We start from the raw sequence: 247,570 nt of genomic DNA, 5'->3' as shown, positions 1-247,570 counted from the left end.
GTAAGCAGCACTTTGACCCTCACTTAGCTTTTCCAGTGTACCACACTCAGTATGTTGCATGGCACTCACTGCTTCCTCAGGGAGCTGCGCCACCCCAGACAATCTTTCTACTGATTTAGTTAAAATGAATTAAGAATACTGAGGGAAAGTCATCCTACCTTACTGCTTTAAACAATAGAGCTTCTTTATATGGTTGAGGAGAACTTTTTTTAAAAAGCCCCAAAGCAAACCTAAAACCCTGTTTGAAGTTAGTGTGATGGTGAACAAATGTAATGCTAGGAAAAATGCAGCTATAACCATGTGTGTTAGTCTTGAAGGAACTGAACCGATGGCAACTCACTGTGCTTTTGTCAAACCCCTTTCTGCCAGGTTTAATTAATGATGGTTAATGTCTCTATTCTTGCGAACTTGAAGGGAGTTTCTCATGCTGTTCATAGGATCTGGAGCTTTTAGGTGTTACTCTGCAAGCCCCTGGGTGAAGTGAGCATTTATAGTAGTTCAAATTGGTCAGTGAATTGGCAGTACAATCTTCTGGCCTTTGGAGAAGGCTACCGAGCAAAATAAACCTTTGGTAATGGCCTGCAATTATATAGTCTAGATTAAATCTTGATAAAAAACAATGCTTCTCTTAAAAGTGAGGTCATGAACGAAGGAAAGCTGCTCCCTTGCTCAAACCACGATGGAACAACTGCCAAGCTGCCCTGCTCTTCTCTGGGGTGTCTCTTGCAGCTCCCCTTTGAGTGCCTGTTTGCTGGAGAGATGTGGCTGGATCCCTGTGCATCCTGCCTGGACCTACCTCCTCTCTTGGCAGCCCCTTCTCTCCTTGGCAACAATTTTGTTGGCAAGCTACAGTTAATCTTGAAGAATATTTAACAAGCTCCCTTTGTGCAAATAAAGTAGATAGCTACATTATTTGAAAGTTATGTTCTTCACATATCACTGTATCAGACTTGTTAAAACACAAACATGCAGCCACTAAGCAGCAGAAGTACCAGTTTGTAAAAGCAATTATTTCTCTTGTTCTGCCCTGCAAGAGCTGCTTCTGTAAAGTTTATTTCCTTTATTTTGTTGATGGAGATTAAACTTAATGGAACTTAAATATTCTTAGTTCTCTTCTAGTTTTGCAGCGACAGTGTTCTCAAAAAAACTCCAGAGTGGCTCTTATGTTCTGCTTCAGGAACTGTACAAGCTGTTTGTGTGCCGTGCCCCATTGGAAAATAGTATTTTCAATCCACTCTCAGTTAATTTTCTTCTCTTTGATGATCTGTGATTGCACTGCCTCAGTTTAGATTTTGGATGAGGTAAAAAATGTATTTTATAAAGAAACCTAGAATATATTTTAAACTTTTTTTTTATTATTATAAATGCATGTGCACAATGAGATACTGAAATACCAGTGAGTAGCCCATAACTAGTTCTGAGCATTTTTATGAGCCAAGACATTTTGCTGTAATCCCTTTCTGGTTCTCTTCAAGAGTTCAACATGTGTGTGCTGAGGAAAGGCACCAGGGATCACTTATTGTTCAGAAAGCACAGCATTAACTCTCTAAGTACTGCAGTAGTGAATGCTCATTGTACTTCTTAATGAAGAAATTTTAATACCTGCTCATTGAAATAACTGTGCTGGTTTAGTGGTGAGATAGCTATGCTTTTCACAGGTCCTTGTTTTAATAGCCTAAGATAAGCTGCCTTGCCAAAGCTTGGGAATTGGAGTGCAAGTAATGTTGCTTACCACATGGAACTGTGGTAAATAATTAAATGGTAAAATGTGGTAAATAATTAAAAAATAATTTTAATTTATTACAATGAAACTTCCAGGAGGAGACATGTTAGAATCTGTTATGGAGGCAAGAATATGACTACTGTTGGCTTACCTATCAAACTTTGAATAAAACTTTAATGGAATATAAAACAAGAAGTGGGAAATAAGAGAATAATTTTGATAGTTTTATTAATGGGGGAAGGGCATACTTTTAATAAGGATTATTTTTTATAGTGGTACTAATTGAACAAGAAGCCTACAAATTAAGCCTTGCATCATCCCTGTTTTTTGATGGAATGCTCATTGGAAATGTCACATTTGGCCTTTTCTCAGATAAACTGAGCAGGAAACCAGTGTATATCTCAGGTAAGATTGCTAAAAGGTTTTTCTTAAGTATTCTGCATGGAAAACATCTTTCTTGCCTGCCCCTAGGCCACCCTACTCAAACGCTGCTCATGGGTCCCTTGCTCTGTCAGTGACATGTATGAGCATTTCACTCAGAGTGGAACAGCACTGAAACGGGTTAGTGTCAGTGTGCTGAGCAGTCCAGAGGTCATGGAACAGCACTGAAACTGGTTAGTGTCAGTGTGCTGAGCAGTCCAGAGGTCATGGAACAGCACTGAAACTGGTTAGTGTCAGTGTGCTGAGCAGTCCAGAGGTCATGGAACAGCACCGAAACGGGTTAGTGTCAGTGTGCTGAGCAGTCCAGAGGTCATGGAACAGCACTGAAACGGGTTAGTGTCAGTGTGCTGAGCAGTACAGAGGTCATGGAACAGCACTGAAACGGGTTAGTGTCAGTGTGCTGAGCAGTACAGAGGTCATGGAACAGCACTGAAACGGGTTAGTGTCAGTGTGCTGAGCAGTCCAGAGGTCATGGAACAGCACCGAAACTGGTTAGTGTCAGTGTGCTGAGCAGTACAGAGGTCATGGAGTACTAGTGGGAGGTGAAAAAACCTGGTTTTGCCATGACTGTCTCTATTGGAGCATAGTATTCCATGCATTACCTAACTATATTGCTCCAAATAAAAAATATTTTGCTTTTTTTCAAGGGGGTAGGGGAGAGCACTTTACCTAAGCATCTTCAGGAGTGGGTTACTCATGTCCTGGTGCTTTGTTTTCCATCTGTGTTTGCAAACAAAGGGTCTTGTTAAATGAAAACACTGTCTCAAGGAAATGCCAGGAGTCTTCTTCCTCCTCTTTTCTTTGTAAGTGGTTCACATGCATTATAATGATAAGAAAAAAGATGCAGTAATTAAGTTACTTTTTCTTGTCATCATTTGAGTGAGTGGCAAAAATGAGGATGACATTTTTCTTTACGGGTTTGTGAACCAAGCAAGATTAAAATTATATTGTGTGCAGGAAGAAGGGGTGTTAAATGAAGCAGAAGGGCAGGGTTACCCAAAAGACAAGCTTGTGTTTCTGAATGCTGTTACAGCTGTGGTGGCCAGCTGTGTGCCAGCTGTCCAAGAAAACTTGATTACCAATCTGCTTGGGGAAGGGAAGGAAGGCTCACCAGATGCTGTGAGCTGGAGCATCTGCCAGTAGCACTGCTTCTTGCCAAGGCAGGGCTTCAGCACTCCAGAACTTCTGGAAGTCATCCTCGGGAATTTTAGAGTTTCTTTCCATGAGATGCATGCAAAGGGAAATAAGTGGGAGCATTTGAAATTACCTTTTTAGCATGTTCTGCTATGTATCTGCTTGCTTTTGAGGTTCCTTGTGCCTGTTCCTAGTGCTGGGTGCTCCTGTTTTGAATTCCTATACTGGCACTATCATAATAATGATTATAAACTCCTTCAGTATGTAAAGAATTAAGTGCTAGCTTTGTCTGGCCTGTGTTCTTAGAGAATGTTCTTTTAAAATAAGTTACACACCTCGTATGTTCCTGATGACTAGTTGAAGCTGCAGAAGAAATAAAAGAATTAGTGTTACAGGTTGCCTGCACATTAATATAAAGGAATGTCAGGCATATAGCACAGATTGAACAAAGCTCTTCTGATTTAATTTTTTTACATAGATCTGCTCTTGAAAGAAGTTCTGTTAAAGACTACACTAAAAAGCCCACTTCTCTTCCTGTAGTCAAAGAATACAAAGCCTGAGGGCACCATAAAGAAGTTCTGCATTATATCTTTTCCTCTATGGTGTTCTGTTTCTGATGAAGTAGAATTACTTCCCCAAATACTAAAAATACTGGGATCCTTCGAAGTAATGAAAGTTGAGTTTGGTTGTAGGATGCATATCTCAGCTAAGAGTGCCAGAGAAAATAAATGTTCAGTTCAAAATATTCCATTCCTTATTTTATGGCTCATATAAAAGCTGCAGCGGGGGGAAATAGTTGACCAATATTCACCTCTGAGGAATGGAAGTGCAATATGTTAAATGAACGAAGCCGCACAAGCCGTGCTTGTGAGCACAGTGTTCCAGGCTGCAGGAGGAGCGTGGCTGCTACACGCTTGCTTGCCCAACTCATATTAGCAGTCAGAAGGAGCAAGTTCAATGAGAGCTGCTTGTGCTGCTACCTATTCCTCTTCCAGCTCTCTGTGAAAACAATTGCACTCACCCCTAGGATTTGAGATGCAGAGAACACGATGGTAGATGCAGCGGAGAAGGGAAGCACAGAGCAAAGCAGGGAGTTTGTGTGATTTACATGCAGCAAGGGGAAGGTGCAGCCCAACACTGGCTTTTACTTGTACAGCCAGTTTGATGGGGCAGCTGCTCTACGTTTGCAGCCCAACCACGAGAGTTAAAAATGAGCCACTTCATATATGTCAGAAGGAAAGTGAATATTCCAAATAGGCTGTGTGCAATTTAAATGGTGCTAGAGAAATGTCTGCCTTAGGAACATCTTCTGTCCTGACTTTCTTCTTTTTGAGATATAGCTGCTTGGACTGTGGGTTATGTTGAAGCTGTGTGAAAGTGACTGCACTGGAAATCAGGTTTTACAGGGTAGAGGGAAGGTCAGCAAATGTATTCTTTCCTGGCACACCACTCTGTCTGAACTGCAGGTGGAATTGCTGCGCTCTAATGATGGACTCTGCCACTTTGAGAATGTGAAGATGCTCTATATATTGTTGAGCAGGAACGTGTGGATCACTAGTGTGATTTGTTTAGTTTACAGACCGCAAAGGGGCTGTGAAGGCCAGAAATGGCTTTTTGCTCTGGAGCTTTTTCTTTGGGAGTAGTTGCTGGATGTTAGTTGCTGCGAGAGTTAGAGTGCAAGAGGGAACAAAGTGCCTATCTCCAGGGAGTTTGATGGAGTTCAGTGGGTGTCTGCTACTTGTGAGCATAGAAAAGGTTCTAAAAGGAAGAGGCTATGCTGGAATTGCCTTTTCTTTTGCAGCCTATAAGGTGCAAAGCCAACAATGAAACAATTCCTCTTTCTTTCCCGCAGATCCTCCTGTCTCCAAGAGCCCGGATCCGCAGCGGAGCTCTTCCATGAGCTGCTCCCGCAGGAATGGGGCCCGGCCAGAAAAGCGCTTGGCTTTTCCTGGGCACTGTCCGCGCTCATCACAAGCACCACACCACGGCGCTGTCAACTCGCGAAAGAAGGACCCGCGCCGAGCCCAGCTCGAAACCACCCCCAGGGCAGAGCCAAGTCGGAAACGTCCCTGCTCTCAGATCGACCGTGTCAGGACAAAAAGATTTCCCCAGTCCTCCCCTTCCAAGTGCACACCCTTCTTCGCACCACACTCAAAGAGCAACACGAACTCCTTTGCTGTAACAAAGCTTTTTGCTCTCACAGAGTCTGGCCACAACCTTGAAAACATCTGGCAAAAACAGAGCTCACTGAGAAAGCTGCCAGCCGAGAAAAGCTCTTGCTGCCTACAACTTCAAGTGCACCCATGGATTTACCAGATCACACCCTGCTGTATCAGCACTTTCCTTCTCAGCTCTAGGTACCATCCCAGAGTCAGGATCCAAACAGAACAGCACCAGGGACTGCTCACACACTGAAGGTCCCAGGACAAAAAGCTCAGCAGGAGCACCTGGGTCTGCTGGCACACTTCTCATCCAGCAGGGGTCAGGGCTTGGCCAGAGCCCAGGCCTCAGCTGGGAGGGTTTCCCCTAAAATATCCTACAAGCAAACCTATTCACGTCAGTCGTGCAAATTTCTTAGAATGATAACATTTCTTGCACATAACTACACAAGGTTATGTCAAAGTTTCTAAAGCAGCTGGTTTGGTGTGAAACAGCTGGCAGAAGTGTCTCAGACATCTATTTTTAGCTAAATAATACTGATGGTGTCAGTCACATAAGGCCCAGGTTTCATCTTGTACGTCAACTCTGGCTGAGGCCTGAGCATCAGCCCATCTGAATCACTTGGTTTGTTCAGCCTGGAAAACTGGAGACTGAAGGGGAGACCTCACTGAGGTAGGTCCTCAATATCCTCTTGATGGGCATTGGAGGGGCAGGTACTGCTCTCTTCACTCTCAGGACCAGTAACAAGGCCCCAGGGACTGGCTGGAGCTGTGTCAGGGAGGATTAGGTTAGGTATCAGGAAAAGGTTCTTACCCCAGAGGGTGATCAGGCACTGAACAGGCTCCTCAGGGCAGTGCTCATAGCACCAAGCCTGTTAGCATTCAAGAAGTGTTTGGACAACACATTCAGGCACAGGGGGGATTCCTGTGCAGGGCCAGGAGCTGGACTTCATGATCCTGATGGGTCCTTCAACTCAGGCTATTCTGTGATTCTATGTGCACTGAATGATTATCTCAAGGTGGTTTGCACTGGAACTCAGTGCTTGTCTACAATTGCTTCCAGTTTATTTCTGCAGTCAACCCCAGGGCACTGACACACTGATCAAACACAAAGGGTTTAAGGAAAATGCCCCTTTTTAGGTGACAGTGTCCAAGGCCAGCTTGGATGGGGCTGTGAGCAAGCTGATTTAGTGAGTGGCATCCCTTCCTATGGGAGGAATGTGGGAACCATGTCATCTTGAAGGACCCTTCCAACCCAAGCCTTTCTAGAATTCCATGATTATTTTGTGGGTCACTCAGAACAGATGAGATCCACCAAATACTGAAAAAGTTGGCCTGCATTCTAAAAATAGATTCCTCAAAATACCTATGAGACTTTGAGTAAGATGGAGAAACCTCAGGAAAGAAACCAACCACCTCTTCAAAATACCTGTATTTATTACACCAAAACTCAAACTCCAAGCAGCTCACCTATTTCTTTTCATTCTAGGTCATCCCAAATGTGACAATAGTGAGACAAAAATGTTTGTATTTATCCAAACAAAACCACAAAATCAAAGACCAATAAAGGTACGTCCATACAAAACTCACATGGTCTTTAAATGCAACAGAAGTGACATACACAGATTAACAGGTACAAAAAGACAGATGCATAAAAGAAAAGCTAGCATTTTATGTTTCTTGTGCCTGTTGAAATATAGACTATCTCACTAGCAATAACATGGAGGGAATAAAACACAGCAGTGTTAACTCAGATTTCAGCTCTTATTTATAGAATTTAGATGGTAACATTGCAGAATATTCTTTCTTTAAGAAGGAAAGAATATTTTTTATTTTTTTCATTAAAAAATACCTTATAAAAGCTGTATATTATCACCCATTACTGGAGAGCACTGCTGATGTCAGTGGGTATCAGTATTCACAGCTTGATTAATCAATTGCTATTCTACAGCTCAGGCTACACCTGCAGTGATTATTTCAGTCAGTTCTGAGAGACAGTAACTCCTCTCTTACCTGATCACCTTTCCAAAGGGCCTTTCATGGGTTTTCCAAATTTCAGTGCTAATGCTGACTGCAGCATTAACACAGCAGGACAGAAATAAGACAATCACAGGGGATTTTTTTATTCTTCCGATTTTTTTAATTTTGCCTTTTTTCCTCTTCCTGAAGAAGCTTTGGCTGTTCCAGCTTGCTTTGCAGTTTCAGCAGGTTTCTTTTTTAACCTTTGCTTTTTGGAACGCACCAGGTCTTCACGTCCCAGTTCAATCATTTTTGCTTCCCATGATTTCATTTCATTCTCATACCGAACCTTATCATCTTCAGCAAGCTGCAAGTATGGCTGAAAGAAATTAAGGTATCAAGAAGTTACAGAAGGGCTTTTTCTGGAAAACTGCCATAACACAAAGGTGACTTAGAACAACACCTGTGCAGTGAACAGCCCAGGCATTTGCTTCTGACCCCAGCTAATTGAAAAAAAAAAAACAACCAAAAACCTCAAAATGTAGAAAAATACAAAGCTTTATCACTAAATTGCAGTTATGTCAGCAGCTGGCCATTCCTGAAGAGGAAAATTACTCAGTTCTGCTGATTCACTTTTGATTTGCTCATCTACAGGTTCACAGTTCAATACACTCAGAAAGCTGGCAGAAAATTATCCCCCAGACAACCAAAGTTAATAAATTACCCTGTGCACATCACTTGTGGATTTCTGTTACTTTACTTCTACTGTAAGAAGTCTTTCCATGAGCAACAAATTCTTATGCTGGTGTTTAAAGATATTATGGATGATTATAAAAAAATAAAATTGTTACATATTATTCCACCTTCTTTTCTAGATGTTGCTTAGCATCCACTTTAAGGCACACCAAACTTCCATCCTATCCCACTGACTCACATTTCAACAACACTATGAATTAAATGGTCACTACTGGAATAAAGGTAATGACAATCTTTTTCAAGATGCATAAAGATTTTGGAGTATTTTCCTCAGTATTATAATTTCAGCAACTGAGTTCAAGATTTTGTATGAATATATAAATTTTGACTCAAATTTTTAATTCTGATTAGATCAGATCCTCATTCAAATCCTCTGACATACCTGTTTTTGGGAAGCAGACATTTTTTTCCATGTATCGAATAGTTTCTTCAGCTTTGCCTAGGGGATACAGAACGTGCAATACATGAGTTATTTTAGGAGTAGACTGACTTCAGAGGGGTACAGATAAATACTCTATGAGTGAAAGTCAAGCATAAACCAATGCAAAAAAGCACCAAGTCACAAAAGCTTACTTCCCCTTATTTACTCTTTTAATCCAAGTAAATAATAAACTATATTGTTCTAAACAAGCTTCTGGGCATCATCTGAGCCACATTTACAGTGCAGGCCTCAGCTGACTGGAGAAACCTGCCTTGGACATGGAAAACTGAGGAACAAACTATGTCCACCATCCCGACTTACTGACTAAATGTGCAGGGTAAGGAACACATGAGGCACGCAGGGTGGGTCTGCAGCCCCTCTATAATAATATATAAGTGCTGTAATCCACCAGTGTATCTTAAACCACCCCAAAGCACAGTTTAGTGCAGAACTTGTGAGTTGGCTGAGCAACTCTTGTATTCCCGTACCACCAGCTGAGCTAGAGGAGGTTTGGTAAACTGCTACTGCCAGAACAGGAGCACACCACACAACTCTGAAAAACTGTATTTCTACATCAAAACAAAGGGAAGGAGAATTCTCTCCTTACAAAAAAAAAAAAACAGATAAAGCCTGTAACACTGAAGTGCAAAAAACAGCACAAATGTTTTTAAGTTTATATACACACACAGCACTTTTTTATACAGGCCATGCTAGTAGTATAGCCAGAGCGCCACAGCTTAAAAAATAACCTAAGCAATGCAGCATCCAGATAGTGAACTACTGAACAGTAGCTCTGAAAATGACAAAATCTAAACTACATTTTTCTGAATACAATGGATATATTTTAGAAAAAGAATATTTTCTGGCTTACCACAGGTGAATTTCCCTCAGTTTCTTGAAAATTTTCTGACAGGAAGATGTTAAAGCCACTACGAGCTCTTTTAGGTTTTCCAAGCAGATTCAATTCCTTTAAAAACAACAAGAGAAGTTATTCCATCTCCAAGCACGTACTTGTTCCAAAACTAAACTCAGTACTTATCTTCATATTTTATGCAAAAATCAAACAAATTCTTTCTTTGGTGTTTTATTCTGTAAACTGGACTGTATGTCAAGATGCTCTTAGTGCTTTTCAAGACTAATGTTAAACTAAAAAAGCTAACAACTTGAGTTTTCACAAGTTGTTGAAAAAACTTTTAAAACTGATTCTTACTTCAGCTAAGTCTTCCAGAAACCAGAGAGTGCTACTAAATTCAACTCTGCAAGGAAGTCATGTTGACAGATTTTCTATTATACTTCAGTAGGACTTCAGTTTCTGGTGTGAAATACTGCCTGTGTGCAGAGAAGAGGGCAGACACTTATCTGTGGGAGGTGGGAAGGTGGAAGAGAACTGTGTTTCTTTATCAGAATATTTTGCCTACAGGGATGATGGCTAGAGAATGAAAGTACAGCAAGTTATGGATGCAATTACACTTCCTGTTTTCTCCAGTCCTGACATTCCTACTGGAGCTGACGTGCTGTAAGTTAACATCTGCTTAGGTATTAGATATGCCAACTGAACTCCTTGTGGTGCCATCCTCTAAAAAGGAGCAGCAGAATCATTAAGATTACAAACTCCCTCTAAACAGGGGTCTTTTAAACCAAATTTGTTTTGCTTTTGCCTCTTAAGGCAATGTCAGTTTAATTCACAGGAAAAAAAAAGCAATACGTAACCCCTTTGATCTTTCCAGACAAACCGTAATATTGTACTGTCACAGATGGTTCTGTCTCTAAGGATTTATACATAAACCAGCCAAAAAGGAATAGGGAAGCTGGTCCTTATGAATATACTAGTAAAGGACACAAACAGATATCACAGCAGCAGCTACACAGTGGCAGAGCCCAAAGAAGGAAGGAAAAAAGGCTACTTCAAACAGCTGCTACCTTGTAGGGCCTAATGAGGTAACAGATACAAGGTCTTTGTGAAAAGCCATTTCTGGATGTCTTCCCATCTGAATAAAGTGTTGCTGGTCCAAATGTCTCTCAGTGCCTGTCCTTTTTGTGGTAGCTCTAGAAATAGGGAGGAAAAAAAGCAGAGAGAAGCTACCTCTAAGCACAAAGATCCATACTAGTTCTGTGTTCTTCAAGCACAGGAAAGCCACCGAACTAGCTGCTAACACCAGTAATTATTGTAGTCCATGGCATTTTTGGAGGTTTGTGTATGTGGTGTGTTTTTTTTAAATTCTGAGTTGCTTTTGTATTTCTAAAACATGCTTCAACTCTGCTTTGTATACTGGACAAACAAGACTTCAGGTTCCCTGAGAGAAAAGAAACCTGAACTTCAAAATACTTACTCTTTTTGCCCTGATTGATCTTCTCCTTGCCAGTTGTTTTCTCCTTTCCTCTTTCAAAGCTGCAGCCTGGGCTGGGGTCAGTTGGGCTTTGTAAGCGGCCATCTGCTCTCCGTATCTTTTCCAGTCTGTCTTTCTTGCTTCCTCATAAACCTACAGCAAAAACCACCACCAGCCTTAACTTTAGCTAGATGCTTTCAGTCAGAAGCACCTGACCATTACACAAGTTAACACTTCTAACCTATGAGCAGAAAAATTACAAACTGAAAAACTTACACCAGAATATCAGATTTTCATCTGTTTGATTCCCTGTCCCACATTTCAGAGAAGGGAAAGGTACAGAGTGAGAAGTCCAGAAGGGATGTGAGAGCACCTCAAGTCTACTGAATATTTCCTTTAGAAATTGGAATTTAGTTCCAACTGCCTCCAATTGCTAGCTGCAGTCAAGGAAGAACAATCATTACTTTGCTATAAATGGCATTTAAATCCATCAGCAAGTCCTAGAGTTGCTTTACGTTATCCCTTGAAACTGCCACTCAGAGAAACTTCACTACTTATGACTTAATTTGATGACTTTAAGAATTTACATGAAGCAAAAGAAGTTGGTCCTTCCATCAAAATTAAATGAAATTTCACCTACCATATACATGAGAGAAGAACAACTTTACAACACTTGTATTGCACATGTAATGCAATATTGCCATTCAAAAAGGAGAAATAACTGGTTTGCAGCCCCACAGCCACATGGAGCGAGAGCTGTATGTGTCATTTCTCTGGCAACAGATTAAAACTATTAAAGCCAAGGTCACCTGCAAGTACAAGTAGCAAAGTATCTTCCTCTATTGGGTTTGCAAGGCCAGATTCTGGTGGTGAGGGGGGTACAGGGATGGCTCCTATGAGAAGCCTGATGGAGCCAAGGCCAGCCAGCTCCAAGTGGCACCTGCTATTGGCCATCAGCGACAGTGGTGGCACCTCAGGGGTAACAGAGTTAAGGCGGCGAAAAAGAAAACTGCACAATTTCAGCCAGAGAAAGGAGGCTGTCCATGTCAGAAGAACACTTCCACCGATCCTAAGGTCAGGGAAGGAGAGGAAGGAGATGTTCCAGGCACCAGAGCTGAGCTGCCCCTTCAGCCTGGGGCGCAGCCCATGGTGAGGCAGCTGTGTCCCTGCAGCCCAGGGGGGAGCAGAGATCACCTGCAGCCCATGGAGGAGACCACAGTGGAGCAGGGGATGCCCAAAGGGGGCTGTGACCCCGTGTGAAGCCTGCTCCTGAAGGACACGTGCTGGAGCAGTTCCTGAAGAACTGCAGCCCATGGGAAAGACTCACATTGTGAGCAGTTCATGGAGCTTGTCCCCTGAGGAAGGGAGCCCAAGTTCTGCCACTGACCAGGAAGGAGCAGCTGAGGTCAGCCCAACACATGGTGGACTGACCTCAGCCCCCATTCCCTGTGCTCCTGCAATGCTGTCAGGAGGAAGTAGAGAAATTGGGAGTGACGTTGAGCATGGCAAGAGGGGAAAGTGGGGAGAAAGGTGTCTTAGGATATGAGTTTTTATTTCTCATTATCCTACTCTAATTTCCCCAAGTGAAGTTTGTTCTGCCCTGACAGCAGCTGCTGAGGGACCTCTCCTGCTTTATTCAGACCCACAAACGTTTTGTTGTATGTTCTCTCCCCTGCCCAGCCGAGAGTGGCTTTGGCGGGCACCTGGCATTCAGCCAGGGTCACCCCACCACACTTTGAGTTTTTCAAAGCTCCCAATTCTCCCAACTGTTTTGAACCTTTGCACACACGTGCTTTTTCAAGCCCTTTAAAAACAAACCAACCAACCAAAAAAACCCACCAGACTAAATAAAAAACCCACAAGACACCAGACCAAATAAAACCCCACCACCTGTAGAATTGAAAGCACTCAGAGAAAGGATACAACTTTACCTGCTTCTGTGATGCTGGTAACTCCTTCCACGCACCTGCTAATTTTTTAACCAGTTCCGTGTTGCTCACTTCTGTAAGAAACATCAACACTGTACCTTTAGTAAGCTTCTTCAATTTTTACCAAGGAAAGCCATCACAGGTATCATCATCTTCCTATACAAATGCATTTTTGTCCTTTCATAAAACTAACTCACTGTGGCAGTTAAAGGGCACTGAAATATTTGCGGGATGGGGAAGAGTCACTGCTCCCCTGGAACACAACATGCAGTAAATAAACTGAAGCACCATTTCCAGGCAGCTGTTTTTACTCCACAACAATTTCTTTTTTTTTTTTTTGCCTTTTCAGCTGGATCCTTTTCTGTACAATGCAAAATGGTCTGAATTTGGAGGGAGGAGCATGGAAGAAACCAAAAGTAAAATTTCCAGTTCTACGTGAGAATACGGAAGTCTTGAACTGGTGAGCTAAACGCCAAATAGTTTTCCCTACTTAAATCTTCCTCAGGATTTGCCCAATATGACCGTAGTTCTTTAAACATTTTAGCCTTCAACAGTATTTCAAACCCAGCTTATCTTTCTATTCTGCAGCTGTCTGGCAAGAGTCACCGCATTGCCTATAAGTGAAGTTTTTGATAGTAAATCAAAGGTATTCACAGAAAACCATTTTCCTCTAAATACACTTCTCTTCCCATATGCAACCCAGTACCTGCAATTTTTCAATTACTAAGCCTCAAAATCACACACAGCTCATAATATCAGCAAAAATGATATATACTTGAAATACATAGAGTCCAAAAATACTTGGGACTCATAAGTCGCTGTTAGGATGTAATAGCTAGGCGAGGTGTTTCATCAAGCATTTCTAAGGTCATACGCACCCATTTCTTCCGCTGACTTGAGAAGCACGGCAGACCAAGCAGGCACGTGCGGGCAATGAGCACGGCCGTGCTGGAGCCCCCTGGGGCGGGCCCGGATAAACAGACGGGCTGGGTCTGGCATCACGACTCGGATCGCTCCCGAAGCTCGCGTTTACGAAGGGCTTGCTGCTCCGGCTTCCCGCCCACCCCGCTCCGGGGGCCGCAGGCCACGGCCCCGCTCTCCCAGCAGCGCCAACCGCGGCCCGCCTCCCCTCCAACCGCGTACCTGGGTTTTTTTCCCGAAAGGCCGAACGGTTGTCCATCACAAAACGAAAATAGGCGGTGAGGGGCCGCTTCGGGCGCTGAATCGAGCTGGTCCCGCGGGACAGGCAGCGCTCCGCCGCGCCACCGGCCCTGTATACAACGGCACCGCCGAGGAGGGTCCCCGTGCCCCGCTCGCGCAGCCCCGCTCCCGTCCCGCACCGGAGGAGCCGCCGCCCGCCCGCGACCGCGACCAGGCCCAGGCCCAGGCCCAGGCCCAGGCCCGCGGCCCGGCCCAGCAAGGCCGCTGCCGCCGCCATGCCGGCCCGCCGCGCGGCACCCTGGGACGGCGGCGTGAGGGGCGGGGCAGGGCGGCCCCACGACCAGACACTCCCACGAGGGGGAGACCGCCACAAGGGTGAGACCGCCACAAGGAGATACTGCCACGAGGGGGAGACCGCCACAAGGTGACACTCCCACGAGGGTGAGACCGCCACGACGAGACACTCCCACGAGGGTGAGACCGCCACAAGGAGACACTCCCACGAGGGGGAGACCGCCACAAGGGTGAGACCGCCACAAGGAGACACTGCCACGAGGGTGAGACCGCCACAAGGGTGACACTCCCACGAGGGTGAGACCGCCACAAGGGTGACACTCCCACGAGGGTGAGACCGCCACAAGGAGACACTCCCACGAGGGGGAGACCGCCACAAGGGTGAGACCGCCACAAGGAGACACTGCCACAAGGGTGAGACCGCCACAAAGAGACACTCCCACAAGGGTGAGACCGCCACAAGGAGACACTGCCACGAGGGGGAGACCGCCACAAGGAGACACTGCCACGAGGGGGAGACCGCCACCAGGAGACACTCCCACGAGGAGACACTCCCACGAGGGGGAGACCGCCACAAGGAGACACTCCCACAAGGGTGAGACCGCCACAAGGAGACACTCCCACGAGGGGGAGACCGCCACAAGGGTGAGACCGCCACAAGGGTGGAGACACTCCCACGAGGGGGAGACCGCCACAAGGAGACACTCCCACGAGGGGGAGACCGCCACAAGGGTGACACTCCCACGAGGAGACACCGCCACAAGGGTGACACTGTCACAAGGGTGACACTCCACAAGGAGACACTCCACAAGGGTGACACTCCCACAAGGGTGACACTCCCACAAGGGTGACACTCCACAAGGGTGACACTCCACAAGGGTGACACTCCACAAGGGTGACACCGTCACAAGGAGACACTCCACAAGGAGACACTCCACAAGGGTGACACTCCACAAGGAGACACTCCACAAGGGTGACACTCCCACAAGGGTGACACTCCACAAGGAGACACCGCCACAAGGAGACACTCCCACGAGGAGACACCGCCACAAGGGTGACACTCCCACAAGGAGACACTCCACAAGGGTGACACTCCCACAAGGGTGACACTCCACAAGGAGACACTCCACAAGGGTGACACTCCCACAAGGGTGACACTCCACAAGGGTGACGCCGCCCCAAAGGTCACAACGAGGTCCCACAAGGGTGAGCCCGCGGCCCCGAAGGTCCAGCAGCGCGGGCGGGTTTGCTGTGCGTGCCCAGCAGCACAGAAACGGTACGAGACCAGAAACCAACCGGGCAGTAACTGATCCTGTGGATGAGGTGTGGCCAAAACCAAACCACTGCTTCGCTGTTTGTTCACAACGGCGAGCTGTAGGACGCAGCTCTGTCCCAAACAGCAAACGCCACTCCTCCGACCAGTTCTCGGGGAAAAAGGAAGATTTACTTTATATTTTTTTTTTCCCCTATCGTAGTACACAGCACAGAATAAAGTAAACTTTTCAGCCCTGGAAATAGAATTTGTATAAAAAGCATTGACCGAGGAGCTCTGAAGGTGCAGCAGTGGAAGTGTTTCTCTCCACAAATTTAACCCACACACTTCACAGCATGACTGAAGTATTAGATAAATAATGTATTTCTCATTCATTCCAATAATTTCAAAAGCAGAAAGGCTGAACTGCTAGGAGTATCATAAGAATCAAAGACTTAGCTTCACACCTCTAAACCAGCATGATCATAGACAAGTTCCTTTTTTAATATGTTTAATATGTCCTACACACAGGTGTTGGTTGGTTTTCAATCCTCCTGCTGGTTTCATGCTGTGGTGGAAAGTCATTCATCCATGGCACAAAGCAGAAACATTACCAGGTAAAGTATAAATGTTTTCAAACCATCCTTAACACAAACTCATAAGCCAAAGGAAACCAAGTCAAACTCTTGACTTCACACAGCTCTATACAGATATTCCAAAAATTGAAGTAACTTCTAGTACAAAGAGATTGCTATTTTACCCAGAAAAAATAAAAACCATGAACACATTCTGTTGGTCACTTTTCTACAATCATTTGAGCAAATGATGTCTTTGCTTTCCTAGCTAGTTTAAATATAATGAAGCACTCAGTAACAAAAAAAAAAAAATCCATTTATTCAGCTTGCAAAATGTGAACAGGGGTATTTTAAGATTATTGGAACCACTCTCAATCAAGCTGTTTCAAATGTCACCATTACGTCACAGATAAAACTGGCACAGAAATGACAATTTCCCATATGGGACCAACTTAAGGTGAGTAAATCAGGAAACATGAAGTTAATATCCCACTGGTAGGAATAAAAGCTCCTACTGTGCACGCTTACCACCCATACCTCACATTCCAGTTTGATGCATATTCAAATAAAAAACAACAATAAAAAAAAAAAAACCCACAAAACAAAAACCCCAAATCAAATATATCTGTCATGTTAAAATGTATTTTATGGTGACAAATTTCCCAACAGAAAATAATTTTTCTTTCATGTGTAAGATACAGATAAAAACATTTAGTCATCTTTTTTTTTATTTTCAAATAACCAAGAAGAATGAATGGTAGGAAATCAAGAGTATTTCTGCTTTTGATCAATGTTTTAAGAACATATTGCCCCTCTCCAGCACTTTTGGTTTTCCACATGCATAGTCTGAAGCAACTGAAGAGAAAGCTAATGGACAAATTACTTTCAAGTGTGAGAAGGAAAATTACTTTCAAGTGTGAGTTTACTGTAACATTCTGATATTGCAAATACACCACTTTAACAGACCCTTGTGATTCTCTCCTCCATAGAGGGATATTGGTGTACCATGGCATTAACCTATTTGAAATCCTCTATCCAACAATGGGCATAATACGCTAAATCCACTAGGCTAGAACTAGCATAAAAATCAACTTAGAGCCCAGTTCTAAGTAGTACAGGATGCATGGCTTTATTGGGCATTCTGTCTACAAGAAACATACACACTACTGGCAGTTCTCTGTTAGAATGCTGGAACAAGTCCTTCAAGGATACGCATGAGTTAAGATAAAAAAATAGCCAAGGAAAGTAGAAAATGTATTTTATTTATATGGAAAAGGCTACATCTGGATTTGTAAAAGGTCTGTGATAGTATTATGTTGCCCACACATCACAAATCAGTTGTGAATAGCAACAAAACAGTTACATATCTTTCTACATACCAGTGCAATTAGTTCACATTGCAATAAAATTAAGTCAAGTATGCAACAGAATCAAAACCAAGTGTTTCTCCATAATCAGCATACAAAGATTTACAGTGCAAAGATCATTTTAGGTTTTAAGAAGTCTGCAGTCAGTCTTCAGAATATTCTAATGGGTGAGATACTCCAATTATTTTCACTATTAGCAGTTGTATCTTGTCAATACTGTGCACAAGCAAGTCTAAACTGAAATGACTTACATTGTAAATAAAATAGTCTATACAGTAAAAAATACAAATTATATAAGAGAACTAACAAAAAGAAACTTGAACATACTTATGAAACAGACAACATACTTCAATGACACACATACAGTATTCATCACATAAAAACAGCTACTTTTTCCAGCAAAAATAATTTCACTGATTTACAACAGAATTATAGATCTTGTAGTCTGAAGATGCAGGTGTCCAACTCTTAAAAACTATAATAAATGTCTTCTGCAAAGCATACAAAGAGGATAAATATTCTTATCAAAGTCATAAGGTTATTTTTGGACGTTTGTTCTCTCTTGCTCCAGAAACACACTTACATGGGTGAAAAAAAATTCAAGGGGTGTCACATTGCAACCATAAACTGTGCTCCATTTCCTTCTAATTTTGAAAAAAACTAGAATTTACAGTACTCTGTGGTATATGAAAATGTCTTCAAAAGCTTACATTGCATATTTCTGAGTCCATTCTCTTGCATGTCTGTTGTATCTGTACGTGCAGAAAGAAGGCATTACAGTGAAGAGCTGTTAGTGATACACTGACAATGGCCACGCATTTACTTAATACAGCTGTTATTGAGCTTTTCACCTCTGAGCAGAGGCAAAGAGCATTAAAACCGCCTAAAAGCTAACAAGTATATACCCACTACACATTCAGTTTCTAAAGTTATGTATCAGAGCTATTCAGACTCAAATCAAACTTCACAGGTTTGCATTAAATTGTGTAGCATTGTGCATCCTTCCTTTGTATTTCATGACTGGTTCCCTTATCTGTACCTTAACAGGAATTTGTTGTCAATTCCTTCTAAAGGCATAAGCTATTAAGAGTCTAACAAAGTTTACATATTTTAGTTCCACAAAATTCAGTATAATTAACTGGGATTTTATTCTCCGTTCTGCACTGCCAGCTGCATTTCAGAACTTGGAAAGAAAATTTTCTGAAAAGCATTTTTTACTAGGTTTTAAGTCTTGGGTCTTTTCCTTCTGGTATGAAGCTGATTATCTTATAATTCCATAATCCCAAGGGTAAATGTCCTTAGAGAGTTGATAGCTTCCACTCTGGTCCTTACATTTGCTACATTCTACTCGTCATTCTGGATTCACTTTCTTTAGTCAACCAGAGAAAAATGCTGACAAGTTTTTAACTCTTTAAGATCAGTACAGCAACTTTTACTAATTGGTTTTCTTCTTGAGAATATGCTACGATACAAGTCTCTGAATTTTAACTTATAATAAAATACTCATAGATAAATTCTCAGGGGTAACCAGCCATATCTTTCATTTCCTAAATCCAAGGTAAAACAAAACAAAAAAAAATTGATAGGTGATCATCACAAGATAAAGCTACAGTCAAGACTAAATATTTTCTTACTTTCCCTAGCAATGATTAAATTTTGAGATTTGGAGATAGAAAACCATCCCTCATTCACTTCCTTCACAAACAGGAGGTGCAACAGCTGAAATCACTAATAAGTAGGTGGGTAGAAAAAAGCTGATGCACAACATCCTCAACTTGAACACTATCTATTTTGCAGAATGAACTACAGCATTCAGGCACTTCAGAAGTGACATGATTTGACGATACCAGACACTGAACTGCGAGAAAAAGGCCATTTTAGTAGGAAACACTAGACCACAGATGTCCACGTAACTTCTACATCACTCCTTTGCTGTCTACTGCTCAAGGTAAAGGCAATACTCAAATCTTCCTGAATCTGTGACATGTGCTGAGCCACAGGCCACTGCATACACTGCAAGAAGTCTTCAATGGCTCAGCACTGAAAAATAGGTACCAAATAACTCAGTTTAACAGAAAGTCAAAAATTCTTCTGTACGGGTTTTACAACCAGAGGATTGCAGTGTGGTAAACATCTGCAACAACTGCAGTAGCAACAAATAACTCATATTTGGGATAATAATTTTTCATGCAATCAATCTGTTACACAAAAGCATGAAGGTTTTATGTAATTAGGTACAAAAAAATGAGCTACCAACAGCTGTCAATGCCTACAGTTTTCTACTCGCCATCGCTATTCTCAATATTTAAAGAGCTAATCCTGTGGAAATCTAGGAAAAGAGTATTGCTAAATTTAATATCAAAGGTGCACAGCAGATAGCCATCTGCAAGTACCACACACACAATTATGTATGTTATACTCACTTTTCCTTGTCTGACTTGTAGATCTGTGCAATATCTGGTACTAAAGGATCATCTGGATTAGGATCACAAAGTAAGGAGCATATGGACAATAAAACTAAATAAAAGAGACACTAGATTAAACAAGTTATTTGCTTTATTTCTACAATCCTTTAATGTATTCCAGCATACTGAAGGAGGGTGGTAGGAGGGTATTAGAAAAAGAATGCATATTAGTATTAAGTTGTCATTTAACAGTTCTGTCCAGAAATGTTTATACAGCAGCATTTTTCTAGGGCCTACGTAAACACCTGATACAAGCCCAGGGAATTTGTAACCATGAACCTGTACCTTTTGTAATGATCTCTCTCCCACATCCTAGCCTAGGAACATTAGCCCAACTACAGACTACACAGTTACATATAGATATTGCTCAAACTAAGCTTTCCATCTGCAACTAAGGTAACGGATATTATTAATATTACATTGCCATGCAGTACTCTATTTGTGCATATCCTTTTCCACTTCTGTGCTGACAGTTATTCTCTCAATCATAAGAACATTTTATCTAAGTGTGACTTCCATTTTGGGAAATACTTGATCAGCATTAAATACAGGTATTCACTTATAATTTCATATTAATTTCCTGGTATTGAACCAAGGAGGTTTGATTTTTTTGCCTAACATTTTCAGGCCATAATTTTCAGGCCATTTCTGTTTTTATAGTCAGAACTAATATGCATACAAGAATACACAATTACATAATTCTATATGTGTTGTGAAAGGGAACTTCATGCTGCCATAAGAACCAACTGTAGAATACCTTTTCCCCCCCCTGCTTTAGCTTGTTACCCAAGATCCCACACCTATTTTCAGGACTAGAAAGTACAGCCACTTCAATACTGACTAATTTTAAGTGCCAGTAATATGAGAAAATCAGGTTAGAATAGATGGTCACATAGATGGTCAGAGGTGCTGTAATATGCTGTAAACTTTTCATTCAGTCAAAGACTAGAAAGGAGAAATTTCCATGAGTCACTGAGCTAATTTCCAGTTTATGAAATACATAATATGCAAGCAGGTTAAAAGCACAGGAGACCGGCAGACTGCTCCACTTTATAACCAAAGAAGTCCTCAACAAGTAAAGTGACAGAAAAATGCCGAAGATCTAAAAATTTTACGGGTTTTCAGTTGTAGATGCCAAGTGTTAAACCTAAGTGCCAATTTTAATTTGCTTAATAACTAGAAACCAAGACCATTTTTGGATAGCTATAAAACAACTAATTTATGTGAGAAAAAATGATACCAATTACACAAAAGACTAATTGAAGTCTTTAGCAATGACATCAGGAAAGAGAATATTAGACTTAGATTTTATTTGGCTTGTGAGATTACTGCACAGGCCTGTAAGCAAGAGAAGTTGTTTTTCCAAGGAGGTGCAGCAGCTGGACTTGCATAGAGCAATTTCCATTGGACAAAGACCCACAGTTTTTCTTTGCTTGTACACCCAATGCAATGACACTTTGGCACATAGCTTAGAGAGCTCCCAAGTACATGAGATGTGATACACTTGACCTTTTGAGTCACATGAGAAATTTCTGTAATATGACTAAGTGTGCCTTAGAAATTTGAAGATGGGTGAGGAGAAGCAACAGCACTCACATTTTAAGCAGCTTTTTAAGTGACACAAAATGCCTGAAAACTTAACTACAGGATGAGAATATTTTAATAAAACTTTTACTGATGACTGTGAAAGGAGCTACATTTTAAAATATCCATCTTACAAAGGAATGCAAACCAGAAAAAATTACCTCCTTTTTAAAGAAAGTGTAATTAAGGCCTTAGTCCACATAAGGATGCTCAGGCAGCCCGAAGAGTCATCAACAGGCAATCGTGTAAGCTCACACAACGTCAGTATCAGGGCTTCACATTTACTTCCAAGTTGTGATTTGCAAGCCCTGCTCATGAGTTTCTCCTCCATTCAGCATGCACAGTCAGCTATCACATTTCAGGCTAACTGTACATTATTATCTTCCCCAACTTGGTTTAGAATATTTCTTTGCTGTGCAAGCATTTTTTTGCAATGTGACATTCCCAATAAACTGCACAAGATCTTGGATCATAACAAGAATTCCAATGGAATTTGCCTCTTCTGAAACATGCAGGATAACTGAATTCCCACTGCTTGCCTTTAAGACAGTGCAATAATACACAAAAAAGTGCCATGGCAGTGTGTGCAGCTTCATACATGCATTATCAAATCAGTGAGTTTACCTTTAGAAACAGTCAGAGCTGGTGACCATTGTGACCTCAAGATATCAAGACAAATACTCCCATTACTGTTTATGTTTGGGTGATATATTTTTGTAGTAAAAGCAATCTGTAATTAAAAAAAAATAAATAACAGCATCAGATTAGGGTTATTACACTTGGAATCCTTAACATCATCCCTTCCTTTCCAGTCATATCAGATCTGCCAACACAATTTTTTTACAGTCTTATCTGCATCCATGAAGAACGTGTATACTATTGCTCACCTTTCCCGTTTAACTTCCAAAATTAAGCCTCAAAGAATAATTTTTGACCAAAAAACTTTCTTTCCTTAAAAGAAAGGACTTACCTTTGGTGGTTTGAAAGGATAGTCTGTTGGAAAGTGTACTGTGAGAAAAAATACTCCCCCTTGATATGCACTATCAGGCTGAGAAAAAAACAAAACAAAACACATTAATGTATTTCAGCTGTTTTGGAGCTTTCCTTCTCCTAGAGAAATTCTATTTTTTCTCCAGTACTTAACCCACTATGGGCCATAAACTGGGACGGTACAGAGGAACTGAACCCTCCCACAGCCTGTAACTGTGGCTATTACTGCAGCAGCAACAACACAGTTATTGAGCACTGTCCTTCTGGGGAGAAAAAGAGAGGGAGGTCAATAGCTTCAATGCACTGAAGGGAATACAAAAACCAGAGCAGGTCCTCCAAATCCTGTCTCCATGCAAGCCCACAGCTGCTCTGATCTTCATTCCTAAGCTACAAACATACTTAGCCTAAGAAGTGGTTTCTCTTTGCAGATGCAAAGAGTGGGATTTTCCAGCATAATTCAGTTCATTATGATAATATCAGGGGGCTTTAAAACACACAACATCTCTGTGACCTGTACAAATCTGTGAACATGCATTTTGTTAGACAACACGTGCACGGGTTTACGTCCAGACTGCACACAGTTAATAGACAGAAATAATTTTGTTGTAGTCATCTGTTGAAGAACTTTCATTTTTTATTAACTAAAAAGGTGAGCTGTAAAGTCTTGATGCTAAGTTATAGAGAGCAGTTCTGCCATTTCTGGTTAAGAGAAAGAAGAAAACTGCTCTCATCACATGGTAAATTTACAACAACCATGTAGGAACTCAATCACAGCAAACCTGAAGATCAAGTTTTTGGGTTTTCTTATGAAAGGAAAAGCAGACTGTTTTTAAGTAAAACCTTTACCTTGGAAATGAACTGTTTTAGAGATGACTATATGACTGTAAGAGGCAACGTTTCCCAAATGGTCTGCTAAGCCATGCTGCCTTACATGCTCAAAGTGCAGAGAGGGCTGCAGAGTAAGGCAGGTTATATACTGTCATGCTAAGTCAGCATTAGCTGACCTCAGAAGATTGCCACTGTACTTCCAATTAGGTTTCAAAGGACCTCTTCTTGCAAATACTAAATGGATTTTTCAAAGGTAAAGTAAGCTGAAGATGAGACAAAGTTCAGTGTCAAAAAGAAAGCAAAGAGAAGTCACTCTGTGTTTTATGAGGAAGGTATATAAAACAAATTGATGATACCCACAGAGAGAAGAGGTTACCCTACTTCCACACACAGGAAATGAATTCTAAAGGTAGGCTTTAGTCCTATGCTACCCTTGGGCCATCAGGAAACCTACAGAATGTGCAACCCTAATTTCTTTTGTTATCAAGATCAAGAATTAATATCTGAAGTGTTCTGTTCCTGTATCTCTGCAGATACAGCTGAGAAAGGCTGGCAAGAGATGCGCATTCTTATCCTTAACTAGAGACATCTGAGGAAGTTAAGGCAAATAAAAGAATATTTTCCACTACAGAATATGAAAGCTGAACTGAAAGCTGAAGAAGACAATGGAATTTAAGCCAAAATCTATGTGGTAGTATTTTCTTCACTCGTGTCATCAGAGTCATTCTGGACAGAGACACTACTGGTGGCAACCAGCACATAAGCTTTTGTTAACTCTTCGTCACCACTTTGCCATTTACCCTTTGGCAGTGCAAGAGGGCAAGAGTCAGAGGGCCTTGGTATGTGGAAGAACATACCAACATGCTTGTTGTTCAAGCCAAAGGGCAAAGGCATTAGTGTACTACAGAAAACAGCTGCTGCTGGGCCATGGACAAGCTGGACAACAAACTCCAGCACACCACCAGCAAATTAGTGACTGATCTTTCACTGCTTCAGAACTGTGCTGAAAATGGAGAATTACTTCAAAGCAGACACATTTCCTCTTTTCTCCATGAATTAATGCTGCATCTTAATGGGTTAAGTATTATCTCAAAATTTCACCTGGCACAGTGACTCAGCTCACTCTCTGAACTAGAGACTCTGCTTTCCAAATTATTAAATCCAAAAGGAAAACACCAGGAATACAAACTCCTTACCAGGATATTAATAAGCACACCTTCCCTCAGATCATGTTGTTCTTTATTATTTTTCTTGCTAAAATTCTTCTCAGTTTTCCTTCAAAAGGTTCTGGTTTTAAGCTTTTTTGGTAATTTCTTATGTCATTACCTTCACAAGAGTCATAGTTTTCTCAACTCAAGGAAAGCACCTTTGTCACACAAAAACCAACAAAAGCACCCAACTGCTGATCTGCAGTATGCAAAAGCCATATGCTGTTGCCAGAGTCACATCACAGCTATCAAATAAAATAAGCTCCATCTAAAAGCCCTCTGCAACTCCACTCTTGTTCAGTTACCAACTTTAATATTAGATTTCATCCACTCTTCCTCCTTTCCGATGGATGAATCTTCCAGAATTGATCATCTATGAAAAGCAAGCTCTTTGCTTTGTAGCCCAGATCACCAACTCAAACACCACAGCTGACCAATTAAGCACCTCTAACTTCATGAAGAGGAGGGATTTTTGAGGAGTTACAGAAAGCAACTGGTACCAGACTAATAGGAACAACAATGCCACCCTGAAGTTTTAAGCTATACACAGCACAGCTGAATGTGGCTGCTGTGTTTACAGAAACCCAAATGAATCCTTCCATAACCAAAAGGGAAGCAAGGTCTTACATTTTAAGGGGCACGATTCCTATACTTACAGGTCCCATAATAGTTGCTTGCCAATGAAACACTGAAAGGCAAAAAGATACAACAATTAGAGATTTTCTGAGCCTTTCCAGAACTGAAATGTACTGAATCTATTAGGAAGAGCTTACAGTCATCTCCAACAGGTCCAGCAGAACAGTGGGCTGGTGGATCTCGCTGCAGATCACTTAGTTCCTGCAAGGAACACAAAAATATTTGAAAGACATGAAAATCCATACCACATGGCAGCATCCCTTCAAAAGTGGGAACACAAAGCAATTTTATTAAACCCGTGGGCATTTTTTGTGGTATTTTGATAAACCAGTCAACACTTGAAATGTCCATTGAAACTGAAACTGCTTTTTTGCCAGATGGCCTGCAGCTAACACTGTGCTAGAAATTAATATCCAAAAGAACTTAAGAGTTGCAACTAAGTTCAGAGTAAGTTCAATACACTTGAAGGAGTCAAAACAAAAAAGGTATCTTGATTAGTCTGTAAACTCACAGTTTAATGTAGTTAGGTGCTAATCTGATCATTCCCTCAGCTTTTGATTTTACAAAAGTTTCTGTATTGCCTAATCTATGGACATCAGATGAGCTAAACTGCCTCATTAAATGTTTGCAGCCTGCCCAGAGATGATGTATGAACATAATATAAAGGGTCCTAACTAAATTGGAAACTAAAGGAAAAATATTAGCTCTACACCTTATTCACCCTATTTATTGTACTTTGATTCAGTTACCTGGATACCTTTTTTTTTTTAATGACTACTAAAAAACTCCCAAGGTGAAAGTTAAGCACTCAGAGGAGCTTTTGGTGGTCAACTGATTTATTTCTCTTGCAGGAGTCCACACAGTCCCAAATAATTTAAAATTATTATGTGATTTCACAAAACCAGCACCCTTTTTCATCTGATTTATCATCACTATTTCAAACAGAAAACAAGACAGGCAGTAATATTAGTTCATTTTCCTCATTTAATTCAATATACTCCTTTTGATATCTGAACTTTTACTGTACTAAGGAAAACTTTTTCCAGTTCTAGGCTGATAGAAACTCTCCTGCAGGAACTTTAATGACTCCATACAAGTACTTCCTTTGAAATAAGTTAAAAGGTGCGTGTCTGTCAGTAACTCAATTCCTTACTCAAAACATGCACATATAAGTTGACAATAGACATTAGCAGGTCTGTGAGTTTACCTTAAGAAGTAACACCGGAAACATTTCTACTCAAAATACATTAGTCAAGGCAACTACTTACATAATCGAGGTTTAAACTGGAGCTAAGTTTAACTCAAGTGTGGAATTGGCATACTTAGTGTGATCAGGCCTTACATATAATTTGAAGGGTTAAAAATCTACACTTCTCAACTGCTGTGATATATTTTTCCATTTATGACATCCAGTAAATATTTCAACTCAATTTACCATAGACCCAACACCTAAATTCAGCTAGACTTACAGGTCCACTCGTGGCCCTGAAATCAAAGCAAAGCACTACACCATATCTTACTACTGCTCTGAAGTCACTTCTCACAATCTTGTGATTTAAAACAAGACAGACACTTTTTCCTACACTGAAATAGCACAGCTTCTCCATTGGCATTACTTGTCTGCGCTTTAACTTCATTCTGCACTCTAACTTTTATTGGTGACTCCGTATGCTGATCCAGAAAGAACACTCTGGGATAGACTTTAACTAATAAAGGCACTTTAGAAATGCAGTTCCTATTTTAATCAGAGGATTCAGATTTCATTAAGGAGTGATTCAGAGAACCAGCTATTTATGCAAAGCCAAGCCACTGCCAGTACACACAGGGAGTCAACAAATCTCAAGTTTCCAGCAGTCACCAGGGACAAACATGACCAGCAGCAGAGCTTTTACAGGTGCTGTCTTCTAATTTACAATTCAAGATCTAACCTAAGAAAAGAAGATAAAGTCTTGTACATGCACTAAAACACCCCAACCAAAACCAAAGAGCTGCACTACAGCACCAAAACAGAGAACTCAGACTAAAAATCACGCATTTTGCAACAGTCATTATTGACTACTAAATTCAAGGCATTAACTGGAAAAATACGTAGCTTAAACTTTTCAGAAAGTCTCTGAAGTATATGCAAACATTCCATTCGCATAGAGGAGCTACCAGGCAACCACTTAAGAGTCGGTCTGTAACAGTGCTTTTGGTGCTAGATGTATTCATCAAGATCTTTACATACCCCAAAACCACACAATTTGTTTTCTTTCATATATACACATGTACTTAAGAATTAATAGAACTGGGGAATGCTCCTCAGGTATACACTTCAATTTGTTCAGGCTAAAAAGGCACTGACATCTCTTTATGATAAAAACCAGCAAATATTTTTCATCATACATTGATGAGACCCACAACTATAAACCCCTTATTAATATTTCCTAACAACACAGAAGAAAAGGTTCTCTTCAATCAGCTTTAACAAATGAGAGCAATGTTCACAAATACATTCTGAGAACTTCTGCAGCTATGAAACATAAAGCCAGATAAAACTTCAAAATCAGTAGAGCAAATTCAAGCTGCATTTTGCATCCATATGTGAAGCTAATGTGGTTTAAAAATACAAATGGTAACACGATCCAACACTATGAACAGTTTGAATCTTTTATACACAGAAATTCAGATCAAGCTGTGATAAAAAGGAAGAAATATTCAGCTTTATATTGTTGATTAAGCTTTTTTAAGCTTTAGGTTCAAAGCAAAATTATCTGGAGAGCTGTAAGATCTAGGCTTCAAGCTTTCCTGTGCCTTTTGAAGTGGGGCAAGGAGATACCCAGATGTCCCTGAATCAGACTGACCTGCCAGTGCCCAGAATTGTACACTGCAGAACAGAAATGAGTATCCTTTAAATACATGTAGAAAAACTTCTTCATGACTTTACATATTCACAAAAGAATGAGAATACAAGAATTCTTTATACAAAGCACAGATGCTCTTTAGAAGAAGGCCAAAACTTTGCTTTGTTAAGGGACAAGGCTGAAGATTCACAAAGTTTAACCTGCTGAAATTTCATCAAGTGCAAGATAACTGCATGTGAGGCACTGCACAGTCAACACTAGAGATTGCCCTGTAATTTTAAGTTAATTTTAAGTTAAGCAGCTTTGTCCAAGCTTTATGGATTACTACCATGTAGCTGCATGAGGCAGGTCTGGTCACTTCAAGGGTCTGCAGGAATACTTTTAGTCACTGGTGTAGAAAGTGCTGGTGCAAGATGTACATATGCTGACAAACAGATCTATAGCTCAAAGCAGTGCAGATTCATTTCCAAAAGAGAAAGTCACCACTACAAATTACAGTGTACACTGGTACAACATCTTTTATGAGAATACAAAAACCCAAGAATCTGTTTGCAAGAGATGCATCAGAAGAAGCAGAAGTTATTTCAAACACTGGTGAACGTGGCAGCGTAAAAGCACCTCTCAAGAACTCCAACACATGCCACACTGTCCCAGCACAGCCAGGATAAACGTGCATGGAGAAAAATACCTAAGCTGGGGACAGTGGTAGGAATAAATCCTCTAATCCTCTCATACAAAACATTTCAGGGTAGAATAGAATACTAATGGTTAACATACTAATGGAGATGGGCAAAGCCCCCCAATGATCACCTTCCCTTGCAACACACACGCTCCTGAACAGCCCTGTAGACAGCATGAAGCAAAAATTGAAGTTTAACAGCTGTAAAAACAGGCTGTGATAAGCTATAAACATTGGAGACATTTCTGAACGTGCAGACTAATACCCATGGTCAGAATAATACAGGATGTATTTCATAAAAGTATGAAGTTGAAGACTGCAAGGCCAATTTAACACTTAGATGCTTGATTAGCATCCAGGCTCCTCCCGAAAAAAGCTATTGGAACAACATTGTAAAGGACACTTTGCTGATAAGGAAATAAATTTTCTCAGAAGTCCTAAACATGTCTTTTTTCAGTAAAAAAAAATTCAGAAAAAAAGACTGCAGATTATCTGAAGACCAAAATAAACTGCAGACGGCATCACTAAAAGCTATTTTCATTCTCCAAACAACACAAAACCACAACCTTTCTCCACACTATTATTTAAAATATAGATTTATATTTGTCAATTGTGTTCTTAATTTCTTGCACAAAATGCACTGTAGACCACAGACTTATTTCCCACCATACACTGCTGCAAATTAGATACGTGAACAAAGAATTTGGAACAGGAACCCCAGAAAAATGGTTCTGCATAAGACAGATGGGCAGAACTGAGACCTACACACTATTCTGCAGAACCTGACAGACTGAATTATTTTCCACCTTTCACAAAAGTCATGGTATCTCACTTTCCAGAGGTGGCAAGAATAAAGGCTTCTTTGCACAATATTTCTTCTCAGTTAAAAAACCTACACTATTTGTTTTGCTTTCATCATTTGCAACATCTGGAATTTACACTACCCACAAAAATGTGTTCTTTCAGTGCCCCAAGGAACATCACAGACGGTGTAACTGAACTTTTCTGACAGTACAGAAATTCAGTGCCTCTCATACAATGGCAAAGCAAAGCACACACAAGGCAAATGAACACAGGATCGTCAGCTTATGATGAGTAAGAATCCCCTGACCCCCAACTCTCTGAGGAACTCTGAGATGAGCTTGTCATGGAGACACTGCTGACAGCTGTGCCTGCAGAGCAGGGCTTCATGTCCTCACTGTTCTTCCACCTACAGCACTAAGATCAACTCAGCTCCATGTGCAGCGATCAGCTTCTTCACTGCTTACTCAGCTGCCCATTTTTTAAGAAAGCTCCCAAGCACAATCTACCTTTCTGTAACTAGGGTACAGTCTTGGAAGTCCACATGCTATCCTCCTTTGAGGAGCCCCTCAGAGACAACCAGCCAAAGGCAGGATGCAATGACACGGGTCCCAATGGCAATATTACTTTGAAATCAGACAGTATGACAAAAAATATGCTTACTAACAGGTTGACATATTATAGCTTTGCTTGCTTTGTATGTGTTATCACACTGAACACACAAATTATCAAAATTACTGTAAACAAACACTCAAGCTTGACACCAAAATCCCTTAGCTTCGTTTAAGCACAATTCTGAACCACCCTAAACCCACCAAAGCTTAACTTCAGACAGTATGTCTAGACTGATGAGCTCCAAGCAATAGCACTGTGTTTGCTGACAGTGTTTTGTTCTCCAAAGAATTCCTCTAGGCACTCTGAAACCACAGCCCTTCCTCTACTCCAGATCTTATTCCCGCCTATCCTTTGGATACAACATAACTATCAACTACGGCAGCCAGTCTGAAACACCAGGGAAGTAGAGGAGACAAACAAACCAACATACAAATACATTTCATCTACCATTAAACTTCCATTTCCATTATTTTTGGGGAAAATTTTATGTATTACAATGACATCATAACAGTTTGTCTTTTCAAACTTCTCCACTTCACTTAAACTTTCCATTTGAAACAAATTTATTTCCTTGCCATTCCTTTTCCTCTTCTACTTCTCAAGAAACAGACTGCTTGCCAAATCCCTCTAGTAGAATTTTTTTATTCTCCTGGAAAGGCAGAAAAGAGTGATGAGGGTAGATAATGGGAAAAAAAGAAAACCAGCAGTAGTCATTTCTGCAGCAAACTAGAAGCAAGGGGTAACCAGTTCCAAATTTAATCTCAACTCTTCTTGGAGTTACCTTACCCAGTATCTGTTCACGTTTCAGGCAGAAGTTATTGTATAACCAGGAAATCTCATAGCACCTCACAGTTACCAGGTTAAAAAGCATTGCTTCATTTTCAAAGAGTAGAAACAGAATTTAATAAGGCTAACAGAATGAAAGATACTTAGATAAAAAGCCTAACCATAATTTCACAGCTATCAAAAGTTCTTAAATGCCACATTAAAGAAAATTGTGGCTTTCCAATATGTATGAACGTCTCTAAAGCAGAAAGAAAGTTATGCAGGGAACATGATGAAAGGATGAAGACTAATTCTATTCTAGCAGGACTTCATTTGCAAAGCCCCAAATCACCACTCCATCTCAAAAATACTAGATTACCAGACTTTCCCCTTTGTCTGTTTATCTTAGCAGAAAGAAGCTGACTAAGAATTGGGAAGATATGGTAATCAGAACAATCCTTTTCTTGAAACCTGAGGATAAAGAGATGTTCAAGAAGAGGTGGGAAATGAAAGTGACAAGAAGAGGCAAACCATTTGTATAATATGTAGAAGCATGACAAAGTTATTGCTGAAGAAAACCATTGTAATCCTTTGTTAATATTTGATATAATGGTCGAATGCAACATTCGTGGCAAACATGTGATATGAAGGAACAAAATTGTCCTGTAATTGCACTTTGTGTAAAGACATAAGCTTTGCAGCAATGAGACAGGACTACCAGAAATCCATCCAAATAAGTTGATGCCTACTGTAGGGTATCCCAAATCTGCCTACCGTGGGGTTCACTGGTCACTATAGAACCCTATTTCTGCAATACCAATGGCTTCCGACAGCAAAAGGGAATCCTGCACAAGAAATAATCGCACCGTCACATAACCAGGATAGCGGCAATGCCGCCTTAACATGGCACATCAACAGCAACCAAACACCACGGGTTCTGTTCCACGGCCAAAGCACTAAGCTTAACTCCCCTCCCGTGCTGGCTGCCGTACCCCGTCTGTCATGTACAGCGACCAGCTCAGCCTTGCCAAACAAAAGGAAACCGGGAATTCACTACTTGAACCAGGCCGTTTACAAGTATCAGCCCAAAACACCACAACTGGGATACGCTCAAAGGTCACACCAAGAACTACGCTGACAACCCTTCCTAGCGCCGGCAGCAGCCCGTGCTCAAGGGCAGCGACGGACGCCCCCGCGCCTCTGCTGAAGGCTCCCCACCAGCACCCGGCTCTCCCCGCTCCGCTCCGAGCGCCGCGCCTGGCCCACACACGGCGCCTTGAGCACCCACTCGGGCTGCGGGGCCTTCAGCGAGGCAGTCCCGAAACCGCGAGGCGGCCAGACAAGAGCCCCCTCCCCCCGTCTCACACCCGCTCTTCTTCCCCGGCTGCCGGCGAGGGAAGGACGAGTCCTGGCAAAGAAAGCGCGCGGCAGCGGCGGCCGCGACACCTCTCGCCGAGCCCGGTCCGGCCGCCGCCTCACCCCCCGGCAACAGGGCGAGGGGGGCAGCTCCTGCAACTACCCGAGGGCAGGGGCACCTCTCCGCCCCCTCCCACGGCTCGGCCCCACTCACTTTTTGTATCCGCTTCAGCGCCATGGGAACGCGCGGCGGGAGCGCGAAGCAGGCGGCGGGAGCGCGGGGCGGGAGCGCGGCCGGGGCGGGGCGGGCGGCGGGAGCGCGCGCCGTGCGAGCGGGAGGGGCGGGGGCGCAATCGCCGTGCCCTTTGTGCCCTGCTGCGCATGCGCGGGGCTGGCCGGGAAGTGCCGTCCGCGGGCCCGTCCCGCCCCTCAGGCCGTGCGGGGCGGAGTGAAAACCGCGAGGGTCCGCGGCTAAGGAACGCGGGGCTGAAAGGCACGGCCGGCACGCGAGAGCTGAGGAAAAGGAAAGTAACCGTGTGAAGCTTCAGAACTGCATACAAGGAAAAGGTGTGTCACATTCATGATGGTGTGCGAGGGAAGCAGTAGACGTGTGGGGTGAAAAGTCTGATGAACAGGTCACAGAATTATTAAAGGTGAAAGAGACCTCTTAAAATCGAGTCAGTGCGGAAAAATCACGCAGAGTCCACTGGGGCACACACCCGCAGGGTTTTCTCTCTCGAGGTTTGGAGGACTCGGCCCCTTTTGCCCCGAACTCCCGGCTGCACGTTGCCCTCCTCCTTTCCCCACCGGCTGAGGTGCTAGGAAGGTACAGCCTTCCCGAGCTGCCTAGCACGTATTCCCCCCGCGTAAATGTAATTTCCCCCCAAAGTTCAGAAACTCGGGCTTGCGCCGACCCGCTTGTTTCAGAGTCAGACTGTCTGGGTTCTATAACAAACCTGTGCCTTGAAGTTGCTATAGACAATAAGACGCATTTCAAAGCCATTAACACCCATACCCTCACCCATGGAAGCATTTTGTAAAGACACAAGCACACATCTTTGCTATAAGGTCCAACCATAAACGAGGTCCCAGAGTAGCGAGTCCTTAATCAGGTATAGAACTTCGATAATGCTTTTTTGAGGTACAGTAATTCTCACATCAATGCCCAAGCTTGTGAGGTTCGAGGCGGCTGTCACTTGGAGAATATAAGTTTTCAGCTTCATCTTTCCCCCGCCACACACGAGAGGGCTCGTGGAGCGATCTGCCCTAAGCGTTTTGCGGAGCTGTTGGGCACTGACAGCACCACAAGCACAAGAGAACGGCGGCGCCGCGCCCCGCCGAGCCAGCGTCTGCGCAGGACGCACAGCGGTGCCCGGCGCCCATTTTCCAGCTGCAGAGGCCTCCCTGAGAGCCCTGCGCCGGGCGCCAGGCCAGTGACAGCGCTCGTCCCCGCCTCGTGTCCGCAGCGCCACCCCGCACCTGCCGTGACCTCCAGCGCTCCCCGGGCCCCGTCTCGCCGGGAGGCCTCCAGGGGCCGGCCCCGCGGCCATCTTGGGCAGCGGCGCGTGCGCGGTGCGGAGCGGGAGCAGCAGCGGCGGCAGCAGCGATGGGGCCGGGACAGAACAGCGCCGTGAGGGGTATGGCTGCCCGGGAGCTGGAGGTGGGAGCGGAGCTGAGCGGAGCGGAGGGGAGGGGCGGGCCGGGGCTGGGGGCCCGGGACCGCGGGCGGGCAGCACGGGGGGCGCCCCTCGGGGGCGGCTCCGCCTCGCGCCTCGCGCCCCGCGCGACCCCCGGGACAAGATGGCGGGCTGGCCGCCACCGTTGCCGCGGGATGCGGTGGGGCTGGGAGCGGCCGGTGCGATCCGCTCAGCAGTGAAACCCCTCCTGCGCTCAGCGAGGGGGGAACCCGGTGTGGTGCTCTGAGGGCTCCCCCTTCCCCCGTCTCACCCCTCTGCGGTGTGAGGGCCCGGAGCCGCCGAGCTCCGCGCCGGGCCCCTGCGGGTGCTTCGGACTCGCAGCGGGCTCCCGGATTTTATCTGCAGGGGGGACAGCCCGTTTCAGACACCACTGTTTTATTTTTGTGTTCCACCTGTTTGAGTGAAAATTTCGGGAAAACCTGTACATTTCAGAGGTTTTGTCTGCCTCTCGATGCCCGCTGCTGTACAGTAGAGGTAACGGTGACATTTGCGCTGTGTAATGATTGACTTGAACCGTGCCTGGGGTAGCGTTGTGTGTTTTAAATGCTGTTGCGCAACTGGACAGGATGAAAGAGTTGGGCCGGCTGGAGGATAGAATAGAAAGCTGAATTATCTAATTTTCTCTAAAAAATGAGCCTCACGTGCGTGACTGGTTTCCACTTGCAAAGCTGTTCATGGTTTATGTCCTTAATTTAGCGGGCAGATGGTTTGGGGTTTTTTTTGGGTTTTTTTAAAAATTTTTTTTGAGGGGTGGGGGAGGGTGGAGGCTGCTGGTACAGAGAATGCTGGCAAAGACATTAGTCTAAAATGGGCTATAGTGGTGGAAAGCTATGCTTATTAAAATAATCAAATCACTGAGGATCACTTGGTAATAGCTTGCATCCAGGTTGTGTTCCCAATGGCAGTTTGCTGTCATTTATAATATTGCAAGAATTAGAACAGTTCCTAGACACTGGGAATTAGGCAGAAAATCTTTGTGGAGATGGGAGAAGAATATGCTCCTGAACAAACTGAAAATATTCTCATTATCTTACAAAAGAATAGGAGCAGCTGATGGCAGTAGTCTGGAGGGTGCTCTGTTTAGCAGGGGACAGCATTAGGTTTTTGTGATTTCTGAAGAGGTTAAACTTCAGCAGTGCCTTGTGACTAGCAGGCTACATTTCTTCCTTCAGCTGGCATGTGTCTCAGGCTGATGACTTTTGAAAATAATTTATTCTCTGCTGAAAACTAGACACCAGAAACATAGCATATTTTTGTGAGATTTGATTTGTGGTAGCAGTGGGGGGAGTTAATGGCTTCTGTGCATGTGTGCCCTTTGGAAGGCAGTGAGTAGCACAGCTAATGCTTTTGATCTGAGAGGTGTGGTTGTTTGCAGGTGTGACCCCACACCAACCACAGATGTGATCGTGGTGACATGTCTTTTAGTGCTTATTGGTGAAATCCAGCAATCTTTTTCCCTCAGGTGGCCTCTTTGCCGTATGTCTTCAGTTGAATTAAACGTGCCAGTTGTAATCTCATTTTTTGTGGATGCTGTGGAGTGGTAGAAATGATTTTGTCAGCTTGATTGCTTGACTTTTACTGTTAGTTTTTTTGTGTATCCAGTTATCCTGGATGACTCTCCAGCAAGTGAGTATCATGTGTTTCTCCATTATTGGCTTTTGTTGTGGGCAGTGACACTACTGGCCTGTCGTGAACAACTCTTGCACAATAACAATCTCTTCATTGGCAACAAAATTGGCAAGAAAAATGCTTGAAAGTTACAAGCACTTCTGGAGACATAAAATACAGTTTTTCATGTCAGGTGTTATTACTCTGTGACTTTAGAATAACATAAATATTTTCTGAGCAGCAGAGGTAACTTGACTGTTGCCTCTTAGGGCAGTCGTGGACTAACTTTGTCAGAGTGTGGCTCTCCCCCATATTGTTGATAGTTGCTAGAATGTCAGTTGATCTGGGTTCTTAACAAGCATCTTGGTGGAGGCAAGACCACTTCACTTTCTTAGTCCACTTCTCAGTGCAGTTGGTAAATGTGTTTTCCTGTGGATAAAGTGTCTCAGAGCTCTCTGGCAGATCCAAAAACTCCCTCTGTAGTGTAGATCTGAAAACATCCAGAGCAATGTCCTAGATGTTTAGAGAAAGAAGAGAGGAGAAACTTCGATCTAAATCTCTTTCATTAGGATATGTCCAAAGAATACGGAAGAGAGTAAATCCCCGTCAGTGTCTTATTGCCATTCTCGTCTCTGATTTTTTTTGTTTACTTCTGAGCACTGCCTGCTCTTCTGGGGCCTCATTCTTTGAATTTGTTTCCTTTTTTCCATCTCTCTTGCTGTCTCTTCTCTCCTTTGTGTGTTAATTTTTCTGGAGTTCTAGCCAAAAATTTTTTCCATTGTTTAGTGCTTAAAACACAAAACCTATTTTTTCTGCCATGTTACACAGGCCTGTTTTGTCTTGTCTTGTAACACTGTGGTTTGGTATTATACCAGAATTTGGAGTTCCGTAATAATAACTCAAAAGTTGCTCCTACTGCTTTTTATTTTAAGAAGAAATAAAAACCCCTTGACACTCCACATCAGTGTCACTCTGTTAACAGATGCCTCATGCATGACCTTAGGATTTTGGCAGCAAACTGTTGAATTGGCACCAGAGGTCTTTTGAAACAGTTCAGAGTATTTAAAAATAAGAGTGTTTTTCTTCCACATGCATTTTATGGTTAACTTAGTTAGATTAAATGGGTGTTCCAGCTTTTACAGATCTGTGTGTGAAACAAGACAAAACTTACTGCCTCTGCAACCCTGTAGGATGATTTACCAGAGAGTCTATTGAATAAATTTAAGTATTCCTTCTAAATTTTCATTATATTTATTAAGGCAATTCTGGAATTTAAAGAATGAGACTGCTTTAAATGTTTGGATTTAATGCATTGTTGGTTGATATAATTTTCCATCCTGAAAGGGGAAAAGTGAAGTGGCTCCAGGGAAGCCACTACCTGAAAAAAAGTAAAACAGTAGAAAAGACATTCCTCTATTATAAGAAAAAATACCTGAAGCTGTTGATACGTATACAACTTTCCTGTGTGTGTGAAGGATGACTCTGGCCCTCAGGAGAAGAGGTGGAGGATCACTGCAAGATGAGATGACAATTTAGTTTGTGATCTCTGCTTGCTGAGCTGGAACTGATGTGCACAGTTATGGGGGATGGCCCAAGGGATCTGGGTTGGCTGCAGATGTGCAGAACAGCTCTTCTGAATGTGCTGCTGAATTTTAGTACAGACTTCTCTTGCTTGTAGTGAGTCACACAAATATTATCATTTTTTTCCTCTTTTTGCTTGCTAAGTTGTCTTGGACTTTTGGATAGGTACAAGTAAAATCAGCTTCCTTAAGGTGCAGTACCTTAAAGGGTGCTTCAGTTACAGACCACCTGTGGTCTAATTTCATTCGGGCCACTCTTTCCCATAGATTTCATAAGGGAATGGATATGGTCCCCCTGTGCCCTTATCACTTGTTGAAAATGTAGGTGAAGGTCTGGACCACAGGCAGTGCATCGGTAGCAGCTTGGGCAATCCCTGCAATTGCTGCTTCCCCCAGAGCAATGAGCAGCCCCTCGGATTTGCTTTTGCTGTTGTAGCTGCACTTGACGTTTCATCAGGGGTCACTTCAAAGTTGTCAGACCCAGCAGGTCCCTGAGCTTACTGAGCTGCTCCTCCCTGCCACAGCCCTGCTCCAGCGGCACAGGGCGGGGGTGCTGCAGTGGCTTTTCTTGGGAGAGCTGCTGTCTTGGATTTAAACTGTGGCTGTTCTTTTCATTAGTTTGGGCTGCTGTGCTAAATTAAAGCAGATTTTCACAGAATCCTTTTTAAATTTTATTTTTCTCACTTTTTAATCAAAATGAACGTGTTACTCTGAGGAATAGAGGATGAGAACTCACTGTATGGATATAAAATACAGCATTCACAACCTAGTCTCTGGGGCCTTTATTGTTTTAAGAAGTTGGGGAGCAGGGAAACATGCCTGCCCTAAATTCTTCCATGTTAAAGATGATTTTCTGTATCTTAATATCACCTTACTGTTACAGGAAGGGTTTGTCATTCATCAGCAGGGGAGGTCTCAGTGTATGTTTGTCCCTTCTGTGTCATTTACTAAGAAAATGAACTCTGAAGGATTTCTGCTTCTTTTTCTCCTTTAGTAAGACTCTAAAAGAGTGCCTCTCTTCCCAGATCTTACAGGGCTGCAGACACTGTCCAGACAGCTGTCTAATTCCACACATTGCTGCAGCCAGACACCTGTGGTGCCTATGAGCTAGCACAGTTTTAGCTGAGGAAAGGCTTGATAGAGATTTTAGGAAAGTCTGTGGGACAGGGACAGAAAACCTTGGTACTTTTAGTCCAAGCTCACAGTGGAAATACGTCAAGTCAGTCGGTCATGGAAAGTAGCAAGAACTAATAGAGGTTTTTGTTTCTTCCTAGACTTGGACATAGTGATGTCTCTTACCCCACAGATGCCATCTGGCTTGGCATCTTACAAATCCAATTAAAACATAGAAGGACAGGATAAAAATTCCCAACTGGAGATGTTTCTAATTTTATTAAGTTCTGTAAATGTGCTTAAACTTAAATTTCTGTTTATTTGTCTGTAAAGAGAACTTGGCAGTACACACGTATGTAGAAGTGGTGCAGAAAAAGCAAAGAAAGAGCAGCCACTTGTTACTCTGAGAGGAAACAACCAGACCTGGTGCTGCAACCTGAACCTTTCAGCCAAAGTTCAGCATATTTTCATGAAGCAGACAGAAAACAGTAGAGCCACAAAAAAGTAGGAAAACCACTTGCAGGAATGGAATTGTACTAACAAAGACTGCAGAAATTTTATCAGTAAAGGGAGGAAATGAGAGGATGAGGAGTGGTGGTAAGAGGATTTTTTTTAAATGAAAGCTGTCTTGCAGAGATTCAGGACTTTATCTAGTTAAAATAAACATGTGCTATGGTTCTTAAATATAATCTTTTTGGATCCTTGTTCTTTCTTCTATACCACAGTAGGGATTTAATCTAAGATGGCTTTTGTTAATGGTGGTAGTACATTTAATAATTTCCCCATTACCAAACAACTGGTTTTAGTTTTTTTTTTAGTTACAAGATGCATTTTATTAAAAGCTACTCAGTGCCCATGCCTTTGGGGGGTTGAAACCTGGTTTTGGGTTGTTGGCACTGACTGTTCCTCTTTAGTGACTTTCTTGCAACTGAAACAAACACAGTTTTTTGCTGCTACAGGATGTACTTACACCTGGTTTAATATGCTGAACTTTGAAACATTATACAACTGGTGCTGATATCAGGGTTTGCTAAGTAGAAGAGTGAAAAACAAAACAAAACCATGAAAATTCTGCAAGGTTAATTCTCACCCTTGTGTAGGAAGGACTTGGGTGAAGTAGAACTCTGATCAGTAGAACAGAGCATTTTGACTAGGTGACTGTCAAAGGAAAATACTCTTTTAAAGCAGAGAGTTACTACTACAGAATAAAAAGATCTATTGGAAAGTAAAGAGGTGTTGCTGCAAGTATGAAAACATTTACTGCTGAGTAGTTTTAATAGAATGTTGTGGTCAAAACCTGACAGTCTCTTGTTTTTTCTTCTTTTATTCTAGTTGAATGGATTGCTGCAGTCTCCGTAGCTGCTGGAGCAGCTGCTGTTGGATATCTAGCTTACAAAAAATTTCTCTCTAAAGACAAATGCTGCAAAGCAATGGTGAATCCCCATATCCAGAAGGATAACCCCAAGGTAGTCCATGCCTTTGATATGGAAGATCTGGGAGACAAGGCTGTATACTGTCGTTGTTGGAGGTCTAAGAAGGTAAGAGAAGAATGAATGGGCCCAGTGTTGTTCATGTTTATTGTTCATAAATTATTAAATCTTTCAGCAAAACTGGTTTTAAACTGCTTTATTTGGAGCAAACTAGCCTCTTTTCACCTAAACAATTCTGCACAGAGATATAGCAGTATTCTAATCTGTAGAATTATGCATATTTGTTCTGATGCTCAGAGTAAAGCCTGCAGATCAGTGCTAATAGTGAACAAAATATTTCTGTAGCTCTGAAGAAGATCTCTTGAAGGGAGAGTAACTGTCTGGAGCATGATCATGCATGACAGTTGCCATTTTGTCTGCTACCTGTGCTAATACTGAGGCTTATCCAGAACTATTGGCCTGTTGGCAGTAAAAGCTCAGGAAACACAGTCTGTGAGGATCTTAAGCACCTCGTTTTGGAGAAAGTTGGAAGCTTAGTCAGAAAGTACTTCCTAGTAGTACGTGGTGTATGCCAGTGCAATCACAGTGGCATACTTTAAGCTTCTATTTTTGAGCAACTTTGAGCTTCTATCTTTGAGCAATTAAAAGTCTGGCCTAAATATTGGTCCAACTTGCTTGCATTTGAAGTTGAGTTAGTTCAGTTGCCTTAAGCTAGTGATAACCTAGCCTGTCAATAACAGTACCTCAGATTTAAATCTGATCTTAGAGATGTGTGACACCTGATGTAGCTGAGATGTATATACTTTATAAAGGTAGTTCTGGGATCTGTAATGAGAGAAAGCAGATTGCATGGTTAATCCTTTCCCTTTATCACTGGTGCACATTTAAAAGCTTTTTTCGGAGGTGCCAGTGTGTGGAGACTGAAATAATACAGACCTTCAAAGCCAGAGAACTGCCTTGAAATTTAGCTCTCTCTCCTCCAGGGATGTGAATACTCAACTTCTCAAGTCTCAGACATTGGTCTCATCGGGCCAAACTCATCAATTTCCAGATGCTATAACTTTGGGTTCTTGCTGTTTTCAGATCTGACTTTGTTACCTTGCAGCTAACTCAGGAGCTTACACATTTGTACCTGAATTGGGTTTTATAGTGTGACATTGCTAAGGATTAAACAACATTATGATTTGATGCTGAAATAGTCTTGTGGAGGTGGCCTTGTCTTCTTTATTCTGTCCGGAGTCTGAAATGAAAAAACCCTACTTGAACCCTGGTGTTTGTGCTTTCTGCTTCCTATTGAATTTTCTAAACAGAAATGGAAGATAGTGTCTGATTCTACTGGCTGTGGGTTGAGGAGTACTGCTGCAGACTATCAGCACAAATAGTAATAGGGAATCCAAACATGTTCAGTGTCAAGGGAAATCAGCTGAGCTGTCCAGATCACTGTACAATTCCCCTGGGGTTTCAGCTTTGACCACTATTGCTGCTAGCCTGCTTTATTTTTAATCAGGGATGAACATATTATGTCAGGCCCAATATCCTTCTATGCAGTATCTGGTCTTCGAGGTGACAAAGTGGGCGCTCTGGGAAAGTGGTGTTTGGTTTGGTGTTTCTCCATGAGAAGCTCAAGTCCAGTGTACCAGCCCCTAGGAGCCGGTGTTCTGAGACCAGCTGATCAGTAGGATGAGTGCAGAGCAGTCACTGCTGGTAGCTGTTCAAGATGTGTGCATGCTATCTGAACCTAGGAATCCCACCATTTTTATTGCTTGAAAACTTGAAGTGATGATGTTGCTGTAGCTAGACTTTGGGTTGCCTCCTTGGAGCTTGTGAGATGTTAATCTCTGATGGAAGCTGCGTCATTGTATCTGAATGTATCTGGTGAAGACCAGTGGACTGTGGTGTTGCATGTGAAAACAACTGGCCCAGGAACATCTGTTGAAAGCTGGTCAATGTCCCAGTAACATACATTCCTGTTTGCTGAGATTTTGTCCAAGTATCTGTCATTACTTATTAATTGAGTCACAAATGACTGATGGGATGAGAAGGTTTCTCTGTGAATCATTTTACCTGAGCATTCTCTGAATTCAAGGTTTCTTTATTCAGAAATATCACACATCATTTTTAGCTTAGGTTTTGACATTTCATTACTGTGAAAAGCCAGAAGAAAACCCCTACCCTTCCCTCCCAATAATATCCTACAGACAAGGTGGTGCTATTTTTAAAGCTCTGTATATTCTTTCATTGTATTAGTTTTTTGCAGTACTTTGAAATGTTTTATTCTAATAAAGCATGGGTGGTAGGGTATTAATATTTTTCAAAGGCTGTGACTGAAGCAGAAACATTGAGATCAGTGGAACGTTGAGTAGTGACTGTGACGGTACTGCAGGAGAATAGTACTGTTGCAAGGCAAAAGCTGAGCAATGTCCAACTTTGAGTCCCATTACTTCTAAGCAAATGAAATTGTAACTGAATGCAAAATACCAGTGTGTGATTTCTGTGATTCTCTCCAGAGTTTCCTGTGCAGAGGTGGCGTAGCCCTGAAAATGCATCCTTGAGAAGTGACGGGATCCAGCCTCACTCTTACTGCCTCACAGAATGTCTTTCAGCTCTTCATGTGATAAGAGCTTCCCAGGAGCAGTAGTTATCTGGGACCTGGGCAGTTAGAGCTGGCTAAAGGAGTCCCTGAAATTCTTGCTCTGACCAGCCTGTTCTAGGGTGGGGTTTGTTTCGGGTTTTTTAATGGAACAACTATTTCTTCAAATTACTTTCAACTGATGTGGCTCTTAAGAACAACACTGAGGAAGCGTGGGGCAAGGTTTGAGAGTAAGGTACTCCAGGTAGGTTACAGCTGAAAGTCTGCTCAGGCTGTAGTTTTCTCCTGCTCACTTGAGGCAGGAACACCAAAGAATGGAATTTGGTGGCTGCTTTTTTAGAGCAAGCCTCTTGTCTGCTCTACACTAATAAGGATAAAGCTAGCATTCAGCCAAATCTCAGGGATATCTAAAATGTTAGCATAAAAGTTGTGGTCTGTGGTTTCAGTGGATTTAATGAGAAGATGCCTAATAAACTTTCAGCCTAGGTTCTCAGTTCTGACTCTGGATGTACTTTAAATGTGTTTATTCTTTCTTTTTTCAGTTCCCACTGTGTGATGGCTCTCACACAAAGCACAACGAGGAAACTGGCGACAACGTTGGGCCTCTGATCATCAAGAGGAAGGAGGCGTAGAGTGGACACTAGAAGCTACAGGATCAATGTCTGACAAATCTTCTGTTCTCTTGTAATTGGGGGGAAAAAATCCCACAAATTCTTTGTCATATCACTGACGACATCCCAATGTAGTATATACATCAGGCTTCAGCATGTATATTTTCTCTGGTGCTTGTTGTCCTTCAATCACTACAATGCATATTTTACTAAGCAGTCATGGTTTAAATTTTTTGTCCTGTAAAGTGTGCGTACCCTCTCACTGAGTGTGAAACTAAAATGAGGCACACAATGTACTTAATCAGGAAATAGGTATTAAATTATTTTCAAATACATGTGTATCAAAAGGTAGATAATAAAATCCTGGAGAAGTTCTAAAGTCACAGAGCTGGATAGGTATCCATGTAAAAGGCAGTGGCAGGGAAGAAATCACAGTGCCATCTTAATCTCTGATTGTGCTGCATTTTCTGCAGGTGTCACAGTTGTCCTGTTACACTACAGTGCTGTATGACTTCTGTAAAAGAACAAATTCAAATTGCTAGCTATGAACAGACAACAGAAGAGGCTGAAAGTAAGATGGGGCTAGAGGGCATCTTTACCTTTGATTTTACAGCAGCATTGAAACTTGACCCTACTTCCATTTGGTATCAAGAAAACACTCTCCAAACTGCAGACCTGTATTTAGAGTAGGATTAGGGAAATGGTCTCTAGAAATTTCTTAACAGATGAGTGGAATGACACAAAGTGCTCCAAGAGTGATGAGCGGTGGGGTGGCAGGGTTGTTACTGCTGTTGGAGAAAGCCTTAGTTTCACTTGCATTCTTTCAGTGAAGCCAACTTCCCCAGGCCACAGGATGCTTCTGTGGGGTGGCTGTGCTGATTAATTCCAGAAGCTAAAAAAAAACCTAAAACCCCCACCCGTCATCACCATCTGCTTCACCATTGCACTGGCTGGTTCTGGAAAGCTTTTCCCACTGTGAAGGGAAGAGGCATACCTTTCTCAATATGTGGCCTTAGGCTCTATGTGTCTTAACTCCTGCCTCCCTGGGCTGCTAATGTGGTTCAGCTCATTTTACCAAAAAACCCTGGCATGGATGAAGTAAGGTTTGAAAACAGATAGAAACAAGAAGGGAGGGAAGGAGGAGACAGAGAGAGCTCTTACTCTCCTTACCCATGGCACTTGTCTTCTTGTTTGGTATGGTTGCATTAATGGCTGTCATGTTGGTTTCCTTAAATGGCTTTGATTTATTAACATGCATGTAAGTACAAAGCAAAACCCAAAGAGTGGGGCAGCAGGGGACAATTTTGTACTAAACCCAGTCCATTAGTGTAACTGTGGCCTGCAGACGATTGAGCTCTGAATGTCCTCGGACAGAAACTACCTCAGGGCTACATGAAAGGCCTTGTTAGGAAGCTGACATTTTAGCCTGGACCCTTAAGGATTCTTCAGATGATCAGGGCAGGAGAGGTTCTGTTTGTATTATTTTTTTAAGGGTGGTTGGTACAACTGGTTAAAACAACTATGCAAACAACTGGTTTGCATAGTCTCTATGTGAGGCTTTTAGAGGCTGAGGTCTTGGCCAAGTGGTCTGGATTTGGGCAGAAGGCCCAGAATGTAAAGAAGGAGGCACAGGTAGAGAAAGGTAGAGTGTCAGGGTAAGGGCACTACTGTCCAAGAGACCTCTTGACTTGAAAGAAGTTGCAGTCAAATACGTCACTTTGTCTTTTCTGTCTGTCTTGAGTGTAAAGACACTTGATATTTTTTACTTTGCTGAGTACTACTGCATGTGGAAAGTTATTTTAACCTTAAATTATCAAATACATTTTATCCAAAGCAAAGTAACTTCTGTATTGTTAGAATATGACACTGGATATTTCTGTATTTTTGTCAAATACACATTTGAGCTCATCTTAATCTCAAGGTTGTAAAGTCTGTGTTCTCATGGCTATGCTCTTTCTTTCAGTAGAGCTGTACAGTGCTCCTGTAGTCATGAACCTGTGTCTGGAGTGAATTTTCCTTCTGAGACTCCTTTTCCTGTCAACATCAAAGCCTTGCTGCTCCTGAAGGAATAGAAATTCAGTGTTAATAGTCTGAGAAATGAAGTCCCGAGGTTTCAGATAAGTGTCCCAAGTCATAAAACTATTTTGTGGAGTTTGCCAATAAAATATTTCCGGGAGTTTGTGCGTCAGGGAAGTGGGCCCCATGGGAAGTTTTTATTCCTGAGAAGCAGAGTCTCTGTTGATTTACATCCTGGTGACTTTTGTTTTGGAGAAGTGCTGTATTTCTGAATGTTGCTTTGAGTTTTCAGATCTTAATTAGAGGCACGTACAATTCCTGTACTGTACCTTATTTATTTATGCAAACTGTTCAAATGTGATGATGAGAAGAGAGTCTTGGATTTGAGGAAACAAACTTAACCAAGCAGTCTCAATGAGCACCACAGAGAACACCTAATTTTTTCTCTTAATAGGTCACTATGTTCTAATGGATGGAGTGCTTGACTGTTCCAGTGTTTTCCTAAGTCTCTTTCTTTAGTGCTTTCCTCAAATAATCTCTAGAGTATGAAGTGCATTGGTTACATTTCTACCAGTTTTAACCATAAATTTAACCACATGATTCAAATGTGCAAGTTTGACCTCAGAATGAAATTCCTAATAGAAATCCTTCAAAAATTAAAGCAGAGGAAAAATCCCTCCCGCAGAGTAAAACTATTTTTGCTCCTCATTATTTTCAGCATGCAAGTGTTTGTTGGGAAGGTCAGGAAATTAAAGTACTGATTCTTGAGTAATTGAGTGTGACTCATTGGAATAGTGTGAATGTCAGGTATTTGAGTGCTTCTGTAGTCAGGATCCCTGAAGGGGAGAGGCTGTTAGCTACAGGTATTTCCTGCAGGTTTCATTGGAGCACTCTTAGTCTGCAGGCTGAGGAGGTGGTGGAGGCCAGCAGCCAGCACTGCAGCTACACTGCTCCACTGGATGGAAACAGAGGCCATGTATTGTGGTTTGACACTGGCCAAACGCCAGGCATCCATGAAAGCCATTCACTCACCCTCTCTTGCTCTCAGCTGGGCAGAGGAAAGGGAAAAAAATTAATGAAGGGCTCATGAGTTGAGATGAGGACTAGAAGAAAACACTCTAAAGGCAAAACAGGTTGAAATTTAAAGGCATAAAGTAAAATTATTATTAACAGAGTCAGAATAGGATAATGAGAAGTAAAAAAAGCCTTTAAAACACGTTTTTTTCCCCCAGCCCCTCCCTCCTTCCCATCGACAGTACAGGGAGACAGGGCGTGGGGGTTTTGGTCAGTTTGCCACTGGAGATCATCTTCTGTTTGCTCAGGGAGAGGACTATTCCCTCTGCTATGCTGTGGGGTCTCTCCCACAGGAGACAGTTCTCTGTGAATTTCTCTATCGTGGCTCTAATCTCATGAGCAGCAGTCTTGCCAAAACTGCTGCAACATGAGTCCATCCCACGGGCAAACAATCTTCCCAAAACTGCTATGATGTGGGTCACTTGTCCATGGGGTGCAGTCCTCTAAGGATAGGCTGCTCTAGTTTGGAAGCAAGGGCCCTCTTTCTCTGTCATTGGAAGCAGGGGCCCTCTCTCTCCATTCAGGTCTCCCACTTGATCACAGCTTTCTCTGGCATCCACTTGTTCCAGCATGAGCACTTCTCCCACAGGCTATGAGTGGATTTCTGCATCCCCCGTGGACTTCGTGGGCTGCAGGAGGACAGTTTGTTTCACCATAGTCCTCACCACGGCCTACAGCGGAGTCTCACCTCTGGTGCTTGGAGCATCTCCTCCCCTTTTCCACTGACCTTGGTGCCTCCACGTTGTTCTCCTTCACATGTCCTCACTTCCTCCTCTGACTAGAAGGAAAAACTTTTGCCTGTACCATTGCCAACAAGTTCCCCTACTTCCAAGGTTGCTGCAGGACCCCGCAGCACTGAGAAGTTGATCTCGTCCAGGTTCCGTGCCGGGGAATCGCTCGCCGTGTTTCCGCTGTCGGTCGCTGAGCGGGCAGTGGCGGCCGCTGCGGCGCCGGGGCCGCTCAACGCCTCTCGTCAGGCGGGGCTGGGAAGGAGAAGCTGCCGCCATCCCTGCCCTTCTGCCCGCGGCGTGGCTGGCTAGGGGTGGCCAGGCAGGCAAGGCTTGCCACAGGCTGTGCTGAGATGGCAGTGGTGCAGCACATCACTGCACACTGCACTGGGATGTCCGTGGTGGTGGCACCTTGCCACCCCTGGAAAAAAAAACTGTCTGCATGCTGTTTTGATTTTCTTCTTAAATAGGTCATCACAGAGGCATTACCAACCTCTCTAAATGGCACCATTTCCATCTTCAGAGCCATCAGAGATTGGCTCTGTTGGACATGGTGAATGCCTGCTTCTAGCAGCTTCTCAGAGAAACCACTTCTGTGGCCACCTCCCCCACCAGAAAACCAGTCCATGCCAAATCAACACACTCTGCAATGGCGCCTCCATGAGCACTAGGGGCTTTCTCCACAGCCATGGATTTAAGGGGTTTCAGCAGCAGTGCTGGCTGGCTGGCGGAGCCCAGGCAGCTGGAAGTGCTGCATAAATATGTTAGCCACTAAGCAGCATTTCATGCCTTTCATGCACTTTGAGTCCAGAAGTTGTACTCCCAATTGTCTGACAGTGAGCCTGCTAAAATTACCCATATTTTTGCTGTTTGGGCCTTGTTCTGGTGCTGTTGGGGTCTGTAAAACTTACCTTTTGCAGTTGTCCAGCAGACATGGATTTTCCTTTCAGTGTAATGCAACTGAAGACATGGAAACATGAGTCACTGTTGTATCACAGTTACTCATATCCAAGAAACGGAAGAACATTTTATAATAGCAGGAAGGATGAAAATGTAGGCATGAAACTAAACATTGGTTTTGCATAGGAACCTTGTCAGCTGGCTTCTCCTTAACCACCCTGGACGTGGAAGTCTCATGCTAAATCTGGCTTTTGTTCCAACTCCTGAAGCTTCAAGGTTGACAAAACCCACGCTGAGCTGTGACTGGATTAGGTGGACAAGAACAACCTCCTCCTTGCCTGTGGGCAGAGAGAGGATACCCAAGACCACTGCCAGGGACCTGAGTTTACTGGTGTTCACCATCGCTGTTTCAGCCCAGACAGAACGTTTCACGCAGACATTCAGTCCAGCAGTGTCAGATACCTGTTCCCCCAGTTGCTCTCTGTATCCAGGCTTGTTCTGCCTTGGTTTTCCTGCATTGATGAGTGGCTTCTTTGTTTTGCACTGTCATAATAATTTTCCTAGAGGCATGATTAATTTAGAATAGGTACCTGGGCCTGCTGCTTGAAGTTCTCTGATGCTTGTTTTCTATAGCTGCCAGGGTGTGTAGTGCATTTCTTGGCAGGATGATTTCCAAGCTGCCTAATGCAGAGAGCAGCTGAATAAAAACTAGATAACATAAAAATAAAAAACAAACTTGTGAAGAGAAGAAGAGGAAAAGGAAGAAAAATGATGTGGTGGATGGGAGGAGAGCATAAAGCTAGAGAAGATTTACCATCATGTAACAGTACTATATGGTAGCAAAAAGGGAAAAATAAAACAACACAATGGTATGTTGCATTAATTATATATCCTAATAGAGCCAGCCATAAAAAGTATAAAGTGGTGGTTCTTGTTAGCCAAACCCATGCTTCTCAGAGCTGAAGGGGTTATGTGTTTGAGCAGACATCTCTTACTGGGGTTTTTCTTCCTCAACTGTTTGTGAAATCCCGCAGTACTGGACAGAAAGCAGCACCCACCAGTGCAGTGGGTTCCTTTAGCAGTCTCCTGTCCCTCCACAGCCCACTTTGAAAGCTGTTTAATTAGATGTGCAGTTGTAATAAATAGAAGGAGTATTTGCTGGTATGCCCCCAGAAGTCAGTAAAATCACAATAGGTTTACAGAACTAGCTAAGCAGGATACAGTCCTCCTTTCCCAGATGCAGTTTGTAGTAGTAAGAAAGGATTTACCTGGCTTCTCAAGCAACTTCTGTTTCCTTCAATATATAGAGACTGCACAGGCCTCATATAAGCACAGATAGATCATCTCTTGTTGTGTTTTTCCCAGCTGAAGACTCAACCATCCCTCTTTCCTATTTGCCATTGCACTTCCCTTAATGCACTCTGCTCTGCATCCTTTTTTGTCCTGCAGACTGCGATTTTCTTTTGCTGTTTTTGTATGTGTGGCAGACTTACACGTTCTCCTTTCCAGGAGCAGCCTGTGCAAAAAAGCTTTCTGAGCATCCCAGAGATTACATCTGTAATGTGTAAAGCATTCAAGAATCAGTGTACTCCAAGCAGCTGCTCAGTAATGGCAGTGTTTGTTCTGTTCAGTCAAGTTAGCTGGCAACAGGCAGCAAAATGAATGATAAAGCCACACTGCATAACTTTTCTCAAATACTTTTCTACATCTGGAAAATATCACCATACATGGGTAAGACATGTTCAAGATGCAGTGTCTGTTCACTGCCAGGGCTCTTGCTCAAGATTTGGGTACCAAAACAATGGCCAGCACAGACTTCCACTGCAGTAATTATCAAATTTGATGCTCTTTTCAAACAGTGTGTTCTTTCAATCTCATTCTTGGCTTTAACAACTGTTCAGGTTAAATTACTTTTTAAGGGATGTGACTGTTGTTTTGCAAATAAATTTTGGCAGTAGAATACCATTTACTAGAACAGATTTTTTTAATGCCTGTGGGTTTAATTTATAAATAAGTGTTTAATTTTACTGCAGGTGGAGGCAGTGTCACCTCAAGGGAAACACAAACAGGCATTTTAAAGAAATCTCTTGACATGTTAATCACCTTAAATCAAGTTCTGGGCTTATCCCAAAGCATTAGGATGTGACTGTTAAAATCCAAATGCCATCATGAATTTTTAAACCCTGAGCAACCCCCGATTTCGACTGTACTTGGAAAAAATCCCTGTATAGAAGCACAAAAGGAGGATCTGTATCTGCATATAAGCCATGGGATCAGGAGATGGTACCAAAGACTTTGATCTGAAGTTTCTGTTTCAGATAGAAGCTCAGCTTCTTTCTCAAGGATGTCAAAGCACGCACATCTGTCATTGCTGTTTTCTAGGACTGGAGGCAGCTAAAGCATGCTTCAGCTATTCAGGCTCTCCACAAATCATGGTTTAATCTTTCACACCGATAGGTAGTGGTATGTTCCTGTTCTCTGTGAGAGACCAAGCATGGAAGTTGGACTCAGTACATATAATGCTGAGGCTACACAGAGCAACAAAATGACACCTTTTGTCTTTCCCTCAAAAGAGCTGCTTCCCAAAAGTTTTGTTGGCTTTTTTTGGCAGATGCATTGGGCTGATGATCTCAGGAAACTGTTAAGAGCAACTTCAGCGACTTCAGGCCTCTTTCCTGGGCCATGATGGCCAGTTCCATCATCAGCATCAAAGAGCTTTTGTTGTAGATGTCAGCAAACCCAGTGGGAAGAATGATGATGTCTAACTCCAGTTCAGAAGGCTGAATGATTTCCTTATTGTAATTATGCTATAATACATTAATATACTATATAAAAGAGGATACTAAAAACTACATGCTACTTTCTCTAACTATCATATCTAACCAACAACTCATGACCCTGTTCGCCAGAGTTCAGACACAGGTGGATCCGATTGACCATCAGGCCCAAACAATCCACTGAGATCCAACCTAGCGATCACTCTGGGTAAACAATTCTCCAAACACCTTCCACAAGAGAAAAACAAGGAGCAGAAATAGAAATTGTTTCTCTTTCATTTCTCTCTGTCTACCTTTATGAAAAATCCTGAGAGAAAGAGAAATGTGCTTGCCACAAGCTTTGGTTTGGATTGTTTTCCTCTACATGTGTTACCCTATGTTTATCTATTCTGAAACTCCTATGCCACCAGTGTGCCTTTTGTTCAATTTTGTGAGATCCTGCGGGACGTTGTCATTGGCTTGGCATTTGACTGCCCTAAGGAGGTCTGGAATACTTGTAGACCTGGAGATTTTGTGCACTCTCCTGTCTGCAGGTTGTGAATGAAGATGTTGAATAAAACCAGTCTCAGCAAACACCCACTGCTGCCTCCTCTCCACCATCAAAGCCCTTTCATTTGCCTCCCAGCCCTTAATCTACTCTCAGTTCAAAAATGAACTTTTCCTTCAAATACTTGGCTTGGTTTCTTAATTGATAACCAAGGAGTAAATAAAACCCAAGGATTCTGAAGAACTGTTGAAATGAGCTTCTCACTTTTATAGTCCTTGTATCTTTCTAGTACAGAACAGATCTCCCAAAATTTACAGCTGCAGTTCTGGTTGTAGAAGTGATCCAGAAGATACACAACTGCCATCAGTTAACCTTGCAGTAATTTTTTTTTTAATGTACCACATTATCACAGAGAGTGTAGGTTGGCTTTTGACAGCATCCCTTTGTTTTCATTCTAGAAAACCCAAATGGACCAGTTGCCAGGGAGGAGAGTAGTGTCACAGAGTTTGCATCCATTTGCCAGGTAAAATATCAATCATTGTGGGGCATGATGCCTAAGTGACAAGGCCATAGCTGGGAAAGAAAGCAGAATGGCACCCTTGAATTTTACACTTGCAGCAGATCAGGGTATGTTTAGATTTTCCTTCACTTAACAAGAACAAAACAGGACAGAATTCCTGTAAATTTAACAAAGGATTAAACACCTGAGTGATTTTAAGTGGTCACAATACAGCAACACTTCTGCTTTGAAATGGCAAGAAAAAGGAGCTGCAATGCAGCTACAACTTCCATGCTGCTCTGATGGTGTCTGCCTTGTGTTGTGTGAGTGGGACAGGCCTCCCTGCCTGCAGGAGCCCCACTGCAGATGCTTCTGCCTGTCCAGCAAATAACTGGTTTGGGTGATGGACACTCGCTCTCAGGCACACATGTATGGTCCTGGCCGGCTCTGTTGCAATCTGTTGGGCTGGCAAGAGCTATGCACATGCGGCAGCCTGACGCGGGAAGTGGCTCTGTGGGCAGCATGATCCACGTCTCTCACACAGACCTTGCAGAATGCACTGCTCTGGCAAAAGAGCAGTATTCTAGGTGAGGTATGGAAGAGGTGGCTGTGAACTACGTGAAGGTACAGTGAAAAATCCAGCAGAGTTTGCTGTCAGCATACTTCTAGAGTACTGATATTTTGGCAAAGACCCAGCCCCACTCCTCTGTTTACCTAACGTCCTCCTGCACTTCCACTTAAATAGGAGCTTATTTCCTGTACTAAACTTCAGTGCATCTTGTGGTTGGTTATTAACTAGCTTTTGTGTTTGAAAAGGGCCTTTATTTCAGCAGAAAGTGATTATTTTCTAATCCTCGCTCTGTTTGGGGCAGCTGTGCAATCTGCCCATGACACATCCTCTCACAGCACAAACACAGTCCTGGTATTTTCTAGGCGTTGTCATCAGACTGAATGAGGTAAGATTGATCTTCAGCAACAGTAAGAAAGAGTAATCCAGAATTAACTATAATTTTGCCAAATGCGTTTTGTCGGGGGAACTGGAGGAGATTCTCAAACAAATGCCCCTCCTTTAGGAGCTGTTCACAGCCTCTTCTGCTTTCTCTTGGAGTGCAGTCGCACAGCCTGGAAATGAGAAGTTTCCTCGGGAATCTTGCTGGTAGGTTCAGTTCAGTGCAATCTCTTACAGGATCACACTGTGGAGAAAGGATTTATTGCCATTTCTGCTATTCTCTCTGTTTCACTTGTTCATTTTAGGAGAAGTTCCCAGAAAGATTAGTGAACTCCATGTGCTGAAGTGTGAGGGTGGAATGAGTGAGTGGAGGATAGTCTTACGTCACTTGATTTCTGTATGCATAAATCTGACTAAAGCAAATGTCAGGGAAAAGGAAATAGTCAGTGTTTGCTTATTTCAATTACTCATGCTTTTGTATTTCTTTTAATGCCCTCCAGGCACACTTCTGTTAGCTGCAAGAATATCTAGCAGCTCTGCCGAGGACTAGGTGCTTGAATAATCTTTAAATTCTTTAAATTTAAAGGTTTTTTTGCCTTTAAATCCCGTTCTTTCTTCCACTGAGATTTTGAGTTCGGGCAGATTGCAGTAGATGGGCACTTAGACAACTTTGAAATGCCATCTCTGTTTTTCTGTCTGTGTTTAGACCCAGATTGGCTGAAGTGCCTCGCTTCGCAGAGGGAAATATCTTTCTGCAAGGTTCAGGTTGACATCCAAACCTTGCAGCAGCTACTGCTGTCAAGACTGGGAGCCTTCTATCTGCCAAACACACACACTTGTGCATTTTTTCACTGTACACCTCACTAATTCTTGTGCAAGAGTTGGCCAGTCTGTGGTATTTCTGTCCTGTGCCAGCACCCCCCTGGGAAAATTCATCATTGGGTACCTGAATACAGGAGCTTACTTTTGCACCCGTCTGGCTCCTAATCTTTAGAGCTGTATGGTAATGACTGATGAAAAGGGGATATTCAGGAGGGAGAAATGTTTTCTGTCCAGCCTTGTTACTTCAGGAAGGATCTTGCTGAGTTGTAACCCCTGTCTGCACCACCTTATCCAGTTAAGTGTGTAAAACAAACTGTTCCATGAACAACGAACTAAGAAACTCAGTTTCAACAGATTTATGTTTTGCTCTTTTCTCTCACTCTTCAAGTTTTAATTTTCCCCGTGACCTTCCTGCTCCTCTGATACTCTGATTTCCCCAGTAAATCCCTTAAATTGACATCACTTTTCCCAGCCACCTGCCACATCTCCACTTCTCCCAGCTATGGGATGGCAAAGAGGTGGTAAATAGCGAAGCTCATCATATCGAGGTTTCTCTGATGTCAATGCCAATTCTTTAATATGCATCAGGCCATGTTATAAAACCTGGGAAAACAACCTATATCTGCTAAAATTTTCCTGTCTCTGGCCTTTTTTTCCTGTTTCTGTGTTCTACTAATGCTAAACAGAACTCGATACTGGCAGATATCACAGCAGAAGTGCAGATTTAATACTCACAGCGATCTGTTCATTTTAGAAGAGATAAAAACAGCAAAAAGAAAAGGCAGTGATTACAGGCTACTAAATAGCGCTGATATAAGCCCTAGGGAAGTGTTAATGAAGTCTCCTAGCCAAGCTTTGGGGCTGCTTTAAGGGCTCCTTGTCAGCTGTCAAGGTTCATACTGTTTGCACACCTCGGCTGGATCTCCCTTGCAGTCACTCCGATCTACTAGAGAAGAAACTGAACAAACCTCGGCGTGACGGTAGATTTATTTAAAAGCGAAGAGGATTCGGGGGTATTTCAGGTTACCGAGAACCAGCGGACGGGAACGCCCCCTGCCCGCCACCGCACGGTTCTGCCGGCGCTCGGGGGGGAGCAAGGGCTGGGGGAGCCCGCGGCTTGGGGTCGCTGGCCGCTCTGCGGCTCGGGGCCGGTTCGGCGCTGGCGCCGAGCGCTGCTCCCTTCTCCAGCGTCCGCTGAACCGGCGCTGCCCGTCCAGGCCTTCTCCCGGGGCCGCGCCCCGCGGCGGCGGCGCCACCAGGGCCACCGTCATCGTCACCACAGCGGCGGTCCCGCGGCGAGTCGGGCCGCGCCGGGCGGCGGAGGCGGAGCCACGCCTGGGGCGGGGCGGGGCGGTGGCGGTCGCTGCCCCGGCGCGGGGTGGGCGGACGGCGCGGTGCGGGGTGATGGAGTCGCGGGCCCTCGCCGCCCGCGCCCTGGTTCGCAGGGCCCGCTGAGGCCCGGCCGCAGCCGCCGCCGCCAGAGCGCGGCCACCCCCCGCCCGCCGCCGGCAGCCCCCCTCCGCCGGGACATGGCCACGGAGCCCCCGCGGCCAGCGGGGCGCCCCGAGGGCGGGCGCGGGTGCTGCGCGGGCGGCGGGCGCGGCGAGACGGAGGAGGCCGAGGCCGCGGCCCAGCCGGTGCTCGGCGCCTCTCCGGGCCCCGCGGCGGCGGGGGGCGGCCGGCGGCGGGCGCTGAACGGATGCGTGCCGCTGTCGCACCAGGTGGCCGGGCACATGTACGGCAAGGATAAAGGCGGTGAGCGGAGACGGGCGCGGGGAGGGGGCGGCGGGCCTGGCCGGGTCACCTGCGAGGGAGTCCTTCCCACCCCCACCCTACCCTCCGTTCATCTGAATTCTCCCGGACCGGCTGTGACGGGCGGGTTTGGCTTCGAGTTCCCTCGCGCCCCGGCGGCGAAGGGGCAGCTCCTTTGCTGGGGGAGGGCAAGGTCGGTGCAGGCGGGAGCGGCGCCGGGGGGCGAGCGCAGGACTCGGCGCCGCCGTTGCCGAGCTCCCGCCGCCGGGCTCCGGCCGCACCTGTCCGCCGGAGGTGCCGCAGCAGCGCGGGAGGCCGGTGCTGGGGCCTGGGGCAGTGCCCAGGGACCGGAGCCTCCCCGGGAAGGCCGGTGCTGGGGCCTGGGGCAGTGCCCAGGGACCGGAGCCTCCCCGGGAAGGCCGGTGCTGGGGCCTGGGGCAGTGCCCAGGGACCGGAGCCTCCCCGGGAAGGCCGGTGCTGGGGCCTGGGGCAGTGCCCAGGGACCGGAGCCTCCCCGGGAAGGCCGGAGGGGGGCCCGCTCGAGCTCCCCGCTACGCGCAGGCCGTGGATGGAGCGGTGTAACCGCTGCTAAATTTCATTCTTCTGCTGCTTTTCCTAAATGGCATTAGTCTGTCAGGACGTGATAGTTATCAGGCACCCTTAAACCGAAGGACTTCTGCCGTTCAGCTTCATTTTATTAGGCACCTTTTAAAAAGAGGCAGTTCAGGTAACAGCATGCTGGTTCTCTCAGATGTCAGAAACGTGGTTTATCTAACGGGACCACCTGAACCTGTGGCCACAAATTCCACCAAATTATTACTAAGCTGTTTCACCAAATTATTACTATTTGCTTGTTTATGTGATGATAAACCTGAACCAATGGCTAGGAAATGATCTAATAATACAAAGACATGAGGAGATAGTATTCCTCCACCAGCTCTCAGTTTCTATTTTAGCTCCATGTTGAGGAGTAAGGTGTTGGCCCTTCTGATGAAGGGGCCTTTTAGCATAAGCAGTGGTCAGTGCCAAAGCAAGTGGCCAAGTCAATGCTGCCAAATGGCATTTCTCGCCTTCCCAGGACATTGCATTTGGGGAAACTCCTGCCTCTCAGCCAGATGGAAGGTATGCATCCATTCAGCTTGCGGTGTGCACTCTGAGAGTAGCTACAATGAGTACCTGCTGGCGTATTGCCTTTGAACCCTGGCAGTAGGAACTGCCCCTGCTGAATAGGCCAAGGGCTGAATTACAGAACCCTGTCAGCTATCAGTGAATGAAATTACAGCGCTAATGGCACTGTGAGTTTGTCTTATCTACAGCCTGCATCCATGGTGTGCCTTGCTGCAGATAATCTCGACAAAAAAGTCATTCTTCTCTTTGCCCCTGCCAAGGGCTGAACTTCAGAACCTTTTCGATCATCAGTGACTGGAATTACAGCACTAAGGGCACTGTGAGTTTGTCTTATCTGCAGACTGTTTCCATGGCATGTCTTGCTGCTGATAATTTCTGCAGAAAAGTAATTCTTGTTCCTTGCCCCAGTTGCAGACAGTGAAATAAAATGTAGCTGGAGGTGCAGTAGGTCCTTGAAGGTGTATGTGTCCCGTGTTCATACATCATAGCATGAGGTGGGATCAGGCAAAAAAAGGCTCACTTCAGAGAGAGCTTCACCTTTGGCACATCAGTCTCACTGCAGTTAGGTCAAACAGCACAGGTGATCATCTGTGTTTTGGGTGCCACTCCAGTGGGTTAGGTAAAGCTAGCTCCACTACATCTCATGGGCAAGACCAAGACTTTTCTGCAGAGGTACCACCATGGTTGATGATCTCATCTTGGAAACTGTTTTATGTTGAAGTGAAGACCAAAGCTGCTCTGGCACTCACAGCTCACATTTTTGTAACTCGATTTTCCCTTCTATTCCCACATACAAACAGACAGAGGACTTGAAGGTATCCAAAGTATTTTTAACTTCTACTTTTTTTAGTAAAAGTACACTGTAAAATTTCTCCTGAATAACCTTCCTTTTTCCCTTTGTTCCCTGTGACTGTTACTGCCTCGCAAAGAAAGGCCTCTCACAGCCTCTCTGCATGCATGTGTAGACATTAGGCTGCTGTGCCTTGTGACTGCCCTTTTGTTGAGTGCTGTGTGCAGTAGTGCTTTCCCAGATAGATTGTGTGTAGTAAGTAAGTAATGACTTTGGGTTGTGGTTTAATTCCCTAGGCGGGTAGAGAGAGACAGCACCTGCTGGGATATGTCACCGTACAGAGCCTCCTGCACCTGCCCATGGCTCGGTGCCTGTACCTGCAAAATGCTGGGGGTCTCCACGCCAGTACTGGGATTCTGTAGCTAAAGGGGCTGGTCTCCTTCAGAGTGACTTGCTTGCTCATTTCAGAATGGTAGCAACCTTTGCATCCGCAGCCAGGGAGAAACGTTTGTGAGATATTTCAGGATTTTATTTCCAACATAGTTCTGTTGATTCCTCAGAAATGTTAATTTGCTTTTTCATATGTTAAAACAGTCCTATTCCCTGTCTGTGCTGAAAAATCCCGGGAAGCCTACAACAAACCCATGACCAACATTCATATGTTAGTATGATCTGCTGGTGGTGGTGATCTCTGCTTCTTGTAGATCAGAGGAAAGGTTATGGAGTTTACATCTTTGTGGTGAATGTTGAAACACGGTTCTGGTTTTCAGGCCTGCCCCAGTCACAGTGACAGAGTAGTGCAATAAGTGCTGTAGTCTGTCAAGAATGCAGAGAATGAGGGAACTTTAGATGTCAGTTTATATTCAGCTCATCAAGTAATGTATCAACCCCATAGTGTATGGATTCTGCTTCCTGGAATCATTGCCTGGTCTTTCTGCCTTGTAGATTGTCTGCTTATCAAAGGCAAAATGCAGATTTTTGAGCAGCGTGTGTTACAAAAGCTATTTTAATGTTTAACCTGTTTTATTTTAATGTGACTGTTAACAATTCACATATAGAACACGTGCCATTGAAGTACTTTGTGCACTTTGCAGAGTGGTTTCCAGCACATGCAAAAGGGTACAGGGAGGGGGAACACAAACTGCTGTGTCTTGAAGATGTTGTGGTGGCCTGCACATGTGTGGCAATATTTTTCTAGTTTTGAAAAGTGTATAAAAGCCAACTTTATGCAAGAAACATGACTTGAGAGCTGTTTTACGCAAATTTTAAAAGCAAATCTTTGACATAGCAAACTATTGAAACAACTGTTCTAAGTCTGGTGGTCGCTTTAAAGTAAATATCTTGGTCTCTAAAAATTTAGTTTAGTTTCCAAGGCTGCACAACAGAGCCCATTCACAGATAATGGTTTTTAGGAGGTGAAAAACACAATTGCTGTTACAACTGCAAACTCTCTTTGGGATGCAAAGCTCCTGGCTCATTTTTCTGTTTTCTCACATGATAGTTGAAAATAGAACCTATTTTGGATACAGTTAACATTTTTGCTACCCTTCTAAGGAAAACAAATTACTGTCTGAAAAGCTAGAAATGAATCCTAGGAGAAAAATTCTTTTCCAAAAGTGGGTTTTTGGTTTTCTGTTGCACCTAATGGTGCAACACAGTACACATTTCAGAGGAATGAAGTTAATTTTGTTCCATTCTTGCCTACATCCATGTCTTGAGTATCCTCAGATACTCAGTTGCATTTCTTCTGCAGGTATTCAGAAATACTGGTGACTGGAGAGTCATAAGGCTGTTTCATGAGGGTATTTTGGAGGGTTTTTTTGTGCAGGCTTGATGAAGGTGGTGCCTGGCTGAGATGAAATTCTGTACTGTAATTATGGGTGATACAAATAGTAGCATCTGATAGCTTGGAGTGCTTAGGGATGCTACTTCTTGTAATAAAGACATACTCTATCTGTGCCACTAGTATAGATGTACATCCACAGGACATTTATTTCTGTTCTAGTAGTGAGAAATGCTTTAAATGTGGTACTCCTTTAAGGTCTTGGCATTGTTGGAAAACAATTTATGAATTATTTAAAAAGGGAGTGTCTGTGTAATCTCTTTTAGTTAATGATGGGGTTTTTGGGGGTGGAAGTTTTAATGTCAAATCCCAGTACTGTGTTGGCCTTGGGCAGAGATACACTGAGGAAATTATTCAATGGGTAGAAATAAGAGGAATGCAAGCAAACCTCTGCTAAGGGTTATATGTAGGAGCTGATAATTTTTTCTCTACTGTGTGTGCAGCAGAAACAGTACAGCTTTTCAATAGGCTGTCCTTGATGGTGAAGTCACTATTTCTGGGGAAAAAAAAGGCAAAAAGAAAGCTGTACCTTTTAAAACTAAGCCCTGAAGGAAATGCTTCTCTTCTAGGCATACTGCAGCATCCAGATGGAACTGTCCTGAAGCAGTTGCAGCCACCACCTCGTGGTCCCAGGGAGCAAGAGTTCTACAACAAGGTGAGGGTCCCACAGTGTGGAGGAGGCTCCAGCTGAAATGGGGGATGTGCTTCCTGTAGAAGTACCTCCTTTTCATTGCAGTTGGGAAAGTGCTACCTAAATACCCTGCCATGGTACCTGTGTGCTCTCTAGAACTTTCTGCTCCTTGCATGTCGATACTCCTGCCAGACCTACTTCACTCACAGGATTTAAGCTTGCCTATTTCTTCATAGTACAGCAGACTTTCAAAGCATCTAAGATCTTACTGAAAAGCCTTATCTCTTGTCTATGTTTAAAGGGTTGTATGTTTGATCCCAGCTTTGTCACATAGCTAAGTTTCTCAAAAGTGCTTACATCTAAATTTAGCATGTTTTATGCTTCTTCCTAGCCTGTTTTACTGCTAGAAGTAGCTCTGTTCACTGTATTAAAACTTCTTTAAAAAGTCAATAAATATCAAACCTCTCAAGTTGTTTTAGCATCAATTGTTGTATTTTTCCTGTTGCTTATCTTCAGTTTGCTTTATCAGTAACTATAACAAGTGCACACCGGGAAAGCTGTTGCTTTCCTGTGAACAGTTTCTAGAGCCTGCTCTGTCCTACCTGCCTGTGATAGTCTGTCATGTGGTTTTTGGGTGTCAGATTGGTATGCCATGCCTTTGCATGCTTATTATTATTATAATATTATTGCATGCTTATTAGGTACAAAGAGCTATCAATATCTTCATGCTTGGTGTAAGAGGAGTCTTGAGGCCCTCTACTTGTTGTGGTGTTTGGCTTGAATTTTGGTTGGTAGGTTTCTTTTTCCCTAAAAGGGTATTTATTTAAGTTAGCAAAAGACCTTGCAGATTTCATGAAAATGTCTCACATAAACAAAGCAAGGTGCTTTAAGTGAACAGTGTGTTTGCATACTAGCATTATTTGATAATTCTCTTGATGGGACAGAACAGTAGCGCTTGAATTACTAAGAGCCAGTTAAATGTAAATATTTTTCTGAGTTTCTGTGTGACTCTCATTGAGATGGGGTTAAGAAATATGCCATCCAGCCTGACTGGTAACTTGAGTAGAAGGAGGAAGCTTGAACAGACTCCTTTGGGCACCAGGCTACTTACCGTGCTGTGAAATCCTCAGGTAACAACAGTAACATGCTGTCCCTGCCTAAAGCCAGCAGGTGAGAGGGGTAAGTTCAGGCATTGCTTGCACATGAACTCTACACATCAGAGACTTTATAATTTTGCCTGTTTAAGCTTAGACTCGTGTGACAAGCTGTGAGCAAGACCCGGGGCAAAGTCTTTGAGAAAAGGGGTATCTCTGTCAGTGTGCTTGTTTCTGTGCTGTGAAGAAGGCAGGTCTCAATGCTAGTAACTTGCAAAGTAAGCTTCTATTCTGTCTCCTAAGGCCTTGCAGCTTGCTTCCAACACTGAATTTTTTTGGTTATAAGCCATCTTGGAAAGGGGTTTGGCAATTATTGAAAAATAACAGAGAAAGGGAAAGATTTAGACATGATTAGTTGGGTGTGGACTAGAAAGCCTTTTAGTGGGAGAAGAGAAGGAGAGCACATACATGTGTGTTGTGGTGGTGAAAGTACAGGAGAAAGGTCTTGAGGATTTGTTGCTCTTCTATGATTAATTGCTATCATGTTTACTCTCAGGAAAGAACTGTGTGATGTGGGCTATAGACATCTAAGCACTACATATTATCACTATAGGATGATAATTGCTCTGGGTTGGGAGGTTTAGGATTGGGTACAGTTTCACGTGCAGCTTTAGCTGATCCAATAGCTCATTGTTGCCAAAAGGGAAATAAATGCCTTTCTTCCCCTTCCTGCCATTTACCTTGCACCATGATGGTGCTGTTTGGACATTTGTGAATTAATTTGACCTAATTAAAAGATAGCAAAACTTCCTTGTCTTGGTAGTCTTCTGGCAGTTTAGGTGACTAAGCTGACAAGCAATGGGAACAACAGCAAGGCCGCCCTTCTTTGGTGACTGAGTTCAGCCCGTCTTGTGGGCTGTAATCAAAGAGACATTATCACCTTGGAGAAGGCTGACTAGCCTCCAGAGTTCAAGGGAAGGATAATTTTACTGCTCCTTGAGACAAGGAGTTGTTTGAAAGTTTACCATGTACAGGAGATGGTGAGAAACAGTGCAGAAATGAAACAAGTGAAATAAGCCTGATGAGTCCCAAGCTCTCACTTTGTCAGGGCAAAACAACAGGTTGGTTGGTAAGATCAAAGCAGGTGGTTGTCCAAGAGTATATGTGGATTAATTGTGACTTTTTTTTTCCCTTAAAATTTCTGCTCCTGTTTTTTCACATGTGCTTACAACTGTTTTGTCTGTAGATAGGTGAGTTATTGCTCCCTTTGCATCCCACCTTATGCTAGCACACATGAAAATCAGTGTCCCAGTACCTGGGTCAGAAACGGGGGGTTTCTTTTCTTCTGGAACAGCACACCTCCTCATGTGAAGTAACTGAGCAGCTCTGTAGTTTATGGTAGCAAGAAGAGGAGCATGTCTCGGTTTCAGCTGCATGAGTCAGCTGGAGAGCAGCTATGGCAGAGCTGAAGCAGAAGTGTCTTCCAAGAAGCAGGAAGTGGTATTTCAGTGTGCAGTCCTAGTACTTGTCAGCTGAAAGCTGCAGGGAATGTGTCGTGATAGATGATAATGCGGCATTAAGGGACAAGTTCGACTCGAACTCTGATATATTTAATGTGATACCAGGTAAATATTACCTTCTGTTTGAGCCAAGAAAGTCTTCTCAAGCTGCTGGATTTGTTTGCAGCTTGATGTGTGAACAGAGGTAGAAGTCTGTCAGTGAATCAGATGTTTTTTCCCTTGTTATTGATGTTTTTGTTTTTTTTTTTTTTTCTGTTGAGCATGATGCTAAGTACTTACCAGTAGAGCCCAAGCAAAATAGGCTTCCATTTTGGAATGGAAACATGAGCAAGACATGTACTGCAAAATACTAGTAAGTGATCCAAAACTTGCTCAGAAGTAGGTGGCAGCTGAAGTTTGGAAGAATTTCACAGGTCTCTGTCAAATCTGGAAAATTGCTGAAGTAATTGCTACTTGGGCTGCTGTCAAGTTACCTTTCTGTTTTCTTCATACTGTGTTTTCCCTTTATCAGTCAAAAAAAATAGAGTGTTTTTTGTAAGAGATTATTTCACCAATTAAACTTGTATCTACTAGAGCACCATGTCTCATTCTCTATTGCTAGGGAAGGGGCTTGCCACGTGTTATGAGGGAGGGGCAAAACAGCATGATAAGATTATCATGAGTACCTTATATGATAAAGCACAGTAAAACAATGAGCTGTTTGTTAATAGCTTAACTGGCTTGTTAATAGCTTACCATGCACTGCTTAACTTCTCGTTGGAGTGTGACTTTTTAGCTGTAATGTCCACTTGCTGTTGAGTTCTTTAAATCTGAGTAATTATCTAATCAAAATAATAACATTTAAATTTTGTTTCTGCAAACTCCCTTTCTGTACCTGAGGGCATGAACCCCTTAAAAACATTGCCTGCACAATCATGGAGTGTTTTACTTGGTATTCTGGTACCCTTATCTGTGTGAGAAAAATAGGAGGTTTTTTAACCTTGAAAAGCTACAAAATACTTTGTTTTCAATAGGTATGAGCAACAAGGGAATGAAACTAATTGAGGCATAAGGGTGATGTTTATTTAAGGGCTATCTACACTGCTGATCAGTTGTTTCTGTGTAATGGCAATGCTCTGTAGGTGGAGGTACTCCAGAGGACTACTTTTAAAGGAGTTTTGGAAGGGAGCAATATACAGTGATGTGGGAACAGGGAAATAGTGTTGTTTGAAAATGTAGTCTTTTCAATTAGAGAGATTAAATTGGTAAAAGGCAGTGTGAGTTTATGGTAGGCTGCCTACGCAAGCATGCTAGGAAATCCATGGAAGTGGCCTCCTCTTCAGTGTGTTTTGGGATTTGGCTTCAGCTTGATTTATGCCAGGGCTCATTTATCCATGCTGAAATGCTCTGATTTAGTTCAGCAGTGCTGATAGAAGGAGGAAACCTGTCAGCACTCCTATGGTGATCTGTTGCACCGGGTGAGTTGAAAAATGTGAGAATAGTGTCCTTTGAAAGAGTTAGTGCAGGCACTGTGTGAGGTAACCCGCTGCTCAGTGTGGAGCTCCTGTCTCAGCCATGCCAGGCTGTGCTCCAGGGCACTCTGTGCTAGTATAGCTCTGCCTTTGCATTTCAGAGCTCTCCAGCACAGGGCTTTCCTTAGTTTGTCATGTCAGGGAAGTAGCATTGCAAAAACTGTTGTCCTGTGGGAGAGGGAGGATGCTGGAATGTCAAGCCTTAAATAGGGCAGCTGCTTTTGTGGGTACTAAAAGAGAGAAGTTGGGCTGCAAGGAGGGGATGCTGCCCGGCTCAGGGGAGACCCCATCTGCAGAGCTGCCTCCAGCTCTGGGGTCCCCAGCACAGGAAAGACATGGACCTCTTTGAGTGAGTCCAGAGGTGGCCTCCAAGGTGATGGGAGGGCTGGAACACCTCTGCTATGAGAAAAGGCTGGGAGAATTGGGGTTGTTCAGCCTGGAGAAGAAAAGGCTCTGGAGAGAGCTTAGAGCCTCTTCCAGTTCCTGAAAGGGCTCCAGGAGAGCCTGGAGAGGGACTTTGGACAAGGGCCTTGAGGGACAGGACAAGGGGGAATGGCTTCCCACTGCCAGAGGGCAGGGTTAGATGGGATATTGGGAGGAAAATCTTCCCTGTGAGGGTGGGGTGGCCCTGGCATAGGTTGTCCAGAGCAGCTGTGGCTGCCCCATTCCTGGAAGTGTCCAAGGCCAGGTTGGACAGGGCTTGGAGCAGCCTGGGACAGTGGAAGGTGTCCCTGCCCATGCCAGAGGGATGGAACAAGATGGTGTTTAAGGTCCCTTCCAACCCAAACCATTCTGGAGTTCTATGAAAAATGAGGAAGAGAGCATTTACAGTTGTTATCTTTGTGACTGTGGTTTCCTACAAGCTGTGTGTTAAACATGAAGAGATGGAGTGCTTCCTAATGTTCAGTAGAACGAGAGAAGGTTGCTGAACTGTTTGGAAATGGCTACTCTTTCACTTCTGATCTTGGCTTTCACTCAGTACTGTTGTAAACCTGTGTGTAACTTTTCTGAGCATGGCCTACTGAAGTTTAAAGTTTCCTAGTGGAGCAGCTAATGAACTGGGATTTTATGCTTAACAGATCAACAAATGTTCCTGTAAACTTTTATTTGAATTGCCCTTCAGTTTGCCTGTGGTGACTGTATGACACTTGGGGGATGTGTAGTACACTTTCCCTCCTCCTGCCTTCTGAAAACTGTCCTGGAAAAGCTCCTGCAGCATAGACAGCTTCCAGTGGGTACCTTTTTCTTTTTCCCTGTTGGCTGTACATCAGAACTGTCATAGCTGGTTCTAGTGGTGTTGCCATGGCATGGCTCCAAATAACTTAGCTGCAGTGGTATAAGCTTTCCAAGGCTACTGTAATGCAAGTCGTACCCAGATTCTCAGGTAGTTCTGTCCCAGGTGCAAGGGTGATTTTGGGAAGTTGGATTGACAGGGTTCTCCCAATCCCAGCTCAGCTCTGGTAACTTCCTACCTCTGGCCAATGCTTGTGAACCAAGGGAGGTGATTAACTGCACACAGCATTGTGAAAACATAATTCAGCTAATTACCTGGCTCTTATGGTTAACAAATCCTGCATTTGTGCCCAGTTACTGATGGCTCTGTTAACTGCTGCAGCAGTTCAGGGTTTGAGTCCTGCTGACATCGAATCTGAATGCAAGGAAGTTGTTACCAGTGGAGATAGCAGAAAATGTTTTTCACTCTTGTTATGCATCCTAAAAACAAAGCCAGGATATAAGAGACACAAATAGTTCCAACATGTAAAAGAGATTTACAATGGTTAGGTGAGAGTTAGGCACTTGAAAGCTAGGAAGGAATGGTTTTGTGGTTGCCTACACAATTGTTCTGAAGTTTCCTTTGGATGTATTGAAATGCAGCTTCCATAGGGCAATGACCTGTGTTTGTTTTGCTTTCCCCCAAGAACTCACTCGCTCATTTTACAGCCTGATACAAGGCAGGATGGATATTGTTTGTGCAACTTTTGCTGTCTTTTTTAACAGTTAATCTTTGAGTTTGTAACAAGAGGATAATGTGTTAATGAAACCCAGTTAGATTAATATTTCTGAAGCCACAGTTCCTTGTGCTTCTGGGGTTACAGAGAAGAAATGTTCAGGAATTGTGCCCATTTGGACCATTAGCAGTAATCTTTTCCTTACTGTTTTATTTATTTTGTTCTCAATAACCTGTTGCAGCTCCTGGCTATGTCTTTTCATACCTGCTTGATGCTTGCTTCTTATCTTACTAATTTTAATTAGTATTCCAGCAGCTTCAGGCAGTGCAGAAGAGTTGTGGTGATTCTCCCCACCTCCATGGCATAAAATGAAGCCAACAGTCTGAAAGATGGGTTTTGGCCTGAATTTGCACAGAATTGCAAGAACTGACTCATAAGGCTCAGCTCCCTTTAAGCCTATATAGCATAAATCATGATAAGGCAGCCTGTGTTCCATAAAGTGTTCTCTGCTACTGACAGGAAAGGAAAGGGGTTGGGGAGGCAAAGTACATCTTGTTTCAGGATAAGTTATCCTATTTTGTAAGCTCAGTGAAGTGCTTTTGCACTCTTGATTTAGATGATAATCCTTGGCTGAAAAAGGAGTGGATGATGGCCATTGTGCTGCTGTTGTGTACTAAAATATCCTTATCCTGTGATCACGTCTCTGGCTAAGGTTTTGATTTTCAGTCTTGTATGGACAAAAATACAGGATGCCTGGTTTTCTTAACATCTTCTTTTGGAGAAGCAATGCCTTACCCATGCCTTTTATTACTACTGCATTTGGAGCTGTAGCTCAAAAGGATCTTTGGCTGTGTCTCATGCTGGTACATCTGGGTCTGCCACATGGAGATACTGGTGCTGAAGTGTACAGATTACCTGTTGGCAAACATGGTGAGCGTGTTCTGATGCAGTTCATTCCTGCCCTCAGCACCACTCCTCTGCTGAGGAATTGTCTAGCAGGGATCCCCTTTTGCTGGGGAAATGAGCAAACCAGCATGTGAAGTTGCCTCTTAATCGTGAGCCTGGGCACTGGTAATAAAAGGAAGGACACATAGTAATTCTTAACTAATGAGAAGAAAATGGCTTTTTGACAAAGTTGTGAAATACTGACAGCTGCTATTCAGATCTTTTTTCACTTGAGGAGTTGTCTAACAGAGATGAAGTGTAGCTGTAAGAATCGGCTGAGTTCCTACTACTGCTCTATAAATACTTTTTTTGTACTTTACTATTAAATGACTGGACAGTAGGACTTGGAAAATATGGCAGATTTTTGTGGTTCTTACACTCTGCAGCAAAAACAAGTTTGGAAGAAACACACGACACAGTAGAAAGTTAACCTAGAAGGATCTGGTGAGTGTCTGTTTCCCATGCTCTTTGAGGATTGTGTATCACAGAATAAACTACAATCCACTTTAATAAATCTAAGAAACCTTTAAAAAGGGAGACAGTAAAATGCCATTATTGCAATTTGATGCAATTGTGTAACTACTGGGTGGAGCTGGGAACAGACTGAGTAGTCTGTAGTCTATGCAAATAAGGAGGAAAAAAAATCCAGTTCTCTTAGCAACCTGATTTTGAGGAAGATTCCTTACCAAGAGTAGATCTGGTTGGAAATAAAGTGAAAATGCATAGCTGCAAAGTGCACAGTGTGTTAAATAGAATTAAGACCCAGCAAAATACTCCTGCTCTGCTGGAGGGTCATGCAAGTGCTTTTTCAGCCTGGATCAAATACTATTTAGACTTCAATTATGAATGTTTCAGAATATGAATCAATTTAGTAATGCATGTCAGTGTTATACAGAAAATACTTTCTCATTATAAGTTCATTTAAAAGTAAGATATGGTTGGTGAACTGACAGAATGAGATTGAGGAAAGTGTAGGTTGCCTACATGAAAGAAAAGCAAAAATTCAGTCTCCAAAAAGAATTCTGGTTTCCAGATTAAAAAAAAATCCCAGACAGGCTTGTAATGTTGTTGCTGACGATGTACTTGAGGGAAGGGATGCCATCCTGGGGAACACTGACAGACTTGAGAAGTGGGCAGTGGAACCTCATGGAGCTCAACAAAGACAAGTGCAGGGTCCTGCCCCTGGGTCAGGGCAATCCCAGGCACACTGACAGCTTGGAAGGAGAAGGGATTGAGAGCAGCCCTGGGAGAAGGACTTGGGGATGATGGTTGTTGAAAAATTTAGCATGAGCTGGCAGGGAGTGCTCCCATCCCAGAAATCCAATGCAATCCTAGGCTGCATCCAAGGGAACGTGGCCAGCAGGTGGAGGGAGGGGATTCTCCCCCTCTGCTCCTCTCTCTCCTCACCTGGAGCGCTGCACACAGTTCAGGTGTTCCCAACATAAGAAGGACATGGAATGTTAGAACAGGTCCAGAGAGGGATATGAAGTTGCTGAGGGGACTGGAGCACCTTCCCTGTGAAGACAGGTTGAGAGAGTTGGGGCTGTTCAGCGTGTAGAAGACAAGGTTGTGTGGAGACCTCACAGCACCTTCCAGTATCTCAAGGGGCCTCAAGGTAACTGGAGGAACTCTGCATCGGGAACAGGTTATCCAGGGAGGTTGTGGCTTTCCCAAACCCGGCAGTGTTCAAGGACAGGTTGGACAAGACCTTGAACACCCTGATCTGGTAGCAGGTGTCCCTGCCTATGGCCCTACATGATCTTTGGGTTCCTTCCAACCCATAACATCCTGTGATTCTGTGATTCTATAAATGGCAGTTAAAATGGAGTGCCTTGGCCTGGCACGTGGACAGTGAGCCAGCTGAAGGCGCTCAGGAGGCTGTGGGACCAGTGGTACACTGTCACTGCTGCTGGGGAGGGCGTGGAAATGTGTGTGGGACTGTGGTAGCGCTGTCTCTGAGTGACTGAACCTGCATCAGTCTGCCCCAGCATGGTAGTTGCTGCACTACATTCCTTTTGTGGGCTCCTGCAGCATGGATATCTTCCAGTACCTTTTTTTTTTTTCCCCTCCTGTTTGCTGTACATCAGAATTGTCATAAGTAGTTCAGAGGTGTTGCCATGTCATGACTCCAAATAACATAGCTGCGTCTTGCAGTCCGAGGAAAAACAAGCCAACATATGTCTGTCAGGACTTGGTTCCCATTTCTGTCTCTTTGAAATGTAATATTAAATTTTGCTTATTTGAGTGTAAGTGCTTCAGGATTCCTCCCAACTCTTGTTCTCTCCCACTCCTCTGTGTAAATATTCAGCTGGGACCAGATTGCTTTCTGGGGAAAAAAGAGTAAGTCTGAATTTTCTCAGGAAGTGGGACCGCCATACTAGCCTCTTTTCCCTTATGTTGTATTGTTCTACTATTCCACGTTCAGTAATTTCAGTGATAATTTTAAGCTTGAATAGTTGGAGCTGCTTTAAAAAAAATATTCTTGGGACAGAGAGTTTGTACTAAAACACTCTGGCTGCTGACTTTGCCTAACTCATTTTTGGGTCTGTGAGCTTGGATGTGGTGGTGGTTTCTGACCAGGTCTGTGCCTTCCCTCAAATCCCCAGCAGTATTCATGCTGCAGCACATAGTGCATTGCAGTAACAGAGCTACCTTTTGGCACAGTAGTTGTGAAGATAGATGAGAAAACTGGTTGTACTGTACTTCTGCAAGGGAGCAGTACTTGACTTTGTGCCTTGAAATTCACTGGGTCTCCCTGCCTGCTGGTAGCTTGAGTTTTGCAATGGGTGACTTCAGGACAGCATCTCTCCAGCTTTGTGTTGGGTATGTTGTCAAAGAAGAAGGGAAAAATAAGAATGGGAGAAATATTTAGTATGTTAAAATTGAAAGTTCCTTACCAGATGACCAATAGTAGTATGTTGTAACCATTTTTTTAGTCTTGTCTTCTCTTTATTTTGGCCTCTAGTAGAGAGTACCTAATGTGAATACTGTTCCAGATTATTGTACATACATGTTGATATAACTGAACTGAATTCTGGTTAAAATATGGAGTAGGGACCTTGATATGCAATTTGCTGTGTGTTTTTTGATCATTCACTTAAGAGTCTCATAACCTATTTAAGATGCTGCTTAACAGGTATTTGTGATGGTAACAACCTCTAAACTTAATTTTTTTGGAAGCCAACCCCTTACCATAATGTGGGGTTTTTTTTCTGACTCCTGAAACACTTTTGACTTTGTCAGAAGAGTGTGCCATCTTTATTTGAAAACTCATTTATGTGATCAGATTGTGGGAATAGATGCTCATTTGTTTTAAACACTCTTTCTGTGTGTATTTTCAGTGAAAATGATTGCAATCTCATTAATCTGGCTGCATATTAGATAGTAAATGAAGCAATTTGCCATAATAGCATTTAGTGTAACAGCATTCACAAATATTTAACTTGTGGAGTTATTGTGGTATGAGATTTTGAATATAAGCAGAGCTGGCTCAATGCCAGTCATTTTTGTGGAAACAGGTTCTGTGGACACAGCTCAAACTGTGATGGTACCATTAAAAAAAAAAACAAAACAACCCAGGGCTGTCTGAGTTGTAGAACCAAGCAGATATGAGTTGCTAAAATCACAGCTGCTGTTTCACCCTCAATATTTTGGCCCTTTCTCTTGTCTGGTGTAACTGGCTGATGTAAGGGTCCAGAGGGAAATGCAGTGTGTGCTCAGGTAATTAAAGTCTGTGATATAATACATACCCAATGGAAGAGGGAATTAAGGTTGCCCTAGCGTCTGTAAATCTTGCATTTGCTAATTTAAGTGCATGACTTAGCTGCATTAACTGCTCAAAAAAAGTCTCAAATCCCACAGTAGACAGTGAATTGACTGCCTGATGTTGGCAGCTGGCTGTGTAATCTGAGACTCTGCAGGCTGTAGTGCTGCTGCCCTTAGGGACAGTTTATGATAGCTGGCAACAAAGAAAGGTAATGCTGCAGACTGATATGCCTACTCTGACACTTACAGTTTCCTACTCAAATAGCTTTAAAATACATGTTCTTCTAAGCTAACTCTTGAATGTACTTGAGAAGGTTCTCTATAGATTACTTTTCCGTGAAAGTGGTATTTTTTCATCAGGACATTTGAAGACAGGTCTGTACTGCCAGAGCTAGTTTCTTGTTGAAACTTAAACACTTGTTTTACCCTCCCTCTATCATTTAGGTCATTAGCTACTCTTTAGAAAAAAAACTCTGAATGTTGAGTTTTAAATAAGGAAAAGAACATTCCCATTGTCCTAAGCAGCCCCTCTTTGCATTACAAGCAGATGAAGCTGTTCCCAGAAACCCCGGCGTGTACTTTGGATTAAAAACTTAGGGATGGTAAATAAGCCTCAGAATTAAAAAGTCCTGCATGGCTGGAAATTATGACTTCATGGTGTCTATTAGACTATCTGAACTGCCACAAAATATATCTGGAGCATATTCCTCCTCTGAGTTAGTGGCTGTAATTTGTAATGGTCATGTTGTGAGCCCTCCAAATGTCAGCATCCTATTTATTTGCTTTTCTGGAGACATTTTATGTCTCCAGTCTGTGCTATTGTAAGAATGTAGCCTGTGATATGTAGAAGGGATAACTCCCCAGGCTGAGCTGACATAGAGTTGTTTTCCATTTCTTCATTTATTGGATAAAGTTGTTAAGTACGCTAACGCAGGAATTGCTTGTTTTTGTCAGTGTTTGCTGGAGAGATGGACCTCTGCTGTTACATTAAAAAAAAAAAGCACTGTTTCTTGAGGTAAAATTGGAATATTGCTGATGTGAGTAAAAATCTAATGGTTTATTTATTAAGGTTTTCCTGAGGTAAGTGATAACCTGCATTTTTCAGGAATCTTCCAGTAGTATTGGTAGCAATACCTTTTGGGACATGAGGTGCATGGTATATTTCCTGTGTAATTTTAGGGATAGTTTTATCATGTTTACATTTATATTTGGTATTCTGTGGCTTGCTACCAGGTTGTATGAAATGAGAAAAAATGCCCATGACATGTGTACTGCTTATGAGGCCCTATTCTAATGAGCAGAAGTGGTTCTGTCCTGCATAGGAAAGAGCAGAATTCCTGAAATGTCTGGTTTTGTTGCTTTGCCCACACCAAGTGACTTCCTCTGGTCTTTATTAATTGAGTGCTTATTCTTGTTTGACATGTGAATATATTACAGGCTAAGATTGAGGTCTATATTAAGGTCAAATAAGTGCCTTGTATATGTTATGTCAGACTTATGAGGGGAGTTTCTTACTGGTTCTGGGAGCAAGATAACTTCTTGAGAGACAGACATAATGCAGTTAGTTCTGTTATGTCAAAGTAGTGATACTGAAAAATGCATTATTGGGAGCTCTGTCTCCATTTAAAATGTTTTATATCGGATAATTGAGGAGTAGTCTACTTGGAAGATACTATTTCTGGAGCTCTTCTCCCCATTTGGACTCCAATTTGCGCTATTACACCCCATTATAAATTATCTGAGTATCTTTGTTGTATCCTGCTATTTGAAATATGCAGGAGCGTACTCATAATTACTTGCTAAGTTGCAAAGTTCAATTGCCTAATTTCGACTTACTTTAGAAAGTAAGTCAAGGGTCCTGTCTCTCTTAAAAAAACCAAAATGGTCTCCTGACATTCCACTTTCTCAGAATCTTTTGCTAATAAATTGAGTTATTATGTTTGCCTATTTTCTCAGTTGCATTTAGTGTTTCTTGTTGTCTGTTGCACTTTTGGTTTCCATTGCTCTCCTCTTGGTCCTGACCTATTTATATGCACTTGCTCCCACATAAAGGTACAATAATTTCTGCCTCTCAGATCTCCTCAAACTCATCTGGGAAAAGAGCATTAGTGCTGGGGGCAGTGGAGTGCCCTGTCTTGGATGTAAGGTGCTATGATCATAAACTACCACAGTAAACAAAAACTGGGTTTGTACCACTTGTATACAGCATGAAGTAATGGCACCAGTCAGTGTTTGGAGTGCTGGCCCAGAAACTGCTGTCTGTACAGCTGTCTGAATAGCTGTCAAAGAGAGCAGTGATCAAGTCTGTGCCTGACCAAGTCTGTGCCTCAGCATCTGCCTGCTGCTAATCTTCCCCTCTCTTCCACCCTTAGCTTCTTCTTTTCTTCCTTAAACGAGTAAGATCAAGCTACATTGCAGTCTTGTAGAGAAAGCACTGTCCTCTGCTGGCAACCCCGAGGCTCAGTGAGGAAATGTTGCATAAACACACTGATCACAGGGGCAAGCAAGTTTTTTTTATCTTAGAGCACAAGGTACCAGCTACCAGCTTGTGCTAACATGGAGGGAAACTGGACTTAGACATAGTTATGTGTCATCCTCAGTGGTCATGCCAGCTTGTCAAACCATGATATGTGGACAGAGATCAGTGCCCTGTGATGTGACACTGTGACTTAAAAGGTACACACCCAGCAACTTCTCTATACTTTAGATAGCAACAGTAGTGGCAGAGGGTGTGGTGTTGGGCGTACCCTAGAGTTTTGCAATACACTGTGCACATATTTGTTTAGTTTGAGCTTTCAGGATTCAGCCCTTTGCCTTAGGATCCTTTAAATGGAGCCTGTTCCATGAGTTGATTAAAGGAATGGGTCAAATTCAATACCTTAGCATACAGTCAGCATGGGTGTGTCATGCTCTTGATTACTGCCCGCTAACAGTGAGGGTGTCAAAACTGTGCCTGGTGCAAGTCCAGGAGAGCCCTGCTTTAGCTGTGGAGAAGTCCCTCTGTTAGAAGCACATTGGTGATTTGAGTTCACCTAGTTTCAGACTTTTGCAGTGAAGCCTGAATTCAGGAGAACTCACATTAACTAATTTTAACACTGCCTCTGCATGAGGTGCTGTGTCGAGTTACTGGCACTGGTGAGGCTAGCCAAGGCTTGCCTTGATGCTCTAAAATAGCATGTGGACTTCAGGTCCATTTTTTTTTTCCTAGCTGTATTAACATAACACTACAGGTATGTATTTTGCATTACCTCCCCTTTGTAGCTGCTATTGCCAGGTATCCCCCACTGTGGTTAAATGTGGCCTGACACAATGAGCAAAGTCTTCAGAGCTGTTAACAACTAACATTTTTTTTGCCTTGCTGCCAACGTTGGAATGGGCTCTGGCTGCACTGCAGTGACAGCAGAAACCTGAGCATGCCAGGTCACTGTGCAGCATCCCTGGGTATTGCTGTGTGGCCAGGGTAGGGCTGGGGGGAAGGACACCACTCTGATGGCAACACAACTGGGAGATCTCTATGGGGAGTGGGATGAGATGGCTCCTAAATGCAGTAACAATTATTTTAACCTGTGCTGGTGTGGATATAGATCTTTCAGTCTACAAAGTGGGTGGAAGTGTGGTATAGGTAATCCCCTATGTCTGCAACTACATCACTGGGTGGGATGGGGAGAAACTGGGCAAGGCAATGGTTTTGAACCCTCTTAGCAATGCTGCAAACTGGTAACAGTCATGCAATTCCATAACAGATAGTATCCAAAGCTTCATTTTAACTGCAAAGAGTTGTTCCTTCAGGAATATAAGCCAGCTGCTGTTTCCAAACTGTTACTGTTTTTTCTACAGAAATTGAAAAAAAAAAAGTTGAAAGCTTTAAAGCTAATGAAAAGAAATGTATTTGAATTGTACATAGTCTGTGTGATGTAGCTACAGCATGAATTGTCTTAAAGAAGATGAGAAAATGCTGTCTAGTCAGCATTTCTGACTAGACTTTACCTGATATAAATTAAAAAGATTTGGATGTATAATATGATGTAGTAATCCTATACAGTCTTGAATGCAAATGTGAGAACACCTTTTTCAATAGCTAGGCTTTGAAGTTAACAATTACAGTTTAGATTTTTATTCACGTTAAGCCATAAATTGTGCTTAGGGTTGATTCATTGTTGCCACTTTAAAATTTGAAAGAAAGAATGCCACTCATTTTTGTTGGACTGTGAAAATTATCATCTTCATCTTGTATGTTTTTTAAATGTAAGGTAAATATCTTAGACTTATGAAAACAAATACTGTAAGAAAGTATAATTACAGGACAATTGGAAGTTGTCAGGGTTTGGCCCAGCCAGCTACCCAGTACCATGCAAGGGGGACTTGTTCACTCCCCCACCAGCAAAAATGAATGTTTAAAATTATGATCTCTCCAAGCCTCCCTATTTTATTTCAGGTTTATGACTCCGAATGTTGCGACAGCATTCTTCTGGAGCTGCGGGAATATCTGCCAAAATACTTCGGTGTCTGGTCACCACCTACTGCACCAAATGGTACTGTTCTAATTTTATCTCTTAATCCAAACCTCCTGGAAAAGATTTTCTGGAGACTAATTTTTGGCAGTTGTGAGCTCTGTAGGGTTTTTTTGGACTTGTTTTGGAGACCACTGATGTTCCTTCTGACAGCTGGTTCCAGTTTGCAGTCTTGTGGCTGGATTAGGTCTTTGGAGTCTTCCAGGGCAGATGGGGTGTGGCTGTTGTACAGCAGAGGTTTCCTGAGTAGCTGGGCCTTATGGACATTGCCCCAGAGTTCCTGCTCTGGGTGAGGTCGTGGTGGAGGAGTGGGCTGGTTCCATGGTTATGCCCAGCCAGGTGATCGAAGGAAGAAGTACTCTGTGGGTGTGGAAGAAAGGAAAGATGGATACTCTGGGGCTGAGGAAGCATTCAAACTGGAATCTGCTGCTGTTTCTCCAGAGGCTGGATCGATCCCATCACTGTGCCTTACACCCAAAGCACTTACTTCAGCAGGTGCCATGGTGGAGAGTTCTGCTTGCCATCCTCTGTTACTGGTTTGAATGAAACAAAAATCTAGTGTCTTAAAATTTGTGTTTGCATAACATTAGGAGGTAGGAAGAAAAGAATGTTGTAGTAGAACAATTGAAAGATTATCTTTTCAAGAGAAAATAGATATTGTCGTATTAAAAACTAGATTTTCTTCTGGGGACTTTTCTAATTCACACTTGGGAAATGGAGCTTCTGGAACACACAAACAAAGGGATGCCATGGAATCTATTTGAATATGTGGGCACCAAACTAGATGCCATGCTCCTTTAAAATAACTCTGTCGTCTTCTGCTTATGCTATCACTTTGTAGACTTGTTTTCCAAAGTAGTAGTAAGACAGTATCCACAGACATGGTGTAGTATCTACAGGAAAAAATGAAAGGAAGATTGTGGTAGTACCAGCAGTTTCTTAGCTCAGCTTTACCTTCATGCTTTCCTGTGAGGCACTAACTCAAATAACTCTACAAGAACTATCTTTTTCCTTCCCTCGCAATTTAATGTGTTACGGAGTTCGCTTAATATTCCCTCTCAATTGCCAATAATTTTTTTTTCTATTTGCAGTATGATCTTAAGATGTGAAAATACGTGGCCTAACCAAGAGATAGCAATTCAACACATTGCTCATTTGCTTTGGGGATTCAAAAGCACTCTGCACCATGGGGCTGGATTTTGGAAGGTCACCACCAGTCATTCAGACATAGGCAGTAGGAGTAACTGTTTAAAGGAGGAGAAACTTGATTTTGTTTGTTTTGCTTCTTGAAAAGGCTGTGCACTTTCATGAGTCCTCTTCATAGAAAGCTGTGGCGACAGTTCAACCAAAACACTGCACTGCCAACTCTGTTATCTGTAGTATTAATGATAATTTGTGTAGTCTTGATAGAAATCAAAGCTGCTGCAGATGATGGAGCTTAGTAGAGTGCATGTGTATCTTGTTCCTAAATATAGATTGAAGATATATTTGTAGGTTTACTGCAGTCTTAACATTGGAAGCCTGACCTTTCCCTTGGCAATCACTGCTCTGCAGGCTCTGGGATCACTGCTCCATACAACCCAGTAGTAGTGAACCCAGTAATTTCCTATTGTTACTAAATTGGTCATAGGTGACTTCTGAAAAAACAAAACTTAGTCTGCTCTCAACTTGATTTGTGACCATCTCTGAGTTTCCATGTGACAGGTAAGCAGGAACTGCAGTTTCTAAGGTGAAGAACATTATTTATTTCCTTAGAGAAATATTTAGGGAGAAGCATCAGCATTCTATACTGAAAAAAATATCTAAGTGGATGAAATTGCTAGCTAAAAGGAGTGAAATGTATGAAGTGTAAATGAGAATGTAGGAAATGTGACAGAAAAGATGGACTCCCAGTATCAATACAATTTGTAAAATACCTCCCGTTCTGCTGAAATCACATACCCAGTGCTACTGCAAAGGAAATGGAGGTAGAGGTGGGGTGCTGTTTTCCAAAGCTCATCTAAAATCGGTTGGATTTGAAATTTAGCTTCACTGGCATTGTGGGTATTTGGAGTTTATTCACAGAGCAGTGGAATAGTTGTTATAAAGATGTAGGAGCCATCTGCTGCTGAGTTTTCTGAGTGTGGCTGCCTAGTTGTTGCCCCAGGGTTTATTTTTTTAAGTAACTTCACTGCTGCTCATTTTATACTGTTACCTAGTTTTGTTGCCTAACCTGTGAACAGCATAGATACATATAACCCAGCTTCAAACTTAACTTTCTTCCTTTGTTGATGTGGGCAATTTGGGCTCTTCCCTACTTATTCATACTATGTTTTGTCTCCTGAGTTAGGAAAAGGAATCAGATGCCTCAAGAGATTTTGTCTCTTCTGCCTCCAGTGAGGGCTGAATGCACTGGCATGTCTGTGCTGAAGTCTGCAGCAGTTCATGCCATGGATACTTGCTGAATTTTAGTGGTCTTTTGGTTTATCTCCTTTGGGACTGTAAAAAATATGTAAATAATATGTCAAGCCACACCTTCCTGCCATTGGTAAATAGAAAAGGGCAGGGCAAGTCTCTGGTGAATGATTTATTTAAATCCTTGAAATGTATGGTCAAGACTATCTAGCAATGCAAGTTTTAATATAAAAATCTTTATGAATTTCTCTGTCCATGGGGGTTTTTAATTTAATCTAGTTTGAGATAGCAAACACATCATTTCCTGAAGCACACTGGGTTAGCAGGGCACTACATAATAATTTAGAAAGTCTGAATTGCTTGAAAAATCTGCATGTTTTTGTTTAACCAAGCAAGGAGAAGGGAGGAGAGTGCTCTAATTACCTGGGCTGAGGTGCAGACTCACTGATGCCCTTGAGAAGGAAACTTATGGTCAGAGTTTCAGAGGCGTGCAGTAACTGATTTGAAACTGGAGAGAAGTTGATACATATCTGAGGCTTAACTTTGTTTTGCCTTAGTCTCAGTGCTTGGAGGTATCATAGGGGTAACTGCTGGAAATGAAAGTCATGTATGTACCAGTATTGTGGGTTTGGGAGCTGTTTCATTAGACTGTTGAATACAGCGCAAATAAGCACCAAACAGTGCCAAGAAAGATGGAGTACAAGCAACTGATCCACTTGTTTGAAACAATCATGAGCAGAAGTAACTTGTTTTATCTGGGTGGCATTGCTCTACCAACAAGGCCAGACAGCTTTGTGAGAGCAGAGGGGTGTGTTAACAGATATAACAGGCCTAATTCTGAGCCAGCAGTTAGCTAACAAGAAAGATTTAATTCCAGAAAGTGTGAGAGAGATGAAAAATTTCTGGATAATTTACAGGCTTTGCCAAATAATTAGTGTTTCCCAGGGTTGGTGTTATCAACAAAGGTAATTTAATGCTTAATTAAAAAGTAGTTATTGTTATGTTTTTAGGAGGTTGGTAAGATAGTTAAGAAATCTAGTTTAAGAAATCTGGAAAGGATGGGGAACAATGAAGTGACAGATATTTAGGACTTTGAAGTATTTGGGAGGTGCTGAATGTTGGTGCTATATGGTTAAAAAGCAGGAATTAGACCAGTGCAGTAGAGGACAGCTGATACCCATGGGTACCTATGGAAGTAGATGTTTTATACTCCTTTCTATATGGTTTTATTTTAGGACTGATGAAAACATTGCATCTAAACAATTTGTATTACTTTTTTATTTTTAACAGTTTGATTCTGGAGTGCTTGCAACATGCTCCAATGCATTTTGGAATTGGTGGTGAAGGACTGCAGCCCTTTTCTGAGATTTTTTGCATTTACTGTCTTTCCCCACCTCCCATGTAAACCTGTGGCTCTGCTTTTGAGAGCTGTGTACTGAAAATCGTGACCTTTATTTAAGGTATTTTCTGCATTGTTTTAGAGCGATGACACAAGTCTGTTGATTACAGTGATTTCTGTAATATGCAAAAAGAGTCAGAAGGATGACACTTAGATTTTTACAATTTTTGGTTTAATTAGAGATAGCTAACAGATTTTATGGACTTCCCAGGTATTGGTAGTGGTTTCTCAAAGTCCTGCAAAAGCTGTGCTAATATCTGACTGAATTAGACCTCTGTATTAACAACCTTGAAGAGTAGAAGTAGCACCTGCAGTTCAGGTGATACAGAATGTGCTGCCTGGCAGGGAGAGTATTTGTCCTGCTTCTCCTTTGGGAGTATTCAGTGAGCAAATATCAAGTATGTTGGGTGCCTAGGGCTCCTCAAAGTTAACTACGAGTTACTTCAGCTTGGATGTATTCCTGCAGTTGTAGTTAGTGGCTGAGCTAGCCTGTAACAAAACTCCTTTTGCTGTAGTTAGATTGATCCTGTAGCCCAAAGGACATTGAAAGCTGGGGAAGTGATTTAGTGGAAGAATGGTTTTGTTTTGGTTTTTTTTAAAGTTAGTGTATTGGTTTGACATGTTTGCCTGAAAATGACTACATTAACAAGATGCCTAATTCCATTCATACAGAAAGCAGGCATCTGAGGATTAAATCAAACCTGTTTAAATTAATACATACATACTTTGTGATAAATTAATACATACATACTTTGTGATAATACATACATACTTGTGATCAAATTAGGACATTTGATCATGATGGTGTAAAAACTGAAGCTCTAGTAGGACTTAAAGTAGTAAAAGTCCCTTTTATCTTCTTTTCCTTAAGAAAGTGACTCTACTTACTAAGTGTAAATGAAATGTTGCTTGTTCCTTTTATCTTGACTGGGACTGGATTGTTACCTGTTTGTACAGCTTTCAAAAAGGCACTTTGTGCCTCTTTTTAAACTTGAACTAGTTTAGCTTTCTCTCACAATCCCATTTTAGATCATACTGCAGGAATGTGGTATAATACAATTTTTTTGTGTGTGTTCGGAATGCATTAAATCCAAAGAAATACATTTATGGAGTAAGCTGTACTGGAAAGGAAACCAGACTTGACGTTTGTGCCTGGTGACAGGTGGATTTACAGAGCACGTATGAAGAATGAGACCAGTGTTGAGGCCGTGTTGGTTATGCTGTGTCCTGGCAAGGGCTGCAGGTGGGTGCAGCTGTCTCCCAGGGAGAGTTGTCTGAGAGCTGGGTGGGTACTGACTCCATTTCCTTGTTGTGTTCTTACAGTCAGTGAATGCTGGTAATGATCATTTTCATCAGGTTTTAGACAATCCTTTAAATCTTCAGCTACTTCAAGTACTTCTGGGGTTTCTTAGTCCAGCCACCCTCCCAAAGGGCTGTTAGAAATGGATGAAAGGCAGCCTAGGATTCCAAGAGCCTTTTCTCCAAAAGGTGTGCCATGAGAAACAAGTGTAGATGGGAGTGGGATAAAAAGAAGCAAAATGAGCTGCACTTCAGCCTCTGAAGGCTAGGACTGAAATGTTCTCTTCATTTTTAAAATGCCACAAGAGACCAACTGAATTGCAAAATTAGCCACACTGCTGCAAAACCTGCATTTGTATGTGGTTAGTAATGATCTTTGTGATATGTTAATGACTTAATAAAAGATACTCAGGGATTTTTTTCTGGGCAATAATTTGAATGTGAATGCTAGGTTAACACTTGTTAATTGTATACAATTTTCTAAACAAGAAAGCATTTAGATTTTCATTGCAATAGAATTTGTGGGTGTCAGTGACCATGATTTAGCCTGCATTCAGAGACAAATTTGACTCTTAAGGAATTCATGTGATACTAAGCCTTAAACTGTTCAGGTTCCTCCACAGGTGCTCAGCAGAAGCTATGTAATTATTTTGCTTTGACCCACTGTTAACAAAAGTTTTATTTCTTTTTTGACAGATACATATCTCAAACTGGAAGATGTGACCCGTAAGTTTAATAAGCCCTGCATAATGGATGTAAAAATCGGTCAGAAAAGTTATGATCCGTATGCTTCAGCGGAGAAGATACAGCAGCAGGTCAGCAAGTACCCGCTGATGGAAGAGATTGGCTTTTTGGTTCTTGGAATGAGGGTAAGAACTTGTTTTGTCTTCACTTTCAGTTTATGCTCAGGCCTCTTGTCCCACAGCAGGTACAGCAACTGGTCTTCCTAGCAAACAGCAATCCCCTTGAGTTTTACATAACTGCAGTGTTACCTGAATGTCTTGGTAGTGCTGGTATCAGCTGTCATGTGAAATCAGTTCCAAAGCGCTGCTCTGGTTCAAAACAACTCTTTAATGTGGCTGTGTCCATTAGGGCAAGCTATTTGCAACCTGGGCACTGTATGTGTATACAAGAGAGGGACTAGGTATTTAAAACTGAATAAAGTTACAATTAATTCACCTCCACAACAGGTATTTAAAATTATGAAGTGGATTTTTGTGTGTTTGTTTTCTTTCAGGCTTATATCAGAGATTTATATACTAAACCAGTCCTTCTAATAATTCAGTAATGAGCTGTGTCCTCCGCATTTTTCATCTTTATACTCTGTTTTTAAATAAAAATAATTTAACATTTTTTTAAATTTAGGGACGAGTAAGTAAGCTCTCAGAGGCGATGCATATAGCTATGAACAGCTGCTGATGTTCTGCAGAGGTGATGCAAACAGCCATGAACAGCTGCTGATTTTTTACATTGTAAAAAGCTTTCCATCAGAAGGAAACTTCTTTTGATATTTACACACTCAAGGAGGCTGTCAGGGAAAGGTTAGTTGGACATGCAGGCATCCCTGTTAACTGTTGGTACTCTTAGAAATACTAAGAGTCAATAGGTGTGTATTGGCTACTTTGAAACTTCACTGAAAAGAAAAGCTGTACAGAACATTTGTGGCTCAGTAAGAGAAATGTGTTGATGTCGCTGAGCTCCTGATGGAATTTAAAAGTACTTTTCTCTGCAATGATAGGTACAGGAATAGTTTTCTTTTTGATGTGGGATTTTTGTTTTTCTTCTCATACACAAAGCCAGGGCTCCTCAAGCTCTGCAGCGTCAATGGCTGGAGACTTTGATAAGCTTCCCCTTTGCTGTTGAATAGCAACAGCAGCCAGATTGCACCATTGTTGAAGATAATTCTAATATCTCTGTAATGTTTTGTGCAGAACTGCCCAGCCTCCCAGCCTTTAACTCTGCCTTGAGATAAGCTGCTATATAAATTATAGTGGTCATGAGTAGTAATTACATAAAGCCTCTGAGCAGGAATGTGGGAGTTAAGTCAAAAACCAGCCAAACAGTTTGGATGGAAAAGGAAGGTTAGAGATTATAGCTTTGGATTTGCTTGATGTCATTGTGTAACCTTTCTTATCTCATTTGTAAAACAATGTGCTTCATGTCCTATGTTTCATGACAGTGCAGAAGGAATGATTGATTGCTTCTGTGGTATGCTTGTGACTATTGTTTCTAACATTGTCACTTATTTGTGTCTTTGTCCTGTTGCAGAATTTTTTTCAATCCCCTAATTCAGACTGGATGTATAATGATGATTCTCCCAAGTAGTGCAGTTTTCCATCCAGCGTTTAGCTAGATGAGATTTGGATTTTTGCCTTTGGCACCCAAGTACATTTTGGAAGCTGTTTTCCAAAGAGAATTGAAAAGTTTCCTCCTGCCTTCACACAGCACTTGCCAAAGTCTGAATTCACAATGTTCTTTGCCTCTTGGTTATGGGGAGTTCTCTGTGCTTGCTTTATTTTTGCAACATTCTGGCCATACTATAAAACACTCCTACACGGATATGTGCTGCCCAGAACAGCTCACGTGCTGGATGAAGGTTGTTCCTGTTTACTGGACAAAACATGATGTAACAAAGAAGTACAGGGGTTTGGTTTTAATCTCTCCATTCAGTGTTTTTTTTACCAGGGAGGTGGGCTTGTGTGGTAAATTTTTACAAGGTCAAGAAGGAAAGGGCCAGGAAAAACAGAGTGTGTAGCGATGCTTTTTCTAAAGCACCCATCATATAAGTTGTCATGAAGAGATACAAGCAATAAAAGTGTTATAGGTGGGGGTTTTACCTCAAAATGTATTGAAAGTGTATTTTTACCTAAAAGGCTATTGACACAGCTTTTTCTTATGCATTGGTAAACAAGCAGACATCTGTTTATATATAAAATATGTATGGTATGTCCTTAAAAATAGGAGTCTCCTGTCTAGCCCAGCATTAATATATGTACATAGTTCTGCCATTTGAGCTATATTTAGCTTAATGTACTGAATAGACAAAATAAATGCGTGGAAATGCATTTAGGAAGCACAGTTATTTTAGTAACATTGTTTAAAAACACAATTCTGTACTTGGTGGAGGAGTTCCTTTCTTTAACAGATGCCCCTGGATCTCTGGAAGTGTCCAAGGCCAGAATGGACGGGACATTTTGAAACCAGATTCTTCTGGGATTCTGGCAGAGTGGACATGATTTGTTATGAAAGTAGTTAGAGTTTGCATAGAAGTTGGAAGTCTCAGGTGCTGTTGCAATAGCAAAACCACAAACTGTAGTATGGTTTCGGCAGCAGACATGCAAACAGGTAAGAAATCTCTTTGCAGCACAGGCAGTGTTGAACACAGAGCATTCTGCATGCTGTTGAGTGCAAGCACAACGTGTGGGCTGTGCTCTCATGTCAGATTCACAGTCCTTTTGGAATCCACAGTTCCCGGATTCTGCGGATTTTCTTTTGTTTCCAGGACATCGACTGCAATCTCACTTACTCCAAAATATTTCTGAAATGCTATTTTAAAGCACAGACTGGTGATTATGTAATTTTACCATTATAATCCATCACTGACTTCTGTCATTTGTGCCTATGAACATGCAGGCAGTAATGTGTAATAATCAAAGCTGGTTTTACAAGTGAATTTTCTAATCTATAGCACATGATTCTGCAGGATATTTTCAAATTGACTGTAATTGACTCTATGAGGCTTTTATGAACTCTTTCTAGTATGGTGGTAATTTTCACAAGCTCTGATCTGCTAGTAACAAAATTTAGGAGACAAGTCATAAAAGTATTAAATTTTGCATCTACTGTTCAGATTCTTCTAGACTGAAAAATTACCAGAACTGGAGTTTTTACATCTATAAGTCTAATTCAAGCTTTGATGTTTAAGAGAACAGGAAGACAAAGCAAAACAAAAAATCCATGAAACAATAAATAAAACCCTAAGCCAAAGAAACCAACCGAAAGGCCTGAAAAAAAATCTTCCAAGCTGAAGCAGGTGGTCTTTTATTACATAAAATAAATTTATTCTAATGAGATGCTTCGTGGAAGTTCTGGGAGTCTAAAATTACTGTATTAAGCTATTTTAAAGATGGTTTATGATTTAATTGCAGTGTTGTGGTTTCTTTTATTTAGGAAATTAATAGTCTGCTTTTTCACTGAATAAATTTAATTCTACAACTTATTTATGTAAGGACTTGACTAAAACTGTATATTGATTGTCAGAGCATTTGGGGGTGCAATTAGTCATATGAAGCACTCAGTCAAAGTAGTCCAGAGGAACAAAGAAGCAAAATGGGCAGAGTAATATCTAAGCATGGAAATGAGGGAGCAGGGCTGCATCCTTCTTGTGCTGAATTTTCAAGGCAGCAGGAAGCAGGGATGTGTGTACTTTCATGACCTGTGGTCTAGCTACAATAAATTAAGTTTAAAAAAAGTAAAAATTAGGGACTGAGATGTTTAGATAAATGGATTTGGATAATGGGGCACGCTCTCAACACCAGTGGTAATGTGAGAGCATTACTATAAAGCAGAGGTATCAAATAAGAGAATGTTTTCTAACAAAGATTCTCCCTTTGTTATTTTTTTCTTCAAGTCCTTGCTTTGCTTTCTTTTTGAAAAGAAAAAATAAGGCTTGTTGAAACACTTTAAGTCTTGCACTGTGTCAGGATGAAGGGCCTGCAGAGAAACCTAGGTTACTTGAGCATGAAGGAAACATGCATTTATACTGGGACAGTGGTGGGGTACAGGCAGAAGGTGCCCAGGCATGGGTGTGGGTCTTGGCCTGGCACCAGGAGGGTTCCTGCAGAGCTGGGGGATGGATGCTGCTGTTGGATGTGCCTAGATGAGTTGGGGTGCCACCTGCTTAACCCCACTTTCAGCTTGTGGCTCCAGCTTTGGTAGCAGCTGGGTACTGACAACAGCTCTGATCTTGCATAGTAAAAATACAGAAAAATGACTCATGAAGCAGGAGGTTTCTTGAAGGCAGCGTTTTGCAGCTCATAGAAAGAGTTTTCTTTGTCTTGCTCTCTGCGGGAGACCTGCCAGTGGATACAGAGCAAACACATGACAAGCTGTGGCAGGTGGACAAGAAATGAGATTTTCCTGTCCAATAATTTATTGGCTGCCATTAAGGTTACAGATCTGACCTGACTTCTTGTTGTTCTGACAGAAATGGGCTAGTTCAGACAGCTGCAACAACAGGGAGGCAGAAAAAGCTTGGTTCAGAGGCAAAATGTCATTTTGGGAAGGGTTAATAGCAGATGATTGGTGGTGGCCATGTGAACAAAAGCACGGTAGAGCAAGAGGTCTGTCAAATAGGAGGTTGATTTTAGTCTCCTGCTCCTCCAGCACAGCCACCCCTGTGTTTGGCTGGGTGAGCGTGGAGCAAGGGCTGGTAAGAGATTGCTTCTGTTTGAGCTTGGCTTTCAGCTCCCTTGCTTTGAGAATGGGGAGTAATGTATCTGTATTTGAGTGAGGTTTTCCAGGAATGTTCAACTAGTCTTTTTCTGCAGTTGTGCAGTCTCAAGGTGGTGGTCAGAGATGGTTTTTGTGATTATGCAGATCTGCTGTCCTTCAATGCCACTGGCTGCAGCCAAGCCTCCTGGTGACCCAGGGCCTTCTGAGTCCACCAGGCAGTTAAACACATGCTGTTAAACACACTCATCCTGTGGCTCTGGGACTTGGTGCTTTGTCACTGACTCTTTCGTATAGTTAAAATGTGCTGTTAATGCAGCTTGCACATCTGCCTCAGTGTTTGTAAGTAATATAGAAAGACATTTGGGGAATGGTTTTGTTCAAATTATGAGAAGAGGTGGGGTGGCTTCTTGGGAAACCCAGCTCAGAAGCACGGGGTCTGATGTGCTGCTCCAGCATTTCTTTGGAAAACAAAATGAGCTTGCAGATCTTAATCAGCATGTTTGAGCTAGTGCCCGTGTCAGAAAAACTGCAGCTCCTACAGGAAGAGATAAGGAAGGTTCTGGTAAACAAGATGATTTGGTTAGGTACTGCTGCAGTGCTGATGTTTGCAGAAAGCTGCCCCTTGTCCATCTACATGAGAACACTTAATATCATTAAAAGGAAGGCACAACTAGTGAAAACTTCAATGTCGTCATTAGACTCTTGATTCTCTTTCTAAGCAATATTATGCTTTAACTGCCTTTGACTTGTTGCTCTTTAAAAAGTTTTGAAACTTTTGGTATGTTTTTGAAGGGTATTTTAGTACCTGAAATGGTTACATAAGTAATCTTTGGGTTTCTGTGTCATATGCTGGTACTTATTTCATGTGCTTTGGAAAAAAAAACAGCAAAAACTAAACACAGAAAAATTATTGTTCTTGTGGACCCAAAATCACAGTTGTCAGATGCAGTTTTAGAATGACTCATCTCTGCTATGGCTTTCTTCATTTCATAGTCATGGAGGCCTCAGTGCCTCCAACTATCATAACAGTGTGAAGTGTCTCTGCTACTGAGTGAGTTCAAACATTTAGACTTACAGCTATTTTTATTTTTAGAATAATGAGAACTGTTTACAGCCCCTTCAGTTCATGGTTAGAGACTTAAAATCAGTCTTTTTGTCAAAGTAAAAGCTATTTGAGACTATTCTTCCGAGCTGCTTTGCAAAACAGGAGGTGGGGAACTGTGTAATCATACTGGATTTATTGTTATTTGGATGGGGGAGAGAGATTTTTAGGGTGGTGGGATGTTATGAAAACAGGGAATTCTATCTTCTCTATTTAAAGCTCCTGTAATAATTCTTTTTATTGTTGTTGCACTGTTGTGGACTTTATTGGTTGGCTTCAGCAGGAATAAGGCCCCAGAGGAGGGGTGAGGAGCAGGCTCCTCAGCAGTGTGCCCTGACTCTTCAGTGGGATCCTCTCTGATTACAGCGCTGAAGGGAGGGCAGGGCTGTGGATGGGGTGGATGCCACAGGGATGGGTGGTCTGAACAAGTGCCAAGCACCAAGTTCCTGCCAGAGACAACTGCCTGCTTGGTAACACCATTATTTCTGCAAATAAAAATTGTCTACACTCTCATAAACAAATTATACTTAGGCCTTGCTGCCTCGTGCATTTCTGCTGTGGAAATATTTTAGTGTGAGAGAAAATATGTCTATATGTGAAGCAGTTTTGAATTAAGTTCTTAAGCTTGTACAATTCCTGATATGGACAAAACTGTACCCATGTGAGTTGCCTCCCTTTCAGATGAGAGCTGAAGTAACTGCTGTTGTTGCTGGAACCAGCTTTTGCCTGGCTGCTGCCATTTATTTAGTGCAGCCTGTTTGTGCTGACAGTTGCAGATGTGTCTTATGGAGCTGGGCCTTGGTGGTCACATACAGTAATTCTTAATGTTTTGCTTTTGTGCTAAATAGTTTTATAATTTTAAGAACTCAATTGCATTAAAATTTTTGCTTTGTTCTCTTACTGATTTAACATCCACATCAGGTAGTTTCAGGTCTCAGTTGTGATTTGCAAGGCCTTATAAAAGAGTTCCCTGTAATGGGTACATTGCTTTTTGCCACCACCAGGATGTCTAGCACAGGAGAGCTGTAGCTTGGAGCCCAAGGGCTGAATGGAGAGTTTTGGGGAGTGCTTTTTTTTGCTGGGCACTGCAAGAAACTTAAAAACTGAGAGGACTAATGTTTTGTGGCTTGTCTGTGAGGTGTCTGTCTCTTGCTCTGCAGAAATACTGGTGCTTCATAATACATAGAGAGCCCCCTTCTTGCCTCTTTCAGGTGTACCACGTGTCTTCAGACAGCTACGAGACACAAAACCAGCACTACGGAAGGAGCTTGACCAAGGAAACGGTCAAGGACGGTAAGAAAGGGAATTGGGGTGCGCTTGGATCTTTTCGTTTAAATACTGATTTATAGAATGTGTGGAAAAAGTGTTCTGGGTGTTCCCATTTTAAAAGTCCTTTTTTGTCCTCAAAGACCCTCAGATGGGTCTTTGGCTGTTCACTGTAGTATTTGAGCTGCCTCTCAACCTGAAATTAAGTGTGCAGTTGGCTGTAACAGCAGTGCAGAATATAGGAATTTCCTCCTCACGTCTCTTTTACTGCTAATGAGGGAGAGAATTCTAGAATTCAACTTCTTTGCAGCTTTGAAACTATAATGAAATAGAAATCTTGTAAAAGTATTACATGTTTTTATTATAAATACTTTTTCTTTTGTCACTAGTTGTCTTCTGTGAATACCTAAGTGTATTTTTTATTAGAAAGCCACTACAAAAACATCTTTCAATTCAAAGGACTTTATCAGTTGAAGTCAATCCACATGTTGCTCTACATTAACAATTAATAAAAATGCTGCCATCGTGGGGCTGTTTGGTGATAATGATTGCAGACTTGTTATTAGTTGACTCCTGCTCATCTCTCCCCCAGCAAGGGACAGAAGGTACACACACAAACACCCTCATAATAACAAGCTGCTTGAGCCTGTTTATGCATGGAGAATTTAATGGGTTCTTGCCCAAAGCTGTCCAGACACTTGTTCAACTGACCTGGGAGCAGGAGCCATGTTCTTTTACTGTGTGCTTGATACATTTACTTCTACTTACAACCCAAGCCCAAGGTGTAGTATTACACAGCAGGTGACGTGACTGAAGGTCTCAGAGTTCTTAGGTTCACTTTGGGTTTAGTTAGTAATTACCTGAAGAGAAACTACCTGAATGGTGTCTGTTCCTTCAGATAAGAACTATTCTCATCCCAAAAGACAAAAAAATTGTTTTCTGTTCAGAAAAGAAAATAATCCCAATATGTGTGTATCTCTTGCAGGCATCTCAAAGTTTTTCCACAGTGGGTACTGCTTGAGAAAAGATGTGGTAGCTGCCAGCATTCAGAAGGTTGAGAAGATTTTGGAGTGGTTTGAAGGGCAGACACAACTCAACTTCTACGCAAGCTCACTGCTGTTTGTCTATGAAGGTTCATGTGAAGCGACAACCATGCGGTTGAGTGATGTCACCTTGGCAGAGAAGAGAAGAGTACCCAGAGGCCTGTTATCAGGTGGGGATGTATTGGAGTATAATAATAATATTCATGTAATAAATTCTACAGAGAATGGAAAAATCGAAGCCTCTGTTGGTAAAGGCTTGTCTAAATTTTATGCACTTCACAAAAAGGCGTGCTCGAAGAGGCACCACAGTCAGCTCTCCCTAAAAGTCGAAAACTCAGAGCAAGACAATGTGTGGAAAGCCAGCACATGCATTACACAGGAGAACCTGAATGGAAATGTTCTACCCCAACTGGAAAAAGTTTTCTATCACATGCCAGCAGAGACCAAGGAAAGTGCAAATGTCGAAGTCCGAATGATCGATTTTGCTCACGTGTTTCCCAGCAACACAAAGGATGAGGGCTATATTTATGGTCTGAAGAATCTCATCACAGTACTGCAAAATATTTTGGATAACTAAATTCTTTGCTATGTTTTTTATTGGGGCCAATGATAAAGAGCAACAACATGAAGAATTTCTGCACTTGTAATGCTGTATAACTGGGTTTGTATTGTTCTATATTTTATTTGTCTTTGTACTTTTGGTAGAAGGGTTTAACTTTTTATAATTTCACTCAGGAAAAATATTGATAGTTAATTAGGAAGTGTGAATGGATGAAGATACTTGAGATAAAGCAGGATAGTTAAATTAATAGAATGCAATGTATGTGGTTGGCTTAAGTCCAAGGACTACCAGAAGCAAGGGTTATGTTAGTTCCTCTAATGACTTTAGCATAGATGACATTTTTGCCCATTTAGCCTTGACACTGAGCCACATCTCCATTAAGAGGTGTTTAGAAAATAGACTGAAAGTTGTAAGGTGCAGGATTGATGTCCTCAGTACTGCCCTTGTGTTTACTGTATTTAAATAACTGGAGTAACTGTGCTTGGAGAGAAATCCCATTCTGAGTCAGCAGTCTCACCTGAAGCCAGTGCATCCCAAAGTGCTTTTCCATGTCATGGGACAATATTGTTGTTCTTTCAGCCCTTCCCCCTTCATGGATGTTGTAGCTGATGTTCACCACAGATGAGCTACCATGTAATTTGTGTTGAGGTGCTAAGAAAATGCTGGAGTAAAATACCATAACAGGCTTAAACTGCACAACTTCTAGAGAAATCGTTTGTTCCTAAGAACGAGTGAAAGAAGGCAAATGCAAGATGTTCCAGGAACTGATTTGGTTTGGGAGATTATGTCAGTCTGTTAATGGAGTGTCTGATGCTGTGATTAAGGAAAATGTCTCACTCTGTTGTTCTCGTGGCCCTTTTCCAACAAAATTGCTTTAAAAAGCAAACCAGAAGAATGGGGAAACACGTGTTTTGGGTGAGCGTGCAGAGCTCTGCTGGCTGTAAGCCACTTGCATTTTTGCAGTGAGTGTTTGATGCTTCAACTGCTGGGGAGCACTGACTGGAACCTCAAGCGATAGAAGGCAGAGGAGCCTCCTGCGAGATTGTTCAGCCTTGGAGCCACCAGCTGTGCCACCGCTTGTGCCAGTGGAGCTGTGGCTCTCCGTCCTGGGCTGCAGACACTGCAAGTTTCTTAAATGACACAAAGGCAAGCTGGGTAATTTGAAAGCTGTCCCATTTCCTTCCTTTTCACAAGAAAAAGTCAACATTTGTATGGAATACTTGAGATCAGGATGATGTATCCAAAGCAGTTTTGGTGTGTCTCTTCTGTAAGGTGTGTAGGTGGCTGTGCTGCCATGCATATTACAGTGAGCTGTATGAAAAGTGGGAATGGAGGAGTCCTGCCATCCCTAGAGCAAGATTTTAATGCTTAAAGCCTTTCCAGGACGAAAATGTTTTAGAATGGATTTGGTCATTGGAAACATACATCTTTTTCATGTGGACTTAGTGACCCTGTGGCCTTGTTGCTCTCTCTGTATGATGTTCTGCACTATGCACTCAGCTGTGTACACATCTTGACAAGTTCTTCATTGGACATCTGTTTTCTACATGACAAAGAGATGCATACTTTTTCAAGCAAATATGCTGTTTTAAATAAAGCTGAATTTTAGCTCTATTTGAGAACTTGGGTTAATTGGGAGAAACAGGGTATTACTATGTGTAGAATTACATGGTTTAAATTCTAGAACTCATATTGGCCAATACATTCAATAATGAAACCAACTTTTTAGTAACATGATGTTTTAGAAGTATGGAAAAAGGGGCTTGCAGGAAGGATGAGACCAGTGTGTTAAAAACTTTATGTGAAAAACAGTGAAGTCTGAGGGGGAAAGTACCAGGAAGAGAGGAACTTTTTTCCTACCTGGTATTTCTCTTGCACCTTATAGTTAATATATTCCCAACTCTCTGTGAATTAATTTAAGCCATATTCTAGAAAGAGTTTGTGGTTTTGTTTGCTTTGTCACTGGTTTCTGTTATGATTTTGTTGTTCTATCCCTTAAATTGTCAACACTAGAGGAGTCCAGACTGGTAGTGGCCTTGTATGATAAAGGTACAAGGTTTTATAGGAAAATATGGGCAAAACCATTTTAACATCATCATTTTTGTCCTCTCTAATTCATCTCTTCTGGGTTTTAATCCATTTTGTACCGGAGAAATGAGGCATTTTTCTCAAGTCAGTTATTGGAAAATGATTAGTATGCACTTAGTACCATGCACTCTCCTGTCTCTGCTTTAAGACACATGTCCTCAGTGTTTGAATGCTCTTTAAGTATTGATTGTTTTGTTGGCTATGGCAGTATTTGTAACATGCCTGGAATATTGTCAACCTGTCAGAATATTTTGAATAAAAAAATTTTATCATGGTTTTTGTACCAGCAGTTATTATGAATGTATTTCTGATAATTTAAAATGTAGCTTGAGAAGTAACAGTATTTTTCATTGGAAATTGTGTAAATAAAGCTTATGTGGAGATGTTTGGGCACAGTACCAGCTGTGAGTTTGAGCCTGCAGAGGCCTTATATTCATGCTTCTGTTCTTGCAGATTTTAGGCTCGGTGTGTCTAGTGTCTTGTGTCTGAGCCAATTGTTTTCAGCTGCAGCTGGAAATGTATTACAGAAATCATTAAACAGAATATGTAATTAATCAGAAGATGAAGAGGGAGACAATGGGTCACTGAACTGATGCACTCTCAATGATTGATCTCCCTTCCTCTCAGCAATGCCCCTTTTGTTCTCTGGACAAAGTATACAGGACAGGCAACCATTACATGGAAATCTTTGCAGGAATGGTTACAAGGCTTGTAGGTGTTTATGTCCCATAAAACAGTGGGTGCTGCCCCAGACTAGGGTGGTGTAGCTGGGTGCTAGGCTTGCTGAGAAAATGGATGATTTTAAGCAATAAGAGTTGGGTTTAGCAGAGCCAGCTCTCAAAGAGGAAGAACTCACGCAGCATTGTCACTCATGAACTCTGAGAATAGAGGCTTCTGCCTAGGTGGTGTGAGGACTGTGCTTAGGATTACCTGAGGAGAACTTGAGTTGTATAAAGTTTTATGAAAAGCATTTACAAATGTATTTTTGAATATGGGGGAAATTTGTTGCATTAATTGCATTGGAAGTTACTATGCCACTATGAAATACTTATAATAATTTAATCAATTTGTTCTATGAACTGAACTGGAGACTTTACTGGTAGTTGTGATTCTGATGACATTTGCACTGTTTTGTTTTTTTCTACTGTAATGTATAACCAGGGTGTTCTTTTCCATAATCTCACAGTTTCATGGAGAATTTTTAAAAGTACTGAGTAGATTAGGAAATCACTATTTTCCATTAATTTGATTAACAGAGTGCACATGTTCTTAAAATATTTCAGTGCATGTTATATTGTAAGTAATGTTAACATGCTACAGATCTAGAACCCCAGCAAAACTTCCTCACCTGCAGTGAGCTCTTGATGTGACGTGGATTGTGCAGAGTTTAAAATGGGCCTTCTCAGCTGTTAGAGCAGAAGTGGTGAAGGAACGGTGTCACCTGCGCTGACCATGTCAGGTGTGCAGGAGTGTTCACATTATGAGCTTAAAATCATTGGAGTGACTTGCTCCCTTCATGATGTGAAGCACAATCAAATGTAGGAAGATGCTGGAAGAGTGGAGACTCACATCCACACTTGCTGTTTAGTTGTTCATCCTCCCAATTTCTTTAGGGTTTTTTTCCCTACGTACAGTTTCCCCCCCGAGTGCCCTTGCCACAGGTGGCATCATGATGGAAATTTGTATTTCCTAAAAAGCTCGTGCCCCATAACTCCTCTTGAAGTGCCACTTCTGAAAAACACTGTGAGATGCCTCAAATACTGTGGGAATCCACTCTCCCCTGAAAGAGCAGGAGCGGTGCTGGTGGACAGCTCGATCTGCTGGAGAGTGGATTGTAGGCTTTGGACGAGTTCCTTACTCGGGAGTTGCAGAGGACGTTCTGGGGGCAAGGTGAGGGACAGCCGAACTGTGTGGAGTTTCCCTTCCCTCACTGCAGTTCAGGTGAGGTTTGGGTTTAAGGAGGTGGTACAGCAGAGAGCAGTGAGGGTTCCTAAGGAGCCCTGAGCAGGACACTGGGTCTGTGCTGTGGCACAGAGAATGGCTACGGGTAAGATCCAAAGGCTGCAGATCTCCAGGTGGCCCACAGAGAGAATGTGTTGTGCTTATTCATTAAATGGTTAAAACAGGATGTTATCTGGCAAGTGCATTCATCACCATAGCCATGGGCCAAATTGTGGCTGTTTTTCAAGTTCACAGCAATCTGTAAATGGAAGCTGCAGTAGAAAATTGTCATCCAGAGGGCAAATATGTTTGAAAGGGGAAAATAAGGAAACTAAGACTTGTACCACAGAAAACATGTTTCAGTAAATATTTTTTACTCTGGTCTTGTTTAGTGGAGATAGGCCTTGTGGATTTGGGGTTTAATTTGTTACGTGGCATTTAGTAGCAAAGTCAGAACAAAGGCACTTCAAAACATCTTAGTTTGAATTGTGGACATTGGTTCAAGTAGTTATTTTATTTTATAGGTCACTTTTTTAAAAAGAAAGTAACTTCCAAACACGTGTTGCACCTGACTAAATGAAACTACAGTGCACAAATGCACTTTAATCCTCTGGGAACTGTACTGGAACATAGATGAAACCACGTGAAACTGCACCTGATGCTGTGTTGTTAATTGTTTTTGAGATTTAAAGGTCTACATTAATTATGTTGATGAATGAATGTGTCTAGTCTAGTCTCAGTTTCTTTGATCCAAGTGTCTAAAGCTGCCCCTCAATCTCCTCTGATCTGTATGTGTTTGTAATTTCATTTGCTATTTTCTGACATTCTTGGACCACAGGGACTATTGTTAGTATTACCCATGTTTATTTTATAGAACATTGTACTGTGCTACCTACCAACTTTTGTAACTTAATGCTTAGTGATATTTAGGGTCATTCTAATAGCTGTATATTTGGCAAATTATTAAAAAATTCTGCAAGTGACTTGCAAGTATAATTGGTTTCTTTTAAATAGAAGGAGATTGTTGAGAAAAAGTTTACTTGACTATTACCTGCACTGATGATGAATCCTTTCTTTCCATCTTTACTTCTCCTTTTTTTCTGTGCATTCTGTAATGGGTTTCCCTTGGATTTACCAGGTTTGCTTTACCACCATATTTTTGTCACAGCATCCATTGCCATTGTTTGTTGGGAATACCTGCTGGGTATACAAGAATCATCTCTATAAAATAAAAAGAGAAATTCCACAATCCTTTAAGCTCATCCTGGAAAACCCTTAACAGCACCACAAGAGGCTGTATATGTTGTTGATTACAAGTCCTTTTACATCCAACATCAGCCCCCAAATTCCAAAAGCATGAAGGAACAGCCTTAGTGCTTAATGTTTAAGTTGGTTTGGTTTGGAGGGGGGATTATGTTGGGAATTTTTTATTTATTTTTTTTTAATGTTGTCTTGCTTGTCTACAAAAAGCTTTCTAAATGTGTTCAGTAGTCTTAAGTGCTATCCCACAGCTCTGTGCAGCCTTCCTTCCCATGGTCCAGAATTGGAAGAAATGAGGGGGTGAGGCTGTAACTGGCAAAATCCACAGTGTTGCAAGGATTTAGGTTTTTTTGTGTTTTGAATTTAAACATGAATCATGGTTGTGCGCTGAAGAGTCTTGTAAAGAAATCCCCATTTCCTTGTTGGTTTAAAGTGACGAGGGAAGCACACTCCTTGGTTGCCTGCTCACATCACTTGTCAGGGGTATTGGCTGGCTGGGGTTACTGTCTCTGTTCTCTCCTTCCCTTCACACACGTGTGTGTTTGAACAGCTGCACAGTGAAATATCTCAGGGAGCTGATGCAGCTGAGAACCAACTGCCTTCGGCTAAGGAAATGCCATGTGGGGAGATGTGGAGAGGAGCTGGGGAACTGCACAGAGCCCCCACACAGGGACATCCCATCGAAGATGCGTAGGCACAGAGTTTGTGGTAATTGGGAGTGGGGCTGGGGCCGAGCCTCATCCCTAATTGGCCCCAGCTGTGCAGGACAGGTGAATGACACTGAAGGTCATGAGCCATGGAGTGCCCAGGTGCACTGACCAATCCCAAAGGGAACAGAGGGCTCACAGGTGCCGTGCATCAACGTGAGGGTACAAAAGGCTGGGCTGAAGAGCAGGCAGGGCAGATGCTTGCTGCCTTCTGCAGTGATGGGGTGTTCCTCTGTGTGAGCAGATTCCTGGAGCCTTCTGGTGAGGTAAGGTGTTATTGTGTGCGGGGGAATGCTTAAAGCCTTCTGAAGTTGTATGGTGGTACTCTGTGTTGTGGCTGTCTCAACTGTGACATGTGCTGTGACAAGGGTGGATATGGAGTTGAGGGTGTCAGGACATGGCCCTGTGTGACAGCTAAACCTTCTCTTCCCTTTGTGCAGAGACCTACTCTGAGTCTCTGCTAGCATAGCTCTTAGGTTTGTGTTCCACTGCCTCTGTGCACAACATGACTGATGCCTGGCAGATGCCAAATGTTACAGTCCCACCCATCTGACACAAATTACTAATTTTCTGCTTGCCTGGCAGATACCAAATATTACAGTCCCACCTATCTGACACAAATTACTAATTTTCTGCTCTCGTGGCTTTCTCAGTTTGGCTTTTTTTTAGGGAGAGAAGTGCTTCCTCTGTGTGGAGTAAAGACTGGGGCTGTGGGAAGGGAATGGGTGTTAAAGAATCCTTTCAGTGCAGGTAGGTCGAGGGGAGCTACAGGTTGAGCTCTGGGGGTGCCTGGGTCAGGGGCTGTGACCTGCTGGTCCTCTGTGTAATGAGGGGCCTGGGGACCTGTGGCCCTGCCAGGGGACTGGACCCTCGGAGACACAGCAGGAGCAGAGGACCCCAGACTGTGTGCTCAGACTGTGAGGGGATAAAAACCAAGGGGTTCCTCTTTTGGGTTGCTTCCTTGAAGGAACTAGCTGGAGTTATTTAGGTATTTGAGTCATTGCACCAAGATTAAATTATTTTGAGACTTTGAATGTCTGAGACTGCCATGGAAAACCTGGGTCAGAACTCATAAGGGAGCCCAGTGTGAGTGTGGGGTGCAGCTGTGAAGGGGCACCACCCAGGTGGTGCAAGAGTGACAGTCAGATTGGTCCTGGATGCTCAGACTGGGACGTTTCCTTAACAATAGAGTGCCTAGAGAGCCATTTAAAAGTCTCACCTTTAATATCATATGTTTCTCTTATCTCCTGTTGCTGGTCTGCTGTTTTTGCTTTTACTTTTCATCCTTCTTGCCATCCACAAATGTAGACTTCCTCTAAATGTAACTGTAGTTTGTGGTTTAGGCCAGCACAAAATCTGAGGGTAAATAGAATCTAGAATAAGAACTGTAAAATACCTGTCATATGCACATTTTCCTCTGGCCATCTCTACACTTTCTTTGACCTTGAACAGAGCAAATAAATCCACCTGTGTGTTGTGCAGTGTATCTGAAGGGCAGCCAATTGCCTGTTGCCCTGGGTGGCAGTAAAGGACTGGTGCCTGCACACTCTTTTGGTTGATAAAGCATAAAGAGGAACTGAGTTCAGCCCATTTTTCCACAGCTATATAAACTGGAATGTGGCTAGCAATAAAAACTTGATTTTGTAGCAGTCTCAGTGGATATAAATTGGGCCAGCAGATGGGAAGCTGTCAAACAGGTACCAAGCCCAAGTACTAATTTTGCAAAATTACTTCTCAAAAGAAAGAAACAAACCAGGAATAGCTACAAAGGAAATGCTCCAATGCAGCTCTTCCTCTGCACTTCCCCTCAGTCAGGACTCCTACAGAATTCAGCCCACAGACTGGAACTGCACATTGGCATTTAGTCAGCTGGAACTCACAGCTTTTTCTTACCCTGCCTGGAAGCTTTTGGGGTCCATTTTAAACATCGGTACACCAACATTTGGAACAAGGAGGCTACAAGTCTCTCCCCTGGAATGGTGATGTCTTGCTGTAGGCTGATAACCAGCCAGGCTTTGTCACAGTTCAGCTTCCACATTCGCTTGCTTGGGGCATGACCAGAAGCACCAGTGTATTAACACTATTTAAACTCAGCCCGAAGAAGTAAAACAATGACTTGTTTGATTTTCAGACTGGTGTGCCTCTAGGAAAATAGCAAAGATACACGAGTCCTGAGTGCACTTCTTTTTTGAGTCTTTTTTTCACTTTAAAGGCTTCCATCTCGCCTGGTACCTGTGCAAAAGCAGCTGTGCTGTGTTAGAGCAGTCAGCAGGTTAGCCAGGGAAGCCAAAGACGTGAACCAGGAGGTACTTATAATGAAAACTTTATTGCCACCAAGAAAGGAGTGTTCCACTTTTAGTCCTTAATTATGTTAGCTTTGCTTAAGTGAAAATATCTACATAGAAGCCAAGGCAGAATGGACAATCAATTAAAGGGCAGGGAGAGAAAACCAGGCTGAAGAGGAGGAATTAATTTGCAGGAAACTGGGCATTCTCCCTTAAAGAAAAGTGCATTGAGATAAAAAGTTTAACAAAAAGAAGAGTTTCCACATAGCAATATAGCACACCAGCATAACGGTGTAGTAGTAACAGAAATTCTGGTCCTGTTTTGGCTCAATGCCTCTCAGCTTGTCTGGTTCCAGCATTCCCAGTGAACCTCTTGAGATTCTTTTCTTGCTTCAGGTTTTTTTTATCTCTTTCCCTGTCTTCCTTTCAGCAGGAGCTAAATTCACCACCAAGAGACACTGTTGAATTCTACCACTGGCACATTCTTTCCAAACATGTTAACAGCTATTCCGGTTTGTGCAACTCTAAACATGGGAAATATATCATGCAGCTTTCTTACACACAGAAGAACTGGGGGTTTTGGGCAGACACTGTCTTCTGTATTTTTCCTGCCTGCCAGAACAGTGGGGAGGTCTTGGAGCCTCCCAGGTTCTCATGCACTTTCTAGCACTGCTGCTAGTGGTGATTTATCTTTTTTTTTGTTTTTATTTTTTTTTTCCTTCTACTCAGATGCATGAGCTGGGCTCTGCATCTTTCAGGAGCCTTTTGAAAATGCTGTGTATTTGTGTTTCAGCTATGGGATGTCTTCAGGTGAGATATCTTAAAATCAGTGTTCCAATTACCTGGGGAGGAAAGGACAACACTTGTCAGTCCTTTGTACAGCATTTAGGTTAAAGTGGAGATTTGCCTAAATAAGGCTAAAATTTTGGCTTGTCAATAGTCAGAGTATTTGGTGGAGCTCCCATGGTGCCAGACATACTCTGTTGTGTACAAACAGGTGAGGACAAAGGGAGTTTGCTGAGTGGGCTGCTGAAACTCTCCCTGAATAGACAACAATATTATAGATAGCAACTGCTGAAAATGTCCCTGAATTTCTTTCTCCTGATGGGAGATCTACAACTGTTTTCTTTGGCAGCAGCAGCTGAGATACTGCCAACAATAAGGAGAGCTGCTCTGCCTCAATAAATGCTGGAGACAGTGCATTAAACCTGACCAAGACAGGTCTGCTACTGCTTATCTGTTAGCTTTATAAATGTCTATTAGAGAAACCAATCTATACATCTTTATCAGATGTGCTGAAGTAATAGAGCTCTTCTATCAGGAGATTTGAGGTAAATACTCTTTGGACTAATTGTTAATTACTACTAATATGCAGGAGCACTTTTCCAGGGGTGCATGTTTAGTGCAATGTGTGACTGACAGATATTAGTAAGGTGCTTTGGTCCCAGCAGTGAAAGTCTGGGGCAGTGAGAGTCTTACTGTCACAGTGGCTGGGAAAATTTCTTCTTCCTGGTGAAAATTTGAGGGAGTTACTCACAGCTCCACCAGCACTTACAGCAGTGTTTCCAAGCTGGCTCCAGCAGCAGAAACTCTGGAGGGAGCTGTAAGCTCAGTGTTTCAGCACAGCTGCTGCTTTTTATTATTTTTTTTTTCCCCTCTCAGCCAAAATGAAACTTTAAAGAGGTGGCATGTTGGGCATTTGAAGGTAGATAGATTTTTGAGTGATCAAAAATGAAACAGTTTTACTTAGCCCTGCACCTTTAAGCTTCAAATGTAGTTACTGAGGTCTCAACTCAGTCTTCACCTGTGCCTTTGCTGGTCAAGCTTTAGTGGTTTTCATCAGTGTATGAGACCACCTCTGTTTTCTGTGCAGGGTATCAGTTTCCTCTGGAACAGAGAAAAAAGGGGATTGTTAAAACTACAAAATATAGACAGTGGGTGTGTGTTTTTTTTTTTTTAATGGATTTTCATCATGGCTTTTGAGCACTACTGGTGTTTTAGAGATGATGATTAGGGGGAGGGGATGGTTAAATTTAAAACCTGAGATGTTAAAAATCAAAACTGACCAAAGTTAGCACTTAGCTACCTGTGCAAAGCTTTGCAATGCTTACTAACTATGTATAGGGAGGATTTTTGTAGTTGTTGATGATGGGAAAATTACTGCTGAGGAATGACCAATCTCAAAGATGGACTAAAAATCACTGAAAAAAAGACTTGTCAGGTTGCAGAGCTCTCCTTTCGCATGAGGGTTGTTCCCAGCCCTGGGGGCCGCTGGCTCTGTGTGCTGGTGATAGGAAATGGGCAAGAGGTGTGCTTGTGTCTTTACAAACCATTCCGAGGGTGAGGGTATGGGTGTTAATGGCTTTGAAATGCGTCTTATTGTCTATAGCAACTTCAAGGCACAGGTTTGTTACAGAACCCAGACAGTCTGACTCTGAAACAAACGGGTCGGCACAAGCCCGAGTTTCTGAACTTTGGGGGGAAATTACATTTACGCGGGGGGAATACGTGCTAGGCAGCTCGGGAAGGCTGTACCTTCCTAGCACCTCAGCCGGTGGGGAAAGGAGGAGGGCAACGTGCAGCCGGGAGTTCGGGGCAAAAGGGGCTGAGTCCTCCAAACCTCGAGCTCTCCTCTGTCTCCTTCATGGACACGGGCTTTTCACAGTGCGATTTTCCGTACACCTGCAACTGTGTTCGCATAAAGGGAGAGAGCGCCCCGCGGCACACGCCCGCAGGGTTTCCTCTCTCGAGGTTTCTGTCATTTCCCCCAGCGTTCAGAAACTCGGGGGTTTGTCAGTTTCAGGAGTCACTGTCCGGGTTCTGTAACAAGCCTTGGCCCGAAGCTGGCACGGACATGGAGACGCGTTTCCCAGCTGCTGGCAGCGCCCTCACGCTCGGGGCAGCTGGTGAAGCCGTCGGCGCACGGCTCGGCTCCCGGCGGAGCCCGGCCGCCCCCGGTGTGCGTGCGGGAGGCGGCTGGCGCCGGGCTCACCGACAGCCCCGCAGCCGCTCCGCTCCGCGGGGCGCTCACTGCCGGCCGGCAGGTGAATTTGAAGCTTGCCTATGTTCAGGTGTCTGCCTGCACCACGGCCGTGGAGCCTGGCTCACGGAGAGTTTGTTTTAGCCCTTGGAGCCCCGCTCATGGGGCGTTTGTTTTCCCGCAGGCCGGGCTGTGGAATGGCAGGAGGGGCTGTCTCTGGGGACACCTACGGGGTTTTGGGGGCAGAACTTCCTTGTGTTGCTTGTTTTGCTGCTTCGAAAGTGCAAAAAAGGTTCAGCCTGGAGCTTATCACATCGGTGTCCTGCTGGATACTGCCTTCATGTGAGCTGGGATCTACTCTGAAGTCCCGGAGTGAAATCCTGTCCCAGCGCTGCCAGCGGGATGATGACGCGGTTCAGTGGGATGAGATGAGGGCTCAAATCCTGTAAGGTACAGTTTGTGGTAACTGGGAGTGGGGCTGCGGCCGAGCCTCATCCCCAGTGGGCTACAGCTGTGAAAAGCAGGTGAACAGTATTGAAAGTGTGAAAAACAAGGTTCACTTTCCTGGTAAAATTTAAAAAGCTTAATAAAAAGACAGGGGGAGAGAGAAATAAAGCAAAGGGTTAAAAACGGCCGGGTGCATCTTTGCACTCAGCCCCTTAAATACCTTTTCCCTTATGCCTGTTGCATATTCATAGACCCTTATGCATAATAAACTAGTTTACATGTTCCAAGAACTGTTCAGCATATCTCCTTGGATCCGCTTTTCAGAGCGTGCGGATTCCTCGGTCGTGGTTTTAGTCCATTCTTGCCACCTCCAGTTTTTGAGCCTTGGTCCACACTGTCTTCAGACAATGAGTGCTGATAGCTGGCAGATCTGTAGCAGGTGTCCTCTTCATAGTCACTGGATGTTCTCCCATCCAAGCAGGCATTTTAGCACAAGCTGATATCATCAGCTATTTCACTAGCATGTCTAAGCTTAATTAACAAGAGAAATAAAAGCTATATCTTTATAACAAAGTTACTTTACCACTACACGTATAATATCCATTTTAATATTTGCAGAAAGCCAATATTATAATATGTATCCATCGCAAAAGCAATGAGCCATGGCGTGCCCCTGGGCACTGATCAGTCCCAAAGGGAACAGAGGGCACACAGGTGCAATGCAGGAACAATGAGGGGAATAAAAAGGCTGGGCTAAAGAACAAGAAGGGCAGATACTTGCAGCGTTCTGAAGTGGTATGTGGCTTATGCTGTGACAAAATCCTGGCTGTGATCCAGCAGGGTTTGCCTGCACTTTGTCACCTCCTTCCTGGCTATTCCTGTAGGAACCTGCAGAGGAAGGTCAAGCACGGGCCAGATTAGGGTTCAGGACTATGAGCAAGCTGCTGCCTGCTTTTATGCTGGAACAATGTCAGGTGAGACAACATCTTGTGAAAGCAAGGATTTCTATATACTGGTGGTACCGCAGCTCCTTTGTAGTGCGTGACTGTGAAATGATGCTTCTGGTCTCTACTAAAATGGGAAAAGTCCTGACTAGTAAGATTTTATTGTAGTGTTGTCTCAAATATAGCTCTGAGTTCTCTTTTTGGATCAGAAAGAAAGAGGTGCTTCTGCAGTGCGTGTTCACTGCTGACAAGCTGTGGTGTAGCGCTAGATGTCAGTAAGGCTTTGCCAGTGTCTGTGTCAGCCCTTGCAGGTTTTATTTGCTGCTGGCTTTTGGCACATGATGCTCTTTCCTTATTCCATATTTTCAAGAATAAATACATACAAATACACTGTCCTTCAAAACTATATTTTCTCATACTTTGCTGTCCTTGGTGAAAAACTATCTTAAGTCACCATCTTTCAAACATAACATGTTTTCTCACATTTCCCCAGATCATGCATGGGCTATTTAGTTCTCACTGTATAAAAGTTGCATCTGGTCTTGTAACTTGGCAAATAGCACTCTTGACACAATTGCCCATTAAAATGCAGGTGTGAAAGTTTCCAAAGTGACTCAAACACTATCAAAGAACTCTTTCTTTGTAAAAAGGTGCCCTACTGTTGATTTGGTAATGTAATAGGTAATAGTGGGTTTGGTTGAATTAATATTGGAATATAGTAAGAGTTGAAACTACTAGTTTTTGTTATAATTGATTGGAATAATAGTTGGAAGAACCGAAAACTTAAGAATTATGGTTTTGCTTCTGTTTATCATTGAAGTGTTTTTGTTGTGAAGTATTAGTTACTCTTGTGGGCATACATTTATTATAAACATTTTTTAAAAGGTATGTTGATTTAGATGTTAGTTTATATTGCATTTTTTGGGGTAAAAAGTTGGAGTTGTTTGGGAGCTGATTGGTGATTTTATAAATTGTACTTGGCTTGGGTTTGAGTTTTTTTGTGATTGAGTTGTTTTGTTATGTAATGGTTCTGTGTGTTTTTTTTTTTTTTTTTGAGGTTTCTTGATAGAGGTTTCTCATTTATGTTAAATTTGGAATGACAGTGATTAGAATATGTCCCTTTTTTGTATTGAGGGTAAATATTAGGTAGTTTTGAATTTTTCTGTTTTGTAATTTTTTTTTTTAATGACTAAGTTTTTTATAGTTAAAACTTGTTTTTTTTTAATGGATTTTACTTGTAAAGTAATGAGGGTTTTTTAAATAATTTTTGAGTTTTGGTAGTTTTTTGAATTTATTTTTTAACAAATTTTGGGAGTTCTTAAAGTTGCTTTCTTATTGTATTAGTTTGTATAGTTGCGATATGTTCTGGAGTGTTCAGTTTATAGTAAGTAGAGAGTATTTGTGGTATTGTTGGTGGTTGGTTTGGTATAGTTAAAATGATTTTTATATTGTTAGTATTTGAAAAGGTGAGGTTTTTAGTTAAATGATGATGTGTTATTTTATTAGGATATTGTTTTTGAGCTGTTTGTGTTAAGTGATTTAAAAAGGTACTAAAAGGTTTCGTTTTGGTTTCTTGAATTAGAGAATAGGTATTTTTATGAGCTTTTGTAGGCTGTATAGTTAAGAGTTTTGTGTTGTATTTTTAATATTGTATTTTTTTAGAAAGGGATTTAGTTTGGTTTTTAGTTTTATTGTTTGGAGGCTCTCTAGTTAATTGACTGATTGTTAGTTGGGTATTAGGACTTTTACTACAGTTTTTTATTAATTTGTTAAGATGCTATTCTAAATTTTATAGAATATATTGTGAGTTTGTTAAAATTATGTATGAAATATTATGTTAGTTTGATAGTGTTAGGTTATGAGAATCGTATTTCTTATTACTTAAAATATGTTCAAGTTGTTGTTTTTAATAGTTTTTTTAACTCTTTAATATTATAATATAGGTTTTTACTGAGGATTAGTATTTTTCTTATTTAACTGGTATACTAAGGAGTTCTCTGGTGAATTAAAATCTTTATCTTTTATGAGTTTACATCTAATCTTAGTTTAATTAGTATTTTTAAATTATTTTCTGAGATAGAAGTAGAAGGAATTGAATTTGGTTCTTGTTTTATGTTTATGGGGCTAGGATGTGATGAGTTAAACTCTTTTGAACTAGAATTTGTTTCTTGTTCAATTTCTATATGAATAAGTTTGTAAATTACAGGGTTTTTCTGACTTGTTTCTGTTTTGGTAGGTAATATCTTTTTTGAAATGTTAATAGAGTAATTTCTCTCTTTTTTGTTAACAGAGTTGTCTCTTTTTTCTTTGTAGGGTAGGGGTGCAAGATGACGAGGTGGGGATGGTAGCGGTGTTTGTAGGCTGAGAAAACGGGCGGAGCAGTGAGGCTACCATGGTTCTCTTTGAGGTTTTAGGGTTTCTGGTTAGGACTGAAGGGGAGGGAGGTTTTGGGATACAGCTCACGATGTGGAAGGTTTTGTGGATATGACTGAGGAAGTAGAGAGGCTGGTAGGTTGTTTAAATATGTTAATCAAAGTGTGGCACACAGGGAGTGGCCTGGTGGTGGTATTATTTCTGTTTATGGTAAAAGCATTGTATGGTTTGAGTTTAACTAGGTCTTATAGAGGAAAGGTGCAAGGAAGAATTCAGTCTTTGGAAAAAAAAAAGTTAAAATATCTGGAATTCTAGACAGACTCCCTAAAAGATTTTTGGTTCAAAGAATATGAAACCTCAAAATGGCTCATATTAGCCACAGAATGCTGGAAAAGGTTAATAAGACTTCAACAGTACAATCTGGGATTGCTTCAGTGACCTCAAGGCATACTTACACCAAGTGTTCACCAGACAGCTTTACAAGGTTATCTAGGTAAGTGCCAACTGAAAGGTATGAATTAGACCAAGACAGTGAGGAATATATTTGTCATAAGCTCCTGCCTTATTTCAGTAAAGCTTTTCCCAACCTGCCATGCTGGTAGACTGGTTTCCTTTAACAAAGCCAGCTGAGTTGGTATTCTAACGCTTTCCAAGTGAGCCACTGCACATAATCACTATTCCTCTTGGTAGTAATGTGGGATCCCATTTGTACATAAAGTGCAGAGAGATGATTCATTCCAAATTTATGGAGTGGCTCTTTAGCGAGAGAAGCAAAATCAGTGTTCCCTCTAACCAGTGTTTATTATAAATCTGAGTCTCTCAACAGCAGTAACAAAATATTGGAAGCACTTCCTGAACAGCACTCTGTTAGCTGTATGCTTCGAGAAAGACATTATATATCACATCCCAGTCCCAACACTGGGGATAGTTACTCTGTTTATGGCGTTCCCTGAATGAATCTCTCTCTGCTTCCAAAGCCACAAGGGTAAAAGTCTTCCCTGTGACACAAGTCTGTGCCCTCTAGTGAAGTGGGTAGTGTTAAGTTAGAAGGGATTTTTTTGTTGACTTAAAAGTTTTTGAAATATGTAAATTTAGCTCTCTGAGACTGTTTTCTACAAGGGTGCACATATACTCCAGATGCTTTTGTGTTTGACCAAGGTTTGTATTGTCCTAGAAGCTGTTTAGGTGTGGAGAATCCCTAAATCCTGCAAGGAAATTCTAGTGATTTTTAGTGATTTGTAGCTGCTGGACAGCAAAAGTCATGGCAAAAACTACTGCTGGAATGCAGTAGAGGTGGTGAGTGTTTGAGAGCAATAGCACCTCAGGGCTGCCTCCTCTGCTACCATTAACAAGTAAAAAGGGTCATTAGGTGGCAGATTCACCCTATGCCCTTACATGTAAAGAGAAGATATTACAGTGCAAGGTTTTCCTTCTCTGAATTCCACAGGCCAAATTAATTTCTTTTCAGCCATCTCTGTACTATGTATGAGCGTGCTCAAGAATCTGATTAATTCTTGGGGCATTGAACAAGTCTGGGTGTTTGAGGAGCAAGCTTATGGAGAGGCAAAAGCTGTGTCTGCCACCTGATGTGCTTAGTCTTTGCCTGCCTCTGGAGAGCTGTTGGGTTTGAAATTGTGGGTGTTACCTATTGGTTTCCTTTGCTTTTTGAAGAGGGCAGTAGTGAATAAGAAGTGGCTGCTGTGGCTCTGGGTGTTTAGAGGAATAAAGAATTACAAGGAAAAAGAGTGACAAGTCAGAACCTTGCAGAGAAACTTGAGTTGTTCCTTAAAACCTGGATACATATTATAGCTGCTTCTGAATATGTGCTGCTGCTGTGTCTCAGAGCACCTCATGTTAGCTACTGAAAATGTTGCAGAAACTGCATTTGTTGTTCTGGCAAACTTCTTGCTGAAAGATGAACAACTCTAATTAAGCACTTAAAGGTAGGAGTAAGTCCAATGTTTGTATAGATACATAAAGTATGGTAACTTTAAAAGGAAAAATACTGCTGTAATAGCTTGAACAAGTTAATATTGACTATGGCTTCTCTAACAACCTTGTAGAGAGCTCACCCAAAACCCTAACTGCAAAACTGTGAGATTGTCAAAGGAATAGGAACTGCATTGTTCTGAAAGTTCAGCACTGGACAGGAGGATTTGTAAATGCTGTTCCATAAGCATATGTGTCTCCTCTGGTCTGGAGCTTGAGTGGGTTTTATTCCCAATATCTTATGGGGCATCTGAGCACTTTTCTTTTGTATGAGGGTTTCATTTTTTCCGCATATCCTGAAGTCTCACTGAGTTTGAGTGGAAGCTGGGGAGCCTCCCTCCCACATGTTGAAGCTGAGAGTAGGTGAAGAAACTGCCACTGCATGAATCAAGAGCCATGCTTGTACTAGAAAGCATAATTTTTACAGTAATAGAAAGATTTGCATTTGTGTGCAGATATAGGCTGGAAGGGTTGTGTTTGGGTAAGGTTAATCAGCTACAGAGAACTTGTTTGGGAACCTACTGCCCTTTATCCTCTGACTCCTGCCTTCCTCCTCATCTTTCTCCATGTTATTTCTTTTTCCCTTTGGACTTCTTTGATTTCTTTCAAAAACCTTCAGGTGACTTCTTTTAACACTGTGATGAGCTTGTGACCACAAAGCAGCTGAACAGTGTCCAGTTTTGGAGGGGTTTAAGCCAAGGCTTAAACCTTCTAGCCTCAGGATAGGAGGCTGCATGTAAGAAAGCAGCTTGCCTCGAGCAGAAACTCTTTCCCTTTGCTTTTTCATTTTTCATTCTTTCAAGAAACAGGCATGGACTATCATAGCAGCAGATACATTCCATCTCAAATGCATTTTTGTTTTGTTTCAGAAAATAAGACAGCTGCTGCTGTCTTTTACTGTCTGAAAGATTATTGAGTGGGTCTGTTGCCTGCTTCATAAAAGAAGAGAGATATCTGCAAAACAACATTGTGTATTGCTAAAGTAAAAAGAATGTTCACATGGGATGTTTTCCCACTTTTCCTGCCTTTTTTTTATCTTTTTGTGTGGTTCTTCATTCCTCTCTGCACCCTTTTCAGGGTTTCTACCTACAGTAGAATATAGTAGTCATTAAATTTTTAACCTTCAAAACTCAAAATATTAGGTAACAACTTAAACCTTGATAATGGCAGGGTCACTCTAAGATTTCTGACATCCAGATGCCATTTCTATCATTAAAATTAAGATATCACTATGTATCTTAGTATTAACACTCTTCCAAGTGATATTGTGGAATCATCCAACCCCCTGTGGGTGGTGTGGGTAACCACTCGGTTTCACTGTATGTTAATCTTTGTGCTGCCAACTCTGCTCGTATTTGCCTGTGGTATTGAGGCTATCAGGAGTATGACTTGTTTGGAAGAGGGACTGTTCCTGTGCTGAGGTTTATATAGCAATTAGCACAGTGTGACCCAGTCTTCATGAGAGATTTGGAAAAGCAAAACGAGCCAACAACCTTATACTGGAGAAAACAGCTCATGTTTTTGGCACCTGCGGGCCAATCCATATGGGTTTTTAAGTTTGAGTGATATCCTCATTGATTTTACAGTGAACACCTTGTTTCCTGGGGGGAATTTCAACAGCTTTCTGCCAAGTTCCTGTTTCTGGATTCATTTAAGCATAATGCTCTGTGCAGTAGTGCTGAAGCCCAGGGAAAACCAGTGGTCTGTAGCTTTTTCTAAGCATGTGCTCCTTCTTTCTGCTGCCACAGATGTATCCCTGTGCAGCTCCTAACACTGAGATACTATGAAAAAAAATCTGCAGCAAAGCAAATGCTCACCAGGGAAAATCCAACTGCTTTGCACTGGCAACTATAACTAGTGTGGTATTCTTGATCACTGCAGAAACTCATTTAATTTCCTCCAAGGCATCCACAGTCACTCTAGACTCTGCAAAATGCTTCTTTCCCTTCAGCTTTAGATCTCTTTCTGAGTTGAGAGAGGTGTTGAGAAGAAGGATGCATCACAAAGAGAGCAAATGTTACAAAGCTGCAAATGTACTAAAACATTGTGACTAAAAAATGTACTTTAAGAATATACTTTGTAGGAAGTGAACAGAACATCAAGTGATAGTAAGAGTTCTCAGAGAAAATTGCTAAGTTAAGCCTTCTCTTCACTGACAGGTAAGAGAGGTGAGTTAATAAGTCAAGGCAGGCATAGGAGGGAAAAATTAAGCTCTCAACTTTGCATTTCATGAGGAAATGCTGAATTATGACAGAAGTGAAAATTTTTTTTTTTAAGAAAGCTCAGTGGAAAAAATAAGATTGCCACTAATGTCTGGGGTTTTTTAAAGAGAAAAATATTATTATTAGTCAGTCGAGAGTACTGATTAATGAAGTCAGTTCATGTGTCCCCTTCATTTTGTGTTTTTCTCTAAATAATTTAAATAGGAAATGGTTAGATTATGGTTTTTGCTTAGCATATTCACTAGGGAAAGTTGTCTCCTGGCAGCCTTATGGCTATCAGAACTCAGGCTGGCTGGAAGCATGGGAGGAAAAAACCATGGTTTCCTTCACTTAGAGAAAAATTTTGAAATTATCTGTCCAGTGGTTCTGCAGAATGCTCGTCTGGGGCTATGTGCTGACTTTCATGAGGAGGTGGCAATCAGTTGGGACAGGTTGTTTTTTGGTGGTGTGGCATCAGGGACTGTGTCCCCTGTGCTGTGGTCCAGTGACATGCATGGCATTTTGTTGCAATGGTGCAGCACTGCACAGCCAGCCTGCCTTTTCATTTTGTGTCACATCAAGGATCCCTGCAATGCTAGAGTCTCAGTGCTGCATTATTGGGGGGCTTTTCTGTTGTTTTCTCTTTCAAAATGGTGTTCTGGCAGCTCTTATCTGTCTAGGTAAAACATCTCTTACCTCTGCAGAATTTGCTGGCTCTGAGGAGATCCATTATCCTTCAGCGTTGTGTTCATGTTCAAAAATGTTTCCTGTAAAGCCTCGGCTGGCTGTGATTTAATGGGTATTCAGTGCTGCTGTTTTCAAAGAGCCTTCACAATGCAAGAAATGATTTCTTCTCAGCTTGACACATAAGATAAAAAGAACATTTTTGTGCTGAATGACTTGGACTTTGCCATGTTAATGAATAGCTAATCAGGGTCTGAAAAGTTAAGGCCTTGGAGCTGCTGCCTAACAGAAGAGGGTTACTAAGTTCTTAAAGAAGGGCTTGGCTAGAAGCTGCATACAGTTGGACAGGTTTGTACCCCTGTTAACTTCAGACTAACTTTTATGACACCTAGTGATAACCTACTGGGGCATTAAAAATAAGAATTAAAAATTTAGTGTGTGACACCACATGAAAGGTGAATCAGCCACATGAGCAAAGAGCAAATTAACAACCATAGCCTGCTGTCAGACTCAAGCAGGCAAAGAAACTCATGCATTGGAAGTATTTCAACTAGCCAGAGCCCAGAATAAGGACTGTCTGCATGTGCTCCAAATGAGGTGATGGGTTGCAGATGTATGAAGCCCAGATAATGCAGGAATGGAGTCAACATGAATAAGTGTCCCCTTGGCAAGGCAACCTAGACAGAATGCATTCTATTGGTAATTTTGCTGCTAATGGTCTTGAAAAGGCAAATTAAAGAGAGATGTGATTTAAAAGAGAATAGGAAGGTGGCATTGATGTGAGGTGCCAGAGTAGAAAAAGGGCCCCAGTGACATCCCCAAATGTCAGCTCGGGCTGGAAGAAGCTTTGGCAAAAGTATTGGTGAAGAGGAGGAGGCTGTGGGGCAAGAGGATGGCTGCAGGCTCTGCCACTGCCAGCAACAATCCAGCAGCTCTGGGTTAGTTGTACAGGGGGAAACGAGGACAGCAGCATGTCTGTTCCTTCAGACTGTGCAAGCTTGGTAAAGAGGATTTGCTATTATCCAAACCTAGTATTCAAAACTGCAGGAGGTGAAATTTGATTTTTTTTTCCCCCGGTATTAATTCAGTACAGAGGAGACACTGTCAATGTTTTCTTTTCAATCCTGAGCCTTTCTCCAGAGAAGTGCTGAGGGAACATTAGCAAAGAGGATGCCATATGGTCTCCTTAGGGATGTAATTCAGTTACAGCATGCTTTAAGTTTAGTCTCAAAGTGTGCTGTGTATGCTGTTGGTGTGCAAATGATCTTCTACACCAGAGAGGCCATGGTGGGACCCTCCTGGTTCTTACTTGCCAAGGTGTTCAATAAACTAGTGGGACTGCAAGAGGACAAAGAGGGAACTGTGGGCATGGATGCTGCTGCTGCAGATTGTGTTGATGGCCCTGGCTTGGAGCTGGGATGGCTTTGCTTCTGTCCCTGCAGGGATAAGGTGTTTTGCCCTGTAACTGTGATGCCACAGCCATGAGCAGTCCTGGAGTCAGTCAGTGCATCCTCTGAGCCCCTCTGTCTCTCTTCTCAGAGCTCTGTGTTAATTGATTGATTTCGTACAATATTTCTGTTATAGTGGGGAATATGGTAGGAAAGTATGTGGGCTTTGGTGGACTTGTATCTGACAAGTATTCTACTATACCCTATAGTTATTATCTGTGAAGAAAGCTATTTCTACTTTGTTTTTCAGGAAAATAATATTTTGAGATGTAAAACAAATGTGACTGGACATAATAATAATCTGCACTTTAAAAACAAATAAGATGATGAGGAAAAAAAAATGCCGATTCCTGATTACCTCTGTAATCAGGGAGGTTTTATGGTCCTGCTGATCCACATGAGAGATTGTTTCCTAAAGACTGAATATTGTAAATTCTCTTTTGTGTGTGTGTAGGCACACAAAAACTACACAGAACCTTGCTTCCTTGTGTTCCTGCAAAATTTCCCTGAAGGAGATGATAGGTTTGCCTATGTTCTACCTTTGAACTTCTTTGAAAGGAGGAGACAACAATATTTTCCTGTTTTCTTTAATTATTTTGTTAATTTGTTTGGGTTTTGTTGTTGTGGGGCTTTCTTTTTTTTGGTGTGGTTTGTTTTGTTTTCTTTAACAGAACTTTGGTTTGGGAGGTGGATTGCCAGAGTTGAACTATTTTAGCAGAAATCTATTTACTACCCCAAGACTTTCAAGTTTTACTAAACACTGTTGTTTCTCCTGTGGGATAACAGAAATGTTTTATTTTAGTTATTATTTTTTTCTTTTACAATCTCATTTATTAAAAATTTGGCTTAGGCTCCAAGGAATAACTTGGACAAGGCAAACCTCTCTGCAATGTCAGAAGTTTTTACCTCCTTGGGCTGTTTCAGGAAATGATGTACCTGGAGTCTTTTCCTGGGTTGCACCAGGTGGAACAGTTCTTTCTTTTGCTGAAAGGGAACACAGTGGTGCAAGAAAGTTGGACATTGCCTGAGGTCCCACTGACCCCTCCTCAGTAAGCTGCTTTTGGATCTCAGCTGGTTTCCAGTTTGTACTTCAGAAAGCAAATTATGCTGCATTTGTAATCAGCAGGATGCTGTGAATAAACTGGTGTATTGAATTTGGCAAAACAGAAGGAAGAAAATCACAGACAAAGGTAAGAATTAAATAAAAAGGAGTAAAAAATATTTCTACTTTCCAAGTGCTGGCATTTTCAATTTTGATGTAAGATGCGACTTGAAATGAAAATGTTTGATTTAGGCAAATATAGTTTCTCAAAATTTTTAGAAGTGAACATTTTATTTTTAATTCTCACATTTTAAAAACCCACAATGAGATCTCTTCTCAATTCAGTGAAATATAGAAGAATACAATTGTTCTGTGAATAATTTCAGTTGACCTGATTTCTTTAGTAAGAATTTGATCAAAATGTTTTGCTTATCTGTCTCAGTGAATCAGATCAAGTCAAATATCTTACTGTGCCTCAACATGGATTTAGGATAGTGTTTTGCCACACAATTTTTGATGAAATCCTTTAAATGTTTGTTGTGTTGATGTGGTGTGACCCAGCTTCTCCCTATGCCAAGGAAGGAGTTCTCCTGGGTTTTTTGAATGGATTAATTAGTGCACCAGTGGTGATTAGTTCTACCACCTCTGGACAGTACAAAACATTTGCTATTTTTCACATAGGGAAAAAAGAGAAGAACTTGCTGGAAAATAATTTCTGAAATGACTATGATAATGAATCATTAACAGCTTAAATAGCAGTCTCAGGGATACTTGTTCCAATTGGCTTGTAGTAAAATGAATTCTACATTTAAGAGAAGCAATAATGGTGTAAACTGCTGTTATAATGATGTTTTAATGACTGGAACAATCTTACTGGAACTATTTTGCAAATGTGGTCTAAGCCCAACAGGTGACTGAATACAGCCTTTACATTAAAAGTGTTATGCAAAGCTATTGCATTTAGTTTTTGTCTTTGAGTTAACATTTTAATTTAATCAATAAATATTAGATTCCAACTCTGCTGATTAAATTACATTATCACTTCAGGTGAGTTGCATTGTGAGTATAACCTCCAGTGTGATGATCCCTGCAATTCTGGTTTGCTCTTGAAAATATAAAGTCCTTTTTTTCAGGATCAGTAAAACTTTGCAGAGTTCACTTTGTAGTTTTTTATGTAAGTAGTAGTTCACTTTGGGTTTGTATGCTGCTGCTCAGCTCTACGTGTTGTAGAAGTGTGATTTGCTTGCTGAGAACCCAAGAAGCTGTTTAAATAAGGTGAATTATGTAATAGGTATGCCCAGCTTTTTTAGGTGCTTGCTGTGGTCTTCAGATTAAATAGTACAGATGCACAATTTAGAAAGAAACTGCTGAACAAGCACAGGAACTATTAACTGTAAAGCTTCTTGCTACTACTATTGTTAATCTATAATGTGCAGCCTAATCATGTAGATCCATAACAGCAAATTTAGAGGTGAGCAGGACATGAAGTGTCATGTAGAGTTCTTCATAAGGAAACAGACTAGATATTTATTTAAGCCTTGCTGTCACCAAAGCCTTTTATTTAACTGAGGGGGAAAAAGTATTAACTATGTGCTTAAATTCTCATTAATGAGTAAATAAACTAGACCATCTGTAGAGTTTCAGTTCAATAAGCTACTTAACCTCTGCATCTCATTTACGTGGTAAGCAGCTGATAAAGTGACTCGGTGTGGTTAGAAGGAGGAGGATACTATTTGGAAGCAGTTCTACCTCTTGATCCAGTCATAGAGATATGAGTATGTGAAACTGCAAAATCCTAACACAGAAAAGGTATCAGTCTGTATAACATACAAGTATCTAAATTGTGGTAACATTCCAGGTGCTACTTCTTTGTCCTGCATAATGTATTGCAATAGAATAAAAATACTATCCTTATATTTTAAGGATAGTAACAGTGTCTGTACACAGGGCTATGAAATATAGTTTAATATAATCATCATTGCACCTACTAAACTTGACCTGCTTTTTGAATACTATTGTGAATACTAAAGGAACAAAAAAAGGCCTAAATCTGGGACCTGATTTTTGTTTTTCTTCAAGTGATAGGAGGTGTTTTTGTTATACATGGCCAACTTGGAGATCATTTTAAGTGCTCCAGTGGCTTGCAGTTAGAATTTTATTACCCTGTGTTTAGAAGTAGAGAAAGAAAAGGAGTTCAACTCTCTCTAAAAGCATTGCCACCACAAAGTGGTTAAGTACCATAGTGTCTGACCTTATGTTGAAGTCAGTAACGTGCCAAACACATCAGTCCTGTGCAGCTCCCCATGTGCAGGGTCTGTGCTAATGCACAAGCTGACACAGAATGTGCTCTCATAGCAAAGAGGCTTTGGCTTGAGGTGGGGGCAAGGAGTAGCATGTGGTTTAATGATGAGATGTCATTTCTCTAATGAAAGCTCCGTGCTTTTCTGCGTATGAGGAAGTAAAATGCATGTCAGTAGAAAGGATATAATCTGTCCTGATTCCCTAGGTCTGGGGGAATTTGGCTCTAAAATTTAGCTGAAATAAAAAGTGTTAAGAGTTTAGGTGTGCAGCTCAAGGTATGAAAGGAGATGAGAGACATGAATGTGCTCTGAGAAAACATTTGCAGAAAACGGGTCTGTGAAAGACAGAAGAAGGGGAGGGGGAAGATGGGGGACTGGTTAGGGAGGAGGGGAGAGCAAAGGTGAGAGAAGTGTCTGATTCAACCCCAATTTTTACTTATTTCTCTTATTTAACAGGTGTATTTTCTGCCAACACTTACAATGACACCATCTGGCTTGCATGTTGTCTAAGGGCGTTTTGTTTATTTATAACTAGCTCAATGAGATTATTAAGATGATATTTTTAAAGCAAATTCAGTGTCAAGAAGGCATTCTTCAGCCCATGTGATGATGAATCTGGAAACAGAGTCTGTGTTTCTCTTGGCTCACATCTGTGGTAGTGGGGTCAGGTCATGCAAAGAAGTTCCTCCCTGTACCAGAAGGGAAGGTCCAGGGATGAAGCACAGAATTATTTAGGTTGGAAAAGACCTTTAAGATCTAGTCCAATTGTTATCCTAGTATGTTGCCTTTATTTAACAGAATTAAGACCTCTAATAGATCTTCTTGCATAGTTATGATTCTGAATAATTAGGGCAAACAAATTCACCTTATGTTTCCATAGTTAAAACTGCCTCATGAGGGAAAGAGGAGGGGGGACACTGATTTCTGCTCTGTGATGCCCAATGACAGGACTCCAGGAAATGGCCTGAAGTTGTCAGGGAGGCTTAGGTTGGGTATCAGAAAAAGATTCTTCTCCCAGGGGATGGTTTGGCACTGGAACAGGGTCCCCAAGGAAGGGGTCATGGCACCAAGCCTGGCAGAGATCAAGAAGTGTTTGAACAATGCTCTCAATCACATGAAGTGACTCTTGGGGATGGTGCTGTGCAGGGCTGGGAGCTGGATGTGATAATCCTTGGGAGTCCCTTCCAATTCAGCATATTCTGTGAGTGCTGGGTGTGTTACAGCTGTTAAAAGGGAGATTGCTGAGCTGATGCTCCCCTGTCCAGCCTGGCAAAGGTTCATAGTGAGACTTCTGCTGTCAAACCAGGGAACACTTGGGTTTTCAGCCTGTGCATGTGCTGAAATTTTTGTTTCTCTGCCTCAGACTCAAGCAACACTGTGTCCATCTGCTGATGCTGGTAATCATACATCAGCACTGCAGTCTCCCAGTCAGAACTCCTCCTGCACTACTCTTGCAGACAGGATAAGGCATAAAATGCCTGCCATAAGCCCTTTAGTAGCTGCTACTTTCAAGAGAGGTTTAGATGCCTGACTTTCTCCCTTCTGTGGTTTCATTTGTATTGTGTGCTGGAATTTTCTTAGGGTGCTGCTGCTTGGTGATACTAGTTACTGGTTTTGGAGATAACTGGAGAAATCCACAGTGGGAAAAATAGATGCTGTCTTTTGTTGTCTTTCCAGAATCAGCTGCTCCTGAGCCCCTCTGTGATAAATGTTTGCCCTGTTCTGCCCCTTCATCACCTCCCATGTCAGAGATTTCAAGGCTTGCTCAGGAAGCCTAACCCCCCTGGACCACCCTGGCCTTAATTTTTAAAAGTTTCACTTCTTACCTGATTTAGGTTTTCTTTGCACCAGTAGAAGTGGGTTATCTCTGTCCCTATCCACAAGGACACTGAACAGATTATTCCTTGCCTTTATGCAGCAACCTTTTTTGTAGTTAGTCCTTTTGTTCCTCTTTCATCTCCTTTTCTTGGGGCTAAGCAATGCCAAATTATTCAATCTGTACACCTATGTGATCTTTTAAACACCTCCAAAGGGAAAAAGTACATTTCAGTTGAAATTTTTCAAATAATATTTCATGTATAGCTTATTAAAAAGAAAGTTCTGTACAAACTTATCTTTGCATAGTGGCATTTTTTCAATTATACTTGCAGGAAAGATTTATCTGCAGTATTTTTGTATGTGTTTTTTATTTAGCATAAAATTGGAAAATGATTTGAAGCTTCATGGACAGATACACTTAGAAAATGCATTATGGAAACTTATAACTCAGGTGGTATTAAATCCACTTATCCACCAGGTAGTCCAAAAAACTGGGACAGTCATCAGCCACTTCTGCAGTGCTTGCTTTATCCTGCATTTCAAATTACTTTTTAAAAAACTGGCTTATTAACATAACCCATAAAACTTCTAAGTGTGGCAGGGGTAGTGATCTTCCTAAAAATATTTTTGCCTTGTTGTGCTGCAGGAGTAGGAACTTGCCATGAAGTTTACAGCAGTTTGGAATAAGGTTTTGGAGAGGGGGAAAGAAGTTTTAGTTAGTCTTAGAGAAATAACTCAAATACATGCAGGGAAAATGTTGAAGAGATGCTCTTATTAGTCTCCACTGTCTTTGGTCCTCCATCTGTGTGTCACAGAGGGACTCCCACCCCTCCTGCTGTTGTGTCACACACCTGAATTTTTGCCAGTGCTGCTTCCATAAGTAATCCCTAATTAGGTAATGCTTGATTTGATTATTTTTTTGATAATGAAATACTTCATTCTGCCCTCATGAATGGACTTGTCTCTTGCAGTTCCATTATACAGCTTTATTCAAATAACTTGCATTATCTGGAAGCCCAGAAATTGGGGGGTTTTTCTACCTCATTTCTCAAACCCTTTATTATCAATGCCTTAATTCTCAGACTATTCCAGTGTTGATTATAAATGCATTTGGAAAGGCTAATGTTCAGAAATAATGAGATTTTCTTCATTTATAGCTGTGACCAGGAGATTGTGTAGTAATAATGCTTCCTGCTGCAATGAAACATTCTTTAGGATGTTTTGAGGGCCTTTGTAGTTCAAGGTTAAAGATGCTAAGTCAAACTAGATTTAGTAGTTTTTAGCAGCATACGGAAGAGGTCCTTGCAGTTTGGAAAACCAGTTGTCTCAAAGTCTTGTTTCATTAGCTGATGAGATGGACCAATTTGATTTTTATTTATGCCTCAACATGTGTTATACGTGGGCTGAAAAATTAATTTAGGGGGTTGTACATGTGATGAAGGTGTGAGACACAACCGCTGACTTGAAAATTTCAAAGATTTATTAAACCTCAACAAAGGACTGAATAAGGAAGAAGGGGCAGTGTTGTGAGCAAGGCTGACTGCCAGGAGCTCACCCATAAAATCGCTGCTCTACCCTGGGGTTGCAGACAACCCTGGTCCCACCCAGCATCTCACAGTCAACTCTTGTCCATTGGTGGAGACCTTCTTGCAGCTTGATTGGAGGTGAGGTGTTCCTATTCCAACTGCAAGGGGCACGTGCGCATGCCCTCCCTCCACATGCCCCTGACAACCCAGGCTGCAACAATGTGGTGGGGGGGAAGACTACGGGGAGAGCAGAGGGTGTGCAAACAACAAACTACAATAACGTAACTGTACATCAACAAAACTTCTCTTAACGTACACGCAATGTTCATCCCTTAATTGTGAGAGCTAATCAGCATATCACCCATCTATAACACAGGGGAGCCCTCTGCTGCTGCTTGGAAATGGCACTCGGCCGGTCACAAGAGCTGTGCAGGCCCATTGCTGCTCGCAGCACACCTGCTGCGTCTGCAGAGCTGACACTAACAGGGCTCCTGGGCTACAGCAGTGTGCTATTCACATACCCTCTGAACAGAGAGAGACTTGGCTTTCTCAGGATTTCTCCTGAGAAGCAGAGAAAAGAGAATCGAAACAATTCTTGTCTCATTCGCTGCGCCTGTGCTTGTGCCCATGTGGAATGTGGACTGGAGATGGTTTACCCAAGGTGATTGCTTGATTGGGTTCTGGTGATGGTGTTTTGGATTCACTGACCAATTGGATCCACGTGTGTATCAGGACTCTCAGGAGAGAGTCATTGGTTTGCTGGTTAGTTAGTTAGTGACAGTTCTTGTTAGTGTCATATGGTTATAGTATAATAAAATAATTATTTAGCCTTCTGAAATCATTGGAGTCCTGCACATCATTCTTCCTGAGTCGGGGATCCCAGCACCAATACAGCGGTGATGATCTGTCACTGTCTTCTGTTTCTCTCTTTGTCTCTTTTTTCTTCTCTCTGCTCTCTTTTCTATCCCCTTTTGGTAGGGACACTTACCCTTCTTTGTCAATAAACAGTTCTCAGATATAATATTGCCACATTTGCGCTTTATTTTCATCCAAGAAATATATCAAAAAGTATCCTCCCCCACTCCGTATTTTACTGGTGGACAGGACAGCTGATTATCTTGTTAGATGAAGAACTAAAACATTTCTAGAGATTTATGTTGTGATTTTTGATTGGCAGAAGTAATATCTACTCATTAGGGTCAAGTTAATGTTCTGTACTTCAGTCCAAGTTCATCCTAGTATTTTCCTAGTTTGAGGAAGTATTGTGCTGTTATAGTCCCATGCATCATAGGAGGAACAAAGTGGAGATAGACCTGGTCACTAATGGTGTTCCCCAGAGCTCAGTTCTGGTGCAGATCCTGTTTGGCACCTTTATTGATGATTTGGGAGTGGGGATCGAGTGTGCATTCAGTACTTTTACAGACAGCACCAAGCTGGGTGGGAGTCTGGACCTGCTCGAGGGCAGGAGGTCTCTGCAGAGAGACCTGGGCAGACTCGATCGATGGGCTGAGGACAATGGTGTGAGGGTCAACAAGGCCAAGTGCCAGGTCCTGCATCTCCAGGCTGTGGGAGGAGTGGCTCAGGAGCTTTAAGGTAGAATGGGCCTTGGAGGTGCTGGTCATGAGCCAAGTGTGCCCAGGGGGCCAAGAAGGCCAAGAGCATCTTGACCTGTATCAGGAGTAGTGTGGCCAGCAGGACCAGGGCAGTGACTGTCCCCCTGTACAGGGCACTGCTGAGGCTACACCTGGAATGCTGCATCCAGTTCTGGGCCCCTCACTCTAAAAAGGACACTGAGGTTCTGGAGTGTGTCCAGTGGAGCACAACAAAGCTCATGAAGGGTCTGGTGGATGGCTGAGGGAGCTGTGTATTCTGGAGGAGAGGAGGCTCAGGGGGCCCCTCATCACTCTCCAAACTCCCTGGCAGGAGGGTGCAGTGAGGTGGAGCTGTCTCTTCTGCTGTGCCTTCAGTGAGAGGAGCCAAGGAAATGGCCTCACTGAGACAGGGGTGATTCAGATTAGATATAAACCCCCCAATTTTCTCTGGGTTGTTAGGTGTTGGAAGGGGTTGGCTTAGGGAAGTGGTGGAGTCACCACTCCTGGAGGTGTCCAAGCGGTATAAGAAGTATCTCCATCTGTTGCTGGGTGGTGTAGTTTAGTGGTCTAGTGGTCCCTTGGGGAGGTAATGTAGTCTGCAGTGCTCACTGAGATTAGCATGCTGATTTTTTTTTTTTTCTTTTTTTTACTACAGAGTACTTGGATGCAATCAGCCAACTCTGTATTGATTTGTGTCTGGAGGCTGTCAGGAGTACAGTCTGGCCAACCAGCCAGCTATAAGCAGGTGTTAGTATGTGTTATATTGAACTGCATTGAGTTTCTGTACTACTTTTTATAGGTATTTCTTAAAATTTGAGTTCTCCCTAACAGCAGGGCTTTTTTTCTATATTTGGGATAATATTTTTGCAGTATCTAGAGTGTGTTGGGGAGGAATTTCAGAATACTAGGGCATTTTTGTGTCTTTAATTATGATAGCAAGGGTAAATGAAGGAAAATCCTATATAAGGTAGCAGCTATCTGAAGAGTGTTAGAAAGGACTCTGGGTACCACTAAGTACCATGTTAAGAAACATGTACCAGTCTTTGGCTACTTGGTTATGATATTTCCTGCATTAAAGTGGATTTTAATGTTTGTGAAAGAAGTCTGCACTGCATTATGGAGAGGCAATGTTAGGACAAGTTACTGATTGCTCCTTGTGGCGATGTGTAGATATAAAAGTATGCAATGTGGTTCCCTCAAAATCCACTGAAATCTAGAAGGCTGATTTACAGGTTTAGGTCAAATATTTGAGCTGGGTCTTAGTATTTCCTACTTGACAAGTTTAACAGCACAGACAAAAAAGAAAAAAAATTGCAAGTTTCTGAATGTAATACAAAAATCGGTTCAAAATAGTCTTCTGTTTTTTCAGCTATTCTTAAAAGAAGTCTTACTCTACTGCATGTTACTGTACTCTGTGAAAAGAGTTGGGACAGGATTTCTGTGGTCCCCTCTATTCCATCCCTGTTTTCTAGAAGAGGTGTGTTACCTTGGGCTGTCTATGTCACCTTCATGCCAGTGATACATTCTTAACCAGGCTTTGTGGTTCTAAGGATAACTGCAGGGGCTTTTAAATCTTCTGTGTTTCCCAGAGCGTGGAATGTGTTATGCTCATGGCTGTACCTACTGAGATGGGAAATGTTTCTGTATATTATCTGACTGCAGCCTTCAAGTGCTAAAAATAAAAAGGTAACTGGATAACAAATGATTCTAAAAAATTAAACATAACCCCCCAAAAACCAACCCTGAACCCATAATATTCATGAACAGCTGTCAAAAAGTACAAGACATTATAAATGAAAAAAAATTCAGCTCTTTAAAATCTGTTTTCCTGATAGTCCTATTTGAGTATTGCTGTATCTTTTCTTCCTGAATTTAGTATTTCTGTAAGGTTTCAAGAATCCTATGGAAAATAAATACATTTTTAATAATGTCTCACCACAGTTCTGTTTAAGAAATAATTATATCAAACAGTCTTTCCATAATAAATTATTTTTCCAGAAACCAAATGTAAGAGGTATGGAAAGAGAGACTTCAGTAAGTTTTGCTTTTCTTGCTCTGGTTTGTTGCAGGTCATTGTTGGGGTTTAGGATTTGTCCTTTTGTTTCTTTCTCTCATGGAATTTTTTCCCATCTGTCGCTAAGGAACCGTAACAACACGGTACTAATGAGAGATAAAACAAGTGGCCGAGCTCGGGGGAGGAGGGCATTTGCCTGCATTTCTCTTATCTGTGGGTTTCTTGTGGAGGGGTGGAGATGTTTTAATCAGCTCTGTAATAGTTGGCTTTTGCTCTAATGTATGTGCTTTTGCAGGTTATTATAAACTGTAATTGCTTGTAGATTTAAATTCAAAGTTATAATGATTCAGAGGGAAGGGGATCATATCCATTCCAAAGGAGGTTCCTGCCTTCCTTTACAGACACCCGTCTTTGAAACCTAGAGAGTCCTAAATAAGCTGCAAAATGCTGCCAGGGTTTAGGATGAGAGCTCTTGGATGCTTTGAAGGTGTAAAGATTGGACTTGAACTTGGGTCTCAACTCAGGGGAATGGGCAGAAGCTGAACCCAAATGTACATATGCCAAAGGCCAGTTTGAGAGGGCCTTGGCAGCTTGGGATTGCAGCCAAACTAGCGTTAAAACACCTGCTTGGGAAAGGGAATTTTATTATACTTGTACATTTTGTACATTATTTCCTGGCACCAGTAATACCTGTGTCTGTGCAGCTTGAACAGCTGTACTCAGTGTACAAATTTTCTGCGTGGGGAACAAAAGAAAAAGGAAGACATGGTGATGAAGAATTAAAATGCAAAACACACTGATTATCTCTCCAAATAGATAAATGTCTACTCTGTGTTGGACTTTTCCCTGTATTTTGGGGAAATTGTCCTCTAGTGTTAAAAGCACTTCTCTTTAGCATTAACTATCCAGATATTTATGAACAGGAAAAACCCACACCACCTTCTTCACTTTGGTACAGATTAAGTAGATGAAACTTAATTAACTTCTTGCTTTGTTGCTATATAGATGGGCAGATTAATAATTTGATCTGATACCTCTGACAATATGCTTCTTTTTTTTTTTGCTGTTTGACTTTCAGCATTTGATTATAACACTGAAGTCCACACTATTACCCTATTTTTCAAGGAGTTCTTTTGAGTTTTTCAAAACCCTTAAATACCTATCAAACGTCCCCATCATAAAAACAGAATGCAATACCATCTTTAGCACAAAATACCATTGTGGTGTAATGTTGGATTTTTTTTTTCCACTGAAGAAAATCACTGTTTTTGTGCTTTAAAACATTCTGTTAAGTAATTGACTTCAGGATCTGCCTCTGCTTTCCCTTACTTCCACTGATAGGGGTAATCAGGAGCCCTCTGCCAGGTTTTCCAGTGACTGTATGTGACAAAACCGTTTTTATTAGCCACGTGGAGGGGGTAAATCCAGCTCAGGTGATGAGCACTGCTTTCCTATGAAAAACTTGCAGTTAAGTTCATAATAGATGAAAATGTGTGTGCAGGTTTGAAAAAAGCAAGAGGTAATGTTTTTTTCCTCCTTCCTTTATTTTCTCTGTTACCAGAATATTTTTCCTTTATTTGCCTGGCTAACCAGCTTTGTACTTTAGTAACTGAACAGTTTATGTACATTTTTTTCTTTCTAAAGTTCATTGAACATAACTACAGATAAAATCGATTTTTCTCAGGTTTTGTCTGCAGGTAGAGAAATTTTGTGGAAACCCAAACAAGCAATTCTGTCAGTGCAGATGTAGGCCAGAGTCTCATCTCAGTGTCCCACTGTCCATGTGGGTTTGCAGAAGCTGTTTGAAAAGAGGAGCTGCTAATATCCTAGGTGTCTTGCTGTACCATTTATCTTAGTTGAGCCAGAGTTACCAACAATGGGAGCAAATATGCTTTTTGCCCTGATGAAGTAAAATTTGATGTTAAGCATGTTTTTGGGGATCTTCTGATACTAAGGTAGAGTCATGTGTTGTGTCCACTTCCCACTAACCCCCTGCCTCACACTGTGGTTTTTTTCCTTTTTATGAGCTGATTGCTGCTTAGATAATACCCAATCAAATTGAACTGTGGATTATAGAAGATTTTAGACTGAAAGGACTTCACAGTTTCAGCTGTGAGTCTCTGGATGTTCTTGTACTTTGATAATAAGGAAGTGTCCTTTAAACACACAAATCCCTTGGCTACATGCTGCTCTTGCTAAAGGCCATGCAAACTGGGAACCCAAAAACTTAGGAAACTGTTTGTCCTCAAGATACCAGACTCCCACACTGGGGGCTTAGAAAGAATTAAATTAAAAAACCTAGGCACAGCAGGATGAGCAGATGAAGAGCAATGTGGTATCGGTAAGCAAGGAACAGTCTGTAAGGAAAAACTTTTCTCTATCTCTGGCTGAGATGTGGCCCCTCACTTCAAAGGAAGTTTTGGGTGATCTGTCAGCGTGAAAGTGTGAAAATCAAGTCAGTTTGAAGGGGAGTCCTATGTCAGAACAGTTTTTTCTTACATCTGTGTTGGACAAGGGCATCTTGTTTTTGCTAAACTCTGCTGGAAAAAAGTGCTCCTTTGTGTGTCTGGAACTACTCATGTTTGCACCTTACACTTGGTTCTGTTGCATATTAGCCTTATGTAGCATGTCTGAAATCAAGCTGGGCGCGTGCTGTTTGTAACTCCTCCAGCCAGGAGCTTCTAAGCCTTGCACTGCATTGCCTTAAATAATTTAAAATGTTATCTTTCTTGCAGGTCTTTAGCCCTGAGCCACTGAGCCTTGGTGTGTTGACCCACATATAAATGACCTGTTAGCTGAGCTGGGTGTTTGATAACCTGAAAAAATGACATGCTGCTCTTGGAGCTTGCACTGCAGAGCCTACACTCCATAGCCATAGGCTGTAACAATTCACAGCACAAGGGGATTGCCACAGCACAGAGTCTGCAACACGCCTAAGTGCTCGAGTGAGCATTGTATTCAGCATTAGCTTTTTGCCCTGAGCAATACTGTGTTTTGTGTACTCGCTGTCAAGACCTACATATATAAATGTCCTCCATTTAGAATACAAATAACTTAAGGGTGGCTGTGGTGGCTCACACTGAAAGTCTGCCTGACCTCATGTCCTGCCTCTGCTGGTGATCAGAGGAGCTTGTGGACTTACACGATTACAGAAATTTTTGAGTTCCTGCTGGCAGGTGCTGCAGTTCTTTTGTAGCAGGAGAATCTTTCACTTTTGAGGGAACTGAGTTATTCTCTGTATTTATTTTTGAGTCGAAAAGGAGTTGAGAATATACAAAATTATGCAACAAGGAGAGTTGCTCTTGCCTACAAAATCCATTTCAGCTTTCTCATGAGAGTGCTTCCATTAATCCAACAATCTTGTCTTTGCATATGTGCCTTGCTCTGTGTGACAGTTTAGATATCTTGGACTTTGAATTGTTAAAAAAAGTAAGTTATTTGATATACATAAGACTGAAAACTATAACAGTTTCCTATGCCCGATGAGATAAAAATTATATAATATTCCCCCCTGCCAATCCCATGCCTTTCTCAGCAGAATGATCCTTCTCACAAACTAGAGAGGGGAGAGAGCTGTCCTGTCAATTTGTTCTGTAGGTTGGTGTTACTGCTGGGTTACTTTGAGGAATGGTCCCTGAGTGCTTTCACACCAGTAGGTCTCAGCACCCATTGTTTCATCCTAAATAGGGAGAATCAGAGCAATCTATTTATAGTCATTTCACACCCCTCAGTTTTGAGAGGCTCTCATTTCCTTGATTTCAGTTGGCTTTGTGTCAAGTTGATGTGTTACTGCTGAATGTTATATCTGCCAGTGCATCTTATACATGGTAGGTGCTCTATATATATGGATTAATTTTGTATATGTTTTAATCTTGTCTAAGCATTACAGGTGTTATAAATTAGTATCCTTGGGCCAAAGTTGAATCTAAGACTGATAGTCACTAGTGGAGCTGCGCTAGCATGAATAAGGCTACCAAACCTTTGATCTTGGACTGTTGTAGAAGCTTGTGATTAAACTACAGTTTTTGTAATGGCCATCTCTCAAAACGTTATTTTTACATACTACTGCAAGTGTAACAAGAATGATCATCCTTGTGCTTGTTATGGTAAACCAGAGTGTAGTACTAACACAGGTCAGCCAGAATTTAGTCACCCAGGGATGTGTCTCCCACAGTCTGGCCTGTCTGGTCTCTTTGAAGTGACAATTATTTCTTGGTATCTACTTCTTCAGAATTTTAAATTGCTTTTATTGTTGAAGACCTGACTGTGGGATGATGTCTTTTGCTTGAGGAATGTAAGAGCCCTGAGCACCCTCCTCCCCTCAGGGACTCTCTGGGAGCTGCAGTTTTGCAAAGTTGTTCTAAACAGCAAACACTCTGGGGCCACATAAGAGGAATTGGGTGCTTTCATTTCAGTTCAGTGCTTTGGAGAAAGCATTTCAAATTACACTGGGAATGATGACCATGCCCACAGACAAATATTGTATTAAGTATCACTCTTTTTGGAGCTCCTTAAATCCCTTTTTGCAGACTGTTATGCTGAAGTCTACATTCTTGAGTGCTGGGATACAGTGTGAGTGAACCTCTGCATACAAAAGTTGAATAATTGTGTAAGCTACTCTTTTTATAAAGAATTCAGTCAGCATTTCACCTCTCATACCAAATTTTGGTCTTCTTGATGTGGATTGCTATGGCTGAACACCATATTGTACTAGTAATGAAGGTGGAATCTGGTAAGGACAAAGTTGCATAAAAGGCTTGGTAGTAGAATCTGTGGCAAAAAGTCTGTTCTTTTTGGTGTGCTTTTTTTTTTTTTTTTTTGTATGTCTGTTTGTTTTTTAAATAAAACATTTCCGTATCAGTAATGTAAAATATGTCTATTTGATATTTTTGTCTCCTGCTTTATTTTGTCACCTCAGTGGTCTGTAATGAAAGTGTTTGCCTGTTGTAAGATGTGGTTATGTATTCCTTCCTTCCTCTTAATGTCTCCTATCACTACCTGGCAAAAGAGAAATGTTTGTCTTATCCATGCCCCCTAATTCCCTGTGAATCCTTAGAACTGAAGTTGCCTTTAGTTGTAACCCAAAGACCCTGGAGGGCTAGAGACTATACATCTTTATCAATACAGAAATCCTCACCAAATTTGCATTATTTTAAAGAATAATTCATCTTGAAGTGGGTCTTGGTATGGGAAATGATCTTTTGTGTGTGGTTTTTGATATGACCTCAAAGTAAAATTCCCAGTTTCTTCCATCATCTCATATGCATGATGCCAAGCTCTGGGATCTGTTTTGATTTACCAGATGCTGAATAGCAAAGTATTTCAGCTTTTCTCTTCAAGTGATGATTCTGGTAAAACTAGGACTGTATTAAAAATAGACATTACTGAATTTGGTATCTTTAAAAAGTATTTGCTGTTTTCAGCTTTTGCAGTTTTCAAGTCTTCATCTGTCCATTAAGACTGGCTGGGTAATTTTAGTGTTTTTTCAAATTTTTCCATTTCCTATTATTTCCTTCAGGGCTAGTAGTAAAATTAAGTTACTGTCACAATATAAGGTTGGGTTCTTATCCTGGTTTCAAATAATGTAACTGTAATCCATCCTGTTGATAAAAGTAACTTCTTTTAGGCACAGCAAACTGCAGTACTGCTTTTAAGCAGGTCAGCTGTAGAAGTGATAGTCCTATGACAGAACCAGAAGTATTAAGCAATGCATTTCTCCCTGTTTCATAAAGATGGATACCTGTAACTCTCTGTTTGTGCCTTGGGAAGACCTTTACTCATCTGTGGTACGACAACTTCTTTGGGAACACTCTCATGACTAAATTTGCCATTAATATTTCAGGCTTTTTATATAATTCTGATATAGAGAGGAAAGAGGAGGCAGCACAGCACAGCAAAAAGGCTTGAACTGCAGATGGCGTCTGAGAATCTCACTGCAGCATTAGAAATTTTTTACAGGAGAGGGAGGACAACATAATGGAATGATCAATGTCCCTCCTGGCTAAAACTTTTGAGTTTCACATACTGTGGTCAATAACTGCTCCATTTGGGTTAGATTGTAAAGAAGCAGGAAATTTGTACAGAAAACAAACTAAAACTGTGCCATGAAATAATTTTAATTCCTAAATGCTTTATGTTTAGGTGTGCTATCTTTTTCTCTCTTTTTTCTTCCTTTTAAATGCAGAAAACTGAAGAACAGCAATTTTTTAAACTTAAGAAGCTCGGCATTTGTCTTGCAGCTGCAGGCTTCTCTTGCCGTAGCCACAAGTGTGCTAGTGTTCTCCAAGTCAATAACAGATACATAAAAATTTGTAGTTTATTAAATCCAAATAGGTCAGGAGGATTGGTTCTTGTGGATTCATATAGAAATTTTGCAAAGCAAGGTAGGTTATACTGAGGGGAGGTGAATATTTGACAGCACTAGATTGGAGGGGGGAGGTTATCTGGCCAGCTAGCAGAGGAAGGGGCTGTGTCCTTGGTCAGGACCAGATGCCTTTCCTGGGCTCCCATCAGTCTGGGAGGTAACTGTGGGCTGAAAAAGCACTTCAAAATATGTGCATTGTAAAACTGTGCTTGTCACCAGGGGTTGCACTTCTGTCCCATTCCCAGTGGCCTAAATGGGAATTCTGAAGTTTTGCATCAGAAATTGTTCAACACTGCATGTGTGTGCTTCAGCAATGCGGGAAAGGAATCATTCAAGCCACGGGCTTGTTGAGCCCCAGCACAACACTTCATCCACTGGAGGTTAAACCTGTGAGCACTGGTTAATGCTGTTTTAGCACTTGGTTTGCAAACTTTCTTCTATACCTGCAGCTTCCTCAGACATCTGAATAGGAGATTTGTGATTGTTCAAAGTACCTGTGTCTGAGTGTCCTTATTCAATGTCTGACTTCTGGAGTCAGCAGACATATTGTTGTTACTCACTGTAGCAGCTCTATAGCAGCTGAAAGGCTTTGAAGCTTTGAAAATGTTGTCTTTGATGTTGAAGATATTTATAGCAATTGGTTCTGTGACAGCAAAAATTAAGTCCCATTGTGTGGCACCAATAATTTGAGAGTGTGATCCCATTATTAGTGGAAGTTTAGGCTGATTGCCTACCAGATCCACCTTTGGTGGGTGTCTGCCCTTTGAAGACGGGGTAAATGCTAATGAGACCAGTTATTCTGTGCCTCACAGGCACAATTGCAATTGGATTGAAAAATGCCATTATGCAACTGGATTTCCTGTGGATCATGCAAAGAGATAAACGGTGTACAAGCTACACTGTTATTGATTCATGCACTATTTGCCTCTTAGCTCACTCAGAGGAACACAGTTACTGCTGTTACAATTCATTTAAAAGAATTGCAACTTTTCAGCAGTGCAAACAGCCGTTGTGTCTGAATTTATATTCTTCCTAAGCTAAACCTTAATGTAGTGGTTTATATTGTCTTGATTGTGACCAAACCAAACTTACGAGGGTTATAAAGCTATTTATTTCCCATTATTTATTCTCCCTCTGCTGCCCTACAAAACTACAGAGCATTTTCCGAACTCAAAGCATAGCATAGGCCTTTCCATCATTTATATTATGCATTATTTTAATAATTGTGTACATGATTGTATTGATTGCAGTGTTTTGCTGAATCAAAGCTGAAGATGGGATTTAGGCTCTGTGCAGACATTTGCAATTTCCAGCACAGCAAGCAGGTAGAAATTTCTAGATGCTAACACATTTGCATGGAAGTATAAGTTTAAGCAAACATCACAAACTTTGCTGGGCCAGAAGAGTTTGATTAGCAATAATGGCTATCACATATTTTAGTGACTTTAAATGGTAGCAAGTATTTAAACTGAGAATGCCTAGGTGAAAGGATGTGGTAGTGCAGTTCTCTGGGTACATGCAAGGAGAAACACTGAGGGTAGCCCTGGAGAAGTGCCAGCTTGTGTGCTGGGCTGTCGAGTGCTCTCAGCATTTGTCTTGCCCTAGTTTTGCTGGAGCTGACTAAATACATGTTGTTGCCTTAAACTGAAGGGAGAGGGATGCTAAAAAAAGTCCTGTTTGTTGCTGTTGGTCAAGCTGAATAAGTAATGCTCTCTTCTGGAGTAACTTATAGGATGTCTGAAGTGCCATAGTATTACTCTGTGTGTTAAGAAAGTCACGATAATAGGTTTGCTCTTGAAGCCTGTGTTTTCAAACAGTTTTCACTGATGAAGTAATTCAAGGGTTATTTGTATCCTATATTGTGCATCTGTGAGGGCTTATCCTGGAAGAGCTGCTCTCATTGGGAAAGCATATCCATGTCTTGGAGCAAGATGAGTCTGAGCAGCAGGAGCTGCGAGTAGTCTTTCTTGCCACTCTTGGCAATTTCAGGTTTTCCAAAGGGTTCTGCACTGGAGATGGGTTGTTTAAGGTGCCTTTTCAGTGCTGGGTCCAAATGGCACTATAGGAATTGAAAAAGAATCACTTTGGGACCAGCCACAGGAGCTTTCCTTCGGACTGCAGCAACATTAGCAGAGATGAGCCTCAGAGGTATCTTTCGGCATTAATGTCAAACTTAATCCATGAGGGAACGTTGGGCTGCAGATCATACTGCACTAGATTTTGAGAGCAAGTTTTCCTCTCAGAATATGAGTCATACTTGAAAATATGTTTTCTAATCAGGGAGAAAAACAGTTTTGTTCAGAAATGTTGTTCCTCTCAAATAGCAGCCACCAGGGAGAGTTTGTTTTATGCTACAGTAATTTCTCTGCTGTATTTTGTTCTTGTTCATTTACCCTCTTGAAAGAAATTTTTAAGGTGACTCATCATAGTAATAAGGATTATGCAAGCAGGAGCTTTCTTTTCCTTGCAACTTGGCACATTTATCATCTTTAGTGGGGTTTCTCTGACAGAGATGAGGGAAAAACTGCCCTCTAGGTGAGCAGTGCTGGGGAGCAGTGATGCTGCTGGAGGAGCCAGAACAGGGCCTGGGTCACCAGGGGTTTGGTCTCCTGAAGCTCTTTGGTCCTAGTGTCATTGAGAGAAGAGGGTGGATGGCTTTTCATATTTTAATTTATCTTATTTTAAATAAATAAAGGGGGCAAAAGGCTAAAACAAACTCAGTGCATGGTTTCTGTTTTGGCTGAGAGTCCTTCCCAGTAAAATTGAATGTTAAAAGGCAGGATATGCAGGGATGCTCTTCATTGGTAGAGGGCAGTGGAATTTCACCACGGACTTTGAAAGAAGTAGAGCTGGGATTAGGCTAAGAGTTTGGCTCCATTTTGACACACCCAGATGCCTCATTTTTATTATTTATAGTCAAGGGAAAAGCCATCTATGAAGCTGTTTTCTCAAAATATTTTTGCTTGACAAGATAATATTTTATGAGGAAAAAAACCTCTGTAATACTCATGAAAGTTTTACAGTCTGCCAAACCTGTAGCCTCATTTTTGGCTTTGTTTTACCCTTGCTGATATTTTAAGACACTGAACACAGTTACAAGTCTGTATACCTTCACAGATTTGAAAATCAGCTAAATCCAAACCAAATTAACTGGAGCTGTTTCTCCACAGCCTTCTCCCAGCACTTGTCCTGTCAGGTCAGTCTCCATCTGCCCTTTTCCTAGACAGATAAAATTATGTAATTTATAAATCCAAACAGTTGCTGCTTTAGCTAAGAAGTCTACAGAGGGCCTCACTCTAGAGTATCTTGGAATACAGCTGATACATACAGAGTATTTGTATATATTAAATGTATCTATATCTATATGAAACACACACATATATATGAAATGAACAGTTCTTACTCAGTGAAAGCTAAGTAAATATTGTCTGAGCCCTATCTCCACAGAAGGAGTACAGGGATAACTGTGCAGGCTATGGGGAAAACTGATGCAGCAGTAGGAAGGTGTAAGAAGAGCGGTTTAGCTTTTTGGGGATGGCTTTAGGAGAGGAATGAGGGCAAGAAAACTGAAAGCTACTTTTGATTTTAGTTACGAGTCTAACTCCTCTGAAGCAGAGTGAAGTTTCCTCTAAACAGTGCCAAGAAAGCTATTCCGTGGATTAGCTGAAAAGGAGAAATTACACCTGCAGTGGTGCCACTCCTTGTGTTAGCTGTGAAGACAGCTAAGTGTGTGAGCTGGGATGGGTAAGGCTCATGTAAAGAAGTTTTCCAGTGCCATGTACCAGTGTTGAATGCTAAGGTTCATGGTGCCAGCAGAAACCTTGGGTGGTGTCTCTGAGGCACACTGTGTGCTGCCAGCTGTGTGAGAGTTTGAGGCGTGGGCCAGGCATGTGACACCCTAGTCCTGGCCCTCTTGTGTTACAGATTTTAAGGGAGCAGGTTGTGTGTAACTGGAGCCTGTTCTGTACCAGTGCTCTCCTGCCTGCCTGTGGGTGCTGCTCTGCTCCCTGCCTGTGTGTCAGCAGCTGTGATCTGTAGTGCTCAGGTGTCTGTTCCCTGTCTGACCCTGTGTGGCTTTTTTTTTTTTTTTTTTTTTTTTTATTCTCAGCTGTGAAATACTGTCTGGGCCACATTTACTTCTGTCAGCATGTTATTCTTGTGTAAAGAGTGATGACTAATCCCACATCTCCCACTTTCAATGTACTAATGGGCCCTCCTGTGAAACTGCAGGTAGTGCCCAGGGGAGCCAAGCAAGTGAGTGCAAGAGCGTTTTATTTCCAAAGCTTGTTTATTAACAAGAACCAGAGCTTGTAAAAGAACTTTCAATTGTTCTGGAGCATTGCTCCTCCTGGTGACTGACAGCATTTGCTCTTCCTTCCATTTTGTTTCTTTATGTTCATAACTGTGTCCCATTCCTGTCCATTTGAGGAAGTTTGGGAGGCAGCAGAATGTGACGAACAGCACTCACAGCCATGAGATGCAAGGACTGAGAAGACTTTAAGCTACTCAGTAGGTCACTTATCCAGCTGAACTCAAGGATGGCAGCACAGACCTGGCTATAGGATTGCAGGGGTCAAGGGTTGCATATACACCTTGTTTCTGGTTTGTCTTCACTGACTGCTTTGTGGTTTTGATGTTGAAAAATTAAGCTGTTTTTTCATTCAAAAGAAATCACAGTGAGCAGGTCATTTTAAGGAGATAGTTTAAGGATAGACATCTAAAAGCCTGGAACAAGTCAGGATCCTTCCACAGTATTTTCTTCTTCTTGTATTTACAGATGGCTCTTGGGATGCACTGATTAGAGACCAATCTCAGCCTCCTGGGTAATTATTTTATTGGCTTGGGAAAGAAATGATGATCTGTATGCAATTGGTAGCATGCTAATACAAACTCCAGTAATTGCACCCAAGTGTTATCTTGGAATGATGTAAAAAGGATGTGAAAGTGAGAGGCTGGTGTAGCATTGCAGCATGTCTGGATGCTGATGCTTAATTAGATATGTATGCTCTGAGTCCTGAAAGTTATGTAGAGCATTTTAAAAATGTACTTTCTTGGTCATTCATATTATGCAAATTTTATCTTGAATAATTGAGCAGGGAAAAATCACTGTGAAGGTTCTATTTTAAAACTACAGAGATAAGAGAAATTTATTTTTTGAGAGGCAGAAAAGCATCAACATGCAAAGTTAACAGACAACATTAGGTGCCTGTCCTGAAGTTGGTGTTGGCATGAAAATCTGATATTCCCCTGGGTTAATTGTTCTTGACTTACCATTCAGATCAGCTCAGGGTGATGGACTGGGAGGGCTTTTTGATCTCCTCCAATCCCATCTGTGATACAATCTCAACCCACAGAGGAGGAGGTGTCTCTCAAAACTGCCTCTGTTATCAGTGGGGTCACATTTCCAAATGAGGACCTATGGTGTGAGTCACTTCCTGCACATGCTATCCGAGGAAACTTTCCTCCTATCTTACAAGCAGTGGAAATGAGAGATTCTGCTGGCCTTGGCAGCAAATGCAAATGCAAACCATGTTCTGCCAAGAAATAGCCTTTGGCTGTTTATTGTTGTGGCTGTTTTAATATTTGTATGCTGCAGATAAGCAGCAGAAAAATATTTATTTTCTGTTCCTTGAGTTTATGCAAGTGAAATCAACACAAATTGATGTGGGGGATATAGTGAATTTAAAGCTGTTGTCCAGTCCAAATATTTTTTTCAGGTGACCCACAAATAATGTGTTTGGTTTTTGTGCCCAGTAGCCTGGCTTTGCTTCCAAAGCCTGAGATGCTTGCTAAGTGCATGGCCCAGGATTGATGTTATTTTATCTCATTTGCTTCACTGATTTGGTTGCATTCAATTTTTTTCACTTAAACGTACATAGGAGGAGTTAATTTGCATAATGTATATGTTATATGGATACACATCCAGCCTGCGAATGCAAATTAGACATTAGTGGGGACTCAAAGAGCATTTGATATTGGAGATTTTGGTCAATCCCACTGGCACCAGGAGATAGATGGGTGCTGGGCATTAGCAGAGTCTGCTGGGCTCAAAGGCCCAAACTTCTACAAAATTCCTGGAGTGCTGAATGCAACCCTGTAGCCTTCCTGCCGAATTTGTGGGCCTATCTAGTTCTTCCCTGTCTTCCTGCCTCCTCTGTTGGGGGGTTGGTGCTGTTGGGATCAGCCTGTGCTGGCCCTGACTTCTCTGTGCATTGATGGTATTGGCAGGTGCAGCTCACACTGCCTTTGCTGTGCGTGCACACCCCTGTATTAAAGAAAAAGTCTGTGCAAAAGTGTACATCACTTCGGTGCCATGCCTAAATTAGTGCAAAATTCCCCCAAAGAGGTGGTCAGCCTTGATTTGCTATGCATGCTTAATGTATATGCTGTATTCTGTCTTTTGGAACGTCTCCAGTGTCTGTTGGGGAATTTCCTGTCAATTTTAGACTCCTTTGGACAGTGCCTGGAGCGTTTTTGTGTAGGAGGAGACAGTTCCTGAAGCAGATATTGTCTGGGAAATGCTGGGCTGTGCCTGCTCTGTCTGGCAGCAGCACTGTCCCCTTCATGGGGAGAGCTGCACAAAAGCACTGCAGGCAGCCCCAGTGCTCTCGAGCTGGGGGATCTTGCTGTTGTAAGCTCTTGGAAACACGGGGGGAGAGGTCTTGGAAATTCCAGATTTACAGAGATGGGGCAACTGAGAGGTGTTTTAAAAGATTTTATTCTATTATCAGTCCTGTTGAAGGGTGAGACGTTAAGAGGTGTAAAACTCAGTGCCATTCTATCAGAAGCTAACTTATTTCCTGGTTACTATGTTATACATGTTTTATACATGTGTACATGTTTTTCAGCCTATTAGCTTTTGCCACACAATGCTGCTAATACTTCTATCACCTATCACCACCCACATGGTCCTGCTACAATGCATCTTTCACAGTTCTAATTCTCTAAAATATCTGGTCTTTTTGCAAGGCCATAGTTGGTAACTTGTTGAAACTTGTTTCTAGTTCAGTCTCTCACTCAACAATGTCATCTCTATTCCATGGCCTTCCTAAGTCAGCACACCTTATCTCAGAGTTTGCATACAGATGTACAAGGCTGTGTGAGCTTTCAGTCAAGTCTTGAGAGTCCTTTGCAAATCCATTTCTCACAGAGAGGCACATTGCTTTTTGTCCGTGAGCTTTGGCAGCCTTTTTCTAGAGGCCTAGTGCTGCTATGAGGTGTCAGCCTGCTCTTTACCATTGGAGTCTCCAACCTGCAGTATGCACCTTCCAAGTTGTCATGGTACCAGCATCATTCATTTACAACCCATCTCATGTGTGTGGTCACATTGTAAAGATTAAAAAAAAAATGTCCCTGTGAAATGCTGTGGGATAAAATGCAATGCAAGTTATTTATACTTTAGAAACTAGTGGAGGAATCAATGAATTTGCTTGAGAGAGGTTTGGTCAGGACATAGACTTGAAAATATTTCCCTTCTGCTTCAGGTGTTTGTGATGATGTCAGCCCTTCAGCAGTGAAGGGGATCATGCCTCTCTTGAATGGGGACAAAATAGGAGAGACAAAGGATAAACTAAGCAGTGGCTTATATCCAAAATAAAGGCCAGGAAACTTCCACTGATGTTTTTCCTCCTTTGATTTCAAATATGCTAGTGATTTCTGTACTAATTAAAAGTTTACACAAATTTGAGGTCCACATGGCCAATTATTTTAGTATTCTCCACTCCTCTTCTTCTTGACCCTTTTCTTCAAAGCACAGGTGTAACAGGGCAGCTTTTTGGGTCCAGTAGATAGTGGGGGGGTGTACAGTGTCTTGATAAGTGTTGGTAGGTCTGATTACTTCTGGACCAGGGAAATGGTGGGAATGTTTTATATGGTAAAAGCTATGTTAGGAGCCTTTGGGGTTCCTGAATGTTTGCAAGCCTTTGTTTAGTTTCTCTTAGAAGAGGGCACTAAACCTCTTCTTGTTTTATACTTGTGATGACTCTAGAAATCATGGAATGGTTTGGTTTGGAGGAAACCTTAAAAAACATCTTATTCCAACCCCCTGCCATGGACAGGCACACCTTCCACCAGGTTTCTTCAAGCCCCATCCAAGCTGGATTTCAATGAATTTGGAAAATGCTGAGAATATGAAGGTGTCTCTTTCAGTTGCAAGGAATTTCCAAGCAGCACTTAAGTTGTTTAAAGCTGTGTGTGATTGTTACATGTCTCTTTTTTTAATACATAAAAATAACTGATGGGTCACAAAGTTACAGTGTTGTGCAAGTCTGGACAACAAAGTGCAAAAGCATTTATTGACACATCATTTCTGTATATTGAATGCTATTTACATATATAGATATAGATTAGAAAATAATATTTTATGCCTTATGTTATACTTTTCTAACTCTTTATTTAGTTGGAAATGCCTCTAAGTAACTGTATTTGAATGCTACCTAAAAAGCCGATGTGATTACAATAATGCTAAATCCAAACCAGTTAACATGTACATTATTTTCCTACTAATTTTAACAAGTCTTCTAGTTTTATTGGGCTTTGGGGGGAAAACTCCCCAGAACTCCAGTAAATTCCAAAGCAGCAAAAACCCCCACAACTTACCAGAGCCTGTTGGTAGAGACTCAAAGCACCTGTGTGTGTCATTGGCTTTGTACACATCTCTCTGCATTAACAAGTGAAAGTCACAAAATATTTCTGTGCTTTTAACAGCATCAATCTTGCAATGCGCTTGTTAGGGCTGCATGTTGTCTTACACCTTATTTACAGGAGCTGGTGCATGTGCCTAGGCTCTGAAGTCTGATTTGATACTCAGAGCCAAACTGAGGTGCTTGGGGAAGAAAAATCCAGAGCCTGTGGTACTGATGGTAGGTGCATGAGGTTCTCCCAGGTGCCAGAAATGGATGCCAGGATATTCTCGGTGGTGCAGGCTTTCCTTGGCTCCTGCTTCTTCCCCTGCTATGCCAGTGTATTTAGCTCATGCCAGTGTTGGCAACTCCCAAGAATAACAAGGGATTTTTGTGAGCCTCCTATGAATTTTCTCATAGTAAAAATCTCCAAATGTGAAAAGAAACAAATCGATATTTTTTGGAGGAATCGCTGAATAAATAATGGAGGGCTGGCATGTGGAATTATATGTTGGCCATCTGCATTGTAGTATAGCCCATAGGAAATTGTAGCACATGGTCATTCTGGTGCATAAAAGTGGATTTGCTGCAATGGGCAGGTATTGCATTGGTCCAGCACTGAGTATAAGTGTGGAAAATGATGAGCCATATACTGGAGAGGTTTTGACTGAAGTTTCTCACGTCAGGAGAGGAAGCCTAATGAAAGCAATGAATTCTTTAAAACAAAATTAATGGGCTACCGTAAAAAAGTCTTTAAATTCTATGTTGGTTGTCCTGTTTTTGGCTTAGACAGGGTTAATTTTTGCAGTGGCTGGGAGAGGCATGGCCAAGACCCATTCTATACCACCTAATGTTGTTGCTGGGGGTGGGGGAAAGGGACTGTCTTCTAAGGAGAAGGGTTCTGGTGGAGGAAAAAGTGGTGGGGGAACCATTGGGTGTTCTTTGTTGTCATGGGTGTTTTTGCATGTGAATCACTCTTTTGTACACTTCTGTTATTAATATTGTTGTTACCACTGTTCATTTTCTTATCTCATTACTGTTTCAAGTAATTTTTTCCTATCTCAATCTGTGATCTTTACCTTTTTTGCCTCCCATTGGAGGGAGCAGAGGAGGAACAGTATGGGAGTTCTTTAGTGAGATTAAGAAATTGGAGAGTACCATTCCTAAACCATAACACTGGTTTATCCTACCTCATTCTTTCCTGTTGAGGTTGTGCAATTTTTTGTATTCAAGATGGGCTTTTTAAATTCTGTAGGGGTCATCCTATTGGAATAGCACAATGTACTGTTTGTATGTTCTCTGAGGGTGCTTGTTGGAGGTTTGTTTCTCCAGGAAACAGAAGGAAGTCACCATAGCTAAAAGAATTGCATATGGTTTTTATTTTATTGAGTTAAAAAGTGATTTTTTTAATTCCAGCTGAGAGCAGTTGGGAAGTTGATGTGGCTGTTGTCTCTGCACCATGACTGACAACAGGAGGGAAGTATTATGAATTGGAAGAAGAGACAATTAGACAGGTGTGAGTCTGGGTAAGAAAAGCCCAAGATGGGGATGGAAGGAGTATGAGTAATGTGTGTATCATTTGACTGGGAGAGGAAGCTGTGTGAGAGATTGAGGAAAAAACACCTTGATATAGTCTGGGGAGAGGTTTGCTGCTTTGGGAGCAGCAAATTGTGTATAAGCTATATCGGTAACTCCACTTTCTCCAAACAAAACATTGGAAAATGTTTGTTCTCATTTAGTTGTTTGACAGTACTGGCAAGACACAGCCTGCAGTGTGTTAAGTGCATAGATTTGTGTGGTGAGATCAAGTCTGGAAAACTCCTAATGCAATTTTACAGGACAAGGAATTGAACACATTTAAAATGTGGTAGATAACAACTGGCAGTGGTGCTAATAATAGGAAAGGAAACAGGCTGGGGAGGGGATTGTTTTGGAAGCAGGACCTTTTTCCACAAAGCAACAATGATTGATTAATAAACCAGAATTTTTTCTTAGTTTATTTGTTTTTGTTGTTGTTTTTTTTTTGCCTACATGAAAAAAGACAAAGTAAAGATGCTCTAATGAGCTCTCAAGTGACATTGTTAACCTGGTTGGGTTTGGGTTTGGCTTTTTCCCCTTGTCTGCTCCTGGAAGGTGCTGAGTTGCTGGCAGCCAGCTTACTGAACTAGAGTCAACTTCTCCATCAGTACACCCTCAGGCATTTCCAGAATATTCCTAACTGGCCAGTTGTTTCCTTGGACTATTAAAACCTGATTTTTTTTTTTTTTTTTTGGGGGGGGGGGGGGTGGGGATGGGGGGCTAGCTTCTCTGAGAAGTTTTTAAAAAAGCATTTTTGTTGGTGAGAATTCTTTGAGCTTCTGGCTCCTCAGCTGCTGATAATTTACCTTGTTTGGGATATCTCACCACTGCCAGTACAAGTTATTGACTGATTTTCAGCTTAAGTGGGAAACTGACTGAAACTTTTTGTTGGTGTTTTTGTTTTGATATCAAATATGGTATTTACAGAAAGAAGTGTAATAACAAATGATGGCTTAGCTTTTGCTGTAGATAGCATCTAATAAGACTACTTGTAACTTTCTGATGAACTACTGTGTGTTTGTGACACCTTTTGCTGCTAATACAAAAAATGCTTCTAGTTCTAAAAAATTCAAAATCTCCTTTCTCATGAATAGAGGCCTTCCCATTGAAAAATACTGCTATACTGAGGACAGAATGGTCTGTGCTTTTTAAAATGGGACTTTCCTTTTAGAAGAGACTTCACCTTTCATCTGCCATTTTACTGTCTTTAAAAATGAGTATATAGCATGTCCCTTTGTGTGAAGGAGAACAGCAGCATGGAAAGGAAAATGACTTGTTCACAGTGTCCAGCAAGATGTCTTGGACAGCAGCAGTTGGAGCCAAGCTCTGTATTTCTAGAGTCCAAGTTTCTTTGAGTTTTTCCCTTTTTTTGTTGCAGCTGACCTTTCAGATATAGCTTTACTGGGACTGTCTGTGAGAATTTAGGTGGCTTCTTTGCTCTGGTTAAACTGAAAGTGATGCTGAATGTCAGATGTTATTTATCCCAAAAGGGAAAATAGAGAGTCTTTCTAGCAAATCCAATTTCTCTTGAATGTATCATTTCAGAGAATATCTGCAGCGAGCCAGTGTTCTGTAACACACTATTGATTTATTGTTCAAATGCCACAGTCTTTCACAAGGAGGTCAAATGATAAAATTTATGGAGAATTTATGGCTTAAAATGAAGGAGAACATAGATACATCTCTAAAATGACTGAAGTTAAGTTACAGGATTTTATTTTTTTAAATTGAATTGGGAAAAGTGGTATTTCATCAGGTACATTTGGACTGAGGTCCTGCACACTCTACCTGTTGATTCCTAAATGAAAACTCTGAAAACCTACTAAAAACTGATGCCTAACATACTTGCTGTAATGTATGCAGAGATGCTTCTGAACAAAGCCAGGGATTAGTTTGGGCTGGAAAATTATTTCTTTAAGAATGGCATTATTTCTTTAAGAATGGCATTCTGGTAAGAATGGCATAAAACTGTTCATTGCTCGCAGTTAGTGTTTTGAACTCTGTCATTAATTAATCTCTAATCTAAGAGATTAATTAATCTCTAAGACTTGGGCACTGTAATTATGGAAGGACAGATGCTTTTGGCAGTCATTCTTGTGAAGATGTGTTAATGAGCTGATGTAAAGGGACAAGGTACATTAGATGTCAATTTTCACAGAAAGATGGTCAGATGGGAATACCTGCCAGCTTCATTTTCTGGGGGCTTATGCAAGACACAGCTTAAAAAAAAAAAATTGTCATCCAGTAATTAAGAGATAAAATACAGGTTAATCAAAGCCCTGCAAAAGGCTAAGATCGAACTGACTTGGGCTCAGTGGTATCACAGGTACCTCTGACACCTCTGTCTGCAGGTGGGGAATCTTCACCAACTGCCCTGGATGGCTTTCTTGGTTATCCTTGGGTACTGAAAGCCAAGATGATCTGCTGTTACCTCCAGGGATATCTGCTCTCAGGCCATTGTCTGTGGGGACACAGTCCTCTGTCTCTTGCAGGATATAAGGGGGGACTGGGGCTTGCTGGTGTGCCTTAGGGTTTGAAACACAATTGAGGTTAAATTTTGGGATTCAAAGTTATAATACAACTTTATTATTTTCTCTCTCTCCTTCCTCTTTTATAAATAGAAAAGTAGGAAAAATAGCCAGAATAATTACGAGATGCACAGGAGAGGGGTTACCACCTGTAGGGGCCCAGCACTGGCTCCTGAGTGTGATGGGGGAGGTCTGTGTTGAGTGCAATCTGTCTTTCCTGGGGAAGTTCCCCAGGAGGAGGGAGCAGGGCCATGGCAGCAGGACCAGCATGGAGGGACACAAGCAATCTTATAGGACCAGCCAGAACAGCAAAAAACAACACAGTATAGAAAAGATTCTGGCACTATTGTGTTGGTTTTGCACAGCCTGGTTTTTGGGAGTGGGGGGGGGCATGGAGGTGTCTCCTGTGAGAAGCTGCTGGAAGCTTCCACCACGTCCAGCAGAGCCAATCCTTGATGGCTCTGAAGATGGACATGCTGCTGGCCAAAGCTGGGCCAATTAGAGATGATGGTAACACCTCTGTGATAACATATTTAAGAAGAAAAACAAAACAAAGTGGGGGTACATTTTTTTTCTAGTCAGAGAAGAAGAGGAGGAGGAGGTGAGAACATGTGAGGGAAACAACACAGAGAGACCGAGGTCAGTGGAGAAGGAGGGGGAGAAGGTGCTCCAGGTGCCAGAGCCAAGATTCCTCTGTAGCCCATGGGGATCCACGGGGGATGCAGAGATCCACCCCAGCCCGTGGGGATCCATGGGGCATGCAGAGATCCACCCACCGTCCGTGGGGATCCATGGGGCATGCAGAGATCCACCCCAGCCCGTGGGGATCCATGGGGCATGCAGAGATCCACCCACCGTCCGTGGGGATCCATGGGGCATGCAGAGATCCACCCACAATCTGTGGGGATCCATGGGGCATGCAGAGATCCACCCCAGCCCGTGGGGATCCATGGGGCATGCAGAGATCCACCCACAGTCCGTGGGGATCCATGGGGGATGCAGAGATCCACCCACATGGATCTGTGGGGATCCATGGGGGATGCAGAGATCCACCCACATGGATCCGTGGGGATCCATGGAGCATGCAGAGATCCACCCACAGTCCGTGGGGATCCATGGGGGATGCAGAGATCCACCCACATGGATCTGTGGGGATCCATGGGGGATGCAGAGATCCACCCACATGGATCCGTGGGGATCCATGGAGCATGCAGAGATTCACCCACAGTCTGTGGGGATTCACGGGGGATGCAGAGATCCACCCCCAGCCCGTGGAGAAGGTGGCCATGTAGGAGTGGGTGGATGCCTGGAGGAGGCTGTGATCCAGTAGGAGAGCTGGTGGAGAGAGGGCCCTGTTCCCAGGCTGGAGCAGCCTGGCCTTGGAGGATGGCACCCCATGGAAGAGTGACCCACGCCACAGCAGATTTGGCAGGACACACATTGCAGCAGTTTTGGGAGGACTGCTGCTTATGAGAGCAGCTCCATGCTGGAGAAGCTTGTGGAAGACTGTCTCCCATGGGAGGGGACCCCACAGTCTCACAGGGGAAGGACTTCTCTCCCTGAGCAGAAGAAAATCTCAGTCATGAACTGACCCCACACCCTGTCTCCCTGTGCTGTTGGTGGGAAGAAGGGAGGGGCAGGGGGAAAAAAGGTGTTTTAAGGGCTTATTTTACTTTACATTACCTCCTCTGACTCCGTTAATAATACATTTACTTTATACCTTTAAATTTGAACCTATTTGCCCTAAGAATGTTTTCTCCCAGTCCTTACCTTGAACCCTTTGTTAATTTTTTCTCTCCTCTGCCCAGCTGTGGCAGGGGAGGGTGAGTGAGTGACTTTTGTGGGTGCCTGGAGTTTGGCCTCTGTTAAACCACAACACTTGGTGTATCAAAAGTCTGCTGCTTGCTCATCTGGTTTATCTACTACAAACTCTATTAATAACTTTCAACAGGGTGCCTCATTTTCTAAAATAAGCAGTTTCTAAAGTTTTTGTTATAAGAAATGTAAAACTTTAGTTTTAAAACCTTAATCTTGGAAGAGGCAGTGGAGGAACATTGTTTACTTTTTAGTAATTTGCTGCTGTCCCTTAAGGCAAGAAAGACCTGGAAAACAAAATCTCTAAATGATTCAGAGAAGTGCTGGTTGTCTTGACTTTTATAATGCATCTGTCAGTTCTGCTCTGTGTTACTTGTGTGCATGAAGTGGGGTTGATTAATATGTCTGCTCATGGGCTTGATTGCCTTATCTCATGTTTGCCATCACAGGTCATTTAGTACATCTTTGTAGGATTTCTTCAGATTTTTTGTTTAACCTTTGGCAGCTGGGTTGGGTGCTGCTCGCTTGTCAGCTCTTAAAATTTCAGAGGCAGGAGAGAAAGGCTGCCTCATGTCCTTGAGCTCACTGCAGGCTTTACTCCTTATGCTTCTGTTCACACACCAGCAATTTGGAAATAAAAATCATTAGGAAAACCTCTCCGTGGTTTTCAGAGCACAGATGAGTTTGTTTTGAATGTTTCAATCCACCTGTTGGGCCTAGCCAGGATTCTGCAGCAGGTGGATGCAGAAGATCTCACAGATGAACTTGTGACACAGCTCTGCAGTCAGCTGTGCTAAGCAGGTAGAGAAAGATGAGAAAATCTGGTGTTATGGCCTCCAGATTTGTTATTTGGAGCTCTAAAAGGTATTTGTTCATTGTAGAGGAGAGCAGAGAGTGGTCTGACTCTATCTAGGTTGGTTCTTCCAAACACTTATTTTAAATCCCTTTTCTTTAGCCTTTGTGTGTATTAGCTTTGGCTTGTTGCAGTCTTGTTGCAGCAGCTGTGATGGCAGTTTCCAAGGACTGAAGGGGACCTTCACAGCAGCATCTTGGCAATAGCACAAATAAGTCATGAAGGAAAATATTGACATGCTGCTGGATGTCTCTGTGCCTGTGGTTACCATTGCGATGGGGAAGTGATGGTGTGGAGGAGGAAGAAGAGGTCTAAGGCTATGCAGGTTATTGCCACTGTACTAAAGGTGATTTGTGCTGAAAGGCAACAAGAACAGACTGGGAGAGGAGCTGGTATTCAAGGTTTTGGTTGAGGTCAAAGGTCTATTTGCACCCTTAAAGTCTGAATGTCCTCAAATCCTACTCTACAACATACTGGCAGAAAGCTAGAACATTCACTGCATACTATGTGGGTTGTTTTGGTTATTTTTTTTTCCTCTACTGTTACTAAGCATTCAACTTTTTTTTTTTTTATTCCTTCTAATGTTAAATTTCCACTCTCTTACTGTTGTGGTATGAGAGATTCATCTTTTAGTTTTGCTGATGCATTTGAAGGACCCAAAGCAGCCCCTGAAGAACTCTCTAGAAGTCTGTTACTATTGTCAGAAATAGCAGAAACCCTATCCTGGTGTCCCTGTGGATAAGTTGGACTAGATGATCTTAAAGGTGTTTTCCAAACTAGTTAATTCTGGGATTCTGTGATAACCTGTTAGGGAGCATTCTTCAGTGTTCAAACTCAGTGGTCTGTGAGAAGTTGAAAATGGTTCTCGCTTTTTGTCCGAAGAAGCAGGGTATCAACCTTGACACAAGATCTTTGGTCTTAAGGTTTCATATCATAAAAAATTACAGAAAATTTCCTGTGAATATCAAGTTATTTTTGAGGGAGGAAAAGCCAGCCCAGCAGATGACTGAACCAAGCTGCTCTTTGTAATGAGTCCCACAGGAATATGCTCAGACTGTGCTGGGAGGGTTTTTTTCTGAGCTTGTGAACCACTAGTTAGTAGGAGTCAAAATTTGGATACTGATGTGCTGATGAGGCTTTCCTTTCATCTGAATAGCCTTATTACTTTGGGGATAAGGGGATAGAGAATAAAATAGCTCTAGAGAGGTGCTGCCCACCCATCCTTGGAGAAAAAATTGCTAATCATATTCCAGTTGGTGAAAATATAATGAAGGCATATAAATGTTTAGATCTTATACCAAAATAGATTAGCAATTTTAAATGAAACACATTTAGCAAATTTTACAGAGCATTTTATGATGCAGAGATCAAAAATTAAATTAAAAGGCAGGGAATTAGTGCTGCAGTATATTGCTTTTTTTCCCCCCCGTGACAGTAAGGGGAAGTTCAGATTCAACATAACTGATGAATGAAGAGCAGAATAAGTTGAAATGTGATTAGTGGGTCAGCTGAAAGAAATATGCCAGTAGAAACTCACTGCTTCTGACAGGCTGTGAATGCTCAGGCTGGAATGCTCTGCTCTGGAATCAAGAACAGCTAGCTTGATTCACAGTAACTCAGTCCAGATCAGATGAAATGAGGCTCTCCTTTGGAAAAATGCTGTGGGTATATAAGGAAAAGCATATAAGTGTCTCCACTTGTGGATGCCCATTTCAGGGGCCCTGGGTGCCTTCAGCTGAGCAAGTACAAGATCTGTAAATAGAAAAAATTGTCACTTGCGCTGCTGCCATTGTGACCGGGAAAGTTTTTGAGCTCAACCCTCATGGAGCCTGAATTCTGAGTTAATCGGGAACTTGTCTCTCCTGTTCAGAGCAAGTGGAAAATTAATTTGTCTAATTTCATAATTAAGAGAAAAAAAACCAAGTTAATGATCCGTTTCTGGCTCTGGAGAGAGATGTGTAACTGATACTGAATATTCAGTATGTAAATCTATATGATATAAAAGAGCCAAACTTCCTCAAGGGGGAGAACGGATCCTCTTTTGAATTTTTTTTTTTTAAATGACTATTACAGACTTCTATGCCTCTTCATTTTCCATAAGATTTTATTAAAAACACTCAGAATTAGAAAGCACTTTTTAGCAATTTGACCATCTAGAAAGGGATATTTGTCAGGGTATTTTGGTTAAAAAATTTCTGGCTTTACACCACTGACAACTTCAAAGTGTGTTTTAGAATAAACTTACAAATATAAAATATGTTGAATATGCCCACGGCTGATGATTCAGGTATGTTATCAGACTGCAGCAATATTGCTGTGTAAGATATATGAACATCTATGCTTCACTAGCTGGAAGACAGGCAGCCAAGTAATTGTAAATTTAAAAATGCTGTGTGAAAGTTCAATTAATGCCTATAAGAAAAGCAAATCAGAATAAAGTCCTGTCGCTGGGGTATAGGCTGTAGCATATCTTTAAAAGAATGTTTTCCATCCAAAACCATATAGCCAAAATATCAGCAATTATGTTGTGATAAATGTGGAATGTTTGGATTGGAAAATGGGATTATTCAAAAGTAAAGATGGATGTGAATACACTGGAGGTAAATGAAGGGCTATCTTAGGGATATCTTCAATAAGATGAACTCCTGAATTTTTCAGGAAGGCAGACACTGCAATGCAAGGAAGTGAAAGAGACATGGAAAATACTGGCAGATAAACAAGTGTTTTTTTTTCCCAGCTGTTGAATATTTGGGAACCCCAAAGGCCTTTTTTAGCTCTCAGACTATAGAATGGGTTGAATTCTGGTATCCTTTGTGTTGGGAATAGGATTGGCCTGGACTGTACTCTGGGTGTCTGTGCATTGTTCTTATTTCCTCCTCACCCTTGTCAGGGGCACTTTATGGATGTACTTACAGACATTTTATTTTGCTATTGGATCATGCTGTTCATAACTGTCCTCCAAATCCTTTTTAAGTAGGCTTCACATAATAGTTTCTCCAGAATATATTTATTCCCTGAATATTTGGATTTTTCCTCCATCTGTGTATTTTTGTTACTTGTGGTAAAATATTTTTGCCTATACTTGTTGATTTAATGCACAAATTCTCTCCATTTCAGTCATTATATTCTATTCTTATTTTTGCAAGAATTTTGCCTATAAGATGTGTACAGAGGATGTGTATAATTCAGCATTATAAATACACTCTATAATATATACTTATAATTTCTATGAGATAAACACATTTGTAGAACACTTGAGAGACGTCACAAGGATCCCTCTCTTTATAATTCATTTGAATCAGAGAAAGTTTTAATCCAAGGAATGGGAAATGGAGAGGGCAGAGGTTTAAATCCTAAGTAAGTTTTAGCTATTTATTTTTTGCAACAAGATTGAACTTGCAGAAGAGAGATCACAGAGCCCTTAGGACTGAATTCCAGCAGTGTCTTACTGCATCCCAATCTCGAGAAGCTCCCCTGTCCCCCCAAAACCCCAGTTCCTTGGTGGGATAAGAAAGCCAACAGTCAGAGTGTCTGACAGACAATGGTTGGCATCTCTTTGTTTCCATCCTGGACCTCTGAGTGATGACATTCTGATGCAGGGGAGTTTGTAAAGTGTTCAGTCTCTGTTCTTTGAGTCTATCTAGTGCAATTGGTTAGTTGACCTTTCTTCTGGGAGTACTCGTAAGCCAAAACCATAGCCTTTTTCCATCTGAATAGCTACTACCTACCTCTCTTTGCTCCTAAGACATTTCTTGGGGATAAAATACTGGCCTTAGCCATAATTAATGTGCCTGAATACTTTGTTATTCAAAGGTTTCTTTGTGAATTGCCAAGGGGAGGTGCTTATAATTCACGTCCTCTGGAACTTTATATATGGACCTTCTGTACAGAAGGGAGTTTAATTTTTGCCTGGGCTTGTAAGTGACAATTTCTGTTGGTGAAAGGGAAGTTGGTAAGGGGGCTGCGCTGCAGCCAAGCACTGCTCCTGTGCTCACCCTCCTCCTTCTTCTGGATGTTGGAGACCTTTGTCAAGACCAAAATGTTGGCAAGAGGAGGCCTTCATAGGGCTTTCATACAGCTAGGTGTCCTACAGTGGTTCAACTTATTCCTGGTTCAGGAATGGAGGCAGACATGGAGCTAAAGGAGGATTGCATGGTCCCCTGCTCTCCTTTTTTGGTGTTCTTTTGTATCTGCCTCAGACAGTGTCAGTATTAGACTCCTTTTCCTTCTGGACATAGGATGAGGGATGTTTAAGGAGTTCTGTTTCTCCCCAAGATGGTTAGTTAAGAAAGAAAAGCAATTGTAATAATAACTGCTGGAGGAGGAATAATTGATTAATTCTGGATGCCAGCTGGTACTCATTTTGTCATGAGGAACTGAAGCCCAGCTTATGTTGTGTGCATGTGGTTCAATTGCTCTCTCTGTTTGAACACGTGCCCACTGACGTCTTCAACTGACTGCAGTGAGAACAGAACAACTTTGTACCCTGAGCCCGTTGAAAGAGGCCATAAATCAGCCATTCTGGTGTTCTGCCTTGTGTTGAAAGGGGCATACATGCATCATATTTAATCTAAACAAAAAGTTCTGTTAAAACTTGTTGAAAATCACAGTTTGAACACTGCCCTTGGAGTCAGGGAATGACAAGGGAGGTTCTTGGAAATGCTGGGGGTCAGCCTGGAAAGAGCACACTAAATGTGGGCTACTTCTTGCCTCTCCCTTGCACCTCAGCTGCTGTGAGTAAAGGGATACCAAGTCAGTTTTATATTTTTTACATCCTTAAACTAATTTGGGAAGCACTGAGACTCCAGTGGTGGGAATGGCAGCAGCTCCAGTGCTGTTAACTGGAAGGCTTTGTGTATGAGCGAGGAGCTTTTGAAAAGCCTGGATAATCTGAAATTAGCCACAGCAATATCGGGAGGACCTCAAATCTGATGTCTATAATGTATTCAATGTATCATGGAGCAGAATGGAAGCCAGCCAGTTGAATGCAGCTGAGCCAGTTGGAGGATATGTGGAAGACTGAAAATACAAAGATTTGGACAGTACAGCAGGACATTAAGCCCAGAAAAGGAAGTAGGCTCAGTTGATCCTGACATGATGGGAGCTAGGCTTGCTGAGGAACTGTTGAATACAAAACCACTAAGAAAAAAGCCAACCTAAAGTAGCAGATGAGACTTTTTTTTTTTTTGAGTAACTGTCATGACAACATTTCAGTGTGAAAAAGCAATCATCTACACTGGTACCTAGACGGACTTGATGCTTTGATAACAGCAGGCCAGGAAGAGCATTGCTACCCTAAAAGCTGTGAAATTTCCCAGTGGAATTTAAAACTCTCCTTGCATTGAACAAAATTTTCCACTAGTGAGAAAGCAGTTCTCTGCACATAATTTGGGGTTGGCTGTGTCTGACAATGCAGATGGTATCTGTCTGGGCTAGGGACACTATTGACTAGTTTCAAAAGGTTGTAAATATCCATGTGCTCTGGTAAGTCAGAGTGTATGGTACGAGGAGAAATGGGGCTTAAACTGCAGTGAGGGAAGTTCTGGGTAGCTATAGGTGAAATAATTAGGCAGTAGCATATATTGCCATGACAAAATGTGGCACTTCATCTTCTTTCAAAGTTTTCTATGAGTGTTCTTCCAAAGAACTCAGTGGAGTTCTTTGAGGATAAACTGGATTAACATCTTTCATGCACAGCAAATGTTGTCTATTCTGCACTGCTAGGGGCTCGGTGGTGATCATTTGTGCCCTTCCTAGCCCTATACTTGAGCAGTGCTGGATTAAATATGAGTCCTAAGTCCCTATGTCTGAAAACAAACTCAAAGTGGACAGATATAATTGGTCTCTAATGACTGGTTAAAGCTGACAAAGATCTGATGCTTTGGCAAGCTTGGATTCTAAAATTGCTACCTCATATGCAAGTGAGAAGTCTGGGAGTGGAAATGAGTGGCTTGGATGTTTCCTGATGCATAACCCCTTCAGGAAATGCCCATTTAGAGTTCACTAGCGAGGTGTACCTGGGTGCTGATCTGTCTTGGGGTGGTTTTTCTATTCCCTGATCATCTGCTCTGTGCCCAGAGATGGTTGCTGTAGTTTTAAGGTGGGTCTGGGGGAGGGGGGAGCCTTGGGGCTCTTCAGCGGCCTTTTTCAAAGCCTCATTCTCCAGGAGTCCAGCACACTGTGTGGACTGGGTTTTTTCCTTTAGCTAGCTTGGTTTTTGTTAGCTTAGGCAGGAAGGGTTTTTTCCTTTTCCCTGGCCTTGGAGACTGCGACAGCAATCCTTCAATGTCCTTTTTTTTTTTTTTTTCCTTGAATTGAACAGTTTGGTTTTGGTCTGAGATCAGAGAGAAAAATTGACAGGAGTTAAGTCAGCTGGGGATCAGCAAGAAGGTGAGGGGCTGCTCCATCCCAGCCCCAGCCCCTGGAAAAGCTGAGCCAACAAGAGGAAAGACACCAAATCCACCAGCTTCATCTGACCCATGCCAGAGATTCTCCAGGTTCTTATCTGTGCTGCTCGAGCTGCTGCATGAACCCTTTGGTTTTTTTCCCTTCCCTGAGAAAGGAGCCAGAGCCATTTGTTGTTTTTTTTTTTTCCCCGCCATGTTGTGGCTGTTGGATTTTTTTTTTTCTTCTCTCCCTGGCATTTTGGTTTTTTTTTTTTTTTTTTTTGCACCAGTGTGGGTGGGTATATGTGTGCATGGGGGTGAGGTCTGACAATTCAATATCTAGCATTTATTCTTTTTTTATTTTTTTGTGTCATGTGGGTGCCTCATTTGTCAGTAAATGGTTAGTTTTTTTCACTTTCATCCACTAGTATTAATTTCTTATTGACAGAAAGGGATTATTGGAACTTTTTTTTTTTTTTTTTTTTTGAGGAAACACTCATTCCAAAGTGCTTTTCTCCTAAACTTTTCTCTAAGACATAATCCCTGGCCCTTCTTGCTGCTCTGTTAATCTGTTTCTTGCTGATGGGACTGTTAATGACTTAATGTAGGAAATGGGTTTTTGTGTCTTGTAGAAAAACCACAGTGTGGCTTCAACTTTCACTGGCATAACCTGACAAGCATAAATTTATAACTATATATATATAACAATAGTATTTGAGAATAGCTATAAGTTTCTGTGAAGTTTCTGCATAAATGATTGAAATGAGAATATAAATATTGTATTTCTGTGATTAACCTAGCTAACTTAAATTAGCAGTAGATTCATCCTTGTAGATTGATAGCCTGTCAAAGGCAGGTCCTTCACACCTGCCAACTCACACTTTACTGAGAGAAAATGAGAAGGCTTTGAAGTGCATTCTGCACCTCCAAATACTTATTTTTGTTGTCCTGCTGTTGTTTTTTTAAAAGAACTTAAAAAATAAGAACCTCTTAACTTTTCCCCAGTATATTCCCTTTGCTATCTACTTTTTCCCTGCTTTTAGGTGATGGTGAATTACACAGCATCCTAAAAGCATGGCAGTATTTATACAGTAATTTTTTTTAATGACATAAATATTTACTAGAATCAGATCCTTTTAACTGGTAAATTTTTTGTCCCTTATAATTTTTCATCTTCTTGTGTGTTATAATTAATTTACAGTGAATAAATCCAAATATTGATTCTGGGAAATTTTTTTAGCAGTTCAAACAGAATTGCTAGCATTTCAGTGCTTCTCCAATATAACTGTCATACTGAGGTCACAGTTATCTTACATGCAGTATTCCCAAAGGTTTCCGATGGCAGCTGGCATAGAATGGCTGTCCTGTAGCCTTGTAACACTATTCACGAAGACCTGGAGATGTTTCTGGGAGTTTTTATGTGCTTTCTCACTTGAATTTAAATGGCTTTTGTCTGTATTTCCACTTAAAGAAGTGAGTATATCTGGACATATTTTTTGTGTATTTTTGGGCATAGATTTATTGAAAGGTGCCCAAATGCATAGCAGATTTAGGCCTTCAGCATGTTGCTGCAATTTTGGGCTTGCTTTTCTATCCATTAATATTTCCAAGGAAACCTGCACATTTCCCAACACCACAAGCTCCATTGCCCAATGGAGAACATGATGGAAGAAGTAACAAAGTGGTTATTTCCATCCTCCTCAAAGCAAACACACCATTTTGTACCGCCACAGGGAAGTGGAAGAGGAGGTGCATGTCTCTGCGCAATGTGATTGCAGAGCTCAGAGGACAGCTGAGGGTTTTAGGAACACACCCTGGTAGTCTCAGCAGCCCTAATTTCTGCCACTGGAAGAGACGTGATGTTTATCTCTAAACAATTGCATAAGGGCAAGCAGCACCAGGAGCTGCTTTAACTCCAAACGTCTTTGCTGATGGGTGATAGTTTGGCATTCAAACTCTGCTCAGCTTCTTGTAATCTTAGGTTTGTTTTGCAGAGTGAAAATAATTCACAAGCTTCCCTAGATGCTGAACTTTTGAAAATTATTTATGACTGACCTCAAACTCTCCAAAAGCACCACCATGGGCAAGGGGACACCAAAACTACTCAAAAGTAAACAGCTGCAGTAAAGATACATCTATGGACTAATGGTACTGAGAGAAGCAATTCAGAATTTTACTTTTAAAGATATTTTTAAAGGCTACTGTAACAAAAAGAAAAACAGAAAAAGAAGAGTCCAGTTTGGTGGGCTTTGTAGGAACCAAATGGGGCTTGATGCACCAGGCTGGGGCTGCCCCTGCTCCCTCCCTCCCCATCACAGCATTTGGCAGACTCTGACAGGATATGTGGAGAATTCATGGAAAGGGGTCAAGCCACAGATTAAACTAAACAGTTATTAATCATGTTTGGTACTTTTCAGCATTTTTGTCCTCTATGGAAAATGGAGTTGCTGCCAAATTTCTTTGTGTTTTTTTATCATTGCTTTTGTCAGACGTTTGCCTGTGAATTCAAAGCCAGCTCTTTAAAAGGCAAAATGCCGTGGAATATTTAACAGTACCAGCAAAGTTAGAAAGTGCATAAAAATCCCTGTAATTCAAACCTCTGTTCATGGCACAAAAGGGCAAAGTACACCAAAAAGAAATAGTTTAATTTGCCAAAAGAAAAAATCTGTATCACAGGTACTTTTAAAAAAATAGATCAGCTTAGTATTGTGCAGCAAGTGTATCACAGGTTGTCAGTAGGATGGTGCAGACATGCTTAGGATTCCAAAGAAAACAATATTTTTAGCAAGACAGTTATCCAGCTGTAAAAAGGCAGTTTAATCCTGTGCCTTTGAGGAGCTGACAGTATCTTGCTTTTTCTATTTGTCTTACATTTGGACAGATCATAATATTTTTTATTAGAATTTGTGGGAAGAAAAAAGTGATGGTAGTGAAATCCCTTGTGAAATCACTTGAAATTGCTTTTCACTTGCCTGAATAAATTTGATATCGATTTTTGTCCTTTTATAAGAATGAAAGGTTTATGAAAACAGTCCCATTGCTTTCATCCCTAGGTAGAAATTATCTAATACATAGAAGACTCAGTCTTTTGGTTTTTCTGCCTAACAAAAATGCTAGTGATTAAGTTTTAGCCTTATGAAAGATTAGCTGTTGTGATGGGCAAAGAGTTATGGTAGAGTATCTTCAAAAGCTGTCATGCAGAGTATGACAGATTAATAACTCCAGCCTTTTCATGTTTTACAGCCTTTATATATTTTGGCTATTTGAGATTGGTGCCATCAGGACTGGGATCTCTACTCCCTAGATCTGCAGAGAATGCTTTATTTCTTATGACATTCAATAGAATCTAGAAGATACACTCTTGTATTTCTACAGGAGAGGAGGGCAGTGGGTCTGGTCACTAGCAGAGTCTCTGGAATGACTTTCCTGGAGGGAGACATCGTCTGTGTGAGACCTTGAAGGTGTCACTTGGAAAGCAAAACTCTTTACTCCTGGCAGAAAAAAAAAAACCCAAAACCATAGTGACAACTTGTTGAAGAATCCTTTCAGTGCAGGTAGGTCAGGGGCAGCCATGGTAGAGCTGCAGGTTGAGCTTTGGGGGTGCCTGGGGCCAGGGGCTGTGACCTGCTTGTCCTCTGTGTAATGAGGGGCCTGGGGACCTGTAGCCCTGCCCGGGGACTGGACCCTCGGAGACACAGCAGGAGCAGAGGACCCCAGACTTTTGTGCTCAGATATCCTTATAGCAACTTGTAAAGGCCTGAGCAGATGGCTATGGGGTGTTTGGGATGTGATGCAATGCCAGAGGTGGCACCAAAGAGCTCCCTGTGTGTTGGTAGAGGTGTTGAGCCTTCATGGTCCATATCACTCTTCCCAAGCCTGACCTCTGACCAGGAGAGAAACACTGAGTCTCCTCTGCTGGGTCCTCCAAAATGTATGATGCCTGGCAGGGATGGGGAGGTCCCTCTGCTGGACAGAAAAGCAACAGTCATTCTGGGTCAACCTTAAATGGTTTCAAACCTACTTGTATTTGTTGCTTTTCACAGTTCTTGAAAAAAGGTTCCCCTTTACAAATGAGATGAGGGAGTTTAGACAGCCCCTGCCTTTGCTCAGGTCTCTGGCAGTGGGCAGCAGCTTTATGGAGGTGGCCAGCACCCTGAAACCACTCTCACTCACAAGTTCTTAATAAATTATCAATCAGGTCTATTACAACGTGATTTACTTATTGAATAGGCACAAGGAAAAACAGGCTCTAACAGGCTTACTACACAGGATAAACGAAAAAGAACTACTAGTAGGTGAAAAATACCTAATAAAAGGTATGATAAAAGGTACCTATAATACAGCTAGTGAAGAAATAGTATAGATTAGGAGCCAACGTCACTTACCAATGAATGATAGTGGTGCATGGAAGTCTCCTTCCTCTCAATCCCAGGGAAGTAACTCAAGGTGGATGTCTTCACTTTCGAGGAGAACTCTCCACATGCTCAGAGGGTATGTAAGAAATTTCTGATTTTATGAAAATTGTAGTGGTCTTCTATAGTTTGTAAAAGTGCTCTGTGTGTCAGTCATGGATTTTTGTTTATCTTTTCCCATGCATTCGAGGCAGGATGTTTATTGCTGGCTAAGGATGTTTTCAGCCAGGATAACTCACCACAAGGCAAGCATATTCTGGCCTAGTTTAGTCTCATGGGGTAAAGAAATAAAACTTCTGTGTCAGAGGGTGAAAGGTCCTGTCCTTGAAATCAGTCCCAGCTCTTAACTTTGGTGCAGATTGAGCAGGTATGGGCAGAGACCAGTGAGCTCTGCAGCCTGCCTTTCTCTCCAAGGCTGAGATGTGCTTACCCTGGTCTCTCCATGAGTTGCCTCTTGCTAATGTTTGTATTGAGTCTGCTGCTCTGGCATGTCTATGGACTTCTCTACACATTGTGAGCTTCTACTCACACAAATGCAAGCAGGGACGCTCAATTCCTTTGCTATTTGCTAGCCATGTGCTTCCTGTGAGGCTTGAGTGAGATAAAGGTTCCTTGTAGCATGCTTACGTGCAAAAGTGAATTTTTATTCAAAACATGCAATCAAGTTTGATTGCTTTTTAAACAGTTGCTACACCCACAATTTGTTTTAAGGTCTTATATAATCTATAGTCCATAAATAAACCTTTGAGATGGAAAGCAATGAACTGCAAGAATTACATTTCTACACCAATGGCTAAGGTCTAATCACACCTCCCAAAGCAGACAATTTCTGACAGAATGGCAAATTTACTTTCCTGAAGACACACAGTTGATAAATATAACATGCTGTTGGCAAATGCAGCAATTTTTCAACTTCCGAAAACCTTTAAAATTTGGTATAGCCAATGAAACTCTGTGTCAGATGCAGGATTGATAAAGAATTCCAATCTCCAGTTGTACCAAAAACCCTATCCCACACAAGAACTTGATCTGTCAGCATCCCATAAGATCAATGATGAAAAACATGCTGCAAACTGCTGTTTCTGTTTGTGTCCTTGTCCTGGTTTGTCGCATTTTTTTGTGTTATAAGGGGCTTAAAAACAGCATCTGCCCCGTTACTGCAGTATAAGCATGCAAGCCACTAATTCAAATATGAAATATCTGTGTGTACAAACTCCTGCAATGTCTTATTTACAGATTGTTCTCCTACAGCTGTAATTAAATTTGTAGCTTTTTAATTTGGTCTTGAAATTAATGGGTGTGTTTAAAGCTATCTAAGTTGTGAACGGCAGGTGAAGGTTGCTCAGGTTGCACCTGACCTGAGCTTTGAGCCAAACTACATTATTATGATGCTAAAACCAGGTGTTGCTGACAGTGTGGGGTTTTTCTTTCTTCTCTTTGCATAGGGAGGGAAGATACCAGAAGGACTCGTATTATGGTCCTGCTTTGGGATTTTATGATTAAAACAAAGGTAGGAGCTTTTAAAAAACAATTAGTGAATTCACTGACTTTTCTGTTACTATTCCTATTGTTTGCTTGTATTTCTTTGGGCACTGGGGAGGTAGATCTCCAATGTGAGGCAATTGCCGTGAGTTTATTACTCTAATATTTAATTTTTGCTTTTTGTATGTTTTATGAAGAACTTACATTAAATTTTTAATATTGAAAGTTTCATTTAATACCTACAAGCCACTCTTCAGTTGCTTTTTGTTTACTTGTATTTGCATCCTACCTGCTGGTTTGGCTCTGTTGGAGATCCTTCTCTGTTCATTTTTATAAGGCCTCATTCAATAGAGGATGTTTATAAAATCATTCTGGAGCCATAATAGCTGGCTTTCTCTTTCTTCTTATTTCTCCTTTTCAAATTTGATCTCATTGTTGGTTTCATCCCTTTGAATTTTAAACTCACATTTTAAATTATTCTCCTCTTACATTTTAAATAGATTAATTACTAGGTAGCATGCAGAATACCTTCTTAGTGTGACAGGCTATTTCCAACTCTCTAATCCATATTAAAGTTTACCCTCTTGTGTCAGCAATGGCCTATCCACAGTGTTAGTTATATCAGTGAATACTTAAAGAATCTCAACCCTTCAATACAGATTTAAAGCCAGGTGGGTTCTACACCCTGTGTTTGTTTGCTGGAAGAGTTCATTTGGACATGTGGTTGTGCTCACTAATGGAAACGAGTCTGGAATAGAGACCAGATTAAAGGTGAGCGTTGGTCACTGAGTCTTTAATATTGCCCCTATTGTCTGTAGACATTAGAAAGAAAGGTGATAAATTTTGCTATTCCAGTCCCACTTGTTAATGTCACATTTCCAACCCTCTAACAGTGCAGACCAGCGTGCTGCCAGTACTGACAGCAGCAGCAGCCACTGCTGTGCCTGTGAGCAAGCAGCTGAGGCTCCTGGTTCCTGGTTGCTCTGCTTGCCTTAAGCACCATCATTCTTCCATTGGAATCTGACTGTATGCTCCTGCCTGGAGAAGAGGCTCCTGCCTTTTTGACTTGCTATATTAAACATGTGTTGTTCCTGAGACACTGGAAGGTGAGTCAGCTGTTGTCCCTATCTGGCTTTTTTAGTGGGGGGACTGAGAATAGAAGGGTTTGAGTGCTTTGTCCTCATCACTTCCCTCCTTTGAAGAGTTATCTTTGCTGTCTAACACTAGAATTTCTCAAACCACTCCCCATGAATAATTTCCTTTGCTCCTTTGACTTACAATTCAGACACAGTTTGCATTGAAAAGAATTCAGTGATTTGCTAAGAAATCACCTGGTTTAGAAACAAAAAAAACTTTAAAAATTAGAATATGCTTGCACACAGACTCCCTAAGACTGTGTAGTAGGTATTCATATCCTGCTGTGCTCTTTGTCAGTATGTGTTTTGTTTGCAGTAGATGTGAATAGTTTGTGCTGGCAGTTGGTGCTAAAGGTCTGTATTTGTGGTGGGTGTTGTTGCTTCAGTGCCATTTTCTTTCAGCATTATAGTGAGAAAGGAGTGCTCTAGTTTTGAACCTTGCTGAAAAAGACCTGGAACACTGACACAGCTGATAGCTCCCTTCTTGCTAGGTTTTATTAAGTGCAAGAGGTGGCTGTTCTCCTATGCCTTGGGGGAGGTCTGGAGCTATTGCCAATGCTTACAATCCATGCAACAAATAGCTACAGAGAGAGCAACACATGGATTAAAAGTGTGACAAATAGCTTATTTGTATGTCAGAATGCGCAGGCCTTCAAGGTTGATTTAGCTGGTTTGGATTGGGCTTGGCTGAATTTCAGTAAAGGCCCTTTTATTAAATTCATGTCACTCTTGTAAAATAAGGCAACTTTTTCTGGACTTAGTAGTGCTAATGACAACATACTCAAGCAGTCAGATATGAGTGGGAATACCAAGAAACATAAAACTGGTAATACCCAAGGGTTTGTGAGAATATTGTTAATAGGAGAATGTCTCTACCAGCTTCAAGCCACAGGTTTGTTAGAGACCCCAGACAGTTTAAATCCTGAAACAGACAAATGGGCCCACACAAGCCTGAGTTTCTGAACTTTGGGGGGAAATTACATTTACGAAGGGGGGAATACGTGCTAGGCAGTTCGGGAAGGCTGTACCTTCCTAGCACCTCAGCCGGTGGGGAAAGGAGGAGGGCAACGTGCAGCCGGGAGTTTGGGGTAAAAGGGGCTGAGTCCTCCCAAACCTTGAGAGAGAAAACCCTGCGGGTGTGTGCCCCAGTGGACTCTCTCCCTTTATTCAAATAAAATTGCGGGACTCCTCTGTCTTCTTTGTGGATGCTGGCTTTCCATGGAGCGATTTTCCACACAGACTGAAGTGTCTAATTCAGATAATTTTCCCATATCATCATGACCTGAGTGATTTTGTTGTTCTGTTCTTGATATCCTGTATAGCATAGCCTTGATATAGGGCAGACTAGGAATTCGGGAAATATAAAGGAGTAGCTTTAAATGTGCTGAAATATGAAAAATGCTATTCTTGAGCCTGTTAAAATAGAACCCTTTCTGGTTACCTCAACAGGGCCATTGTTTTTATATATTTCCCCCCAATGCCATTTTTCTCTTTGATGCCACTGTTTTATTGTAGTTGTTTAAAATAATAAGCTCAAGTGAAAATGCTGATGCAGTACAGCATGCTGCACTGCCAGTCCTGAGAGATTAGATTGGGGTGTTCAATTAACCCTGCAGCTATAATTTAAAGCAAGATTTACAGCAGATGTGCTTTATGCATAACTTGTTTCTTAATGCAGGGCTGATGTACCTATTAATGAGCAGAAATGGAAAGTGGAAGGTCTGTTTTATTAATACTGCTAATTGGTTATTTAATGTTTGTGAGACACAATGTCATGTAAATTATTAGCCACACTGTCAGAAATAATGCAAAGCCAGAAACAGTCTGATTTGTACAGAGTGTAGTGAGTAACTACTCCTAAACCTAAATTATTAATGACTAGAAGAAAAATAATCCAAAGAACCATCTCTGTGCTTGAAGGGGATGCATGCGTTGTGCACCTGGATCATGGTGACCAAGGAGTGTGCTGGGAGGACCACAGCATGGTTACAGAGTCTCTCTTTGGGCTTTGGAAGGCCTTTGGAGCTGCTCGTCCCTCTGCTGGGGGGTACTCAGGAGAGCTCTGAAAGCTGCTGTCAGCAGCAGGGAAGTAATGACTACCCAGGGCTGCAGCAGTGCCCAGGGCGTTTAGACTTGTGCAGGTTTCGTGTTTTAAGACAGACCTGGGAAAAGATGACCTTAGGGAATTCTGTGGAAATGTGCCTCCAAAAGACCATGAAAGGCCCCCAAAGTAATCGCTGCATTGGGTCTCTCCTGTGGGGATGGCCTTGCTGATTCCCAGTGCCTGGAAAGCAGCAGGACTCCTTTGGCTTTGAAGATTCAGAGAGATTGGCTCATTTTCATCTCCTGTCTTCTCTCCAGGCCACCAGACCTGTCCAGTTGAAGGACAGATTTTCCAAGAACAGTCTTTAGAATGCAGAGTTTCCTCTGTAGTTCTGGCTTTCATGTGACTTTTATTATTAATTGCTTTAACCCAAAGGAAGAAATTAAAGGGAAGAAAATCAGCAACCTGGTAGAGTATAATGAGAATAGAAATCAAAAGCATTTCCAGGAGGGAAAGTGAAATACTGAAGAAAGTAATAAAAAGAAAGTTATATTTTTTTTCCCCCAACATATCCTAAAAAGTAAATTACTAAGCACAAAGCTGTGTTGAGAGTTTGGTCTGTAAATTTCTACTAGAAATTCTGAGCTGCATTTCAGGCTGCAGGAAGTAAGATTTCTATTGCTGGTGCTGGCAAAACCCAGGTGGGTAGCATCTCACCCAGGGTCTATCAGCAAATTAAATCCTGTCTAACTTCTACTTGACCTACTCCCAGAGAAGTTCTTATATCAAAGTATGTGAGAAATTTCCTGTCCAGAGAAACTGATACATCTCTAGCACAGTTCAGCCAGGAGGTGTAGGAGATCCCCACGGCTTCTTGAGGAGAACAGAATACAAGAGAGGTGTTAAGTAGTATTTGTATTGCACCATCATTGCCTGATTCTGCAGTGTCATTGATTCATCCAGTGCACATCTTCCATGGTGCTGGGGTAAATGTGTTAATGTAGCAATTATCATTTAAGCTGTAGAAATTAACCCTATTTTGTTTCAAGTTCTTGGTTGCTTTGCTTGCTTGCAATCTATATGAAATATTTTGTGCATATGCATTTTTTGCAAATTTTGTTTTGAAAATTCTGTTACTTTGGGTAGGGGGAAGGTAATTATAATTTTTTAAACTGATCCAGACTTGACATTTTGTAGAGGGAGAAGGCAAAACAAGATGTGATCCTTCTAATTGTAAAGGTCTTTTTGGTAGCTTTTTGGAAACCTATGTAACTTGGGGCTGCTCAGAGGCATTAAAATGCTATTTTGACAGTCTTGATTTGTATATCTTATCCCTTCATTTGTGTACCAGTAGAATAAAACCTATAACTACACCAAAGTATAATTTGGTTATAAGTTTTTTTCATATTCATGGCTCTGTGTGAGGCTGGAAATGCCATCTCAATAGAATACATTTACTGATCACATGAAGTGACTGATCTTTAATTGGTTTAAAATTATGATAATCTTGGTTTCACTTCCCTGCAGAGGACCACTGAAGAAAAAAAAGTCATATTTTATCAGAGCCCATAAAAACACAATTTCTAATATTAGCTTAAAGGGACTTTGGGTTCAATTACTGCAGGCCAGGGTTAAGATTTTATACAAGATCGGTGCCAGTTAAGCAAGGTCTCTAGTACTTCATGATCTTTAACACTTTTTTTGTTCTAGTAAAGAAGAGTCAATTTTCCATTAACATTTAAAAAATGTTTTTCTTTATGCAATCCTATTCCAATGATTCTTTAAATCCTTCATAATTAAACCTCTGCTGCAGTTACAAATATTGTCATCATTTCTGCTTAAACCTGCATTTCTGAAAGATGAACAGTGGTGAATATATGTTTAAGTTCTTATACAGCATGCAAATTGTGGATGAGCTACAGATTTTTTTGCCAGTTTTGGAGACTGTTCTGATATACAAAAGCAACTTGATAAAATACATTGCCAGGTGTATATAATAAGGAAATAAGTTGGGTTTTGGTGTGCAATTGTTTAACTGTTTTTTAATGTGTATTGTCTATCATAAGTATGATTCAGCAGCCCAAGTCACCTTAATTCCTGGTACATGTAGTTAGTTTTGAGGAGGAGTCCATTTGGAGAAGGAGAAAAAGTGGAACAAAACTAAATTTTTAAATCTTCCTCAGTCACAGTCTGAATTCTGTGTATGTTTTTATTTACTACAGAACATACAGAACTGATTTACTTTTTCTTGCCCTAGTAAAGGGAACTGAAATTTCTGAAACAAGGAAGTTTTGTCTAATAAACGCAATGTAAGCTCCAGGGCCAGGTTGCATCCCTCTTGGAGCAAATGGAATCTGGAGCTTGTTTTAGTGCTGGTCTGTTTTCCCTTTCCACAGCAATAGTCATACATGAGAAAGGCCAGAGGGTTCGACTTCAAAGCACCCCTTGGTGCTTCAGAAATAGAGAGAAGCTGGAGCCTTTTAGACTTGTTATATGTTGAAACAGCTTTTATTCTTGAACCTAGTGGGTTTTTTTGGATCCAGGTTACCATGGAGGGCTGCAGATGGAGGAGGTGGGGGCAAGGGCTGCATATTCTCTTTCAAGGTAGGGTGTAAAGCAGCTTTCTCATAGTGTCTGCTGCTGAACTGCCTTCACAAGTGCTTGTAAGAATCTAATGCACTGTAAAAGAGGCCAGCATGGCTAACGCTCTGCTTGACCCACTGGTCACTAGCAGAAGACAGTCAGTACTTGGTCGAAAAATATGGCTCTAGGCAGTAGCTTGAGCTGCAGTAGCCATAAAGTGGTGGCTGGATTGAGGATTTACAGGAAGGGTGGGAAGGTGAAAAGCCAAGAGCATTCAAGAAAGCAAGCTTGAGAATTTTTTTTTGGAGATTATTAGGCAAAATGAAGGGGAGTGATGCCCAGGAGAAATGGAAGGCAATTTTTTTAATAGCAGCTATCTTTTTATGATTCATTGTGGCTGCATTTCTTTACTAGTTTTTAGTAAAATGTCTTTGTTTGAAAGACAGGTGTCTGCCAAGGAAGCCTGAAACCTCCCTTGGAATGGAAAGTGTGAGCCCCTTATCTTTGAATTAATAGAACTTTGAATGTAAGGGGCTTTCAGGCAAAGCTGTGGGTGAAGGAATGGCAGTTCTTTTCTGGTATGTGTATGTATAACAGGGCAAACAAACCCAGCCAGGGCAGCAGCAGCAGCCAGAGCACAAACCCAGTCCCAGCCGCTCTCGGCCGCGGCGCTTTCCCCCCGTGCAGTTCCGGGCACGGCCAGCAGGGGCGCTGCTGGCTCCTGGCCGGGCGCGGCCCCGCGCCTGCAGGGGGCGCTGTGGCGCGAGCTCCGCCCCGTTCCCCCTCACGCGGTAATGGCGGGCACGGCCAGCGGAAGGGATGGAGAAGGGGCTGCCCTCATGAACCCCCAGGGCCAGCCGGTCACAGTGCTCCTCTGGATGGCGAAATGAGCTGTAGCAGGGACCTCGGAGCAGCAGCTGGAATGGAGGAGGCGAGCCAGATGAGTAAATTAAATGTATCAGAAACTGGGCAGCCGTAGCAGGAGCCAAGGGGTGTTCCGGCAGGCAGGGGGTGTGGGGTTACAGGGTAGTGAAAAACCCAGAGCAATGGCAGAGAAATGATAGGACTAGGCAGTGGCGGCTGCCTAGCCCCTGAACGCAGCCAGGAAAGGCTCCCCTTGGCGGGGTTCGGGATCCTGGGTTTCCCCCTGAGGCTCGTGAGTAGATGATGAGGGTCCTTTCCAGTGTTCATAAGGTCCCAGTGCAACGGCGGCTCTTTCGAGCAGGGCCTCACTCACGGTAGGAGAGGACAGCAGAAGACGGAACCCTGCAGTAGAATTCTCCCCACAGCGACCGCAGCCCGTCTCCCCTGCGATGTTGAGAGTGAGAGAGAGCTAGAGGCTGTGCCCAGCTCCTTCCCCCAGCCCAAAATCTCGTGGTAACTCTGCCCTTCCCAAGAGAAAAAAGTCCCTCAGATAGGAGCGTAGCAGTCAGCTGCACTCCTCCCCTCTTCCATGGCTACACCTTTTTTCTCTCTTAAGTACTGGTTGTTATTATTTCTTAGCAACAGATGGGAGAAAATTCCCCAAGAGAAAGAAAACAAAAGGAAAAAATTTAAACCCCCACTAGCATCCCTTCTTGTGACTTATGAAATTAATTGAACAATGGATGATTTTGAGATTAAGCATCCTTTGATTTCCCCTTCTATGGTATCTTCTATGTTTATTGTGCTATGTGCCTGTACACAATGTAGAACTACATAAGAAAGGTTAAGTGATTTACTTGTCTTGAAAGTTATCCAAGCAATCTAAGAATCCTGATAAGAAATTTTAATAGCTTTAATTATTATTTTATGGTGAGGGTGAGTTGAAAAACTCTGTAAGTGCAATTTTAGCCCAATGTTGCATTCTTTCCTAAATGCTGACATGTAGGTTCCAATATTAGCAAATAATATATTTTTTTGTTCATGGTCACAATAAAAATGAAGGTATTTCTTGCCCTGATATAAAGCATGTCAGGATTTTTTTAGTGTTTGCCCCAACACCCTACTGCCCTGTTTTTGAAGACCTGGACATCAAGAGATGCCTGGAGAGGAATCTCAGGTCAGCAGGAGAACACCTGAAGAACAGCATAAAGGAATCCCAGCCACTCCAATCAGTTTCATCAGGGACCCAACCTGAAGACAGTCAGCATCAGGGATCCTCAATGCATCTATGCAGCCTGGGAATAATCAGGAGGAGTTAGACACATGTACATCTGCAGGGCTGTGATCTTACTGGCATCGTGGAAATGTGGTGGGATGGATCCATGAGTGGGGTGCTGAAGTTGAATGCACTGAGGATGACCTGCTTCTCCAGGCATGAGGTTGGGGCATCCCCTGGTACAAATCCAGGCTGGGGATGAGCAGATGGAGAAGGCCTGTTGAGAAAGACTTGGGGTGCTGGTGGATGGGAAGCTGGATGTTCTGCGGATGTGTGCACTGGGACCCAGAAACCAAACACGTCTTGGGCTGCATCAAAAATGGTGTGACCAGAAGGCTGAGGGAAGTGATTCTCCCCCTCTGCTCTGCCCTTATGGGACCCCACCTGGAGTTCTGCATCTAGTTCTGGGATGTGCAGTGCAAGAAGGATGTGGAACTCTGTAGGTGTAGAAGGGATTACAGGTGACCTTGCCCCTGGTAAGTCACAGTTGTACTAATTACTAAAGAAGAGGAACAGCCTTGCCTATAATGAGTCACAGCTGTGACTAATAAAGAAAAGTGTGATAAAAGAGGTGATTTGACTGGTTTTGGGAGGACCTTGAAGAAGAGGACCTGGAGGAACAATGATCCCAGAGGAACTAGAGGATGGGTGAAATAAAGAAGAGAGTTGGGATCTGTGGTGATGTTAGTGAGGGGGCTGCAGTTGGAGCCTGCAGTCATATTCTAGCAGGAAAAGCCTGCAGTCAGAGTGTCCAAACTAATACATGCAGTCATAGTTGAGCAGGAAATATCTGCAGTCAGTCTGCCAGGGGAGCTAACAGTAGGAGCTTGCTGCAGTCAGTCAGGATTGCTAAGTTGTAAAGAATAAACTTGGGACCCTTTTCATGTTGTCTGTGACCCTGACCCTTTTCACAAGAGTCTGTATCTTGGCTCATTTCTACCCCTAATGAGAGGTCTGCTGCAACAGCGCTCCTGGAACAATTTAAGAAGAGGTCACAGAGATGCTCCAAGGGCTGGAGCTTCTCTGTTCTGGAGCCAGGATGAGAGAGCTGGGGGTGTTACCTGGAGAAGAGAAGGCTCCAGGGAGACCTCTGAGCCCTTTCCAGTGCCTAAAGAGACTCCAGGTCAGCTGGAGAGGGACTCTGGACAAGGGCCTGGAGTGGCAGGATAAGGGGGAATGGCTTCCCACTGCCAGAGGGCAGAGTTAGATAGGATATTGGGAAGGAATTATTCCCAATAGGTGAGGGTGGTGAGACCCTGGCACAGGTTGCCCAGAGAAGCTGTAAAAGGTCTGTGGGATGGCTGCCCCATCCCTGGAAGTGTCCAAGACCAGGTTAGGTGAGGCTTGGAACAATCTGGGATAGTGGAAAGTGTCCTTGCCCACAGCAGGGGGTGGGACTGAATGAGTTTTAAGGTCCCTTCCAACCCAAACCATTCTGGGATTCTCTGAAGACAACATTTACTTTGTTTATTAAACAAATTTTTATTCTGATTATTATGCACAACTCCAAATATTTTTGCATTTCAAGGGCAATTAAACAGGACATCTGTTACATTGGGAACATGAGAAAACATTTTTATTATGCTGAAAATATTTTCTGCATATTACTAAGCCACTGTTTGCATTGCCAATTGCATCTTGAGAAGTGCTCATGATTCAAGAGTAGGCACACAGATCAAAGGCCAGAGTGGTAACTGCAGTGTGAGAGCATTTTGTCCCTGGAGCAGGAATCTGTCTAGTAATCACATAGCTATTGGTTCATGATGCACTGATGGCTCCAACTGTTAATCCTGGGTTTTGCAGCCCTCTCCTCCTGATATGGTCTTTGATGTCAATTTTTTTTTTTTTTTTTTTTTTTTTTGCAATAAGAAACATGGGACAGCTTAGCTGATGCACTAGTGGGCAAGGATTTGCTGGCTGAACTTGGTGTGAAAACTGAGATTAAGGCCAGACCACTCCTACAGTACACAGGGTATCACCTGGAAAACGCATGAAATTAGAGAGAATTGGAGCTCTGGAGAAAATGCAATAATTGAAGAGTTGGAACTGGATCAGGAGTCCCACTGCTGGAAAATCAGAGAAGAAAATCAGGGAAATAGAGGACTCCAAAAAGGAACTGCATCTGGCTTTGCAATTATATGTGCTTGGGTTGTATTTATCCCTTTTGTCATTACACACAGGATGTAGTGCCAGGGATTCAGTGTGAGTTTATTTTTGGTGTAGCTCTGAGACATGCTAGTGTATATTTATGTACCACTTTATTGTAAGATTAGAGAAAAAAGGGAATTAAAAGGCACCAAAAAACCAGACTAAGTGCTGGAGAGTGCAACACACGTTGAGAGGACTTTATGCATGATACATTTTCTTCTGGTTTAGTTGACCCTCTCTTCCTCATTTTAGAGAGTTTGGGGATCTAAATTAATAACTTTTATACCTAAACTAGCATATTTTCAGGTTGCTTGTTAATTTATTGATTATTAGACTATTTTTCTTTTCAAAAAAGAAAAGAAAAACTACTACACTGCACATGGTAATGTAGTAGAAAGTGTTAAATTATGACAACTAATTTGAGTTCCAGATAACAGAATCATATAACAGAATGACTTTCATGGGGATGTTGTTTCCACATGGCTGGCTTCATGGTTTGCTTCACCTTCCAAGTTAGATCAGATTGGCTAAGTCCTGCCCAAGGATGGGGTATTTCACAACTTGTTATGGTTGCAGTGTTTGATAACCCTTTCTGTGAACTTCTTCTGATGTGGTGGTTGACAGCATTAAGATTTGCCCTTTTGTTTCCTCTTTAGATGGTTAAACAAACCTGTTGCCCTGGTTTCTTAGGATTTTCTAAAGCCTTCTCACGCAACTTTCTGTAAACGACCTATCGTTTTGCATTCTTTCATAGAGGCAGAGAAATTTGATGTACTGGTAGTTTGTCCAATGTTGTTGGAGAGGTGGCATGTTCACCCTCCAATCCACTGGCACCTTTTGAGAACTATAAATGATTGGAGTCAGAGGAAGTAAATTAGTCTCTTCATTGTGACCATAGCTGTAGTGTGTAGTTTTCCCTTGTGTCCTCTAGTGACACAAACCCATCTCTCAGCCTCTTCTCTCAGGTGCAATTGCAGCCCTTGATTATCTTAGTAATCCTCCACTGGACTCACTCCAGTGCATCCATGTCTTTCCTATGCTTGGGAGCCCAAATCAGGACACAGTAATCCAGAATCAGCCTCAGGAGTAGAAAGCCAAGAGGAGCAATCCCTTTCTGATACAGGATAGAGGTTTTGGTAGTGAACCTCCAAGGTGTTAATGATGCTGGGATACAGGGCTGTTTTTGTGAGAAATATTGATCCTAACTAGTAGCCAGAGTGCTGTGAGTCTCTAGCCAGAGTATCGTGTGTGTGTATGTGTGGATTCATGCAGGTGCACAGAACCTGCAGAAGAGATACACAGTTTGCATTTTTGGATATAAATCTGGGATCAGATTTCCTTCCACTGTCTCTGGTTTACATGTGAAAGAGTTCCTTTGCATTTTTAGCAGTTGCTTTGTAGATTTGCTTCATACCTTTGTCTCATAACAAAGAGCCTCTTGAATGGTGCCCCTATTCAGCACCCATGCTGGAAATTCAAATGTGTTGGAAAAGCCATGATTTCCTTTCACTTTGATCTCCTACTAAATTTGATATCCCTAGTTTGAGTCAGATTGATTAACCACTCTCAGGTCTAACTAATGCATTGAGCTGTTAATGATCAGCATTATTATTTTCTAAGTGAGTAAAATGTACATTATCCATTACTCTGGTTGCTATGAATTATGACAGCTGTCAGACAAATGAGCATGTTTCTCCTGGCAAACACAGAGAGGCACCCCTTAATTAGTTTTTTCCCCTGATTAGAGCAAGCTGAAGCCTTCAGAAGAGGAGAATGGATAAAATGCTGGGTAGATGGCCATTACCTTCAGGGAAATAGCTCAGGTTGGAAACTGGTGTTCCAAACCAAGGGATACCTTACAGACAATAGGGAAGGAAGATTTATTCCACCATTTGATGTCAGTATATGCTCACTCTTGAAAATAGATAGAATTATTTTCCTTTCTGGGGAGACCTCTGGGTAAAGGCCATTTGCAGCTTTGTGAGTGTTCCTTGCTGTCCCGATGGTATTGATGCCAATTGACTGAGGAAGCAGGTAAGCATTAGTGAGGATGGCTCTCAAATGCCCTCACAAGTGCTGCCTGCTTTCCCTTGAAGAGACTACTTTTGTGTAATAGACGAATGGCTTCTAGGCTTAGGGTGTTTGTGGAGGTCTTTACAGATGGGGGTTCACTACTTTTCAAGGCACCTGGAGTGATCTCAGCCATTCATTACTACTTTGATGCTCTGTGTTGAGAAAACTGCATTTTCATTGAACATTATTTCTGTAGCAGCTCCCTTTTTGAGGCCTGTTCTCTCATTCCTCTCCCTGCTTCAAATTGTGATGGAGATACCAAAAAAGTCCACTCTCGCCCAATTTGACTCCTCTCCCCTCCCTCAGCTTTCCTTTTGAGCCATTGCAATGCAGAAGTAGCCAGGGAGCTGGGTTTGAGCCTTCCCTGGATCTACACCAGCAGAGGAGGCAGCTGTTTCAAATATCTTGTGTCTAACCTTTGACAAAATTCCCTCTTTGCTTTCTACTAGACTGGGTCTTTCATTGCAATTACTAATTACCCTGTAAATACTTCTCTGCTCTAAATGCTTCCTTTATTGCTAATGTGAGCAATTTATTTGATAATATAGTCCACTGGAAAATGAAATTGAGATTTAAGTAGAAATCTATTTGGCTCTAAATAGTTTAATTTTTCTCAAACCAAAAAGGCAGTTTTGGACTATCATTTGGTATTTGACTGTGTATGGAAGATGATTTTCCCGACTCTGTATATTCAAAAAATTCCATTTGCATGTCAGAATAATTGTTTTAAAATAACTAGCACATTTGACTTGTTGACATTTAGTAGTCTTTTAAATATTCTTTAAGCCTTTTTAATCAGTTTTAATAAATCACTCATTTAAATTGGACACAGTTTTAGATAGAAAACTCTGTCATTCCTGGGTTTTTGAAAGCTGCTGGAAGGAAAAAAGTGCTGTTGCAATTGAACTGAGTTTCACAGCTAGTCATAGCAATGTGGGACTGGATTCCCCGTGACTTCAGAAAAACAAGACCATAGCTGGCACTGCAGCCAGCCAGGGAACTTGTAGAGACTGGAAAAATCCTAACACTGACAATGCTCGATTTGTTATTTAAATGTTCTCAATTTAAATCTATACGAAAGATCAACAAAGTAAAGACAAGCATAGATTATGACCTAGGTCATCCAGCCAAAACTTCTGAGTAAAACTTCCAATGTGTTGGAACTAAATGGGCTCTGCAGGCTTGGGAAACATATTTTAGTACTGTGAAGGTCTGTTTGCAAAAGAGTAGCAGATCCCATGTTGTGGTTTAAAGTTAAAACCAGGATTGAAATCTGGCTTAAAAAAAAAAAAAAAGTATTTTTGGATATACCAGCCCATGGGGAATTTGTTTGGAAGTTAAAATCAAACACACTATAAAGATCTGTGTTGATGGCTCTGTGGCTACAGTGGAGAGAGCCAGAAACTGCATTATATAAATACTGCAAAATACCACCAAAATGCCACATGGTACCCAGTTCAGATCTGCTCTACTGGTAGGCTATCCCAAAGGAAGGTTGAATATTCCTCCCTCATCCCTGGTAATGTTACTTCCTTTCTCCCTGCATCCATTACACAAAAAAACCCCTTTAATATAAAAGCACACACCATTAGCTAGTCATTCTGCATTTTTCTACTGCTCAGCTATATGATGGCAGGTTCGTTGCTTGGTGGCTGTTATGGGATATTTACTGGAAGACAAGGCACCCTGGGATTTGGAGTCAGGCTAAATTATTAGTAGTTTAGTATGTCATTATACCTCTTCTATGAGTAAGTAGCATTTTCTGGCACCACGGAATCGGCACTTCTGCCACTGCAGGCATTAATAAGGATTGCATGTACTGGCAATCACTTTATGTGACTGGTGCCTGAGCAGCTGAGACAAAGACGAGGAAGCTGTTGTCATCAGCTGCTCCTGTGGGTAATGTCTCTTTGGGGATGTAACTTGTAGCCCTTGCTACAACCTGATGCCCAAGAGGGTGGTATAGGCAGGTCCTAAGCAGTCTCCTTGTTCTGTGCTCGAGTCCTGCTGCTAGCCAGGAGAAAAAACTCCCCTGGGAGCTGTGCCCAGGTAACACGGACGAGTGCCACCAGCCTGTGGTCCTTCTTCTGCATGGGGTCTGATACCCACTGAAACCTTCCAGAGCCCTGGCACCTCATCCCTCTCAGAGAGATCACTGCTGTGGCCTCTTCGCAAACCTCAGCTTAAGTGCTTGTTCCACAAAAATCAGGTACAGGCTGCAATGTAAAAATAAGACTTGTTCTTGAATCAGGCTTATGCTTTTAAATAGCCCTGCAGAGGTATCACAGGAAATATTCCATGCTGTTGTGCGGGTGTATATTTGACAGAGTTCACTGCTGATGTTAGACATGCATTGAACAAGAGGTCCCTCATTGTTTAATATCACACTGAGAATTCTTATGGCTTGAAGACTGCAAGGCAAGAACAGCAGAAACCTTTCAAAAGAGCTGCTCCTCTATAGGAACAAACCCCTCACATTTAAAATTAAAGTGAAAGCTGTCTGCTCAATGTATACCTTTTATACTCTCTACCTTGGTCATATATCTTATACTTGCTATGCCTTATTCTGCTGGTTAATGTTAGAGAAGTGTTACACATATTAGTTTTAATAGGAGTTGCAGATTAAAAATGAGTCTTTTGAGTAACTTGGTGGCATATCTTGACTTCACAAATGAAATCTTATGACATTGGTGTCAGAAGCAATTATAGCAATGCCATTCAGCAATTAAAAGAAGAATGTAATATGCTATTTATTGTTACTACTCTGTGTCGATCCTCCCTGTACTAAACTTTTAGGTACTTGCTTTGATTTTGTGTATAAGAACAAAAGACTCTTATGTCTCTTAAAGAAATTACACAGTTTTGGTGAAACTTATAGAAATGATTTCCACATGAACACAAGTGTTACAGAATATCTTTATGTATTCCCTACCAGGTCTTTACAGCATTGTGTTGCCTGTGGAGCTGTTCCAAGCCCTGTCCCATGAGTATGGACTGAGCAGTTTTGGGCAGGAGATGCTGAAGGAGGCAGCAAGCCTCGCCCTTTTACATGTAGCTTTGTGTGCACTTATGTAATTCCTAGAGTTTTGTATGGTATAAACTTCACTTTTTGTAGATTACAAACTTTTACTTGTAGTGTGGAAAATACTTTCTAGAGTATGGGGATGTTCATGAGGTTTATAGTTAATGCATGAAACAATAGGAAAGTAGTTTTCCTGAAAATAGGTCTTCAGAGAGCCATCATGTCATCATCACCTTCTATTGGAAAACAATTATGAGGCTTTGGAAATGATTAGCATACCAGACATTTTTTCTTTGTGGCTTCACTTACAAAAACGACAAAAATTTCAATGTAGGATTTTTCCCTAGGATATTCTTTACCATTGAATAAAAGCTGGACTGAGAGAGGTAGATCATATTTGGTACCAATCAAGCAGGGAACACCATTTGCATAAGTTAGAAAGTATGCATCTTGATGGGTGTTACTGCCACTTGGCAAGTTTGGGGCCAGTCCATTTGGAGTCATTATCCTCTGCTGGCTTTTCCTGCTGCATCATCTTCTTTGTACCTCTCCAAAGGACCTTTGAAGTATTTATTATCTCTGTGTGTTCTCCCCATGTTCTAGCAGCTCTCACAGAACCTGAGATGATGAAGGTGATGTAGTGATTTGATAGTGGAGGCTCTTATGCCACCTAAGCTTCTCTGAACTAAGTGCTAGTGATTAAGACCAGTGGTCTGTGTGCTGTTTTTAGGTCCTAATATTATATTTAGTTACCAAAGAAAGGTAACACAAGAAAAGAGTATATATACTTTCATTTGTAGCCTTGAAGTATTTATAGGAAGGTTTTGGGAAATTTGCTTCTTCTGAAGTTTTTCACAAATAGAACAATTTGAAAGCCACTGACAAAGTGCATTTCTATTTTTTAAAACCATGCCTTTCCAGTTGCAGGAGATCTACATCAGCCCATGACCTCTAATTCCAGGTGGTTGATACCCAGTTACTTAAAACCTTCCCTTTATTCTGCATCTTGTTTGTTGAGCTACTCTCAGTCTGGTCTGCTGTAGCATGCTGTATTCCAGGATTGTCAAATTTTTGTGGATGGCAAGAGGCTGTGATCAAGCCACCATGTAACCTTTCATTTGATAATCCAAATGGATTGATCTCCTCAGATCTTCTACTCTGAGGTATTTTTTTCCAGTCTTTCACCTTGTCTCTGTTCTTTGACAGACTGTGGAGAACTGATTCTTTGGGGATGAGACCCTGTTTATTGAGTTTGGAATAAAAACCCCACATATTTTGTGATTTTTTGAGACCTTCATGCACCCACTTGTGCATAAAAAAATTTGTTGTTGTCTGTTCCAGATTGTTCTGGCTGACTGTAAAATGTCTGATTTGAAATGATTGCCCAGCTTGACTTAAATCAATAGGAGGGAGATAGAAATGTATTTCAGGATGTTTTGTTGGTCAATAAAATGTTATACCCTGTGACATCAAAAAATGCTGAAATCAGCTATGAAGAAGCAGAAAAATGTAACAGTGGCAGATGCAATTTTAGTGATTTGTGGCTGTAAATCACCTCCTCTATAGAAAGGTGAAATGAAAGTTAAAATAACAGAAAAGAGGTGTTTCTGTTCCTCAAAATCTGAGGCTTAGGTCTGAGGTAAAAGAGGAAATTTATACTAACATGAAGCTTATTTTACCTTTTTGTAATTAAGAGATGGGAAGGACATCAGATGCTTCATCAGCAATATTAGTGACATTTCATTTTAATTTAAGCAAAAGTATTTGTATTGGGTATTACCAGTTGAAGTTTGCTTCTTGAGTAGTTTGTTCCTGTTGTGGCACAGGGAATGAAACTTAACTAATTTTGTTTTAATTGTTACATTTGGATGGAAACGGTGATCTAATTGCCTGAAAACAGTCATTTCTCTTCTAATTACTTCCCTGTGAACACACAATATCATACGGATCATTAAGTGTGTAACCACTGAAGTTTCTGGAAAGAATGGCCTGGGAAAACTACAAGGAAAATTAATTTACTTACTTTTGGTTATCTGCTATGGCAGCTGGCAGAAATCTTCTCAGGGATTGTACAAACTCACCTTGATGGGGGTTTTGGTGCCAACCTGCCTGGGAATAAAAGAATTTGCCTCAGATTTCATTGACCAGTGTGGCTAGCACAGCGTTTTGGAAAGCACACTTGCATGCAGAAATCTGGTTGTGAATGACACCTAAACTACCAAAACAAGTTGTATAAGACAGACTTCCAATTTTGCATGAGATGGAATCCTCTAGTTCTGTTCTCTTGTGGTTTGGAAAGTATAAAATGCATGTTAGTTTTCACAAGACTCTTGTGAACCTGTACTTTATTTATTTTTGAACTGTTGCTAAATCTGTGTTCCTGATATTTTGTCCATACAGCAGTGAGGTTAAAAAGAGAGAGTAGAAATTATTCTGACTTTATTGGCTCCCAGTGTTTTCATCTTTATGACCACTGAAACTTTCCAAAAAGTCAGCTGGGTATAATGAAACTGAATTTACCTCCTTGAGTAAATCTCACTATACCATGTACCACTATGTGGCATGTGTTGGGTGTCACAGGAGCTTTGTGTGCTGAGTTCTGAAGCTCTACCACATTCCTGGGATGGGGTTTGAACACCACTGGTTGGACAGTACAAGGTTCAAAATATCTTGATGGGTTTGGTAAGACGCTTTTGTTTGTGGAAGGAGCAGAGCAATGTTGGAAACATTGTCTGAAGGAAGCTGGAGCTGCCAGTGGAGGTCAGCAGGGCTGATGGCTTGACCTCAAAAAACAGTTGTACATATGCTGTGGAAATGGCAAGTGTTAGGAAAGGATTTAGAGGAATAGAAGGGAGTATGTTCTCCATTTCAGTAAAGAAACCATCATTAGCTAAAGTACATTAACACCAAGTATTCAGCTTTTCGGTTGTGTTTAAAATGTTACAAAATGAGTGTGAAGAAGTCATACAATATTACATGGACTATAACTCTTCTGCTTTTTGCATGTCCCTTCATTTGCATGCTGAAAAATATAGATATATATGTTCCTGTTCAATTTGCAAATTTCCTTCCATCTCAAATTTTTTTCAAAGCTCCACCATATAATTCTGTAGCTATAATGTGGAAGCATCTTGGTGACTACAGGGGATCTGCTTGAATGAAAGGAGAATTTAAAAAATCTGTTTCTTTTGTGATAGAAAACAAAATGAAGTGAGCAAGTCAAGTGTGTCAGAGATGGCTATCTGCTAAAATTTGTGATCCTTATTGTGAAAAGCAATTTTCCAATGCATACAAAAATTCACTGGGCAAGATTTTGATGTCAGTTCGAATTCAACATGGAGGATTTGTTTTGAAGTGTTATAATTTTACATATTCAGGCATCTGATACACATGTGGTTGTGAATAAATAAATCCTCAATGAGCAGTGCTGTTGCCTGAACTAGGAACAAATGGGGTGAGGACTGAGCAACCTAATAATAGAATATCATCTCAACAGCCCTTTGATGGTTGGTTTGGAGCAGGACATCATTCAGACAGATTCTTCAAAGAAAGGGTTGTGTGTAAGTCAGAGAGGAGAGGCACCAATAGCTACGAGGTCCAGGAACTGCTCATGTGTCCTCAGGTCTGGCCAGACACTGAATAGACTTGCCCAACTTCCAACTTCAGAGGGTGCCTTCAGGAACTTTATCTTGTCTTTCATGGAGTTTTAAATTGTTAATGCCCTCATGGCATGAAAATATGGATAAGTAATTAAGAAACAGAGTACTGGAACAAAATCACCAAATTTTTGCCTCTGAAATACTCCCCAGACTTCCAAAACAGTTGCTTTTCTGCTTTCCAGATTTTCTGTCAAATTTCTTCCCCTAAACCTCCATGTTATTTGAAGATCAGATGCTCCAATTAGTGCCATCATTTTTCCTGTATGGAGTATTTTGCAGCACTGGACTGATAAACTTTATCTATTTGTAAGATAACAAATTGGCAATTATTTGGGCTCACGCAAATTACTGCACAACATTAACAGGAGAATGAATGCTGTGTGATAGCTGCTGCTGTGGTCTAGAGCAAATAAAATCTACTAAATCTTTGAAGTGAAAGACCTTGTATTTTAATTGAGACACTAATCTAAATTCCTGTGGCCTGTGGAAATCTAGCAGTGCTTGTACTTAAATAATTATGTAAGAGTATATTGTGGTACCAATAGGATGTGATGTCCTAACCATAATATCTTACTGAGACTTATTATATGTAATGAGATTTGCAAATGTACATACTGGTATTTTGTATACATTTCAACATTATTCTAACTTGTGTGAGAATTTGCCTCTGTGATTTGCAAATCACAGAGATTTGTGTTTATTATAATTCATGATTGTAAGATTCATGCTGATAAAAAGAAGAGATGGTCATTATGCCATTAATAGAGAGTGGATAGTTTGAGCTACATTCTTTCTGGATTTACTGAAGTTTTTGGAAGTATGAGCTATGAATTTTAAGTGTGTAATCCTATACTGGGAATAGATCCATAGGTTTGAACTAGAACTGGAGTTGTAGAAGTGCACCTCCCATTTACAATGTCCCCTGAACTTATAGGAAGAAAGTTTCTCAAAATACACTCGAATTTTTACTTTTTTATGATGTTGGCTTAGGGAAGCTTACACGGCATATGATATAAGGGTGCATAAATATTAATAAAACATCTACAACACTGAAGTTATTTATTTCTGAGAAAAGACTGCAGGGTGATGGGATCAATATGTTTGAACTCATCAAGGATGTTAGGAAATCACTGCTGATCATTTGGTCAAGGCTGTTGGGCAGAACAGAAATAAAGATTCAGATGACTGAACAGACAGCAGGAACATTTCAGATGCTGTGATTGTGCACAGAGCAGTGCTTATAACCTCTAAGCAATTCTTGTAAAAAGAACTATAAAGTATAGGACAATGTAAAGCAAGAAAAAGAATTAGCTTGATTACTTTATGCTTCAGTGTATGTGATAATAGGAGGGTACAAAGCCCATTACAGAGGTGTGTGATAGCATTTAATTCTAAACACATTCTTTCTGCTTGAATGTTATTGCAAGTCCTTTCTATTCCTGAAGATATTCCTCAGTCTGTTGAGGATAGATGTGAGTCTAGACTTGTGTTCTGTGTCTGGCTCAGCTTGGTCTGCAATGAATCCAGCTACTTGATGTCTCTAAAAATAATTCCTGTCCTTGGATATTTAAATGCGTTTTCTGTCGCCGAATGCAACTACGGAGTGCCAAAGCAGAGTCACTGTATTTTGAGCCATAAAGTAATAGAAACCTGCTTTTAAATTAGTATTATGGCTGATATATATATCTAGAAGCTATGTGTGCCGAGATACGTGTAAATATTTGTCCTGCGTGGAATGGGAGTTACTGAGAATGACCTATTAATGATCCAGGGCAAGCCTGAACCAAATGTGATAGGTTGTTATATACACTTGAAGCAAATCCAGAAAAGTAATGACTCTTCTTTCTACTTTGTCTTTACTGGTTTTCATTTTTCTACAGTAGCCAAAAGTAAGGGTTTTCATTGCAGGAAATATCTTTTATTCTTCTGGCTTCTGCTATAGCATATATCCATCACTCCAAGACATCTTTTTAATTGGAGAGCTCATTATTTCAGAAATGCTGATTTGGAGCCACCTGACCTGACCTGGAGGGAAGCTGTGCTCTCTGGCTCGCAGGGGCAGTGGAGCTGGGAAGATGATTAATTCAGAGGTTTTTTGGTGGCTAGACAGGAAAGATGCTGAAAGAACACAATGGATATTATGAAGCACAGTGTGTCAGATGGCTAAATACCAATGCAAGTCTTCAAGATCTAGCAGTATTAAATGAAATGCTGAGTATTGCCACTGTGCTAAAACAATGCATCGTGAAGCTATAAACAAAAGTATTTGAACAATTCTTTAGTGCTATTATTAATAGTAACCTGCTTCTCTAGATGAGGAGGAAACAGGCAGAGAAACAATGAGCCTCTGGCCTGGTGGGAGCATTCTTAGTCATAGTGCCAATATCATAGAATTATCAAATCAGTAAGGCTGGAAAACACCTGTAAGGTCATTGAGTCCAACTGTTAACCAGCACTACTGTGTTCACCACTAAACTATGTTCCCACGTGTCCCCTTCACATGTTTTTTGAATGCTTCTAGGGATGGTGACTCCACCACTGCTATCACCCTGGTATCCCATTCCAATGCTTGACAGCACTTCCTTACAAAAAATGATGAAGACGATTTTCCTAATATCTAATCCAAACCTCCCCTGGAGGGGATTATCATTGCATACACAGCTCATTTATTTACATGGAAAATTACTCCTTGGCTTATCATTTCCAGGTAGATATCTGATTGACTTGGAAGACAAGATTGCAATACTCATTGCAAAGCAAGATTTTCCCATGTTTTCTCCATTTATCCTGTCGGCCTAGTCTCTGTTACTCTCTTAAGTCTTGACAGCCTTCTTTCTTCTTATAATGTACACTCTACTTGAAGATGTGTGAATGACTTGTTAAGAAAAGATAAAAATAAGTTGCTCTTTGTGCCTTTTCAAGGACTTTTACTTTAGATTTGGCGATGACTCTGCCATTTGGCTCACCTTATTTTTTTTCCCCATCTGCCTTTGTATTTCTTCAGCTGAATGGGATATTGACACTGTCACTGAACATCATCTTCTGTTCTGACCATGAAGTGTTCTAATAAAGTATAAGGACTTGGTTTCTTTTGAGTAATTGTTCCAGTCCTGTAAGCTGCTATGGATAAACATATCTCGGAGTCAATTCTTCCCTTTATTTTTAGTGTTGAGTATAAAGCAGTTGAGGCTGATAACATTTTAAGTGGTTTAATTTCTTAGTGGGAGGAGTCTTGACTGTGTAAATATTTTATAGGAGATAAATACTGAGCAGGGCTGGGCAGCTACAGCTCTCAGTACTGACATGAGTAGAAGTGGTAGTTTAATTCTCTTAAAAAAAGGGTTGAAGTGGTTTTCCTGAAAATACTTCACACCTTAAACATGAAATATTTGTATCTAGAGAACACTTGATAGTATGTGGCAAACCTTATTCAAAGCTTCTGTTATTCTCTCTTCCTGGCGTGTTGTATTTTATCTAGTGCTCTCACTGAACATGGTTGATCATCACAGGGAGTAGGAGAAAGTTTTCATTCAATAAACCTATCTATTAAAAGGATCTTAAGAGAAAAATTTATCAAAAAAGGCTTTGAAATAATACAGCAGCAAATGTGTTCATGCTGCTGTACAAAAATTTTGATTACTGGTGGGCCATGCTCCAAAATTGATCCTATCATCCTGGTCCATGCTTCAGCCCTGTCAGCTGCCATAGCAGTATGGACTTTAGGGCCATAAGGGAAGTTCTCAGGCCTGTCTGTCTCTGGGCTATGTGCCTCCAGGGACTGGTGCTGACGCTGCAGGACCTGGGCACGCTGCTCCACTCCTGTAATTATGCAATGCTCAGCACCACTGTGAATCCTCTGCTGCAATTTCAGGGCATATGCACGTGGTATTGGCTAGAGCAACGGAAGGGAAAATGGCATGAGATATTGAGCTATTCCTTTCCTAAATAATTAAACTTTTAAATTTTCTTCTGGTTTCAGCTGGACTGAAATATCACAAATAGTGAAATTCAGGTAAAATACATTAACTGAAATTCACAAGTACAACTCAGCTTTAGCAGTTGCTGTTTGATTGTTACTGAAGAAGCAAGATAACTCTGTTCAGACTCATATATAATTGGAATAATTTGAAGATCTTACAGTTGGTACGCCAGGGTATTTCACTGAGTAGTCACAGCCATGGATTTGTTTATCAGTTCAAAAATTTTATTTGTCATAAGCCGTAAAATTTCTAGATTAAGCTAAACCAAGTATTTTTTTTTTGTATGACGAGTAAAATATTGCTCAGAGAATGTAAAGGCCTTTTAATGAAGGTGGTCTGAGAGAGAAAAGTGATGGCAGGAATAAAACATACACTGCAAGCACATCATCTCTGGTGCACATACTGCTTTTTGGGAAGCCAGGCTTACTGGTAGGCTTCAGATGTTTTCCTATGCTTTAGAGATTCAGAGGTGCAGTAAATCCAATTTTGCTGTGCAGCTGAACAAGGTTTACAATGGCTTTGTGTCACTGGAGTGGAGCAAACCCCCCAGAACTTAGGCATGAGTGTGGCCTGTATATGTTAGAGAGAGAAAGGGCATCCCCAAAACCTTTGCTCAGTTCACGTGGATCCAAGGCTGCAAAAGTGCATGTGTGTGGTTGCACACTCCCGTGGATGGATAAATCTGTGACAGCACATATTAAATGCATGGTTCTGTGTTTGTCCCAGCGTGCCTATTTTGTGGCTATTTTCTATTTCGGGTTATTTTCACCAGGCTACTGAAGCAATGGCAGCTGTTTTTTAAAACTATGAAAAATTGCAGGTTTTTTATTACAGCCCTGTAAGGCACTGTATGCAAAGAGTGTGTGAGGTAATCTAATCACTCATTTTGTCTCTGTTAGTTGCAACAAAGTAATTTTCTGTTTTTTTCTCCTGCTTCCTCTATATGCACTTTTGCTTTATTTTCCAAATTATGACTCTCCATGTGTGGAGTGTAATTTTTTCCCTGTAATGTAACTAAAATTTTATGGATATTAGTTACCCTATCTAACTGGCTAAGGACTGTTAGGCAATATCAGAGACTATAATAGCAGTAAATCTTTAACTCTACTTCTAATACGTAGAAAACTAAACCCCATAAACTTTTTAAATGTTTGAGGTAGAAGAAGTGGTGATGTTACTGACAGTTTTATAATGTTTATGTAAATGTTTCCATACTCATGGCAGAATAAAACCAATGAGTTAGAGACTTAAGTGGAACATATTAAGACTGCTTATTGAATGAAATGTCCTGAATTGTAGCTGAGCACAAGGAATATAAGATTATGGGTGCCCAATAAATAATTTGTTGTGTTTTTTTAACAGGTCCCTTGTGGCCAAACCTTTGAGACAGATGTACTTACACGTTACTCCTAAGTATTGAGAGAAGACTTGAAAGTCTCTTTAACTTAAAAAAAAAAAAAATTTAAATTACCCACAAGTTTTTTTTACCATGAAATTAGATGAAAGAATAAAATGAAGGTTTAATACCTAACTCTTCCCCGATCCATGGTGTGCTTGTAGGCCAGTCACTACTTCCAGTTGTGGGTTCAGTCACCTTGCTGGCTTTTGGAATCACAGCAAATTCTGCTCCCTGGCCAGCTTTTCTTCCTGCATCCACATAGTCCTGCCTCACTTGGCCCCATTTTCCTCCTTAGAATTTCTTTCCATCCTTGCTGAGAATTTCTGTGCAAATATTGGTCACTTAATTAGAAAGGCATTTCCCCACTCTGCTTGAAGATAAAGATTGGTTCAAAAAGCTCTTTTCAGCTCGCTTGAGATTTTGATCCTGGCCAGGCAGCCAGTCTTACAGCCTGAAAATAGATGCATTGGAGGTTAACATCTAGAACATGAAGAAATTAACAGAAACCACCCCTAAATGTGTTTGTTTTTCCCATTGGCAGCCTGCATCAAAGGAGGTACTTTGCATTTCCCAGTTCAGCTCAGTATTATTCCCTGGACACAGGCGATAAAGACATTGGCCTTAATGATTACCTCTTTCCTCTTGATGGATTATCCCCACTTTATAACCATTCTCAACTTTTTGAGTCTTCAAGAGTCTTGACAGGGTTAGTTTCTTATCTCAATTATTCTTTTAAGTAGAGGAAGGCTGCATCTTATCAGAGTAGAAGTAGTTTCTGCTCCATATAGATTTAAACATGTTTTTTTCTAGCAGGACTGGTTGCAAAACAACTTTCTGCTCCAGTGACATTTAAAGGTCTCTCTTCATCCTTTGCTGGCTTCAGGCTCTGAGGATTGCAGTGAACTTTACATTTGCTAAACTGTATGTGTATGTTAAAACTTCAGATGAAGCCATCTAGCCCATACAATTGGGCATAAATTCTGTTGTTGCTTTAATGAGATTAGCCGTGTTCTTGCCCACCATGGCTGCCTACCACAGCTGGTTTGGGATGCAGAGTTCTCAGTCTTTTCTTCCATACCACAGTACTGGAAAGTTGCTCACGTGTGCCATCAATGTGGCACTAATAAAATGAACTGTAGCAATTCAGCTCTCCTTACAGATACTGTTTCCTCAATTCTTTCAGAATTGGTGACCTGTATGGAAATACGTTAGGAAAAAACACACCTATTGGTCATTTGCCATGGGATTTATGGCCATGCTAAGTTTTGGTGCTCTCTTGTTCAGTGTCCTGTAGTGCAGTATGGAAGCTGCAGGCCAAGTTTATTAATAATGTACTGATACATAAACAAGAGCATATGTAAAGTGCTCAGTTACAATAGCTGCAAATCAGGTAGTACTTCGGGGTCCTGGCAAGCTACTAGTCAAGCTATTTGTATTTAATTGGGTACATTTCAAACTATCCACTTCCATTTTCCAGAAAGTGCACAGAGGTAATGTTATGATGCAAAGTGTTTCTAATTTTGTACTTAGCTTAAATAGATGAGTTAATTTATTTTAAAATCTTAGCAACCATGCTGAACTCTTCTTCTGGATTGAAACCAGCACATGTGAAACACCTAATTTTTCTGTTCTTTATATGAAGTGTCATTCTACTAAATTGTGTTGTGAAAGGTGTGCAAAAAGCACATGATGGTTGTCAGAGTTCAGATCTAAAACTGTTTTCTAAAATTGCTTCCTCTTAGAGAATGATTTATTATTTAATTTTCACAACAGCAGTTATGGTGGTAGAAAAGATTATTTTGAGTTACTTTTTTTTATCTGACATAACCTCATTACAGCTTCAAGCTTTTCCAAATCTAGAACCAGTATTCACACCTTTTTCCTGCCCTGGAGCTCTCCAGAGATCTCTCACCTGTGCTATTGTAACCTCCTGCTTTCAGTGATTTTTTACAATTTTGAAAGTATAAAAACCTCCTCTAGGTGGAAGGTATCAGCTTAAACTACAGCTAACTTGGCTTGCAAAATTCTCAGAAATAAAAAATATTATTTTAGGAAGATAATCTGCAGGAGCATGACTGAGAATGATTGCAGTATATTTAAGGGTAGAATTGGATTAAGTAAGACAGTGAAGTCTGGCCTTAGTCACAGTACTATGAGAGTGTTGGGACCTAAAGACACTAGTGAGAATTGCACTGTGATTCAGCAATGAACACAGGTCATCCAGCCTGAAGCCAGGGATCCTTACAAACCTCCCTATGACTGAAATGAAGTATAGACCAACATACTGCTGATTAAGATCATACACTCAAAGGTCTTACCAATCAGGCTTGTGCCACTCTCTACAGACATGCAGCGGTTGTCTAGATGGATTTCCAAAACTTCTGAAAATTTGTAGGCACCCAAGGCTATAATATTCCATTTTGTTACAAAGTGTAACTTCCTTTTTATTAAGGCATCCCATTACTAATGCTTAAAACTCTTGAAAACCTAAAAAAGACAACTATTATGTTTGCTGTTTCCTGGAGGTTATTCTCACTTGTTCACTACAAAATTGCAAAAAGAAAACTAATTTCAATCTCTTTTTTTAATGCAATCAGTCAAATCCCATAGCAGTAGTGCATAGGAACCTAAGAGGAACTGCTCTCTCTTTAAAGCATTAATCCTCTTTTAACGTACAGCTCAAATACTGCTGTCACAGAAAATTCCTGAGGAATTATGTGAATGGAATCAAGAAATGCTAAATTGAAAATTGTGCATATGATATGTTAATTTAGGAAAATAGTCTGCAGGAACATGACTGAGAAAGACTGCAATATATTTAAGGGGAGGATTGGAGGAGAATTAAGTAAGACAGTGAAGTCTGGCCTTAGTGACAATACTGTGAGAGTGCTGGGACCTAGCAGACAGTTTTCTGAGGAACAAATCTCTTGTGAGTTTGGAACCCTCTTTCCGGATGGAGGGAGAGAATAGGCTGTGAATACTGCTGGAAAATGGGAATTCTTGTGCCAAAGGAGATGTTTGCTGTGCTGGTGCTCTTCCAGGAGCCAGCTGGGCAGCTGGAGGAATTGGTTTCCCATTGGCTCAACTGGGTCTCATGCCAACATGTCCCAGCTCCCCATGTTCAGGGCCTGTGCTGAGCCACAGCTCTGGCTCCAAAAGCTCTGGGCTTTTGGCTCTGGTGCAAGCTGCTGATGAGATAGTGATTTCTTCTGTGAGGGAACTAGGAAATATATGGCTTTTGTTCCAAATCAGAGTCAAGCCAAGTCTCCAATTGCTCTTTGAAATACAAAGCTCTGGCCTGGAAATTGCAGATTAGTGGAACTCCCTTTTTTGACCTGTACTGTTCTGATTCAGGGTTGTGGCAGCCCTGCAGATAACTCAAGTGTTTTGCCCTTCTCCAGCACTGGCCTGGTTTCAAATTGGCACAGGGTTGTTTTGGGCAATTACAGCAGCCAGTCTCTCTGCCTGCCCCTTTTGAAGAGGCAATGGAAAGCCAAAAGCATCTACTGTTTGGGGAGTCTCAAGACGTAGGTCTGGAGTGAATCCAGAGAAGTCTAGGGCTGGGATCACAAAATAGAAAAGCAATAATTCCAGGGATTAGCATTTTGCTAGTGGAGGATCTGGGCTTTACTGCTGGTGGCCTGAAGCCCTGTACGGTAACAAAGTCTTGCTGTTCATGAGCTGCCCAGGCTGTGCAGAGCAGAACAGCTCAGTGCAGATTCAGAAACAGTTCAGTAACAATCATTAGAAGAAAAGGACCAAAACCTTTTATTCCATTTCCTTTTTAGCCTCCAGTGACCTTTATGGTATTCATCAATCATAATCCTGTACAAACTACCCCCAAAGTACTTGATAAAAAGAGTGACTGTGGAAAATTCAAACTATTCAAAGAGCTGCTTTGATAAGGTGTTTTGGAAAATCTTTTTGTAAAGACCCAAAATTTTTCCAACACAAATGGCCGTGGAAAGGAAACTAAGACAAAAACTTTTCTCTTTATCCCAAGAAACTGGCAAGAGGAAAGAAACAGATGTTGAGATAAAAACAGCAGCTGCAAAGTTATTGCTTTGCTGAGTAGCAAGGAGTTATTGAGGAATGATAAGCATTTACTACACTGTTTAAGGAAGTGACAATGCCCAGTTGAAGTCATCTGCATAGCAAAACAAGTAAGATTTAGCACCCTGATAACACCAAAGACAGAGTGCTAGAAAGAGGAAAAGAGCTGGGTAATGGAGTTAAAGGAGCTGGTATGCAGTCTCAGAATAAGAGTCTGCTGCTTGAAGTAATACAACCAATGCAGCTTCGCTGGCTGCAAAAGGGACTGCAAATTAACCTGAAGTGGTGAAGAGTAAAAATAGTCTGGGAAGTTAATGGGTCACCGCTCAATTAGAGGAAACAACTGTGTAACCATTAACACTGCAAGTCGTGGGGACGGTAAGCAACTGAGCAAAATGTGGGGACAGATAAAGAGTATTTGAGTGCAAATAATGAGGAAATGCTAGTGGTTCTCTGTTTGAATAAAAATAATGGTCGTAACCAAGCTAAAGTGCTCAGATGTCTAGATGAAGCTGTTGACAAAAGGTTTCTGCAGCAGGGGTTGAATTTCTGGCAGATGGCCCTCTGCATCTCTAATAAAAGACACAAAATCACAGCCAATAAAAAATAATTGGAAGAGAAAATCCTGAGAATGAAATGTCAAATGGCAGTCGAAATGTTAACATGGGAGGGAAAATTATAAGTAAATATATAAGTGAGACAAAAACCTCTCCCTTTATGAGTGGAAAAAGCAATTATAAGTGAAGGGCAAACACTCTCATATTAGATATCTAATTGAGATTATTTATCACTGCTCATTAGAAAAAGGGTTGTGCATATCAATCTTGTATTAAAATTATATGCCCTGAGAACAGGGATTCTGTGTAATGAGATTGTGCAATGTATACAGTACCCACAGGGTGGTGCAAAATTAGGAGCTTTAAAAGCAATAGGACATGAAAAGCAGCAGTTCTTGCTTTCTGTGGGGCAACCCCTGAAAACGGGCAGCACTGAGGCAGGCCACACCACACTGCTGTGTTCCAAAACATCAAAATCCAGCAAGGTCTGCCCACGGATGTTACTCACTGTAAGAGATTTAGCCTTGCTGGTTGTAAGGGAAAGTGGTTCCTGTTTCTGGTTCCAGGTGAGTGGGACACAGTAGAGCCAGTGGGGAGAGGCTGTGTGGTGTGTCACTGTCTGGTGCAGTGGTGCGATATGCACACATTGTGTTATTTTTCTGCTAGACATTATCCACCCCTTATTCCTTCCACCTCATGCCCAGAGCAAGCAGCAGTGTGGTTTGGAGAGTCTCAGCAGGAGCACTAAACTGGGGAGTGCCATTCCTAAACCACAACAGTGGCTCACAGAGGGGCTGCCCTCTCTGAATTTGGTACGTTTGGCAAGTTGGCACTGTCTGCTTGGAGACAAACTGGACTTCCTACTGCAGGTTGTGAAGACTTGATATGTCCTTCCATGCTCTGTGTGTTCCTACCAAGGTAGAAAAAATGTATCCCTCCTGACAAGCTGTTCCACTCTCACCATTACAGTTTATTTATGGGCTATTAATGTTCAGTTTCAAGGTGGAAGCTCATTTTTACTTTACCCACCACAAACCATCAAACAGTGAACTTGCATCCTGGAGACCAGGAGGTTCAGTTACCTGCTTTACAACCTGCAAAATGGGCCAGCACCGAGGCTGGAGATGGGATGGTGCTTGTACAGATCGGACAAGCGTTGTGATGCCAGGGATGATGCATGGCTGTGCAATTTCCTACAAAACTCATGGGGAATATTTCTGCAAGGAAATATTTTCCATGATAGTCCAGTACCTTCACAGTAGTGCAGTGTTCAAGGTCCATACAAATTGTTTGAAAGTAGGAGAGATGTAACTGGATTGGCTCAAAGAAAAATAGGGAATAGCCTAGTTTGTGTTATAGAATTATATAGAATGATTTGGGTTGGAAGGGACCTTAAGGACCCTCTTGTTCCACCCTCTGTCATGAGCAGGGACACCTTCCACTATCCCCGGTTGTTCCAAGCCCTGTCCAACCTGTCCTTGGACACTTCCAGGGATCCAGGGGCAGCCACAGCTTCTCTGGGCAACCTACCCAGGGTCCCACCATTCTCACACAGAATAATTACTTCCCAATATCTCATTTGACCCTGCCCTCTGGCAGTGGGAAGCCATTTCCCCTTGTCCTGTCCCTCCATGCCTTGTCTGTCGTCCCTCTCCAGCTCTTTTGGAGACCCTTGAGGCACCCCACAGAGCCTTCTTTTCTCCTGGCTCAACACCCCCATCTCTTAGCCTGTTTTCACAGGAGTTCCCCTACCTGACACCACTGCCTACAGTTTCAAGGGCAAAGATTGATAATGCAATGCTAAAATAGGGGCTTACAAAGCAGGACTGCTACATGTACTGCTTCTTTTTTTTGTCTCTGTCATTGCTGTAGTGGTGTGCTTACAGTGACAGTTTGCCAGCTCTCTCTTTTGGAGAGGTGGTTTGTGCTTTTGACACCTTGATCCTACAAATTATAAGTACTGGTAACTCAGACTCATGAATCTTCTTTATTTTGGCAGGCATCTTCATAAAACCAAAATGATATATCAACAAAACTGAAGGGATGAACATGGCCTGTTTAGAAATCTGTAGTGCAGGAATAGATAAATTGAGTATAATTGGCTGTGCATGTTTGAGTGTGCAAAATGTTATGAAAAAAAAACAACATTGCAAAATAGAGAAAATAGCCCCAGAGGCAGAGCTGGTCCTGATCATTGTTCTGCTTTCCTCAGGGAGGTGTTTATCCTTCCCAATATATGTGCTATCCTGGGCACATGTGATTAGACCCTTTCAAAGGCACTGGCTAAAATAAAAGGCAACAACAGAAAAGTGCCTCTTTTGATAGCCTTAATTTGCAATAGATTTGCAATTTGTCATTTGCATATAAAAGACTCAGACATAAAAACCTGCATGAAACTACTGGGTTTTTTTGTGTAGAATATGAAGGTATATTGCTCAGATGGTAAATTACAAGGTCTTGAGCCATGGAGTTCTAGGCTTCAGTTCCCCATGAACAATTTTGTTACTCACTATGTTTCTAAGAAAGCAATTGACAAAAAATAAGTAAAAAGAAGAAGAAAGGATTAGAGAAAGATAAAAATAAAAAAAAAAATCATGGGGTTTGGGTGGAGAGTCTTTCACAGGTGATACACAGATTAAAGAGGTGGGGAGTCAGTCCTTCACAGTGTAGTAATTATAGTGATATTGGCCTTTGCTGTGTATACAACAGTAATTTTTGGTATTGAAAAAGCAGTACAAACACAAGAAACTGTCAAATAATCTGGATTCACTTTTACTATTAGAGAAAAAATGGTTAAATTTATCTACTAACATTTACCTAAGTAAAAATATAGTAATATGTAGTTTACATGGCATAGAATAAACATTATTTTTCTTCCTTTAGCTGATGTGGAGAACACAGTTCAGTTGTCTAAAAAAGGCACCCTGGTCTCTGGGGGTGGTCATGCCTATCCCATGGAGAGCACAGGGCTCTGGGGACATTCCTGTAGGTTCCTGCAGCCGTTCTCCCATCCTCTTTGCCAGGTTATGCCCATTGCTCTCTTAGCAGAGTTGTGCAGGAAATGGGTAAATGTTGGATACATGAGGAGGATTTTAAGGGATGATGAGAAAAATCACAATTGGTGATGTTTTGAAATGAACAGCTTTCAAATAATATTTTTAAAAATGATAAATGTGAGGCCTTGGGATGGAGGCAGAAGTTGCAGCTGATATAATTTTGAAGTATTTCAGAATATAAATCAAATTATATTTTGCATTTGATTATTCACTGTATTATTTGCAGTTCATCTCAATGTTCTGGGGTCAGTTGTTTTTTATTTGGCATTCAGCATGCAATACATGGTAGGGTTTTGCAGTCAAACCTGTGTTTCAGCCTTGTAATGGAGATATTTTCTTTGCCTAGAAATATATCCATTTAAAATTGTTTTCATCTATATGACTGCAAAATATTAAATATTAAAAAGGTAAATATTCTTTCTTTTCTCTGGGTATATTTAAAAACATTCATTATACAGTTGAAAAATACACATCCATTAAATTGGAGTTATTTGGGATTTGGAATATCTAAACCCATGTAGTATTTTAATGTTCACTGTTCATTTATTTGCTTTACAGAATAAATAAAAAAAGAACTTTCTTTGCTCTTATATAAATTTTAATAAAATAAGAAAATCTTAATTTCAGCATGAGGTTTTCTTGAACAAAAAGGCAATATTAGGTCTTGAAATAATATTTTTGCAGCAGTTAGGTGAAAAATTAACTTTGTGTATGTTACTGCACAAAGCCCAGAAGCAGAGATGAGGTCAGTAAAAACCATCACCCAGTTTGGTTTACATCAGGTAAATTGTTTTTTTGTATATGTGCATCTCAGGGGTAAAGATGAGAGATAATCTGCATGGGCAGAGAATCACTTCCTTCAGGCTTGTAGTCCACAGTTATCTGTAGCCCTGTGAGACTGGCCAGGCTCAGTGGGAGCAAGTACAGGTGAGCATTTCCCACTCAGGATGAACTCATGGGATCAAGCCAAAGCTTTGGTGCCTGACTGGATGGATGAATGGTTTGGACTTATTTTTGTGGGTTGTTTCTTCTTCCTTCTTTCTTCTCAGTAACAGAATGTTTGTTTAGAGGGGAAAAATGAATATTTAATATGGGCGTAAGGAAAGAGTGTTGTCTTTAGAAACAATGGTTGTTTCTTTTTCTGAGAATGTAGATGCTGTTCAAGAGTACTGGATGGATGCTGTGAAACAATCTGTCCTTTTCTGCTTTATAAGACATCAAATTCATACATCTCTGTGCTACTTTACTTGAAGGTAGAACCTCTTTTTTAGTGATATCACAATCTATGTTCTCCTACTTTAGTTGCTGCCCTGCTATTTTTATATATAACTAAAGCATAGGTAATGTTAAAAGGACAATGTAGCTATGAAAAAACTGTGCATGGTATTTTGGCTGAGCACTGCTTCAGCTTTGACAGCCAGATGGAAACATTTAATTTGTAATCACAGGACAAATTCTGAGGTTGAATGTTTCTTGGCTGGAGAGGAAGGTTGGATGTTCTCTGCTCTCTCAGGAGAGGTGGCAACTCTTACTCACAGTTTGGTGCCCAAAACGAAGATGGAAATGTACCACCATCTTCTAATATTGCAGTCTCTTGATTTGTCTCTGACACCTCTAGAGTTACTTATTTCAGTATAGTAATTTCTGAATATGTATTAAAGGAGATAACTGAGAGATTTAATCATTGAAGCAGAGGGCTGCAATATGACTAAGGTCTAAGTCTGTGAAACTCGTGGGGTGTATCCTGTGAACTGTGATAATCTTTGCACTGTACCTGTGGAGAACAGGAGGAAACAGACCTTACACAAGCAAAAAGTCTAACCTTGTCACCAGGCTCTTCCCCCTCCATATGTGCCCCTGGGGTCTCTCTCTAGCAGATTATGCTGAAGGATAAAAGCATAACCAGCTCCAAGTATCCTCATCTTGTGCTGCTGGAGGCGGGGGTGTGATTTTGCATGCTGCTGTTAGTCCTGCCCCTCTCACACACATGGCAAGTGCAAATGTGCTGTGAGTGCATTAAATGGCCAAAGAATTTATTCTCCACTATATAATGGTTTTAAACTAAATGGATGTTTATCCCTCCTGCTTGTGAGTGTGTAAGAAGTTGGGATTATGTTGCATAAAAGAAGTAAAAAGTAAGAAGTAGAATTTCTTTCTGCCAACAGGGAACATAGGCCAAATTTTGTTCCATTGGAGCTAAGGAATTCAGCTATACTGATTTTGGGATGAGCAAGATGTGGTATGGTATATGCAGGTTACAGCCCGAAACAAATGTGCATGAAATACCAATAATCTCATGTAGAGAACATAATTTTGCCCAAGTCTGGGGCATTTTAGTAATTATATTTTCATCATGTAAATCTCAGCTTACAAATATAAATCTGTGCACTTAGAGTTTGGTATTCCTAGGAGTTTTGCCAGCTGTTTTTCTGGCACTGCTAGAAGCCTACTTGAATCTATAAAAGAAGGTAATTGAATTAATGCATTGGAAATTGGTCTTATGTAAAATATAACTGAAAGACATGTTTATATTAATTTAAGGAATATTAACATTAAAGTATTGCCTTGTAAAGCAATTTAATTCAGTGCGCTGGAGCCAGTTGTATGCTACATTAATGTAAGTCCTGGGAAAACACAAGAACAATTGACTTAGTCCAGATTTATGCTTGCCTATCTGAGAGCAAAATCTGGCTGAAAGGTAAAACTTTGTTCCACGTTACTGTAAGTTAGTGTCATTGCAGAAATATAAAAGCCTAATGTGAATACTGTGTAATCAGCAATTCAGAATACAAGAGGGATGAAATAGGTTATTTATAGAAATCATAGTTCAGAATTCCCTGGGATTTGTGCACAGGAATGAATTACCAGCTCTGTTGGGTTTGCATGGCTTGGTTTTCAGTAGCAGGGGTGCCACAGAGGTGGCTCCCATGAGAAGCTGCTGGAAGCTTCCACCACGTCCAGCAGAGCCAATCCTTGATGGCTCTGAAGATAGACATGCTGCTGGCCAAAGCTGGGCCAATTAGAGATGATGGTAACACCTCTGTGATAACATATTTAAGAAGAAAAACAAAACAAAGTGAGGGCGCAGTTTTTTTCTAGCCAGAGAAGAGGAGGAGGTGAGAACATGTGAGGGAAACAACATGGAGAGGCCGAGGTCAGTGAAGGAGGGGAAGGAGGTACTCCAGGTGCCAGAGCCGAAATTCCTCTGCAGGCCATGGTGATGCCCACGGTGAAGCAGCTGTGCCCCTGCAGCCCTTGGGGATCCACAGGGGATGCAGAGATCCACCCACAGTCCATGGGGATCCACAGGGGATGCAGAGACCCACCTGCAGCCCATGAGGGTGGTGCCCATGCCGGAGTAGTGGATGCCTGGAGGAGGCTGTGATCCAGTGGGAGACCCAGTGGAGAGAGAGGGCCCTGTTCCCAAGCTGGAGCAGTCTGTCCTTGGAGGATGGCACCCCATGGAACCTATCTCATGATTCAGTTTTGATTCAAACTTGATCCAGACTTGCTTTACAAAATTTTATGCAGCTAGTGTGCCACCAAGGGTCCAGAGGGGAAAAGGGTTATGTGACATGTGCTTCGAGCTCACCACCTTGAATTTCTTTACTTTCAGAAAGCTGGATTCAGAGGTGATGCTCAGGAGTGAGAAAGTGAAACAGGAGAAAGGTAAATTATTGTTCAGTGATGAATGACAGTTGAGATATGTTATGCAACTAAATGTAGGAGCACCTGGAAGAGTGTAATCAGAGTGGGCCTTTTGTAGTGATTACAAAAAAAAAAAAAAAGCTTTGGGTAGTTACATGTGATTTGAAAGAATTTGATATTCCGTTCTTGGATTGTTTATCACAACACAGGCTATTAGCACATACCTTGTTCTCTCAAAAGTGTTTTTATGGCTGTAATTACCATGTTGGAAGTTGAGAAATGTCACTGTTGCGGGTGGAAGAAATAACTCCAGGGTGAGTTTATCCCATTGTAAGTCTGCCGTGTGAGACAAAGTGAATCATTGACACTAATTATGACTATCTCTTTCTTAGACTGCAGAAAGAACCGGGTTGATGGCTTAGGCTAGGACCAGAAGTTAGAGATGGCTGTGCTGGGATGTAGTGAAGTCTGTATGGGCAAATAAGGCTGTTTTCTGTGCTGCACCCAAAATTGTTCTTCACTAGCATGGAAAATCCGAACATGGTCACTTGACCAATGTGGGCAGAAAAGGGTAATGGAAAATGCATGTGGTGGGGAGAGAAATTCTATCAGTATTGTCACTGGACAGACATTCCTGTTTTGCCTGTGCCGCATTACCCAGCCCAGCATTTTTGGCAAGAGTGTGATGTGGCTGTTAAGCTGTGAATACTGACTAGGCTTCCAGTATGGTGATGAAAAATTGTTTGACAGGAGAAAAAGGTATTTGGTATGATGAACCGATTCAGAAGCAGATTGTATCTTTCTAAGATTTCTGCTGCTTTTTCTTGCAGCTGTGGTCAGGTGTTGTTGGAATTTGCAGACTATCTTCTTTCTCTGTGATGCTTTTAAGTAAATCTGAAGTGTGCTGCTGCTGGGGGGGGGCAGTTCCCTGCAGACCCATCTATTTGGTTCCAGCCAGAACGGGGTTAATTTTTTGCAGTAGCCAGAAAGGGGCATGGCCAGGACCTGAAGGTTATTCTCTACCGCTTCATGCTATTGCCAGGGAAAAGGGAGTCTGTTCTGAGGAGAAGGGGTTCCTCCTGGTCTAGGAAAGATGGTGTAGGGAGTGGTCAGGTGTCTGTTGTCAGAGTCCATGTGAATAGTTTCTTTCTTGCACCCTCTATCATTAGTATTGTTGCTGTTACTGTTTGGTTTTGTATCACATTGCTGTTTCCAGTAAATTGTTCTGTGGTCTTTATCTTTTTTGCATCCAGTTCCCCTCTCCAGCCACCACAAGGGCTGGGGAGGCAAAAGTGGGGAAGTGAGAGTGGCGGGAGGTTTAGAGAATTGCGGTGGGATTCCCACTGAATTAAGGAGGGCCATTCCCAAAGCACAACACCCATTTAACCTGTCAAGGCTCCCTGATATTTAAAAATATGATGAACGCAGGAATCTGCAGCCTATGTCTGGTGGAGCTATTGACCAAGAGATGTGGTTCCTAATATTGAGATAACATCAGGATAATCTGGTCTGGGGCCTCCTCCTCTAGTGGCAAGCCACAAAAAATGGTTACTGAAATACATCGGTAAATTATTCTTTTTTTCTCTCTCTTTAGGTTATTAAATATGGCATGATAGATTAGGAAAACTCATTTGATTTGCAAAAGATAAAAAGAAGTTACATCCACCAGTAGTGAACATGTAAATTTATATGCCACAGTTAGCAATTAAAGAAGAGGAAAGACAGCTTTGTAGGCCTCTCCTTTATATGCTACATTTGTAAAATTAGTTTGTTGTGATTTCCCCTGTATACTTTTTTTATCCCACAGGAATGTAAGAAGATTAGGAGCAGCATCAACAAAAGAAAAATCAGGACACCTTTGTACAAATTGAAATAAAACTGATATATATGTATCAAGGAGACAATTATTTAAAAGATTAATTTTTTCATTAGCTGAATCTTTTAGGGTAATTTTGCCATCACCAAAGCACCATTAATAAGCAACTGTACAGTAAGACACAGCAGAGCTGTGATTAGGGGGATGTTTAACTAATAGACTTTGGAATGTGCTCACCTGCATGGTTCTGACTTATTCAGAGAACACCCAGCTGAGGGCTGTGCATGTAAGGGGCAAGACGAGAGGTTTCTGAAAGCACAAATCTTAGTTGTAACTGGCACATAATGACAGGATGAAATTACTACCTATTCTGCCTGGTGTCCTCCCTCAGAAGCCAGGACTGTAATTTAAGGTGAATCAAAGACAAGTGTACAATGTCCCACTTTTCCCTTTGATTTTTACATATGTTATGAGGGGAAAGAGAAGATACCATAACTGAATGGCAGCAGAGATTCTTGTTCCATCCCTGTCATGTGGAAAGAAAATCTGTTGCTGTGTTTTTTATGAAGGTGAGGTAGGTATGTTTGTGTCAGAAATAGGCATGGAAATCTTTGGTATCTGCTTTCAACTCTGAAGATTTAGCTGGCAGTATTGGTGAAAGCCACAGGGCAGTATCTATGAAAAACCCTAACCTTTATTAAAGACGTGGATCTCTACAACAGGAATTACCATATGCAGATCTTCAGGGACACGCTTCATTCTCCCATGTTTGTTATTCTACAGTTCACAAATCAGTATCTTCTATAAAGCCAAGTCTTGAAGTTAATTTATGAACTAGGATAAAATGTGACTGAAGTCGATCTTTCTCTAGTGGCATTTGGATATGATTCTTAATTCTTATTCTTTATTTATTTAGGACAATTTTTGCACACCATGTTAATTTACATGTAAGTTCTGAAAAAAACCTGGTGAGACTGTTAGTAGTATCATTAGTATGATGCACAAAATTAAGTGCTTTCTCTTCTTGTTGGGCTCTATTTTATGAACTTTAAAAAATGTTAGCAGAATACTAGCTACTAAGATTAGGTACTGAACATGGATAAATCTGATTTTGAATTTGCAGTGAAATTTCAAATTTTGATTAATTTTACATGACTTGAATTTTTTAAGTGGATATTTAAGAAAAAATTACAATGGTACATTAAATCAGAAGTTACATCTTGGACACATACATTCCTAACTTGGTATAAGGAGCTCAGGCTGCAGAAATCTGAATGACAGTTGACAACAAATTGTTCCTAAATTCTCTGTAATAGTGTGCTACCTCTGAGTTTGTTTTATGATTGTTACAGATTCATATTCACAGTATATTTTGTATTTTGGTGTTAGGCTAATTCTTCTTATTTATTTAGTGTAATAGTAATTCAGTAAAGAAAGTTAATCAATCAGAAATAATTAGTAGTGACAGTAGAAAGAAGATGGTACATCAGATAGATGTGCCTGAAATACTCAGTGGAATCTTAACTAGTGCAAACACCTAAGACATTGAGTATCATGATAACCTTAATAGCTTTGTGTTCCAGTAAAACTTCAACGATTTTGTAGTAGGAGCAAGCTGAAGTTCCTATGTTATCACCAAGTAACAAGGGGTGACCTGCCTTTGGGGAAGATGGTTGTGTCAGTTCACAGTGATTATTCTGTTCTTAATTGTGAGTGAAGGAAGGAAAGAGGTTTTTGAGTTAAGAGAAATTAAGCCTTCTGTTCACATGTACATATTTTAGAGGGAGTTTGTTAAGCAGGAGGGCAAAGCTGAGTGCTATAATCTTTGCACATGAATGGTGCATGCCTCACTTGCAGGATCTGGCTTTGCTATCCAGGCTTGACCTGCTTTGGCTTTTATTTAATTTCTTTCTGCTCTTGAACTTACAAATTCATCCCACTAAGTATTTGCCTTCTGATCTACACTCGAATGGCAATCCCGAGAAGGTGGTGAGGGTCCCTACCAAATAATCAGCCCTTCCCCAGAAGGCTGATGTAGAAGACTTCCATGATGTTGAAGGTCTCAGGAAAACCTCTGCACAAAGAACTTAGAGTTGAAAGTTCTTAAAAGACAGAGTTAAAGGCCAATCTACCTATTGACTCTAACCTTTCTCTCTCACTACATAAGCCGCATAAGGTGAGGAATTAACTGGTTGTAAATGGGCACAGCCACTTTCATGCATTTGTGGCTTATTGATTATTTTTTCTTTAGTCCTGGTCCCTGAAAGATGGGATGGCAATAGCACAGCAAGGTGATAAACAACTTAAGCATGTTGGGGTGGCATAAGGGTTCTTTGTGAGAAATAGGCTTGAAATTCTGTTCCAGAAAGAAGTGAGGGGACCAGGTTTGTATCCTCAATTTAGGATTACTAGTTGTAGCTTGCGATGTGTAGTACCTATGAGCTCTGGGTGGAGACCACATTCACAGTGCTGTCAGAGACGGGGCAAAAAGAAGTTTTGTGGCTCTGAGGACTTGCAGTCTGTAGCAAGAATCTACTAATTCAGTGGAGAAAAGCAGAGAAAAGGATGAAAAACTCTCAGTGCTGTTCACTGGGATCCTGTGAGAACGGGTGGCTGGCAGAACATGGAGAAGATTGGGTGCTGAAAGACACCACTTAGGTTAAAGGAGTGATAGAACTATTTGGTTAACTCAGGTCATAAACCCCACCCTGTTTGTGTGTGCAAACATTTCAGGCAGAGCAGTAAAAGACAGAAATAGCAGAAGGCCCTGGCTGTGTCACTGGGTGAGCTACAAGAGCAGAGAGAGAGGGAAGATGATTCATCAAGCAGCGGTGAGAGGGCTGTATGATCTCCTGAGCTGGGATTAATTCTGGTGAGTCTGATAAAGTGCAAGTCCTCTCACTCCATGTCCTTCAGGTGCAGAAAGGAAGAAGGAACAGCATTCTGCTTTTCATCCTCCTTTTCACTGTTTTCTCCCTAGGAGCACCATACATTGCCTCCCAAGTTCCCAGCCTCTGAAAGGGCTGTTTTTAAGACCTTTGCTCATCTGCCCAGGGTCTCAAGGAGAGAATCTGAACTGCATCACTGCACTGGCTGGTTTTTTGTGCCTCATGTACCTTCTTTGATTTGTTTTTCAGTCAATGCAGACCATAATTATTCCCTGTAGAAATGCATTTTAAATACAATTGGGAGTCTACAGAAGTTACGAGGAAAACTACAGTATAATGAAGTACATAAACCCAATGCTGATGCTGAAATAACTTTTGGCTTTCAACAGAGACTCACAAGTCTTGATAGTGATGGCCTAGTAGCACGTTTTAATATGAGAATTCTAAAAATTTTAAAATTTTCCCAGCAAGTTTTATATTACACGACATTTCAATAATTGTGCAATATCATTAGAAAATGAGGGAAGGATTTGTCTGACAAATGATGACAATGCAAGTAATGCTTTATGTGCTGTGCACTTGAATACTAATTCTGTTATGTCTTGGAACATAAGACATGATTAGTATAGAAGGCTTTCATGTGATTGACAAGGATCCAGAAATTAGCCCATAGCTGTTCCTTGTTCATAAAGTAGCTCCTTATTTTGCAAGAGGTGATAGAATGTCTGTTTGAAAGGTGTTTGTTCTTCATTGTGCCATCCTGGGCTTCAGTAAGTAAAGGCAGACCCACAAACGGGGATTGTGTCCCCCAGCAGTATTAAGAGCAGCACGTGTCCCCCTCCTGGGTGTGTGGGAACATGACACAAAGCTCTCTCATCATGAGCTGGGGACACAAGCTGTGATAAGAGCATCTAGCTTACGAGAGTGCTTGCAGTGTTCACAGCTGTTCCCAGAGCCTCATCCCATGCGGGGGTTCCCAGCATTCCACAAGAATGTACCTGAGCTGATCTCTGCTTCCAAGCCATGCCAAAACATCCCTGTCCTCTGTTCTGGAGTGGAAGACTGCAGCTCCAGGAGATGTCCATTAGCTTACCAGACTATGGTGGTGTGTTTGAGAGGGGAGGGGGAAGTCCTGGACGAGATCAAAGTGAGAGATGAAGAAATAGCAGTATATTTTTCCTCCACCCAGTTTGCATCCCATTTTGGAGCCTGTGAGCACTGCCTTAACTTGAGCAAAGCCAAAAATCCCAGTCCTACTGGAACTTGAAATGGGCTCATCTATCAACTGGCCTCACAGGACATTTCAATGAAAGTAAATTGTGGCTATAAAGCAACAGACGTAATTGGCCAGCTGATGTCTGAGGTGGAACTGGAGCTCCTTACATCATTCAGAGCCCTTGGAGATGCCCTAATTTTGCATTTCCTGAGGTATTTGTACATGGATAGAACTCAAGTTGTAAAGTGGCTTTACACTGCTGTGTTCCTCCTCCTGCATAATATTCTATAATTTCATAAATGATGTTAACTTTAATGATTTAACAAGAAATATAATTATGGTTTCTACAGCAACCATGACTTTAAATATCCTGAATTATGTACATGTATAATCTCAAATATAATGAAAGACTAATGCAGCTCATTGCATGTAAATTATATTCAAAGTTACGACTTACAGGAGAGAACTGCTTTTGAATGATCAGGATGGAAGAATGTGCATGAGAAACTCCTCCTTAGCATCAGAATTTATGCTGGTTCATGCTTAGATTGTTAAAAGTAAAATAAAGTATACTTTGGACATTCCAAACCAATTTCTTTCTTGACTGAAAATAAACAGGTGAGTATAGTTTGTCAGTGTTGTTTACATTGTATAGAAGTCTATGAGCACACCTTCTGATGCAGAATTATTGTGTTACTCCCAGAAAATCTTGACACCCCTTGTGATTTGAGAAAGTAACACTGCCAGCAAATTTCTGATGGCTCTTTGCTTTGTTCCTCCGAGGCCTTGCTCTGAGGGTGTCGTGGTCTTATCAGCAAACAACCACCCAAGAGACATTTGCCTTTGAGAACAAGTACATTTGTGTGAGGCCAGTTTTAGCTCTCACAGAAGTTTGCTGTGCTCTACTGTAAGCAAGGGAAAGAAAGGAGTTTGGAAAAGGTGCCAGCACTGCTGTGAGCAGGAAGGCAGCTCAGAGTGAGGGGTCAGTGCTCGGGCTGAGAAAACAGATGCCCCTAAAGCAGTTGGGAAAGTTGTCAAAGGGCTGGGAACCCCAAAGGGGTGGAAGCAAAGGGCCTCACTCCCCACCCAAACCAGAGAGGAGCAATCCTCCTTGCAGACAGCAGAAATGTGAATTTTCAATATTTCTTTTGCTTTAAGATGCTTCAAATCCATATTATAGAGTGGGCCTGGAAGGATTCTTTTCTTCTTTTGCAGTCATGTCTCTGATGTCTTAGGTACAGAAGATGAGGCCAAATAATTTTTTTTCCCTAAATTTGAAGGGAATTTTTTTTTTCCTGGAGTGAATTTTTTCTTTTGGATTTTTGTCAGTGTCTGAGAGCAGCATTTGATTTGATGTCTCCAAATGAGTTGTTCTGTGCTTTGTACCCCAGTAGATCTGTGGAAATAGGGAGGAGGTTCAAATACAGTACCAAATACTTAAACTTTTAATAAGGACTTGAATTATAAGTCCTTATAAATCACTCTTCTGATAATAATGTATATTATTAATGAATAGAAAATAAGTATGGCTGTTTTATTTAGGGTACGTGTCCTTGTGGTTTGAACCTAAGAAGCTAAGAATGTGACTTAATTTCTGAGTTTCTATTTCTAGCTTCAGGCAAGCAGTTCAGTAAAAAATATGCTGGAGAGTCAGTGAAGTTTCAAACAAAAACAAAATAAAAGCACACCAGGAGTTACAACAAAAGCCAAGTTATCAAGGTGCTGGCAGAGATAATGATTTTTGTCTAGCAGGAGTATTTAAAATATTCAGTATCCAATCTCCTGCCCCTGTTCTTCTTTGACTAAACTGTGATAAGTTTTAATGCTGCTGAAAGACACATACATTGGTTTACCTTGAAAAATCTTTTTCCTCTTTTGTTCTAATATGACCAAAGCTGCCAAGTTGCCATAAACAAGGCTGGGTCTTGTGTCAAATTATCTACTGCAGTTTGCAGAGACAGTGAATAAGCTAATATCTTTTTCTCCTTACAGGATGCTTTTGTTGAAAAAGTATGTTCAATATTTTCACTGTTCATTTCTCTCCTTAGGATTATATAACCACCAGATGTCTCTAAAACCATACTCTCTCATAAACATTTCATAGTCTTTGAAGATGTTGAAAATCTGTGATTTATAGGACTATTGCATCCATCTACCCAGGGATTAAAAGCTCTATTACAATTACCCCAAGTGCAAAGTCAGAAAATTTATATAGCTGAGCAGATAAGTTTGGGAATTTTCAAAAGTCCTCATTTAATCTGTATACAGTAAAATCTAATATACTAACCTCCTTTTGAGATATAAAATTAAAATCCCTGTAGGATACAATACTTTTATCAAAAATGTGAGTAAGGGAAGATTTATTAAGCAGGATAGTAATCTCATGAATCTGAATATGCCATATGGTATTTTATTTCCTTTTGCTTATTTGAAGTTCATTCACTTTCATACAAATAGTTTTTTTTTTTAAATTCATATAAAGAAGTCCCCAATGCAGCAGAAGTTTTGATGAGCTGGAGAAAAATGTCAACCTCATGTTCTGAAGGATCCCTATTGCAAATATGCAGTCCTTGATATTCCTCTATTAAATCTTGAGGCTGGTAATTCTGTTAGATGAGATGACAGCCAATATATAATCTTGTAAATATTCAGAGCAGTAATACACAAACTGAGAATACTGCTTGGTACAAATTGGGGCCAGCTGATAGGAAAAGGCACATCCACTTGGAAAAGGTAAACTTGACCCTTGCAAATCCTGGCCTGCATCAAAAAAAGATGTCACCAGCAGGTTGAGGGAAGTGGTTCTTCAACTCTTCTCTGGAGTTCTGCATCCAGCTCTGGGGTGCTGGCACAGGAAGGATGTGGACTGTTGGAGCAAGTCCAGAGAAGGCCATGGAGATGCTCCAAGGGCTGGAGCCCCTCTGCTCTGGAGCCAGGCTGGGAGAGCTGGGGGTGCTCACCTGGAGAGGAGAAGGCTCCAGGGAGAGCTCAGAGCCCCTTCCAGAGCCTAAAGGGGCTCCAGGACAGCTGGAGAGAGACTGGGGACAAGTCATAGAGGGCCAGGACAAGGGACAATGGCTTCCCACTGCCAGAGGGCAGAGAGAGAACACACACAGAGATTGTATGATTCCTTTTTGTTGCCTGCTTGGAGGCATAACCAGTGTAACTGGCTACGTTATGAAACGGTCACTCTCTCAAAGTGGGCACAGGAGCCTTTTGCCTGATTAGGCTATTTATTGTCTTGTTCTGTAGTGAACACAATAGGTGAATTAGCACAGTGACCTGTGTTTGTGTGGTCCCTGCATCATATCAGGCAGAACAAGATTAAGAGTTGCATGTACAAATTTTGCAGCAGTTGAAATGATTTATAATATTATTATCCATCTTTTGTAGGAATCATTAATGAGTTAATGTAGTGTGTGAATCTCAGGCCGGGGTGTAAGGAATGTGTATGCTGATCGATAATTTGTACGAGCTTGAAAAACGTGTTATTGAAATCAGTCATAATTAGCTGTAGATAAAATCCTAATAAATCACTAGTAGCAGAGTAGTTCTCTTTAAACTGAAAAAAACTGAAAGACTAAGGGAGGGTCAGACCACTGAGCTATGAAATTATTCAGGAAAGGAAATGATGACAAGAAGAACTGATACTCATACGAAGATAACCTGCATGGGAACATTTTAGTGAAGAAAATACCCATTTTCCTGAGGAATGAGGAGAAATTGAGAGAATAGATGATTATTTATTCCCAGGAAGCACCAGCCTCCCTATATAACTGAGTTTGTGTGATACCACCCTTTGAAATGTGTGCTGCAATTTCACCATTCTGCATTTTGAATGTTTTTAATGGGAATAGTTATTTTCAAGCAAAATACCTAATCTTTCAGATAAGATGAAATGCCGTGATCATGCTGGCTTCAAGATGGATTTTAAAGCAGAGCCCTTAATTATTGTAGAAGTAAATTAATTTTCTGTCCTATGCAGAGGATTGTAGAGGAACTTGCTGTTCCATTACTGTGTATTGTCTGAGAAAGAGGGGGAAAAGTCTGTAATCATAACTTACTGTGTATGTGGACAGGAACAGAATGTGGAAGTTCAACCCTGGCTTTGCAGTTATTGATGTCAATAACATCAATAGCCTTTTACATGGAAACCAACATGCTGCAAATAAACTGGAACGTAAAATACTTGCAGCCATTCACAGAAATCCCCTGCTTTCAAAGTTAATGTTCTGAATGAACATAAATATGCAATTAATATTTGCAGGCATGGGGATATCTCAAAGTCATAAAAGTCAAATCCTGTCATTGTCATGGCAATCAAACTAGGTAACATTTAACTCCTTGGTCTGTTGCATAAGGAGCAGCAAATGTGTTTAAAGATACTGGTTTGGGTCAGGCAGGAAAAACTGCCCTCTCCAAGGAATTGTGTTAATACTATATGAAGTGCTTTTTGAATTTGTTTGGAGCACAGGGTCAAGCTTTGTTTATCTCTTTTATACTAAAAAAAACCCAAAAACAAAGCAAACCAAACAAACAAAAAAACCAAAACCCAGTAAGCTGGTAAAAAAGAATTATGAAGTGAATAGCCAGGATAAGAGATGGAATTTTTACCCAGGGAAAGACTGATTTTTTTTTTTTTTATTTTTTTGCCTGGAGCACAATTAAGTGAAATTATTGAAGAATTTAAACTACTTAAGGACATTTATAACACCAAATCTTAAGGTATACTTGAGGGTTTTAAGAGAAAATGCATTAGAGCACACATGGCAGAGATCAGGGAACATCTATCTGGCAGGTATGAAGGGTCCTTTATGGCCATCACAGAGCTTTTCGGAGACTTGTCTGTATTCAGCTGGTTGGATTCCTTCCACATCCCTTTTGTTCTTAAATATAAGGACTTCTCTGTGCAGATGAATTTATCTTTGCACACATGTAAATATTTTCAAGCCAAAAGGAATGACAAGGTTACAGCTCAGCAGCCCCTGTGGGTGCAGGAGGACACTTGGGGACCAGGGACCAGCTGCATGGCCATGCTCTTCCCGGTACACAGGCATTTCTGCAGCTTCCTTATCCAACAGGGCCATGCATGGCACCAGCAAAATAGGACCTGGCTGTGTTTGGGAGCCTCATCTCCCAGAGAAGCAGTATCTTTGACCGATTTGGAGTTTTCTAGTGGAGTGTTTCTCTTGTCAGTGCCCTGCCTGAAGCCCAGGCCGACGAGTTTTAACTATTTTTTAAATTTTCCATCCCCAAACTCTACATGAATAGTGTGACAAGCCTATTTTGGGAGCTGTAACTCCCTTGTGCTGCCAGTTTAATTTACAGTATCTTTATCCATCACCTCAAGGGCAAGGTTTCCTCCTCCAGCTGTGTGATAAAATGTCTATTGCCAATTCACTTTTGGGTTGATACTGGAACAAGGATCTAATTGCAGATACTTGATTGAGATCAGCTTTGCAGCATCTCATGCTTCAGGGAAAGCTGTACACCACCGAGGAGGGTAGAAATGAGGCCTGTGCTTAGTGACTGTATAGGTGTGAAAATTCTGTGACCATGCAAGATCATTTTGCTAAGCTAGTTTCCAATGTGAATATCTTGTAATAAGAATCTCTCCACAATTAGCATTCAAATTGTTTTCCCATCAGCATGCAAAAGTCACCTAATGACATTGCTGTGACATTTTCATGCACTTCCCAAACTCTTTCCTATTATATTCTTGCAGTATGCTGAAAACACTGTGGGCTCTCTGCAGGCTGGCACTGTGCTAATATTGCTGTTGTAGTCACACCCATGGACAATGTAATGATGTTGTAATGTTTAATGGCTACATGTAGGAAAACTGCAAAAGGGAACTAAAAGAAGGGTTTTTTCTGCTTTGTGAAATAGAGGCTAGTCAAAAGATTTTAGCCTGTCACAGATGAAAAGGCTTGAACGTGATGTCAGATGGCCTTTGTTTCTATGGAAAGGGCTCGACCATGAAAACATGCCTCTTTTTAATAGACTGCATTTAAGATATCTTTAGAGCTGTTTTACTTAGGCTGCTTGAGCCAGAGACAGCCAATAAGAAAATATTTATTTTCTTTTTCAGTAGATCCTACTTGTCTAAACGTAACATGAAGCATTAGAAAAAGCACTTTTTAATTTTGGATGGATTTCAGGACATGCAGTTTTCAATTGAATAACATTTTTATTTGTTACACTGATAATTGAAACGAAATATTATACCTGCGTTCACATGAGCTGCAGCTCTTATATAGCCCAGTGTTTTGGTGAAACTTGCTTTAAAATCATTCCCTGGAGAGTTGTTTTGCAAGGCTTGTAGCAGACAGAGCTGTTGCAGTTTAAGTGCATTATGGAGTTCTTCCTCTCACATCATCAGGCTTTGGATAACAATGCCCTGTGTTGCCAAACTGTTTCTTCCTTATCTGCCACTTCTATAAAAGCATTTTTAGCAGTGCATCATTGGAATATATCAGGCTAACACAAGAGATTAGAAGTCCAAATAGAGAAATGTATCAACATTTTCCCTGGAAGAAAGAGGGTGATACATAAGCCTCATCAGCTGGATGATTCACAGAGTAGAAAGTAGCATAATTCCAAAAATCTTTTTTTGGTTATGTTTATTCTAAAATGAAGCAGTTTCAAATTTGCTGCTCTGGAGATCCAGTTTTCTTCTTGTTGTAATGTTTTTTTCTCTTCTGTGTCATGATTCCTGTTCAGTGAATCAAATCTCTATGGCTTTTCAGAACTAAATTTTTACAGCACCAGTAATAATATCATTGCCATTATATTATCCTTTTACATAGGTTTAAAGGCCAGTTTATGACTGAAAGGGAATATCTGCAACCAGTACGGTCCTGATTCTAATTTGCATGTAAATGAAACATTTCAGAATATGACTGGGATTTCTGAATACACACAAAGTACGCTGTTTTGATTCCTGGAAAATAAAAATGCATAACATTAATAAGAAGAATATGATTTATATACTGGCTCTTTTATCTTACCATTTTCTATTCATTTGAGTATTTTTTGAAAGCTTCTGTGGCAATGGCTGATTATTCCTGCTGTAAAGTGGAACAGGATGTGACAAAACCTTACTTAATTCTATCCACATTAGTAGAGAACTCTCAGGTTAAATTCTGGCTGAAGCCCAGCACAGTAGGCTGTTAGTATCTAGTGTTATGCTATTATTGGTGGGTGTTGAAGGTATGAAAGCAAATGGAGGGGAGGGAATTTTGATATATGGATTTTTTTATATAATTTCTGGTATATCAGATTGTATTTAACATTATCCCATTATTCTTTGCTTGAGATGAACAATACAAAAGACTAAGAAAGGATAGCTGAGACAAGCTAAAAAACAATCAACTAAATAAAGATAAGGGAATAAATGGAACAGGGAGGGAAAAAAAAAGAACAAGATATCTCCTATCTTGTATTTAAAATGTGTTTATGGATCCTGTAAGATTCACTAAAACTGCTGAAATTTGGGCTGGTTCTTTTACAGAGAGTTGCTCATGTTTACTACTGAGATGTTGAGTTTGTTAGAGTTACTCAAACTGCTTGGCTATTGGAAATATTCAGGCTCACCAGCACAGCTGAAAGGGAATAAAGCACCAGAAAGAGCTGGGGAATATGGATTTATTTTATTTTTTAATGGGCATGTCTTCTTTCATGATGACAGACATTCCCACTGCTGGAGCTGCTCTTGCCGTGTACTAATGAAGACGTGACGCAGGGAGTGAACCACAGGACCACTGGTGTCTGGAAGGTAAACATCAGCCTGGGTGATATGTAAACTAGCAAATACCAGAAAGAATTTGGAAAAAAGAGGTTTTGGGGTGTGTATATGGGAAGAACTTCCCAAGGAACATGTTTACAGCAGCAAGGAATCAAGCCCTTTGCTTTTGGGCTGGACACTGATCCCAGTGGTTGCCCTGGAAATTGTACATTCTTGGGATAGAGGCTGTATTGGTTTTCCTGATCGATCAGCGAACTCTGAGCTCCTTGTGTGTGAAAGAAAAACCTCACACTCTTCTTCTCTTAACCCTCCTACCCTGTAATAATTGGCCCCAGGACAGGGAGGCAGGTCACAGGCATAGCCTCATCCTGAGCCTCACCACGGCAGCCAAGCTTTGACTGCTTTGCTTATGGCTGTGGTTTTACTTGGCCAGAGAAGCAGGCTGGCTCTTCAGAAGCAAAGTTGCTGTGCATGTGCTGAGTGGCCAATTTGTGTAACAAAGAAAAATAACCAAGTGCCTTTGGTGGAGGCCATGAAAACTCTAGATGCAAATCACTATCCTTTATTTTAAGCCTATTCTGGACACTAATCTGGGAAAAGAGGCACACCCACCCAGGCTTGCCCAGCTGCATGAATAAAAAAAGGATTCTATAGGAAAGAACAGAGAAGCAGCAGAGATGTGGTATGTGCTTTAAACCCAGATGACTTTCTACTGCCCTCCCCACAGTTCCCTCTTTGTCTCCCAGGTTTACCAGCTAACTTCCCATTTGCCTTTGAAGTGTGTGTGCAAGCCTGTGTGGAGTGATCCAGCTGTGTCATGCAATAAACTGGCCAGCGCAGTGCCAGTGCTGGTTGGCAGATGGGATTTTCAGATAAGTGATGAGTATTTTGAGGAACACAGTTTCACTGGGAAACTAGATGCACCTGGGCAATAGACTGGTGGTAATGCAGTGCTGGGATCCCACAGGGGTGATCAGGCACTCCTATAAACTTGTATGGGTGCAGGTGGCAGATGTGAGCCCTAACCATGCTGCTTCTCTGTGTACACATGGGATTGCTCTCACCCCAGGTGAAACCCATCAGCTTCTCCTGGGGTTGTGTTTAGGCCTTGAATGACATGCAGTAAGTACACTATATGCTATGAGTGATGAGTCCTACAGGTATGGAAATTCTGACACTGACTTCCTGAATGTGTTACTTTCTCTTCCATCCTTGTTGGAATTGTTTCTGCTGACAAGGTTTACCATTCCTCAGCCTGACTACATATCCATTGTTGGGTTTTGTGTCAAGGAGGTGTTGTTTAGCAAGGTTGCTACTGTTATGACAGTTAGTTGAAACAACTCCAAACAAGTGCTCCCAGTACCAGTCTGGCACAGTTTGGGGACTATTAATTTTGACTTAATCTCATTGAGATGAAGTGTCCATTGAATGACTGCCCTGGCCTAATTTCTTGGCCTCCTCTGATAGGTGTTTGCTCCACTGCTTCACACAGAAAGGTGTTCAAATCCCTGTACAGTGCTGCAGCAGGGAAGATAAAAAAACAGAGGAACTTCTGCTCGGCTGGGCTGGAGGGTAAAAAAGCTCTTTGTACAGAAAGCCAATAGGAAGCACCTTGTTCTTGTTTATTTGGGAGTTTCATTCATCCTCCTATGGAAAATCCTGGTTCCAAAATTTACTTGTTGTATGGAAGAGTCTTTGTTAAGGCTTTCATTGGCAATTGTAGGGATGCCTTCTGAAGGAATTCTAAGGATGCCTGACAAATCTGGCATCATTATCAGTGTGTAGCCAAGGTATCAGGGCAACTGAGTGCATGGCTAGTGGAGAAGGAGAGGGGTCACAATTTATCTGAGGGCTAATGGCAATCTGGGGTGGGGTGGAGGGAGGTAGACCTAATATAAAGCCTAGTTAGGATGTAGAGCATTAACTGTAGAGCTAGTACTGGTCTGGCTGGTATATTTGGATATAGATCAAGCAGCTAATGGTGAAAGCAGAGTAATATGACATGGAATATGTATATATATGTATATGACATGGTAGCTGACAGGAGAAACCATGAGACAATCTATGAGGAGCTGGTTAAGTCTACATAAAGTGGCATCATAGCTGTGTTTGGGTTGGTGCAGCCACTGACTGTAGGAGCGAGGGTTGGTAGGATGGTTGGGACGGACGGAGACGAGAGATCTCTGAAGCCAGGTCTTGGAACTTGCGGTTCATTGCAAAGGCCGTGGGTGCAGGGGTCCTCTTTGGAGCTGCCAGCCACAGCTCAGAGCAGGCCCGAAACAGGAGTCCAAAAGAGCAAGAGGGAGGAAGTTCCCGTTACAATACAATAAATCTTCTTCTGTGCTCAATATTCTAATTTTCACTAACCAATCTAGTACAAGATACAAATCCTATAGCATTTACATTCAGCCTATAAGAATCATTACATTACCATACTGTGTTACATTTTAAACCCTAAAAACTACTCTTTGGACCCCTTCTGCCAAACTAGTATGGTCTGCTCTGACCCTTGGACCTGTCTGCAAGCAGAGGTATTCTATAATCAAAAGGAGATTACCTTCAGCTGGCCATACTATTGTTTTCCAGTTGTTCAGTAACCAAGGCTTGGTATCTCAAAGCTTGCTTTCATTTCAATCTCACTTATAGTTTTCATATTCTCAAAATCTTTTGCCAGGCAATTATATTTATAAGGCTTTCCTGTTTCATCTTCCCCAACACTGACCAGCAGTAAAACCTCTTGCAATACACTGCATGGCTAGGTAAAGCAGCTCCTAGTTTTTTTGGGAACCCTCATGCCCTTTAAACCACTGGCATTCAGTCACAAGTTATTTAAAATAAATTGAGTACATGTCAGTGCTTTGGTCTGTTTTATTTTTTTCTTCCTAGAACAATGCCATCTGCCTAGCACATATGTTACAGTTGGGTCCATTTTAATCAGCATGTGCAAAGTCATGATGTTAATGAGCTCCAATTCACTTTGTTTTAAAAAGATCAAAACAAGAGAACACCCCACCCCCTATCACCTTTCAATTGATATTTACACTTTTAATTTGATAAGGGCAAAGAAAGTTCCTTCTGCTGGCAGCCAATATAATAGATTTCAGACCTAAAGAAATTTCTATATCAAAGGTATATATACACTTATGAGTTCCCACCTCTGAAGGAATTTCCTCTGAAGGAATTGTTTGAGGAACAACTCTCAAACTTTGTTTCTGCTACCAGCAGGGTGTTTTTAGGCTCTGCTAGAGCACTGGGGAGATTACAATGCAAAGTCTTGCTATTAAAAAGAAGGTGATATTGAAGTTAGGAGTGCAATGAAATATCTGCAGAGATGGAAAACTGGTTGAAAGGATGCTATTACAGTCCTTTCTGAAAGTTATCGGTACAGAAGGGCCGTTTTCAGTATACAGCACTAGTCTTGGAGAGCATCAGATTGCTGATGCTGTTATTAGTCACACCACACTCACTCAGAGGGTAACACTTCATTTTCCTGCTGCACACTCAGAGCCTTTTTTTATTTCCAGTTTCATCACTGAGTATAAACAATCAAAACGGTGCTGATCAAACATCAGGATCTCAGAGGAGTTTGGAAAATTAACAAATAAAACCTCCCAAGTGACAGGTAATGCATGTGTTTATGTGATAGGAAAACCCCCAAACATTACAAACTGAGCTGTCTTTGCAGAAGTCATGGGGATGTCTCCACCCCAGTCCAGATTTTTTCCAAGGCTTCTTTTGCTGAACTCTGCAGTATCTCTGCCCTTTTCTGGGGCTGGCCTGTTGTGCCTGATAATGGCTACAGCAGCTACACAAACCTGTTGTAAATGTGACCTGAAAGGAAAATGAGTATTTTTAGGCATTTTGCGTGGTTTGTGGTCACATCTCCAGAATTTCTTATTTTCACTCACACATGTCTTGTCAACTCTTGGGAGAAGGAAGAGCTAATTCACTGCCAGCCCAGCTTCCTGGAGATAACACCCTATTTCCATGTGAGGAGAGATACACACTCTACATGGATCTTTCACTCTTGCTAAAATCAAATATGTGCTGGTATAAAATTATTCCTACTAACAATGTACCGTGACCTAATTTTCAGTAGACACGTAGCAGCCTGGAGGGTATTGCCACATTTTGGACAACAGAAATGAATGTCACTCTTTAAAAGGTGTATTTAATATCAAAGTGAAAGAATGAAATAGAATGTGGACATCTGTCATCACCAAAGGTGTTTTTTGTTCACTCATCTAACATAGACAACTGTGGTTTTTCCACGGTGATTGCATAATACGTCATGGAGCTCAGAGAATTAACAGGGTTGTAAAAGCTTGTGCTTTGGGTGATGAAGTACTCTCTTTTCTCTTCTTAACTCCTGTGGCAGTCCAAAGCACAGGGGGCTCAGCACAGGGATATCTGGTGTGAGTATCAAAATTGTCAATAATCTGAGCTCTGGCAGGGTGGAAGCTGTGGTGGCAATGTGAGACAGAGCCCTGGAGACATGAAACCTTGCTGTGGTGCAGGACTCTAGAGATTTGAGTGTTCATGAACCAGAAAAAATACATCAGTGACATAAGAAAGAAGTCTGGTTTTTTGCATTGGCCCTTTGGAGACAGGATGCAGGGTAGCACAAGGCAGGGAAAGAGTTGAGTCAGTGAGGAACCCCCAGGCTGCATTTTGACAATGCTGATGGACATCCAGGTGTGGAACAGCCTGGAGTGACAGCAGCCATCGTAGTCTGTGCAGCCAGAGAGCTGCGTTGTCTGTCAGCAACTGCTCAGTGCACTGCAAGCTGTTTCTCCATCATTGCCTTTGACTTTCATGGAAGTAAAATTTTTATCATGCTATAAATGAGATAACTGAGGGGAACCTGCTACTGGCAATTTGCATGTCAGTTTGTATCTAATTACTGGAATATCAGTACTGAGGCTAAAAGCCTGAAATGGTAATATGAAAAACATACAGATAAAACCTGGGCTAAAGGGCAGGAGCTATTTTTAGGGGAGTAGCTTTGCCTTTTAAAAAGGAAGGAAAACCACGTCAGCTTTATTGTTAGTGATAGCATAAATGCAGAGTAATGCAATTTTTGAGTTCAATTAAAAAAGGAAGTCTTGAATTTACAGATAATTCACTGCATCATTTGATGAAATTGCAGGCAGAAGAATGAACAGATGCAGCAAACAGGTTAGACCTGTGCTTTCCGATGATCCTGTCATCATGATGGAGCCAAGACATGCATGGTGACCCACTCCAGGTGCCAGGGCTAGGGTGGGGTAAGGAAAGGTGTGGGGAGGAAGGAATGGCAGAGTGGGGCTGGGAGGGACTGTCCCCTGCATTCCTCCACCCCCTGTGCTACTTGGTGGTGAGAAGAATCAGGAGTGAAGGTGCGATGCTGCACCAGAGAAGAAGCAGGAGCTGGGTGTTAATTTTTGTTTGTTTCTCACTGTCCAACTCTATTCTAACTGGCACTAAATTGATCCAATTTTCCACAATTTGAGTCAATTTTGCCCATGGCAGGGATTGGTAAATGGTCTTCCTGTCACAATCTCCACCTACAAAATTTTCCTTGTTATTTTCTCTCTATCCTGCTTAGGAGAGGGAGGCAGAAGATGGCTGGGAGCTGGCCATGGCCAATCCACTACATAAGCAATCTTGGAAGAAGATGAAATGCTCTGCATCTGGTTCATTCAGGTTGTTTCATTTTCAATAGCAGGAAGTTTGTGGCTCTTTGAGAGGAGAAGAAGTATCTTCAAAGGCTTTGGAGCTTGAGGTCTCTATCTGCAATAACAAATCCTAAGTGATGAAACATAAAACAACCCCAGGCATGTTCCCACTCATTCTACTGTTAACCATTACTTTTCCTGCATGGCATCCCAGCTCCTGGTCAGCTGTGTGCCATCATGGGGCAGACCATCCCTAATCACAGATGAAAGCTGCACCCTGGTCCAGCTGCAAGGGCTCCAGGTGGGCTGGAGCCTTCTAATCTCTTCTCCCTGTCCTCTTTCATTTTCCTCTGCCACCTGGCAGGGCTGGTGGCTCACCCCTCTCTTGGCTCAATGGGAGGTGCTCTGCCTCATCCCGAAGCCCTCAAAGCCTTCTCAGTCTTCCCATCCCTGTACTTGACTGTCCTCAAACCCCCAGAGCTATTTCCATGGAGTGTCGCTACAAAAGCTTGCTAAAGCCAAGGGTGAACTGCCATTCTCTGAAAAGCTCTTCTGTCCTTCTGCATGTCCTTCTGTCTCTGCTGCTCTTTGCATGGTGCACCCAGGGATTCCCTTGTCTCTGGTTGTAGTAACAACACAGGCCACCTGATATCGTTTCTCTCCTGGTGTTTTGCACCTGTGTTACAACTAGTTTTAGCCATGAGTTGTTCAGTGTATCACAGAGAAGGTGCTTGCACACACATACATTTGGGGACTTTTTTCAAGGTTTTCAAAAGAAGAAAAAAGTACTTTAATGGGTAAATGATTTAACGTTCTAGGAAAAATCTGTTTCTTGACCTAATAGTCAGACATCTGCTTGGATAAGAGATATATAATTCCACTGGCATTCAGCAGTGAAACAAGTGCAAATGTCTTCAGTATAAAATTGCTGAATCTCAGTCCTATATTAGCAACATAAACACAGGGATCCATATCAGCAAACCTACTGCTAATGTCACTGAATGACTAAAATATTATATCTGTGACGTAGGTAGAGTAGCACAATCAGAAGAGAAATCTCACTGTATGAAGAGCTCTACTTTGAGGCTGGTGACTTTATGGACAGATCAATACATAACAGTTTTGCTTTGTTGTATTGTAAAAGAGAAATGTTATCTGTGGTATTTGACTGCAATTACGTCACTTTGTAAGAATGAAAAATACAGGGCTTTGGACAACAATCAGATGTCCTCCAGAAGATGCCCTTATAATCCAGAAAATAATAGGCCCATGTTACAGAACTTCCTACAGAATTGCTTGTGCTATCACCCAAATCCTTTGTTAATCTTCATCTGCCTTTCCTTCTAGACTGAGGCAACTGTATGTTACTCAACCTTGCATGTTACTAAGGGCTGTACACACAGCCTTAGCTTTTTTTGGTTATTCAATCCAGTAGTTAATCCCAAGCTATTTAAAGCTATTTGTGGCCACCATATAGGGAAAGAAGTGCAGCAGTTCTGTTTTTATCAGGAGGTGATAATTTTGCAGGGAAACTGGCAAAGATGCACTGAAAATTGTGTGTCCTTAGTGTTGTCAATAGAGAATGCAGGTACCAGGGAAATAGGTACATTTTTTTTGAGCATTACTTCTATAAAACTTTTTCCCCTTCCAAGTGTACCACAATATTGTGTCTGTGTGTACTGGGGTAAAGTTTCCAGGGAGAAAGTCTGGTAGATGGCAGGGGGAAAGAGTTTGATCTGAGCTTCAAACTGTTTCCCCAAAAGGGATGAACATAAGGTGAATCTTTAAGTATTGTACTGACTTGCTGCCAAAATCTTGTGCTCAGGCAGTTTGAATATTCACTGATTGTGTCTGCTTCGCGTCTCCCATTTCCTAAGTTTCAAAGTGTTAAAACTGGGAATGACTTACTCCTGTTCTACCCTTCTAATACTGCTTTTCCTATTATTGAAGTGGCTTCTGAAGCACAATGTAAGGAAATGGTGTGACACTCTGTGTCACACATGGATATAGAGGACCATGTGTGACTTGAAGTGACTTTATACCATCCTCTTTCCTTCTTGCTTGTGGAGACCTCAGAATCAAATATCTGGTAAGACCATTAATGGCCCTCAGATCTCACCTGCCACAGTGTGGTGGGCCAGTTTGTGGAAAAAGTCTTGGAAATTCAGCTGGAGCACCCAGAGCAGTGTCTCAGTGCCTCACTTCTGGAAAAAAGAAAAAAACACTATGGATAAGTCACCAACAATTAGAGTTTAAAATAAATTAATGTCATTACAACATACTCAGAAATAAATAATAGATCTTCATGTGGTTTTGGTAGGGTTTTGACACCTGGGTTTGGTAAGGATATTTTTGTTCTCAAAGGCATGTAACTAACCCATGACGGGGAATCTGGCTGTATTATTACAGGGAAAGGGGAGAATTCATGCTTGTATAATAGAGCATGAAAGGACGTATCTAAACCATATTCAGAAGCAGAAGTAAATGCTTTGTGGAAACAAGCTGAACAAAATAATATTTCTTAGGGGAGCTTCTTGCAGTATGAATTTCTCAAGGGGATGGAAACAGCAAGCTGGGTGAGGTCTGGGCATTTGGGCCACACAGCTCTGAGAACTCCATTCCTTGGCAGAAACAACACATATTGCCTGGCGGTATGTTATCAACTCAGCTATTGGTAGGGGACTTCAGAGCTGGGTGCTGCTTCTCTGAACCTTGTAAATTTGCATTTAATTCCAAGATGGAAGATCTTATAAATAGTCTCTCTTGATCTTTCTTGTCCAGGTCCCCCTGGAGGGCATCATGTCCTTCAGGTCTACCCCCTGCATAAGCATAGTCAGAAAACTGCATGTTCCTAATTGTTATTTTTAAAAAAATCACTTATTAACAAGCAAACTTTTCAAGGGTGAAATATGTCCTTCTCCCCACTTGATTTTTATTATGATAATCAGCTCTTTTTATTTTTTTGTAATACATAATCAACATATTGTCTAAAGTGATGTAGAGACCAAATTGATCTATCTGTGCTCAGATAAGTTTATAACCTGCACATAGTGTTTGTAAAGGCTTTTCTTAAGCCAAATTAATTTCTTTTCCCAGTAGTCTCTAGAAAAGAAGAACTAAATGTATTTTATGCTAGATGCAGGAATGTGTTATTAATTATTGTTGTTAATATACCTGAATGTCCAATAAGTGGTTTAACTATACTTTTTCAGAGGCAACTGTGTTGATTGGTCTTTATCTTTCTCTTTTCTAGTAAAAATGACATCATTTTATATAATGAAGGTGACCTTCTAAAAGATTAATCTGAGATTTTTCATAATATCCTTTACAAAGTCTCTACTGATCTTTGAAATGAAGATGTCATTAATGTGATTAGAGGGAAGGAATACACACACCCCCATTTTTCTTTTTATTTTTTTTTCCTCCAGGCAGGTATATATGACTAAGTTAAAGAAAGGGCAATACTTTTTACTGTGAAGGATCTTTGTAATGTAAATACATATAAACACTTTTTTTTTTTAATATGAAAGCCTTGATCTTGAAGGAAATAGCAAAAAGTACAGAAAAATGTAAAATTTGCAGAATCCACACATTTTTATGTTTGTTACTTTCTGAAGTCATTGAAACAGTGAAATATGAAGACTACTTGATGTAAAGCTAGCAAGATCGCCAATCTCTTGTTCCCTGCCTGTGCAGTGTTTCCTTGCTTCGAAGGAAGCAGATTCCTGACCGTTCAAGACATCTCCTGTTTTTGATACTGTTAGATAACCTGTTAAATTTTTGCCCCTGATATCAAAGTTTTGTGAAGGAAGGGGGCTGAAGGAGTGTCAGAGAATGTTTTACTCTGGGCTGGTTTTGTTGTATACATTTACTGTTTTTTAAAGTTTGCCTTTTTCAAGTCAGAGCTCCTGATTTCTCTGCCCAAGCTCTTTCTATTATATCCTTATCCATGATTCTTTATGGTACTACCACTGTCTTCAGGATGAAAGTGACTGATCAAATAATCTTCATCTCCAGTGTTTTTCTTTCCTCAGAGCCGAGTCATGCAGGAAAATACTGCCAGAGCTCACAGCTGTCTGTGCTATGATGATGTTGGCAAGGACCCTCCCTTGATTTTTGTCCCTTGAGTTGGCCTAGCCCAGGGAGTGGTCCCAGCCAAGGGACTGATGTGACCTTGCTGCTTGGGGTAGTAAGAGTTCAGCTGCTGGGACACAGCCATGTGTGGCAGGTAAAGCCATGCAATTGCAGGTGGCAAAAGTGGGCTTTTCTATTTATCAGTCCAGGATGTAATGTGCATCCCAAATTGTCACAATATGCTGAGTAAAATAAATTTACATTCTTCAGTCAAATTTCTTAACTGGGATCCAGTCAATTCCTGTCCCAACTATTCTATGTTTTTCCATGTTAGCAGTGCTAAAGCTATGCTTTAACCAAACACTGGCAGCAAAGTATTTTTACTTGCCCTTATTCTGTTCACAATTTTCCCATTTTCCCATGTCCTTTCCTGAGCCTTGTGCTGCTGGTGGTGTTCCCCACTTCATGTTTAGTTTTTTCCCTCATAATCCCTCTTTACTATCTCACCAGGAACTACCTTCACTTGGAACACCTCTCTCCAAGCTCATAGCAAGCCACCTGCTTCATTCAAATCCCTCCTGAAAATGTCTCCCTGTTTAAGGAAGCAGCAGGTGGGAAGGAGAAGGGGATAAAATGAAGTTGGATAGAACCAGGAGAGGGGACGTGAAGTCTTTCTTGAATAGCACTAACAATCATCCATCTTTCTTTCACTGGTACCTTGTTTCTTTATGAATGCCTTAGCCATAGAATCACAGGAGCACAGACTGGTTTGGGTCAGAAGGGACCTTAAAGCCCATCCAGTGCTACCCCCTGCCATGGCCAGGGGCACCTTCCACTAGACCAGGGTGCTCCAAGCCCTGTCCAACCTGGCTAACCATGTCCAAATCCCACAGAGAGTAATTTTGGAGCAGATGACTGCACGCTGCACACAACTGTGGTCCCCTCATTAATTCCTTAATGAGCTCTTCCAGGAGGCATACCGAAATTAAACAGGCCCCGGTTCCCCACGACAGGGAAGCAAAGGTTGTTTTTCCCTCTCAAATAACCACATAAGTGAGGACTATCTGGAGATTAAAACACGAGGAAGAGGCAGTGAAGATGCCTTACATTTACCCCTTGCAGTGCCCTGGAAAGCAGAATGACACTGCAGAGAAGAATAACACACTTGACAGTGCTCATTGCCTTCTTCCTGCCTTCCAAAAACCTGGGAAGGTGCCAGTTATGCAGCTACCACTGATATAAAACCTTTTTATGATTTAGCCTTCACTTTTTCTGTCTAGAAGCTGTCTGAAAGGATAAAGGAGAAAGACACATCTGAGAAGAGCACAACTAAAGCTGAGGTTTGAGAAGCTGTGGTTTGGGCACTGCTAAAGGACCCTGAAATGCTGTGAAGCTGTGAGGAAAAAAATTAACAAATTCTCTGGAATCCTATATTTGTCTGAGGGTGGTATGCCCAGCACTTTTCCCAGTGGCCAGGCTGTGTTTGTGAATCCAGAGGTATGTACTTGTGCTCAAAGCTTTTTATTTCATTAAATAGTTGGTTTGGCAGCATTTTTGATTTTGATTTGTTCTCAGCTTTTAGACAGCTGAAGGGCCAAGTTAAGCTGACCTGTCTGGGATTCATATATGAAAGGAGGTTTTTGGGGCTTTCTTCTACTAAATTACTTTGACCTTCTCCCAGTGCCACCCAAACAGCAGATTTAATTTGCACTAGAGCTTTGCTGGGCAAGAGTGTGATGTGGAGAGAGTGAATGCACACCTTCTCCAGCTTGCAGAGACCAGACCCTTCTCACAGGGCTGCTGCCTTCCCCTGTTGGGGCTCTCCCTGATACAGGTCATGCTGCCTCTCAGAGAAGGATTCTGAGCTCTGGTATTGATTTGTCTTGGTGTATTTTGAGCACACCTCATATTTGAGACTAGTAATTGCAGCTGGAAAAGAGAGAAGATGTCCTAGACTCCAGCTTTATTGATCTTGCTTGTAAAAATGTCCAGGTGTGATCTGAAAAAGATAGGAGAGGTCATAGATATTTAAATCTATCATTTAAATGATAGATTTCATTTTCCCTGTTTATCGTACAACAGGCTAAATGTTAATATTTTTTGCAGCAATATGTGGCAGCAATATTGAAGCAAGCAGTAAAGCTGATATGGTTCATCTGCTTTTGGTGAATATAGTACCCGATTAATTTCTAATTTACAATTTTATGAAGAATTGGAATAAAAATTCAGTTTTCTGAGCTCTAAAGGCAAAATCATCTTTAGAATGAGATTTAAATATTTTATAGACACTGAATTTACACATTCTGATATATTTATGATGATATTTGTGTCAAGGCAAATCTCTTTCATATAAAAAAAAATCCTAATTTGTGCAAGTAATTGAGGTGGAATATTCTTAAGTAAATATAAACCCTGATGAAATTCTATGTTTGCTCTTTCCATTGCAAATTAAAAACCAATTTTTTTCCCCAAATAAAATATTAAAATTCTTCACTTTTTTAGTAACAGTTCATAAATGAATGTAGCCTTGAGAGTGACTATTACATGAAATTATCTAGTTAATTAATAAAATAAAAATGAAAAAGTAGCTATTTTTTATCCTATATGTTAGTCATCTATGTTACTTGTCACAAGAGCTTTCCAGTTCAACATTTTTAAGTGGGGTGTAAATAAGTTCATTCCTCCACTGTCTCCAATTAGAAATTTTACATGATCTTTTCTTTGTGAAATAGCAAAAGAGGTGAGAATGGTGCTTCACTTTTCAACAATTTTTAACATCTTCTATTGCAACATGGCTTCATCCTTTTGCTGCAAGAGTTGCCTTTTACAGTGTCTTTACATGGGAACTTTGTGTATTTTTGAGCTCTTTTGGAGTAATAACTAATGGACCAATTTTCCCTTTTTCAAGATGAGGTCACAGTCTTACAGTTTAATTTCACTGTGGTGACTGAAGCATAAACCAAAGGTCATGTTCAAAGTTAATACAGAGTAAAAATCTTTGCACAATAAAAGATAATGCTCCAGCTTGAACAAATATATCCAGTTTGCTGCAGTTTCCCCTCAAGGATTTCTCAAAGTTTCTCAGATGGATATAAAATGATAAATAAACTTCGCAACAACATGCAAATAAAATTGTTTCAAGTGGGGAAGCTGATATGCAGGAGGAAACAAACTAAAGATTTCTGATTTCCAGTCACTTATGTGCAACTCGAATAAATTACCCTCTGATAAATGGAGGTGCATATTGACTGATAAGCTCTAAGTGGTTTTTATCACTTGGGCAGCATAAAGCAGCCATCGATGCTTAAACTGGGTTTATGACTATTGTGCTTTGCCAGCACAGAAAAAAGAATCCCAAATAAAGGTCCTGCTGCCTCATCTATTTGTGCAGTTATGCTCCAGATAAAGCACTGCAAATTAGGTATACCTAATTTAATCTGCTGAATGTAGTAAAAAAAAGATAATATGGCTTCTTTTCCTTTCACCGGTGTTTCATATCAGCTGCTTCTTGGTTAACGTATACACAGTGTTGCTTGGAGAAAAAGATAAGTGTAATTCTTTTTATAAATAATTGCTGCAGTTCTAAATAAATGTTGGATCCTCCGTCACCTTTACAGTAAGATCTGGAAGGGAAGATGTGTGCTGGTGTCTTTACAAACAATTTGATGGGTGTTAACGTCTTTGAAATGGGTCTCAGTGTTTCTTCTGACTTTGGGGAGTGGGTTCCTCACCGGGCCAGACAGCTTGCTGTCTGAAACCAGCAAGGGTCTGCACAAGCCAGAGTTTCTGAACTTTGGGGTAAAGCGACAGGTTCAAGGAGGGATATCAATAGGTGGTTTGGGGAAGGCTGTATTTTCCTAGTAGCTCAGCTGATGGGGAAAGGAAAAGGGCAACATGCAGCTGGGAGTTCAGGATAAAAGTGAGGCTGCACCCCCTAAAACCTCAACAGAGAAAACCCAGTGGACTCTCCCTTTGATTCATCCCTCATGTACAGCAGTGCAGAACACTACTTGGCATGGCTGTGTGGCAAGAAGCTGCTGTTGACTTTGGAAGACTTGTCAGGAGGCTGCAAAAGTTTTCTTCCCTTTTGTGGCAAGCAGTTATGGTTCCCTGGTTTAGGATAAATCACATTGTGACAATGCAGAGCCAGGAAGAAAAAGACTTCTCAGTCTTTTTGGCCCAGTGGCCATTGAAGTAATGAGGAGAACATAGGAAATTAGATTATGAGGAGAAATCAGAATAGCATTTTTTGCTATAATGTATGCTGACTCACAGAAAACTCCAAGAATCTCAAAATCACATCATGGGCGAGGGACATTAGGAGGAGTAGACTCTTCTGAGAAGGTCAAATTTTGGAGATAAAAGGATCTTCATGTAAATTCTGGGTTTGCTCTTCATCTACTTCTGAAGTTCTAGTTTTCTTTTCACTGTGAAAGTGCTGTAAAGAAGATTAACTCTGTGTAACACGTTGGGAGAGTAATACATGGTTTTCCAAGTGGGCAGTTAGTTGCCTAAGGTGTGCAGACATGCAAGTGATTATCAGTAAGAAAAAGATTGCAAAAAAAACTCTTCTCATTCCAGGCAAATAAAGGTGGTATTTTCTGTATTGGTGCATTCACTAGGTAGAATCAAATTTTGTGACAGTGGATTAGGAGAAACCAAAGCTGTCCTGTAATATTGTGTCAAAAGGCTTATTGTGATTCAGAAGAAAGGTTTACGTGTCACCATGGCTTATGGCATACTATTGTCTTTTCCTTTTGGTGAAATGCTACTGTGGAATGTAATTATTGCCTTCATAATGTACCTGGTCCTGTAATTGTCTTTTTGCCTTGAAATATCTTAGGTGTGCTAAAATGTCCCACTGTAATAAGGACCCATTGCAGTAATAAAGTTGTCAGGCCAGGTTCATGATTGACCCTTTTGTGTTGTTGTACATGTCCTTTTCATATCATACAAGTCTGACTTTATTACTGTTGTGCATCATGTTTATGGGAACATCATAAAATTTGGAGGCAGTCACAGCATATTTACCTTTCCCCATTTGTCAGTGGGAGCTGTTTTCCCTTCCTCTTCCAAGGTAATTTGTTGAACAAGAAGTTCTTTTATTATTATTTTAATGTTATTTGAACAGAGATAATGTTCAGCAAAAAAACCAGACCTAACATTTTTGAAATACATTTTTAGACTCTGTGCCCGGTTTCTTTCTAAGGGGTGTTGGGACTGGTTGACTAGAGAAGGTGTGGATGCCCTCTTCCTGGAAGCTGCTCTTCTGCTGTTTTGAGCAGGAGAAGACAAGCTATCCACAGCCTCTGTAAGTGCGCTCACCGCTGAATGGAAGGGTAAAGCACCTGCTGCTTCCACTTCAGCCAAAGTACTGGGCCAAGTTTAACACAGATTTTCCAATTGCTTTGTGATGCTAAAACCCATGTTTGTGGCAGACTACTTTTCATTGCAAAAGCTTCACATGGGTCTAATCTGTACGACATGAGGCTGTGGAGAGAAGCCCACAGGCAAGAGAACACTGTGGTACTGAAGGGCAGGAAACCAAAAGTTAGGGTTGGTAATGAAAATGCCATCTCTGTTTGGTGCTGGTTTATTAGAGCTTGGCAAGTCAGTAAATTAATTATTTGCTAGTGACTATATTGCATTCTATCACTTTACAGTCATCGAGTTAGAGAACAGCTTTGTTTTAAGCTCTGTTTCTGATCCTCTTTTTGTTTTCAGACTGCATGACGTATTTGAAAGCTGCTTGGCTGCTCTTTGGGAGCTGATTGCACTCCTCTGTCACATGGGAAAATTCAAAATTGCTGATGATAAATAAAACATGTATAGTATAAACCTCAGTAACAGCATGAAGAGAGAGCAGCAGCATCCCCACTGTCCTTCCCAGGACTCGGTTTATGGTGGGCTCATTTCCTCAGGCACATTGACACCCTTTGACAGCCCAGCAAATACTACTTGTGTCCATAACTAGGATTCATTATCCAAGCGGATGTGCTCACTTCCTTTTATGTATGAATATATTCTTTCTGTTTCTCAAAATATTCCCGAATGCTTCAGGGGGCTCTAGCTGTGTCCCCAGGAGAAGACTTAGTAAAAAATCAGTTGTTTTGGATTATTACAGTCATTTCTTGGATTTATTGGATGGTAATGTAAGATGGGAGAAAGAGCAAAAAAGGAAGTAGGAGGTGGTGTGCCTTATGAGAAAAACACACTTGTTGAATTGAAAGTGTGCCTTAAATCTAAGAAGCTCTAGATCTTGATAGAGGCCAGAATATGACTTGATGTTTGGAAGATTCAGCTGGTAGCATAACTTGACATTCATAAATCTGCTATACTGGAACTATTTTTTCAAGTAAATTAAAGGGATGGGGTTGCTACGTCTGCTTTTAATGGGCATAGTAACTTCCTGCAGTTTCCTATTATTTTCCTCCTTCCCCCCACTAAGTCTTTGCTACAGCCCTTTGTGGTGTCCTGATATCCATGGAAAGCTATGCCTGAGTGCAGTTTCCTGTTTATTGTATTATTCTTTTGTGCTCTGGCTCTTGCCTATGGTTTTAGTTTTATGCACTGAAATGCTTTTTGAAGGGCTACAGGTCCTTATTTATGTCAGTGTCAGCTTTAAAGAGCTATCCAAATTTATTTTAAACAAAACCTATTTGGAACATTTTTCTCCTCAGTTTGCTCTTGTGTTTCTTGGGTTGTGTCCCCTGAGGGAAAAGAGCGACCCTTCCTTCCCATCACCACTGGGTTCTAGGATAGTTAATCTGGGCCTCCAGCCCTGAGTGGTGAAGGAGTGCATGAATGAAGATTTGCAACACCCTGAAAAGACTGTAAAAAGAAAAAGAAATAACTGTAAGTCCTGGGGAGGAATTTTCACTGTGGTGCCTCAGGAAAGAGCAGGTTATGACAAGGAAGGTATACTGTGGATTTCCATCTCCTGCCTGTCTCTTGGTAGCACTGCTGGGGAAGGAATCTCTGTTGGGTGCTGCCTGATGGTGACTCCCAATGGAGACAAAGAGATGTGTTAGCAGAAATCCTCCTTTCCCTGCAAATGAAAGAAACTGTTTTGGGGGACCTGTATTAATTTGGCTTTGGAAAATGACTCAAGTTCAGGAAGGGGAATATCCTCTGGTCTCCTAAGGTTCTCTTCTTTGACTTTCCCTGGAAGTCTTGACAGGAGAAAGAAAGGGAAAATTCCCAAAAATAGATTATCTGTATCGCTTCTGGTAGGTTTTTATAAGAGAAATGATAAGCAATCTTGAATGTAGATTTGCCAGCCTCCAGAAGTTAACTAACTCCTTATAGCTAGGCAGCAATTTATTAGGGGAAGTAAGGCAGTAATTTTAATAAAAGTGTTAACTGACATCAATAGCACATTAGGAGGAATTCTCCAGGTACTACAATCTCTAACCATTACTATTTTTTAAATTCCTCTAAGTAATTCCTGTGATATATGTTCTTTATTATCAGAACCTGATTGGCAAATTTAGATTACGTCAGAGCTGAGATTTTTCAAACAGTAACAGTATAGGTTTCTCACATGACCTTGTTGAAGTTGAAAAAGCAAAGGTGACTTAGACCATTTTGAGGGCTATCAGAAGGAAAATGAATAATTTAAATTCAGTTTAGTTCAAACCATAACTACATCATGTTATCTTTCCACAATTAATTTGCTGTCAGTTCATTATATTTATATAGTGATATATTTAGTTGCAGCTCTTGAGATAAAGTTGCAGGAATGACTTTTAGGAAGTGGATTTCTTTTGACAGAATTTCAGAATCATGGAATAATTTAGGTTGGAGGGAAACTTGGTTAACTGTCTTGTGAGTCAGGGCTGACTTTAGCATTAGATTAGATAGCTCATGGCCATGCCTTGTTGAGTTTGGAGATTATAGTAGTAATAACTTACCTTACTCTGCTCGTTGTGTCAAACTCTTCAACTAGCTACTCCTAATCTTAAAGAATTTGATGCACTGATCCATATAAGATACTCATTTAGTATGATGGCAAAGGGCTTGAATTTATGCAGAGTCCTATACTTGAAGTGGGTAGAAAATGTAAATTGGTGCTGTTCCCCTTCCCCATACACAGAGTCTGTCTTCAGTGAACAGCTGAATTTGGGCAAAACTTCTTCATATTTTTTAGAATGGATTGTGCGTAACTGTAGTTGCAGAAATGTGACTATAAAAACCCATTTCCTTTTTTCCAATAGTTGCTGACTTAGCATTCATGGATCAACATGTATTTAGACACTAAGGTGTCATGTTATATCATTTTTTACTGCTTAAAGAAGTGAACACTGTTACCTCTATGTTCCAGAACACACTCTTTTGATGTAAGTGGGCATTTGAGATTGAAGGCTTCTCTTTCAGAGACTGTTGCTCCATCTTCCCCAGTGAGTCTGCAGGGGAGAGGAGAGTTTGTTTTGTTCTTTCTGCATTTCTCTTCTTCTCTGCATCTATTTTTAGACACAGACTAAAAACAGAACTGTGTGCTGCAGCCATCTGCCCATTCAGGCTATGACACGTGTTCTGCAGTGACTCCTTGTTCCCGCAGAAGGGCTGATTGAGTGGCAGACACCCCAGGGTGGGTGCCACATGAGCACAGCGTAGACTTCAGGACAGGCTGGTGGATTTGGCCACCAAACTCTCATATTATCAGGTTCACTTTTTACCAGGATTCCTCAGCAATCAGTAGGTTCATGGCTGGGGCAAAATTCTTTCATTTTGGCAGTGTGTGAAATCAGTCTCATTTTCTCTTTGACTCCTGGCATTGTGGCAGCCTGACTCAGTCCAGGCTGTTGATGAATAGCAGTAGAGAAGGGGAGGTTAACAGCCAAATACACAGCCCTGTGTTGCCGGAGAGACTGTTCCCTTGTAAAGCGTTTCCAGTGGCGAAATTTGAAAGGCACTGGGTGAACTGGGAAAGCCTTGCCTGCCCGCTGAGTCTCTGGGTGCAACTATCCTTCAGTCACATTGCACCTGTTGAGCTACTTTCTTAGATAAGTGACTTAAGCAAAAATGTCTATGTTTTTAAACTCTATGCAGCCCAGGTTAGGATGGTTTTGTACTATTCTGTTCTTCCATGGGGAGGATACATGTGAGGACTTAGCTAAACCTGAGGAAAGACATTTGTAGACTTCCATATTAAACATCTGCGCTTGCTCTGTGTGGCTGTAGGAGCACATTGCTTGCCACCTCCTCCTGCCTCATCTCCCCTTTGATAAAAGGCTGTGTCCTTTACCTGAGGCAATTTATCTCCCTAAGGAGAAAAAGCCAGCCAGCTAAAAGGGTCAGTGAAGACAAGCCATCAGTGCCCTGGAGTGAGGAGGAACATCCGTGGCCTGGGGGGCACCAAGCAAAGCATGGCTGGCTGGGCCAGGGAGGGCATTGTTGGCTCTGTTCTGGGCTGGGGCGGCCTCACCTTGAATCTTGTGCAGAGGTTTGAGCACCATAATATTGGTGCCTTTTCCTTGGTCCTAAAAATTAAGAGCCAGACATGGTTAAGGGATAAAGGGTGTTTATTTTGGTATTTAATAAGGATCCTTATAGTGCACCACTTTGCCAAGGTGGAATGCACCAAAATGCACCACAGATCCCATATGCAATTTTACAGACCTTGCAAATTAGCCTATCTCATAAAAATACCCCAATGAGAGGCTTGGATGAATAGAATGATATTTCCCCATCCCAAGAAATTTCACCATGGATGGGCTAAATCTTTGTTTATAGGATGTATTCTGGAGAGAACCTTGGTTTCTCAAGATAGTGTAGGGCTTTCTAGCCTCCAACTGTGAAACCTCTAGAATGTTTGGTCTCCTGGCCCAACAGAAGAGCCAGGGCTATGCTAAGTTACCAGACTTAAGGAATTACAAGTATGCATGCTAAGAATACTGAGGATACATAAAAGGTATAGAAAAGGTATATAAAAGAAGAGACAAAAAATCATCTTGGCATCAATGTAAGACAGCTATTAAGCTGTTAGAGAGCATTCAAAAGGGGAGGGGGAAGGAAGGATGAAGCTGTTTGAGGAGTGGCTGAGTTTGCTTGGTCTGTTCAGCAGAGGAGACTGAAGGGACACTCATTGCAATCTAAGGCAGACAAGGCTGGATAGACAGTTTTAAATTCAGAAATAAGAGCAATACTCTATGTTAAACCACCTCAGAGTATTATTACTACCCAGAAACTCTGGCTAGGAGGAGGAGAGCTACATATCCTCTCTTTCCCCCCACAGATCTGATAATTTGACCTAACCCCTTGGACTGCCAATGGAGACCTGTAATTGCACGTTGGGGCAGAGGAGGTGAGGGATGCTGCATACTGTGGCAGTAGCTGCCGTCTTTGAGAGCACTTCAGAGACTGAAGACTGAGTTTGGTGGGGATCAAACTCTGAAACCCTGGCCCTAAGGCCCTTACACTGGCCAACAAAAATTCCTCAGCACAGCAGTGTGAAGAGGAAATCCTCTGCACTGAGGACATGAAAATGGATGCTCAGCTGTCCCAGCAGGACTTGTCTGCTTTGGCTGCAGAGCTGGGTGGCCCCAGGCCCTCCACTGTGGGGTAGCATTACAGCTTGTGGGGACTAACATGTCTTTGGGGAAATAGGATTTGCAAACAAGACTTAAAGAGAGCAGCAGGTTCTCTCCCAGGTCCATAGATGTGCAATTCCTATCTTGCCAGTTGCTTTCTGCCCCCTGTCAAATGGATATCTGGGTGTGCACAGTGGCTCGTTGTTTCTTTTAGCACATTTAATTAGATGGTGTTTCTAGATGCAGAAACATCAAAGAAGTGCTACAGTACAGCTGTGTGCCCTGCTATTGTTGCTGTTACTGTTCATTTTCTTACCTCATTGCTCTTTCTAGTAAATTGTTCTTATCTCAACCCAGGACCTTTGACTTTTGTGCCTCCATTTCTCTTCTCTGGCCCGCGGGTTGGAAAGGGGTGGCGTGAATGAGTGTCAGTGTGGTTTGGAGAGTCTTGGTAAGAGAACTAAATTGGGGAGTACCATTCCTAAACAATGATGCTATGTTTGCTTCATTCTTTGAAAAGTAATAGGGGCAGGGATATTACTTTGGGGTTTGTGTTCCTGTTAACTAAAAAAAAAAAAAAAAAAAAAAAAAAAAAAAAAAAAAAAAAAAAAATTACACATTGGGACTTCTTAGTGTGCACTCCCAAGGCCAATTAGTCTGAAAGTCCAAACTCCTAAGTTAACTGTTTTTGCATTTTCCTCTTCTCCTGAAATGTTTTTCTCTGAAGCAACTTAAACAAGTTTCTTTGCAGTCAACGGGTGCTTCTGCGTGGCAACATGTTTGTAAACCAGAACAAATCTTGCTTGAATGCTGGACTCTGCATTTCAAAGAGCATTTACCACTTTGTTTGTTTGCATGCTTTGTTTTACTGCTGGTTGGGTTGAGTAGCTGCATTCAGCCCCCAAAAACAAACTCTTGTTTGTGGCTTGATGGCTTGTACTGAGAAGGGAGCAGAGGAGAGGTAATCCTTCAATGTTCCAATGACAACTTCCAGAGGCAACAAGGCCTCTGGAAGAGTAATTATCCTTTCTCTGTCACTAGACAGGTCTGAAATTCTCTTTTCCCTTCTTTGTCTGGTCTGTTCCCTCCAACAAGCATGTCTCAGCTCTCCTCCCGAGGATCCGCATGCTGAGCATACCCTGAAAGCACTCTGAGCTTTGCTCAGCACTTCCCTGCTGCTCTGGAGGGCTGGAGTGCTAACTTTTTTAACTTTTTTTTTTTTTTTTTTTTTTTTTTTTTTTTTTTTAAGGAGGAGACAACACACAAAATATATTTAAGCTCTCCCGTGTCAAAGCACAGGACTGTGGTCCCAGCAGAAGGTGGGAATACAGCTTTCCTCTTGCAGCATGTAGCCCTCCAAAGGGAAATGACACAGAAATCACACACACAAAAGTGAGTAGAGCAACACAAAAATAGTCAATACCAGGCACTGTTGCTACTTGCTCTTATTGAAACTTGTGGCTGGTTGTGTTATTTGTAGATGTTTTTAGGTTGGCAGTTTAACTGCTGTTCACAGCAAATGGCTGCATGGTCTGATTGCTACCAACAGGGAATTTCCAAACCTTTCTCAGTTCTTGGAGCACTCCATGGCCTGCTGTTTTCTTTAGCCAAGTTTTTAAAGAATAATTCTGACCAAATGGCCCCTAATATTGTCTTCAGCATCACAGTATTTCTGTCTGACTCCTGGTCTTGTGGGATTAACCACTAATTCCTGAAACATATTTAAAATTAGTGAAGCTGTCAAATTGGCACTGTGCCCTTCCTCTAAATTGCTCATATTCTCTGGCTGCCAGCTCTTCAGCATCTATATGTGTGTATTTATATGCATATAATAATTCTGAATAAAGCTTGATGTTTATTCAGATGGATGAAAAATTCATTCAGAAGGATGACATTGTGGTTGTTCAACTCACTTATTTAAACATTGATCCTGCTTACTGAAGCAGTTGGAAATCTGAATCTTCTCTGCTCTCCAGCAGTGCCATAAGTCTGTGCAGTCTCAATGGGATGGCATTAGATATATGGTTATAATCTATAGGTAATGTTCTTTGAATAAGATTACCCATAAAGCTCTTGCTTTGTGCTATGCTCTGATGGGTTTTGCCAAAACACACATTTTTTTTAAAGATAAAGCCCCCAAATAGCGGCTGAGATAGAAGGCTTGGTAACTGCTGACTTCAAATTAAGCATTCCAGAGTTTCCATGCTTGAGCTGTGATGCTTGATAGTTTCAATTAAAGCAGCTAAGATATCTTGCTAAATAGACGAGAAAACACAAATACTGGGATTTCCATAGCAAAGTGCAGCAGGGAGAAGGCAGAGAGCGCACCAGGACTATTACTCAACGAGCCCTATGTTGACTAAAACACGTAATGTAGTAGGGAAGGAGAGGAAAGGGTCAGTGCCTCTGAGATGGAATTGCAGCAGAAATACTTGTGTGAGGGGCAGGACACAGCACAAGCCCTTTGGGCTTTGTGAGCAGGTGCTGAGCAGGGACACACACCTATTATTTGTGCATCGCAGCAAGGGATTCCCTGTCTCCAGTTAGAGTAGTTTCCTGCTTGGGTTTTTTAATATTTTTTTTTTAATTCTGTCTTTTTAAACTATATTTATCCTGTAGTTGACACAGCCAAGCCTGCATGGGCAGGAAATTAGGTGTACAGGTATATTCCTTTTGGCACAGGCAAACATGCTGATCCAGAAGAGCCTCTGAGCCTCAACAACTAAACAAGATATTGCAATAACTAGACACTCAAACCTTTATTTCCCATCAACCTCCATGGAGTGTTCTTGTGGGCTGACAGCCTGGGTAGTCATTCCAAACATCCTCTAAGAACTGAGGAGATCACTCTCTGATGGTATAGAAATTCCTCTTGGACACAGTCTTATGGGTTTATCAGTAGAGGTCTAAAGTGTGTGCTGACTGTGAGAGCCAAATCTGTGTGTCTCTAGCTGGGGTGAAAGGTAAAGTTTTGCCAGATCTGCTTTCCAGAACTGACCTCTGTAATGACAATGTCCAGGCTACTGCAGGAGTTTTATGGACCTACTGTGGCACTTAAAAGAGCAGTAACTGTTCCCCATAGAGAATGCACAGGAACAGAGGAGATTTACTTACCTGTTGTATCTCTATGAAAATATTTCAATCCTACATATAAACTGCACCAGAGTAGGGAAAGATGGGAAGCCTGCAAAGAAAACTCCAGAGCAGGTGGACTCTGGTCATTTTGTTCAGTGTAGTATTAGAAATGCTATTTACAGTATTCCTCTATGCAGCAAATACTGTAAATGCTATGAATCCAAGGAAAAATGTTATAGCTTTTTTCTGTTTGGAAAGCTGTCTGGGAATTGTTATTCTTTAGCATATGTCATAGGAAATGGAGCTTTAATTCTGTGGAATACTGCTCTGAGTTTCTTGAGAAGAGAACTCTAAGCCATACTTCAGTAAAGAATTCCTCAGATGCAGAAAGAAGTGTTTAGCTATGATTTTTTGCCTGCTGTGCTATCCCAGAGAATTTTGGGCAGAAACAGTTCACCGCATTTTCTCAAGGTATGTATCCAAGGGGACTCTGAGTTCTGCCTCTTTAACCACAGCAGAAATGCAGAAATAACTGTCATTTGTGTTTTTGAGGCACCAGAAGCCCTTGGGTTCACACATGCACATGTTCAGGTGCAGGATGTCCTTCCCAAATGGACTAATATGGGAAGGAAATAACATTTTTTGCCCTGCTCAAGTATAATTTTATCAGTAATGAATATGAAACACTGAATTTCCTAACACCAGAAAATAAAATACAAGACTAGAAACAGGTGCACTGTGCTACATTCTAGGGTGAATGCACAAGAAAGGAAGGGGCCCATTTTGCTTTATTTTCTATGTAAGGCAGAGGGAGAAATTGCAGGTAAAGAGAATAGCAGAAGCTGATCTGTGTTTGGAAAGCAAAATTTGGCTGTGTAGCATTTTGCTAATAAGTTACACCTATTAAAAATTAATTTACAAGTATGCAGTTGACTCATTATCCAACTTGCAGAGTACAAAACACTTTTTCAGGAGATACTCTGCCATTTGCTTGAGGTGTTGCAGAGTTTTGCCGTGCCGGGCCCCAGCTGTTTTGTGAGATGTTTGTGCCTCCTGGATGTGGCAGCCTTGCAAAACTGCCTTTTTGGTTTTTTTTTTTTTTTTGCTGCTGACTGGTGAGCATTAATCAGCTTTAATTATCACTGCTGGATATACTAACAGCTTACAAAAGTTGCCCTCTCCATTCTGCTGTAAATGAAGCCTCAAATAGTTGTAGTCGCCGACGGCTGTGTGCTGAAAAACCTGTTTTGTTCTGTGGCTTACCTTCTCACCCTTTAATCAGCACTTGTTCTGAAAATGGCAGTGCCATGTCTCTGAGGGTGATCTCATTTTTGAGGGCAGTAGCCAAGGGGGGTATTGTCATCTGTTTCAACCTGCTCAGAAAATGAGACTGCAAAAAACACATTTCGAACTTCAAGAAAAAGCATTATTCTGGTCTCCAGGCAGTTCATCCGGGAGTCTGAACAAAGAAGTTTGGGTTTTGCTGATGCTGTTCTGCTTCTCAGGGATGCATCAGGACCTCTCTCCAGGCTGACTCAAGGGACTGACCCCAGGAACACCACAGATGTAACAGTGTCTGCTTGGGAGTCAAGTGTCTCAGCTCCCTTTAGAGAGAGCAGAGGAGTAAAGCAGATGGGCTCATAAAACAGGTGCCGAAGAGGGGTTTGGTTGTGTCAGCACAGCTGGCTGGTGCTGTCTGGGATGCTCTGCAGGATCCACAATGTCTGCACACACCTGGCAGGTGTGGGCCATTCAGGGAGGTTCTGTGTCTTTTTGTACCTTCAGCTGGAGGCCCAGGAGCACCTAAAATGTTGCTGGGTACAACAGAGGGCCAGCTGGAGGCCACTCTGGCAGAGTTTTGTCGTTTGTCATGTTTAGATGGTCTCTGACTGCACTGACTGGGGGTTACAGTGAGACCCTAAAGACACAGAGTGCACGTGAACACCTAAGTTCAAGTGCCTCTACCTGAGCTAAACTAAGCCTTAGGCCCAGTCTGACTTTAGAAGGATCTATAACTTGTTAGAATTTAAATTAGTTTTGTACTTAAGAGAAGAGACAAATCATGTTGAGTGCATGAACTGGAAAAGTAAATTATAAATCTAAAAATCATAACCATAAAGTAAAGGTGCAATGATATCATCCTGCCTTATTTTCAGTTAAGTTACAGAGTGCAGCTGGGTTGTGATGAAGAGGGAGAGAGAGAGGGGAATAATTTTTTGTCACTGTAGAGGGCCTTCACTTCAGTTGCTTAGCTATATTTTTCCCAGTAAATCTACTGGGAAAGCAGAGTACAGTAAAGTACCAGGTAAAAATGTCATGTATTCATGATAGTCATAATCCATTTGAGCCTTGAATGTGCATATCATGTGGCATTTATTTATCAGAAGCAGTCCTAGAACCACTCAGCTCTGTATGCCTTTTACTAAATTTTTGATCAGTATTATGTCTCTGTCAGTGTGCTAGGAAAATTACAGGACTTAAAATACAAATGTGTTTTTCACCTACTTTTATTGCTCTTGTAAATTTACCCTATTTTTTAAATCCATTTTGAAGATAATTAAAATGTCATCAGAGAACTTATATTATTTTATTTAAACTACAAGGTGAAAAGCTAAGTTGGTTTGAATCAGCAAGGTTCAAAAATGTGTTATTTTTGGTAAATGCCTCAATTATATTCACTATCTAGGAGCTTTTATTTGATACAGTGCATATTTGGCAGAGCACATCACTTTGGATAGGCAGTGCTGAGATGCTTATGAAATGCATTGAGTTTACTTTGATAAATCTTAAACCAGACATAATCTCTTGCCATTAGCATATGGAAATCATTATGTAGGGAAATACTGCATTCCATTTCAATTTAGTTTGTGGTTGACAGAAGCGACCACTTTAAATTCACGGTGAGCTTTATTATGTTTTTTGCAGGCAGAATTGCATCACATTCTAAATGTCAAGGTGCTGTCAGGCAGCCTGGTGAGAGGCACTGCAGGCACGAGGAAGGTGCAAAGGCAAGTGTGGAACTTCTCAGCACACCCGGAGGTGCAGGTGTGGTGCTGTGCTCACTGGGAAAGCTGTCTGAGAGGAAACATGGTGCTGCAGGGCATGAGGAGCTGCTGCCAGTGCCTGCTCACAAACAGAATAATGGCATTAAATGCCATGGACTGGAATGGCAGCGTTGCAGGTACTGAGGGCTGAGAGGGACTGGAACTGGCTGGTGGGAAAAGAAGAGGAGAAACTCCATCAGGGTGAAGGTCAAATGGTCAGCACATGTGGCCAAAGCCAACAGTTTATTTTCAGGTAAAAATCATGAGGGCATCATCAAAGTCCTAATTAAATCAAATTAATTAATCAAATTAATTAAATTAATTCAATTAAATATGCAAATAAGACTGATGAATTAATCTTGTTTTGTTGAATACTGGAAAACATTTATGAACTGCTCAGTTCAAAGAGGGGTTTGGCAGTAGTTTGGACAGATGCGGACAACAGCGGAAATCCTTTGGAGTAGCCCTTCCTATATTGGCAAAGCTCCTATTTAGAGCAAAATATTCTACTTGGGACTGCAGCACTGCCAATTTCAATTGGGAGTTATCCATTTATATATGAAGATGTAGCTGCATTTCAGCCAAAATTGCCCTTGAGTGGCACAGATCATTCTGTGCAGCTGGGATTTCTTGTTGTGTTGAAGGTTTATAGGGTGAAATCTGCAACATAAATATAACAATATTATTACTTCCCACACTCAAAAGGTATGGCAAAATATCTTTACCGGCCTTTGGTTCAGCCATGCCTGGGTGCAGCAAAGAGTGCTTAAGGCCTGTCCCAGAGAGGGGCTGGAGAACAGCAGGAAAGCTGAAAACCACACTGCCAACTGGAATTCTTCATTTTGCCACCCTGATGTGAAATAGCTCAATTTCAACAACAATGAGAAAACAAATTTTCAAAGAAGAACGAGAGCTCCATGTCAGAATATTGTTTTCCTGTAAGTGCTGGAAAAAGAGATTTCAGCTGATACCTTGTAGCACTCTTGAGGCTGGGCTGATAACACCATTTCTCAACTGGTCACCAAAGCAAGCCAGGAACTCCTATTTTTCATGTTCTCCTATTTTTACTGTGTATCTAAGTGTGTATTGATGAACACTGTCTCCATTGTACCTCCCAATCCCTCTCAGGTCTGGAGTCTTCCTCCTCCTCCCTCCCATGAAGTTTATAGTATGAAAGTGACTGTTTCCTGTCACCTCTCATTTTGTTGCCAAAATCAGTCAGAAACTCCTTCAAACCACTGTAGCATTACGAAGTAGACATTCATTGTTACAGTGCTGTCTTGAAAGAGGAGATATGAGCCAGAGGGGGTCTTCCCTGGTGTTGGCAGCTCCTTGCCTGGTGAGTGTGTTCATGTGTGTCATAACATTTTGGCACAAAAGACTTTGAAACCAACTATATTCCTAGGGAAGAGATTTTATTTTTTTCTTAATTATTTCACCTCTCCTTCAAAGTGGATCTGAGAAGACTGAGTTTTCTGCTGTTGCTCAAGAGAAAGGCAGCAATATCGTTATGGGTGTCACTTTGATATTTCAAAAATTGAATTGCTTAATCCATTCAACCTGCCTGCAATGAAGGGGTTGCCTCATTTTGCAGCACAGAAGAGACTGTTGGCTTCTGGTAGAGCAGCTGGGCCTAGGAATGGGAAGGCAGCACCTACCTCCAAAAGCCTCCAGTTGTACAGGTGTGGATTTTCTTTTCCTCTAATCCCAGTTTCTCTCTTTGCACACACTTGAAGAAAATGTGTGTGATGGACTTGTATTAGTTTCAATAATTGATGCCAGGATGTTGTTGCTGGAAAAAGGATGCAGAAAGTTAGGAAAGGAGAGAAACTGCCCTGACAAATGTTCCAGGGGAAGTGATGTCCCCCATCTGTTCCCTCCTCAGTTCTTAGGGTCAGGTGCCATGTAGCAGTGTTTAGCTTTCAGATACAGAATTTTTATTGCCACTGGTGGTGTCCCTTAATTCAAGACACTTCAGTTCTTACACTCTGGCATCCTATTTGTAATGTACCACCTGCTTAAAAGGTTTTTGCTTCTCTTGGTCCTTTCTGGAAGAGATCCCTCTGAAGGAGTGTGCACAGCCAATAGAGAAGTCAGAACCCTTCTGCTTATCCTTGACCTCCAGGCCCATCTCCTGCTGCCTGGCAGGCAGCCCAGGAACATTGCTGTGCTGGAGGATGTGTCCACATCAGCTGTGGCCCAGAATTCAGCTGCAAGTTCCAGCTTGCAGGCAGCCCAGGAACATTGCTGTGCTGGAGGATGTGTCTACATCAGCTGTGGCCCAGAATTCAGTGCCACCTGCCCTGCTCAAGGATGGAAGAATGTGCAGTGTTCTGTTGTATTCCTGTTGGATTCCTGCAAGGGAATGACATGAACTCTTGATTAAGGTATTAGCTTACTATTGCATATCAAGTGTTGATACGCTCTTAATTAAAATGTTAGTTTGCTATTGAATGTTAAATGTTAAAATTCTGAACTTGCCTTTTGTTGTCATTAAGTGTCAATATCCCTTGATAGGTTGTGTTCTGCCGATCCTCTATTGTATTCATTCCCATCACTTACCCTGTGTCCATGGTCCTTTCTGTCGGGGACCACTTCCGCTGCTCCCAAAAGAACTTGCACATGAACCATATGCAAATGAGGGGCCTTTGGTGCAATTCAGACCCCCAAAACAACACACAAACATATAACAAAAGAGTAAAAACTGTAACTCTAGCACAGCAGAACCACAGAAAATCATATACCATCAACTGGAACCCAGGTTCCATCCTGTCACCATAACGTTGACAGCACTCAGTCTAAATGACGCTCCTAGACCAGAAGCCAAACACTTTCCTGGGGACTCTCTCGAGGACAGAAGCCCCAGCTCTGCTGAGAGACAAAGCTGTGCACCTCCTCCTCAGCGTCAGCGGTGTGCGCGACCCCTCGGGCTCCTCACCCAGAGCTGTCTTTAAAAAAGGCCTTTTCAGAGGAGCTGGTCTCCTGGCCCATTTCGTACATTTTTGTTGTATTCCTGTTGGATTCCTGCAAGGGAGGGATGCTGTTGCGGGAAAGAAATGAAGGGTGAGCATGGACCAAAAAGGAACATTTAGTTAGAAATTATCTTTTGAAAGGACTGCATGAATTGCTCGATTTTCATAATGTTTTAAATTTTTCGGTGTTGCTCTTTTCCGCATCTTCATCCCAGTAACAAGAACAATCATTTTTTCTTGTCCTGGGAAGTATAAAACAGGGCTCTTGCTACTAGGAGGCTCATTCACTGGTGTGCACTGCACGGTACAGCCAGAAGCGTTCTGGATGTGTGCAATGCACAAGAAGTCTGTTCAGAAATATAAAGTTAAAAGCAGCAATGATAAAGTTAGCCAAGGCTTTTTCCAATGAGTTTTCCTTAAGTGCTTGGAAGAAACATAAAAGAGAACTTCATGACCTAGATGCCTTGGTGACATCTTTCCTTAGGCTCTCTATTTTTGCATCCTGAGGCAGGACAGAGCGAAAAACAACTTATTCAACATTATACTTCTCACCATTTTCTCTGGCATTGTCATTAGTTTTTATCAATTATCTTTATATCTGTTAACCATCTGAGAATTTTTTCACTTCTAAAGCTTTTTGCTCTCTTTTGTGAGACAGTTTAAGCAACTGTGATTCAAAATTACTGTAACTCTTCCTTCTCCCTTTTTCAAATGCTGCATCAGAATTAAAGAGATGATAGTAAACTCCAGAAATGTATGGTATGAAGTACAGCTATGCCTAGTTGGAATTAGTCCTTCACAGCCACAGAAGTTTAGTTTAGTTGGCAAACACTGAACAGCAACAGCCTGCACAACTTGTTCATTGATCCCTTATCACTAAAGTGCAGCTGTTGATCCAGTCATTGCTGCTTTGTTTTCCAGCAGAAATTTAAGTATGTCAAGATATGGGAAAACCCAGCTAAATTAGTAAAAGCCACTAGAAACATTTTTTGCACAGTAAAACTTTTTTTATGAATCAATAAAACTGTGAGTTAGGGTTTGGATGTTCTTCATCTTTACAATAGCTCTGTGGGAGCTAATGAGCTGTTCCAACACACACCAGAAATGGTCTAAAAGCTCCCAGTGATTTCCAAACAGACTTTGGATCAACTCCATCTGGTTGTTTTGAACTCCTGCAGAGAGGATTCTGATCCTCTCTCTAAATGGTAGCAGATATTTGTTCCTAGTGCCATACTGGCTCTGAAATGCTGCAGAAGGAGAATACTTTTTTTTTTAACAGCAAAAATATTTTTTTAATTCTCCCTGGTCTGTCACGTCTGGTAGAGCTAGAATTGTTAGACCTTGGGCAGTTTTTGTCATGTTAAGACTGAATTTTCCTCACCTCCATTATCCATGCACCAAAATCATTCCATGTATCAGAGTTTAAGTGAAAATGTAGGTGTTGTGCAGCAGAAGCAAGCTCAGCAGTGAAATAAATGTGTATTCCTGAATTTCCCAGAAAGCAGCAGGGTTCATGTGATATTGCCTGGAACAGTGTTCCTGATGTTTATGTTTAGGGCCAAAACATGAGCCAGTAGGTTAATGTCATGCAAATATTTAGCAAGGGTCTCAACCAAAAATTTGGGTGTGCAGCCATCATTTCTAATATGACTTTTAAAGAAAGAGATAAAAATGTCGAGTCTGTGGCATGTAGAATTTGCACACTGTTGCAGAAGGCACTCCAGAGCAATGGCAGGCTCTGCAAAAGGAGCTCCTTCATCCAGTGGAGCACGGTGCCTTTCTAGGGAGGATGTCACCTCCTCACACTGTCCCCATGGGCATGACCTTCCCTACTGCAAAAAAGCATCCTGCAGGCAGGGACCAGCTTACACCTGCAACAGGGAGGAGCTGTACTCCCTGAGATGGATGTAAAACCCATTTAAGCTCCAGCAGAAACACAGCAGCCACAGAGCTCAGACGTGACCCAGCTACGGGTATGGATGGGCTGTTAGGAGAAGGTGCTTTGTAAAATAGGATAAACATGCTTACTTAAGAGCCATGTCTCAGTCGTGCCATCTTTCATGGTTGCAACCCAAAATAGCATTTCTTCATCTCTCTACCTGCTGCTTTTGCCCTGAGAAACCCAAGTGAGCACCCAGCAGGGCTGATCACTGGGCAGCCCCATGGAGGATGAGCAGATCCTGATCCAACAGTCTGAGACTTGCTTCCTGACAGCACCAATAGCTTAGCTGACATGGGTCTGTTCCAGGCAATGCAGACTGCACACTGTACCCTTTATTCATGCCATTTGCATCATAGCTGGTTTTACTTCTGCTTAAAATTCTTGAAGGAAATAATCCTCATCATTAGCTAAAAGCTGTGTGACATCTGAATGCTTCAGCTGACAGCACTGATTACAAAGGGAGGCACTGAAAGAGCGTTTCAGCCTGCAAAAGAAGAAAGTATGGAGAAATAAGATTATTTAAGCCAGATTAAATTTTGCTGCAGGATATGGCTTTGTGCTGTAAGTTTAATGATGAAGAGCATTCTTAGTTATTTGACAAACTTTTGGGAAATGGGACCATGAACCATTGATACCTTGATTATAAACTTCTGATGTAATAGCTTTCAATAGCTTCCACCTAGAAAGGAGAGAATACCTCTGTTTAGTCTTTCTTTTCTTATACCATTACAACTGCTTCTAGCTTAAAAAAGGCAGAAAGTCTGGTTTCTATAAGCAACTAGTTATCACTATAACAGGTACAGTTACTAGTAACTACATTTACAAGCAGCAACTATAAAAGCATTTTTTCCCCTACTAATTTCTATTCTCTGCTGTAGGAGAGGTTTAAAACTATCATCCCAGCCAGCTGCAGTATGGCAGTGAATAAAGATGTTGGAGTAAAAAGAACAAAATACTAGCCTACAAGTCTGTGAGGCAGCAGCAAGGCTTCTTCTGTGTTTCTGTACAACGTAGCATAGTAAGGGCTTGCTCCTCATTGGAGTTTCTAGGCACTCCCCAGACATGTTTTTAGAAAGTGATGCTGCTATAGCCTGTTCATGCTCTAACAGCAGTGGTGCCATTTTTTAACTCTTCTTCCATTTATATGCAATTCTTACTTTGAAGGAGGGAAATAACATATATGGATAAGTTAGAATTTGCGGAGCAAAGAAAATAGCCATGTGAAAAGTTTGAATATCCTTATTTTGCAGAATAATTAAGAGCCTTCCTGGGGCTTTTTGGGTGCTTATTTTGAGCCACTCCAATTAGAAGGCACATCCAGAGAATGTTTAGGCTTAGCTGTGGCTCAGGTAACTCCACTTATGTAAAAGCAAAAGAGAAAATAGTAAAGCTGGCTGGGATGGTTTAGGGCTCTTGGATTTCTCTGCAAACACTGTGTGTAGCTTGTGCTGGAGAAGATTGATAGCTCCAGCCTGGAGGAGGCTGCTGGGCTTGTTACCAACTCATGAGTATTTTATCATCATGGCCAAGCATGGAAGGGTGCTGGGAGCTACTGCCTGTCATTCTCACCTCCCTGCATGTTCACAGGACGAGCACAAGGAGCCAGGGTTGTTTCTGGGCCTCATCACTTTAGTTGCACAAAATTGAGTCCTTGGGATGATGGATTTTCCTGCAGCCTTCACCTGGTTGTGGACAGACTGTTGGGGCTGCGCTGGATCTGAGCACTCCCTCAAAAACAAGGGGTTTCATTATGTTGAAGTGTGGGAAAGAGGGAAAAACTATAACACTGGGAAAAGCTGTTAACTCTTGTACCTTTCTGCCTTTGAAGCTGAGAGTGCATGAAGATAGCCTTGCATTAAGAGCTAATCTGAAACCATCAATATATGGATCATATTAGGATTTCTTATACGAAGAGGAGTGACATTCATAGCTGTCCCCCTGCTACCAGCCCTTGGAATATGTCACGAGGCTCCTACAGAAAATCTTAGAAAACTAATTTCTGTGCTTTTCTAACACTGAACAAGTGAATTACTCAGACTCCTGTGGTGTTTAATGGAGGAGCAGAAGCACCCTGTGTTCTCTCATGCCTATAATATTATCAAAGGAACAAACCAGATCACTCTGCTCCGGATGATCAGAAGAAAACCTTGCAATGCAGTGTTAGGGAGACGATGCAGCAATGCCTTTGCAAATGGGAGCACACACTGGAATCACAGCAGTAATATAGCTTGATTGCAGCACTGGAACTTGATTGGATTTGCCACCATGGGGTCCTTTTGGAGGCAAAAAAATAATAAAGGCTATAAACATACAGCTACAAAACAGGAAAGCATATTATATGAAGCTGTAACATGTTCTGATGTAAATTCAGTGCAGTGTTTGAAAGTGAATTAACAAAAAACCCTCTAAGTCTGGGAATAAAATTGAAGTGGTATCAGGTTGTCCTGAGGGAAACCAAAGTGACAGTAAAAAAAAGAAAGAGAAGAGTCTTCGGGACTCTGCTGCTGCAATGCACAGTGGGACTGGCCAGCAGGGTTTCATGTCAGATCAAATTAGAGTGTGAGTTTCTGCACCATTTTTCTGTTTTTTGCTGTTTGTGCGGCCATCAGAGGAAAGTGTGCTGTCCTGTTCTGTGTGTGAGAAAACTGCAGTGGGGGCTCCAGGGCTAGGAATGGGGTGAGCAAGAATAAGCTCTGCTTTCATGGCTTGCTGCCAGATGCTCACATGGGTGCTTCAGTGAAAATCAAAGTTCTAGTTCCCAGGGAACAGCTGTGAGTTTTGCATGAAAATCGCCGTGTGAAGTGCACTTGGATGTCCACCTCTTCCATCCTTGCCAGAAAAAAAGCTGGAATTTACTTACTGGCAGTCAAATACTGCAGTGTAGAAGCCCATGAGTGACTTTCAGGTGTTGAAATAGAATTTTATATTAGCAGACTTGAGTTCAGGGTCAAACCTGAGAAGAAAGGGCTGGGACTTCAGAGACATCTTTCCTTCATGTTGTCTATTGCTTGGTGCAGTTTTGAATCATAGCTAGTGTGCTGGCTCTAGAAATTACTAGAAGATTATGAGAAATGTAAATGTTAAAATCAGCACTTGGATTGTGAGGCCCATTCCTGGAGACTCAAAATAAGGTCATCCAAACCTAAGGGGCCCCTTTGTAGTTCTGCACCTTCTTGTTTATCCACCCCAAAACCACAGCAACGTGGTGGTTAGCTTGAAGTGGGAATGATTTTTTTAAAGAAAACAGGTTTGGTTTTCCTTGTGGAACAGAAGATCCAGCAGCCACCTTTTAAATTGAATGTTACTGCCTACCCAGAAAACTTTCTGTGAATGCTCTCAGATGCCCAGTGATCTAGAAAGTTTGTACTGATTCTCATGCAATGAAATGTTGGGGATCCTTTTCTTGCAAAAAACAAGAAAGGAGGATGGGGGAGGAGGCATCTTTTGTCTCAGCACTGATTTGAAGTGGGATGCTTCAAAATTCTTTTATTTCCCCATGGTTAGGGAGTTCCATTTTTTTTCTCTAGTCTAGACAATGAGATTTTCCAAAAATTTAAAATTTGCTAGGAAGACAAAGGCACTGAAAGCTTTGAAATGCTTGAATATTACAGCAGCAAGGTCTTAGAAACTTCAGAAGACTTTATATGGTATATGGGATAGCAGCTATTCTCTCACTACATTAAAAATGTGGGTGTTGGAGTAGTGGTTGCTGCTGCCTAAAATCTGTCCCCCACAAGCCTCTCTTGTGGAAAAGCAAGTTGAGATAACCTTCAGGCAATGCAGTCAGACCCTCACTCAACACTCACCGCAGCTGGCTCAGCGATAGAGGCAAGAAAGGCTCTTTTTGCAGGGTTTTATTCCAGCGAAGGCTATCACATGTGACTGAAGGAAACCCAGCAAGGCAAAAGAGCCCAACCACGTGTAGGAGACAGCTTAAGAAGGGGAAGGGGTGGGGGGCAGAGCTAAGGACAGAGGGGTTTGGTCTCCAGAGGAAGGGGGGTGGCCACCAGGGATACCATTCCAGTGAGGGGACAGGGAAAGGTGAAACCAGGGGAGGTTACACAGGGGAAGTTGTGACACTGAAGTCCAAATGGGAAACTTTTTCTCCCCAGGAGGATTGACTCTATAGTGAGTAGTTACTGCCGTTGTCAGGGCTGAGGACTTGGGAATTGACCGAGGTGGGAGAGTTCACGGGATGCTACACAGTACTAAAAAAGAAAAGCAACTGACTTGGTGATAAATTTCTGTGCTTGAAATGAATGTTCCCATAATCACCTCGTGATTCCATTAGTAGAGTTTGTGAATGTTGTTCATTCATTCTAGTATAGGAGCCTGACATAAATTTTATGATATATGATCATCCCTTCAAATCAGAATGCAATTAGCCCACTAAAATAGTTTAAATTCTATCTGTCTCTAATAAGAAAGTGTGTCAGACGAGATGAATTTGAAAGCCTGCTGTTCCCCTTGTAATATGCCGACCCCTTTCTGTATGCCAGCCTCCTCCTCCTCAATAAAAAACATGCAGTTTAATTTACATTCTGTTTAAGCTATGGGGAGAATTCTTCCCTGGAACACAATTATCCTTGGTGCTGGTTTTGTAGGAGAGCCATAGGTATTTAGTTACAAGATAAGGGGTCTCGTTATTGGGTGGAACACCTACTATTTTAAGACTAAAAAAAATTATGGCTGGAGAATTTGTAGACTTTTGGCGAGGTATGACTTGGTGCTAGTGTGGGAGGAATCACTTGTTTTGGTGTTGTGGTAGTTTCTCAGGAGCAGTGGAGACCCCACAGCCAGCTGACCCTGGCTGTGTCCTGCAGGATCTCATCCTCAGGATCTCCTCCCTGGGATCTCATCCCAGGCTGCTGCCAGGCTTCTCCCCTTGGGCAAAACAAGGCTGTGGTGAAGGCCAGTGTGTCACACAGTGTCCCCAGGACTCAGGACTGATGGGTAACCAGGCAGCAAAGGAGTGCTGTGAGCACAAGGAACTAAAGTTGCTGCAGTGGCGACAACGTTCCGAAGCCAAGAATGGAACCTCAGTCTATGATTTTATATTTTATTGCTGTCTTTTTACTTTGCTCCTGAATTAAGAGCTGCATCAGACAACTTAGGAAAAATAGTCCTGCCCTAAAGGCTTTAAGAGTTGTTAAGTGGCTGTGGAGCTGCTATTAGAGAATGGTGCTTACATGTAAAAAAGCAATTGAAATTCTGACATTCAGATCCTCAGCTCTGAAGACCCAGCTACTTTAAAACTTGACTTACAAACTCAATTATCTGTTAAATGAAAATCACTCATGTTCTAAAGTTGCTGATTCCTTACCCAGAAAATCAAATTTGTCTTAAATTATGATGATCCTTATTTTTTAAAGAAAATACAGTACTTAAAAATCTGTGTGCAACGACTGAAGTATTTTGAGGATAAATAGAAAACTTAGAAAAAACATTAGTATACTTTGTTTACCACTTTAATATGTTTGTTGTCCAATGTGAAGGCTTTTTTCCTTTTTAAATCTTTGCAGTAAGAACAGAATTTGTTCTGCTTCTCTAAAGAGGGATTTTTATTGCAGTTTTCTCTCTGTAGCACTTATGTGGCAGAGAGAACAACGGCAAATGAGCAAGAAGGAGAATTTTCTTTTCTTTAGAGATAGATTGGAATAGAGAAGGCATTTTCTACCTGAAGTGGATATTTTCTAGGATGTTTACTAACAGCAATAGCTGTTCTGCAAAGCTCTCCAGAGGTCTGGGCATCCATAGGACTGGCAGCAGCAATGTTTTTTCATGACATCGTTGCATCTACTGGGAGAACAGAAAAAAAACTGAGACATGAGTGATATGGAAGCAGTTGGGATCTCTAGGAGATGACCTTGCTGCTGAAGATCTGCTCCCAGGTGGTGATCAGGCAATGTGAGCATGAAAGATTCTCTAGGTTTTCTCTCTGGAGCCTGGCCTCTAATTGAGATATATTGGCATAGGGAAGTTGTGTAAATAGGTCCTATAAATCTTCAGAGGAGTCTGGAAAAGGAGTTTTCCTTAGGATTTGTCTCAGGTTGTTTTCTTTGACTGTCAGCAATGTTAAATTTATTTGGTCCTGTACTGAGCTTGGATGGGCACAAAATGCATGGATAGTGCTTTCAAAAAAGTGAAAGTAGAGAGTGGTTAAAAAAGTAACAATGAGTTTATTAATACTAAACTCATGACTTTCTGCTTCTCATTTTCATGGAATTTCAGTTCCAGGATAATTGAAAGGTCCAATTTACAAACTTCTCCAATCAGAGACCCAGCAAGTATTTTTGTCACCAAAACGTTTCTTCAGTATAATAGGTATAATAGAAGAGCAGTGACTGTTGCTGAAGAGTGCCCTACACATGGCATAATACAAGGATAAACTTCCTATGGATTCAGGTTCTGGCATGAGGGACTATGGCTATGGCTTTTGGTGGGGAAATTTGATCTTGTCAAGTTTGGCTCCAATTGAGTGTTTTAGTCTCATAGTAATGATCTGTATTTTCTTCCTATACTTTGATTATATTTACTTGCTTTCTCTCTGACATTTTCCTCTTTTCACTGTAAGAATAGTACTGGTGAGATCTGGCTTTAACAGATCATTTAAAAACTGATGAAACGCAAGACTGTACATGTACAACCTGTTATGTGACTTTCCAAGGAAGGTGTCCCCGTAGCTCCACTGGCACTGGTGTCCCCTGGGCAGAAGGGAGAGAGGGAAGTGCCGTGGCTTCATTTCCCAACCTGCAGCATCAGGGGAACGTCCTGCATCCATGACCTCATGTTCTGTCATGCCCCACATACTGGAACACTTGTGGCCGCTGATAATTTTTTTCTCAATTGAGTAGTATACTGCAAATAATAGAGATTGCATTTTGGTCTACACTGCTTGCTTAGTCATGGAATTAACAGCTATTTTAGAGGATTTCTAAATATATATTAATATTGATGGTTAATTAAAACTAGTATTTAACACTTTTCAGCAAAGAAAGTCATGCTGAATTATTCAGGGTTTAATTTTGCATTCTGAACTAGTGAGTGCTCATGTATTAATAATGCTTTATAAGTATTTTTGAATTTTCAGTTGCTTCACAGTTTGTATTCAGCCCCACAGTGAGCAGGAATGGGGGGACAATAAAGCAGAAGAGCAGTTGTGGCTCATGGTATTGCCCTGTTACCAGGTGAGGTGTCTCTTGTTGAATATTTATAGGAGAGACCTGCTCCCTGAGCCATTAAGGAAGTACCAGGAAGAGCAGAGCCTGGCTGAGGATCTCTGAACTTAGCAGGGAGCTCTCCCTCTCAGTAGTAGTCAGTACTGAGGAAGGTGCCTGTGGGCACTGGAGCACCCCAAGGACTTGGAGTTAAAAAGGGTGCAGGATGCCTGCTTGTCCTTCCCAAGAGCTAGTGGTGGCTTTTTGGAAATGGGCTGGGATGGACCAAGAGGTTCCACTTTGTGAAATACAGTCAGAAATTTCACAATTTTCACAAAAAATTTCAAAATTTTTTTATGCTAGCTGGGAAAACTGATTATGTTAACAGTCAAAATCTCTGTGAGAAGAAGGGGTGGCTGAGGGGAAATAAAGCCCTTCAGTCTGCTGTTCAGACTTCTCCCCAGTGAGAGGCTCTCCAAGACACAGGTAACTCCCTGTACCATTTAAATACTGGCATGTTCTTGCTTTTCCCTCGCACATCTGTCTAATGGGCAGATTGCCATGGATTTGTGTTCTTTCCCAAGCAATTCCTGAGGGTTTTCTGCAGGAGAAGTCAGCAGCAAGACATTATGTTGTAATCCTTTCAGCCAGTCTGAACAGGAAGATGTCTCTCATTGCCGTGACAGGTTCACTGAGCGATCACTTGAGAACTCCTTTAAAAATTAAAACCCACTGCTGAAATCTCTTCGGCTGCTGTAAGACTGAGTGTATGTAGCCCTCATGTGCTGAAATAGAGCTCAGTTCTGCTGTAAGTCACAGAAAGAAAAACGGTGTCTTTAAATTCTTGTTCCCCAGACCCAAGTGTGTAAGCTAATTCAATACATTCTTTGTAGACATAATAAGTACAATGGCAGAACATGGGAGAGAATATTTTCTAGATAGTTCAGCTCAGTAGTTCAGCTTGAAAACATATTGGGTGGAAAGCACCTAATTTTTCCCTCAGAAATGATCAATAGTCTTGTACTTTCCATGTGGAGAACATATGCCTTATGTCTCACGGAGATGTAACACACAGTTTGTGGGTTGGACCTATATCCAACTCTTACCTTTTAGATTATTTGGGAGAAAGCATGAGCAGAATTACACATGTAATTCTGTAACACCGAATGTTCAGAGAAGTCCCAGTCCTTCTGCACAGAAGTCCCAGTGACAGGAATTTTTCTTGCTTTCTTGGGGGCTGTGTTGGCCCCTGGTTTATTTCTGTGCCTGGGACTATGCAGTGATATTGAGTTATGGTTCTCTATGTAATCAGAGATTTGGTTTAAGCACTTTTCTTCCCCCCTGTACCTGCCATGATTTATAGCTGGGATAAGAGAGGGCTGTTGTGCTGCCACTTTGGGCTGAGCTCTGGCCATTTCAGGCCTCTTTGGCAAAGGACTAAAGGTTTTGCTAATGGAGTTGGCAGTGTTCCAGCCTGTAGGCCTCCAAAATATAGTCTGCAAGAAGTTTGCTTAATGAGGAAAAATAACGTGGATTGAAGGGAAGGAAAGAAATCTAACCAGAATTGTAGAGGAGACACACTGGGCTTTGTGTTTGGGCAGAATCACCAGTGTAGCCTTGAAACTCTGTAAATGATTTGGTTTTCAGAAAGTTGAGATATGCTTGTGTCGCTGTGCCCTGGAAAGGCCTGTAGCACTGTCTAAATTAAACAGCTCTGTGGTCTTTCATCTTTGTAGTCTTTTGGAGAATTAGCTGGAGATGTTGTCCTTTTCAAGGAAATTTCTCCTGAGGCCCAGTGTCTGCCCACACATGCACCCCCACACGTCCACATACACACAAACCCTAATTGTGTCTCTTCTGTTCCTGGGTAAATACAGCCCAGGAACCAAGGTGATATATTATGGGATAAATGCACAGCCACAAACTGCAGAACTCAAGATACCCAAACATCTACACTTAGGATGAGAATGTAGAGGTAGATGACCTGTGGCTCATAACTCACATGGAGTTTGTAAGCAATTAAAATCAGCCAGTTGTCTACTGTCCAGATTTCTTCTGGACTCCCTGGAGTTCTTCCCTGGCATTCACTGGAAGGAGACAAGAATCATGCTGATGAGTTATACAAACAGAAATAGGAGCGCCCATAAGAGGCTCCAGCCACTCTGTGTGGAGGAGGAGGAGATGAGACTTCAGCTGCCACAGACTAATATCCTGTGTGTGAACTCTTCCTCCCTGCCATGTGAGACACATCTCATCTTCCCAAGATATCCTGTGGGAAGAGATCCTGTCCAGGAAACACCACTGGCCTGTAGATTTGTGGGAACTCACTCATGACTGAAGCTGGGCATCTGGCTGGGGAAAAGCTTTGGCCTGACATTGGTCATGGAAATGGTGAGACTAATAGGTGTGAGATGGTCAAGAAGTTTGGGTATTTGTTTAACAGAGGTCCAAACAAACTCTTTAAGCTGCTGACTCTGCACTTCATTTCAGATATGCACATACATATATATATGCATACACACATATACCTACCTACATATATATATAGGTATTTGTGTCTACACACATGTGCATGCACTGACTAGAAAAAGAAGACTGGGGAAAGAGCAACCTCCAAAAACTCCAAGGAACTGATAAGTAGTGGTGCTGCTTTTAATGAAAATGAAAGTGCTGGATGTGTGTGGAAGCCAGTAATAGGACACGGCTGCCTAAACTCCACTGTTAGAGAGCTTAGAATAGAGAATAGCATCAAAAAAAAGAGGCTAAATTTGAAAGAAGACACTGTCAGTGTTTTAAGCTCTGCATAATCCTCTAAACTTTGAGTAGGACTTCTGAACTACAGTACTATTGTCTTTTGTTTTTCCTAGATACATGATTAATTTTTCTATTATAATTAAGGATGGTACCCACCATGGATGTGTCATGCATATTCTAGGCTGTTAAAATTGCTAACTTCAAGATTAATTGTTATATACTCACTGGAAGTGCTTTGATCTTGCTGACATCTTCATTTGAACAGAAAAATATAATGCATATAAGTTGTATGTTACCATTTATTTCACAATGGTAGCTATCTAGCTATTGGTAGCCTGCAGAGTGAAGACTTGTGAAAAATAATCACTTCCAGTTCTCATTTGTTGAAGTTAAATAGCCTGATCAGGGGAAAATTTGTTCATGCTCTTTAATACTCATATTACTGCAGTGTGAAAAGTCAGCATATAAATATGAGGAAACTGAAAATAAATCAATAGGATAACATATTAGAAAACTGAGGAATGATTTCTGGAGAAAATGACATAATGTTCCAGTAGAATGCCACTTGTTAGCATTGATTATTTTTTTCATCATACAGCTCTTTAGGTAGGTGCCCATTAGAACTGGAAAATTTTCTCTCGAGGAATTAACTACTTTAACAAACGACTGTGGAACTTCTGTATTTCTACAGATGGTCTATGGGGACAGCCTAAAATTTGGCATAACCAGAAATGGAACAAATTTGTGATGGAAGATGTTTGATCTTTATTGGTGTTTTGATTCATCCCGGTGACCTTGATGAGCAGTCCTTGTGATGAGCAGGATACCTTTCATTTTCCTTGTCACCACTGCTCTAGAAGCTTGCCTTTTGTCACTTTTTATTTATTGCAATAAGTGTTCATTTTTCTCCTGTTTTAAAATCAAACTTCTCTTTATTAGACCGTCATTAGCATTCCTGACAAACAGCTCTCCTCTGGCAGTACAGACTCATTCCAAGCAGGAGTGACCAATGCAACACCCAGGTGAAGGTAATTGGAGTAGGTAGGCTTCAGTAGGCTTTCTATATAACTGATTTTCCACAGAGATGGAAAATTAATAACTTTGTCTCTAAGAGGTAAAACTTACCCATTTAAGTTAAAGGTGATTATTATACTACACATCTGAGCCACATGATGTCCCATGGGAGAAACTAAATGCCATTATAATATGCTAATCACAACTGGTAGCTGGTGGCTCTGGACTTCCTATAGTGAGCTGAACACTTCAGGCACGGTGTAATTGGAAAATGACTCTCTTATTTCCCACGCTGGCCAGTAGCAAAATCCCCTGAGCCTGTTGTGCTGTGTGGGAGAGGCTTCAGATAACACTAAAGAGCTTGTAAATGGGATTCTAATCAGTACTCATGAGAGGTATATCCCAGGGTTTTTTCCAAACCCACTCTTTTTCTGAATAGGAAATTCCTTTCCATTGATCATCCTTTGAACACATGGCATGAGGAACTAGGAGCTTGTGTTCAGAAATACTAGTTTTGATGGCAGTTCTTGAAGACACTTGAAAGAACAATCTGCCCATGTGGTGATGAATGTTAATAAACAGATGGGATCCTAATTGTCTCAGACTCTATAGAAATAGATAATAAAAATCTTCTCTGTAGAAAAGAATCTCTCTACAATCCCTTTCACATTAATACCACACTGGTATTTAGCTTGCAGTGATCTGGGTGAACCTCAAATGCCTGGGAGTTTCTGGGTCATTTTTCTGGATTAACCAGACTTTCAGCCTTTTAATAGGTTCTTGAAATTTCATGGTATGAAAAATCATTTAAAAGTACTATAGAACTGTGTTTTTTTAAAACACAGACTGGTTTTTCCATTATCAGAGAATATCAGAGAAATTTTCTACAGAGCTGCAGGCTCAAGTTCTCCTTCCTTTTCAGACAAACCAAAATCTTCCCAACTTATAACTGTTCCTGTTGGGTGCTGAGAACTGCAGGTGCAGGGATGGCCCTTTGTCACTTTTACATCAGCATGTGGGGTCAGGCATCGCTCTTCTATTCCCTTATCAGTATCTTGTGAGAACTGAGCAACCTTGCTCACCTTGAGCATACAGAGGGACGTGGGAAATAAGGATTTTCTCACACATTCCAAGTGCTGTGGGAGTTAAGGCATAGCAGGAAGAGGGAAGGCTTTATCCTTGCCTTCTTTTTTGTCTGAAAATTAATTTTTGAAATCTCAGACAAAAAAGAAATGGTCAGTATTTGCTAGCCTCACTCAAGATTTTTACCTCTTAAACCAGAGAGCCTGTCTCTTGTCCCTGAACATCACAGTCCCCAACTGAAGGACTAAATCCAAATGTCTTTGAGCTTAGCTTATATTTCCCAGGGTTTCAAAGGAGTGGGCAGCTCCTAAATCAAC

The 247,570-nt window shown here is 41.5% G+C and overlaps 4 protein-coding genes and 6 long non-coding RNA genes across 15 annotated transcripts; 6 read left to right on the top strand and 4 right to left on the bottom strand.

Moving 5' to 3' along the window:
* Window positions 1-6,876: 6,876 nt before the first annotated feature.
* On the bottom strand, window positions 6,877-14,295 carry TFAM (transcription factor A, mitochondrial). Its single transcript, XM_068197081.1, has 6 exons — window positions 13,992-14,295; window positions 12,852-12,922; window positions 10,924-11,073; window positions 9,465-9,560; window positions 8,555-8,611; window positions 6,877-7,795 (listed from the first exon to the last, which is right to left on the bottom strand). Exons 1-6 carry the CDS (start codon window positions 14,284-14,286, stop codon window positions 7,580-7,582), a joined length of 885 nt encoding a protein of 294 aa, XP_068053182.1. The 5' UTR covers window positions 14,287-14,295; the 3' UTR covers window positions 6,877-7,579.
* A 3,076-nt stretch (window positions 14,296-17,371) lies between these two features.
* Window positions 17,372-34,477, bottom strand: UBE2D1 (ubiquitin conjugating enzyme E2 D1). 2 transcript variants are annotated; one of them, XM_068197061.1, is made up of 7 exons: window positions 34,357-34,477; window positions 25,346-25,409; window positions 25,229-25,260; window positions 22,517-22,594; window positions 22,171-22,276; window positions 19,921-20,014; window positions 17,372-18,249 (listed from the first exon to the last, which is right to left on the bottom strand). In XM_068197061.1, the coding sequence occupies exons 3-7, from the start codon at window positions 25,235-25,237 to the stop codon at window positions 18,204-18,206; spliced, it is 333 nt and encodes a 110-aa protein (XP_068053162.1). In that variant the 5' UTR covers window positions 25,238-25,260; window positions 25,346-25,409; window positions 34,357-34,477; the 3' UTR covers window positions 17,372-18,203. The 2 variants fall into 2 exon arrangements, with proteins under 2 accessions (XP_068053162.1, XP_068053161.1); XM_068197060.1 differs by lacking the exon at window positions 34,357-34,477 and adding an exon at window positions 32,482-32,628.
* On the top strand, window positions 18,935-19,530 carry LOC137477827 (uncharacterized). Its single transcript, XR_011001202.1, has 2 exons — window positions 18,935-19,236; window positions 19,295-19,530. It is a non-coding gene; the product is annotated as an uncharacterized lncRNA (long non-coding RNA).
* LOC137477829 (uncharacterized) lies at window positions 19,648-20,737 on the top strand. Its single transcript, XR_011001204.1, has 2 exons — window positions 19,648-20,043; window positions 20,193-20,737. It is a non-coding gene; the product is annotated as an uncharacterized lncRNA (long non-coding RNA).
* CISD1 (CDGSH iron sulfur domain 1) lies at window positions 33,821-45,684 on the top strand. 5 transcript variants are annotated; one of them, XM_068197064.1, is made up of 4 exons: window positions 33,859-33,904; window positions 39,598-39,803; window positions 42,828-42,945; window positions 44,863-45,684. In XM_068197064.1, the coding sequence occupies exons 1-3, from the start codon at window positions 33,874-33,876 to the stop codon at window positions 42,915-42,917; spliced, it is 327 nt and encodes a 108-aa protein (XP_068053165.1). In that variant the 5' UTR covers window positions 33,859-33,873; the 3' UTR covers window positions 42,918-42,945; window positions 44,863-45,684. The 5 variants fall into 5 exon arrangements, with proteins under 5 accessions (XP_068053163.1, XP_068053165.1, XP_068053164.1 ...); XM_068197063.1 differs by having other exon boundaries at window positions 44,860-45,684; XM_068197062.1 differs by lacking the exon at window positions 44,863-45,684 and having other exon boundaries at window positions 33,821-33,904; window positions 42,828-44,810.
* Window positions 43,491-54,238, bottom strand: LOC137477828 (uncharacterized). Its single transcript, XR_011001203.1, has 2 exons — window positions 54,117-54,238; window positions 43,491-52,570 (listed from the first exon to the last, which is right to left on the bottom strand). It is a non-coding gene; the product is annotated as an uncharacterized lncRNA (long non-coding RNA).
* A 294-nt stretch (window positions 54,239-54,532) lies between these two features.
* Window positions 54,533-91,468, top strand: IPMK (inositol polyphosphate multikinase). Its single transcript, XM_068197059.1, has 6 exons — window positions 54,533-54,903; window positions 59,231-59,316; window positions 74,512-74,608; window positions 80,376-80,548; window positions 87,447-87,528; window positions 88,487-91,468. Exons 1-6 carry the CDS (start codon window positions 54,678-54,680, stop codon window positions 89,119-89,121), a joined length of 1,299 nt encoding a protein of 432 aa, XP_068053160.1. The 5' UTR covers window positions 54,533-54,677; the 3' UTR covers window positions 89,122-91,468.
* A 1,921-nt stretch (window positions 91,469-93,389) lies between these two features.
* Window positions 93,390-101,701, bottom strand: LOC137477830 (uncharacterized). Its single transcript, XR_011001205.1, has 2 exons — window positions 99,192-101,701; window positions 93,390-98,229 (listed from the first exon to the last, which is right to left on the bottom strand). It is a non-coding gene; the product is annotated as an uncharacterized lncRNA (long non-coding RNA).
* Window positions 101,702-138,061: 36,360 nt separating this feature from the next.
* Window positions 138,062-180,696, top strand: LOC137477821 (uncharacterized). Its single transcript, XR_011001201.1, has 4 exons — window positions 138,062-153,381; window positions 154,748-154,812; window positions 155,444-155,555; window positions 155,678-180,696. It is a non-coding gene; the product is annotated as an uncharacterized lncRNA (long non-coding RNA).
* A 9,516-nt stretch (window positions 180,697-190,212) lies between these two features.
* Window positions 190,213-204,950, top strand: LOC137477820 (uncharacterized). Its single transcript, XR_011001200.1, has 3 exons — window positions 190,213-190,303; window positions 203,893-204,049; window positions 204,696-204,950. It is a non-coding gene; the product is annotated as an uncharacterized lncRNA (long non-coding RNA).
* Window positions 204,951-247,570: the final 42,620 nt, after the last annotated feature.

Source organism: Anomalospiza imberbis, chromosome 8 (assembly GCF_031753505.1).
Source record: "Anomalospiza imberbis isolate Cuckoo-Finch-1a 21T00152 chromosome 8, ASM3175350v1, whole genome shotgun sequence".
NCBI lineage: Eukaryota > Metazoa > Chordata > Aves > Passeriformes > Viduidae > Anomalospiza > Anomalospiza imberbis.
This window is presented reverse-complemented; position numbering and strand designations above follow the sequence as displayed.

Coding starts and splice junctions, on each gene's coding strand:
- TFAM (XM_068197081.1), bottom strand. CDS start 14,286: ATGGCGGCGGCAGCGGCCTTGCTGGGCCGGGCCGCGGGCCTGGGCCTG. Junction 12,923..13,991: donor CTTTCGGGAAAAAAACCCAG/GTACGCGGTTGG, acceptor TGTTTCTTACAG/AAGTGAGCAACACGGAACTG. Junction 9,561..10,923: donor GATCAATCAGGGCAAAAAGA/GTAAGTATTTTG, acceptor TTGTTTTTAAAG/GAATTGAATCTGCTTGGAAA.
- UBE2D1 (XM_068197060.1), bottom strand. CDS start 32,505: ATGGCGCTGAAGCGGATACAAAAA. Junction 25,410..32,481: donor CGCTGAAGCGGATACAAAAA/GTGAGTGGGGCC, acceptor TGTTCCTTGCAG/GAACTAAGTGATCTGCAGCG. Junction 18,250..19,920: donor TACAAGTCAGACAAGGAAAA/GTGAGTATAACA, acceptor CTGCACGTACAG/ATACAACAGACATGCAAGAG.
- CISD1 (XM_068197064.1), top strand. CDS start 33,874: ATGGGGCCGGGACAGAACAGCGCCGTGAGGG. Junction 33,905..39,597: donor ACAGAACAGCGCCGTGAGGG/GTATGGCTGCCC, acceptor CTTTTATTCTAG/TTGAATGGATTGCTGCAGTC. Junction 39,804..42,827: donor GTTGTTGGAGGTCTAAGAAG/GTAAGAGAAGAA, acceptor TTCTTTTTTCAG/TTCCCACTGTGTGATGGCTC.
- IPMK (XM_068197059.1), top strand. CDS start 54,678: ATGGCCACGGAGCCCCCGCGGCCAGCGGGGCGCCCCGAGGGCGGGCGC. Junction 74,609..80,375: donor ACCACCTACTGCACCAAATG/GTACTGTTCTAA, acceptor CTTTTTTGACAG/ATACATATCTCAAACTGGAA. Junction 80,549..87,446: donor TTTTGGTTCTTGGAATGAGG/GTAAGAACTTGT, acceptor TGCCTCTTTCAG/GTGTACCACGTGTCTTCAGA.